The sequence below is a fragment of the Camelus dromedarius genome, chromosome 2, assembly GCF_036321535.1.
Source record: "Camelus dromedarius isolate mCamDro1 chromosome 2, mCamDro1.pat, whole genome shotgun sequence".
Taxonomy (NCBI): Eukaryota; Metazoa; Chordata; class Mammalia; order Artiodactyla; family Camelidae; genus Camelus; species Camelus dromedarius.
The window spans coordinates 55,676,227-55,941,746 of record NC_087437.1 but is presented as its reverse complement, the minus strand read 5'-3'; the positions used below and the strand labels follow the sequence as shown (position 1 = coordinate 55,941,746).

The 265,520-nt window shown below is 38.9% G+C and overlaps 1 protein-coding gene and 1 non-coding gene across 5 annotated transcripts; one reads left to right on the top strand and one right to left on the bottom strand.

Annotated features, from left to right (window-relative positions):
• The first annotated feature begins 49,082 nt into the window (after nucleotides 1-49,082).
• TRNAV-AAC (transfer RNA valine (anticodon AAC)) lies at nucleotides 49,083-49,155 on the top strand. Its single transcript has one exon. It is a non-coding gene; the product is annotated as a tRNA-Val (tRNA).
• A 3,167-nt stretch (nucleotides 49,156-52,322) lies between these two features.
• TP63 (tumor protein p63) lies at nucleotides 52,323-260,193 on the bottom strand. 4 transcript variants are annotated; one of them, XM_010990100.3, is made up of 14 exons: nucleotides 259,905-260,193; nucleotides 189,035-189,163; nucleotides 188,099-188,231; nucleotides 131,652-131,906; nucleotides 83,575-83,761; nucleotides 81,502-81,617; nucleotides 80,369-80,478; nucleotides 79,548-79,684; nucleotides 77,672-77,754; nucleotides 75,078-75,214; nucleotides 62,458-62,615; nucleotides 60,014-60,158; nucleotides 58,610-58,703; nucleotides 52,323-55,729 (listed from the first exon to the last, which is right to left on the bottom strand). In XM_010990100.3, exons 1-14 carry the CDS (start codon nucleotides 259,913-259,915, stop codon nucleotides 55,433-55,435), a joined length of 1,992 nt encoding a protein of 663 aa, XP_010988402.1. In that variant the 5' UTR covers nucleotides 259,916-260,193; the 3' UTR covers nucleotides 52,323-55,432. The 4 variants fall into 4 exon arrangements, with proteins under 4 accessions (XP_010988402.1, XP_010988400.1, XP_010988401.1 ...); XM_010990098.3 differs by lacking the exon at nucleotides 259,905-260,193 and adding an exon at nucleotides 259,602-259,876; XM_010990099.3 differs by lacking the exon at nucleotides 259,905-260,193 and adding an exon at nucleotides 259,602-259,876 and having other exon boundaries at nucleotides 79,560-79,684.
• Between the last annotated feature and the right edge of the window lie 5,327 nt (nucleotides 260,194-265,520).

Genomic DNA, 265,520 nt, shown 5'->3' with positions numbered 1-265,520 from the left:
CGCTCAGGGAGAGGCCAGGACTCCGGCACTGATTCTGCAGCTCAGCCCCACAGACGGCGAGCGGAGACCTCAGTAAACGGCACCGGGGCAGCTCCCATCTTGTGCCGCGGCCGACAGCAGAGTGGTCGTTCCTGTTTTGCAGGCTCCCCGTGTTGTGTTCTACCTGAGACACCATGTATACACGCAAGCTTTTAAGTTTTAATCTGCCCCACATCAAACCATCCCTAACTTCATTCAAATATTAGGGAGTGTCATCAGATGATTTTAAAAAGATCAAGCTCATAAATCATAGTCTATGTGATGTGTCGTTCCTTGTGTAGAAGGATTGGAAAACCCATTAGGATTTTTTCAGTTTTTTTAAGAGCTGAAAGAGAAATCACATAGAAATCACAATGCAACTCCTTCTTTCTGTCTGGGAAGAAACTGAGACTCAGAGGTAGGAAAAATGATGATGTGGTTACAGAACCCGAGCAGGCTGCAGAAGTGACCTATGGGAGAGTCTTGGCCCGGGGCAGCTCTCGCTAGAGGCAGGGGTGCCTTTTTGGTGTTGCTCATCAACCCATGCACCTGCAGGGATGTGTCTGTCCAGAAACGGTGCCTCCTTCCAATTCATTTAAAAGTGCTACCTGTGCTTGGGGCAGCCCTGGCTAAAAAGCCCAGTTCTATGACTCCAAGTCTAGGACCATCCTCTGTACCACTTGTCATAATGATTTTTTTTTTCCCTTGTCTAAAAAGCCTGCAGTTTCCCAGACCTTTTTATTTTCACTTGTATTATTGTATTATAGAATGCTTATGTAACACAGAACAGGTTCTCACACGGGGAACCCCAGGAGGTGTTCCAGGCACAGATGATGGTGCCCATTTTACAGATAAGGAAACTGAGAGCAATGAAAAGAGGTCAGAGCCTGTGGTCACTGGGCTCCAAGTGTCCACGTCTGAAGCAGAAGCACAGTCTTTTAAAACAAGAGGGAAGAAAAAAAGCACCAGGTTGTTTGCTCCCAGGCATATTTAACATAAAATAGTACATTCATGTAAAGAACGGAATTAGATTTTTGTAAAATTGAAACTTTTTCTCCTCTTTTATTTTCCTGCTGATATGTGAAGGCATATTTCCTCTTCTCTCTGAGAGATATTGAATATGGATTGCACAATTCAATTAAGCAAATACCTGGGGTCCGCCCCTGCTTTCATGAAATTCATAAAAGGGAAGAAAGAAGGTTCTAGTCTGGAGTCATTTCCTCTCCTGCCAAGGCAGAAAGAATCTGGAAAATTAAATTAAATTAAATTAAATTTCTTCTTGAGAAAACCCAACACAGGACAGAGTGAGAATCTTGGATGTGTGAGGTGCTTTCTTCAGAGCCCTCCATGTAAATTGCTTGACAAGGAAATTTTAGTTTTCACGCAGTCTTCATCAGGACTTGGTACAGAGCATTTTTTGGCACTTGGTCAGCTGAGGAGAAGCCACGGAATGAGTCAGTACCCTTTAATAATATATACCTATGAATTTTAATTGCAGTACAAATGCTGCATTATTTCATATACGACAGCCACGGGGAACAACTCCCTTACTGACGTCAAGAGGGGAGGTAATGAGGGCCACCTCAGGAGTTCTTTATGCCAGAGAATTAAACCTTCTGAGGTGACTGACAATGGTGTGGCAGAGAAGTAGGGGAAAATTGAACTGTTCCCACATTCAAAGCTCTTCGGGGAAACAGGAGCCATTTGGCAAAAAAACCCAAACCACAAGTTGGATCGGGCTCCCGGCGATGCGCCCTCGCTCCCTCCGGCCAAGGAGCCCGGGATGTGAAGCGACCTCCCCACACGGTCCCACATCCCACCCCCCAATCTTTACCCCCAGTTCGTTGGCTGCTTCCAACATGAGACATGAGGGCCCATTCTGTTTTGGACCTGGACGATTTCTCCAGGCACATTGAGACAAGTCAGGTCCACCACTGGGCTCCCTGTGGGGTGGGAGTTGCAGACTCCTGCCGTCAGAGCTCCCCCCTGCCCACCTCCCCCTGGGAAATCACGGTGTTTTCTGTGCCCGCTGCTGACCTCTGAGGCCAGACAAACGTCAAGTCTGGAATAATCTGATCATAAATCCTGGCTTGCTCTCCGATGGGTGGTATCAGCCACGTGAAGAATTGCCTTAGTGCATCACCTCTGCTTTCAAAGACCTTATAAAGGGCCCCCAAGGAAATTCACCAAACAAAGAGTTCCTGCCCGCGCTCCTCCTGACACCCACTGCTAGGGAGGGAAATCTGAAGGTGCTGTTAGTTCAGGATCTAACCCACCCTTTCCGGCTACTTGGTAGGATTCATCTGGGTGGAGGGGGACAAAGGTGAGCAAGGTGAGCCTCGCCCTTTCTTTGCACGTGAGGCCACCGCAGAGGAGGCCGATGCTAGACCAGGATCTGATAGGCTTTCCGCCGTGACGGTCCTTCTCCTAAGTCACCTTCTGCGCTGGCAGGGCCGGCCCACTGCCTTCTTCACCAAGTCCCCTCTTCCACAGAATTCTACCTGGAAATTCTTGCCCTTGGTCCCTCCTGGCAGGTTGAGGTGCCTTCCCCCCGGACGACAGTGTGATGGCAAAGACCCTGGAATTCCTCTTGAGCCTCTAGTGAAACCCTCCTCCCTCTTCCCGAGTTACCATCCGATGGTGGGCGGGGATAAAAGTGGGGACCAGACGAGAAGGATTAGCTGCTCTGTCTCAGCGTTTTCCACTTGTAAATCATACAGCCCATTGTTTCAAAGGGCTGTAATCATGGTTGGCATTTATAAAGGCTTTTTATGGTCTTGAAGCACTTGGCAATCAGATGTAAGTACGTAATTATCTTGAGAGACACATCAGTGCAGTCTTCATCTTGTAAACAGAGAGAAGGAACCGTCACAGCGAAGGGGGTACAGGAGAGCTCTGGGCACTCATGAATTCAGTCCTCAGTCTGTGAGTGATTCCTTGGTTGCAGGTTTGGGGAGGTGTTAAAAAATGAGTAAGAGTCCATCCCTTCCTTTAGAAATTCAAAGTAAAGTGGAAAAAGATAGATGTAAGCCAACGAAGAAAGGTAAAATGAGGTAAGTGTGGGGCTAGAAGGGTTTTGACGGACACAGGTACAAAAGCGCCCATGTGGGTCCAGAGAAGGGAGTGGCTGGGGGGAGGGGGGGCTTGCAGAGCAGGTGGCATTAAAGCTGGGCCTTGAGTGCCTGCCTGTCACCAATCAGCAGAAATGAGCCATGACGTCCTCAGCTGAAAAAGAGGTTGAGTTTGAATTCAGTGGTTTACTGGGTTCTAAAATACGAAGATTTCAGGAAAGTTGGAGAGCTGATTGTAAAGTTGGTGTTTTGAAGGAGGGTGCGGGATGGGATCTTTCCTACAAGGTGCCCTGGGGAAGCATGTTCATGAATGCCGTGAAAATCCAAATAAATACCAGTTTAAAAGGAGTTTTATTTTATTCCCTTGTGAGGAGGTATATTTAAGCGCTTAGGGTAAAGCAGTCAAGGACCAGGCTTCTTACTAAAAAAAGCAGAACCCCATCAGGGGTCAGAAAAAGCTGAAGGGAACCCCGTCATTCAGGTAAAAGTCGATGAGCTCGCCCAATGGCATTTCCCTCTGCTCAAGAGGCCAAGGGAGTTTTTCTCCTGTGCACCCTGGAGCTAGTCCACTCACTCAGATTCTTCCCCTTTCATCTCAGAAATGGGAAGAGTGGTGCTATTCCAGCCCATCTGAGGATATTCAGATGTGTTGTCTGAAAAGCCTAAAGCATCTGGCAAAATCAGTCAAGCTTATGGTGCAGCCAGAGAGCTATGGAACCTGGAATGGTAAGGACAGCTCTTTCAATGTCAGACGGGGAACAGAGTTTCGGAAGCTTTGGGAATCCGTGGAAGCAAACCAGCTCCAACAGGAGTCCATGGGGCCCGTTCACCCAACTTAGAACCAAAGGGTTGAATAAGAAGACATTATGCAATAAAGCGTCCAATCACACTTAACTGCGTTTGTTCTCTGTACTGGGTTTTGGTTCGCTAAACTTTGCAAATGCCTTTGAAGGTCTTAAGCAATCATATTGCTTAGACCAAGAATAAATTAAGAGACCCTGAGGCTTAGAAGCCAACTTCAAGGCTTCTGGTCACCAGACAACTACCCTCGGCTCTCATAATATTCCAACATTTAGCAACGTTTACTGAACGGGCACCAGTATTTTTATTGTAGTTGAAGTTCAGAGTTTCAGGACATGCTTTCCTTACAAGATATTATGAATCAGAATTATACTCATTTGGCATTATTATTGGTAATTAAATAAACGCTGTTTAGTTTTTTTTTTTCTTTTTTTCTCCCTTTCTCAGTATCGGAGATGAAGGTGTAACAACATTTTTTAGCACAGTTGGGTTATGAGCAGTCCTGATTCACAATCTAATGCACCTTCAGCTACTTCAAGTGAAGAACAGGCAGGAAGGCATTGTGGGGCCTCCCCTGACTGTGCGGAGTCAGGGTTCCTGGAGAACATTCCACTTGTCTTCATTGTGTAGCTTTGTAGTCACTATGCATTTCACGACGTCCCAGGAGATGGGGCCATTATTCACGTGGAAAGAGAAACCCAGAGTAGACGAATGATGTGACTTAAAGTCACAGGTGTCAGTTTCCCAAGTTAAAAATAAGTGGCTGTAGTCTCTAAGGGCATTTTACAATTCGGATCCATTTTTACGAAGAGATAACAGAGGGCAGAGGAATTCTGATGTGCTTGTCTGACCCCAGGTATCAGCACTCCTCCACACCCCAGTGGAAATCCAGAAGGAGCGTGGTGTCTTCGGTAAGATGGTTGCTACCACCGCTCAGAGAGTGCCAGGTCTGGTTACGGCTCTGTTTCAACACGCTCCGGTTTCCTTGAAGGGAGCACTTTGAGCCTCCTCTGAACTTCAGGCCGCAGGGCTGAGCACAGGGTACAGATTTTTCCTCTAGACATTTGGCTTCTGAGTAATGTTTTTTTGGTCTCTAAGAGTAATAAAAGTACATCAGATGTTGCTCCCTGTACCATGAACTTTGCTTTGAAGCACCAGTGAGCCACTTCAAAGGCTCGGCACCACGCAGACAGGGAGATGCTGTTCCTGGGGACTCCGCTCTGCTGAGGTGCGCCCACCAACCTGGGACACGATGCCCACAGAGGCCCTTACCAACTAAAGACCGGGTGTCAGAAATGTCAAATGTGACAGATGGGCAGACTGAAAACTTCAGACTGCCCTGCCTTTAGAATCAGCAGAGACTGATAGCTATCATGCTTTCAACTCTACGGAGAATATAAACGCATCGTTTTCATGCAGAACTATTTACAGACGAAATAGAAAGATATCCAAATGGCCCTCAAAGCTCAGCCTAGAGAGTTTGTGGTCATTGCTTATCTGCAGTCAGCACTGAACTGTCCAGAGCTGGTTAGACTGAGATCAATCTTGTGGAGGAAACATGTGGAGAATCGAAACCATGATAAGGCTTTGTATTTATAGTTCAGCCAATGACAATCACTGCAAACAACAGACTCCAAGGTGGGAGGGGCCTTAGGGAGCATCCAGTCCTATGCGCTTTATTTTAGAGCTGGGGAAATGGAAGCCCAGACAAGAAGTTCATTCACCCAACTTTACTTTGAAACTTACTGGTACAGTCTGGACTTAACCCCAGGAGCCCGACTCCCAGTCCAGAGCCCCATCACATGAGTCAGGGGTCAGCAGCAGAGAAGACACGGGTTTTGTGCCTCCTAGACTTGGGGAGCCTGACTGACTTTACTCGCTCTCTGATAATGGACACATCTCCTGCCCTCTCATTTCCAAAGTCTGCATCTGCAAAGGGCTAGTGATACCTACCTGATGAGCTGTCATGAGCTTTAATTGAGATCATAGAAGGAAAACACTAAGCACATAGCAAGCAACCATTAAAAGGCAATTGACATTTTTACTATATCAGAGAACCTAAAAAGAAAAGAAAAAAAAGACTAGAACTATGACTTTTCTAGCAATGCTTTCCTAGCCCCACGACACTTCTTAATAATGCCTTCTCTCAGGAAGCATCTTGGAATCCTCAAAGTTAGTTTTCATACAATTTGATTTAAAATTTCTCTCTGGCCAAAAATAACACACTTATTGCTGGGGCAGGAGAACAAGTGAAGAGAAACCTGTTACATAAAATCAAGAGGGTGTTTCCATTCCAAGCTGATTGTCAGTCATCAGTCGAGAAAGGAGATGCCCGCTTTTCTGTCAGCCACCTGGTCTGGCCCTTCTGGCTTCCTAGTCTCTGCACTGCAATGTTTCATTGGCTGTTCCTGGTCCTCTCTGTCCCAGCACATTGAGAGGCACAACAATTTCTACCTATTCCTTTTATTAAGCATTCTCTCACTTGCTTTTCCACTGTGTAGAAAACACAGAATCATTGCTTAGCAGTAGAGGGCACTGTCAGCATATTTTGCTCGAAGGGGTAAAAAAAGATACTTCTGTGCATTCATTTGTTCACGCATTCATTTTGACAAGTCTTGGTTTAACATCTACTAGGAAGGATGTTAAGCAAACGTAAGAGGGGGGCATATAGTCTGGGTAGAAAGGCTACACAATAAAAGATGATATACCTGCTCTGTGCAAACACGAAGAGTGTATGTTTTGGAGTTTTTTGAAGAGAGCAGAGATGAGAGGAGGCTTAGATAGCCCAGGGAGAATTTTTGAGGGAGTTGGTCTAGAGCTGGTCCTTAAAGGATGAGTTGGACATGGAACAGCAAAGATGGAAGAAGCAAAAGGTAAAATGAACAGTAAACGCAGAGCCGTGAATTGCCATGAACATCAATTCTGTAACCATGGCAACCGCTACTCCGACAAGTATCACCTCTGCCTCTTACAATAGTTGTCACGGACCACGTGGATGGAGACTTTCACAGCCATGATCTCATTCGGCCCTGACGGCAATCCTGTGACTTCAGTTCTACAGGTATTATTATTATTATTATTCCTTGACTAGTAAGAATGTTGAGACCCTTAGAGGGAAAGTAACTTGTGTAAGGCCACACAAGCAGTCTCTGGTGGTGTCAGGATCCTCTGACTCGTTTTTCTCCCAGTGAGTGCAGTAGGAAGCCCTGCTTGTGACACAGACTCACAGCAAAGAGAGTCTGGGATGCAGAGTAACAGGATAAGTTTCAGTTGTCAGGCTGGCTTCGGGTTACCGAGGGCTTGACCGAAAGCTAGACTGCGGTACTGGGGCTTGAGCCTGTAAACCTCAGGAAGGCTTCTGAGGTTTGGGAAAGCCAGAGATGGGTGGTTACTCACCGTAGTGGCAGAGCAAAGCTGGCACATGAGATAATGGAAGGAAAAGGAGAGAGATCAGGACACCAATAAAGAAAATATTACAGGATTTGAGGCTGGGGGGGGTGGTAGTAAATGGGAGTGGCCTCCTCCAGTGGGGAGGAGATCTTATCACTGCCAGTCATTGCTGGCACATAGAAATAATACAAAGCAGATTAACTTTAAATTGACTGGTTTTTAATTCCCTACAGACAACACAACTCCTTACTGCCTGCAGCCCAGGGAAGTCTAATGCCACTAGCCGCCATCCCCTGTCCCTCGACACCTTCCGGTCCCCCACTGCCAAGCGCAATGTGAGGACAGTCTGGATCAGGCTGGCAGTGGCGGGACTCACAGTCGAGAGCTGAGGAGAACTATTCTGAAGAGAAAAGAAATAAGGAATTGATGGCTGACAGAATCACCAAGGAAAGAAGATAAAAACCATGATTCTGAGATTTTGAGCCTAGGAAAATAATGATGTCAATAATGCAAGTAGGGAGAATAAGGGAAAAAAAAAATTGGTTTTCAGAGGCAACATGATCTTACTGGGCAGGAGGACTTTCAAGCAGCAACTCAGCGCTCGATGGAACGCTTTGGTGCAACTTATTTCCTTCCCTGCTTATTGATTTCTTGCTTTTCACTTTTCATCTGAAACTTATAAATGGTGGGGATTGTTTACCGCTCCTTTACAAGTAAGGAAATTGATGGGAGGGATAAAACTGCCAAGGTACTGGTGTTACCAATCTTTGTTTAAATCCCTTCCACTGACATCAAAATCAGTTTCATTCTTCTTATGATGACGGAACTGTGAATATTGGAGCCCTTTCTACCGCCTTTCCCTCCTTGACTCCCTAACCCAGACTGCCTGTTCTTGCCTCTCAGATGTTTGCATTCTGTCTTCTCTTCCCAGAACACTCTTATGCTCCCCAAACCTCTCCAGATTCACCAGGATGATCAACCGTCTCGGTTTCCCTAGGACTGAACGTCAAAACCAGGACAGTCCCAGGCAAACCTGGACAGCTGGTCACCTTACGTGCAAGTCAAGTCAGCTTTTGTCTTGCATCCTTCTTCCTCTAGAAAGCCTTCCCTGACCCGCTACAGCCCCAGGCTAAGTTCCATCTCCCTGTTGAGACTACTCACCCACCCTCTTCATTCCCCTGCTGCCACCCTTCTCACTCTCCTAATTACTGAGTTTAGGTCCATCTACACTGAGACCCACAGTAGATGTCTTCGTGGCATCTCCACTCTCCCCACCCTGGTCCAAGCAATCATTGTCTCTCTGTGGTATTGCAGTAGCCTCCTAACTCCTGCCCTGGTTTCCACCCTTGTCTCCTTTACGTGTATTCTCAGTCCAAAATCCAGAGTCACTTTTCTGAAACGAAAGTTGGATCCTGTCACTCCTCTGCTCAAAATCTTTCACTGGTTTTCTATCTCACTGGCTAAGCCAATTATTCTCTGCTCTTACCTCTCAGTACTCCGCAATTACCTCGTCAGCCCAGGGGCACTGCTCTCCTGACTGTTCCTAGAACACTTACAGCCTGCTCCTGCCCCAGGGCCTTTGTACTGACTGTTGTTGATGCCTTAACATTCTTCCTTCAGATGTCCACATGGCTTATCCCTCATGCCCATCAAATCAAGGTCAAAGTACACTTTCTTAGGGGGTCCTCTGTGACCTGCTTTTACACTTGAATGCCTGCAGCTGCCATTGCCACTCAGCACATACTTTCTAGGGTAGGAATTTTATTCATGACTATATTTCCAGGGTTTAGAATAGTACATGGCCCAGAGTAGAAATTCAGAAATACTTACTGAGTGCTTGTTTACATGATTACATGAAGGAGTGGACACTCAGTCGAAGGAGTGTTGACTGAGAGTCACAAGTTTTAATTGAGTCGCACGGGGTCTGGGAGACTTTGAGGAAACTGCTCTCTCCCTCTAGGTCTTGTTTTCTCTGACTGTGAAATTATGGCCTTGGACCCAGGGCTCTGTAAGGATGCTACAAACAGCGGTATTCTCAAAGTCAACCAGTCAGTGATATGTGAGAAGCAGCATTCAAATTTGTATTAAACAGAGCTCAGAGGCAGAGAAACATTAAGAAGGAAAGAGGCATTATGGAAGTTCCAAATGAGAAAAAAAATGTGTACAAGAGACATGAGGATTTCATATGTGAGGAGAGGTACAGGAGGCAGACGACTGAGCCGGGCTGACCTAGACCATTCATTAGAGGACTCAGATTAACCTCAGCCCAGGGATAAAGTATCCTACCAGCCCAGAAAATGACACCAAAGGTGGGACAAAACCCATCTCATTACAAAGCCCTGCACAGACACAATTTGTGATTAGAACACTGATTGGAAATCTTTCCTCACGCCAGCCTCATGGCCCCCAGAGTGGGTGGATTCTCAGATTAGTCATAGGAGAACAGACAGTTTAACAGAAGAGAGGCTGATCTAGGCTGTTCCATTTGGAAAAGAATCACCCCTTCAGAAAAGGGAAGTAATTCAAGATGCACGCAGTTTTCTGTCTATTGCCCACCCGTCTCAGGTGGGAGATACCGATTGGCCACCATCTTAGACAGGGTCCTTGGAGAGAGGGTGGAAGGGAATGGATTAATCAAGTTAAAGGAGACACTTCAGTGCTACAGCTGCCGCACCCTGAGTGTGAGGGACCAGACTGGTTATTCAACTTCTCCTGAGTAGCTACCGTGTGGATACAAATCTGAGTCCAGTAAGGTCAGCGAGTTACTCGGCAGTAACCAAATCCGTGGTGTTGCAGGGATTATCAGGGCGATCTCCCTCTGCAGTCATGGTTGAATAGGATTTTGCTGTTGTCACCTTGTTTGGTAACAGGGCAATAGCAAGTGTTGCAAGTGTAATTGCTGCTGTTGAAATGTCCCCTTGGCAGTTCCTGGTGTGTGTGTGTGTGTGTGTGTGTGTGTGTGTGTGTGTGTGTGTACCATCTTTACAAAGTGGCTCTGGGAACTTGGATTCCACCTCAAGGAAGTAACCATGGGTTGAATTCAGATCCAGCAAATAGATATCAAACCCCTAGTTCTTGCCAGATGTTGTATTGAATGCTTGGCTGTGCTCTAAACCTTGTGAAATCGTACTATCGGCTCCATTTTACAGATAAGGAAACTGAGGCTCAAAGATGTTAAGTAACCCACTCAAGGCCCTAGTGAGAGCAAGTTGCCAAGCGAGCCAGGATTTAAGGATTTTAGAACTTGCCACCCAGACACAGAAATATTTCTTGAATAAAATCTTGGGAAGAATACCACTGTATAAGACAGGAGAGGTCGTGGCTGTGTGCGTTGAAGCAGGAGCCAGGACTTTGGCGCTCTGTCCACCCGTCCCTCTTTGTCCACCTCTGTGCTCTCTCTTGAGCTCAGAGGAACACATTCCAAAAAGCCTGCTGGGTGAAGTGAACTTGAATTTGCTCCGAGCTTTAAAGTGCTGTAAATCTATGATTTTGAGAAGTTCCCACTCATACCATACATGGACTGTCAGCTCCTTCCTCTGGATAATACTTGAACTAGCTGGACCTCAGATACAGGAATCTGAACTTCACAGTTTGCAGAATCATAGAATGTTAAGGGTGGAAGAAACCCGAGAAATCAACAAATCCCAAAACTCCATGTATCTAATAAAATGATACTAACTTTAGTTTTTATTGACTGATAGAAGGCCAGAAAGAAGAACAGATTTACTCAAGGAAGTCAGCTGCTCAGTTGCCGTCTTTCTTCCAGAGAGGTGATATTTACAACATGTGACAATCAGTATGTTCTAACCAATTGGAACAGATAAAGCTCTGGGGTGGGGCCCAGCAGAGACCCTCCACGTGGGCTTTAACTTAGTTGCTGGATTGTCAGGCTGTCCCAGGGGTTCTGGAGGAGGGACTGGGGTGGCTAGGGCAGCAGGGGTTGGGCTGGTCCAGCGGCTGGTCTGGAGGAAGCAGCTATTTATAAAAGCTTAATAATTGGTGTAGCCATCCTGTTGCATAATAGTGCAACAGCAGGCCTGACCTTTAAATATTCATTCATCGGAATACCCAAAGTTGCAGGGTTTCCTGGTAATTGCCGAAACTCTTTTAAGACAACTGGGGTTTTGCCCCACTGCTGTTTCTGCTTCCTTTTCAGGAGGGGAAAAAAGAGGTAGGGAGGGGCAGAATTTCTGTCAGCCAAGTGTCACATCACAGAATTCCACCCAGAGCCACACAGGTGCAGATACCTGAGGGGCATTACCTGGCAGATAGCGCTGTCTCTGGTAATTGGGTTGACATCATTGAGCAGCCTTAGAGGATTTGAATCCTTTCCACGACTCCTGCCTCCTCCCAACTGGTGGTGAAAACCTCAGGTAGGGAGTTGAGTGATTATGCAAAAGCTAATGCAAGGAATCTCAAAGGTCATGTTCCTAAGGTAGAGACTTTTCCTAGGGTCTGATCCAGATTCTCAACGGGAAGAAAAGGACCAAGGTTGCAGCTGCTTTCAAGTGCGTACAAAGAGGGAGCTAAGAATGGCCAGAGAACTACATACTCAGGAGGTTACAAGACTCCTTAATGGTCACTTGGTCCAGGGCCCTGTCAAAGGCTTCAGTCTTCACAATGAACCACCCCAAACCCAACCAGACAAAGATTTTCTGCTCCTAAATGAGTGTTGCTCTCCCTCACTTCCAAATCTTTCTGTGTATAGTTTCCCCTGTGTATACCCTTCTTCTTTCCCTGCTGCTTCTTGGGTCCATCTTCTACTTGACTTCCAAGTCTCATTTTAGAAAATACTTAGGCAGTGTATTTAGAAAAAAAGAGGCAGTGTTGGATGTCCTTTAGAAAATCCTCTTAGCCAGTGAAACTTAGCACACGCAGCATTCGGTGGTTCTCCAGTGTTTCCATCTGTGTTCCCCTCCCTCGGCTGTGAGTCGCACTAGGGGAGGCATTGGCTCTGTTGTCTTATCCAGCAGGGCCTAGCACAGGACCTTACTCAACAAATCATTCAGAAATGTGCATGGATGAATGAATGAGTGAATGAATGAATGAATGGCTCTATCTTGGCTGCTGATAAAGTGTTTATATCCGTAACCTCGCATTAGCCTTGCACCATGCTTAGGAAGAAGATAAGACTTTAATGCTTCTAAGAAGTAATATTCTCTTTCTTTTTTAAAAAAAAATTTATTCTTTATTGAAGTATAGTTGATTTACAATGTTAGTTTCAGGTGTACAGCAAAGCAATTCAATTATACATATACATACACATATATATACATAGATTTTCATATTCTTTTCCATTATATCTTATTACAAGAAACTGAATATAGTTCTCCGTGCTCTGCAGTAGGTCCTTGTTGTGTATCTACTTTATATATAGTAATGTGTATCTGTTAATTCCAACTCCTAATCTATCCCTCCCCCCTGCTCTCCCCTTTGATAACCTAGTTTATTTTCTATGTCCGTGAGTCTATTTCTGGCTGGTAAATAAAATTTGTGTTTTTTTTAAGATTCCACATGTAGATGATATCATATGATATTTGTCTTTCTCTGTCTGACTTATAAGAAGTAATATTTTGTTTATTCCCATTTTATGGATAAAATAAACTCAAAAAGAAATGAAAAGAAAAACCCCTGACCTATGTTTAAGACATGGATGGGCCATTCTTTGTGCTGTGTTCTTGCAAACTTTTTATCATCTTTACCCTTATAACTGACCTTTGACATATTTTAATCACACTTTTAAAATGTATTTATTTTTAAATTTACACAGCCTTTTCAGTTCTATCAGCTTTGCCAAATGCATAAAGTCACGACAGTCCTGACACAGAACTGCTCCTTCGCACACCTGCTGGCCTTTCTAGTCATTCCCTCCCTACCCCGGCTCCCTGCCCATCACTGGTTTGTTCTCCATCCCTAGAGTCTGTACAGTCATAGTTTTAGTAAATAAAAAACCAAAGCACAGAGAATTCAAGCAACTTACTCAAGGTAAGACGCTCACGTGATTAGGCTTGGCCATTGAACCCATACTTGTGATTCTCCGTGAAGGTGGAAGGCGGGAGTGTGGAGCCAAGGAAAACGCTTGTCCCGTTGCCTTGCCTCCATTCCTCCTTCCACAGAGAGGGCCCTGTCCTTAGTCTGGGCTCTGTGAGAGGCAGGGCCAACGCAGCCTCATCACTGAAGGCCAGATCTGATGACGCTGCCCCTCTGCTCATTCGCTAGGTGCTGAGGGAGGACTGTGTTCCTACCCTGTGGAAGAATCTGAAACCCGTATGAACTGCAGGATGCCTAGAAGATGACGGTGCAGCAGACCGGTCTTTTTCCAGGGGTCCCACTCATCTCCAAGACAAGAAGTTCTGAGAGGAGGTCACTGCTAAATATTCAGCCTCTCCACTCACCAGCTTGCCCTCCAAGGCCTGGGGGCCCTTTTCCAGACAGGGGTAAGACTGCAGGTGAGCCCACTGGCACAAGGTGGGCGCTGCTGCTAGGTGGCTTGATGTAACTAACTGTCGTGGTCGCTCACCTGGGAAGCTGGCCCTGTTCCCTGCGGGAGCAGCCTCACTGGGCCAGCCTGCGGGCAGCGAGCGCAGATCTTACTGGAGCTCCCAAAGCAAACAGGCTTAGCGTCAGCTTCAAAGTGGAGATCGGGGCCATTTCCCTGAGAGGCGTTGGCTTCCCGGGCTTTTCATCAGGGTGGCAGGATATCGGTGCCACTTGTCTAAAGATAATCTCTTTCCTAAATTTAAAAAAACAGTACTTGCTTGGGGCTGAGGGGAGATGTGAGGGTGTGATCTGCTCTGACAGAGACAGGAAATAGCTCCGGGCCTCCAACAGCCGTCCCAGGCCCCACTGAAGCCTTTCTCCCCATCATCCTCACGTCCTACCCCTCTGTCTTCCTTCCTTCAGGAAATCATTCTTTTCTTACCTTAGGAAATACTGTGAAATTCACGAGGGCTGACCCTCCCCTCCAGGCCGCAGTCTTGGCTGCAAGACTCCATCAGGCCCTACCACCCAAGAAGCTGGATCCACCGCTGAGGGCTTTTGAGATCAGTAGCCCTAACGCTTTAGGTGCAGAAGTTTCCAGAGAACCCAGCCTCGGCTTCCTACTTTCTCTGCTGAGGGGCTGCAGCAGTGATAATTGACCAAACCCAAGGCTCTCCCACAAGACCGGGGCTAGCAAGCAGTGAAGTTCACCGGCTGTGAAAATCCCACCCTCTGGCCCAGTTATTAACTAGCTGGGGGATCTTAAAAGAGTTGTTTACTTTCTGGATGAACATTATCTTCCTCATCTGTGCAGTGGAATAACTAATACCTAACTTACAAGGCTGTAGAGGGATCATGTCACGTGGCACACAGAACACACTCCACAGCAGGAATTACCACACCCCCGTTGTCGTCACCATTACTCACTGGAGTTTAATTTAAGCAACCGTGTTCGGGTATTTCTGTAAATTATATACCTGAGATGTTCTCTGCCTTTTGCTGCCAATCCACCATGTGATACAACACGAGGAACGTTCTAGCCAATGCCTGGTGTTCATTCCTGAATGGGACCTCTGCCCTGAGACCATGTTGTTTTCCACCTGACACTTGGTGTTACAGCAAGTAGTGGATGGAAGGATCCTCTCTCTCCCAGAGCCCAGAGCCCAGAGCCCAGGACCAAACCAATGCTGCCAGCGCTGGCCTTTTTCTTCCACATCCTGTCCTGGTCCTTTGGCCCCCAGACTCAAAGTTTCCTCTTAAATAGAAGGCAACATCTAATCAAAATAAAGACATGGTAAAAAAAAAAATATTCAAGAGATTACGGACCAGCAATGTGAAAATGAAAACCCGGAATCCTTTTCTTTTCCTGGCCCAGCAGTGTTCCCAGTCTGGCGATGTATGTACTGAGGGCGGGTGCCATTCCTGTGACCCAGGGAGGGCAGTTCCCCATCTGCTTCAATCTGTGTCTATCTCAGGTGGAGTTCCCTTGTTATGATGTCTGGGCATCGCAGGAGAGAGTGTGAGCCGCACAGAATACTTATGTTTGACTCATAAGACGTGAGATCATTTTGAATGCAGAAACCTGCTTTTTAGGCCACAGCTAATTACTAGTGTAGGGCTGGCTGATGCTATGGTTCGCTCCCTGGTGATTTCCTGCATTGAAATGACAGCTGATCCCCTACTCATCTCATTATCTTTTGGGCTGGTTTATCCCCTTCCCTTCTTAGACTTCAGGAACCTGAAAATTTGGACAAAATGAAAAGGATATGGATAAGATAAATAATTAATTGCTAAGACAGTCACTTAATTCATAAGAATCATGGCAGGATGTCTGAAGTTAAGGGTTAATTTAACTCATGTCTTTGCCTATTATATGTACATGAACTTGTCATCACTCTGATGCTTAGAATTTAAGGATCAACTTTCCTCTCAGGTCTTTCAGTTTGTAGGGACATTGGCTCTGAGTTCCCTTTCTCTGAGGGGCGTGGAAATTAAGGATTAGGAGAAATTTTAAGATGTAGCCAAGATTGCATAGTAAATGATCAGACAACTGAATCTTTCCCTTCCTAATCTAGTCTTCCAGCCACTTTGCAATCTTAGTTCCTCATTTGTCAAATGACGATCATAATTATACCTTTCTTATGATATAAGGAACCATGCTAAAAATCCTTAAAAATAAAAGAGAAATACCAAAAACTAACAGTAGGATTATAAGTAAACATATGTTTTTTTCTCTTATATTTTCCCATTTTTAAATACAGAACAATTTATTAATTTTATCTTCAAGAGACATATTTTTTAAAATTACACATTTCATAAGGCTGTATGCAGCAGTATCCCAGTCTTTCGTGCAGTCACAAGGCATAATACATTTGTGTCCCTGCTGTTCAGTTATTCTCAGTCTCTCCATAGTCTGTAAGTTCCTAGGTCTTGCAGCACCTTTCTCCTGAGGCATAGCCTCAAACTAAGGCCCTACATTCAAAGGGTACTCAGTGAGGCATTGTTTCCTCCTGTAGCCATTTAGAGACAAAGTTACTCAAGCCTGCCCTTTCTGGCTTCAGTGTTGAATGTAGTTAGATGCTCAGTTCTAAAATCATATCACTATTTCATACATTTGCGGTCCAGGCCCAGCAAAATGAAGAGAGATGATGGGTGAGGAAGTCTGGGATGGGGAAGAGACCACTGAGTCATTATGTTCTCACCAAATGTTAACTGGAAGGCTTCAACCACCCAAAAGCCTAAAGCAATCTCTTGGCCAGTATTTCCCCATCCATGCGCCCCAATGCTGACCAACCATCCCCTCTGGCACCTTATAAGGGCACGGTAATTAGAAAACTCATCTTGCAAGAATGCTGCAGAGAAACCTTTCACACGGAGTGGAACCACAGTGCCCAGCGGCACCATGACTCAGTGGTGGAGCTGACTTCCAACACCCAGTCTGATCACTCTCCAGCCAAAAAAAGAGATGACCTATATGGCAAAGGCCAGGCAAATTCCCACAGGGCCAGCCATGAGGCTAGTGCATGGGAGTGACAGGTCCCTAAAGTACTCAGAAAAGTACTAGTTACACCTGCAGTGTCAGGGGGAGAAGGGAAGAGGCCAAAACCAACTCATTTGCCCATTTGTTTATTTTCTTATGGTGTATTGTCTGCTCCTGGGTCAAGGGCTGTGTCATCTGCTATGGGGAAAACAAAGATGAATCAGACAGCCCTTGCCCTCAGGTCTAGTTAGAGGGAAGGATAGATTAGAAAATATTAGATGCTTATAATTTTTATACATGAAATATATACGAGATACTATGGAATTACAAAGTCCAGAGCAGCTTTAGGCTAAGTGGGGAAGCGAAAGCTTCACAAAGGAGTTAAATCTGAGTTGAGTCTTGAAGAATGACAAGGATGCTCTAAGAAGCAGCCAGAGGCCCAGGTGAGGCTGGCTCTGGTTGAGTCCTCCACTCCACTCACCAGCTTAATTATGTGCTATAGTTTTGCACTAGAATGGCTGGGAACTACCCAACAGCCATCTGTGTGTATATAGTTTTAAATGCTGTCACTCCTTGTGTTTTATCTTTTGTTTTTATTTTTCTTATTTCCCAACTTGCCCTGGCCTTGCATGTGTAAGGAAATGTAAACTTTCCTGTTTGGCATCTCTGGAGACAGTTATGTGCATGTCATTGCCTTGTCTGTATTGTCTCCATTCCATTGATGTTCCTCACTTCTCTCCCTCTCCTTTGAATTGATAACCACTGTGAGTAAAGCTGTGATGTCTTCTGCTCACTCCTCCTGCTTCTTTCTTATTTTTTCAGCTTAAAGTGATAAGAAATAAGATGCAGGAACACTGCTGAGACAAAAAGGCACTAGATGCTTGGAAGACCAGAATGCCCTTCCTTGGGGAAGGAGGTACAGTCATCATATTAACACCCTGTTCTAAGCATGGTCACCCATGACTCAGCAGATGATGGGAATGTTAAAATCATACTCCTAAATGTCTATTATATTTTTTCATAGATAAAACAGAATCTTCACAGAAACTTTGTAAATCTCAGGGTAGACATTGAGAGAGCATCTATGCCTTTCTAGAATATTCTGCTCCAATATCTTGGTGATCTTCTCCAAGATCACACACTTGATGCCTAGTTCACAGAGACAAACTTCAGCTTCTGTCTTAGACTAGAACTGGTCCACATGCACATTTATTCACTGTTTTAAACTAACATAGAGATGCCTTTACTTCCAACTCCTTTCTCTAGTCCTCAGTGAATCTACCACATCCATCTTTCTGAAAACACCACTTTGAGAACAACATCTTTCAATTTTAAAATCAATAGTTTTCTTCTGCCTTGAAGACAAAATCTGAGCTACACAGCCATGCACTTAAAGTTCCTAGACTCTCATCTAATTCTCCAACTGTGTGTCTTAATATCCCAGCCACATGTTCTACTCGCCCAGCACAACAAAGTGCTTGAGTAGCCAGTACACACACACACACACACACACACACACACACACACACATACACACCTGGCTCACTGGAGACTGTGACTCACCTGCTCTTTTCTGCTTGAACTGCATTTTTTTGAGTCTCCAAAAAAGAAAAGAAAACGAAACAAAATGAGACTATAATTTATGCTCCCTTTCCCTGGCTCTCTCCAATCTGATGGAACCACTCTCTCATTCCATAGGATGCTAGTAACTTTTCACCTGGATTTCTCATTAGGGTTCTTGGAGCTTCTCTCTTTCAATACCATTAAATTCTTCTCCTGTTATAATACAAGTAACTTGGAGGCAGGGACTTTTGTCTGTTTGGTTCAGGGCTGTACCCCAAGTACAGAGAATGGTGTCTGGCAAGTGATGGATGCTCAACAAATAATTATTGAAAGAGCACCTACATTAAGCTAGACAGTGCTAGACTTATCTATGTGCATACCTTATACCTTATCTTTCTCCATTGACTGAGTGTTCCTTGAAGGCCTGGAGACCACAGTGTATTCATCTCTGATGTACTTAGCATAGGGCCCACCGCATAATAAGAACTTGGTAAACATTTGTTCAGTAAATCACATCATGAATGAAGGAATATCTTTAGAGACAACTAACTCCACCAAATATTCTTTTCTTTCTTAAATACTTTCTTTCTGCCTCTATTCTTCAGATTCCTATGACAAAGTTCTGTGTTGCCCTTGAATAGAAAAGCCAATAAGAGACATGTGTCCTACCTTTGTTACTGCAAACACTTGTACCAGTGCTTTACTCATGCTCTAAGTATCCATTTCACTGTTTACTCTGGAGTCCAGATAAGTGGTAGTGGTGAAGGGGAGTGACTGGGAAGGAAAGAATTAAATTAAATTGAGTGATTAAAGGAATAAGGAAATAAGGAAAATCCCACATCCACTGTCCCTACAAACTATATTTTTTAACCCTATTGTTTGCACAGTAGATAAATGTTTTACTTATAATTTGTGCTATTTCAATACCCAGAAAATCTACTGGAAACTTTGCTTTACTATAGAGAATTAATTTTCAAACACAGAATTTTATTGTTTGGCCCATTTTTTACATTGAATGGTGCTCTGAATTTGGAGTAGCTATCATGCTTACAACAATTCTAAGTTACTGTGACTCATATAAGGACAGAGTCCAGATTAATTCACTTTTGTGTCCCCACTCACCCAATTCCAGGCAAAGAGAAGGGTCTAAATGTGCTTACTTAATTTTAACATTATTAATCATTCAGTTGATCAGTTTAATGAATGAACATTTGTCAGTGTTTTACTGTATGCCACATACTTAGCTGTGTTCTAGGATAATACAAAAACAAATGTGAAAATTAGTGTTCCTGGGTTGTTCACAGGCTAGTGGATAAATATATCCACAATGAGCTGCAAATCACTTGAAGTAATTTCATGCTATGGTTACAACTGCTTTTTCAAATTCATGTATCAAATGGTTGTTATCATTCATGAAAAAAGGTGCAAAAATCAAGAAAATATTAGCAAATCAAATCTAACCATGTATAATGGAAAGTATACACCTTGATCGAGTGGGATGTGTTCCAGGTATGCAAGGCTGGTTCAACATTCAAAATAGTAATTCATATAATCCATCATATCAACAGGCTAAAGAAGGAAAACTATATGATTATATCAATAGACATAAAAAATTGACAAAATCCAATATTCATCCATGATAAAAACTATCAGCAAACTAGGGATGGAAGGGAACTTCCTCAACTTGATAAAGAACATTTATAAGAAACCTGGCATTAACATTATACTTGATGATGAAAAACTAGATACTTTCTACTAAGATCAGGAATAGGACAAGATTCAATTCCTATTCAACATTGTAGTGTAAATTCTAGCTAATGCACTAAAACAAGAAAAGGAAATAAGAGTTATACAGATTGGGAAGGAAGAAATAAACTATTATTTTTTCATGATGACATGATTATCTATGCAGAAAACCCCTAAGAGTCAAAAAAAAAAAACAAAAAACAAACCAAAAAACCTATCTATAAAAGCAATGAACAATTGGAAATGCAAAAAACACAATACCATTCACATTAGCAGCAAAAATAATATAAAACTACCAAACTCTGATGAAAAGAATTTGAAAAAATACAGAAATGAAGAGATATTCCATGTACGTGAACAGGAAGACTAAATATTGTCAACATGCCACTTCTTTCCAAATTGATCTATAGATTCAGTGCAATTCCAACCAAAATCCCAACAAGTTATTTTGTGGATACTGACAAGATGATTCTAAAGTTTACATGGAAAGGCAAAAGACCCAGAGTAACCAACACAATATTTAAGACAAAGTTGGAGAGGACATACAACCTAACTTCAAGACTTACTCTAAAGCTACAGTAATCAAGACAGTGTGGTATTGGCAAAAGGATGGACAAGTAGATTAGTGTAACAGAATAAAGAGCCCAGAAATGGACCCACACAAATAGAGTCAGTACATCTTTGAGAAAGGAGAAAAGGCACTACAATGTGAACGACAGTCTTTCCAACAAATGGTGCAAGAGTAATTGTACAATCACATATTAAAAAAAATAATCTAACACAGACCTCACATCTCTCACAAAAACTAATTCAGCAGAGATCATAGACCTCAATGTGAAATGAAAACTCCTGGAAAATAACGTATTTTATTTTATACATATAACACACGAAAACTATAAAACTCCTAGAAGATAACACAGAAGAAAGCCTCAGTTGCCTTGGTTTTGGCAATTACTTTTTAGACAAACACACACAAAAAAGCACATTCATGAAAGAAAAAGTTGATAAGCTAGATTTCATTAAAATTAAAAAACTGCTCTGCAGAACACACTGTTCAGAAAATAAATTGACAAGCCACACACTTGGAGAAAATATTTGCAAAAGACATATCTAAAAAATGTCTGATATTCAAAATATACAAAGATTTATTCAAATGAAACAGTAGGAACATAGACAACTCAATTAAATAATGGGCAAAACATATGAACAGTCACCTCACAGATGGCACATACTCAGAGGACAAGATTCTAAACATCATATGTCATTAAGGAATTATAAATTAAAACAATGATGAGAAACCACTACACACTTACTAGAATGGCTAAAATGTGAAACACTGACAACGTTAATGCTGACAAGGTTATGGAGCAACAGGAACTCTCATTCATTACTGTTGGGAATGGAAAATGATACAGCCACTTTGGAATAGTTTGGCAGTCTTACAAAACTAAATATTTAGTTTACCATATGGTCTGGCAGTCACACTCTTTGGCATTTACTCAAATAACTGGAAAACTTATATTCACACAAACATTTGCACACAAATGTTTATAGTAGTTTTGCTTATAATTGCCAAGACTTGGAAGCAGCCAAGATGTCTTTCAGTAAGTGAATGAATCAATAAACTGATATATCCAGACAATGGAATATTACTCAGCGCTAAAAGGAAATGAGCTAGCAAGCCATGAAAAGATGTGGTAGGATCTTAAGCGCACTTGCCAAGGTGGAAGAAGCCAATATGAAAAGGCTGCATATTGTATGATTCTAGTTATATGACATTCTGGAAAAGGCAAAAGTATACAGACATTAGAAGGTCAGGGGTTACTAAGAGCTTGTTGGGGCAGTGGAGGGATGAATAGATGGAGCACAGGGGTGTTTTAGAACAGTGAAACTATTCTGTTTGATACCTTAATGGTGGATACATGTCATTATAACCTGTCAAATCCCACAGAATATACAACACAAAGAGTGGACTATAATGTGAACTCTAATGTAACTATTTAGTTAATAATAATGCAGTGTAGGTACATCAATTCTAATAAATGCACCACACTAAAGTAAGATGCTAATAATCGAGGACACCCAGGGGTGGGAAGTGAGGGGGCACATGAGGATTCTGTATTTTCCACTCAATGTTTCTGTAAACTTACAACTACTAAAAAAAAAAAATAAAATCTAATAATTTTTTTAAAAGGCTAACACAGTGCAGGGTAGTAATTTTACTCTGACAAATGCAACAAGAAATGTAAAAGAAAAATAAAAAGTTATAAATCATAAGTTAAAAATTCCTTCTTGGAAATCTTTATGTATAAAATAAAAATTACCCTCAACCATCCAAAAATTATCTATGTTATTTTTGTAACATAAGGGGTTGCATTTTTCTGACTGGAATGAGTGTCTTATGCAGATATTAAAGCTAATGATCAATACCATCATCTTATATTATGGAATCCATGAAAGAGCAGCAGGTTATAGGATGTGGCTTCTGGGTAAACAGTGGAGGTAGATAAAGAGCAATTAGATAAAGAGAATAAAACATGCCGAGAAAATCTCTGTGCTGGGAATCATGTTACATCAAAATTCACTCAGTTTCCACTGAATTAAGTGTCATCTGGTTAACATTCTGTGGACAACTAAAATGCCAAAGGGAATCAGAGCTACATCAGGCATGATCTTGAGGGCTAAAATATAGTCAAGAAAGCCTAAAATTGGTTAACCCTTGAGAGTTTAATGAGACTAAGATTCTTTTCAGGTAAGAGGAATCTAGAAGGAATCTTGGAGAAGGGAAACAATTAAATTGAGTCTTATTTAAGATAAAAGGCAAGATTTATTTTGCAGCAGAAGAGAGAAGACTTCAAGGTGAGAAGATGGTGAGTAGGGGCTTGGAGATTAGCAAGAGGAAAACATAACAGGAAATGGATGGAACACATTTATCAGAGGTGAACTTTAAGAACAGTGCTCTGACAGCATCTGAGCAGGATGAATAGGATGAAAAGACTCTGGAACCAAGGAATCATGTTACATCACGGAGGACATCTGATGATGTCCTTCTGCAGCAATCTGGGGAAGAGGTGGTGGAGACATGAATTAGGTTTTTTCAGGGAGAATGCAGAGGAGAAAAATATTATAATCCTAATAAATGCATGTTAGTCAAAAGTATGAAAATGGATAAATTTCCCTAATAAACAAAATGTGGAAGGAGACAAAAAGAAGGGTTAAAGACAAAACCTTGTGTTAAAAATTACTTTTAGGGAACAAAATTAAAGTCAGGGAAGAAAAGATTAAGAGGGAAGATGGAAAATGATGAATGTTTCTGCGAAGCAAAGGGTGAAGTAGAAACCCAGAATCCTTGGCAATGATAGGTATGGTTGTGAATCACTGTGAAGGTGAGCTTGGAATGACCCAAAGGCCATATCTGGATCCTAAAACTTCTGTGTAATCACTCATACCCAAGTAGGTGAAATGATCATCCCAGAGATTTGTCTGAGTATCTTAACCAGCATCATAATGTTTAAGACCCATTCATTACCTTGCACCATAATCTAAAGTATCTATAGTTTAAAATATACATGTATGAGCACTTCTGCATTCATTTTCCCATGTAAACCCCAAAACAAGCCTTCCAGAGAGATCCTTTAGTCCCCATTTTCACAGGTGAGAAAATAGGAATTCAGGGAACTTAAATTACTAATAGCAAGGAGAATAAATCACAGATCTTCTGACATCCTAAGTTCTGGTACCACATCTTACTAACTTCACGTGACACACACACAAAAAGGGTCATAGAGGTCCAAGCACAAGGAGGCATTCTGTTTCAAATCCTGACACTCCTGACCTCTTTAGGACACAAGATGAGAGGAAGATATTCCAAATGAAGAGAGAAACTCCTTAAGCATCTTGCATTTCTGGATAATGATTAATAATAATAATAATAATAATAATAATAATAATAATAATAATAATTTCATTTATAATAGTTTTATAGTTTAGAAAGTGTCTTTAATGTGACATTGAGAACTCCCAAGAACTTACTGAATCCGAATTACTCCATTTTACAGATAAGGAAAGTGAGACTCGGAAACAATATGTGAACAACTAACAGTTATTTAGCTAAATTTAGGCTACACTCATATACAGCTCTTCACATTCTTGACATGGAATTATATTTTAAGATAGTATGAAAAAGAAAGCTGCCATTTTGTGACGTTGCAATGAGGATTAATGGTAGCAACATTAGTGTGGTACGGGAGATGATTCCAAGCTGCCAGAATAGTGAAGGCAGTGAAGTATAGGATTGATGCTCTGGTGCAGAGATATATGAAGAAACTTGGAACAGTGCTATGGATGCAAATGTCTTTGAAACTATCAGAAGACTGAGAGTGATAAATAAATTCTCCCGCCAGGTCCTTTTGGCTCAACATACTTGCTCAGTTACATGGTGCTTCTTCTTAATTTCAAGGTAGGGTTGGGGTTTACGAGTTGATCTCTATTGGAAACAAACCAGTGCTTCCTTTAAACCTACATGAATGTTTTATGAGGTAAAGGTCCTTATCTAGACTGATGCCTGAATAATTTAATGGTTTTCTGAACTAACTGTACCCAGAGGCATGCATATTGAATAAATTGAGATAAGCTTTCCTTATCCCTGCCTTGGTAACACATCTCTTCTTTCCACAATCTCCAATTGCTGTCATGGGTCTGGAAAAGTGACTCAGTTTCACCTGGAGGGAAATGGATCTAAGCGGTTGGTAAGACTGATGACAGGTGGTTTGTGACTCAGCATTCCCAGAAACGGAGGGTTGATCTCTTCCCTGGGGCAATGCACAGCATGGCAGCTGTTTTCCTGAGACTCCCCTGACTTCGTTGCCAGTTTCCTTAATCCAAGCCAGTCTGTACCTAAAGCTATATTGAAGGACAAGATGGAAATGGCCTGTTTGACAACTGCTTTTGCCCAAAACATTGCTGATTTATGTCGAGAGTGGAGCTGATCCCAGAGAAACCAACGAATGGACTTTATAGCAGTGATTTATCAGTGTGTATTGATTTCTAATGAGACTGAATCATTCAAGGAAATCAACATGCAAAGATGGGGCTAATCCACTGTTCTTGAACTTGGCTTCATTTTGAAATCACCTGGGAAGTTTTAAAAAATTCTGGCATCAGAAATTTTAAAAGATCTCTTGGGTTCTGTTATGAAGCAGAGTTTGAGAACTAATCTAATACTCTAATTGTGGGAATCGGTTGTCAAAATTTTCTAGCCTCTATCACCCAGTTTCGTTGCCATATCACTGTGTGCACTGATCCAGGCAGATTATTCTATTTTATCAAAGGCATCATGTCACACAGCTTGTCAGCAGCCAATATCCTGGTTCTAAAGTGACATCTTCTTCTCTTTAATAGCTGAAGTGCTCCTTGGGGTAAATGATGGACAGCAGTTAGGTAAAGTTTCATTATTTAAAGACAAGAGTATACGAAAGTCAATCTTTGGGGAAGACTACATGGATTCTGAAGACTTTTCACTGTTTTTTTTCAAACATTCCTTATTAAAAAAAATCTACAGGGCTGCAGAGAATTGTTTCTAATGAGTGTCTGCATTAAATCCACCTAGAGATCTTATTAAAATGCAGATTCTGAACTCAAACCTAAGAGAATCTGGTATGCTCAGGCAGAGAGCTTATATGGAGATCTTCATTTTAACACTCTCTAAGGTGATTCTTAAGTCCACTGAAGTTAGAGAACCACTGAACCACTGAAATTTCAAGCAAGGCTGCCCACTGCCCCACTGTCAAGCTCGATTCCTTGCACTGGGATTTAGAATAAAATTTAGCAATCTGTTAATTTTTCTACCAATTCTGTTGTGATGCAAGAACCTAGAACATTAGTCAAATTCTGGTGGTTGAGGCATTAGAAACAGTCCTAAAATTTCTGTATGTCTGAGGATCAAACAGGCAAACGTGGTAAAAACTAGAACTCCAGCAAAACCAACTAAATCTTCTTATTGATATGCAGGTACTGGTTACAGATAGTCAAGAGATACCCTGCGCTTCTTATGCAAAGCCATTCTTGGTGTTTTCTATTTATTACAGATCAATATTGTGAACTAATACAAGATGTAGTAAAAAGAGCATTGAATTTATCATCAGAGGAATTGAGCCATGTTACCACCATTAATTATCCATGTGACTTTAAGTCACTTAGCTTCTCTGATCTCAGTATTTTCATTTCTAAAATGGGATTAATACATGCAATGCCAATGTACCAAGGTTATTATAAATTTAAAACTATATGCTCAGTATGAAAGGGCACTATAAACTGATTAATTCTATTCAGTTATAATCATTTCATAGTAGACCCAGTGGAGTCTCCTTTGGTGGCCTTGGAGAATTAAAGAGTTGCTTCCAAGTGGGCCACCTTCTTTTTATTTTCTTTTTGTAATAGAGATACATGTGTAAATCCTGAGAGAAAATTCCTTTGATAATATTTATCATAGGATACAATGGTACAATGAAATAAATCTGGGGAAAATACTATTTATATTTTTATCCTGGGACCAGCATGATACATTATACTATAGTTAGTCCCAAATTGTTTACTAACATATAATGAAATATTTTACATTTGACATGCTGTTTTTGATAAATGGGGAAAAAGCAGCATATAAATTATATATAGAGTATTATGCCAATATTATAAGATATATAAAATACAAATTAATTCAACAAATATTTTTAGCACCTACTATAAATTATGGTGAAAATTTCACACAGTTTTGGCTTGTAAACATAACTTTTGGGTGAAAAATATTATATAGTCTTACCACAGTTCGTTGGACCAATCTCTCCTTAATGGCTATTTTTATTGTTAGTATTTATTGCTATTGTTACTGTAGGGTGAGATCTCAACAAAAATCTTTACCCCTTAGAGGATCTTCTCTGGGTCTTTTGAGCCTATACCTCACATTAAGCAATAATCAATACTGCAAAATGAGTGTGTGTATGAAAAAATATTTGGTTTTCTAAAATTATGACGTTATTTTTAGTTTATAAACTATGCATCTCTGTAAACAATCTGAGATGATGGAAAGAATAGGATTAGTTAAAAATGTAAGCCACACTGTTGAGATTGTGCCTAGAATCTAGAGAAGAGAGGTGGAGTAATTCCAAGAGCATATAGAGAAAAAGGAACCCAAATCTTTAACAGAGAGCATCCAGCTGGAAAACCCAAAGGTTCGCTTCTGGTTAGCACTTGTCACATCAGTGCCATCGTGAACTGAGTGGATGAAAACTTTGATCAAGCTACTCCAAAATGGGACAGTTTCATAGACGATTATCCTCTTTGGAACTTTTTGAGGACAGCATAGCTTTTATGTTTGTTTGTTTGTTTCTGTTCATCTGCCTATGAGCTGTGAGCCTTCCTAGACCATTCTTGTCACCATAGGGTACTCGTTTCTTTGTCACTTTAAAGACAGGTGACAAAAATATTTGAATGCCTTTCCTTTCTCTTTGTGGGAGGAGAAGGGAACTATTGTGTCCCTAAATAGATTTGGAAGTAAAGTGTGTGCTCTAAAAGGAAAGTTAAGGAATCTTAATTACCATCGTTTTAAAGTTCAAGTTTAACATAAGGTTCTATGAAAAAAAATATTCAGTGAACTTTCTTATACATAAATATTTACCTGTGTATTTGATAAGATTCTCTAGTAGATTCTAGAAATTGAAAATTCTAGGCCATAGGCTATGACGGTTTAAAAGCTCCTTGAACATGTTGTGGAGCTGATTTCCTGAAAGATTATACCAATTTAAATTCCCATTGAAGTGAACAAAGTGCTCATTTGAACTTAACCTGCAACAGAAGTTAATTGTGTCAATTCATAAGCAGGAATCAAAAAAAAATTTTCTTGTTTTATTCAAACCCTTTTATAACCAGTGCAATTTTGTCAGTTTCTGTCTTTAACAGTCAGTATGAAGTTACCTTCTATTTCCATTGGATGTCCTTCATCAAGTTAAAGAAATTATTTTCTATCCTTAATTTGAGAAGAGTTTTTTTATCATGAGTGGGTATTGACTTTTGTCAAATGCTATCTCTGCATCTATCTAATGATAATCTTTCCTCATCTATTCTATTTATATTATGAATTCTATTGATTAAATGTCTAGTCTTCAATCTTTCATTCCTGGGAAAAACCTCATTTGTCATGATTTTTATATATTGTTTGCTTCAAATTGCTAATATTTTAATAAGAATTTTTGCATCTGTGTTTCTGAAGAAGACTCATCTTTCAGAATTTTTATTTTGCAACTTTTTAGTCTGGTTTTGGTATCAGTGTAATGCTGACTTCATAAAATGAGTAGGCAAGTCTTTCTACTTATTTTATGAAAAAAGTTTACTTAGGACTATATATACGTGTATATATATATATATATATATATATATATATATATATATATACACAACACACACACACACACACACACATATTTGATGGGATTTACTAGTGAAGCCTAACTTCAACTTTTCTAATAGATACAAGTCTCTTCATATTTCTATTTCTTTTGTGCTGGTCTTGATAACTTGTGTCATTCAGTGAAGCTGTACATGTCATCAGCTGACAGAACAAGGGAATATACTAACCAGTGAATAGATAATATACATAAATATTTTTACTTGTAACCATCCATATTTATAATTTAAGCTCAACTTGAGTTCATATGATGTCTCCAAATATAATCCATTACAACGTTGATAATTATAGCCTCCCTACTCTGCTTGTCTGTAAACTCTCACACCAACAGTGAGAAATCCAGCTTCCACCATCCACCATCCATTTACTTAATTGCTCAGTTCCAGTATACATGTAGCATTATAAGAAATGATAATCCTTATCCCCATTGGGAACAATTTTATTAACTAGAGTATAATGCTTATGTGCAATTTGTTTTGCTTTTAGTTTTAGATACTCAAGTAATTTCTAAAGTTTATCCAGCACCTTTCCCCCCAAACCCTCCAGGGAGGTTGTTACATATATTTGTAATGCAGTCATTCCCTTGCCACAGTCTGCACTCCTTCCTGGGATCCCCAAACTTCCTAAAAGATTTTTTTTAAATTGATATACATTAAGGGTCTTGTTTTGTACTAAAGTTCTATGGGTTTTGATGAATGCCTAATGTTATGTATCTACACATTATCGTAAATGATGGTTTCACTGACCTAAAAATCATGCGTCAGCTATTCAACCATCTTCTTCCCCTGAACCCTTGGCAACCATTGATATTTTTATTCTTTCTGTAGTTTTGCCTTTTCCAGAATTTCATATAATTGAAATGATATAATATGTAGCCTTTTCAGACTGGCTTCTTTCACATAGCAATCAACATTTAAGGTTCTTAGGTATCTTCTCGTGACTTGATATCCTATTTACTTTGATCATTGCAGAGTATTCAGTTACATGGATGCGCCACAATTTGTTTATCCTTTTACCTATTGAAGAACACCTTGATTGCTTCCAGGATGGTGAATATGAATATAGCTGCTATAAACATTTCTGTGCACATATTGGTGTAGGTATAACTCTTCAAATCAGTTAAGTGTAAACCTAGGAGTGCGATCACTGGATCATGTTATAAGACTAAGTTTAGCCTTGAAGGACTCTAACAAACTGTCTTCCAACACTGATATACTATTTTGTATTTCCACCAGCACTAAATAAAAATTCCGTATTTCTCTGCATTTGTACCAGCAATTGGTATTGCCAGGTTTTCCTCACATTCCAGTCCAACAGGTGTGTAATGGTATCTCATTGTTTTAATTTGAAATTCTCTAATGACAAATTATATTGAGTATCTTTTTGTATGATTGGTTACTATGTATATCTCTTCTTTGAGGAGGTGTCTGTTCAGATCATTGGCTAATTTCTATTGGCCTTCTTGTTTTCTTACTGATTTTTATGAGATCTTTGTACATTTTGGATATAAGCCCTTTATCACTCATGTGTTTTGCAAACATTTTATCCAAATCTGTGACTTGTATTTCATTCTCTTAACATCATCTTCAAAAGAGATAGTTTTCATTTTAATAAAGCCCAATTGATCATTTTTTTAAATTTTATTTTATGGATTGTGCTTTTGGTGTTGTATCTAAAAATGCACCACACGGAGTGTCTCCTATTTGTTTTACAAAAGTTTTAAAGGTTTGCATTTCACATTTTGGTCTATGATTCATTTTGACTTGATTTGTGAAAGGTGTACATTCTATCTAGGTTAATTTTTCCTTTTTCTTTTTTTTTTTTTTTGCATATGGATACCCAGTACTATTTATGGGAAAGCTATCCTTTCACTGTGGAATTGGCTTTATACCCTTGTCAGTTGACTATATTTGTATGGGCCTTTTTTCTGGCCTCTCTTTTTTGTTCTCTAACTCTGTTCTTCCTTGTTCTGCCATCTGCTTTGTCTGAAATTAATAAAACTACTCTAGTTTTGTTTTTTTGGTTAGAGTTAGCATAGTATATCTTTACTTTTAAACTGAGTCTTTAAAATGAGTTTCTTGTAGACAACATGCTGTTGCATCCTCTTTGTTTTTATCCACTCGCATTTTATCTTCTTCAATGTGCTTAGACCATTCACATTTAAAGTGATTATTAATATGGTTGGGTTGAAATCTACCATGTTTTTAACCATTTCCTGTTTATTGCACTTATTCTTTGTTTCTTTTTTCCCTCTTTTTCTAACTTAATTTAAATAAAGTTTTTCCTGGTTAATTATTTTATATGATTGCATTTATCACTGCTCTTAGCAAATCTATTATATTTATTTAAAGTTATTTAATGATCAACCTATAGTGTCTGCAATATTCATTTCAAGTTAATGGAAGTCCACTGTCTAAACAACACTGCACCACTTACATGTAATGCAGATAGTTTGTAACAGAGGATTCTCAGTTCTTGCCTTCTATTTCTGATGGCATTGCTGTCATCCATTTCACTTATCCATATACTGTGTTTACCCAAGATGCTGTTATTATCTTATGTTAAACAGTTATCTTTTAGATCAATTAGGAGAAAGAAAAAGAAAAGATTTTATTTTGCCATCATTTGTTCCTTCTGTGATGCTCTTCCCTTTACAAATGTTTGGGAAATTTTACTTTTGAAGCCATCTATGCCTGTAAAGTTTTTTGTGAGCTGTTTTAAAATTATAAACTACTTTTTAAAAATCAGATACTGGACTATTCAGATTTACTTTCTTTTTACGTCTGTTTTGGTCAGTTGTAATCTCATGAGTTTGTTCATTTCATTTAATTTGCAAATTTACTGGTCAAAATTTTTTCTTAACATTCTCTTATTATCTGATATCTGTATCAATGATGATGTCCCATTTTTCTTCCTAATACTGGTAATTTGTACTTTTTAATTTTCTTGGATCAGTCTGGCTTAAATGTTTACCATTTCATTAATTTTTTTCAGCTTTTTAATACTCTCTATTGTACTTTTGGGCTTTAGTTGTTAATTTGCACTCAACTTATCTTCTTTTTGTTCCCTTAGTGTTTCCTTTACTGTTATTTTCCTAATGTCCTAGGATAAAAACGTAAATCATAATATACAACCTTTCTTCTTTTCTAGTGCAAACCTATAAAGCCAAAAGTTTTTCTTTTATGCCAGTTTTAGATGCATACTGCACATTTTCATAGGCCACATTTTTCTGTATGTTATTCAAAATACTTTGTAATTTACATTATAATTTATTCATTGATCCTGGGTTATTTTAAAAGTCTATTGGTTAATATGCAAACATTTGAGATTTGTACACTATTTTTGTAACTATACATGTAGTATATTTTTCTAGTGAACATATTCTGTATTATTTTAATACTTTGAAACATTAAGATCAAGTTTGTTAACTATAAAGTTCAAATCTTTTCTATTTGTACTGACTTTTGCCTGCTTTTTCTATCATTTACTCTAGAGAAAGTTTTAAATCTCTCAACTGGACTATTGTTGTGTCATATTTTACTCTATATATTGAGATTGTGTTATTAGGTACAGACAAATTTATAATTGTTACAATTTTTATTTCTTATTATTTCTAACAATGCTTTTTTTTGCCTTAAAGCCTACTTTGCCTTATATTAATAGAGTAACACTAGGTAAATTTTGGTTAATGTTTGATAATATCTTTTCTCCACTCCTTTATTTTTAACCTCTCTACTTATTTATGTTTACAGTGTGACTCATAAATTAAATGTGTATCTTTATTTTTATCAAATCTGAAGTATGTAGCTTGTTTACAGATAAATTTATCATTGATATTTTTAAGTTTAAATCTACCATCTTTTTATTCATTTTTTTGTTTGCCCATTTGTTCCTCATTTTTTTCTTTTGTTGTCTTCTTTTTGATTAATCATTTTTTCAATTATTCCATTTTCCCAGTTATTAGCTTATTAATTATAAGCTATTTTTCTTTTCTTTTAGGGACTGCAATATGAATCCCTGAATTTTGTAGTGTTTACTCTAATATTTTGTCCATTTCTCAGAAAATGCAAGGAATTAAGGATAATTAAATTCCATTTTCCCCATTCAGCCTATTCTGGTATTATGGTCAAGTGTTTTAATTATATGTATATTTTAAACCCACATTATATTACCAGTATTGCTTTATACTACCAATGTTCATTTCTATTCACCTACATAGTTACCTTTTCCAGTGATTACTGTTTCCTATTTACATTTCTGTAAGATAATTTCCTTCTTGCATTTCTGTTTAGGATCATTTTCCCTCTGCTCAAATTATACCCTTTAGTAGATTTTTTTGTACATGTTTTCCAATGACTTTTCTCACTATATTTGAAAATGTCTCTATTTTATGTTTATTTTTGAAAGATATTTTCACTTGGTATATAATTTTAGACTGTGAGTTTTATTTTTCATTTTTTAATATTAGTTTCTTTTCTTATGGGTTTCATAATTTCCTTTGAAGAATAATTTTATCAGTCTTTTGATAAAGGAAATGTGTCTTGAAATTCCTTGTAAGAAATGTGTCTGTTTTTCTGAATCCTTTTAAAATATTCTTTCTGCTTTTGGTTTTTTGTTTTTTGTTTTTTGTTTTAGTATTTTGTCCCCTGATGTGTCTAATGGTGGTTTTGTTTGTACTTACCCTGACTGAGCTAAATAGAGCTTTCTGACTCTGTGGATTAATTTCTTTTGACAGTTTTGGAAAATACATATGTGTTTCACCTGTTGGGCTATTTATAGTTTTTTGTTTGTTAGTTTTCCTCTTCACCATTTTATCTTCCTCTTGGCCTAATTGGTAATTTTGGATTGAATGCTTGACAGTATACATAAAAATGTGTGCATCTCTGTATTTTTTTCTTCTTCTGAAAGGTATTTTATTTCCTTTTAACTCACAAATAGATTACAGGTAGATCATCTCACTTCTATAAAGGGTTGTGAAACTTTGAGATTCAGTTTCAGTCTTTTTGAGAACTTGTCAATTTTGCATTTCCACTTACTTCTAATTGAGTCATGTGAGTAATGTGGTCCTTTAGCTCTCTTTTTTCATTGCTTGCCAGGAGGTTAATGTTAATTTTATTCTCAACTACAGTGACTCCATTGACATTGCTTTATAGTTCTCTTTCTTTCTTCTATAACAGATATTTCTTTTATTTGTTACTTAATTATCTTACTCTACCTGTATCTATTATTGTAAAGAGCCTCAAATACTTTTTAGAATCCATTCATTCATCATTTATTATCACCAGTCTCCACTATTTGGGGCACAAACTGGGCTCTAAGTAGGACTATGGGTACTAATTCCACAGTTACTGACTTAAAGGGGCTTACAATCTAATAACAGAAAAATAACAGACAACCAGATGACTGGAATAGTAGAGAGTAGAAAAATTATGCAACAGTGCATAAACCACGTGCTGTAGGAATGCAGATAAAGGAATACTATAGTTTGCCTAGAAGGATGAGGGAGATTGTGAGGGTAGCATTTGAGTGGACATTTGAAGAAGGACTAGGATTAACAGGAGAGAGCCATTACTTCAGGCGAAGGTAACAACATGAACACAAGGGTAAGAAGAGAAAAAAATGGGTTAAAGGATGGGATGAATAACATGAGGGATACTGTGGTGGCAGTGACTCAGGGATGGGTAAGGCTGATTTAAAAACTAGTTTTTGAGATTCTTAAGGCAGTGATTCTGGTGCTAGAAATAGAACCAATTGTTATTCTTTAGTGATCTTAAGATTTGTGTTGGTTCTTTAATTACCTCCCAAGAGATATGTTTACTAAGTGAAAAACGAGAAACAGTTGCTGCCTCCAGGGCTAAGAGTAACCAAGGAAAGAGAAATACACCTGCCTTTTTGGTCACCAATACTAATATTTTATTTTCTTGGGTCTTGAATGGTAAGCTAAAGCCTCAAGTTGGAACAGAATGCAGGCTGCTCTAGGGCGGTGATTCAGGCTGACTGTTAAATTTGCAAAACTGAATGTGGGTGGTTTTATTGTGTAATCTTTTGCCTTAATCTTTCGGGCTTTAATGAAGTGCTTTGACTGTCTCTTTATGTGCATGCTTGTTAGAATTAGGACATGCATGGAGTTTCTTAATGGAACCTCATCACATTTAAAGTCATGTTTGCAAAATTATTTGCCTTAGGTTAAAAAAGTCCTCTGTGGTTATGGAAGAAAAAAATATTTTAAAAGAGAGAGAGAGAAAGGGAGAAAGAAAGGGAGAAAGAAAAGGCAGAAAGAAAGAAAAAGAAAAGAAAGAAAGAGAGAAAGAAAGAAAGAAAGAGAGAGAGAAAGAAAGAAAGAAAGAAAGAAAGAAAGAAAGAAAGAGAGAGAAAGAGAGAGATAGGAAATACTAATAGAGCCAGGCTATGCAGTTGATATTATTTTATTTTGGGAATTTAAAGTCCAGAAAATAAAATAATTTGGTCAAATTTGGTTCCTATTTCAAGTGAATTTCACATCTGGAATTTAACTTACAGAGTTAGTGTTCACATGTAGTGTTGGAGATAAAATTTGATATAAATGGCCAAAAAAATAAATTAAGTAGTAATTAAATAACAGATTGAAAATTTTGTTTGCCATTTTGAAAAACAAGAAAAACAAAACATTTTCCCAAGCAGAATGCCATCACCTCCACTGTTTCTCAATGTATCAGTCAACATTTTTCAACAAACATTTGTTGAGCACCCACTATATGTCAGGTTCTCTGTTAGCCTCCAGAGACAGTGATGAGCAAAATGCAGGCACAACTCCTGGTCTTTCAGAGATCAGAGTCTAGTGAGGATCATCAGACAATTGTCAAATAATCACACATATGAAAGAATAATTCCAAATATAAGGAAACTGCTCTTAAAAAAGAAGCAAAATTCTGTGAGAATAAATAATAAAGAGATTGCAAATAAATACCTATACTCTTTGTGGACCTCAGGAGTAGATGGCCCACAGGGAATTAGTACCATTATTACAGGGTCCAAACTTGTTCTGCTCACCATGTGATAAGCCAGGAAATCAGGGGATGAGGTGTTGGAACAAGGAATAACAGCTTTATTCAGAAAGCCAAGCCGACCAAGGAGATGGAGGACTAAGTCCTAGAGAGCCATTTTACCCAAGTCAGAATTCAGGTTCCTTTTATAAGGGGGAGAGTGTGTGGTTGGTTGTTGCAAACTCCTTGATTTGCAAGAATCCTTTGTTCTTGTTCATGTAATCCTTTGTTCTTGCAGCTGTCCATGTAGGTCAGGTCATGATGTCCCTGTAAACCTCCAGTGAGACAAATGTTATTTTCTATTCTGCAACTTGTTACCTTCATGTGAACGGGAAAGTGTTACACCCTTAAAGGTGGGACCCTTGAGAATAGGCTATCCTGTATATTTCAGACTATAGGCAACAATCTTTTATAAATGGTGCAGAACCAGCATGCCTAAGCACTGGAAACAGAGCACAGGGTTAGAGCTAAATGGACAGATCTAATGTGGAATCAGATTTGCTCTCCTTTACAACACCATGAGCTGCTTGGTGCTGGGAATAGAATAAGTATCAGAGTCAGATTCTTGTTCTTAAGACAATTAGGCCTTTTCCATCATGTCCTGCAATGCCAGAGGTTCCTAAGCGGCTCCTGAAGTTAGGTTTGTCCTTCTCCTACCTGTACTAGTAAACCTCAGTAGTCCTTTGCTTCCCTTCAGTCCATCTCAAGGTTACTGCCAGACATTTCTAAAACTCAGCTTCTAAAGTGCCTCACCCTTTGCAACAGCTTCTGAAGTTTCTTTTTCACAGGGTTGCAATTCTTTGCTCCATATTTACATAAATTCAAAGATCTGGCAGACAGGGCCCTCCGTGATCTTAGCAGCCTTCAACCAGCTTTACCAGATTCATCTTTCATCACTCTTCTCCACACCCCTTGTACCCTGAGGTCCAACCTCAGTAATATTTTGTAGCAGAATCATTCACTTCCCTGAAACAGGTATGTGCTGTTTCCTTTTTCTGGGAAGCATCCCCTCCCTTTTCTACCTGGGAAGTCCCCACTAATTCCACAATATTCAGGTCAAATGTGACTTCCTCACTGAAGCTTTCTCCTACCCCCTACGGCAGAGTTAACTTATTTCTTTCTTAGTGCTTCCTCAACACTTCATACTCGTTAATACCGTTCATCACGTTGTACCCCAACTGTTCGTCTTTGTGTTATTTCATAAATGAGACTGAGCTTTCTGAGATGATGACTAGGTCTGTTACGTTTCTATAATCTTACTTACAGAGGTCTCTGCTGTCTGTTGTTGTTTTTTAACTAAATGGTGGTCCTTGGTGTATTCCCAAAGCCTGCTGGCGTGAATGAAATCAAGGGTTCAGGTGCGTTTTTTTTTTTTTTTTTAAAGCAAACCTGTAAGGAGCAAATTAGAGAGTTTTTGATGTTTAGGACTAAGAGGGACCTGTAACCCATATGACAACTGTGTAAATTGTAAAATTCTGCCCTTTTCTCAAAACTCTTTACTTCTTTCTTTTGGGAAGTTGTCTTTGCATGCTGGTTTTGTTAGAACAAAACACTTTTTTCCCCAGCTCTCTACAGTCCTCATCACACATATACAAGCGTATGTTATCTATAGTAAAGGTCACAACTCTACATGTTGTGCCCATGTTCACTGCATAACTATATACGATGGGCTTTTGGAAAGACGAAATGCTCTCTATTACAAAACATCAAATTACTGTTTTAAGAAAATAAAGAAAATTATAGTTGATCTTCAGTTAGAGATCATGATCATTATCATCCTTAACCACAGAGGCCCACTGAATATCTCATATATGTAGTCAGTTGGGTGAACCTTATGGAAGATAAGAGACTAATTAGTGGAATTGATTTCTTCTTCTGAACATCTAGAATTGTCTCTTCTTTGTGTATAGTTTACCCCTATCTACTTTAAATATTTTTATTTTGTTTATCCATTCTATTTTTTTTCTAAGCAGAATCTTCTGAGTCTGGTTATTATTGGACCCAATTTTAGGCCAAGAAGTTATCTTTGGTATTGGTTTCATGTACAAAAAGACCAATGGATGGGTAAGAGGAAAGATTCTAAATCGTCACCCTAGCTGATGAATTAGGTGGAAAAGAAGTTTGTGCTTCTTTAAAATAATTATGATAGGATAACATTTGATACCCACGATCATTATTTTTCCTGGCAATTTATTAACGTCCACATACCTGCTTAATCAATACAAAGTTGTTCTGTTGCCTTAAGATAGAGAAGTTTAAAGGTAGAATTAGAAAATGATCTGCTAGTGTTTTCCTCGATTTCAGTTATTTATATATCGCTAAGGGTAACTTAGAGAATTCAGGCAGAGACAACAACATTAGAAAGAAGATGGGACTTGGCTTCCTCCAGATCAAAGAAGTTTTTCCTCACAGAGAGGAAGAATATATTCTCATCCAGGACCTTTGCTCTTACTATGGCCTCTTCCTGGATCTTTTCGTGACTCACCCCTTCAACTTACTCAGGTATCTTTTCAATTGTCCTTCCCTGAGAGACCTTCCTTGACCACTGCATCTAATGATATGAAAGAGACGAGAATGTAGGCATTGGTGGGCACTGGAGAGAATAGCCATGTTTCCTGCTATAAGAACAGAGCCCTGGTAGGATCTAAACAAAAGACACCAATGAACTTATTTACAAAACAGAAACAGACTCCCAGACATAGGAAACAAACATGGTTAGCTGGGGGAAAAGGGAGTGGGAAGTGATAAATTGGGAGTTCGAGATTTGCAGATACTAACTACCATATAAAAAATAGATAAACAACAAGGTCCTACTGTAGAGCACAGGGAACTGTATTCACTATCTTGTAGTAACCTGTAATGAAAAAGAATATGAAAAGGAATATATGTATGTATACGTATGACTGAAACATTATGCTGTACACCAGAAATTGACACAATATTGTAAACTGACTATACTTCAACTTAAAAAAAAAGAACAGAGCTCTGCATAAGATTTCAGTATGGACTTTGTGTGTGTGTCTAGGCAGCTGGAATCCTAAACAGCATCAGAGAAATTACCACGCTTCTAAGCCTGGCAAGGAGAGAGCTGCAGGCCTGGGGTGGGAATTGGCAGGGCAGAAAGCAACCTCTCAGAAATGACACCCCATCTAAGAACCAGATGGGATCATGGAATTCTTAGTGGATATGTGGGTGGGCCAACGACTGAATGTACTTGAGCCTCCCTCCCCACTGAATACAACTGAAACTAAACTTCAGGTAAAGAAAGGAAAAAGCCTGAACTGACTGAGACTTCTTTTGCTGTGGCAAAAGCAGAGCTTGAAATAGAAATTAAGTTTTCATAAAAATAAAGATAAATAAATTTATTGCACATTCCAGTTTGTCAACTGACATTCATACATGATACAAAAGTGAACAAAAAAAAGGATAAAAGTAGGAGTACTGGGGGCAGACAGACGTGTGAATTTAGCAGGACTGAAGAAGGATGAGTTTGATGGGAAAGTCAAGTGCAATAAGCAGAGTGCCTGGAGTACAAAGACAGGTAAGATGTCATCCCAACCTCCGATAAGTTTGTAGATGGCCTGGAGGGATCAACGTGTTCTTTATCAGTCAAAATCTAAGTGTAAAAGATCAGTACACTTAGCATATGATCAACTGCAGAAGCAGTTCAGAATGAGGAATAACCAGTGAAGATTTCATTGTCAGGGAAGTCCCACACAGAGGTGGGACCAAAACTCGGCCTCGAGAGAAACATAACATGTAGGCAAAGAAAAAAAAAACAAACAATGATGCACAGTGCAACTGTGCATGCTGTCTTTGAGAGACAGCGGAGAAGAGCTGTATTATGGTAGGTGATTCCCTTGTGTAAGAAGGTGGTTAGCTAAGGCACGTTGGGGATGTCTGCCCACTCCAGGAAGAGAAGCAGTGATACACTCAGCTAAGGACTGAACTTCAATCTGCAGTCAGTGAAGAGCCATCAGAAGTGTATAAATGGAGGAATTTTGTGTGAAATGGAATACATCAAAATATTAATTTCCAATGGTATGCAATTTTCATTCTAGCAAACCAGGCTAGCTTGTTACATAAAATCAACCTAAAGCAGTTAGTTTAATGGGACAGACCACACTCCAAAAAGGCAGAAAAACTAAGGATATAAACCAGAAACCTGCAAAATAGGAGGAACTAAAGATTAATGATACTTGAATGATGATTTTTCAGTCATTTTTTTTAAATATTTTAAAATTTTTATTGAAGTGTAGTTGATTTCCAATGTTGTGTTAGCTTCTGGCATACAGCATAGTGATTCAGTTATACACATATATGTATATATATTATTTTTCAGATTCTTTTCCATTATAAGTTATTATAAGATATTGAATATAGTTCCCTGTGCTATATAATAGGTCCTTGCTCTCCATCTATTTTATATATGGTAGTGTGTCTATGTTAATACCAAACTCCTAATTTATTCCTCCCCCTCCCCCTTCCCTCTTTGGTAACCATAGTTTGTTTTTTATGTTTGTGAGTCTATTTCTGTTTTGCAAATAAGTCCATTTACATCATGTTTTTAGAGTCCACATATAAGTGATATCATACGATATTTGTCTTTGTCTGACTTACTTCACTTAATATGATAATCTCTAGGTCCATCCATATTGTTGCAAATGGCATATTTCATTCTTTTTTTTATAGCTGAAATGTATTACATTGTTTATATGCACAACAACTTCTTTATCCATTCATCTGTTGATGCAGCCATATTTTTATATTAGAGATTACTTATGGAGACTTTCTTTGTAAATATTAGAGATCATTATTATTATTGTCTGAAAGACAACATAAGGACATAAATACATTGGTAGCTCATGTTTGCTACAAAGGTTAGTTTGCTCATTGAGCTTGCGGAGTGTGAGATCCAGGGCTGTTACTAGGAAGTGATTTGCACAGATGCCCTTGAGCCTTTTGGCATTATATAGGAAAGAAAGTTATCTTTTTAAAACATAACTCACATTTGTCACTGTCTGTGTCACTGTCTGTGACTGTGATTTCCTGCCACAGTCAGATTAAGTAAAAGTCACCCTCCTTACCTTGGGTGACTTGGCTTCATGTGATCTGGTCTGGTCCTCGTCACTGTCTCTGATTTTATTTCCTAGTACTCTTGGCTTGCTTCATTCTCTTGGATTCTTCCTCTGTCCTTAACATGCCGAGTATATTCCCATCCAGGAGCTTTGCTCTTACTATAACCTCTTCCCAGAACACTGCTCCTCAGGTCTTTCCGTGGCTCACCCTTCAACTGATTCAGGTCTCTGCTCAATTATTCTTCCCAGAGGGGTGTTCCTTGACCGTTGTATTTAATGATAATCTCCATCTCCTGCCCTACTAGTCTTCTGTACTTTTGCCTTGCTTCAGTTTTCTTTTATTTTTTTTTAAATATTAAAGTATAGTCAATTATAATGTTGTGTCAGTTTCTGGTGTACAGCATAATGTTTCAGCCATACATATACATACATATATTTGTTTTCATATTCTTTTTCATTATAGATTACTACAAGATATTAAAGACAGCTCCCTGTGCTATACAGAAGAAATTTGTTTTTCATCTATTTTATATATAGTAGTTAATGTTTGCAAATCTCAAACTCCCAAGAGAAAAACAAAGTCAGTTATTGTTTTCTTATTTGTGTTTGTCAGTAACTGATACTGTGTTAGTTACTTGCTTGTGTGCTTATTATTTGTTTCTCATCAGAATGTAAGTTCTGCCAGGGCATGATCTTTGTCTAGCACCTTCGTAATTCTTGGCCTAGAAGAGGCTCTGATACCTCGTAGGTGCTGGATAAATATTTGCTGTATAAATGAACAAATAAATGAAGTACAATATTATTATTGCTACCATCAACATTGTTAATAACCAATATTTACTGAGACTTTGCCCACATGCCATGACTGGGCTATTGAATGTCTACTTGGTTATTCTCTTTATTCCTCACAGCCACTTCCCTGAGTCACACAGAGGTGGAGTAACTTTCATAAAATTACTCAGTTGATAAATGAATAAATTAAGATTAAAACCTGAGACGACTAAGCTCCAGTGGCCTTGCTCTACCACGTAGTATATGTAGGAAACACCATGGCACCATGGCGTTTACATAAATGCATTAGCACAGTGACTACAAGTTAATAAAAGAAGGTAAACCTCTTAAACACAGATCTCCAAGCCAAAAGAAAACTTTCGGGAATGTAGCTGATAGGATTCCACTGGGTTAAGGCCTAGATACCTTCAAGGCAATGTTTGTTGTTGTTGTTTTCTCTTTGCAGATTAAAAATTTTTTTCTTAAATATGTGTTCTGATCTTTGATATGTTTCAGCTCCAACAACCTGAAATTGTGGCTGGGGTTAGAGGACTGCTCCTGAGTTACCGGAGCCTTCTATTGGGAAACAGATAGCTGGAAGTGCCTGGAAGTTTGTATACTCCTAGGAGAGCCCGTTGCCAATGACTGATAGGTACAGGATTGTGAAGTTCACGCTCCCTGGCCTCAGGTTGGGACCACTTTGAGCCAAGGAGACTTTCTAGAGTTCACCTCCAAGTTCAAGCTGAAGCCGCTCTGCCCAGGACTTTGCCTGACATGGTACCCTTGCCTGGCTGGCGTTCTCTTCTTCCCTGTCCTGCCTTCTCCGACCCTCTTACTAGTTTTCCCTTAGAGCACTTTGTCAAGGAATCACTGGTCCATTATGAATTTTTGTTCCTGGGTCTGATGGTAGGGAGTCTAACCTAACATCGTGAATCACTCAGTTCCTTTTAGTGCAAAAGCGACTGCTTTGACCACATCTCAGTGGCCTTTTGATAGGCATCTCTGCCTTCCTCTCCATGCACGTTTCTTCCCAGACTTGTAAACATGAGATTCCTACTTCTTGGAGCCAAATGATAGGGAAGACTTATTGTAAAGAAACAGCATTTTGTAACAAAATCACCTTGGGTGTGGATAGATCCTAGTTTTTTGCTTCATAGAGCTCAAACAGAGATTTGACTTAACTCATTTCCGCCCCACATTCCTGGCTCATAAACAAGGGCAAGGAGGAAAGAGGAGCTGAGTCATTAAGGCTTAATTCACTTGTCTATTTCTCAGCCCCTAGAGCTTGCTTTAATTGAAGAAGCTTTCAGTGGGATTAACTTTGCTGCAAAAAAGCATTCTGGGTCTCTTTTCAAGGCGGGCCTTTGGCAGTACTGAAGCACCATGAATACTAAAGCCTTTGAAGAATGCAGGTATTTTCTAGCTCTGATGGGACTGTCTCTCCAATTAGACCCACAGAAGTCACTTTTCCCTGTGTCATCTCTGTCTCTGCAATAGAAATCTAGGAACAGCAGAACATGGGTGTGGTGGTACAAGCTAACTTCATCAGATAACTGGGACCAACCCTCTCCCCTGAGGCCCAGGTGGGGTTCCCAACCAGTAGGGAGGTTTAGGGAAGAACAGACTTGACTTTTTTTTCCCAACTAAGACCTGAGAGCTGAGGGTAGGTTGCCCTCACCTCATATCCTGGGAAGTAATTTTCACTCTCAGGATCTTGCTAGTTTACTATGGCTTAGCTCAAATCAAATTAGAGCATGCTTTGCACGCTCTAGAAAATCAGAGAAGCAATTAGGAATGTTTCTACCATGGAGTGATGGAAACAGTACTGATGTGGATGTGAAGATGACACCTGGGAAATCGCTCCAGATGTTCACTGGCTAGTTGTGTGATCTTAGGAGACTGACTCAAATCACCTGGGCAACAGTATCCCCACCTACAGAATGAGGAGGTCTCACACTTGTCCCTATGTGGGGATTTATCAGTGAACAACACAAAACCCCTGCTTAATGAAGATTTTGTTCTAGCAGAGAATGTTGAGTAGTCCAACTTGGTTGGATGATGTTAAAGAGTAAACCAGTGACAGACTGTACGTGGGCTTTATCCTGTTGGCAATGGCTAGCCATTCACTGAAAGGTTATCCCTCTAGTTGGGGTCTGAGTGTACTGAATGTCATCTGAGGGTGATAGATTCTGAAACCACAGGCTTCTGCTGCCGGGATGTGTATGTATTCAGCCCAAGGGAAGTGATCCATTGAAAAATTATTTGCAAATTTGGAAATATAGAACAGAGCTTTGAACTAGAATGGACAGACTTGGGGTGGCTCCTGATTCTACCACTAAAAAGCTTTGTGAACCTGGCCATGTATATAACTTCTCAGAGGCTCAGCTTTCTCAGCTGTAAACTATGGCTGATAATATTTGCTCTGCTTATTTCACGAGGTTGCGGAAGTCAAGAGATAAATTATATGAAATTTCTTAGAAAACTTTGTATTAGTATATATAAAACATAGAAAGATTTAATACTTATGCAATCAATCTAAATCATAAAGTCTTTTACTGGATTTCCTTTAGCTTTATTTTTCTTGGTAGTATAATTTTTTGTATGAATAATCTAGAACACTTCTTTTGCCACTTCTTTTCTCGTGTTGACATTATCTCTTCTATTTCCTGAGAGATTAGAAGAGGGTATCTCAGCTGGTAAAGGCATGGCCTGAAGGGAGAGTTTTCATGGAAAATACTTACAGCTTTCACAGAAATCTTTGCTTTTATGCCAGCAAGTCCCATTAGCATCTCCCACAGATTTTCCCTAAACAACATTAACTCTTGTGGCCCCTGAATTTTAGCTAAGTAACGCCAGTAGGTAGTCGAGTCCTCGTTGTCTTCTTCAAATGGCAGGCTGCCTCATGGAGAACTATATGTTTCTGGAATACTAATGATAGAAGAAAACTTAGAGCTCTTCTAGCTTCTTGGAGATGGGAACAACTGAGACCCGCGTGTCCTGTCCAAGGGTTCCTGGGAGTTTGTAGCAGAGGGGCGGTTAGCACCCAGGCCCTGGACTCTCCTGTGTGTGTCACTCCCCCTCCTTGTAGGACAGCCCCTCTCATTTCTATCTCTGTAACCTCGTCCTGATCCCAGTATGGGGCTTCCTGATGCTTCTGAACAGGAACGGAAGAAACAACTCCTAGTATGTTTCTTCCAAAGTGTGGGAGGATCTTTCTCTGAGAAAGCCTTTCTGCAAAACTTAGAAAAAATACTTGGCAGGTATAAACTCAGCTAGTTGTCACAACAAAGTTATGAGGTGCCACAATTACCCCATTTTACACATGAGGCAAACTAGGCAGAGAAATTAAATGATTTTTCCAAAGTCATCAACTGCTGAGTAGTGATGTCAAGATGAGAATACAGGGGGGATCAGACTGCAGAACCTAGCTCTCATTCACCCTTTCATTCAACACCTGTTTCCCATACACACTCTTCAATGCAGAACACTGGTTTTCCAATACTGTGGGAGATATGGTATAAAGTCATTAGGCCCAGGCATTCTCTGGCTTCAGGAGATTGTCCAATTGGGAAGGACACTAGTCCCAGTCCCGCTAAGGGGTGCTAGGCTTAAAGCAGATACAATATCTTTCTTGGGTCAAAGAGAACCTAAGTTTTCCAAAAGGAATTTTTGATAGATAGGCAATGAAACTGGCTATATATTTTTTTTCCTTAAAAAAGAAAATCTGTGTAAATCAGACATGTTAATTCTTAATCCAGGCACCACAATGAACATTCCTTTTTGCATTCAATAGTAAATTAAAAAAAAATATATATATATATATATATATCAAACCAGGTGGCAGAAGCAGCAAGAGCTGATTTGCATAGCACTAAAAACATAAAAGTCATAACTGGTTCCAGTACCCCATTACACGAATTCCAGAGGGTGCTTCAGGTCACCGGTGTTTATGGCTAAACAAGAGCATGGGGGTGGAGAAACAGTAAAGCAAGCAGAGAAAGATCCACTTGTAAACAGCACCCGAAAGTATTCACTGTCATGTTCCACTGAGAACGAGAGAGTGAGGAAAAAAGATAAGAATAAGAACAAGGGCCTTGCTGTGGTGTGAAACAGAGATTGTGTTGCACCGACAGCGGGATAGGAAGGTTGGGACCAACTGCTTCTTCCTTGCTGTTGACTAGTTGCTTGCAGCCTTGCTGTGAGATGCTGGGCCATCTTCTTTTCTGCCTGGACTTCAGCTTCCTACTCCATAAATTGAGGAACTTAGGCTAGACGGTTTCCAAGTTTCTCTTGGACTGTGCTTCTAAGATCATAGAGCTCTGTCTTCCTCAGCCATGAATTTCCCACCGTGCCTTGCACAGGCCGGAAAGTATCAAGGGGAGCTGAGCAAGCCTGTGGACAGGAAGCACAAAGGGAACCTTCAGGGAGTCAAAGCCCACGTGCCACCCCTGTGCAAGACCTTTGCTGAGCTCTGTTTTCTCCCCGGGAGGGCACTGACCCATTCAACACGAGGAGGAGAGCCTGGTATTACACAAGAGTACTGTGAAAATAATTGGAGAGGAGTTCATAGTTCAAGAAAATAGTCTTTCAGCCAAGAGACAGGGGAGCTCTTTTCCTCAGGGAAGGAAAGAATGCATTACAATCATGAGAGAGAGGCAGACATTTACCCTCCTGCCACCCTCATCAAGGGAGGTCAAAGTGTTGCAGAGGCCGTGATGATGAGCAGAGACTGTGGGATTGTACCCCAGGACAAGAAGTAATGAGGCAAAGGAGATGAAAGATGGAGCAGAGACGCAGCCAAGCTACGTTCTCTTCTCATGAATAGGATATTATAAGAGGGAAGAAGAAAGGCAGTATCTGAGAAGACAGAACTCCCATTGATTGCCGAATCCTGATTGAATACCAGCCAGCCACGGGACAACATGATGCCTTCTGCTGCGCCTGGCTGAGACTACACTTAGACATGACTTCCTGCCCTGCATGTGACTCTTGAAGGTATCACAGGCCTGAGGGTAGGGGTCAACAAGAATGAAGTGGCCGGCAACTACTACCTCCAAGGAATGGCTTGGATTCCTGGCAATGGGCAAATAACCTCTGTGCCCTCGCCATCACAGAAGGATTTACCACTCACCTGGGAACATCAAATTTGAGTGGAGACTGGAACACAATGTGGGTGTCTTCAGTAGAAAGGACAAGAGGGAAATAGGCAGGGAAATGGGAATATTCCCCAAACAACTGGCACATCATTTTGCTGAGAGTTTATGCTGCTTACAAGTAAACCAGTTAGGGTAAAACATCTCTAGGTCTCTGAAAAAGCAAAAGGCAAGGGGAAAGGATACTGAGATGTCCCTATCTTGAAACTGGCTATGTATTTTTTTTCTTAAAAAAGAAAATCTGTGTAATTTTTTAAAAGAAGTAAAAGAGAAAAAAACATAGCTCATATACACACACACCTACATACCCACATACCTACACACTTATCAGTGGCCCAAGAATCGTTTTGAACACCAGGTGTTAGAAATATTTTTCCTAGGGCTTGGCTTCTCCTGCCTGAGTGCGATTCACAAAGGTGAATTTCCTAGAACATTCTTTTATAACCTTTCAGCTGAGTATTTATGAAAACCAAGATTTGTTAAAATATACCGAACATGTTGGTACCTTGATACGAATGTAGTTCCAGAATCCTTGAGAGCAGACATTCTGAACACATCCAAGATGTATTTGGCAGGTGGCCCTGGGGAATGACAAAGCAGAATTTCTATTCATTGCACAGCTCAGAATCAGAAAATAGGTTGAACTTTGTGTTTCTTCTCCTTTCACTCTCATTTAAAATCCCGGTTTTTCTGCACCCCAGGTATTGTGAGTACTTTTGAGTGCCTTCTCTAACTTTGACTCATTAATGGAGCAGAGTAGTATTAGGAAGGTATTGATAAGTTGAAGAAAAATTGGGTACAGCTAAAGCAAACTTACCTAAAAAATTGCCAAGCAAAATGATCAACGTGTAGAAGATAGTACCTAGAGTTTAGGAACATAATCATCATAATTTCTTATAGATAAATTTGAGTTACTCTCAAAATTATAGAGCAAATGTCAGATGAACTACAGTGCCTGAAAATTCTTAATTTCCAATATGTTGTTCTCTAAGCCAAGCTCTCTTTGCTAGAAATTCCTTCCTGTCTCTTAGCCCTCCATATCTAACTTTTACTCGAATTACAAACTGCTGTACCTCCAAGTCCCAGGCCTAGAATTCTGATCTGAATCACAAAAGAGAAATTCACCTGCTGGTACTTGCCACCCACTTGGCACACAGATTCAGGATTAGTGTGAGGAGTTACAAATCTCATAAAATTTAAGCACACACCCAACATTGACTTTGAAAGCACAACTTTAAATTAATGAACTACTCCTACCTGAAAAAAAAAAAAAGTTTTATACTTAAGCACACACACACACACATATATACTTTTTTTAGCTTTCAGACTGTAATTTGTCTTAAAACTATACCCTCACATCTATTTTGGCAGAGCTGTTTTATGCCACCCCTCAGCTCTCTCCTAAAGGATATTTACCAAAATACTGCCAAGTCAGGGGTTCACACTCCTCATTTTACAGATGTGGAAACTGAGGTGCAGAAAATTAAGCATCGGGCCCCAGGCATCCGACTTCTTTCAGCCCAGTAATTCTTTTCACTCTCTTTGTATTCCCATGAAAATCTATACATCTACATAACCATTTTTGGAATGAGTCTGAAGCATCTGGGAAAAAAAAAAGTGTCAGTTGAGTACAAAAAATAATAATAAACACTAAGGCCTCTATGGTTACAAAGAGATGTCTGTATTCAAGGTTGGAAGTGTCCTATGTTCTAGTTTACCTTGTAAGAGAACTGTGGAATGTGAAAAGAGAAAGATCTGTTGGAAGAAGAATGAATACTGTTTCCATCTGTCTCCTGCCAGCCTGTGGGCGCCCTGAGTCAAGATCAAGGGTATCTTCCCTGTCAGGAAGGCTCCAGCGTGTACCCTGCCACACACGTACAACTCTGTGTATACCCCACCACACACATATAACCCTGTGTTTCATACTTTTATTTTGCTGGCAGGAGTGTCTTGTATACTGACAAAATCCCTGGGTTACCTGCTAGATAATTTAGACAGTGCACCAAAAAAACAAAAATATGATCCCTGGCTCTCAGAAATCCTATGCAAATTTTAGATAATTCAAACATGTTTATTCAATACTAAGCCTTTGGAGTTCTGTATTATTAGTTAAGTTATTCTAATAACTAACAGTATAATAGGAAAAAAGTCACTATCTATTATCATCTGTATCTAATGTCTTTTAAAAATATTTTAGTAACTTTATGAAATACAAAAGTAAGAAAAAAGAGAAAAACAGCATCATCAGAAATTTTAACAATTGTAAAATTTTAGGTAAACCTAAAATTTTCTTGTTTTCATGATTTTAGAGATACATATACACAAAATGAGAAGTAGAGTCTGAATGCAATTAATTGCTCATGAACTATCGTTCAATCTGGGACACAACCATCCTGTATGTACTGATTTCAAATACATCCCTGATATGTTTGCATCCTGTGTTTGCATCAACATTTGCAATACTTTAAAAAAAATTGTAACATTTGATGGCTTATGATTTTGTTGAAGAGATAATGGCCATGTTCTTTGCTCCAAAACTGTGAAATAGAGGGGAGGATATAGTTCAGTGGTAGAATGTGTGCCTAACATGCACAAGGTCCTGGGTTCAATCCCCAGTACCTCCATTAAAAATAAATACATGAACCTAATTACCTCCTCCATAAATTTTTTAAAAATTAAAGAATCACCAAAAGTAAAAAATATTTTAATTTTTACGTTTATAAACACAAATTAGAATGATCAAGTCAATGAGTTAAATTTCTACATTATCTATTTTCTTCCAATTACCTTTGATACATACCTACCTTCAGTTTTTGCCACTTGTGAAGTATATTGGGTAAATTTTGGTGACGAGAATCATTAGAGCTAAAGAATACTGTCACATTTTAGCAAAATAGGATGGCCAGGATGTTTCTCAAATTTACATGGTGAAATTCACGTGTTTAATAATTAACTATAAGTACCATATCTCCTTTTCATCCTTAGAATCACGTTGCTCAACGACTAAGCCTTTTGTTTGAGAAAGTTCATCTAAGATATCATCACAGAAAAACTCAGCCAGAAATTTAACTTAGACAATTCATTTCACCATTATCATTTGAATCCAAAGTGACAGTCTCTTTATGGTCATCTTCTGATTTAACAATTTTGAAACATCTTCCTCTGTCAATTTTAATCTTTTTGACTTTATGAGGAGAAAATTAAAAAAAAAAATTCTGAATTCTTATAAAAATCTAAAAGCAGACTATAAAGATAAGTGTCTCTCATTCTATACGTTCTTGAAAGATGATGCAAGAATTTTGGGCAACATAGTCAGAAAACTGGATAATTATACAATAGTAAATTCATTTAATCATCACTCTCCTGTCTTCTTATTGCATCATCTTTCTAAACCAGTTGTCTAATAAAACTGTAATGAAAGCCATTTATATAAATTTAAATTTTCTAGTAGGCGGATACAGTATGAATAGAAAGGTAAAATTTATTTTAGTAACAGATTTATTTAACCTGTAATGTATGTTAACACAATCAACAGAAAAATTATCAATGAGTTATTTTATAGTCTTTTATTCTAAGTCTCTGAAATATAATTTATATTTTGCATTGCTAGCACTTCTTAATTTTGAGTAGCCACATTTCAATTGCTCTGTAGTCATAAGTAGCTAAAGGCTACCACATTAGCACAGTTTTGGACAATTCCACCATTCTTCCTTTTTTAAAATTTTAGTCTTTAGTTTTTTAGATCACTGAATTGATTGATAAATTAGGCTAAAGTAATTCCTAATGATAAAAAGAGATAATGTCTCAAGATAAAGAAAAACAGCTAACTTTCCATACTGCACTTTAGATTTATAAAAGGGTATAACAATCCTCTGATGATTACAAGAAATACATATAATCCTTTTTAATTTTTTTAAGGTAGTTTTGGAATTCTTAAGAGTTCAAGCTTAAGAGAACAAACTGATTAAAAAATGGGCCAAAGACCTTAATAGACACTGCACAAAAGAGATAACGTACACAGATGAAAAATAAACATAAGAAAAGATGCTCCACTTGTGTCATTAGGGAAATGCAAATTAAACCATTGAGATGCCAATACACTCCTTTTAGAATGGTCAAATTCCAGAACAGAGAACAACAGGAACCCTCATTCATTGCTGATGGAAAGGCACAGCCCCTTTGGAATACAGTTGAGCAGTTTCTTATCAAACTAGACATATTCTTATCATACAATCCAGCCATTGCATTCCTTGGTATTTACCCAAAGGAGATGGAAATGTATATTCACGTGAAAACCTGCACACACATGTTTATAGCAACTTTATTCACAACTGCCAAAACTTGAAGGCAACCCAGAGGTCCTTCAATAGGTAATGAACAAATAAACTGTTATGTCCAGATCATAGAATGTTATTCAATGCTAAAAAGAAATGACCTAGTAAGCCATGACAAGACATGGAGGAAATTTAAGTGTATATTACTAAGTGAAAGCAGTCCACCTGGAAAGAACACATACTGTATGATTTTAGCTAGATGACATTCTGGAGAAAGCAAAACTATGGAGACAATTGAGAACAAATGGCCAGACAGTAACAGTTGCTGGCAGGAATTTTTGGCAGGGAGGGCTAAATAGGTGGAACACAGGAAATTTTTAGGGCAGTGAAACTCCGCATTATGACACCATAATGGTGGACACAGGTTGTTATGCTTTTGTCCAAATCCACAGAATGTACAACACAAGAGTGAACCCTGATGTAAACTATGGACTGGGGGTGATGACATCATGTCAGTGTAGGGTCATCAGTTGTAACAGCCGTACCACTCTGGCGGGGGAGGTTGATAATGGGGGAGGCTGTGCATGTGTGGAGTCAGAGGGGATCTGGGAAATCTCTGTACTTTTCTCTCAATGTTTCTATGAACCTAAAACTTCTCTTTAAAAAATCTTAAAGTTGAATTTCTTTTTCTATGCACTTCAGAAGACCTCTAAGAGAGAATAAAAGTCACAAAGCACCAAGCCATACAAATGGTTAGAACTGCTGAAACAAAAAGGACCATGGAGTCCAAAGGGCCTTAATATTTCAAAGATTATCTATTTTCATTGCTTTTTATTCTTCTTTTTCCTGGCACCCATTGTATCATTTTGGGGGGATCGAGCACTTACATTTTAAGAGATAAGAATTGGAATTTTCTGGTACTCCAAATTTAAGCTGAACCTGCCTTGCCTATGGTAATGGATCTATTCATCATGTGATTACATCTGTAAACAGGAAAACACATTAATATCTTTAAATACTATATGTTATATATAATGTTATAATGTAAGTTATTTATAAATCTAAAGTATTCAGTTGTTTTCATGCCATCTAATGTTAGTCTGTAAAAAACAAGTTACTTCTTTGAAAAAATCACTAAGCCATTTTGATAGTAGATATTTTATTGGTTGAATCAATGGATATCATTGAAAGGTGATATTTAACCCTGAGTTTAAAGGGGAACATGCACACAGCCCACCATCAGCAGTGCTGTTCCCATGTACACCCAGGGTGACTAGCATCCTCCTCGGTGCTGAGGAGGTCATTGCTAAGCATTGTGGGAAGCTCACTAAATTCAACATTAGGAATATCTGCAGTCTAGTCCCTGTTCCCAAGCAAACTCATCCTGACCTCAATCCAACAACATCTTAAATCTGTGAGTATCTTATGTGCCAAATGAGGTATATATTCCTGGCCTTTAGATTGGGCAAAATAAGAAAATAATAATTATTTGCTTCATAATTAGAAGCATCAATATTTGAATCTCTCTAATGTTTCTTTCAGTATCTCTTCCTCTACCTCGATAATGAAAATAAGGCCAAAGGCCACAGACACAGACGCCCCCCCCCCACCATATACCAACACCATTTCTCAATGCATTTTTATTTCTTTTTAATTTTATTGCATGTCCTGGCAAACATAAGTGGCTTATAGATTGGCCTCTGGCTCACCAAAAGCCCAGTATACAAAATACCAAAAGACAAGCAACTGAAGCTTAAAAAAAAAAAAGTATCACATCTATAAGAAAGAACTTTTCAAAAACATTAATAAAGCATATAAAACATTTGGCATTTACTTAATTTTTTTACAATTATAAAAATAATAAAAAAAAAAACACACCCTTTAACATTCAATATCCCGTATACTGTATTTTAGGGGACTATCAAGAAAACAAAAGGTAAACGGATTTAACACAGAAAGTTCTCTCCTCCATTTCCATTTCTAATCACCTCTGAACAAAAGTCTAACCATTCTTCAGCTACCTGTATTGAGCTGAGGCCACAAAAACTCCATTAAGCCCACTCCCACTTGTCTGTCCTCAATATTTTTACACCCTTTATCCTAGCTACTCATGCACTCAAAAAATGTTAAGTGGATGTGAGGCCAGTAGTTGTGCTTAGCCTTGGCTAATGCCAAGCCCATGATACACAGTACAGGAATTTCGGAGTCCCTAGCGCTACCTGAATTAGTGCTGAAATAGCTCAGAAGAAGTCTTAGGTTTATTCAAACACTCAGGACAGTGGAGGAAGCCAATGGCCCTCCTAGCACCGCCAAGGCATGGTTTTCATTCTTCCCCTTAATTGGTTTCCAAAGCTGCATGCTTGTTCCACAGTTAACAGTGCTTATTACCATTTAACCACAATACCTCAGAAGTCTTTGGTTTATTCAAACACTTAGGACAGTTGAGGAAGCCACTGGCCCTCCTAGTACTGCCAAGGCATGGTTTTATTCTTCCCCTTAATTGGTTTCCAAAGCTAACAGTGTTCCACAGTTAACAGTGCTTACTGCCATTTATCACAATAAAATTTTGAAATCAAGGACTCACTCTCTTTTAACATACAAAACTAAAAAAAAATAAAAAACAACTTTCCCTTCCCCCCATCTTACATGTACGGCATTTTTTTTCGTATTTGACATTGTAGTCTTACTAAATGATGTTTCCATGAAAATATAAAAACAATAATAATAATAAAAAAGTTTCAACTGTGGTTCTGCAAAACCTGCTATCCCAAGAAGAAAAAAAAATAATCAAAATATAAAGTATGCAATTCAACATGCAAAATATATATACATTTTTCAGGTGAACCTCATATGTATTTTTGAGTCACAGTAGCCCTTTTGCAATTTAAAATAAAAATGGAAGCTTATGTGCAATGATAGCCCTTTACCAGATGGCATGGGAGAGGTTTGAACTCATTAGCATATATACAAAATATTTGTTTCGTAGTTTGAAAAAAAAGTGTTTTGCTACAAAGTATGTTTCTAAAAGATGTACAGGAATATTGCCATTTACATGTTTTTCCAAAGTCTGAAGACAAATCTTGGTTTATGTGCTTCAAGCAACATCTCCAATGGAAGGCTTATTCCCTGATCTGTTGGGACATCCTTATGTGCATGCACAGTCTGAAAGAGAGATGGACGGGAAATTGGGTTCTCACAGTTACTTTCCAACAAAGTGAAACTATCGTTGTTCAAAAAGAAAAGTGATACAGTGATGCGACCAATGCTACAGGAAAACTCATCTCATATGACTGTATTTTCCAGATCACTACTCCTATGTTAAACCTTTAAGAGAGAAAGATAAACAAGCCTCTATATGCAGAATCTCATAGAACAGGAGGGTCATTAAAAGAAACATTTATCAAATATTATTTATGTTTCCAAAAGTCTTCCAAGTATTTTAATTCATGGCTTACTGAGATGTCTAACTGTTTAGTGGAGCTTCAACATCTCTGTGTGATTCCTGTTTTTCCTGGTTATTTTTAACAGACATTACAGCTTTGCTCCAAGAACTGGGCAGACGGCATTCTTCCCAATCAAATCAACCTTAATTCTAACGAGGGTAGCAAATGTGTAATTGAGTTAATCAATCTAGCAGTGAAATTTAGTACTGGCAGCAGATGCTTTCCCAATAAATACTAAGAGTTAAGATGTCTGGTATTAAATTTGAGGAGGTTGCCAGTATACTCAGATACACGATACCAGGTGTTATTGAACTGGCTGCCGTGAACTTTTTAAGAATTTTAGCCATGACTCATATTCCCCAATCCCAATCAAAAGCAAGAGAGGATACTTCCTTTCCTCTGGTGAGCGATAGGGTGAACATGGACTTTTCCTTGTCATTAGACGAAATAACCCCAAAGTCAACTACCATCGGTAGCAGGGATGTCAATAACACAGAACACACCAACACAGAGATTCACGTACATGGGTGTAAGTCTCCCTCACGTAATAAGCAATGGCAAACAGTACTGGGTCTAACCAAAGGTCTGATGTGGCATGTGTTTAGCATCAAAAGAACCGAAGGGACCTATATAATATATCCTCATCATACACATGGACCATTGAAATCTAGGTACCTATTACCATACATAGCAGGCCTTGAGAGAAGGTTTACAGGTAAGTCATCCAAAGCAATTAAAAAAAAAGTTGATAAGTGCAACTCCATTTCATCCTTTAAATTACATTTTAAACAATAGTTAATGCCCCCACCCGAAAATATATACTGTATATTTATACATTTATATATATAGTCTTAGACTATAAGGGTGAAAATGCTTTATAAAAGTCAGTGAGAGATCTCTACAGCTTAAGGAGACACCCACAGCTTTTTTGCTCACTTCTACCTAGCCATGACAATTTCAATCCTGCAAGCAATAGATTTGAAGGCTTAAAGCCAGAATCAGAATCAGATGCCAGGTCGGACATTAGGTAAAACGTTAGCCTCTTACTTCTCCTTCCCTTAGGAAGCCAGATCGAGAAGAGGGAGGAGGGGACCTAGGGAGTGTGCTTGGCAGGTCAAGCAGTAGTGCCTTGTAGGGGGGTGGGTGGGCAGACGGGAAGATGGGAAGTGCTCGCACAGGAATGCTCACTCCCCCTCCTCTTTGATGCGCTGTTGCTTGTTGCGCCGAGCATCCATGTCGAAGTTGAAGTCGTTCCACTCATCGCGGGGTGGGAAGGAGATGGTCTGGCGGAGGGTGAAGCGCACAGCATCAATGACGCGCTCGCCCCGGGTCTCACTGGAGCCCACGCTGACAGTAGAGGCACCACTTGGGGTCCGCAGGAGGTGGGGAGGGGAGGAGAAGTCGTGGAGCTGCCGGTGGTCCAGGATGCCCTTCCAGATGGCATGTCGGAACTGCTCAGGGATTTTTAGACTTGCCAAATCCTGTGCAATAGGGAAGGGAATCCAGGAGAATTAGGACAAAGAGACAAACTGACCTTTAATCCACACCATTTTGTCATTCCCCAATGCTCTGGTTTAACTGACCTGCATTTTATTCAACTCTAAACTGGAAAATAAAACCATCTCTTTAATAATCTTTGGCACTATATGTAACCAAGCACAAGGGTACAGCCTTGGGGTGTATTCTCTTCTCGTAGATAACATTTTACTTATTCTCTACTGGTCTCAGTTTATTCATTGGTAAAATAGAGATAATATTTAGATCAGAGAACAAAAATCCCAAAACAAAAACATAACGTAAAAGGTACTTTCCAACTCTCAAATCTACCCGGCTCTAGTCACTAGAAGAAAGATATTAATGGAATGCCACCACTTCTCAAAGGAGGAGATAGGAAAAAAAGATTACTAACAGATACTGAACACATTCTACATGCCAGGCATTGAATTAATTATTTTTTATTCATGATCTCATTTAATGCTAAGATTAGTGGTAGATATTATCACACCTATTTTATAGACAGAAAAGTTGAAGGTCCAAGAGGTTGATAATTCTAAAGTTACACAACTAAGTGAATGAATAGGGGAACTCAGGACAGCCTCTGAGCCTAAAACTTCCCTAACAGCCAAAAAGTTTCTTGGTGTTTAGAAAAATCAGGGTATCAAAATGCAGAGTATGTGTCCATGTTCTGTGGTTGGTGGTAGAAGGCATTACAAAGATGGTTGATCTAACTAACTGTGGTGGCATCTCTATATCTGTCTGCATTAGCTCTTCACTAGCTTGTTTTAGTGACAGTTCACATTTTTCATGGAGCAACATGGTAAGTAGAAAGAACACTAGGCTAGGAGTTGGAACACCTCATCAAAAGTTATTATTTTTTCACTTGAATGATTCTAAACCTTCATCAAAGTCAGTTATTTTCTACTGGCCTCAGTTTCTTCATCGGTAAAATGGGTACAATTTCTTTTTAGGTCAACACATCTCGTGGATGCATATGTAAATATGGATATGAAAGTATTTTGCAAGTTATAAAGCATACTGCAGGAATCTTAACCATTTGTATTATTACTGTGTTATACCATTATTAACCCCTCCTTGCATCTTAGAGGGAGTACTAATGGGAGCTCCCAAAATTTAATCACATTCCTTTCCCAGACACGTGTTGAGAGACAAGCTGAAAAGGAGGGGTCTATTTCCAGTGATGAGCAGGAAGAAGCTGAGGTGAGGATGCAGAAATCAGATAGCCTCCCAATACTTCCCAGTCTGGAGACGTGCAGTATGGGTACTCCAATTTCCTATTCTAGCAAAAGAATACATTATAAAGAAAGTAATCTACAAATAGATAAGTGAGCATAGCTCTTTATGCTTCTGAAACTCCCAGTAAGTCCAAAACTCTTTGTAAACTAGGCTCCATTAATCTGCATGACTCCCTGGGTAGATATTAACTTATAATGACAGGTGAGAAAGCTGTGGCCCAGAGCCTGGCACAGGACCCAGCCAGCACCAGTAGAGATGGACTTGTGGAGAGCATCAGCAGAGCCTAACAGCCGAGGGGGCACCCCGACACACCTTCCAGTGGGGACAAGTGAACAAGGGGATGGTAAAACTTAAAAAGCACAGGGAAGGACAAATTCCCTGCTCCATCATGTAGGGCTCTCAAACACAGGGCAACACACTGTCTGGTGTCAAACATACTGTCTTCAGTGGATGGACATCATTGTAAAGTTATCCGAAACCTGGCAGAACCTACTCCTAAAGCTTTCTCTGTAGTTTTCACTAGGAATTTCTTCCACCAGGCCCAGGGCTGATTTAGGGGGTGGAGAGGGGTGGGCATAGGGACAGCACAGCACATATTTGTCACCATGGGGCTGGGGCGTTCTCACATTTGCAGGGGTGTCTCTAGCATCGGTGCTCAAGGAGGGGGAGAAAAGGGGTCCCAACTACAGAAGCAGCAGCAGAGGCAGAGAGTGTCTTCTTCCACCAGCCCAAAGGGCCCTCTGGAAGCCGGGAGGGAGGATAGTGAACCCCGAAGAAAGCAGCATGAAGAGCAGCTGGGGAGCGAAAGCAGATTGCCATAAACCAGAACAAGACGAGCTCCCACGTGAGTAGTAGTTCCAGTCGCCGTAGGAAGCAAGAAAAAGTGCCCCTCCCCCATCCAGCTTGCTCCAGAGACTAACAAAGCGAGAAAGGAGTGATTTTGAACCCAATTTGATTAACTGAGGCCCAGAGAAGCAAAGTGATAACCTCAGGTTCTCATTACCACTAAAAAGCATGGTTGGGACTTGAATCCATGACCAGAGATCTTTCCCAACGATCAAGAATGGCTGGGCTCCATTCTAGTAGAACTGATCGCGAGTAAACATATGGTGCTAACTGAGAGGCACAGCTCAGTCCCCTGTAACGTTCTACTTTAAGGAAAGGCAGAAAAGGCCAATGAATAGAGTTAAAGACCAGAAGCTTACACCTTGGGGTTCTATTCCTGGTTCTGTCATCAACTCATTATCTAATGACCCTCCCTGGGATCTTATACAAATTCACGAGAATATCCAACAAGTCCTCTGAATTCTTTAGAGATGACACATTCCTTGAAGGTGGGAATTAGATCTCCTCTTTCCCAGTCTGCATACGGTAGGCATGCAATAAATGACTGCCGACTGATTGGACAAGCCGGGGAAGACTGCATGCTGAGCTTCTCGTATGGACAGGCTGAGGCCTGGGCACCTCTCTAATACGGCTGTGGGTTCCAACAAAATTGAGGATTGGGAGTAGGAGAAAAACAGAGGGGATTGGACTACCAGGTGGATGTCACCAGAGGGAGGACATTAAGAAATAAAACTCAAGAGAAAAGTCTAACAGTTACTTACATCCATGGAGTAATGCTCAATCTGATAGATGGTGGTCAGCCCCTGGGTCGTGAAATAGTCCAGACATGATGAACAGCCCAACCTCGCTAAGAAACTGCAGAGGGAGGAGGGAGGAGGAAGGAGGAAACAGAAAAAGAAAGTTCACCCCAACTGCATTGGCAAGATAAAGGAAAAACCCAACATTGTACCCTGGGATGCCCTGCAGAAGAGACTGGGGCAGATAAAATATATGTGGGGCCTTGGATTTGAGGTTTGGGGATGATTAGTGACATGAACTTAAGGTCTATAGAAATTAAAATCAACTGCTTAAGGATGCCTGCAGGGCAGAGATTTTCAAATGGTGATTGATGGAATTCTAGGGGTTCCATAAAAGTGCCTTAGGAGCCATTGCAGGGGGTGAAAGGAAGGCGTCCAGTGCTCCACTTTCCAGCTCTCTTGCCCCCTGGCTCTGCACTTCAAAAAGAGCAACTCCACTTTAATCGCGGGTATTTGGCATTTCTGAGGATGGTTTATGTGGCTAAGAAAAAACTGGAGGCCACTAGACTGTGAAGTCATTAACGTCCTCCTCAGAACACAGACCTCTTCCTTTCTGGTTCGGGTCTCAGAGGGATGGCGCCACCACAGAGCCAGACGCTGGGTGGGACACGCCTGGCATTTTGTCATCTCTTTCATTGATGCTACTAGTACTGTTGCAGCAATCACATGGCAATCAACACATTTTCCAGCAGCCAAATGAAAAAAATCATTCTGCACGTGAAGCAGGAGCAAGATGATGGGCACTAGGTATGAGATTTGGGCACCTACTCTTGCCTCTGTAGGAAACAGAATTTTCTAGGCTTCATGCACTTCTTCCTTCTGGCTGGGTGAACTCCCTTCCCTAGAGTGTACCCATTTCCCATATGACAAAGCAGAAGAGGCCACCAGGTTCTTGAAAGTCCCTGTCATTTTTGCTAACATTAACATTTTTTTTATGGACATCCAACTCCAAAATAACGATCCTGTGGTGGCTGAGAGCTATGAGGCCTAGAGAGCAGGAAAGGGAGCGAGATAGCAAGTTTACTGCCCTTTTGGGAACCCCAGCCCTGAGCACCAATTTGAAGGCTACAACTGACTGCAAAAATGTGATGGAGGAGGAGGGGAATCAGTGAAGATGCGGGAAAAAGGCATGACGTTTATATGCCCATAAATTCACATTTTCACTTTTTCCCATGCTGATTATTGGGTTTTTTGTTTTTTAAGTAAATACTGCTGATGACTCCATAGATCAGAGATAACAGTGGCTGAACTTCAACCATAGGGCTGCTTTCTTGCTTTCCAACTGTGCTGTTAACCTTCACAATGTCCACCCTCCACCACCCAGAGATGCTGAGGACAGGCCCCCAGGGGCACATGCTGTGGACTCACCTGACAAGGCTGCAATCTGTGGGGTACGGAGGTGGGGGGGTGCAGTGGGAGGTGGATGGCATGGAGAGTGGGGGAGGGAGGGCCTGGGTGGGGCTGAGTCCATTCATGTCTCCAGCCATTGGCATGTGGGTGCTCATCATAGGAACTGAACAGAAGCAGGAGGAACAGAGAGGGTTACTGCCGTCATCACGTACCAGCATCCCAGTGGTCCATCTCGCCTGGCTTAAGTTTACCAAGGGCCTAATCTGCCAGCCTTCCTTTTCAGTCTTATCACTCACTACACCCCTTCAAAGCATCCTTCATCTCATGGAGCAGAACAGTCATGAAACTCCAAACTAAATACACACTTGTCTTGACCTTGGTACATTCTCTTAGGACAATCTCTTCCCACTTTGTTCTCCATTTCTTTTTTAATTTTTAAATTTTTTATCTATTTTTGGGAGGGGTAATTAGGTTTATTTATGCCTTTATTTATTTTAATGCAGGGACAGGGGAAGGAACCCAGGACCTCATGCATGCTAAGCACACGCTCTGCCACTGGGCTATACCCTCCCCTGTTCTCTACTTCTAATGCTCTGTCCCAGCTGCTCGTTGCTCCTGACGTTAATATAGTCCTCCCTGTATTTGCATCTGTGGGCTATATTCCTATCTCCCTTGCTAGACTAACCTCCTCCAGCATGGAGATTAAGCCTTATGCCCGTCTGGGTCCCCACAAACCCAGCGCAGCGCCTGGCGCAGAGCAGATGCTCAGGAGGCTTAGGTTAAGTGGACAAATAAACAAATCTGTGAATGAACGAGGGACCTGTGGCCTTTTGGTTTGGGAATGGGAGGAGGTACTGCAACATTTGTAGGGAACCAAATGCCTCATAAGGGAGGATGCAATCAAAGACCCCAGCTCTTTCTTATGGTTCACTGCAGGACTGTATTTGGGAATACCACCAACACTGGTGTCTTTACTAAACCATACACTGTAAACATTCGCTTATAGAGACGAAAACCTCACTACCAATAATTTACCTACAGAAAGATGAAAGTAATTTGCTTCTACTTTAGTGAATGGTATTGTGCCAAAGGGGAAAGGTCTCTGCCCGCCACTAGCCAGCTAGAAAGTGCAGGCCTATCGTGTCTCACTGCTTTCCCCTCTGGCTTTCCTGACACCATCAGAGGGAAGTCATGAAGTATAAATAAGAGAAAGGATGTGAAGGACTGCTACCACTACCACTATTTTGGCATCTCAAGAAAAAGTTGAGGACTCTAAGATGTCACAAGGAAGAAAGTTAAAAAAAAAAAAAAAAAGGTATATTTTCCTTTTACTGTCAAAGTAGGAGACCTGTCAAGGGGTCGGGTTTTGAGCCCTCAGGTGCACCTCTCACTGGTGACAGAGTAGTCTGCCCTAACATCTTTGTTGCCGTACCAGGAACCATACCCTGTATACCTCTCATCTCATTAAAATCTGCTATCAGAACCAGAGAGAGTCACAATTCCAGCCTCCCTTAACTTCTTTAAGAAAACCCAATCTCTTCAAGGCAACAGTAAAATGCAAGTTTAAAGGCTTGATCAAAATAATGAAGGATTTCAAAGGACAAGTTTGAGATACTATTTTATGAGGGTGATTACAGGATACAAAGACAGTAATTTAGGCTTCTGTATCCCTTCTGCATTTTTACCATCCTTTTATTTTTTCCCTTTCCTTTCCAGTTTGGGTATCCACTTTGCTAGATAAGTGTCAGTGGACAAGCTAATTATCTTTACAGCAAAGCTATGTACCTTACCGCTCATCATCCATTTGGAGGCCCAGTTCCCACACTGTCTCTTATAGCTACACTTGGTTGATGTGAGGAATCTGTGTGTGAATAAATAAAAGGGAGAATCCTTCCCCTACATCAATTCTTTAATGGCTGTATCTGGATGGAGTAGATGAGTTGAGAAGGCCAAGATTGTAGGCACATAGAGTCATAAAGGGTTAAATACGCAGAGTGATAATTTGATGAATGGAAAACTGAGCATTAGAGCAGAGAGGTGACTTGTCCAGAGTTACACAGACAATATTGCAATAGACTCCAGGCTATAATCTATTTCTCTAGATTTTAAGTCCACTGCACTGTTCTACTTCCCACAAGTTGGATGTATTTCCTTCTGACTATCTGAAAGAATGCAGGAGTGGATCCCCATCCAGGTGGGCAGGAAGTGGGCTGTTCTTTTCACAGAGATCCTTATCCCTCCTAAAGGAACAGCCTTCTCCATCTACACCAATGTGCCCTGTGATGAATCACCTATCTTAAAAGTTCACCGTGAGAAACTTAAGCCACTCAGCTTTGATCTTTTCTGTCCCACCGTGCCTCTCACTTAGCTTCAGAGCGAGCCTTTCCTCCCCTCCCAGAGCAGCCTTCCCCGACACTAGCCCTGCTGGTCCTTCAGCTGCAGCTACAGGGAGATGCTCTTACTGTTGGCTCCCATGCCATCGGGAATGGTGGTGGGAGTGAGGGCGTTGCGCTGCTGAGGGTTGATAAGCTGGCTCACGGAAGGCAGCTTGTTCATGCTGTTCATTTTGTTCAAAGGTGGGGAGCTGTTACCGTAGGAAGACTGAGACTGCATCGAGGTCCTAGGAACACAAACATGGGAATGATGGTGAGCACGGGACACTGAAGAGTGGGGGCTGCTCATTTCTAACAGGTCTCAGACTAAAACATGGCCTTAACTGTACACTGGTAAAAACATTTCTCCAGAACCTTATGAAGAAGTTATTTGTGTTCCCATCTAAGAATCTTTCCTGACTTGGGAGGGATCACCAGGCAATTCTCAAACCATATTTTTCCTACATGTGTAGCTGACAAAGCTGAGCATCTTCCTAAAGTACCTCCTTTGTAAGAGGACAGATCACTGCTTCGTCTTCTTCCCTCTGTTGTTTTCTCCATCCCTCTCCCCTTGTGTGCCCTTCAACTCAAAACAAATTTGAAAATCAATAAGGGAAAAGAACAGAGTAAAGACCCAAAGGCTTAAGACAGACATGGAGATGCCAAGGTAAAACTGCAGCCGAGGCATTTCATCTGTAGCTTCCTAAGCCATTTGGGATATGCAGAAAATAGCTGCAAAGCCACTCAGACAGGGCACTCGGCAGCACACCCTGCCGTCACGCAGGACGCGTGCTTTCTCAGCCTAGATGCTCGTGGGCTGTGAGGGAACCCGTCAGAATGCCAAACGCCCCTCTACACGAAGGGCGCCCCAGAGCCCAAAGAACTGTCCTTCTGAGTTTCCACAAGTCTCCTGGGAGACAAAGGGAAAAACAAGCCTTCCATTCAGCATAACTTCAATTTGGAAACTTACTAGGGTTGCTTTGTCATACTCTGCGTTATATTACATACAGTATTCTCTACTCAACGTCTGTTCCTGAATTCTCTTTGAATATAGAACTAGTGATGCGTATGAGAATCAGGGAAGAATGGAGAGTCAAAAAAAAAAAAATCAATGTTTAGGTCTTTCTCAAGGATATATTAGAAAGCCATATATGCAAGCCGGGAAATGTCCATCACCAGAAAACTACATAAACTAAATAGATATACACCTACTGCATGAGTTAGATGCTAGAGGTAAGAAAACTAAGAAGTGGTTCCATTTTTGAGAAGCTCATAAAGTAGGAGTTACACGGGGATAATAATGCAACCTACCTTGCAGGGCTATGGTGAGAACTGAAAAAGACAAGAGGAGAAAGAACTACACACACTGTTGGTATTTACAGTAAGTGATTATTATGACCATAGAATGAAGACTGGGCTGAGCATGTAAAAGGGGAAAAGCTCCTCTTTAATACTCCTCAAATAAAATGTATTATTTTGCCCCTGTTTGTCTCTTCCCTGTTGCAGCCAAATTTATATTAGAGAAGAGAGGGCAAAACAATGTTTTGTTGAGTTTTATTTGTGTGTGTGTATGTGTATGTGTATGAGATTTAGAAGGCTCTGTAAATGAATTCAAGTTCCAAAAAAACATGCTGTAATAATGTTTGAAAAAATAAAAAGTGTCTGACACCTGAGTGTTGCAGTGGTACTAGGCGTGGTCTTTGAAGCTGCCCCTCTGCATTCTCCGTAATTACACAAAACAGGGAAGGCTCCGTTCCGGATCACTGCAGAGCCACAGCCAGAGGCATTCAAACAATATGCTGTATACATTTGCATAAGTGAACATGACAATTAATGTGCAATTGACAATTCAGCTGCATTTTACAATCACTGTCTTTAAAGCAGGAAGGTGCTGATTTCTTCCTTTAGCCTTTCTCAAGAAGACAAGTTTAGACCGATGTTGTAGAAACAGGTGTTTATATATATAACAAACTCTTCCAGTTCTAAGATTTCAGGTTACCAAGTTCTCCTTGATTCCTTTTCCTGAATGGGTCTCACATCCCTGTGGAGGAGGACATGGGATGGCAGTGTCGGGATGGGCAGGAATTAGTATGTCTATTGTACAGATGGGTAAATATAAGACTAAGAAAAAAATGTGCCCAAGTCACACATTGCTAAATGATGAGTTGATAGGTCTCCTAGCTCCTAGGCCAAGAGTTTTCTCTTTCATTCTGTGCTACCTTCCTAGAAATAAGACAGTGGAGTGTGACAGGTTACATAATCAAAAAATGAGTGAAGTGGTGAGGGAGACATGGGAGACCAAGATAGAGCAGGAAGCAAAGGATATAGTAAAGGAGGCTCCTGGTTATCCTCAAACCCATTTCATCCCTTTGTAGAAGCCTCGCATAATGGTTGGCACATTTGAATATATTTAGGGACATCTGTAAGTCCCTATCAAAGCACAGGAACCGCACAGGGGGGTTGCCAGGTGTTTCTTCCTCTATCTCTGCCCACCACAAAGTAACTAAGATGCCAGGATGCCCAGACTCCATAGGCAGGTAACCTCTGTATCCTAGAGAAGGGTCTACCTTTCTCTCCCATTCTCCCAAATCAGTCAAACTACAGCAAGAGCTACCAGAAGTGTGGCTTGAACCATTAATATCCACCATTAGGGAAATAAAATTACATTTATAAGCTTTGAATTTTTCCTGGATCCCCAGTTATAGTAAAGGCCTTCTTCCAAATCCTGTTATAATTCCTTTCTCTCATTCCCTCTGTGGTTTTTATTTTTGACCATTTTACTAGTTCATTTGTTATAAGCCACCTAAACTATTTTTGAGGAAGGTAGGTCACAAACCACAGATGAACAAAGAAGGAATATGAATTTTGGAGCCAATCAAAACATCTGGGTTCCCATTCTAGCTCTGACACAAATCAATTAAGTGACTTTGGGTATTATACAAGACTCCTGAATCTCATTTTCTCAGTCTGTAGAATGGGCATTACACTCACTCCAGAAGGCCTGCAATGGCAATTAAATTAGATTATGCAAGAGCCCTGGACATTTTCCTCTAATTTGTAGCTGCTCAAGAAACAATGGTTCCTTTCACTATTCCCCTCCAGCCCCAAATGTTTACTACCCTAGAGTGCGGTCAAGAGGATAAGAGGCGTCAGTTTAAGAATTAATAGGAGGAAGTGGCAAGGATTCTTAGTTGAGCAAACCTAAATTAGGGTGAGTGGATGAATGGGAATAAGAATCTGAAAAGTTCAGAAATGTCGAATGCCTCTCTAATGTAGAAGTTGAGACGTTGAAGCCACAAGAGGGAAGGTTGGGGTAGTCTGTTTATTACAAGAATAAAATGTCTGAAATAGAAGGTGTTCTGATCATCACCATGTGCTGCAGAAAAGGGAGCAAGGCTGAAGCAGTTTGTGACCAATTTTAAAGCCTTGAAGAATAAGCATTTTTTGTTCCTTTACAAATACAATGTCACAGTGTTTGAGCAGACACTCTCAAAGATTGCTGGGGATTCTGAAGAGATGGAAGAGATGGGAAAATGTTCAAGGACAACAGGACCTGTGCCATTATGGTTTTCTCATCTTCCCCCACTGAAAAAAAAAGAAAAAAAGATACACACACACACACACACACACACACACACCAAAAAAAATAAGACCATAGTTCTCCCCAGGTAAATGACATGGTGCTAAGTCTCTGGTTGTTTTCTCTAGAGGCATCCTAGATTTTTCTAGGAATCCAATACACAGAGACAGAAGAGGCATGCTTCATGTATTTCTAGTTTTGAGGAGAAATCCTGGTAAAGTCGAGTCCCAGTTCTTAACTCTAATAAGGTAGACTTCTGTACACATTGTTAAGAATAAAATGCAGGATCTCAGAGCTGTAAGAGCTCTTTAGGATCACCCAGGATTGAAAAAGAGGGATCCTGATTTTGAGGCGAGTGATCACCTACATGGTGGAGAGTCAAAATTCTTGAGAAGATACAAACTCAAAGTTGTCTTTTCCATTTTGCTAGAGAGGCCTAGAATTCCACCAAAGAATTCCTTCTTTTGTCTTAAATCTTCTATTGCTAGTGAAAAAGCAACTCTCTAGCAGAATCTGGCAATAGCTCAGGGTAAATCTATTTTGCCAGACCAATTCTGGAGTGCAGAATCCAAGAGGGGAAAAGGATATTGGAGTAGAGCGAAACATCTCCAGTGTGAGGCAGGTCAAAAAAAGAGAAGACGTGGAACACCAGGAAAGGAATGTTTCCTCCTCTAAATTCTGCCCAGTACTGCCCCACCTGTAACTTTTCTCTCTAGCTGGTGAATCTTGCTTCTAAAGACAAAAGGCAGCATTTATTCTCTGGATAGATCAACTGTAATTGAAAATATTTTCTATCAGTTGAAATACATGCATTTACATAAACATCACTAGAATGATGTTAAAAAACGTCCATAAGAATAGGGTGAAAGGAAAAAAAAGAAAAACTTCCAAAAGAAAAAGTACATGTTAGAAAACTAAACATACTCAACTAACCATTTGAGAAATTTGTAAATTTCTTAAACAGGGATTAGAAAGCTATTAGATTATTGAAAACACTGTACCAATGGAACAAGATCATCTAATTTTACTATTATACTTTTATCTCAAACATAAACATGTTTTTTCTTAAGTATTTTTCTAAGCTACTATAGTATTTTTATTTAGAGCAATTGTTTTTGAAGTTTTTAAAAACAATTACCCAAAGATCAGAACATACTGCAATTAAAAAAATAAAAAATAAAAGCACTGGACAATAATAGGTCCCACTACAGAATTCCGGATATTTCCTAATGCCTATGTTGCATAAGCCAAACTATTTAATAAATTTGGATTTGATTTAAATTTCTATTAGTGGATTTGGCAACTGAAGATATAACTCAAGATTTGTTCAGAGACCTGGACAAACGATACTATAGTGCCTGGCTCTTCCTGATGAAATTAAACATGCACAGGGCTAAAATATATTTGCAAGTTCGTGTAGGCATTGAAATTTATTTTTAGGACTGATGACCTGGGTACAGAGTATCTTAAATAAAAACCCCAAATACTGACAATAGTGTAGACAGAACCAAAGTGACTTATTATTCTTGTTCTTCAGACTTACACATGGTGTTTCAAGCACCTACATGAAAATATTCTAACACCTAAGGAATTCTGAAAAGCAAAAGAGACAGAAAAGAGAAACTCCAAGATAAACCAAGATGCAAAAGTTTATTGAAAATTAAAATCACACATCCATAAAGCGACAGCCTCAATAACAAGAAATCATTGCTGTGGGGACACAGAATAAAGAGGTGGTGATCTGGTGTGGGGGCTGGGGGCGGGGAGGAGGTGTGTTTTAAGTCTTTATACTATTATTTTAAAATATGATTTTTAAATGGAAATAAGTAGATTCTCTAAACTCTCTGAGCCAAAAAAAGTCATCTACTCTTTCTATCGTTAAGTTTTAGGCCAGGAGTGTTGATTTGAACATGTATCTGCTCGGACATCACTTAAATAAAATCTAAGTGTCCTGGACAAGGCAGTTAGGGCAGTGTCAGTAACACGGCTGATGGTATGGGAGGACTGGGGGTAGGAGGTCCAATCAAACAAGTTAATCATAGATCTGGTGAGAGGACTTCGAGCTCTGTTTTGGGCATTGAAGAATGATGTACAACTGGAACAATATCACCGGGGTAGTGCTACCCTCCTATTAAAATGACAAAAATTGCCTGGGGGTCTAAATAGCACTTTTGGGGGGGGGGTCAGTCTCCAGGGTTTCCAGGGGCAAGGAAGACTATCATATCACATGATGACATGTGGTGGCAGGGGCATGATCTGAACTTCCTGAACTTCAGCATTACTGAGCTTCCTACTACATTTGAGGGGAGGATACTGATAATGCAAGTTCTCAAAATGAAGAAAAAACCATCGCCCACAGTGGCTACTCATGGTAATTATCACCTCTCTGCCCAGCAGTACACTTGACAGCTTAGTTGATTACTATCTGCAGTATCATTGCATGACCAGCATTAAAAGGGTCCGACTGAGTCTCTCAGTCCCCTGCAATTTACTTCTGCACAGACAGTAACAACTTTTTTCTCCTTTTCTTAAAAAGGCATCTTAAGTTTGAGACCTGCTCAAAAGCTTCTCTATGAGTTTTAGAAACACGACAGAAGGTAACAGAAAAGGGTTCCAATCAACACCTTAATGCCCCTCTTCCCAACCTGAGCTCCTGCCTCCTGAGAAACAACATAAAAGCTCACAGACAAACAAAAGGGGTTCCTGACTGACCAACGTTAGACCTCAGGACACAGAATCTGCAGAAAATGTCCTTTCTTGTGTAGTTTTGAGTCCCTTCAAAGATTTTCCCACTAGTGGCTGTGTGCCTTTGAGCAGTTGGGTCTCTGAGCCAAAGCGTCTTCAAGTTCTGGTTATGAGGGCTGGATACACTCACGCACTCAGGCACACGCACGCACGCACGCACACGCGCACACGCGCGCACACACACACACACACACACACACAAACACTACAAGCACACACGCCAGAAACACAGAGACGGAGAGCTGGGGCTCTACGGGCACACCGATCGGTCTGGGGGGCTGGAATGTCTAAAGAAGACGTCGGATTGCTTCGGGGCTCCTCTCCGGGGTGCCACAAGCTCGTTCCTGAAGCAGGCTGAAAGGAGACTGCAGGGGGGGAGGGCCAGAGAAAAGAGAAGATGAAGGCTCAGGACTTTGCATGTCCAAACCAACTGAAGACAGAAGCACATCCCCCTACCTTCATGATCACAGTGCAGACAGACCAGAATGCCTGTAGGGCTGTTCGTGTTCTTTCCTCCCTAGCCTCCTTTAAAACTACTCAGAGATGACTCTCAAGAGCTTTATGAAGAAGAAATGAGATGAGGCAGTGGTGGTCATCCAGAACTATTAGAATCACCTACAGAACTTAAAAAAAAAAAAATTTCCACAGATCCTTTCTGAGACTGGGACCCAGACACATGTGTGTGTGTGTGTGTGTGTGTGTGTGTGTGTGTGTGTGTGTATGTGCATGTGTGTGTGTGTGTAGATTTAATTTTTTTTTAACAAGTTCCACAGTGATTCAGTTGAGGACTACTGAAATAAGGTAGGTCAAGGTGCTTAGTACAGTGTTTGGCACATTGGACTTAATTAATTGACAAAAGGAATGCAGAGACAAGAATTAACTTCAATTGTTTGTAAAATGTCATCTGCCCAATTATGATACCTCATTACTGTTCCCATCTAGCCTAACTCTGCAGGATGAAGAAATATGATCTTATCAGGCTGGGGGCTGCACCATCACGCCTTTGTGAAGAACCATTAATGAGCATTTTGCATGTGCCCAGACTGAGATGGGTAAATATCTTAATCCCTTCAGTCACAAACTTGGCCTATAAAGGCACGTATCAAACTCATGACAGCAACATCTGCATAATTAATAAATCAATTATGCCACAGGGATGCCAGGAACAAATCCTTTTGTTTTGCTAAGGTTTGCACAACCCCACAAACTGTTTAGGAATTGTTTCCCAGGTGGCTTTTGAATCAATTACACTTGGTTACTCCCTGCGAAGGAACAAAGCCATTTTTACTTGGTCGGGGCTGGGATTAAGCAAACCATCTCACCAGCAAGAAGTGGCATCATCTTGAAGAATATGCCAGAATACAAATTAGTAGGGAAGCAATTTATTGTCAACTAAAGAACAATGGCTTTGACTTCTCGTTTGGATATTACATCTTGTGGCGTCTCTCAGAGCAAGGGCTGAATGAGACAAGGTGCAGAAATCACGTTTCAGTTATGATAAAAAGTGTCTGGACCGGGGGCTTGGGAGACTCAGAACTGAGACAAGTTCTGCAGTGAGATGTGAGGACATAGAAGAGTGATTTAATCTATCTGAATTTAATGAATCTGAGTTTTATTTCCTCAATACCAATTCAGAGCTAATAAATCTCTATCCTGACAACTTCCGACCATCACTGTGAAGTTCAACACTAACACTGTGTAAACTATAAAAGCCTGTGCAGGGCCATGACCTATAAGGCTGAATCTCATAAAGTTGCTAATATTTACCTGTTTTTTATCTATGAAACTGGTGATGTCAAACAAATATTCTGGAAGTGTGGAGGATTTTTAAGTCAAACGTAGAAATATAACATTTATTATGTCTATCAATGAGCTAAAGAAAGATTTGTTTTCTGCTTTCTCTTACCTTGATAGCCCCTACATATTTCTTGTTTCTCTCTCAGATACATGAATCTGAGGAAAGATTATCAATATTCTTGAAGAAAATGAGCTTAAAAAGACAAGACTTTATACTGAAACTATAAGGGTAGATACCAACTAACACAATAATCTAAACTGATACAGATCCCAAAAATGGGAATAAATGCTTGCTTTGGTTTTATTATTATAACTTTCTTAACTAATGAAGCAGACCAGAATATTATAAACAGCTGTGGCTTCCAATTCTAAGTCAAGTTTTGGCTTTATTATGAACTGGCCATGAAATCACAAGTGTAGTTCATTGGGCCTCCATTTCCCCAGCTGTGGTAGGAAGAGGTTGGAACAAAGGCCTTGAAGACCATGTTCTGTTCTAATATTCTCTGACCTATGTTATTAATGAGCCACAATCATCAAGTGATTATAAAGGAGAAGGAAACACTAAAGGTTCCTTAGGATGTCACATATTTGTATTAAAATTAAAATAAATCCATCCTGTAGAAACTCAAAAATAATTCTCCAGAGGAAAGCAAGAGTTCGGCTAAGCAAAATTTTAACAGTTGGCCTCAGATCAGGATGAAAGCCAAGAAGAAGGATAAATTCTAGAAAAAAAATGAAAAAGAGATAGTACTGGGCTAAGGTACACATGTCAAAAGATTGCTAAAAAGAAGCAAGTGGCTTCTGCAAAGCTGTCTTAAGAGCTAATGTCATTTGAAAATAGGGCGGTAAGCTGTGTAGTGACAAGAATGGGTCCAATCTGTCCCCAACTAGATTCTGGCTCCCATGGACACAACTCTCTATGTTTATTCCAATGTGAGCAAATTAAGTAAAATCAAATTTCTTTATAAATGGTATAAAGCCTATTTACATCTATAACAATTTGATTCACAAAAACTCAGTGTAAAATTTAGCCTCCATAAAGCCTATGATCATGAAGGTAATTGTGAAGGAATTTTTAAAAGAGGAAAACCATGCACCAGTAAAAAGCAAACAGAGAAAACACATAGTGGGGAACTAACAGAAGCAACTGAACTTAAAATACTGTATTGCAACTTTGTACAAAGTAGATTCCCTTCCCAATAATTTTCCCTCTTATACTATGAAGAAAAGCACAAAACTGATTCCTCACCAGCATAAAATTGGTACTAAGTCTTTGGGAAGGAAATCACAGGCTATCACAGACATTTTCCAAGCTGACGTATTCTTTTCAAATGATGGTCATGGAATTGGGCTTCCATTTTTTTTTTTTTTTTGTCTAGTCATTACGCTTTTTTTTTTGAGATTTGCATAATGATAAAAGAGCTGAAAAAAGCTCAGCTGAAGAATACAGCAACTGGAGGATTCATACAGATGTATATCATTGGAGACCCATGTATGTATAATGTAACAAAGCCATAATTAGATGAAATGTCTGTATTTTGCAGTCTGTTATATTCCCATGCACAAGTTATCACAGCTTAAGTTAGCTCTTACACACTGCGAGATAACCACTCAAAACCATGCAATGATACATATAAGTGGACACCACAGAGAACTATGTGGCTACTAATGCCTCTCCGTTTCTCTGTGACCACACATGCAAAAAAGTGAAAATACGTCTCTAAAATCTTTTGAGCATCTTAAAAACAATTTTAAGATCCATTTTCTTCTTCAATGAAATAGATTATTTTATGATATATGAATTATAAATAAAATAATTTCCCTTTAGAGCAATGCCAGCCGGTTAGGCTAGACAGGTTATAAGCACTGGATGCCGCATCATCTAGGAACACAGGACTACGTATCCTCAAGAGAAGCATGTAAACAAGCAAATACATATGACCCCAACCAGCAGATGTCTTGGCTTGTTAAGTCTGTAAAACTGTGACACAAAACTATTCCTTTTATTGTACAATCTAGAGAAGCTGTTTAAAATTGTCCTTTTAACTTCCATGATGCTGAAGATAAATTCCCAGAGCCTCCTTAAGATTCAAAAGGTGTTCTGGTTACAGATTCACCACCAAATTGTAAACAATGGGAAGGCAGGAACTGCAACTTTCTCATCTCTATTTTTGATGTTTTTGTGTAGCAGCCCTTCAGTAAAAGTTCGTTACATGAATGAAGTCAACTACTCCAGTCTTAGCTGATGATTTAACCATACTTTGTGTCTGGATGGGCATGCCTAACTTTCTCAGACAGAAGGGATCTGCTTTTGTTTTGTTAGATCCTGAAGTGCCACTTTAAAAGATTTCTCAAAACCTTTTAATACTTCTCTACTTTAAACAGACTAATTTCCAAATACTCCCATCAAAAAATACGAGCCTCAAGACACATGATGGAGACACTTGTTTATCTAGAACAAACTACAGTGAATGGACCAAATCTGACCCATACACTAGGAATGCTTTTTACATTTAGAAAAGGTGGGAAACAATTCAAAAGAAGAAGAATATTTCATGCCATGTGCAAATTATATGAAATTCAAATTTCAGTGTTCATAAAATAAAACTTTATTGTAACAGCCTCTCTCCTTTGTTTCCATATTGTCTGTGGTTGCTTCTGTGTTTTGGCAGCAGAACTGGGTGGTTGCAAGAGACCATATGGACCAGAAAGCCTAAGACATTTACCACTGGTGCTTCTCAGAAGACACGGTTGCCAACCCCTGTGCTAGAGGGGTCAGACCTTTCAAACCACATCACTTAATACTGACAGAACTTTTCCTGTTAACTGAAAAAAAGACGGAAAATCATGGAGCAACTAGTTTAGCATGATAAGCTCCTGAGTAGTTCTTCTGAGGTCATTTTGGCCAAGCTGACCATTTCCAGAGTGAACTGGAATTGATCTGGGGGCATGTCTTAATAGCATGATGTGCATATCTTGGAGAAGGTACTTATCCCCTCTGGGTCTGTAAATGATGTTATAGGTCTGTTTCTTTGATTCCTGTTATATTAGTTTATAAGACCTAAATCAGTTTGCACAGTTTGCTCTAGAATATATTCATATACCTCTATCTGATATCCTAAAAAATATATAGGATTGACAATGGGAATTCTGTTAACCTTGAATTCTAATTCTCCTTCAGAGTACTCTGTGTCCCCAAGGAACTTGTGTGATTAAACTTTCCACTCAGACTTACTATAAAACCATATAATTATGATCTGCAAAACTTTCCTGCCAGAAGTAAATGGTGAGATTCACTCCAAGCCAAAGGATCTTAACTGCTCAAAGAGCCTAAAGTTCTTTAAAGAGAGAGCACACTTCTTTTCTATCCCTCTGCTGCCTACCTGACACCCTGTAGTCAGCAGGTGCTCAGAAGATGCCTTCTGACTATCAGAGATGCGGTCCAACCTCAACTGCATTTATTTTGATTTAAAAGAGAGTAGCAAACCTGCTCTATTACACTTTTTATAGCTATCACTCTATAGCGGCTAATAACGTGAGAAAAAAAATCCATTATTTATTGTTCATTAACATTTCTATTGTAAAAGACAATCTTGGCCTTAGGCAAGATGGTTTTGGCTTCAATTCTTTTTGCCTAAAGAGTAAAGTCAAATGCTTGAATTACTCAAATGAGCCCAAAATGTATACATTTTATGTTTATCTGTAGAGACTGGGGCAATACTTCCAGTACAGACACAACAGCTTTTAAGAGAACAACTAAATATTCTTAACCACAGAAGGGTAAGTATAAGTGGAGCCCTGATTGCCCCACTTCTCTTCTTTTCATAAGAGCTATTCTATTCTGGTTAGTCATAAAACAATTAACACCATCAAAGATCTAAGAAAGAAGGTACAAATTAACATAAATAGGTTTATGTATATTCTAATATGGTTGCAAAATCTGGCTTTACTTATGTAAACATGCATTGCAAGACGAAGACCTAGAACAGGGATGTTAAAACATGGCAGTCTGATGCCACCTTGCCCTTCTGCACCAGATGTTTTCTCAGTAAGCATGCACCAGGACTCTGAATCCTCAACACAGCACTCAAAGAAGTCACTTGGAGTAAAACTTATGTGCTATCCCTAGTCTATAACAGTTTTCCCCAAAGTGTATTGTGTGCATCCCAGGAGAGGTACAAGAGAATCCATTGGGATGAGAGGAGGGTACATGTTTTTAAACAGACTCATTATTACTAGAGTAGAGTGTGCACTCAAAATTCCATTACTGGTAGAATTTGTATGAATCAAGGGGAGAGAAGAGAACCAATTCTGTTAGTGTGAGTCTTTTCTGTAATTCACTTAAAATGGTTAGGATTCTATACCCTATATTTCAGAATACAGGTAGAACATCGCAAAGGGAAGGTTATAAGAAACACAGAAGGTTGTTGAAACTGGAAAAGGTGCCCCACACCAGCTCACCTGAACCTACCCAGTTCTGCCGTCTCACAAGCTCCTCTTCTCCATCACCCATCAATTACCCTGTTGCTGACCTGAATGAACACTCCTCGTTCTCACATCTCCTAAAACGCCACATGGACACACTCACTGTTTCTGAAGTAAATGCTGGTGCTGCTGTTGCTGCTGCTGTCTGTAGGTTTCAATCGTGTGCTGAGGAAGGTACTGCATGAGTTCCAGGGATTCTTTGATCTTCAACAGCATTTCATAAGTCTCACGGCCCCTCACCTACATAAAAGAGCAGAAGGAAAGAGAAGGAAAAAAATGAAGAACCATCAGACGTACAGTCAATCCTCATTATTCATGGATTGTGAGTGGATGAATTCACCTACTTGTTCACATTTATGAGTATCATGAAAACCAATACTGGCCAGCCTTGCAGGCACTCACAGACGTGGGCAGAGTCACAAAAAAGCTGTCACCAAATGTGGGTATTCCCAGCACATTCCCGCTTTCCTGCGGGAAACAAGTGTCCTTCTTGTAGTCTACTTAATGCCATACTTGTCACCTTTTTTGTACTTTTTGTTGGTGAATTTGCTGTTTAACATGGTTCCCAAGGGTAGCCGAGGTGTTATCTAGTGTTCCTAAGTACAACAAGGCCGTGATGTGCCTTATGGAGAAAATACATGTTAGATAAGCTCAGTTCGGCCATGAGTCACTGGCTTGAGTTCAACATTAATGAATCCATGGTCTAGATAACACAGCCTACATTAAATAAGGTGTCATTAAACAGAAACACACATGAAACAAGGTAATGTATTGATCAGTTGCTAAAAACATGACCAGAAGCTCACAGGAACCTAATCAGGTCTTTCCCCTAGGAGCAAAGGAGTCTGTATTTGCTAGCACAGGGTTCACTGTGACTTTAAAAAGCATAAGTACCACAAATCATGAGAATAACTGTCTCTGGGAGGATACATGTCTTCAGCAGGGGTTAAATGTGCTTCCCTCTTTAAGACGGTCTCTTAAAAGCTTTAAAAAGTCCAAGCAAGACCAGCACTAGAGAGAGGCAAGTGGAGAAAGGAGGGCACTTGCCTGTGCCTCGAGAGTGGGGGCCTGTTTACACTGCACACTCTAGGTAGCACTGCACCTTCCTCAGCCCTGCCTCCTGCCCGGGTAGGAGAGGCAGAGTTTGTCAGAATCCAGAAATGGAAAAACTTCCTCCAGCTTTTGTTGGGTAAACTCCTTCTCATCTCAGCTCTGGGATCACATTCTCTGAGAAGCTTTTCCTGACCTCAGTCTTTCAGGCCAAGTCTTCCATCCTTCCTATATGCTCCTGCAGCATCACGCCCAGCTTTACTGAAGCATTTATTTTATTGCATTGGTCAAGTCTCCTCACTAGAAGGCACGCTCTCAGAAGGTAGGAATTGTAACCTACTGATCTCTAAATGCTCAGGGTCTAGCACTTCTGCTGCTCCACAAATACCAACCAAATTCAGGTTAAATTAAGAGGGTTTTTTTTTTTTTTTTTTTTTTTTTTTTTTTTTTTTTTTGGTGTGGGGGACAGTATAGCTCAGTGGTAGAGCACATACTTAGCATGCATGAGGTCTTGGGTTCAATCCCCAGACCTCCATTAAAAAAAAGGTTAAAAAAAGGAAATAATCTTTTTTAAGATTTTTTTTTCTTTAGACACTTCAGATTGGCTAATTCTTCATTACATATGAGGTATAACTGATTACAGGGTATCTCTTCCATTAGTACAAACTGAAATTTCATTAAAAAACAGCTTTTCCAGTGGTTCCTATCTCATCAGCTAAAAACACATTAGGTCTTTTGGAACATCTAGCACAGCAGGAAAATGTTTAGCTTAACGTCCACATGTCACTTTCCATATGTAGCCTGAGGAATAAGACACTGAGAATCTTAGCTGACTCACTGACTATTCTACCCGTAAGCAGTCTCATTCCCTGACCTGACTTTCAGGGCCCAGAGAAGGAAGGGCGGTGGGCATGGCACACCCAAACCTGTTTTTCATTTCAATCCCAGTCCGATCTCCTGGCCTTGCTTACCCGTGTCTCCTGTCAGTGTAGATGGCACCAAGGGCTACATTGGTCACCAAAACTTCACTGCCACTCTGGATGGCAAAGAACTAAGGTGATAAGAATTCAATGGACTGCAACCATAGTCTAAAAAAGGGGTGCCTCAGTGAGCGTGAGAAGGCTTATATTCCCTGGAGGAACGACCAAGGCTTTTACACAATAATTGGGCCAAGTCTCTGGCCATTCACACATGACTGAGGATCCTAGCTGGCCTGGCTTGCTTTATAGCACTCCCTAAAATAAATCACAGGCCATTCTTTGTAACTGTTGTATTATCAGCTTTGTGAATGCCTTCTGACAGAATTTTAGTCCTAAATTGACATGGCCATGTTGTCTAGGATAATCTTATCACTCTTAAATCATGAAGTACATATTAATTTAAAAACTTAGGGTAAGAAACATTCTATTAGGAGAGTAGCTTTGATTAGGTGAAGAGGAAGTAAAGAAGGCCACATTATTAACCTGTTCAGAATTGTAGAGGGAAGAAGTTCCTAATTTTTCAAAAAATGGATTCTCTCTGTTTTATGTCACTAGCTTCCATCACCCTTTTCTCACTGTCACAGATAATCAAAAAAATGACCCTAGAGTAAAAGTTGATTCAAAGAAAGTGAAAATGCAGCAGTCCTGACTCCCCAGGGGGACTCACTGGTAAGTATAACAGTTCGTCATCTGGAGATCGCCGTTTCTTGATGGACGTCATCTGGATGCCATGCGTGTTCTGACGAAAAGCTGGCGAAGGAAAAAAATGCGAGTTTCATCCTGGGAACATTTCTGAAGCAATAATGCACTTATGGAACACACAGTAGCACCAGCAATACCTGAGATCAGAATTTCTAGTTCTAGGCAGCCACTCAGTTGGTGATGACTGCTTTTACCTTAAGTGTAAACCTAGTAATAATGAGGTGGTGGGAGTGAGGCAGAACAAGTGAAAGAAAAATCTGGGTGGAGGGAGGCTGGGAAACGGCCTTTGGCTTAAGCAGTGCTGTGGGAATCCCTGTGTCTTCTGGTGTGTGTCTGGGAACAGCTATTAGGGAAAAGAAGATAAACTGCTGTTGTGTTTTATTTTTCAGATCCTTTATCTTCCCAGGAGATACATGTGTGTTGTAGAGGTTGTCTTGCCAATGCATTCAGCCTTGTGAGTTCCCTTCCCATGTCAGTACAGACATCGCATCACTTCTGACAAGCAGTCTCTCCTTCCGGGATCTCATTTTTTTTTCCTTTGGTAAAATGAGTGAATTAATCTCATAAATCCCTAAGGTTTCCAAAATTCAGAAACTATACCCAGGATCTGGGGTATAGAGATGATCCTTCTAGCACAGTTCAGATAAGTGGTCTTACTGAAAGTTACTGATTTATAGGTACCAGAATTGCTCAGGGAAGCATATGGAACTGGGCCACCAGACACACTCAAGAGGAAAATTATGGTAGGGATGTAACTGCTGATATTATATATATTATATTTTAATATAAATAGTATATATATGATGTTTTGAGAAAAAGAGACTAACTGGAAAAGCAAATCCCACTGAACAGCCAGAAGTTGATGGAGGCTGGCTGTTAGAACACTCTGTTGTTCTGCAAAATGCAATACTATTTTTATTTCTTCTGGATAGTAATTAGGAGTAAGATGAAAACCTTTGATCGTGATATAATTCATAGTGTGACATACTTTAAAATTCTTGCTTTAGGGATATCAGGCTTATGCCAGCCGCCTTCCAGAATTAAATCTTACCTGCGAGTGGCTCACGTGGGTCAGTGGTTTTCAAGCTTTGTTACCAGAAGAACGAGGCCTCTCGGGGCGGGTGCCTCCTGGGCAAGGGGTGGGTGGAGCTTGAAACCACAGCCCACCCCCGACTCCTGCTCCTTCAACAAGAGCAGCTCTGCTCTCATCTATTTCACATTCCTTGAAATATTTCATTTAAAAAAAGCTTTTACTGATAAAAAACCAAGTTTGAAACAACCGATTTGGATCGTCAGCCTCATGGTAAATGGCATGACTGGGGACCTTGGAGGGTCTTACATATCTAGTATCAGTGAGCACAGACCTGCAGATTCCCCAGCCTGGGCTGCATGAAATGCGTTCCTAAATCTCACTCTTCCCCCAGACTCGTGAGGTAGGAAGATGGTAGTTTCAACCCTCATGCTCAATGGCAGAAGGATAAATGGAGACCAACAGGCTGAGACACTGCTTCTCCAACTTGAGCTCGGCATCTGGAGGACTCTCACAACATAGATTCCAAGCCTGGGAACTAAGACTTTGCATTTCTACCCAATTTGCAGATGATGCTGGCGCTGCTGGTTTGGGAGTCATATTCTGAGGACGCTGGGCTAAGAAATCCTCACCATGATCATTTGCTTTGAAAAGCAGTGGCGCACACCTGGAGTCCATTTCAGCCATGGCTGCGCCCCCGGCTCTGGTGGCCTCGGGTCAGGCTGCTTCTAAAGCCCTTAGGTCTTATTCTGCAGCTTCTCAAATATCACTCCCCGGCCCCCCACCCCATTTGGCCACTACAGCTACTTACGGCGCTTCGTACCATCACCGTTCTTTGTGCTGTCCGACACCTGCTGCTTTCTGATGCTGTCTTCATCCGCCTTCCTGTCCCTCCCTGGGCAAGCACAGATCCGGGCCTCAAAGCAGCGACGGCCCAGCACTTGCCCACTAAAAATTAGAGAAGAGGAGAAGAAAGGGTTAAGTTAAAAGGATTTGAAAAGGCCCCGGAGTTCTCCTGTTTCTATTCCTTCCTTCCGATGCTGCTGGCCATTGCCGGTACCCAGCACCACCAGAGCGGCTGTGCCGGCTTTGAGGATGGGCCCCGAAGCATTTGGCAGAACACAAAAGTGCTTACTTGCCATGAGCAATATTAGTAAATAGAACCCATTTGTTCTGCAAAGAACCTCCGAGCCATTAGCTGAACAGCTGTATTTAGCTACATATTTTGAAGGAAACTTGAGTTAAGCCAGTGGGTGTCTCCAGATAAAATCCCCCCAGGCAGCTCAGATTTACTCAAAGAAACTGTTAAATGCCTCGGGGACCATATAAAAACAAACACTGTCTAATCAGAAGCTATTCCTGTCAAATGTCAGGAATTCAGGTATGAAGCGACTTGAACGCCTTCCCAATTCTTTTATTTTTTTTTTCTCTTCTACCTTTACCCACCCAGTTCTGTCTTCACTTTCTTAGATCTTTTATATAAGTGTTTGCAGCAAGGATTTAAAGCACACAGGGTAAAATCAAGGCTAGCTCTCTGCAGTACGTGCAAAGGTAATGATGAAGCAAACACAATTTCACTTTGCCCTCTGCCCAGAGTTTCTACAGAATGACAATTCTGCATATGCCACTTACTCTCTGGTTTCCAGAGTAACGATGATTAAAATTGGACGCCGGTTCATCCCTCCGACACAACTGCTGTTACACATGAAATTGTACAAGACTGTCGTGAATTCAGTGCCAACCTGAACACAGAGGGGAAAAGATTCTGTATTAACAATGGATTCAGACATTCTTCCTTCTTAGTCCTTCTGTCTTAGTTCTTCTGTTTAAACAACTACACCTCTGATGAAGGGATATGCTTTCTTCTAGGAAGGCAAGCTCTACAACCCAAGGTAGATTCTTCTCTGGGAAATGTCAAGCTAATGTTCGCAACAGTGGGCCCTCCATAAGGTGAGACAGGCTTTTTACAAATAACAATCTTGGACCCTATTCATCTGCAATATCTCCTGATTCAAACAGGGTTCATCACACAGATAAAAAGGAAAAGATAAAAAAAATTACCAACTATAGGAGCAATGCTCCAGGGACATTTTACCAAGGTTGATAAAACATACAACATGTATGTGAATGTACACTTCTATAAAGAACACTCTGGAGCTTAAAAGGGCCTCAGAATTAAATTATCTAGTCCAAAAAAATTAATAATTATGAGTGAGGCAATCTGAAGCCCAGAGATGGAGAAGTTACAAGCTAAAGGTGCAGAGAGCAAGCCAGCAAACTAACAGACTCTGGCCCACTCCTCCAGCGTTCTTTCCGCCACACCACTCTGCTTTTCTAATCTGCCAACCTGATCATTCAAACTTCAGCTAAGAGATCCTTCTTAGGGTCTCCCATTTTCATGCCAGTGTGAACAAACTTGCATCTAGTATAGGGCCACACTCACTACCAGCTGAACTGCCAGTTAAAAATCTCTGGATAATAATGCCATGTATTAACTGTAGATTCAATTATTATCTGCCTTTAAGATGGGAACATGAATGCAGAGCCATGTTACCAAGTATAAATTTAGTACAGATTTAGGAGTTTTAAAGGGGGATAGAAAAGTGGCCTATGGAGAGGAGGGAGACAAATACAAAAAAAAAAAAAAAAAAAAAAAAGAAGTTACCTGTTCAATGACAAGAACTAAGACCAAAATACATGCCTGAAACACCCTGCTATCAGCAAAACTAATCTCGCTCAGGTCTGCCCAGTCCTTATCTCTTTACCTGAGGTGGCTCATAAGGCACCAGCACACTCTGTCTTCCTGTGATGGGGTCTTCCACGTACTGGGCATGGCTGTTCCCTTCTACTCGAATCAAATGACTAGGAGGGGCAATCTGTCCTGCAGAACAGAGAAAGGAAAGATACTTCTTCACTCTCAAAACAAAGAGAACAAAATGAAACTGCATAGACAGAAGTGGTGGCCAACGAAATGGTTTGTAATAGAGGAAATACGCATACTAGGAAAAAGGAATAGATCCTGTTGACGGATATCTCATACACAAAGGTATCACAACCTTTATAGCAACAGAAAGCACAGGAATGCTCATCTATATTTAAGGGAACTGTCCTATGTTTCTGGTGCTCAAGGTCAACAATTCAAGTTGTAGAGAACTCTATGGCTACAACTCTGACCTGATCATACAAGAATTTTGCCATGTTCCCTGGAAAATGGAAGAAAAAGGAGCAAGTTAATTAAAAAAAATATATTATCTTGAGAGAAAAACACTGCCCCGAAATTAACCATTAAAAATACTAAATCAGAAGCTACAGATGGCAAGGATATAACTTTCACTTTTCCTATTCTTTTCTTCATGATCAAGTCTCCATCCTTAAATCTTGCTTTGTTCATAAAGATTCAAAACCTACTGCTTTTGTTGTGCTGAAGGAGCCCCAGGACAGAGGATAAGAGAAAGGAAACAGGTTTTAAAAAGAGCGGAGGCAAAGTTTCACAAAATGTGATACTCGTCAGAATTCTAAAAGAAAGATGCTTCTCCAAGGGTTAAAGCCATAAAGGTGTTTTTCACTTTTGACTGCATATTCTTGCTCTACACAAACTGATATTCAATGAAAGTTAAAGGCTAAGTGTATCAAGAAGATCTCTGAAGCGCCATCTATTATGGCAAAAACTAAAAACAACTACGATGTCAAACAATAAGTAAAAACAATAAAAAAAAAAAGTGGGTATGTCACTTTGATGGGTCAAAGGCAGCTATGGAAACCTATAACGAAGCCTAGCTATGAGAAATAACCCTCAGAGCATATTGCTAAGTGAAAAGCAAGATGCAAAGCTATGGATAATGAGGTCACGTCAACAAGGACTAGAGGTGGTAGGATTTTAACTTTATATTCTCTGTCTAAATTTCTACAGTCTCTTTTGCCATTACTTTTTTCTCTACCATAATTTATATTCTCTACATTCACACACTCTGGCTATTAATCTTTCTATTTTGCATATATTTTTTATAAGAAGTATTGTAACTCCCAACTCTTCTGCTCTCCCATCACTCTGATGAAACTTTATGTTTTCTCCTGTCTTTCCCTTCCACTTTTCTGTGTTCTTGACTTAGCTCCCTTCATAGAACCTTAGAGTAGCAGGTGTAAGGGGACCTTTGGAAATAATAAGCTCTTCTGTAAAACCATTACTGGATCTGAGGCTCACAACCTGGGGTATGATTTATCCATGGTTACAGAGCTTAACGGTGGCCCCAATAAACCTGCTCTCTGACTCCCAGTCCTTCATTTTGCTGTCTACCTTGCCCCTCAGCTTATGTTCCAGATCTTCCATTTGCTCCCCTTATCTATTATTTGTCTTCAATTCTTTCTTATTTCCCACTTTCCTCTTCCATATTTTTAAAAATATTTCTCAGCTTTTATGTTCCTTTCTCTTATCCATTCAGCTCCCAATTGGTCTAGCCTTGACAATCACCCTGGGAGAGGCCCTGAAGCTGAAGGACACCCTTGCCTGGGCTGAACAGACCAGATGCCACATTGTTCTCCTTATATCCTCCCATTAAAAAAATTATAATAAAAATAAAAAGAGGAAGCAAAACAAAGAGCCAAGTCCAGGTCGTATAGCAATTGCCAATATTAAAATAAACAGTTCAATCATTGTGAAAGTCACAAGTGTATTCATCATTTATTCATCATTATTCTCAGTCACTCTTGTCAGCCAACAAGGTAGACTGAGCTGCCATCAGATTGCAGAGGTTGGAACCAGGTAGGTGGACCCCAAATCTCACAGGAGCTCTATCTCCAAGAAGATGACTTGAACAGCCACTGATCCCAGTTCTCCTTACCCTCATTGAATTCACGGCTCAGCTCGTGGTTGGGGCAGCGTTTCACCACTTCGGTGACATGCTCAGCCTTCTTGTAGACCGGCATGGCACGGATGACAGCGCCCTGAGGAGGTGGGGTCATCACCTTGATCTGGATGGGGCATGTCTTCGCTATCTGGCAATACAGTTTCTTCAGTTCTGTAGAATACTGCTTAGACATGGGCCAATGGTGGAGGGAAGGAAAGAAACAAGTGGAGATATTGTTATATTCAAAATCTGAGCAAGGAAAATATATTCACTTTCTTTTGTATGTTCACCACTGGCTACTATGTACATGACATCCAGCAATCTTCTTAGAGGGAGATATGTTCATTAATCAAATTGATAATTTTTCCTCCTTTAAATAAAATCCTATGTTTATAAAGTATTTCACATTTACCAAAACACAGTTATGTCATTATTTCCTGTTATCTTCTCTTTAATATGAAGAAACTGAGTTTTAGAAAGACTTCAATGATTAATACTATGAGCAGCTTTACTGAGTATCAGAAACTAAATGGGAAAACAATGTTCTTTTGTACTGAGTGATATTAAACAGATTATAATTAATCCCATCCTTACAATACTCTAGAGAGACTCATAGGAATTAGGGTTTATGGAAAAAAAAATTTTTTTAAGACAGAAAATCAGGCAGAGAGTGAAGAGATTTTACCCGAAGTCAACCGACTAGAAAATTGCAAAGCAAAATTTCCCCCAAACAACTGTACTTATCTTCTAAGGTCATAGCTTAAAAGAATGAGGAATCTGGAAGGGGCCATTTGGTCCTCTGCTTTTGTGAAAGAAGGACTGCCCTACTGTAACACAGCAAGTCATGGCAGCAAGAGGATCAAAATGCAGATCTTTCCATTTATAAGTGATTGAAACTTTTCCTCCCCCCATCTCCTTCTGCAGGGAGAGGAAGTCCAGGGACTGGTTGGTTGGTTGGTTATAGAACTGGAAAATAGGGTGGAGAAAGCATGAGACCTAGAACAAACTGAAGGAGAAAGGTCCTATTCCGTGTTATTCTTCTTCTTACCTGTGAACCAGTATAGAAAGTCTCGGCTCTAATCCTTATACTATCTTAAACCTTATCATCCCTGTTCTCTGGGTCAGTGCCTCATCACTGCATTCCTCCTCTTTCTGATGTTGAGTGAAACCACCCAGGCAGTGGACCTGCTGGCCAAGAGCAGGGCACCTAGTAACACTTACCAAACAAAGGTAAACATACACACACACACACAGGTTGCTGTCCTAATTTGGCAGCAACATCCCTCCAAGGAAAAGACACTGGGGAGCAGGAGCCAGAGTGGCAAAGGGATTCATTATTGCTATGTTCCCACCCAACTCTGAACAGAGGCAAATGTCCCACTGAAAAGCACATTAAAAAATAATTGCTTTATCTCTTCCTTATGAAATATAATATTTACTTAAATAATCTATCTTTCTTTTTCTCCCAAGCATTTCAGGATACGATATTTTCAGTTAAAAATTTCCCAGTACTAGACGTGTATTACACAATCATTTCTCCGTGCCCACAGGTCAAGGATTAAACACGGCAAAAGGGTTTTACATAGCTTGAAGAAACAGGAAGCATGCCAAAATGCCAAAAATCAACCACAGAAATAAAATTCTACTTGGGAAACACTGAATGAAATCTAGGTGGATAATTTTGCTCTGGTGTTTTTAACCAAGGACTATACAAAGATATTCGTCTTAAAACATGTTATGAACTCACTTTCATTGAGGACGCTCAGAAAATAAGCTGTCTGTTTGTGTTTTAATTAGGAAATGTATCATCTAAACACGCATTTCATAAACTGCTCCTTAGGAAAGATGACAGCAAAATAAGTTTATCAGTTAACACCTGAAGGCAAATAAGGCTCCTATCCAAGTATGTAAAGACTGCAAAAAAAAAAAAAAAAGAAGGAAAAGTGTTCAGAGTAGGATGGTGAAGAGGAACATTCCGTTTCAATAACTGATATACCATAAATCACACTTGACAGACTAAAATGTAAAAAATATTAAGAATAATCTTAGGCATCATCAGGTATTAAATCCTCACTCATTCTCAGAGATGGGAGTGGGGAGTCTAATTTCCGAGTTTAAATAATGATAACCAATAATAGTTTCACCGTTTTCTGAGTTCGGTTGTAAGAAATTTAATCTTCCCAGAAGCCTATGAGGACGGGATTACAGATACACAATCTCTTATCTAAAGCCCCTGTGGCCAGATGTTTCAGAATCCAGAACTGTTCAGATTTTAGAAAGGGAGCAGAGTTCATGCAGCCTATGTTATAAACCCCTCCAGCGGGATGTAGGGGAGCACTCCATAATCAAACCTTACTATTTCTTCAGCATTCATGAATATTTACACCAAGTGGGAAAGGGCTAGAAAGCCTCAGTGTTCAGGCCATGTTTCACCATCACCTGAGTTTGCCACCACTTATGAAATTCAAACAAAACCAAAGCAACTTTTGGTTTTTAGAGTTCTTTGAATTTCAGAATTGCAGATAACAGATAGTGGATCAGTATTATTATCCCCATTTTATAGATAAGAAAAAGTCAGAGAGAGGACTTGCCCAAGGTCACAGAGAAGAGATGGGTAGCAACAAATATAGTTACTCTCGTCCTGTAACCATAGTCCATCTTCTCCCATTCTCTTGGCTCAGCAGGGCAAATTTGTGTACTTTTTAATTTTTTTTCTAACTCCCAGCTGTATGGCTATTTATGAATCAACTAAAAGATATACATACAATCTTCTCTATATGAAAACAGAGCTCAAAAGTGACCTACTTACCATCAACAATTCCTCTGGGGACTTCATGAATGGGGTCCTGCCCTTCCACATGGTTCATTAAGGCCCTTTGTGTTCTGGCTCCATCTTTGATTCATTCCCTCTCCTCGCTCTCCAAACACACATGCTTCCCAGCCCATGCCAACTTCTTAATGCCTCAGACACACCGTATACTCATCACCCATGATTCAAACATAGTTTTCCTCTGTTCTCTGCACCATTCCAGGGCAATTTAGCTATCATTCCTCAGCTAGGCCTGCATCTAGGACTGCAGACCGTATTTTCCAATTTTAGTGATGAGGGTTTACTATTGACTAAATCTAAATATCTGTCCAGGGCCAAGATGCATTCCAATTGTTGCTTCTGGTTAAACTGCCAGACAGACCTGCTGTTCAGTTCATTAGGGGGCTGAAGTGGTCTGGCGCGGTTGCTTCTTTACAAAGCCAAGCTTCTGCTTTTCTATTTCCTTCATTGTTTGCAAACTGTTTCTGTGATGACGTTTAATATTTTCCTAGTGCTAAATTCAGTCTTCCTGGCCTACAGCGTATTCATAATTCCTTAGAGACTTGCCCTCTTTCCTTATCCCCCACTAAATAGCCCCTATTATCTTCACCAATTTTCCATGCTTCTGCAAGATCACCAAAAATGGGAATCTGATTTATGCCAAGATTTTAAAATACCCTGGTGATTCAATTCAGCAGAGTCTGCAAACTGGAACACACTGGACTTCTTTTAATGGCTCCCTCTTTCTCTCCGGGATTTCTAAAATTTGCCTCCCAAACATTGACTTGAGATTCTGTAAATCTAAAGACTAATTTTTTCTTTTGGGTATATAGATTTTGTTTTGCATTAATCAGCTTTGAAGCGTAATTTACTACAAAATACACCAATTTTTAAGTGTACACATTGATGACTTTTGACAAATGTATACTGTTGTCTAACTATTATCACAAATAAGATACACACTATTTCCATCCCCTCCTTGGCCTTCCCCCAGACACCACCACTCTTCAGAAATACCTTTTTCCCCTTTGCAGTTAATCCTCTCCCCAGTCCCTTCTCAGGCAGTCATGTACCTGCTTTCTCTCATTACACTTTTGCCTTTATAGAATTTTACAGAAAGGGAATAATACAGTACAGTCACGTATCTGGATTCTTTCACTTAGCGTAACGCTTTTGAGATTCACCTATGTTTCTGCACATGTCAGCATTCCATTTTATTATTTCATGGAATTCCATTATTTATCAATTCATCAATTATTTCCAGGTTATATTTACTTTCTGTAAATAAAACTACAGTTGCTTTCCATATCTGTGGGTTCCACATTGACAGATTCAACCAAGCACGGATTGAAAATATATACGGAAAAACTTTTCCAAAAAGTTCCAAAAAGCACAAGGATTGGCCATGCCAGCAACTATTTATATAGTATTTACATTGTATTAAGCATTATATGTAATCTAGAAGTGATTTAAAGTATAGATGAGGATGCATGTAGGTTAAGTGCGAATACTGTACCATTTTATAAAAGGGATTTGAGCATCTATGGATTTTGGTATTCATCAGGGGTCCTGGAACCAGTGCCCCATGGATATGGAGGGACAACTGTATTATGAACATTCATTTACAAATCTTAGGACATATGTTGGATAAGCACCTGGAAGTGTGATTGCTGAGTAGGGGTATGCTTAACTTCATAAGAAACTACCGAACTGTTTTACAAAGAAGCTGCCCTGCTTTACAGGCCCACCAGCAATATATGAGGGTTTCATATCCTTGCCAGCACTTGGTATTCTCAATTTCAATGACACTGTAGCAGATACATGGCGGTTCTCATTGTGGTTTAAATTAGCATTCCCTGATGATTAATGACGTTGAGTATCTTTTCATATACATACATTCTTCACTTATATTTTACATAATAAAAAGTTAGAATATAAATAGATTTATATGCATTTTATATTATTTTTATATGCTTATTTACTATTCTTTTTTGACGTGTCTGTTCAAATCTTTCATACTTTTAAAATTTTCATTTTTTAACTGGGCTGCTTGTGTTCATAATTTGAGTTAAAATAGTTCTTTATGTATTTTGGATACAAGTCTTTTATTTAAATTTTAAAAATATATTTCCTCGCAGGCTATAGCTTGCCTTTTTTACCCCACTTTCTGTATTTTTCAAAACAGTTAATTAAAAAAAGTATCAATATTTTGCTTTTAAGGCTCATGCTTTTTGTATCTTAAGAAATCTTGGTCTAACCTACTGTTAGAAGGGCCTCCTATGTTTTCTTGCAGAAGATTTATAATCTTAGCTCTTGCATTCAGTCCTGTATTTACTTTCAGTCACCTTTCTCTTGTTTCTCTCCCTCCTCTTCCTTCTCCTCTTTTTTTTTTTTTTAAACAGATAGTCAATTCTTCCAGCACCATTTGCTGTATCTTTATAATTTCCCTTTATTGAATTGCCTTGGCAACTTTTTTGAAAATTAATTGACTGTATGTGTTCAAGTCTTTTTATCTGGACACTGCCTTCTCTTCTACTGATCCATTTCTACACCAGTATCACGCTGTTTGGATTATTCTAACTTTATAGCAATTCTTAAAATCAAAATGAGTCCTCTAATTTTGTTCCTCTTTTTCAAGTGTTTTAGCTATTCTAGGTCCTTTGACTTTCTATATAATATTTACAAGCAATTTGTCAGTTTCCACAAAAACGCCTGGTAGAATCTTAGATGAGATTTTGTTGAATGTATCGGTCATTCTGAAGAGAATTGATATCTTAGTAATGCTGTGTCTTCTAATCCATGAACATGATATATATCACCACTTAATTAGGTCATCTTTAGCTTTTCGCAGGAATATTTTATAGTTTTCAGTGTGCAAATCTTGTACAAATTTGTTAGATTGCTCCTTCAGTGTTTTTCATTCTTGTAAATGATACTTTAAAATTACACATTTCTAATTGTATTCTTCTCGTACATATAACATGATTGATTTTTATATATTGATCATATCCTATGATCTTGCTAAACTTATTACTTCTAGTAGTTTTTTGTAGATATAATTTGCTACATCAATATAATCATGTCAACTGCAAGAAAAGCCAGTTTTACTTCTTCTTTTCCAATATGCGTGACTTCTAATTTTTATTCTTGCCTAACCACAAGAAGTGAACTATGGTTCAATTTGCTACTGCTTTCTTTTTCTTCTTCACAGTCTTCTTTACATTGGTATCTTAGATCAGGGGATTTTAGACTTAATTTTTCTAATATAGGCATTTAATTCTACAAAGTTCCCTTTAAGCACTCCTTTAGATATATACGCAACATTTTGATGTATCTAATTCTTAATATTGAGGAACATATGAAGCATTTCTTTGAGGGGAGTGGTTCTATTAGTCTTCAGTGTCCAATATTATGGAAAGAAGAAAATAGATACATATTCCTCCTTCCCAGAGACACAGTTCCATGACGTTTTAGACTTTTTCTTACACACACACGCACACACACACACACACACACACACTTCTACAAACTGGGGCATATCACAAAAAATTTGATATCTTTTTTTTAAACATATGATAAGTATCTTCTAATTTAAAAATATAATTTAAGTAGTTGCATTTATAGTATTAAAAAGGGATATACCATGATTAATTTAAACGTGCCTTTCTTATATGGTATAAATTTTACTCCAGTGTAAAAATGTTAACACTGTAGAGCACATTTTAGTATACAAATCTTTAGTATATAAATTTTTCTTAGCTGAATCTCTTGAAACTGGATAATTGAGTCAATGCATAAATTAGTGTTGTAGAGAAGTCTGAGGTTGATTTGAATTTTCTTCCTTTAAATTAAGTAAGCTTCTTATTTATCTCTAGATCCTTGCAGGATTTTGTTTCCCTCTTTATTTTTTTATTTTTTTTTAAGTGAAACTGTTCGAAATGTGTCCTCTTTTCTTCTTGAAATAACTTGGAAATTAGTGACCTCTTTCAACTTACGTGCTTGACCTCAACTCAAAAAATTTTCTCTTTTCTTTTTTTTTTTTCTTGTGTTTTCGATCCTTATTCTCTTATTAATTTTTAGGAACATGTAAGTCTTGCTTTGGATATCCCTTCTCCATCCACTATACATCTTATATACTCAAACACTAATTGTTAACACCTTTTTCTATTATTTACCTGCTGTGAAGGCTCAGATTTGTTTTCCCTACCATGAGTATTGCTTTTTAGAATTAACACTGTTCTATTCAACTAAATGACTGAAATTCTTCTATTGCATTTCAAATGACCTTCCTTATCTCATCTCCCTTTTTACCTTATCCAGTCATCTTTTCATCCGAACCTGCTGTTCTAGGTTTACTGTTTTCTTCTCCAACTTATTTATAGTGCTTATATATATTTTTTTAATTGAAGTGTAGTCAGTTACAATGTCTCCATTTCTGGTTATGTTTTATTGCTCTATACTAAAGCAAACTTTTAGACATTCTTTTCAGTTGTTTGAGATGCTTTTTCTTCCTTTGGTTCTTTAAAATGTTTCCTCCTTCAACACTGTTGGTGGGAATGTAGTTTGGGGCAGCCATTATGGAAAACAATATGGAGATTCCTTAAAAAGCTAAAAATAGACTTACCATATGATCCAGCAATCCCACTCCTGGGCATCTACCCAGAGGTAACTCTAATTTGAAAAGATATGCACCCCAATGTTCACAGCAGCACTACATACAATAACCAACACATGGAAGCAACCTAAATGTCCACTGACAGATGACTGAATAAAGAAATTGTGGTATAATTATACAATGGAATACTACTCAACCATAAAAAAGATTAAAATAATGTCATTTGTGGCAACATGGATGGACTGGGAGGTTGTCATTCTAAGTGAAGTAAGCTAGAAAGAGAAAGAAAAATACCATGTGATATTACTTATATGTGGAATCTGAAAAGAAGAGAAAAAGAAGGCACTAATGAACTCATCTACAAAACAGAAACAGACTCCCCAACATAGTAACCAATCTTATGGTTACTGGGGGAACGGGGATAGGAAGGGATAAATTTGGGAGTTTGAGATTTGCAAATATTAACCACTATATATAAAAAATAGATAAAAAATAAATTCCTTCAGTATAGCACAGGGAACTATATTCAATATGTTGTAATAACCTTTAATGAAAAAGAATATGAAAATGAATATATGTGTGTATATATATATATATGACTGAGACACTATACTGTACACCAGAAATTGACACATTGTAACTGACTATAATTCAATAAAAATTTTTTTAAAAATCATGTTCCCTTATACTTAGTTTTCCTTTTTTTTTAATGGAAGCCCCTAATTTGCTTTTGTTGTTTTCCACAAATATAGTTAAGATATAGCAAGAGCTAATATTTGCATCCTTTTGTCTCTTTGACATTTTTCAATTCAGTTTCATACCTTTTAAGCAACACATTTGCTACAGGATTTTGTCAATAGCTTGAGTGTCCAATTACTTAAGCACTTTTCTGGAATTCATAATATTGTAGTGGAAAATAAAAAGTTGACTATATTAGAATATGCTAATCAGCTGTCATTGCAAACTAGAAATGAGGTCTATTTATCTCCTCATTTGCACATCATTCAATAATTATCAAACAAACATTTACTGAGTACATGCTACATTATGCTAGGTACTCTAGTCTGTACTAAGAACAGAGAGACATAAGATTTAAAAAACCCTCAGATTCAGGAACTTATGTATCCTCACTGCATAGGATAGCTCTTAAAATGTAAAATAAATTGGATGAAAAAATTACTCATTCCTTACCCTCAAGGTGCTCACAGTTTAGAGGCAGAGTGAAACACAAACAGCATAAATATACTGGGTATGGCAGAGTATATACAAAGTGTTGGGATTACAGAGGATAGAGCAACTAACTACTAGTTAATAAATATGATATTTGTTCAGAAAATGCTATATTCAAGACTGCTTTTGGTGTGGAAATTCAGCAGTGAACAAAAGCAAAGGCCAAGTCCTAAAGGTGCTAACATTCTGGGATAAACAAGTGAATACTAGGTCAGATATTGAAAAGTGCTATAAAGAAAAGAAAATCAGGGTAAACTGAAAGGAGATAGAGCGTAAGAGCCAGGAGTTGGGGAGTGTTATGTGAGGAGGATATTATTTTATCTAGAGTTGTCAGCAAAGGATATTTTGGTAAGTTGATATTTAAAGAAAGACCTGAAGGAAGCACTGGAGTTAGCCATGCACACCTGGGGAAATAATACTCCAATTATTAGAGATAGTGAGTGCTAAGGTCCTGGGGTGACTATGTTTGTCACGAAGGCCAGTGTCACTGGAGAGCAGTGAACATAAGTTACAGTGGTAGGGGTGAGATTGGAAATTTGAGAGAAGTTGGGGCCCAGATCATGCAAGGTTTTTAGGCCAGAGTAAACACTTCAGTTTTCCTTGATGTGAGGTGAGACAGTAAGCCACTGGAGAGGCCTGAGAAGATGGTGTGATCTGATTGACATTTTAATAAGATACTGGCTGCTCTGTGAAGAATAATCTCTGTAGATCAAAGATGGAAGCAGGGAGACAGGCAAGAAAGCTACTGCAACTAATCCATGTAAAAAAAAATATGAGAGTGGCTTAGACCAGCAGGGAACTGGTGAGAAGCAGTAGGTTTCCAGATGTATTTTAACCAGATTTGCTGATGGATTGGTTGGAGATAAAAAAGAGAAAAGTAAATGTGTTCCACTAAAGGAGAGAAGAAAGGTTTCACAGGGGTCATGACTCAGCCTTAAAAAGACAAGTTATTCACCAACTAGATGGTGCCCTCAAGAATAGGAGGAAGGAAGAGCCAAGAAGCAGAGAGCAGGGACTATGAAGAGAGAGCACCATGAGTATGAGCAAAGAGACATTAATATGGTTGAAATAGAGATGGGCTGGGGGAAGGAGGAGAAGAGGCAGAGAGGAAAGCAATGAGGCCAAGCGAGGGAGGCAGCTCCCAGATTCAGAGGGGTCCTGGGTGCCACAGGAACAGGCAGACTACCAGCAGGCAAAGCAGAGCCACTGAGGACTGTAAAGCAGGGGAAAGACCTAACCAGTTTCTAAGTATTAAGGAAAACAAAGCTGGTAGAAGCAAGGTTGGAGCCAAGTAGGAAGAAGGGAGATCCATCAGGACCTATTCAGGGAAGAAATGAGGAGGGTCTAAACTAGAGCAGTAGGAATGAATGAAAAAGTGGAGAGATGAAAGAAAAGTCTCAAACTTACTAAAACTCCATCTTCTAGTTTGCATCACGAAAGATACACATGGAAGGACCAAAACCGATCAAGAACTATTCCTCATTAGAACAAAAGATGCTTGCAAAAACGAATATGTGATTTTTCTTACCCCTTTTCTAAAATCAAAGCAGAATGAATAAGAGTTAGTTTTAACACAGGGCTCCCAATATTCAGTAGCCAAATGAGATGTGGCTTAGTCAACCGACTCGTCAACAAGTAGAGAAAAGAAAAAAATAATTGGTCTTAATTTTGGGCAAAAAATAAATAAAATAATGTGAGGTAACACTGGAATTAATAGGCTAATTTTGTTGTGAAAAAGGAAAGGGCTTAATTCTCAAAGCCAAGAGTTTGGAAAAGGACGTTTATCCAACACCCACGATGGGGAGCAACATTTACTGGACTGGGGGTGTCAAAAGACAAGATTTAAATTCTGCCTCTTCTATTTTTCCCTTGAGTCTTTATGCAGTTACTTCACCCCTCACAAGTAACATACAATATACAGCTCTTCAAATGCAGGAAAAAGTCAGGGCTATGAGAAGCCCTTATCAGCTGCAAAGACTGATGTAAAAGGCATGTGCTATGATTATTACTAAAGTTGCTCCTATTTCTAAGATTCTCCATATAAAGTGCTTAATGTAGCTTAAGCAATTCTGGGAACACTGTGAAAACATTTTTATTTCAACCTGCTCAGGAAGTGGTTGTTGCCAGATAATAAAAGTCTGCTAAAAGATTAACCATTTACAATGAATCACACAGTTCATATTTATCTGCTGGTAATCACTAAGTTCTAAACTATGAGTTATTTATTTAAAAAATAATGGATTTAGTTTACCTGCTTCCACACATTATTTTGCTTCATTTTTTTAATTGAAGTATAGCCCGTTTACAATGTTGTGTCAATTTCTGGTGTACAACCTCATGTTTCAGTCATACATGTGCTTACATATATTTGTTTTCATGTTCTTTTTTATTGAAGTATGTATTGAAATCTATGTTGTATAATTTTATGGGTCCTTAATATTGACTTAAACTACACTGCACAAAATTTAATCTCAGTGGTCTGCTATTTCTGCTTCCCATGTTTTCAAGATCTATTCATGTTCTTACATATAGAAATATTTCCTTCTAATAGTTGGAAGGAGAGAAGGGACTGAAATAGAACGGAAGGAGATCTTTTGCTTTACCTGTTACATTTTGTTTTAACAAAAAAGATTTGAAGGAATATGGAAACATTTTTAATATTTTGGTAGATACTCAGGTGTCTAAATTTACTTACTTTTTTGTATGCTTGAAATATTTCCTAATTAAAAATTTTCATAAATAAATTTAGCACTGGCAGCACCAACCTATAAAATTGTTGCAGACTGATGATGTTAGAAGACACAGTATAGAAATAAGATATCAGAACCCAGAAGGAACATTAAGCATGTCTTGTCTAAGCCTTCCTCTCCCTTCAATTTTCAGATACAAAACTTGGGCTTAATGAGGTGAAGTTGGTCCACTAATTCAACAAATATTTATCAAGCACTTGCTTATGCCAGGTTCAGTCCTAGGTCCCACATCTTTTGAAAGAGTTCCTTATCCTAAAGGAGGTGGTTTAAAGGAAGCACTGACATTGAATAAACTATTTCTACAATTGAGATATATGGTCTAAAGAAAAGGCAGAGGGAAACAGGGCACATAGGGTTCTACTTAGTTTGGAGGGTCAGGAGGGCATCCCTGAAAAAAACGACTTCTAATGGTTACATAACTAAATCTAGGCAATGCAGGGATAAATTCAGATTTCCTTCCTTCTGAAAAGTGAATATTTTTATAACTTTATTTTACTCCAATGACTGAGTTTCCATAGAAAACCAAATTGACATTTTAAGCCAAGGACTTGGTTCTATGCTTCTATTATTAAGTCACTTGTTTGAAGGTTTTTTGGTAGACGATACAAAGCTTTTCTTAGAAAGTTAGATTAAAAAAGCTCGGTTGATTCAGCCACTTCAGCTAGAGAGGAGGGATCCAAGAGGAACTGATTCCAGAGAGGAAACGAGACTTTTTCAAAAACACTCAGCAATAAGGACCATCTTGACCTACAGACCAGTGTTCCTCCCCGTGTAGCATGTGGTCTTCGTGCTCATTGTGTGGGGCCAAAGGAGAGGCCAGATGCCAGTGTGTATTTGGTAGCAGTACGAATTTATATAAACACAACACAATTAGAAAAATAAGTATAAAGTTTAGAGGTCATTTAAAATATGAAATATGATCACCAATTTCCTACAGAATTATAAGGATATTCTATATTACTTTTTTGACCCAATATCACATCCTTTTTAGTTTAGTAAATACATTTGTCTAGAAATTAAGATTTTTCTTCCCTAATTTGTAACCATATTCTCAGAACAAGATCTTGAACAAAAAACAAACAAGCAAAAAACAAAAACCATGAAATGCCCACCAGTTTTGTTTGTTTGTTTGTTTGTTTCTTGTGCCAATTCTACTCCATTAAGTCCTAGGTTTGATAAGTCAGCAGTGGCCTGTACTAGCCTTTTTACATACTTAGGTAAGACTGCAAATGAACCTGTGGCTCTTTAAATTATGCACATCTTAATATGATATTAGAAAATGAAATACTGTGACAGAGGGAAAAAAAAAAAAGAAAAGAAAGCAAACGTAAAAAAATTTACTCCCAAAGATGGAAGTAACTGACCTCTCAAAAGAAATCATGGACTTCTGACACTCACTGAGGGATTTCAGGCAACTCCTATGATCTCCCTGAACCCTGAGACAATCACCCACGGGCAGGAAATGAGGACGCTCCATTAGATGATCTATGATGCTTCTTCTGTTTTGAATATTTCCTGATCAGGTCCAATCTGTTACAGAAACCAATTACCAGGTTCACCTGGCAGCATAACTCTTTAAAAAGAATGTGGAAAACAAAGTGTTGACAAGCTTTCTGATTCCTGATCAGAAATATATAAAGAGTAGGAGTCAATGTTTGTATTTACATGTATGGATGCACACTCAAGAACGTGTTTATTCCTGGGAAGTACTAGCCTACAAGCAAGAATGAAGAGACACGACTTTTGGTGGGCCTCAACCAAATTTCCTCTTATGCAGTCTTGAACATCCACACGAAAAAAGTATGTATGTCTACAGTGGTATGGAACAAAAGTGCCTCAAAACAAACAAATGAACTAAATTCTTTCTTTCCATACAGTGTCCCTAACAAAAATGCAAAAGCAAGCTTTGCCTTAGTTTTGTTTTGTTTTGGAAGGGAGGGGAAGAGGTTTGGCGTATTGAAGAGTGAGCCGCTCAAAGCCAAATATCATGTTCAGATAAAATAACTCCAGGGGATTTTGGAAAACACGAGTAAATTCAGCTCCTTTACTAATAATATGTTGCAAAGAGAAGGGGGAGAAAAGGCATTTCAGGAACTACAACCCACCGTCACCACCTGCCTCAGTTGACATGCTATACTACCCGCTCTTGGCTGCCAGACTGGTAATTCAGTACCACAATGCGCAGAGATGCCAGTTAGTATCAGCCCACACCTGCATAATTTTTTAACAGCTCTCTTTCCTAAAGGTGCAGCAAAGACCCTTCCTCCCCCCTCCACCAAACAAAACACAACAAAACAAAAAAAAAACCTTCAACCTGCCCCAGAAGAAATGCCTGGCTGTGAAAAATCCCAGTCGCAAGGCTACTTTTAACCCACAATTCTCCAAGAAAATGGACAGAATAAACTTCCATGGACTATAAAACTCAACAATTATATAACCCACCATACGGCTCAATCCGTCATCAAGGGAAGCAACTGTGTAGGGCAGCGTCATGGTCACTGACGCTACAACGCCAGCTTCCAGAGAAATCCACATCCGGCATGCTATCATGCTAAAAGGAAATGTGCTCAATTTTTTCTAATATCATACTATGTACATTATGACCTACTGGCCATTAGACTACAGAGTTAACCTTAGTATATACAACCAGATGCAGCTGAGGCCCACCAAGACTTTGGGAAAATTACCTACTCTGAGGATGGCTGGGTCTTAAAAAAAAAGAGTTTAAACCTATGCCAATGCTTAAATACATCAACGACACTTCTGGCCTTCTGCATGAATTTGGGTTGATTAAAATAAAGAAAAAATAATAAAATACACTAAAAGACAACCATTATTTACTATCAGAAAATTCTAGGTGTACTTCTAGTTAATAGTTCTTTTTTTCCAAAGGGTTCAAAGAATACATGAGGTGAAAGCTGAGGTCTGTACTAACTTAAATGACCTAAAATATTTGACAAGAAAAAAAAGGGGGCAAGCTCAAAAGCTGTCACAGCTCCACTCACCCACGTTCAGCAAACATCAAGTACAAAAAGCCTGTCTTAATTGAGACAAAGCTATTCAGGGACTTGTTTGTTTGTTTGTTTGTTTTTCCTATTCTAAACTGTATTCTTGGGAAACGCCTAATTATAAAGGCCCTTTTCTGAAGGCAAGAAGGGTGATGAAATCAATAATTGGAATCGGTAGGAAAGAAAATCACACAAAACAGATGGGGTATTCAGAGAGGGCAAAATTAAGTTCTGGCAACTGACTTGGTTGGGGAAAGATTGCTAAGGGGGGTAAATGAGATACTTGGAAATAAAAATATTAGGGTCAAAACAAAATTTTTGATCAAGAGGCTTTAGAAAGTTAACGACAAATATCCAAGCCCCTAAAATACAGAAAGAGTCTTAGATGGAAAGACCTAGACACAGCTTTGGTGTGAGGAGCTTAACAAAATCTACTGACTAATCTTACCGCGTGTAGCTGTACAGGCTGACTACACGCTACATTCCGGATTTGTTCTCTACCAATAAACCCACTCGAGAAACCTCATATACTTCATATCTAGGAAAAACGTCTTCAAATTTTTTTGATAATTAGAAAGGAGTCACTTCAAAGGTTTTAGTGAAGTCAATGTACTCTAAACAAACATCAGGCTAACAGTCTCTGACGGCTCTGACGTACGGCGTACCAGCACAGCAAAAACGCACAGAGGGAGTGAACGCAGGCGTGTGGTTTGGGGGTGGGATACGGGTGCTCTTGTGAGAAGTCAACTTTAAAAGGTCAGGCGGACAACCAAAAGATCATTCAACAGCCAACTATTTATCCTTCCTGTGACTGGACCACAGTTTTATCACCCCATTTCTAAGCTGCACGTGTACAATGCACCTAGAGAATTGAGGACAAGAAGTCAAGAGGGCAGGGCTCTGGTCTTCCACCTGCATAATGACTTCCTGCATCGTGTTAGGCGAATCATTTCCCCTCTTGGGCTCCAACTTCTTCATTCACAACGAAGGCGTTCCACTTAGGACTGAATCTGCTTCAAAGGAAGGGAAATCTGCGGAGTGAGTGTGTACACAGGCCCTACTGGATCTCTCCTCAGGATCAGGCAGGAGGATGTCCCAAAAGTGGCCCCACAGTTGTCTGGCCTGGTATTCACTTCTCCTCCCCGTCTCCCTTCCTGCCACAGTCGTCTAGCTGCCAGACATGTATGAATTGTGTTCTTAATAGTTTAAAAAAAAAATCCTTCCTCCAAGCACTTTTCTTGATGGCCCCAGCCAAAGGGCCGCCTGTTGCCACCTGTCAGTTGTGGGGATTAATTACCTGAGCCCAGGCTGGGAGCGGCACATTCTTCCTGGGGCCGCGCCCACAGATGTTGACATCCAGCAGGTGGGCTGTCTGCTACCCGCTTATGGTGAAGACCAGCCGGGAGCCCAAGGGGCCTAGCAGGTGGGAGTCAGTGGGGTGCGGCGGGGGCGGGGGGCCCTCAGACTGCACCACAAAGCAGCACGATCTTGGCAGAGAGGAATGTGCCCTGAGACCTCTCCGGGAGACCACAGGCAGCTCTGTGGCCAGCCCTGCGCATCAGCCTGGCCCAGAGGCAGCTGCGGCCTCCCTGCTGGAGGACAGCACATGGGCACTGACTTTGGGATGGGATGGGGGTGAAGCCTGCCAGACTCATCCTAGCTGCCTGCGGGTATGGCTTTAGAAAGTCAGTTGAAAAAGATGTGACAGTCCCGATTGGTAATTTTGCAACTTTCTCTCCCCAGGAGGATAAAAAGACCTTTCATTTAGCGCCTTGTGTTGCTGCTATCCCCTGCCAACCCTGCCTGACCAGTAACAGCATTCACGGTTACCTTTGTGAAGCAGACACTGGAAGGCGTCTGTCAGAGGGACTGGTACCTAACAGGTACTCAACAAACGTGAGCTAACCTTTCATGTTTCCTGAAGTCACAACCATCCTGAGAAGACTCCTCTAGTGAGATGACTCCTGCTGCACATGGGCAGAGACTGGGGCTCAAACATTTAGAGTGACACGCCAATAAATGACAGGACCGAGAATGGACTTCAAGGAGTTTCTCTTCTCCATGCTGCTTAAACACCTGCAAACGAGCCTCCTGACCACCATGTCCCTCAAAAAACCAAACCTGCATGTCCCCCGGGGATACAGGAAGATGGAATTACCTGTGGAGTGAAAATCCTAGCAGGAACCATGGTGGGCAGAGAATTCTTACCCCACTGGACAAACCTAGTTTCAGTCTCCAAGGTACAGATGAGGGAAGAGACTCCGAGGAAAGGTCACACCAGAAGTCAGCAAGGGGACAGAATTAGAGCCTGTGGCTCCTCACTTCTAACCTGGTGATCTTTTCACGGTAAAACCTTCCTACACCTCTTCTCTCCTAAAGGGTGTGCGCTGGGCAGCCGGTTGGTGGGCACGTCGGAGAGTCTCCTGGGCATATACATGCTGCCAGCAAGAGAGGATGGTGCCAGCCACCAGGCTCCCTTCCACAGCAGCAGTGGCATGTCTGGTTGACCACAGCACTCTCCGGGGCACGGCTCTGGGTTTCAGCCTTCACTTGCCCTTAAGGGAGAGAAAGTGTCTTCCTTCCCGCTCCTGGTGACTCACTGTTCCCAACAGCCTGCAAAGCCCTGGGCTTCTACATCTGTCCTTCTCTCCCCTCGGGGCCCAAACCAGATGCCGTCCCCTCTCCTTCCTCAGCTCCCATCTTGGCATATTGACAAGGCAGCCTTGGGTCACGAAGGCCCCACTCCTGCCCAGAGCTCAGGTCTCTGCCCACCAGGAAGGTGTCAGAGCCCCTGGTCCAGGACAAAGCCTCACACTGTGGGTCCTGAACTAGTGAGCATCCCCTCCTGGTGTCTGTCCCATCTTCAATCCCTGGATGCCAGAGTTGAAGGTGATCATCTACACCTCCACACACACTCTTGTGTTCTCTTTTAAAATGTCAAGATGCACAGTTCTTAAACCTCTAGTCCTAGTCCCTGATGAAGGCTATGTCTTCCCAGTGAACAGAAGCACATTCAGAACCTCCTGACTGGTGGATGCACTTATAGCCCTATCCCCACAGAACAGCCCAGGCACCCTCTGTAAGACAATACCAATCATATTTGTTCTGTTTGTTAGATTCATTGCTCATTGTGCAGTTTCATTGGCAAATTAACCCTAAAAGTGAACCCTCTATTCCAATCATTTGAATATATTTGGATGTGAGATACTCTTTTTTTCCTGGAAGGCTGAATAGGCCAGTCTTGTGACAAGAGATGGGAGAATATGTCTAGATAGTACGGAGGGGAACAGCATCTGCTGATCTCCACAGATGACACGGTCACACCTCCATCTGCAGAGTTCTTCAGAGATTATGGAACACTTTCACACACACTCTTTAATTCTAAGCTAGCATTCTATGAGAAAATCATCTTCATCCCCTTTTCATCAATGAAGAATCAGAGGCTCGAGTGGGTAAACTAGTTTGCTCACAACAACAGCAGGGAAGAAGACAAGGGCAAGCTTCTAATCTAGGTTTTAACTTCAGATCCAGGGCCCCTACTGTACATGTGCACACATCATACGGCGCACTGAATGCTACCTCCCGAAATACAAATAAATGCCTTTGCTATATTCAGGTTACTGTATTCCATGCAAGGACAGGAGGGGCGGGGACCAAGCCCCTACCCTCCAGAAACTACCACTTGGGAAAGGTCAATATATATATAAATATTGCTAGCATAAACAGAATATAAAATTGAGACACAATATAATGAAACAAAAAATATCGAAGTGTTTTCTGGCTTCAAGATCCCAGAAGGTTATTGAGAGGCCTTGAAAAAAAATTTTTTTTTCTACTTACAAGGAGGTAGGCTGATAAACATTGCAACAAATACCCTCTAAACCCTTACTGTGTGTGCTTCCATTCCTCATTTCTCTCTCTCTCTCTCACATACACACAAACACACATACACACACACAGAGTTAAACTGTTTTTAGAACATCAAGAGTTTAATGGCTTTTTTCTTTTGGGAATTAAAAACACACACTTCAATTCATTACTAAAATAACTATACAGCTTCCAATTTCAGGTTTTAATTAGTAGGCTGAATTATGACTAGACATCTCCAGTTTTGAGGATTACTGTCCAAAAAAGAAAAATCTAGAACCTGCACCTTTCAATGAATTGCAGCATTTGCCATCCCTAATGCTCAAATATTCTGAGTACTGAGGGCTGGGGATATGGCCTTGGGAAACAGGACCCATGTTTGATATATATATTAAAAAAAACAAGCTAATACCTACTGAACATGATTTAGTCCAGGCACTTTGCTAACTTCTTGATGTCTGATATGAGCTTCACAGTGACCTGTGAAGTAGACAGAATTACTCTCATTTGCCAGATAAGTGAGCTGAGACTCAGAAAAGTTAAATTGGATGTTAGGGTCTCCTACGATGATTGTGTTCCCATCAATTTCTCCCTTTAAGTCTGTTAGCATTTGCTTTATGTATTAGGTGCTCATTATACAATAGCCAAGAGATGGAAGCAACCTAATGTTCATTAACAGATGACTGGATAAAGAAGCTGTGGTATATTTATACAATGGAATACTACTCAGCCATTAAAAAGAATAAAATAATGCCATTTGCAACAACATGAATGGATCTGAAGATTGTCATTCAAAGTGAGGTAAGTCAGAAGGAGAAAGGAAAATACCATATGACATCACTCATATGTGGAATCTTAAAAAAAAAAAGAAAGAAAGAAAGAAAGAAAAAGAAGACACTAATTAACTCATCTAGAAAACAGAAACAGACTTGCAGACATAGTAAACAATCTTACGGTTACCAGGGAAAGGGGGTGGAAAGAGATAAATTTGGGAGTTTGAGATTTGCAAATGTTAGCCACTATATATAAAAGTAAATTAAAAAAAGCAAATTTCTTCTGTATAGCAGAGGGAATTATATTCAATATCTTGTAGTAACCTTTAATGAAAAAGAATTTGAAAATGAATATATACATACATGCATATGCATGACTGGGACATTGTGCTGTACACCAGAAATGGACACATTGTAACTGACTGTACTTCAACAACAAAAAAAGAAAGGTTATATAGGTTGCCCAGTCTTTCAGATCTACTGAGTGGAAGGGTCAGGTTCAACTCCAGGACCCCTGACGGCAGCGCCCTTGCTCCTAACCTGCATGGCCACAGCTCGGAGCACTAGGGAAGCACTGATCTGACCTCCTGCAAGCCCTTGTGTAGTTGGCCAAGTGATGCCCGAGCCTGGGGGAATCCCTGCAGCGTCTGCAGCCCAGTGCAGGGTCCCAGGAAGACGCCTGATGAACAGCAGCTCTCATCCTATCACCGAGCTTAGTCTCAGACATTATTTCCACTGTGCAGCTTTACTGCTAGACCAGCGACTGGCAGAAGTATTCTAGTGACCCAAAGGGTTTTCTAAACAAACTTCTAAAGGTTAATCTTTGACTCAAGTCCGAGTTGATGCCTAGGAAGATACCTTTCTGGGGTGAATCCAGAGACGAAGAAAAGAAAGTAGAGGCGGAGAGACAAAAACATTGGAAGGCCGGTTTTATCACTACGACTGAAATCAATGAAGCTGGATTCTTCATTCGACTTCTGAGGCGCCTAATGATGCATCATGTTTGATTACTTTTTCTGTGTGGAGGGAGCAGTTCCTCGTCTCATGCTTCTACCGAGAGTATTTAAACTGTAATCCTACTGTCCTGTCCTTCCAACAGGAACTAAGTCAGGTTAGAAAAGGGTTTTAAATCACTCCATGGACGAGCACCAGCAACGATTGCTCAGAGTCGCTGTTACTCTGGTATTTTATATCCTTCCTCCCTTTCACCTCAGAGAAGCGGATGCCCAGGTATAAATATAATAGGACTTAAAAATAAGGGAAATGAGTAGCACATGGATTTCAAAACATAAACAGAGGCCCTGCCTGCTGATCTCCTTGGACTCACTGTATTTTTATGACACTTTTTAAGGTGCTACAATGAACCTGCAGAAAGTTTGAGACTCTAGGGTTCCTTCAACTACCACTGTCCCAGAGTTTCCAACTGAACAATAATAAGATGAATTTCTCTCAAGGCTACGCCGCCTTATAGGCGAATTGTTGTGTTTCTTTATTCCAGATAAGTACAGGAAGTCAACACGCTGAAATACTGAGAGCCTAGGAGCATTGTTAAGATACTGCCAAAAAGGAAAGGTGTAACTTAATAAATTGGATCAGATTTGCTCTTTAATACCTTTAATCCAAGTCTTAAATGTTTGCTCTCCTCCCCCTTTTTAAATAAACCCGTAAGAACTAAACTAATTTTGAGATGTCTATTTCTTTTTTTTTTATTCTTTAACTTTTCTTTTTCTTTTTTTTTTTTTTTTTTTGATGGAGGTTCTGGGAATTGAACCCAGGACCTCATGCATGCTAAGCATTTGCTCTACCACTGAGCTACACCCTCTGTTTCCATGGCTGATAATGAGGGACTATATAGGCCACTAACACGCACGTGTCTGCGTTTGCTGGGGGTGGGGGTAGGAGGTGGCGAGTGGGAAGAGATTTAAACAAACCTTTACCCCCACTTGCAACATCTCTTTAAAAGCTTATCATAATGTTACTTCCTATTTCTTTAGAGTTCACTTGTCTAAGATGGAAACATGCTTCATCTTGCTCCCCTTTTCTGCGTTCTTGATAGACTTAATATTCTGATTAGCCCCAGTGGACTAATATGCGTGAATGCAAAATAACTTGGCTATGCCTTGGATTGGCAGAGTATCTCTATTAAAATGTTGTTTATGTTATTTTAAAGTTATTAAAAAATAAAAAAAAAAACCCCAAAACAATCCTGTTAAGAGCAGCTGCCTTTGCCCAACAAACTGAAACATAATCCGGAAGGAAAAGAGAGGAAGGAAACAGACATGACACTTGAAAAAAGAAGCAAGGAAGGAAGGAAGGCAGGGACGGAGGGCAAGGGGGAGGCAGGAAGGGAGGATGAAGAGAAGGAAGGAGGGAGAAAAGCAGGACGGGAGGCTGTGGAGGACAGTGTGACAGCTTAGCTTGTATTTAAACTCATGTGCAAACTTTCGTCACCTCACTAATGCTGAACTCAGTCTAGTAAGAGGGATGAAAACTTCACTTCTGCTTAAAGAGTTGTTGTTTGAGCTGGGCATAGGCTTGCCAGATACAATACAGTACACTCAGTAAGAATTTAATCTCAGAACCAAGAAATCATTTTTCAGCATAAGTACATCCCCAATATTGTATGAAATGTACTCATGCTAAAAAAAATTGTTGTTTATCTGAAGTTCATATTTAACTGGACATCTCAGATTTACGTTTGTTTGTTTTTGATTTTGTTTTGCTAAGTCTGGCAACCCTAGCTGGGAGTTCTCTTAAATTTTTATTACTGAAGTTTTCAACTTTATTGAACCCCATTACCCATTACCTACCTTCCAGAGTTATTAGCATTTTGCCAATCTCATTTCAGGATGGAGGGGATTCTGACAGGCAGGAATGAGGGAAGAGAAAGAGGAAAACCTTGAACAGAAGGGAATAGAAGGAGACCAGGCAGTAGGGGTTGAAAACCAAAACAAAAACCTGATGCTCGGCTGCGGGGCAGAGTCTACATTTGGAATCACAGCCTGCGGTGAAGGACACAACCCCCCGCAAGGTAGAAGGCTGGCTGTCCCGTGTAGCAAAGCAGTGTGTAATCTCAAGGAAAGTTATATAACTCTTTGATTGAGAAGTGAGGGTAATACTCGCCAACCCAACTTGACAGGTTTGTTATAAGGATTAAATGCGATAATGTATACATGTGTGTGTTGAAAAATATAAAGCATTTTATAAACAGAAAGTCATTACTGTTATTAGTGGGAGAATGGGCCAAAAAGGAACACTTTGATCAGAGTGTGACCTGCTTAGAGGTCAGTGTGCAGTCACCAACGACGGGCCATCTGCAATCCTTGATCTGAGCTGTGTGTTAGGAAGATCCTTCTGTCTGACTGTGAAGAGGAAGAGTTGGGAGGAGCAGAGATGGGGCCAACTACACTAGCTGAACCAAGGCATGCGGTTTTGCTGCGGGACAGGGGCACTGAGAACAGGCATGAGGGATGTTGCCAAAACCATTATCAGCAAGATGCCATTGCTGATGACTCTGGGGGGAGTGAGAGCAGGGGTGGTGATGTCCATAGGCTAACTGATGTCATTTTTACAGGTCACAGGGCAAAAATTGTTCGGTTTGTCCAACCCTAGAAGGAATATACTTTCCAATCGCCGACTAGTCTCAGTACTAGAAGGTATTTTCTAAACAATTCCATTTCTCCTTGTTGAAACTGCTGTTAATAAATGTTGGTGACTCTTGCAAACCTCTGACACTTCGGACACATTCAGTTTCATATTCTACGCCAACAGAAATATGAAAATCTCCTCTTAAAAGAGGGATTCCTGACACTCTGAGCTGCACATGTACATTTGATTTATCACCTCAGAAGAACAAAGAAAAAATAACTCTTCTTCCAAAATTGACATTTTCCTAAGTGTGGACAGAACTAAGAGTGAAATCTCTTGAAAACAGCAAATACTCATGGAAATAAAGTGTTATCCAATCAATCAAAGAAACGTGCATTCTGAGCACCTCCTTCCAAGATACAGCTGCTGACAGTCACATCTGACAAGCAAGCCAAACTCCTCCTCATCCATTTCTATGAAACATCTTATAATGGTTTGAACCTAGATTTGCTCTGGTTACAAGCAAGCAGCTGCTAACAGAATGGAAAGTAAACATTCAGTATTAATGTACTGCAACGCTTTCCCTCTGCTCATTGTATCTGAGACACCAGGCGCCTGGTGTACATACCCTACAGACAACATTTCCACTTATTTTATCTTACTGGCCACCTGATTTATTTCCAGTTAGGACTTAGACCAAAAAAAGAAGTTCAAGTTATTCTCAATCGGAGGACTAAGGGGAGAGAGCTGTTAGCATTAGGAGTTGAAATTTATCAAAACTAACCATCCGTCTGTATTCTCTCAAAGTATATACATCACCTGGTATGTAGCTTCCTAAACTATTCAGAATCTGAGAATGCAAAGCTCAAAGCAACTTAACTCATAAACCCTATAACTCTTCATGTGTGGAACCCCAGTCTGGGCACAAGACAGGACGCCACTCAGGTCACAGGGCATCAGGAACGTATCAGATTAAGAACTCGGGTTCTCTGTCTGACAGGACTCCTTTCATGGGACCAGACCACCATCTCTATCCCAATCAAAATTAAAATATTTTAAAATGCAGGATTCAGTTCTCAAAGTTGAAAACTGTGTATCCTTTAACAAGTTCAGCCAAAAAAAAAAAAAAAAAAAAGAAGAAAACAAAACCAGAAAAACAAATGTATGAAATCAACATCTACATATTTGTACAAAACATCAAAATATATGTGATTTTCTTCCAAAAAACGATCCAGCCTAAGCAGAGGTTCAGGTGCAGAGATTTAAGGATTGTGTTTCCAATGGAAAAAAGGGTGTGCTTGCTCTGTTCGGTGCACCAAACTCTCTCATCAAACCAGTTGGATTATGGTCTTAGTCACTATCATAAACGAAAGCAACCATCAGGTTTAGGAACCCACAGCCCAGGCGCTGGAAGACTCTGTTCTGTGGGAACAGCAGCAGCGCAATAGGGGAGACCCACGCACAGAAAGGACACAGAAGAAGTGGTCTTTTATTTTTGTTGTTTTTCAGTAGAAGCTCTAATGGAAAATCCCTGATTCAGACTCTTAGGAGCCAGAGCAATCCCATGCATTTGAATGGCACCAAGACCACTCCCCTCCCCCGCTGATCTTAGTAGCCAGTGGGTAAGCGTAAGACTCTATGTTTTCCAAATAGAATATTAATAAACCCCTCCCCAGGTCTCTCCTCTCCAAAACTTCGAAAAAGAAAAGAAAAAAGAATCTGTCAGACTATCAAAGCATTGTCAGTGCCAGTAAAACACATCATTAAGGTGAGTAATTTTCCTGTTTACTTCAAACACTTTTTTTCCCAAACTCAAACCCGGGCAGGTCTGATCAGGTAAGGCTTTGGAACGAGTAAAAGCGTCCCCAATTTCTACATAAACGCTGCAGGCCATGGGCAAGAACAAGTCTCAACTGAGCACTCCACAGTAGTCAAGCTTCCCGGCGCCTCCGGTCTTGTCTCCCTCATTCCTTACAAGTATCGTCATGTCTCCTAACCCTCAAAATCTGTTTTATCTGCAACATACATACACACATGCGCACACACATCCTACTTGTTTTCTTCTTTTTACCTGTAACTAATATATGCACACATTCTGAACAAAACTCCGCATTGATGCTTTATATCCTCTGTGTCTTTCAGAATAAAATACTTCCCACTTGAATTCATAGGTTCTTCACGTGAAGACAAACGGCAGAGGGCAAAAGAATAATTCTTTTCTAATTGTTAAAATGTCTCTGGTTTTGGAATCAGGTGGAACAGAGAGCTAACTTCTTTTTTCTTTTCTTTCTTTCTTTCTTTTTTTTTTTTTTTTAGGGAAACAGGTACTGTTATCTCAAACAAATGTTTTCAAGATCTACATTTTATGCAAATATACCTACTATGTAGTTAGTGTTTTCTTCCTTAAAAGAAAGAAAGAAAGAAAGAAAGAAAGAAAGAAAGAAAGAAAGAAAGAAAAGAAAGAAAGAAAGAAAGAAAGAAAGAAAGAAAGAAAGAAAGAAAGAAAGAAAGAAAGAAAGAAAAGAAAGAAAGAAAAGAAAGAATTTAGAGAAAAATGCTAACTTTGAGGTCAAATTAACCTTCTAGAGTGGTTTATTTCTAAGGAGATAGGAAGCTGGAATTAGAGTTCAGTCCTAGATCTGTTTTGTCTATGTGGACAAATCAGTAAGTAGATCTTGAGTTGACTTCCCAGTCTATAAAATAGAGCACTAAAAAAAAAATGCCCTTAGATCACAGGGGTACTGTGAGTTCCATTATTTGCAAAGCACTTTGCATTCTTTGGGTGAGAGGTGTTGGGCTTGTTATGAAGACACTGCACTTACATAATCCTAAACATGCTCACAAATTGGAAAGGTAGTTTTCAAGCCAAAGGCACATTTTTTTTTTCCACACTTAGCGATGAACTTATTTGCATATTTGTCTGAGGCTCTTATTTGCTCCTGTTCATTCACCCTGGTTTCGTCTTGACGCCATCGCTGTCATCACTCCTGCTTTCTCCCACCACACTTAACTTTGCTTTATGTAGAACAAGCAAATGGACAGGAAACTAAATAAGGACACAGGGCTTACACTGAGTGGAAGCTCTCATTATTTCCCGACCCTAGGGGCAGGGAGGTGGGAACAAAGCAAAGGGACCAGGAATGGACGGGGAAGGGCTTTAGGGAATCTAATCCCATTTACTATTTTCCAGTAGAGAATAAGGGGAGGCCTAGTCCACCTCTGCCCTTGCGCTCTCTATCTCATTAGAAGTGTGTAAATTTGGGTAGGCAAAAATGACAGCTATGAAAGAGTAACAGACAAAACAGTCAAAGCCAAGACAGTAACAGGAGGGACCCTTCCTTCAAGGCTCACTCCTTCCTGGATTGAGAGCAGAGCATGGCTTTTTATCTGCTAGACGACTTTAGAGAGGTAAGTAAGTAACTGCATCTCTAAATGTGAATATTAATCACCTACGTGGCAGAATTCTTATATAAATCAGTTGCTGTGATGTTAATCGCCTTCTGGAGCTCTTGGCTTGATGCTCAATAAACAGTAACTAGCAATTTCATGTCCACCACCTAAATTTTAGAGTTGGTTATCACTTGCCAACTCCTGACACCATAACACCACATTCAGGACAGTAAGCGTAACTGACTATACTGCCAGAGGCAAAATTTTAAGTCAAACATTATGTTTTATTAGAAAAAGATAGAAGAAGCAAATTTATTTTTATTCTACCCTTCCTTGCCAGGTCATTATTGTAACATTGAGTTTTAGCTGGTAAACTGCCTCCCAGCTCCAGCCATTTGTACCTGAGTTGTACCAGAGCTCCCGTCCCTGAGTTCTCTACTCGGGGAAGGTGGTCCTGAGCAGCCTCCTTGGATTCGAGGCTTTGGCTCTAACAGCTGTCCATCTGACAGTCACTGGGGTTGATTATAAGAATAGTATAGCCCTCTAAGCCCCATGCAGAGAACACAAAGCTAACGTTCATGTTTTCCATTAGCCAGTCACTTAGTAAAACCCAGAAATGAGAATGATCATACCGTCTGCAGGTTCGTTTCTCCTAAAGAGAACATGATTGCTTTCATGGTACACCAAGTTCCAAACCAAAAATTACAATGCAAGCCCTACAGATTATAAATTAATTTTACTTACTACTTATCAGCCAAATGCCTGCATATTTAATTATAGTGCTCCCATGATAGAAGAACAAAATTAGGAAGGGGGAGAGGGCTCAAAAAATGCTGATTAGGAAAGGACTTGCACCATTATTGCAAAATGAGCACCATGACCAGAAAACAGAGTCCTAAATACACCACCTAGGAGCCTAAAGACCCGGGGTCCTCATTTCACCCATGAGCTTCCGTGTCCTCATGCTACACCGGAAGATGAGACTAACACACTGAACTTGGAGTGTTACTGTGAAGCTCACATCACAGAAGTGAAAAATCACCTGTACATTATAAATGCACAAGTAAAACTATGACTTAAAAAAATAACTTAAGAAATACCCTCAAAGAGAACTGCAGAACTTTCTGCCTACTGAAACTATCCTTGGCGATAGATTAAGATTAAAGCCAATCAACTGGGTAGAAAATTAATAATAAAGATAACTAATCACGTCAAGTAAAAATATTTAATAGGAATAGAAAGACCTCAGGAGCCAAGGAACCTCAAGCAGAAGATTTAAATCACTATCTCACGTCAAAATTACAAGGACTTTTCTTGTTGTTGTCAGAGATAGAACAAGCCTCTTCTCACCTAAGTAGACTCGGAATCCCTATCGGTTTTCATTTCAGAGGAAGTTGTCAGCATTGGCACTGGAAAGAGAAGCCACACGGGCAACACAGAAAGCCAGGCTGCCCCTCTGAGTTAGCACTATGTGCCTGTCTCACCCAGAAAAACCTGGTACAGGAACTTGCGCTGTTTCCCCCACTTCTCTAGTACTGTAGTAGGACAGTCGCACACAGTGATTTATATCTTACAGAGTTACACATGATTGTTTTGTGTTTCAGTTGCTCCAAACCTTACAAGTGATGTTCACTCCACTTTTACACATCCATTCCTTTATTCCAACAATATTTACTAAATGTGCACATGCTCACTTACTCCTTCAAAGCCCAGAAAAACTTAATTTTTCTCTTGGGATACATATAAATTCAGTTCTTTTATTATAATTACAGATCTTCAATTGTCTTCCCAATTATTATATAGTCTTTTGGCTGGGAAGAAAATATAAATTCTAGAGGGAGAACTACCTTATCCATCTTTCACACAAGCGGCAGGCATAACAAAACAAGAACAATCTTGCATGCTTTGTAAAGAGAGATGGCACTTACACAAAAACAGGCAAATGAAAAACACATTTGAGATTAATAAATACATCACCGAGATCTGTGATAGAAACCCACTATTAAGAAAGGAAAAATGTTAGTGATTTCAGCTCCTGTCACTAAACTGGAAGTTTTTCACTCCAATAAAATTAACATCGACATCCAATTTCCAGATGGTTTCAGAATTTTTTTTTTTAATTTGATGAAATGAACTTTATCTTTAACCCTTGCCATGAAAGGGGGAGTTACAACAAATCAAATGGATTTAAAAAAAAATTGTTTTGTTTTTTCAAACCCACAAATTATCTATCCGTGGTATCAGGAACTATGACAGACTGAAAAAAGGGTAGCTCTTAACTATAATTTTCAAAGGTCCAGTCTTATTCACTGGCCAGATTCTCTTTGTCAGATCTAAAATCTGAATTCCAGATGTGCTGAAGTGTCTTTGTGTCAACAATACTTTAATACTCTCTCATTCTATTCTAATCCCAGCAAGTGGCCACTAGCCTTTCCTTCCAAAGTCCAAGGAGATGGAGGTTGACTGTGTAGCTAATATTTAATCAGTAGTAATACATCCCAGATTGTGTACAGAGAGATTATTATACATCAGGTGAGATGTGCCTGTGTAATGAGTACAAATTTATCCCAGAAAAATAGTTTACCTTGGTTGAAAAAACTTAAGGCTACATTTTGGTTGGCTAATGAAAGGATTAAAGGGGCAAATATTTGAAGAAAACTATAGAGATCATTGACAGTGAGTTTAGTTAAGAAAGGCAATGAACTAATTTTCAAAGAAGTTATTCCAAACATTGTCTAGTGATAACTTTAAAACAATACATGCAACAATATCCTTCTTTAGCTCTTCCATTCCATCCCTTAGTATCTGGGTCAAATAATTAGGTGAATGAGAAGGGGAAGAGGACTCTCTAAAAATTAATGGTCGGATTCTAACGTATTTGTATGGATCCAGTTTTCCGAATGAATGCTTAAAGCTCTTAATTATATTCTATTTAGTACCAATTAGAGCACTCACTGTAGTTTACTTCTCAGAAACAGCATGTACCAGGCACTAAAGCAGGAAGAATGATTTAACTGATTTCCCAATTCCTCTTTTGAGATGCTTGGTTCTCTCAGTAGGTAATTTTCAAAGTCTCTTTCTTGGTCCAGTTCCTATAGCTAGGTTTAGGAACACAGTGTCTGTTAAGAAAATTTTCAGCCTTTCTTAAAATAAAAGTAGTTTTCTTTTTTTTTTTTTTTTGTAAACAGTAAACATCTGTTGTAACAAATCCATCACTAACATTCAGCAAAAAGGAATGGAGAGATTTTATAATTCAATTCACTGAACTCAACTGAGGGCCAACCCTTGGTCAAAACACAAGTACATTTTTCTAGTTACTGACATTGTAAATTAGCATTGTTGTTTTTTTCACAGCATGCTTGCTTCTATCTTTTTCATTAGACCCAAAGCAAAGTGAAAGATTCTTCTGTTTTCCATGAGCTAGTGTTAGAGATATTATTTTTACCCAATAAAAAGCCAAAAGTGCTCATTCTTATATTTAGGACAAGAAGTAGGAAGATAGATTAAAGATTTAGCTCAATACTTTTTTTTTTAAAGATAAGGAAATTGTAGTCCAAAGCAGCAAAAGGATCTGGCCAAAGCCATCAAGTCAGTCAGTGGCTCCCTGGCTAGAGCTCCTCCTTCTTCCATCAATAAAATTTCTTCCCAGATACTTCCAATGCAAGGCAATACCAGAGGGAACAGAAAATGCTTCTTTCTCTGGTCAACTACAAACATGTGGGTCCTCTCACACACAAAGCAGTAGGCTAAACAGCCAAGATGAATCCTAAGAGAAGAAAGTGAAAGCATAACACCAAAAAGTCCCCAAACACTTGAGGAATATATCCTTTGACTGGTTCATGCCTGCAGTCCTGATAAGAAGCAGTTCCAAAACAACGGTGCAGGAAATGCTACAATGTTAGGAGTCAAAATGGCCCCAAATGTGAGTGGGTTTCTGTCTCAGAAATACACACTGCAAATCCACTCCAAAGCACCAACTCACCTTCATCTCCCCTTGCTTTACCTTTTACCTGAATTATTGCAACAGCCTCCCAATCAGCCTCCCTGCCTCCAGTCCTCCCACCTCCATCCTACTGCCAGTTATCTCCCTCTGGTAGAGTATGATGTCATCCCCCTACTCAAAGCCCTTCCATGTCTCCTCAATGCCTGTAAGACTGAAGCCAACCTCTTAAGGATGATTCAGAGGCCCTGTCCTTCCAGCTCTGTGAACTTCTCTCCAGCCTCATTTTCTGCTCCTCTCCCATTCCTCCAAACACTGCGTGGTCCAGGTGTGTCAGATTCTTTCCTACTTCCAGACTTACACAACACTCTTTTATCTCCATGCCCTTTTTTACCTGGATCCTCTACCTGGAATGTCCTTTCTCTTTGTCCCCCTTGCAAGACCCTGCTCCGCTTTGGAGAGCCAACTTTAAATGTCAAGTCCTTGGTGAAGCTGAACAAATCAGCCTGTTTTCCGTGCTGTATCACACTTTGTTCAGCAAGGATATTATCTGACAAATATTTGTTGAGACCCATTACATGTGCCAACACTAAGCTACAGAGATGAAAAGACAAAGCTACTGCCTCTGAGTTTGCAGGGTAACGGTGAGACAGACACTGTGATTCTGAATACATGTACAAAGTGTAACGAACATAAGAGAAGGAACTCCTGAGTGTGAGTCTTTGTGTGTGTGTGGTGGGTGTGTAGGGGGTGCAGGTGAAGACAGATGGCAAGGGAAGGCTTCACTTACAATTAAGGCTTTCAGTGAGTTTTAAAGGCTGAGTAGGAGTCTGCCTGGCAGACAAGGGAAGGTGGTGGGTAGGGGGACATTCCAGACAGATTATAGCACCTGTCACACTGAATTACAGCTCGGTTTATCAGTTTTCCCTGATAGACTGTGAGCTTTCTGAAGAAGGGCTAACTTACCTACGAACAGGATTACCCTCCAGCATCGAGCTCTAACAGTAACCAGCATGATTTATGAAGGGACTGCTCAGTGGCCTGCACTGGACTGTGGGCTCCCACACTCACTCTCAATAACCTGCCAGGGAGATTATTTACATCTGAAAGAGGGGGAAATTGAGTCTCAGAGGGGTCTGGTCTCTTGTTTACTCAGAAACTGTGGAGTTATGTCTGTTTTGCTTCAAAGTGCCTCTTCCAGTGCTCAAGAAACTCACTTTGAAACTAACGGTATGGTTCAGTGAATTCTAACAACTGAGACTTAATGATATGATGTCTTCAACTTAGCTTCAACAAAGGCACCTGGGGACAAGTGCATATGCAAATGATACACAATATACAAAGCACCGAACGGAAAACCCTGATGACCATGATAAGCGTACACTTGGTCACCCCAGTTTGGTTGGGTAGTAATTCTGAAGCCTCTGAGAAGGTAAAGTTTTAAATATTTCAAGAAAAAAAAATATAACACCATCGTTTTCCTGCAATTACCGAGCTTTCCACATAGCCTGGTATTTTCAGAAATTTATTAATAAAGAGTCCTCTTTATCTTTTTATTGGGGTATTTCACTCAGATCCTTACCTCTGTATAGTTCCTTCATACTGTATTTAATCAATATTTCTCTCGAATAAAAATTGTACATGTCTTGATATGCCAAGAAAAGTTAAAAACAGAAAAACAACAACTAGTTAAAATGAAAAATGCGTGTAATCTCACTTCCTAGAGAGACCCACTGTTAACACTTTGTGGTCCAGAAAAATCACTTTTTAAAGTATATATGAACAAAAGGAAAATTAAGGTTCTGAATATGAAATAATGCCTCTTACAAGAAACTGATCGAATATAATCAACCCCGATTCACTTTAAGTGACAAAATGCTTCGGAATTTGCTAAGCCAGAGAACAACATGTATCCTTGTGGCAAATAATACCTATAGATGCCTCAGAAAGTGTGAAAAGATTTGGCTTTATGGGGAAGAAAATTTTCATTACACTCTCTGCCCTTTTAGAAGCTCAAAGGATTCATTTCACTAAAAAGAATCACTAAACTTTAAGTTCTGGAAGTTTCTTTACTATTTTTCTCACCATTCCCTACCCTTTTCTTGCTTTCTTTGCCCTTTTCACCACTGTAGCTCATGTCTTTGCCAGAATGAAAAAGGAAGCAAGAAGGGGGAAGAGGAGGGAAAACAGGAGAGGGTGCAGAAGTAGTGCAGAGGGACAGTCTTGTGGACTCTGAAGACTCATTATAAACTATAGCTCATACCCCCAACCTCCTTCCCAAACGATGTGTCAGGATGTAGATCACTGTCATAAGACCTATTAAAGCAAGAAAATAAGTAGGCTTCTCACTAACCCATGGAATATTTTTTATTATGTTTATTTTATATATATATATGCATGCATACATGTCATACACATAATATATATGATATATATGTATATGGTATATACATATATGGTATATATGTATATATATATCATCATATACTTATGATATATATGAGAAAGACAAAGAACAGAGAGCAAGAGAGACAACTAAAAATCCTGTTGTTTAATCAATATTGACAGCATTTAAGCTTATTCCCCCCTCACTTATTTCTTCCTCCTTTCTGTTATTTTCTTTTTGATCAAATTTTGAGCAATACCTCTGAGTGTTTGGCAGAACAAATCCAGGTGCGTCTCATTATTCTTTGCGTAAAATCTTTATCATGAACATCAAAAAATTTGGAAAACATAATTTCTTTGTGCCTATTGGATTACGAGGTAGATTTATGAATTATTCCTGACATTCCTAATATGTTTACATCGACTTCATATTGACAACAATTTTTATAACACTTATAGCTCAATGTTGGGACTGCCCACACACCATGCGGATAAATCCACCAGGCTATTAACATTTATTTCTGTTATAGGAAGGAATAACGTTTTAAGAGGAATCCTCTAAAAGTTTATAAATCTTTTTTTAAAAAAATTGGACATGTTTGAACAGGCAATAAAACACAAACAAGTCTTGGCCCTATCTCATGCAGAATGGGTTGGTTACAGATGCTTTCCTGCAAGCTACATCTTGCCTGTTACAAGAACATTCATCTCCCAAGCACATCATTTCACCTACTTTGCCTGAAGCAAAACAAAGCACACACAAAAAGCATGGGATCTGTAAAAATAGCACTGCTAACTCTTAAAGAAACGTGCACACTTATTCCATACCCTTACAGAGGAGAGCAACCAGACGTCTGATTTCCAAAATACCACTTTCTGGCGATGGCTCAGTTTGCCTTTCCCCCTTGCAAGCCAAAGATGGGAGGGGAGTCTGACCTGTGTCTTCATTTTTCTTACCTGCAGAACTGAGGCTGGGCCAGCACTGACTCACAAAGCTGGAGACATTAGCTCATGGCCATGATTCAGTCATGGGAATCTGAGAGGCAAGGGCCCCTCCTGTCCCTGGTGCTTCCAGGGGAAATCAGTCCCTGGAAGGGATGGCTTAGGACCTCGGCACTGATGTGACCATGTCTGTTGTCCAGCATGGGGAGAAAGGCGCAGTGCTGTCTGTGTGATAGCAGCCACCCTACTGAGAAAATGACCGTCTGCAGAGGGAAGCCTGTGTACACAGTCAGTGAGAAGAACCTTACAGAAAGGTCCTTATCTCCCGCCACCAGCCCTTTCCATCAGTCCAGGAGAGAAGTGTGGGTTCTGGTCTCTAGATGACTTGGGTTTCTCCCCAGGGAGAGCAGAGAGGCAGAAGGCTCAAGTGTTCAGGAACTAATAGGTCTTCAGCTTTTATTAGGAACTTTTGAAATAAGCTGGATAAGAATCGCCTCATTCAACCAACACCTTCAGCTTCGAGCTCAGATGAAAAAAAAAAAATGCCAGTGTTCACCCTGCGAGACAGGAGCCGTTCCTGCTGCCCCCACCTCCAGGCAGGGGCGGCAGTTTGCTGGAGGACGGACTTCCGAGTTTACAGACCGCTTTCACCTCATTATCTCATCTGATCCTCACAACAACCCTGGAGAGTAGGTGTCATTATCCTGGTTTGACTGATAAGATAACTGAGGCACCAGAGGGGTTAAGCGATCAGCAAAGGTCTCAGCTAGAAAATGGCGGCCTGCACTGACCACTTAGGGACAGCTCTCCTGGAGTAAGACAGTTCATCGTTCCAGCTCCCTCCCTGGCTCTCCATTCCGCCTCCCTGCTTTCCCACGTAGCCTCTGGAAGTAGTGATGTCAGCAGCTGCCTCTGCCCTCTCTCATTTCTGCCCTTCCCACAGCCAGCGCACCGCATCGCAGAGCGAGCGCTCAGCCCCGCCATCCTGTGTCTGCCCTCCTGTGGCATTTTCCAAACTGCTTCCCTTCCTCCAGGTCCCCTCCAACCAACCTCCGTATATTACCAGTTGAATGGGTTTTATCTACAGTCCTGAGCATGATAATTCCTGTGCTCAGGAAGTATTCAGTGTCAGCACACTGCCGGTGGGATACAGCCCAAATGCCCTAACCGACGTAGGCCGGCCCCATGCCACCTTCTGCTCTTTCCTACCCACGGCCATCGCTTCAGGCGCAATGGCAGAGTCCCTGTCTCCAGGAGCCCAGAGCAGGCTGGACTCTGTGTTTGTTTGTCCCTCAGCGGCTCCCACTGCCTGTCTGGGAAGCCTACTCTCTTCCCCACTTAACCAGCCACCTGGCCAGCTGCTGTCCTCCTTTCTCTTTCCAGCCACATTAAGTCTTCTCTTCTGGATGCAAAGGAGTTTTAATTCAAAGAGCACTTCAGAGGCCACTTGGCTCATTCCGTCATCCAAAACCTGAGGCAAGGGTCTCCTTTCTGTTCTGACGCCCTCCAGGGGCTGCGCGCTGGCCACCACTGGAGGCAAGCGCATTCCAGCCCCACGGGACCCTGACCATTCCTCCTCCTGAGCTGGAATCTGCCATCCTGTGACTTCCCGTCTTCGGTGGTAATTGTGCCCTCTGGGGCCATCCGAACGAGGTAGAATGTGGCTGGTTTCAGAAAGTCTAGCAATAAAAAGGGGAGCTCTGTGTGACTGATTAAAAATACCACCCTTTGAAAAAACGAACCAAACAACAGGTGAGGATACTTGGATGCACGCAATACATAGAACAGACACAAGACGTACGTATGTACATATATATGCACACACACATACACACATTTGATTGTAAGAGTCCTTCAGAATAGACATGATAGAAAACTGGAAAAACAATGTAAAGTGGGTAACAATTCTACAAATGATTGACAGAAAATGTAGATAGAAAAAAAAAAAGAATATCACCCTTTCAGAGCATGGGTCCTCGTTCTTTTTGGGTTGAAGTGGTAAAAATAAATAACCGCCTGGTGCTTTTGCCCAGAGCCAATCACTTTATCTTAAAATTGTGCCCCTTAAATAGTTGTTTATGGTACTTTTACCTCAGAAATATTCATGGCAGTGTGCCCGAGTGTAACTCAAAGCCACCCGATAAATGTTACTCATCTTCCTGGAATTTTCACTCTAAACATTTAATGAGGAAAAGAAATATTTCTAGTGAAATGTATATTTATATTAAAATGAAAAGTTGAAATGTGTTTTACAGAAATTATATTTTTTCTACAGAACCCTTCAGATTTTACCCTCAGGATGTCCAAAGCAGGCATTCATTTTCCCCGGCTCCTAACTGGGGTAAAAGTTTTAAAGTACTGTTCCAATGTATCAATCGTGAAAGGCACCTGAAGCCAGAGTTACTCCACAGACCGGATTCCCTACTGCAGTGCCTGGCAGACCTGTGAGAAGGGCAGGTTTAGTCTAAATTCTAATCCTAAACTTACGATCCATCCTAATAAAAATCACCATCTACCTGGCACTGTTAGGCAGTCTATATTTATTATATCTAACCCTGCCAATAACCCTGCTACTAGAGACGCATAATCCCCATAGCAGGGCCGAAGAAGTGCCCTGGGGATAGTCTTGCCCACGGCCACGCAGATACAGGTGGAATTCAACCCCAGGTCTATCTGACCGCCAAGCCTGAATTCTTTCAACTCCCTGCTCCACGTCCTTAGGCACTTCTGCTCATTCTTTAGTACAAGAGCCACAGTCCCTGCTCTCAGGAAAAGGCAAGGCTGTGCTGGATGGCCAAGCACTGAGATGGGTCACAGTCTGTAACCTTCAGTCTCACAAGGTAACTAAAACAGATACACTGCTAAGTACCTCTCATGCTGTACAGGATTATACATTTTATATCACATCTCAATGTAATTTAGCAGTTGAAAGAATACTGTCATTTTCAACCAGGAATTTATGTAAAAAAGATCGTTTCCTATTCTGGTGAAATGTTTCAAAGTATTATTTTTACTATATTATTATTATTATTATTATTATTATTATTATTTTATTTTTTTTCTGGTTTCTGAGACCTGAATTTTGATGTCAAACAAAGCATGAAAGCAATGACTTAGGCACTAATCTATGCCCCACAACCATATGCCCAAGTGACACCTTCAAAATGAATTTTCATACCATTTTAAAAAAGAAAAATCTGTTAGCTTGGGAATGCTTATGAGCAACTCTCGGAAGGCTATTACCTTTCTCAACTGTTCACGTAACAGTGTGGGCAGTACCCAGGCATAAAATGTTCAAGCTAATTCCTCCTCTTCTAATTAACTTTATCTCAAGGCACTCTCCCCATGGTGAACACGGCAGACGCTCTATGCAGACCAGTGGCAAAAGATACACAAGTAGCTCTGGTCATTTCTGTATCTACATGGATACTCACTAGGCTCCTCAAAGGCAAACAGTGTGACATCAGAGTCAAACCTAAGCTCTGTGAAGTTAGGCAGAGTTCTGAGTTAGTGGGAAGAAAACTTAGATTCAAATGTAATTATAATAAAAGAATATTTCTAACAGGAGGAAAGAACATATAAAATTAAAAAAATGCTTCTACATGAAAATACTATTGTAATTACATTATGGCATTAACTAAAGAGTGACAACTCACATCTTTCAAAATAAAACCATCACGACCACATATGAGAAGAGGGACTTAAAATTACATTGCCTAACTTGATTTCACTAAAATACAGGCAGATGATTACAGAAAAATTCTTCCCTGCAAATGTTAAAGCATTTTAGAAAAGTACATAGAATTATGTATTTACCAGATTTATTGACTAGGATAGTCTAGTATTGTGGATGTTTTGAAGTAAATGCACAGTTCTCCTAAAGGAATAAGACTTGCTAGGGAGGAAAAAGTAAGAAGTCCCCCGTTTCCCCTCCTTTTCTGAACTAGCCTCATCAGCTCTCCCAAAAAGACAGCTGAAGGAAAGAAGAGCTATGTTCTCACACATCAAAGCAAAAACATCCAGTAGACTACAGAATGCGGTACTCGAGGAAGTGAAGATTTTAGATTGAATTGGAACATTCCAATTGAATTGGTTTGGCTTCTTTCCTCAAAGTAGAAGTCCAGATCATGAAAATATACTGTCAGAGCTACAAAAGTATCTTAGAAAACATCCCATTCATAAATTTAAGGTGTACACGTTATACTTTGTAGAAGGACCCACTCACTATTTCCATTTCACTTTCCTCTCCCTGCTGATCTTTTGTTTATCGTTTCCCTCATCCCACTCCTAATCCCAGAGTATCTACGAGCATGATTACACTTGAATGTAGGAATGAGAGAAGATTCTAGAAAAGCTTAATGGAAAGACTGTTCCCAGCACAACTCTTATACCTTTTAACATCTATGTCTAAAATGTGTATGCAAAGAAGAGCATTATAATTGAAAGCTGTGGAGTGCTAGGCAAGAAATCAATTCTGAAATATGAACATATTATAGAAACATATACAAATAGCTATGTATTTATGTATGCTTTTTGAGTAGGAAACTAGACAGAAAGAAGTCTGTATTTCCTTCTGGTTCTGCTGCTGAGTGAGACATCTCTTCTCTTCTCTACATCTCAAGTTCCCCATCACTTGTCATCCCGATTTTTATACCAATAAAATATAAGTATCTGCAAAATATGCCTTTGTTACAATTATACATGAAAGTGTAAGCTACAGTCTTTGAAGATAGATAAACTATAATCCATAACCATATTATGAAAGAAAAATATAAGCTTAAAGAATGAGTTGCCCATGATAACTCTTAAGCGGCTGATGATTTTTATTTAAAGACTAATTAAAATAGTTATTTGCCAAGTATCTTCTTAAACTCAAAGGGAATAAAGTTAGACTGAAATGTTTTAAAAGAGTGTGCATTTATTTTTACATACATAACTTCAACACATTCTAGGCATGACAATGAGAAAAGGAAAAAAGAGGTTACTGGTCTATGTGGGTTAGTTCAAAAAAGGAATAATTAATTATCACAACAGGATACACTTCCTATGCATCCATTCCAACTGCGGAAGTATAGAAAAAGGTATTCCAAATTTCTTTTATGAAAATACTTTTTATTTTACCTGTTGGTCAATCTGCTTTATCTAATTATCAACTAAACACCATTTCCCAAAAGTCTTTCCCACTAATGCCATTGTTTTGTACAGAAAGGTTGGAAGACGGAGAGCAAGTGATAAACTTGAATAGACAACGTTGAAAGGCAAACACCAAACCCTGGGTCTCATACACAATCTGTGTCCTCAAAGGCCTCCACGACTGATCACCAAGGCAAAGAACAGACCTCTCTCCATTAACACTCCCCACCCTTCTTGTAACCAGCTGCTTTGGGGGACATTTTTGCCTCTCAAGACTACTCCACTTTGGAGAATATGGTGGCAGACAGGGCTAGTAAACACTCACAAAAACTCTCTTCTCATATTCAAAAAAATCTAGTTTTTCTGTTTTTTTCTTACAAGCAAAATCCATCATATCTTTTAAAAATGGATTCAATATCTTAAAAATAAATAATGGTTTACACTACAGAATTTATTTGGATATAATTCTCAGCAAAAGGAATACATTTTGTAAGTATTAATTCTAATTCCCCTAGAAAAAATTTTGAGAAAATAGACTTCTCAAATTAGTACATATCAAATGCATCAAAATTCTGGTATGTCAAATGTTAAGTTAAATGTTTATTATAAGAGTATGTCAGCTTTAGACAAGTCACATTTATAAAAATAACAAGATTTTTTTAAGTAAATAATATCTACATGTCAAGGCATACAAGATATTTAAACGAATTTTGTAGGAATATGGGAATCATTTTGCTATTTTAAACAATAGCTATAGCTTATAGTAGAGCTTTGCTTTTATGACACAGAGTTAATCATATCTATGACTGACTTGATGACAATTCCTTGGTCAGAAATGTAATCCATAATTATAATGTTGTTCTTATGGGAAAATGAAATTTGCTTTTCCAATAATACAAAGCAGTAAAAAAAAAAAGTAGAGGTAATTTATATCATTTAACATAACAGCTCTGTACTCATAAATATGAAAATCTCAAATTAACACAAAGGGCAGAAGAAAAAAGTAAGTAAAAGGAGAGAAAGAAGGAATATCTTTGAAGTCCAAATTATAATTATTATAAATCAATTCCTTTGTTACTCAACAAGAATAACATATTTGTATTTATATAAATATGTGTATCTACTTCTGCATTTTTAGGAAAAAGATTAAATGCTTCTTCTAATGACCTAATCAAAATGATCACAATTTAAAACTCCCATACTGGTTTGCTGCAATGTTACCAATAAAACACCAAGACCTAAGAAAAAAAGTATCTGATTAATAGTTACAGGATCCAATCAAACCTGTTTTAAGAAGAAATTATTTTACATTAGAAAAAAAAATACACATATGTTTACATATATGTTCATCCCAGATTCCTAGGGACTTACAGATCTGTGATGTTTCATTTTGGGTCTGCTTATAAACAGAAAACTTTGAAAAACTGCCTGAAATGTAGGCATGGATGTGATGTAGTATTCATGCAGGGAAATCTAAAAATAAAAATGTAGGATAAGATAATAACATGTGTTTTCAGAGCTTCACCTCTCAGGCTCCCAAAGTTCTTTGTGAACTTTAATTAAGCCTCCCAGCAATCCTACCAAGTAAATATTACAATACCCGTTTAACAGATTGGCAGAGACAAAGTTACTTGCCCCAGATCCTGTAGCTTGTTAGTACCCATAAGCTGGCCTTCTAAACTCTGCGTTCTACTTAACCAGCCACCCTCTTCAGGACCCTGTCAGATGACTTCTCAAATTCAAATGCAAATCCTAAGTTAAGCAATCATCCTTCGTCCTATTTAGTACAACTTGGAAACCAATCGAAGAAAGAGGAAAGTCTTTTGAAATGGTGTCCTCATCTTATTTGTTGTATTTTCCACAAGATTTAGTGCAGATGATACTGGTTAAACAGCATAAAAAGTAAAACAAAAAGTGCATCCTAAATGAAGTAACCCACACAAGCACACCTGTTGGGTGAACTTACAGATTCAGAATTAATCCCACGTAAAAACCCCTGGAAATTACATTCCAACTCTTCAGACCTTTCTCATACAGTAACAAGGTGGCGGATTGTACTGTTCTGTTGTTTTCACTAAGACATCATGAGTCTTCATTATTAGATTCAAACCAAAATGAGAAGGCTCATTCTATTCATAAAGTGAGACTCTCTCCCTAACTTACCTCACAATAAACTAGATCCAGGGCCTCTGGCTACTCTCAGTTTCCTTTAAATTTCAGCTGAGGGGAGCCTGATGATGGGGTCGTAATCTTTATTAAAAACCACAGGAGAGAAGGCTGCTAAGATCACTACCTTTAGGCCTCTGTGTGCCTAATTAGAGGACCCGTTGTCCTAAAAAAAAGAAAACATCCCATGTCTACAAAACATCTGCAGGGCTTCAAAGAATCTAAGATTTTCCTTTCTATCCTACAACAAACTTTCCTTTAATCTCAAAAAATTAGAAGTTGTTGGGCAGAAAGCTATGTTACCTCAAGCCTCCTTCTGGCCACAGTGACCTGATAGACATACTAATTGCTGCTGATAGAAAACCATGAGGATTTATTTCATATGCAGTTGCTTTAACTCATGACATGACAGCTGATTGCTAAATACCTTCCATGAGAAAAATACATCTGTCCTGCTCCACCAGAGGGGGTGGGGACAGTTACTTGGTCACACTATGGAAATGGCTAACGGCAGGGAATGCAAACAGGAGGAGGTGTAAAGCCCACGTATGGGAAGACGTGGAGAGCACACATCCCTCAGGGCTGATGTGAAGAAACCTCTGCTCGATCTAATGACATACTGTCTTTTTCTCAAGTCGTTAGCAAATGCTATGACATTATTCTCCGTTTATATCTCAATTTTCTGGCGATTTTTCTTCTGGCACTCTCTTTATGTCCCAATTAAGATCAGCCATCAGTGAGTGAACTGAGAAAACTGATTGCAAGCCCTTTAATCTCACTGTCCTTTTCTGAGCACAGCTTTGGCCAATTTTAGAGAGGTAGGTTACGTGGTCCCATAAATTCTCTACGGATTAAAACAAAACAAACAAATAAGATTCTTTCTTTATGCCAAGGATCCAATGCTGCGTAGCATTATAGTTTTACAAAATAAAATTGTATGGGGTGTGAAGGTAGAAAGGTCACTTACTGCAAGAAAACAAATTGAGAAAGATCTACTTTGACAGTATGTTGTTTAGTTCACTGCAGGAGGGGATGACTTTATAAACAGACTTTTGAAAGAAATAGAGAATTATTGTTTCCGAATGAAATATATTTACCGATAACTTTTCCCTCAGATGCCTGCTCTAGTTTCAGTTGTTTTATTTAAACTTTAAGTAATTGTCCCCTGTCACTGGTAAATATATTGCAAGGATGCCATTCAGTCTGGCTACTGTTTTGTTTGGTCTGTGATTTTTACAACTTAAAAAAAAAAAAAAACCTGATACTATCATTTGAAGATCTGGAGATATTACATGCAAAGCCAGGGTTCCAGATGTTCTTGAAAAATTAATCTTTTAACTCCAGGCCTACCTTCCCCCATGACACCAGGCTGGAATTGCCGAGTAGTTGCCCCTGTAGACAAGGTATGTAAGTTCATCTTGCCACTGTCCCCATTCTCACATTTTTTTTTTTAACTGAAGTATAGCTAATTACAATGTTGTGTTAATTTCTGGTGTACAGTATAGTGATTCAGTTATATATATATATATACACACACACACATATGTACATACATATTTTTTTCATACTCTTTTTCATCTTTTTCATTATAGGTTATTACAAGCTATTGAATATAGTTCCCAGGGTTCCACAGTAGGGCTTTGTTGTCTATCTACTTTATGTACAGTAGTTTGTTTCTACTCATGCTAAACTCCTAATTTATCCCTCCCATTCTCAGCATTTGACTCATTTATGCTACCTCCCTAGTCCCACAGATATTTGGGTCTGCCACCTCCAAGGTAGTCCATTATTGGTCAAAGTGATTTGTGAGAGGAATGCCTAACGATCTGATTCCTGTTCTTGATGGAAATTTCCGTGGTAATTCATGTATATTGCAGTCCTCTTCATAATAATCTGCCATTCTGGGAAACCAAAGCTACAGTGAGAACACAAAATACTGAGTGGCTGGTAATACCTACAAAACCAAAGTGACCACTAAGAATGATAACCTAAGGGACAGAGGTGGGTGAGGAGGAGGAAGGGGGGGAGGAGGAGGAGGAGGGAAGCGGGGACAGAAGAGCAGGACAAAGAATAAACAGAAAAAAAGGGGGGGGCGGTGCTGCTATTAATTTATTTATTTATTTTTTGTAGCAGAAAAAGAAACACAAGCTTACTGAAATGCTGTGCTGTACACCAGAAATCGGCAACATTGTGAACTGACTATACTTCAATAAACAAATAATAAAGCAGCTTCTCTATAAATACATACATACATACATACATACATACATACATTTGAGAAAAAAAGGCAAGTTTTATTTAAATCTGCTATTTATTTCTTCTTAATAAATGGTGATTTCTCATAATATTAGATGAAGTAAATAAGTACTAAATTTTTTTCTTTTAAATAGAAACTCTACAGTGCACTCAGCAAATCACTGAATAGTGTGGGAGGGCCCTAAACATTAGATTAGGCGAAACTGGCTTATCACAAATATTTTAGCTGAGAGTTAATTTAAACAAATTAGGGCAAACATGCTGATTGAGTTGATTCTGCTCTGGAATGGGAACAAACCCCTGCAGCAAAGGTTACGATGGAAATTTGCTTTTAAATCCAAAACCTAGAGCTAAGTAAGTAAGAGGAACCATCACCAAATCTCCAAGTCCTTTATTTAGGACATTCATTCTCCATTCTCTGAGAACGAAGAATTAGCTTTAATAACAGGCAAAAATGCTCAATGTTACTATTTTCTTTACTGTGGGAGGGGCACAAAAAAGACACTCTCAGATGTACCTCCGGAGATTTATAGGACAGCTATGCTGAAGAGTGAAAATAACCTTGTTATGATTAACAAATGTATCGCTGGCAAGAGCCAAGTCCACTGACTGCTGTCCCTCAGCAATGAAATCTCACAGCCACACAGTTTGAAGACAAGCCCCAGGGAAGGCTCCAACTCTAATGAGAGACGTGTTTCCTTTGTGCAAGGAAGCTGATAAATCATATTCACCATGGAAAAGTTTGTCTGTACATCATGTCCTTTGATGGGCTATTCTTAAGAGGCCCAAGATTCCAGAGGGCCACGCAATGGGCTGGCTTGCATTAGATTTCTGCAGAGCTGGCAGCCTCATTCTGGAAGTCTTACATTACAGGTAACCTGATGACAGGGAGGGTGGGCCACAGGCATGCATCTCAGCTTGCCTGTGAAGCCAAGGGAAGCAAGCTTGCAAGACCGAGATGCTGGGATCAATGAAACTCTCTGGGGAACTGGCTGTTCCCCTTTCAAATGCCACCTCCCTAATCTCTCCACTTGCTCAAGGCAGATTCTTCAAAGCTCTGAACACAACACGAGGCTGGCATGATTAGGAAAGGCAAAGGAAGAAGGCTCTCTAAATCATGGGTGGAGGCAAAAGCCATCAAGTTCACGGAGAGTTAACAATCAAGGTCAGAATGGAGGGGTACTTGTTTCCTTTAGCCATGAGAAAACACTTTAAAAAAATATATTTTTATGAGCCTACTATATGCTGGACATGGGGCTGAGCACTAGGTCAAGGTGCCTGCCCTAGAAGACCCTGACGTCTCTGAAGGGAGAAAGTCACAAGAGCAAAAAGTGATGTCTGTCCAAAGGCCAGGGTCATTATCTCAGGCTGAGCACATCAGAGAAACACTGACCTGAGGATTTTCCCAGTGTTTGCACACAGATAATACTGTGTGTCAGGGGTTGTGGTAAAAACATCTCTCAAACTGACAGAGGTGCATGAGGCCAATGATCAAGAGAGACTGACCCATATTCACAAAAAATGCCTTGTTCCTGGAGTCCAGCAAAAGAAAGCACTTTTCCCTCCAGAAGTGGTGTCCTTACCCGTCCTTTCAATTCTCAAGCAGGTGTCACAGAAAGCTTAGCTCTTCTTCACCAGCAAGTCCAAAAGCATTCCAGATCAGTGCATCTACTGAATAGCCATAGAGTATGTTGTCACGTGGATATGCCCCAATTTACTGAACCACTGGTGAGGGTGGAGGTTGCCTCCAATACTTTGCCACCATAAACCCACTGTTATTCTTTATTGAGCACAGAGAATTAAAAAAGGCATACCCCTACATGAAGTGGCAGATTAAAAGTGAGCAATAAATGCTGGAAGTCAAAGCTGAAAAAGGCCCTGGTGCTGGCAGAGCGGACCCACAACTGCTTGGAAAGGCTTAGGAAAGCAGCAGCGTGGCCAGCCTGCCGAAGCCCGCATACGGGGGAGCCTGTTATCACCCTGTGCCATCCGTTCATATATTTGAGTAGTGCATAATATCACAGTTCCTGGGAGCTGAAGCATGCAGGTCAATAGCCCAAAACCAATAGAAAAAAAAAAAAAGTAAGAGACATTTTGATTTGCCATCTCTCAAATTATTACTTGTTGCACCACTGAACTCTCAACAAAATTGAAATAAATTCATGAAGTCAAGGGATTCAAATTCAGACTCAGTAAACATGCATGTGCCCTGACTAGCCAGGTACTGATAGGTGCACTTATACCTCGCATGTGATCCTCATGAGAAAGAAAGTCTGAACAACCTCATTTGTAGATAGAAAAAGTCAGGTTTAAAGAGAATGCATTTGGGGGTGGGGGCAGGTCCCAAATGCTGCTAGTAAATTTCAGGGTTGAAATCGGCACCTAAGTTTCCTGCCATTTCTAAATTACCATACTGTCAGCTGACTTATGGCTGATTGTTCCCAGCTATAATACTAGACCAGCACTGTATTATATGAAATGGTAGGCCTCTATCAAGAGTACCAATTACACTGTAAAAAGAAGAAGAAAGTCTGAAACTAAATCCTAAATTCAGTGTTGGTTTGAGTGTGACTGTGTGCATGTGTGTGAAACAGAGAATACAGAAAAATGTCATCACTCTTCCCTTTATTTCATTGGAAGACATTTAAAATAAATACCATAATTCTATGGAACTTGAAACACACTTATTGTGAACAAGAAAGAACATTAATGAAATACCATATACTTATAAATATCATGGTATTACAAATACCATGTTACAGTGGGAGGGGATGGACATCTAACTCAGTCATTGCATTCTGTCATTTCTGTAGCGCAGGCTGTGGACCACTACCTAGAAATCCAAGAAAGGCAAACCAGCTTAACCGAGGTCACTTGTTAATGGCAGGCGAAATACCTGATTAGAATCTAAGTTCTTCTAAAAACTTTCTATGTTCATTAATAATACCATCTCACCTTAAGAAAAGGGAGTAGATCTCACCCTGCTCCTCCTCGTCAGAAGCAAAGACTGAGTTCCAGAAAGATGAAGTGACTTGGCTAAGGTCGCAAGGATGATTCCGATAAGAACCCAGGTTTCCTGGCTCTCAGCACGTGATCTTTCCCACCACCACAGTGGCTGCCCCTTTCTCAGGGTTCTGATCCCACCGTGGTCCCACATGAGGAAATTTTTACCAGGGTACTCAGCAGAACATTCTCTGGCCTTTTTAACCTACCACTTACATCAATATCCCCAACCATATGTTGTGAGACAACGTACTTCTCTGAGAGAGGGGCTTTGATGGAAGATGGTTCAGAATGGTGCTAACTCTGGGAAAAAAAAAAAAAAAAGCCTTACAATTTCTGTCTGAGGAAGTGGGGAGGGAGAGAGGAGGAAGAAAGACTGATGGAATGTTGTCCTTGCATCTGCTCCATCCCCACAGTCCTTAAGCCATTTTAGGAGGGAAGTGATTTTGCATTTAGCGGCCCCCGTATGCCCATCATCCCACAGATGGGGTCACTCGTAATACTGTGGTGCTCTGCGTCAGTATGCCAGATGAGAAACTGTTAGCTTCAAAGATCAGCAACTGTAAACATCCAACTGGTGGCTCCTATTCTAAAACACATCAGTGCTCCAGTTATACAATGGTTATTTTAGTGGTTCTTCAGCAAAATATTACTTCGATCAATCAACCAATATTTATTTAAGGCCTATGGACTCTAAGTGTACTCACCTGTGGTGTCTACCGCCACAATTATTAACATAAAAAAGATTAAAAATGATGACACAATTGATTAAAATTAAAAAAAAAACACACATGGAAGAGAGATCAAGTTTTGAGCTACTAATTCTACTTTATGGTTGCAATATGAACCATGACAGAACTGCTTCTCAAACTATGAAAGAAAAGCACTAAAATAATTTTTTAGACAATTCTGGGATACACTGATATGACATGGTAGAAAAAGAAAGCAAGCATACAGTCTAATGGTGGGGGAGGGTGGCCAAGTCAGAAACAGGGGCAGCTACACAAAAGTCGCAGTAACTGGAAGGGTGTCAGCAAACCCCACGTTCCTCAGCCTTTCTCACTAGTAAAATGGGAGTTGTGTAACTTGCCCTCCCCCACGTACAAAGAATTGACGTCAGAACGATGGGACACGTGTGAAATTCCGTTGGAATTTCATGTTACTAATGCAGATTATTTCATAAACTTGCTTAACAGAAGTAAAGCCTAGATGCTATAACATACAAAGAGAACTGCTTTCCAAGGAAACCTATTTGCCAAAGAGGGGAGAAAAAACTTAAAACAATTCTAAAGCCACTTCTCAGCAAGTTGATGATATCTAGAAGCCTTTCTATAATTCACACAAACATTAAATTGTTGGACACATCTATCTGCCACTTTGGTCTTGGGCGTTCTTTGATCAACCACTTAAAACCAGTCTCAGAGGTCTCCTCCCTTATATTTCAGCTTTATCCATGTTATAACACATTACAAAATAGACTCTGAAACAGAATAAGCATTCTGGTACCTTTTTCACTTTAAAAAGTATTTCCATGTTTTCTCAGAAAAGCTATATATACTTTTTTTGTTGTTGTCAACATTTTTTCATCAGAATCTCTTTGAACTAATTCAGGGCTCTGATATGTAGGTTTAGAGGCTTCTTTTGGGGGGAAAAAACGCTTGTAAATGTAATAAACATGTATGTGTCAATACATTATGATTCATGATATAGAACCTGCATGTATAAACAAATTCAGCCCTTTCTTAACAAACGAGATTTTAATTTCTCTTTACACCTTAATGTGACATATCTTTCTTCAAAATAATGACTCGTAACTATCCTACACTTGCAGACTGCAAACAAAGACTGCAAAATCCTACGATTATGTGATTTCCCAGCGGCGTAATGCTCTGTGTTTTCTGAAAAACGCTCACACGAAGGACCTCCCCACAGCGTGAGGCGGGAAAGGACGCATCAGCGGAAACGGCTGGGAGCCCGCCGGAACGCCGGCCTGTGGTTCCCAGATCAGGCTGTGCCTCCTGAACGGCACTTTTCCTGTCTCTGGTTCGGTGTTAAGCATTCAAAAGCAAAATGCCCTTGGAGGACAGGGGAGAAATTTCCCGCCATCAATACGGAGCTCTAAGCTTTGATGAGGGGAGAAAGCCAGAGGGGTGATGGAGAAGAGCCCTGTACGCGGGGGTCGGGTTCAATGGCACGTGGGCGCCCAGTGCTCTTACCGTCCAGGTGGCTGACTTGGCGGTGCTGGACTGCTGGAAGGACACGTCGAAGCTGTGCGGGCCCGGGTAGTCGGTGTTGGAGGGGATGGCGGGCGACGGCGAGAGGGCGTCGAAGGTGGAGCTGGGCTGTGCGTAGGGCGAGGGCGCCGTGACGCTGTTCTGCGCGTGGTCTGTGTTGTAGGGGCTGGTGGACGAGGAGCCGTTCTGAATCTGCTGGTCCATGCTGTTCAGGAGCCCCAGGTTCGTGTACTGTGGCTGCGGGACACCCAGAAACCCCCACGTTAGCCATTTAAGCTGCAGATCATTGCTCCAAGAGAGACATCATGGGGTGCATGAGCTCACATTTGCATTCAAGATCAAACGGCCGATTTATGGTACATAGTTCAAAACACCAAGAGAAGCCCGCGGCGCGTGTGTCTGTTCTGGGATGCCCTGCACACATCACACAGCTTCATATGCAGCTTTTAGAGACTGTGATCTCCTCCAGAGCATTTGAAAGTAGATTATGTCATTTTCACAAACTGGGCAGAAAGAGCCAGCGCTCAGTAGCTGCTTATGAATTCTTCCAAATAAACAAATACCACCTGCTATTCTTTCTTTTTCCCTTCTGTCCTGGTATTCAGAATGAGGAAGACCACTGGACAGACATGTTCTAAAGGGGATTTAAGCATCAAATTGTTGTTTACAGAGCAAAATCGGTTGTTCTCCAAATTTCCTTTTAGTCTTGCAATTCTAAATTCTGTCCCAGGCTACCATCTTCCCCTCAAGAACCGGGTTCATGAAGACTGGAGGGGAATGGGTAGCAGGGTTAGGGAGAGGCAGTATATATTTTAAAAGATAACATGCTAATATATCATCCAGGCACGGCCTAATTTTCCATCTGTTCTATTTTCTTTGGAGCAGTTTATTATTTTCTAAAGTAGAATATGTGTAAGAGAAATTTTGTCTGGTTATGATTAAAATTCTATATTTGGTATAATTCAGAAATACATTAGTTCATACAAATTCTCTGTCAGATGCTTTTATTTCTTCCAGAAGAGACGCAGAATAGGTTCTCAGTAAGACATTTATGGAACGAATGATTTAACTTCTCGTTTCATCAGCCAAAATCTCTTTACTGTATTACTCTCGGAGAGGGGAAGTGATTCGCTCAAGCATCAGCTAATTAGCAAAAAGTAAGGATTTTGAAACCAAATTTTCTGATTCTGAATCGAGGGCCCTGCCCACACCATCACACCTGTCAGCTTGATCAGATAATTCAAGCCATTCCTGAGTCAAATTGGACACATTGCCAGAAGGGGCCACCTGCCTGGGGTACCGTTTTCCCTTTGTAAAACCTTCTGACACAAGGAAACCTCATTGTTTCTTCAAGTTAGAGATGGGAGAACAAATCAAAAGCAAGAAGAAGAAGGGAGTCCTGTTAGTACATATTTTATAAAGGAAATAAGGAGTCTGGCTCTTCAACTGAAATACAACTCTTGGGGCTAGGGTAGTATAGCTCAGAGGTAGAGCACATGCTTGGTGTGCTCAGGGTCCTGGATTCAATCCCCAGTGCCTCCGTTAAGGGGAAAAAGTAAAGATTATAATAAAAAATTTTAAAAAGAAATATAACATTGAGAGTCCCAGATATAGTCAAACTATGGTGAAGAGCAAACTCACAAAGGAATTGATGTTTGAAAACAATTTTAATTGAACTTTAAGCATAATAAAATTATTTTACTAAACTTTAGGTATTCCACATGGGGAGGAGAAAGGACTCTTCCATTCCATTCAGTCCAGGGAGCATCTGTCTAAATGTTAACAGTCGCATGCCCATTCCATTACATTTATATATTCGAATTCCACTGCTGAATGCCATGTCCCCATTTGCTCTTCAAATAACAATTAATCTCTTCACATTTATCCCCCTGCTGACAAGAGCAGCTGTCAGTCTGGCCTTCTCTCCCCTCTAACTTCTACGGCTCCCATTCCTCTCCTCCCCCCTAACTTCAGCTTCCCCTCTTGACAGGTGAGGCAAACTGCAGGTGAGACAACTAGGAGAGAAAAAACTAAAACCCGAGGCCCTGGCTGAATGAAAGCTTTGAGGTGTCCAAGCCTGCGGCAACAGTCCAGGAAGGGGATTGAAAAGAAATTATTATTTGTGTGCAAGTTAAGAGTCAGTCTACCAAGCACTCCTGAGCATCCTGTAGGAATCAGATAATGCTCCCGGAGGCACGTGCTTCCCTACAGCAGTACAATTAGGGAGGCAGCCGGCCCTGACGAAAGGGACAAAGAAAAGCGCCCAGCACTTTCTCACAGGCAGTAAAAAGCCTGTCTGTCGGGCCATCCCTCTCCTCCTTCTAGCTACACAGAATGGAACTTCAGCTAATTGTGGGCTTGGATGAGAACAAAGAACCATGGCCCTTTGAATCTTTTTTTTTTTCAATATATGTCAAGAGAAAAGTCTGGGGACACAGCTTTAAAACCCAGTGAGTAAACATTCAGTGCTTCTTGAAGGACTGAAGAGAAATGGGACAAACTATGGTTACCAAAGGGAAAGAGGGAGAGGGATAAATTAGGAGCTTGAGATTAACGGATACACGCTACTATAGATAAAATAGATAAACAACAAGGACCTACTGTAGAGCACAGGGAACTATAGTCGATATCTTGTAGTAACCTATAATGGAAAATAATCTGAAATATATATATATATATATATATATATATATATACACACACACACACATACACACACACATATATATGCATGTATATGTATGTATACATATAACTACTTTGAACCACTTCACTGAACACCTGAAACTAACATTGTAAATCAAATACACATCAATAAAATATAAAATTTAAAAAAGAGAGAGAAATGGGAACTCTATTTACCTCAGAGGTACAAAGATGACCCCTTGGGACAGCAGTAAGACTGGACATATTGAGCGGCACCAAAGAAGTGGAAATCTTATTTCAAGTCATTAATAACATTAATATGGGAGTTGAGGGCTATGCCTTTAAATGCCATAATTTTTAATCCCACATAGTTCGGGTGAAATATTTTACTGGACAACAATGAGGGTTTGCCTCCAATGCTGACATCTCAATTTACATAACGTAAAGCTGGAGCGCTCAGGTTTGGGCAAAAAGCTGCTTGCTCTTCAAGATAAAAATAGGAAAACATATTGCAATTTAAGCTTTTCTCAAATTTTACTTTGGAGAAACAAAATCTAAGCAGTAGACTCAATTGTCTTTGTAAAAGAGCAGGAACCAACACCACCTTGCAGTTAACTAACCTAAAGCACAGACAGTGAACCCACCAAAGGCAGAATCGTGTGACTGGAAATCTACGTGGATACATTTCATAGCTTTATTCAAAAATCAATGTCAGAAACCTGTCATAGGAAACGGTACTTTTGAAGTCAGTTTAAAAAGCATTTCAGTAACAACAAAGGCAAAAGGTTCTTATTTGCTTATTTCTTTGATTTGAAGAGAGTGGACATGTTGACAAAGTACAATTGGAGGCCAAGGGTGGACCAACCTAGCCAAGAGGAACAAGGGTTAGAGAGGCAGGACGAGCGAAATAATTCACATGGCTCATTGCAAAATGATGCAAACGCAGGGCCTCTTGTTCATAAATTATTAAGAGTTTCAACATGGTGACAGAAGAGCCTTAAACAAAGCACGGGGCCCTTTCCTGACCGCACACTTTGCATGCCTATGAAGCTAGCTCCGTACCAGGTTAATGTGAATAACATTTATTTCTTATTTTCCACCAAAGTGAAGCTGGTGAGGTGAAGGAAGCAGTACTTGTGCCCTTTGTTTACGGTCAGTAATTAATCCATAAACACAGAAGGGAGAACTCTGTGTTGTGCTGGGATGCTAATGAGATGCCTATTTCTAGTGACAGGTAAGATAGGGTCTCAGAAGTGAGAACATACCACTCATAAAAGTAACAAAAAGTACCCTGAGAAGAACTCTGTGGGGTACCAGACGTCCCATGTGTTTCTTATGTCACAAAAGCTATTAGCACATTTGAAATGTAATAGGAAGTAGATAGTCCCTTTCTAACCACAAGGTATCCTGATCCTGGAATAACCTTAAAACACTTTATAGACACTCCATGTATGAATAGATGAAAAATGTTTTATACCAACCCTAATGTGTCTGAAAGAGGAGACGGTCTTCTTTCCACAAAATATAAAAGATAAGGATGAACATAATTTGTCTGATAGCTATTATAAGCCTGAGAACTAATATAAGACTGGATTCAGACAAATGCTTCATTTCCTATAAAATAACTTTGAAATAGAAGGCTCATTGCTTGGATCCTGGAAAATTACCAACATCTGTAGCTGGAATGTATTCGCGTTCATCGCAGATTTGCTGATCTGACCACAGAAAGGATGAAACACACCTGGGTCACAGAGACTTACCATGCTCCAAGCAATCACAGAAGCCCCTGCGGGTGTTCTGAAACAAGGAGCTGGTCTGGTGAGTGCGGGGATCCCCCGGGGCTGAACCTCAAATCACTTGCTTTCACCATTAGGAAAGAGCAAGTGTATAACTACTGTGTCCAAGCACAGAAGGAGTGTTTTCTTGTTTTTGTTTGTTTGTTGTTCTCCTCCCATAAGTTCTTTTGAATTCTCATAGGCATCTACAGACCCTGATTTATTTCTTCACTCAACTTCAATTTGCACATTTACAGTTAAAATGGCAGTACAGACGATAGAGTTCTCCTGACTGGTCATCGTTTTAAAAGTGTCCTATAAATGTGACCTCTTTAGTTTTATTTTATTTTTCTTTCCTGGATTACATTGGTTGATGATCTTAAATTTTGAATATATTATGGGCCTGAATCTTCTTCTTGCTCAGCAATAATGTGTATCAGTATATAGCACTGTAAACAAAACTCAATATTGAATACCTGGGTTTAGACCCTCTTAAAGTTGGTAATGTAATTACTTTCCTATAAAATAACTAAACATCCAAAAAGAATTCCAATCAAGCCATATGACCAGTGCAGTGAAACAAGAACATAGATATAATTTGCAGTTCTGAAAATCTCTCTCCAATTTTTCTGGCTCAGAGAAATTGTGTAAGTTCTTTTTCCTGGACATTACTATCTGTAATAGCTAATTTATGGCAACAATAGCTAATAATATATGACAAGAGATTAGTAAAATATGAGAATGAGGGCCATATTAGGCAGAGAAGAGGTTACTTTTGGGATATATAATCCATTTATTTACCTCAATTTAAATGGACCTGTGTCACAGGAAACAGTAACTTGCCCAGATTTCATTTGAAAGAAATTATATTGCTAATCCTTGACTGACTGTTAGAGGTGGCTAGGGAACTGAGCAGTCTTCAGCACTCCTTTTCTTCCTGAATGAATTCTAGTAATGCAGAACTCTGAACTTGGACTTTGTGACATGGGGTGTAAGTCCCAAAGCTGCCACTAATGTGCTATATACCCCTGGGCAAGGTACTTAAACAACCTGGACCTTATTCTCCTATAAAGTAAGCAGTATAAAATTTAAGAGGTTGAATCTGATGATAAAACAGAACTGGTGCACTAGTTCTAACATTCTTAGGGTTGCCCATTCTCATGTACAACACTGTTTAAAAATAATGCCATGAGAGTGCTTTCAAAAAATGAGGCGCCTGGTTATTTTTTTCCTTTGTACAGATTTGCCAGACTGCACCTACAAATCCAAAATGTTTCAGGCAGAACATGTAGTTTCCTCAGCCAATATAACCTTTCACCTCAGACTTCACGGAGGAGCTTTCTGAACATTCTAACCACCCCGCCCCGGGAAAAGAAAACAGTTTTCTTCATGACCCTGGCTTTGCAAAGCATTCATTCGATTATGCTCTAGCAGACAGTACTACATTTTTATCCCCATATATTGGCAGGATAGTGACTTTTCACCAAGCACTGCCTTAGGGAGAAATGCTTGTCATTTTTTAGTCTTCTACCACCTGCCTCACCTCAAAGAATGATTGGTTTGTTTTATGCTAAAATTAAACACAATTGACTTAAAGTGCTCCATTTGAGGTCAAGAAGATATTTGTATTATAATGTCAAGTTAAAGCACCATCTTTCCACCTTAAGAATTTATTGAGCATCACATTTTTTCTCCCAGCCAGATTTTGTGAGGTATTTCATTTGTTCTGTCTTCCAAAGGATTCTGGAAAGTGAGTGTTTGGAGGTAAAATATATTCGTACCTTATAATGAACAAAATGTAAAACTAAAGCATTTAAATGCACAAACCTAGAAAGACAGCCTGCGAAGAGTTTACTAGAATGTTTTATGTTTTGATACAAAGTGTCAAGATTCCTTTGAGGTCCAAGATTCCATAATTTAGGAGAGAGCTCCCTAAAAGCTCCAGTCAACACTGACAAGGGCAGGAGAGACAAATAAATTCAAAGTTGATTAATCAGGTAGACAATAGTGTCAACAAATATTAGACATAGCACTTGCAAAGCCAGGAAGTGTGAAATGCAGTGAAGCTAAAACTCAAATCCAAATACAGCTACTCTGTGTAGAGCTCAATTAAGGAAAAATAGCTCGGTGGGAGAGTGCTTGCTTAGCATGCACAAAGTCCTGGGTTCAATCCCCAGTACCTCCATTAAAAAATAACAATAATAATTTAAAGGTAAATAACAAATAAACCTAATTACCTACCCCCAAACAAAAACAAACAAAAAAAGCAAAAAAAAAAAAAAAGCAAAAAAAACCTTTACCGTCTATGATTTCATTAAGTGCTCCCTTCTAGTAATAATGACAAATGAACAAAATTATAATCATGAGCATCTCAATTCTAAAAGAAACTGACATCACCATTACACACACCAAGGAAGCACTGGGCTTAGCAGAAAGCAGAAAGGTATAATTTTAGTATTCAGTAATTCCTGATCCAGATAATAGGAAAAGTATATATAGTTTCAGTTCTTTAAGTCAGACTAGGAATTATTTATTAAAAATGGCTCAAAAATATGTTTCAGGAAATTTTTAATCTATAAAAAAATCCCTGTTTTAATAGCTTTTAAAGCAGACTTGGTAATGTTAAGAGAATAAACTACACAGCAATGAAGCTCTTTAGTGAAGGTTATGCCATCTATAAAAGCAGGCAACTGTGATTTTTAGAAACTCACCAATAATGTTTTGTTGGTTTTCAAAGTGAGTTTAAAATCTAAACATAATTTTGATAATGTATCTGTCTAGACCATATCGGAAATTATGACTTTAAAGCAATGAGGTGGTTAAATGTGGTTAACATTTTATCATAGGAGATAGCTTTGCTCCCCATGATATGAAACTGAAGACATACTAAAAATAATGGTGACTATCAAGATTTTAAAAAATCTAAACCATATTTAGCATCCACATTCAATCCTCTCCAAAAAGAATATTAGCTATTACTATTACTACAAAATTCTTTGAGTCTTTACTATGTTCCTTATAGTGTTTAAGTGCTCACTTAATCCTCCTGAACTAGGTGGAATTATTATCCCAGGTTTTATACATACTTTATAGACGAGGAAACTGAAGTTCCACAAGATTAATTGCTCGTGGTAGTAAGTGACAGAGCTCAAACGGGAAACCAGTAAATCTGGCTCGAGAACCCACTTTCTTAAGAATCCTTCACTCAGAGTCACTCAAACTTCTGCCTGGAATTTTTATCTAAGAGTTACACTCAGTGAAAGCATGCTTCTTTTATATCTAAAGGAAACATTTTCCACTCAATAAAGACAGGATATAAAACTTCAACCGTTCTTAGAATGTGTTATTTGCCAAGAGTTAAGAGACTCAGCTCCTTGGAGCTACACCGGCAACTCCCTGAAGATCTGACCACATCACCTTCATGCTTGAACACCTGGACCTGATTCCTAATCTCTTAGAATAAAAGCCCCAAATCTTTAAGTGGCCTCTGTCACACTATTTGAAACCCTCCTCTTTGCTCACTGAAGAACAGCATTGCTTCCGTTTTTCAAAGGCAACCTCCTTCTGTCCTCAAGCCTTTTGCCCACGCCAGCTGTTTCCCATCTCATCTTTCAGTTTTAGCTTCAATGCCATGTCCAATAGAAGCCTTCCTTAACTGTCCAGAGGGTTATTCTTCTTTGTTTCACATTGTCATGGCACAGTAATTTTTCCCTTTGCATCACACACATTATCATTGAAACTAATTATCTGTATAAATACTTTGTAATGTTGGTCTTCTCTGCTAGACCAAAAATTTATGAGTGATTGTATCTGGCTGGTTTAGTGCTGTTGTCTTGTATCTGAAACAGTATCTAGGACATAGTAGATGTTCAGGAAATATTAAAGAATTAAATGCAAAACACTTCAAAATACAAACACCTTCAGAAAGTCTCTCTTTTATTCTAACACAACTAAGCATTGCTTTTGTATCTGCTGAAGTTAAGTCTGTCTCCAAATCAGAGTCACTATTTTACATACTACTGCCAGGTGAATGTCACAGTGCATCTCCAAATACTCACTATGACCTTCACTTTGTGTTTTGATTTGTTTTGGTAGGTGGGAATCGTGCTCTTAGCTTCAGCTTTTATGGGAACCAGTAGCAGCATAGCCAGTCCTGTCACTCACAAGGCAATGAGTAATCCTTGGTAGCTCACACCTAGCTGGGAAGTTTGTTAACGAGCTTCTACTTCCTTAAAACAAACACATACACATTTTTGTGCCAAGGCAGTGTTTCTTACCTGATGGTCTAGATTTTGTATCTGATGCATCTAGGTCAGCAATAAGAATCCAAATCTTTGTGGTCATATAATTACTTACTTCCTACGGATAGTGCTCATGGCCAAATACAGGTTGCTTTGAAAAAAACAAAACAAAACAAAAAAACACCCAGAAACAAGCTTAGAGGAAGATGTTAGTTTCTGGTACACAGGCCACAAAATCGGTCCCTCCCTCTCTAATTTTCATGATTTTCTGCCCAGTTAGCTAGAACTCAGTTTAGAAAAATGCTGTAATTAAGGGATTACAAATGCATGTTTTGAGGAACTGAGATGGTAGTTTCAGACTTCCAAATGGTTTCTTGTAAATGGTCTAAATTCATGACTTCATTTCCCAGAGTTTATAACCCCCCACCCCCAAAATACAGGTTGAAACACTAGCCTTTATTTGCAAATGGAAGACTAAAGCATGAAATAAGGGCCACACTGCTCAGTCGTACTATTCCATACATATGCAAATGAGGAACACTGGTTCCTAAATTCTTGCTTTTGCTTGTCAAGTTCTTTGCTGATTGCTACATTTTTCATTATATTTGACTTTTATAACATTTGCTTCATTTTTAACTGCAAAATAAAACCAAAGTTTCCAGCCATGCCAGAGTCATGCCTTACTTTGAAAAGACTCTCATTTATTCATTTCATTCTACTTACCCCATTAGGAAAGTAACAATCAATCAGTTTAATAATTACAACAGTTCATTAGTGTGTTATTGAAACAGAAAAAAAAAAAAAAAAAACCATGGGTCACCATTTTTAAGAACAAAACGACTTAAAGTTTTCTCAGACATCTTTTAGAAATAACACTATGGAAAATAAATGTGAAAGTGTTTGCAAATCATCAAGCTTCTTCCCCCAGAGCAAACTACTCACATCCCTGGTGATGCTCAAGAGACATCAGGGGACAAAATGAATCCAGGGAACAGTGTGGAAGCAAGTAAACACTTTTACAAAGGGACTGCAATGTAAGATAAAAATCTAATCGGTTCACAGTTTTGTAAAAAAAAATCAAACACATTCCCTGTCCTCCCAGGTAATCAATTAAGCGAAAGCAGCACCCTCTACACTGTTTACCTCTGTTAAGAGAACAAGTCATTCCTTACTCAGGAAACTGCCCTGTCTTTTAAAAACTTTCTTGCCACTTGAAGTACAATGGAAACAAATACCTGAGCTCATTGAAAAAAAAAAAAAAAAAAAGGAAGAAAAAAAAGACTTGCAAGATGTCAGGAAAAACCATATGATTCAGAACATACAGGTGGAGACCAGGCTTGTACAATGTGTGTAATGGCGTTGCTTCCTGCTCAGATCAGTTACCAACAGCCATTTCTGCAGGTATGTACAATATGCCCTATTTTTATCTGAAGATACCCCTTCAAGCAGCAGCAACAGACACATGCCTCCGCTGCATTCAAGAACATTATTTGGTGACCTCAGGGAGGATACAGAGATAAATACCACAGATCGTCTACCCTCCAAGAGTTTCCAGCCTAGAGACTGAGAGAGCAATGAAGGAAGCAGTAAGAAAGAGTTCAGAGGAAGCAGGAGTTATTCTGAATGGGGGAAGGGGTGGCATCTAAGACATTCTTAAGGGTGAAGCAGTCCCCCACCCCAGCAAGGCCTTAAAAACTGGAAGGGATTTGACCTGAAGATAAATAGGTTGGGGAGGGGGGCAGTAGGTTGGGAGCATAGAAGGAAGGCAGGGAAAGTGACTTCTCGGAATTCTCGCTAGTCTGATTTTCAGGCTTCCAAGCACTTTGGGATTCTCTACTGAGATAATTTCCCAGGCCTAAGGCTGATTATGGGCTTTCTGCTTTATCCAGTGTTACCCTTTCTCTCTGTGTAGAGCTTGCGGTGTCCTCAACTGTAGTCTGTGACAGAGTCTCACATGGTCTATTGCAAAGTAATCAAGCCATTCCCAAAACATCTGATGTTGCCCTTTGAGAGGGTAATGGTTTTCCTTTTAATTCTGATTCCATCAAGAGACTGACACTAATCCAGACTGATTTGAGTAAACAGGGCATATTCCCCTATTGTCTCTGTGATCTGAGAAAGAATGAACTTGAGAAAGATCACTGCCTGGATTGGAAGTGGCCCCTTTGGGTGTTTTGTGCAAGCTTGAAAGGAAAAAGCAAATGCCTGTGCAGAGTTCTTTCCAAGGCAGGCTCTCTTTGGGGGTGGTAATTCTCATAGGGGTATTACACTAAACTGCACCTATTAGTGGCTTTAGCACCAATGAGAAAGTAGAGCTATTTCTTTTGTAGTGTTTCCAGAAGAGCTGACGAGAGTGTTTTATAAATTTCCGCCTCTGGCAACACACCACAGCTTGACTCAAAATCCCCTCTTTCAGCTTTTATACAGAAATTTTTTTTTTCTCTTCTTTTTCCATTGCAGACAAGATGGACTTCAGATGCCCAGTTTTGCATAAGATACCGGTGTTCACTCTACACACAGGCACTGATATTCCAAAAATGTTTTATTGTTGCCAGTTACTCCCTTCCCTAGAACGCACGCGTGCTACACCTTAACACCAGTTACTGAATTTTAAATTGACAGATAGCTATTATCCGGAGAAGCTCTCTCAGAATTTACATGGCAGTGAAATTCTACTTTGTCTTTGGAAAAGAAACGAAAACAGAATGTATAAAGTTAGTCATTATCAAACATGAAATAAACTTAGCAATAAACTTAGCAATAAGAAATTTCTAAGATTTTGAGGGAACAGAAAATGGAAAGGAGTGCTTTGGGGACAGGACAGGTGTGCTCTACTACCAGATCAAATAAAAACACCCAATGCAGGGATGTACGAAGTACTGCTTCTGCAAAGACTCTGCAAACACTTCAGGTAACTACTGTTTTTCTGCAAAGGAGGTTGTACAGCAATGTGGTAGTTTGTGAAACTTCACTGTTTCCCCTGTTTTTGTCAAGTTAAAAGCAGAACAAACCACATTTCAACATTGGATATTTTTAAAATTCACTCTGTTAGTAGAGGGTTAGTGTGGTAGGGACAAGAAAGGAATGAGATACGAGCTTGGATATCCCCCCATTTCTCATAGAGCCTCCTTCTCCCTCCTACCCACACCCTTTGCCTTTAAATCAACCACTAAGCTTCCTGCCCCCTGAAGCTCCCCTCACCGACCCCACCATTATCTCTCTAAGTGCCTATATTTTCTTCCTGGGTGAGATGGAAGTGATGCAGGAAGTTGTGGAAGGAGACAATGCTAATATTTAAGTAAAGACTTGTCTTCCCCCAATATTTCTGTTCAAATCTTAAATGAAAAGGCAGATCCTTGTCCAAAGTGTAATTTGAAAAAAAGCTATGGTAACGATTCTTTTAATTTGATGCCCCAAGATACTGAATTTTTATTGTTGGTGATTTTGGCTAAATTTGGGGGAGGGGGCTGTTTGATTCTTAAATGATACATTCATATTTACTTCTGCTCTGATATTTCCCCGTTGGGTTCTCATCTTAAACAAATGTCGCACTTGGCATATTGTGTCACATTTAGCTCCAGAATTACTATCTGCTTTTAGAGCAGTGACTGGAGCAGAGTTTTCTCATTCTGAATCTATGATGACTATTTAATAAATAAAGTTCATCCTCATTAACAGAGAATTTTGTTCCAGTTTTAAGAATGTAATTAATTACCAAGTCTTTACAAGAGTGAGACACTGCATCTGTCTCTACAGAGGTCTAAGGAATGGGAACAGGAAACACTTAATTTTCCCCATACCAAGCAAGCATTTGGGTGATTTTTCTCCCTTCCTGCAGGATTGACACGTGTCCCTTCTAGAGCATGTAGATAAAGTTTTGAATCTCAGGTTCTGAACACTGCCCATACTTTCAAAATACGCATGGATTCTAGCTCGTAGTGAGACAAAAGCCTTTACCATTTTTTTTTTTTTAGCTTTCCACTTTGACATACCTATTAAATATAGATTAGTATTTAAATCAATATTCTCTTTGCAAGTCAGTATATCATATGCTTTCATTTGGTCCTATGCAGTTGTTCTTTGTATTTTTTAATTAATTTTCTGTCTTCTACCCAGAATGACCTTCCTTCCTTCCCCCTGTGGCTAAATTCTGGTTCTCAAACTATGTGAAATATTACCTTCGTCATGAACAGTTTGACCCATTTCACGGTCTTGGAGAGCCTTTGGTGTCTCTTACCATATTCTGTTTTATACCAGAGTCACTTATGAATACCTCATATACACACTAGGATTGTGAATTCTCAGAGGCCAGTGGCTGCAACTTTGTTATTTTTGCTTTACTTACAGTGCCCAGCACCAGCACCATGACTGCACTGAATTAGTTCTCAGTAAGTGTCGAGCTGTAAGGAAATGCTTTTTTTTGTAAGGGAAATAATCTAAATGATTTGTGGTTGGGATAGGAAAATCACTGTAACTAGTTTACAGCCAAATATATACTACCTTTTTTGGGGTGGAGGGAGGTTGTGGAAAATACTGAAATAAACAGTGGGTCTTTATTTATAGGATGACTATATACTTTTATCTTCTAAGCGGAACACTTTTGAAAGAAAAAGGGGTGCTATTAATAATTAGATTTGAACAGCATGTGTAAATAAGGACAAACCAAGACCAATGGGTCCCAACTTATCTATGGCAGGAACCACAGCTGTTAAAAAGAGCTATGGGCAGAGAAAACAAAAGTTGCATGAGACTTTGGAAATGATCCCTTTCTGCCCCTCCAAAGGCTCCAGAGACGTGACGGATGTTCTTGCAAAGCAAGCAGCCAATGTGCAATGCAGAGAAATGCATTTTTATACTCGTAGGCAGTCCTGAACAAAGGCAGTTACCTTCCCCAAGTGCACCCTAGTACAGCTCCAACTACACCATTACTCCATTTGAAATTCTCCTGGGGTTTATCATTGCCACTACAGAGAACGTGTCATGGCACTCCGTGAGCCACTCTACCTTACATTTCTGCCTTTATTTTCTATTTTCTAATTCTTTCATACTTCCAGTTCCATCAGAACTAGTTGGCATTTCTGAGTACACCAGTAGTCACCCCACCTCTGCTGATGCTTGCTGCTTCACCCGAGATCCTCCTTCTCGCTTCTATTTCTAAAGCTTTAGAAAGTCCTACCTGTCCTTCTGAGAGTAGCTGCATCACACAGATACAGGTGGACTTTCATGATCCTCCTGCTTCAAGGTTCTTTCTCTTTGATCCTTTATATTACCTTGCTCACACTTCTCATATGACACTAAAGATCTGTCCTCTATTATAACTGTCCTGTATCTATTCATTCCCCCAGGAACTGTAAACTGTACAACTGTGTCTTACTTGGCTGCATTTATTTAAAAAGAGTAAGTCAGTCCTTTTTCTAACCTAAGTTTCTCCTCCTCAATAATATTCTTCATGAATATTGATACATTTCGACTTACTTAAAAGGTATAAGTGCAAATTATAAAATGTTTACAGAGTTAACCCACTAATAAGCTACACTTCCCTGTTACTTTGTGCCTCCAAATTGTGTTTTTAGGAGAAGATTTGGAATGAAATTTATCCCTTAACCCTTGGATCAACTGTTGTAACTTGACACTTCAATGCATTCTCTTTCAGAACCCAAATCAACTCTCTTATGGAATATCCTTCATAGGCAACTCATTCCACTAAATTGGCACTGGACAATACTGCTGTATCAGTCATCTAGTCATCTGACTTTTTTCTCATAATGTATTCAAAAGAAAATTCTGAGTCCATTGGCCTTGGAGGAAGTTTCATCTTCAAGATAGTAAGACTTTAACGGAAATAACCAAGTTATTTTCCACTGAGGTGTCTTTTGGGTGTCTGTTTGCTCTTTCTTACTGACTGACATAAAACAATTAGGCATTGAAAATGCAGTCAGTGGAGGAAAAAGTTTAATTTCATACTGTTACTAGGAAGAGGAGGATTTTCACCCATCCCCCCCAACCCCACCAGCACAGATTCCCTCCCAAAGCAATTAAACGCACCTCAGTGAAAGCTTGGGTACATTTATGGTAACATATTTCTCAACTGTTTGACCCATATCTTTCCTTGATAAACAGAAAATCTCATGACTTCAAATACATACTCTCGTACTAGGGAGAGTACAGACTCTTTAATTCCTTATATGCTATTGTCTAGGAAAGTTTTAGCAAACTTTGTATTCAGGAAATACTAAGTAGTTTGATGGAAGAGCAACCAATATATTTTTTTTAACCAGCCATTCATTCACCCTTCCTACTGCACTCTCCACACCCCCATCGGGGATCACTGCTCTTCTAGAAAACAAAATAAACCAAACATGCTTTTTTCCTTATCTAGGTAAAGGAAAAGTGATTTATTATCACCGCTCATTTTTCCAATAGTAGTGAAGGAAAGTATGATCTGTGATCTGTGATCTAAGATCTCTTTCTCCCAGTCCCCTCTGGGCTTGAGGGCAACCACTCTGTAAAACACGTAGTGCATCTGCACAGCCGCAGCTGACACCTCGGCTGCGTCTGCAGCTTCTGCTCCTGACCCACAGCGGATTTCACCTACCCTGCTACACATCTCAGACGCAGCACAGCACGGGAGAGCTAAACATGCTACGTCTATTCACTATAAAGAGAAAAACCACTCCCATGGGAGACACCTGTGATTCAGCCCTTGGAAATGGTATTGGGAGAGGAAAAGACTATTTCCCTTGCCAAGGAGGTCACTTAATTGGCAATGACCAGGACTCCGAGAGCTCGCACTGCTGCCTCAGCGCTTTTCTTCCCCCTCACATCTCGATTTGCACGTCAGTTCCTTCCGTAAACGTTTTTGGAGCACTTAACATGAATCACAATAGCCCTTTTAAGAGTGTCTTATATCCCTTTTGGTACTGAAGAGAAAAAGGTTAAGTAAATGGGACTCATTTTTATAGCTTTAGCTCTCTCAGCTACAGAAAGAAGAATCCTTAACCTCGATGTGTAAAATGAGGCGTTCCAGCACATGAGCCTTGAAGCCCTAGAGCAGCGTATCCCATTCACCAAAGTACCTTTCATCTTCATACAGAAGCCCAGATGGGGATTTTTAATAAAATGTCATCCTTTTAGGGAGGAGTCTGAGACTCTCTCTCTGTCACACACACACACACACACACACACACACACACATTGAACCAAAATTTGATCTGTGAAGAATTTCCTTTCTTTGGCGCCTCACTCTCCTCTCCATGTCCGAGACCAGACCCAGAGGCTGTGTGTGCTTGCTTGAGGCCTCTTCATTGTGACCTAAGGGTGGAACCTTAAGTCGTGCCTGTTACATCCTGCTCGCTCCTTTCTCCTCCCTTCCGGACCCTTTCCTGTTCAGTTAACAGTTTCCCCAATCCCAGCTCTGCTTGGGGGAAAGCTCTGGAAAGTTGTGGAAAAGGAGAAAGAGGAGGAACAGTGTTCTTCTGTTGTTTTTCAGTTATCAGTCCAAGGAAGTTGCTAGCAAAATAAATTTTAAAATTATTTGAAATCAGAGAACAGGTTTTTGTTTCCTGACAGTTTTCACTCTCTCTAGGAGCAACGTAACTTTTTATTCTTCATCTGCCCAATTTTTTTTTTAACAATTCTTGGATAATAATCATAAATGGCTGATTCTGCACTGACAGTTAGTTACCAATAAACGTTATCTGAAGGCGCATGCTAAAACATTGTAATTTTGGCAAGAAATTCCTGGATTCTTCAGGACCCTGTGGTCCCAGGCATTGCATATACCTAGACATAGACCTGCATTTCTACAAAGGACTAGATTTCAAAACACAACTCCCTGCACAAAAGAGAGCCAGTCTTGAGCAACTGAACGGAAATGAAGCCACGAAGATAACTCAGGAGACACACACTAGCGGAAGGGTATAAAAATCATGATGGAGAAAGACGCAGGAGGGTAGAGAAATTCCGCCATATTTTTTCATCGGCATCCTCTGTGTTCATGAGCAGCATTTTAAGAGAACACAGACAGCTGCTACCTCTCGAGCACTGACCACACGTTACCTGAAGTTCTGAAGAACACAGACTCATATAAAGCTATTTTCTTTAACCATGAGGAGGCCATACGTCCACGTACAGCATGACTCCTTTGCCTCTGTAAAAGCCACTCACTCCTACAAACACCTTCTAATCACTGTTTTCATGCGTTGTTTTTTGTTTCATGAGAAATTGCCATTTCTTTCCACTTTGTATCAGCTTCATACTTTTCTTACAGATAGTGCTAACCCAACTGTGGCTTCTACCGTTTTATACTTAGACACACACAGATCCCAGCCTGCTTGTAAGTGACCGTGCGTGAAAGAGCTGCTGAACAAGCACAAAGTCACATACACTCTGAGCGGCAGAACATTTTTTTAATGCTTAAAACTGGACGACATCGGATTCAAGTTGAAACAAGATAATCATAAAAGTTACCTCCATTTAAAAAAAAAAAAAAAACACAACTGCTTGGTAACATTTTAAGCTAACTCACAATATTAAAGCCAAACAAGAAACTCAAGTTTCTCCACTGAGGACAAGCCAGCCTGCTTGAATGTTTTAAAGGAAAATAGGCACTTCCTTTTCCTTCTGTAGATAACTCGATATTTCCCCTGCTATATTTACACAGTTCAGGTGTCTGGGCAATAGCATGGTCAATGGGAGAGCAGGCCCTGCTCTGCAGCCCGCTGGGGACGCCTCCTTGTGCCGTCCGCCTGGAGTCCTATGCACTTTGTTTTGATTTGTGAGGAGCTCGATTTCAGTGCTACAGTCTACTTTCCAAGCATTCACCTGCTAGCATTTTCAACAGAAACGCTGAACTGCCTCTCTCCACACTGCACACCCCCACCCACCCCTCCATCTGATTAGTGTCAACACAGCTGCCCTATTCTGAGGAATGTAAACTAATATTGTTGTTAGACCTCCCTCAACCTTAGGAAACTTCCTCAAAGCATTACAGTCTCTTCAGGATGTTTTTTTCTTATCCCTCTGCTCAGAGATTTAAATCCCTGAGACAAGCTTGTTGAGGAGGAATCAGGGAGGCGAACACCAATTCCTTAAATAAAATCCTATCTGCTAGGATCCACATTTACATGTACGCATGCATGAATATTTAATAATGCATCACCCCAGAATAACTCTGTCATTATAGAGGGAAAGTCGAAATCAATCACCAGTTAACAGACACCTTAGTGAAGTCCCCTCAGGATCTCCGTGGGTCTCTGGACTGACAGAATTCAAAATGAAGTCGGCTTAAAAATCTCACCTGGTTATTTCGCAAAAAAAGCTTCATTTGCTTTTAGGATGAAGTCTGGAGAAAGAACTGAGAACTTAACTGAGACAAAATCAACTAATTTGTCTTACTGGTACAAGAATACCCAACAGAGGAGTCATTTCAGTGGATCTAACAATGTGATCTGTCTCTCACAGTCTGTTCTATACAAAGTGATTTTACAAACTCCTAAATATCAGGCTTCTTCACATACATAACATCACCCAGAAATTTTTCTCCTCCCTTTTCTCCTACTGTTTCATCTTCTACTCATAAAAAAAAAAAAAAAAATCTAATAGTCACCGCAGAAAACATTAACCAAGAAAAAGAGATTCCTATACACATTTTGCCAAAACATTACATTGGGTGACCGAGAACCACAAATATGTAAGCTTTTATGTAAAAAAATAGAAATGAAATAGCATCTCTAAATGGAGTGCCAAAATCTGAAAGCCTTACCTCACTAAATTGAGTCTGGGCATTGTTTTCCAGGTACAACATGTTAGCTGTAAGATTGATCAATGCCGCTGTCCTCTCTTCTGGCTCCAGGATTTTGCCAACCCCCCCACCCCCTCTGAGACCCTTACAGTAGGAGTCTACTAGGAAGATAACAGAACTCAAGTCCCTCTCTCTTTCTGTCCCTGTACATAATTTTAGGTTCCCTGATATATACCCAACTATAGGCATGAGGGGCGGGACTCTTCTCTTTACCTGTCCAATCCATCAACTTCCACCTGGACTCCTCCACTCCAATGGAGTGAGGCCTCTCCCATCTCATTAAGTAGTTAGAATTCCTTATCACCAATCTTTAAAAGAAAAAGAAAGAAAGAGAGGGGGAAAAAAAAAAGCAGGAGAGAGACAGACAGGTAAAACTTTCCCTTGTCTCTTTCATAAGAAAGTGCACTCTCTCCTGAAAACAAAATCTCCCCAAACAAACCACAAACCATGCCACCACCAGGACTCACAGAAGGCACTTCAGAAAGTTATTTTACACTCTGCAACTGAAAAGTAAAACTTTAGAGAAAGCTTTTGGAAACTGTTTTTTGTTGTCTTGTGTTTAACCTAGATGTGGAGTTGCCAGAAAGATTACACAAAGTCAGAAATTTGGGGAAGATACTCAAATCCATGCTTCTGTGTCCTGAACGTAAAAATTGAAATCCCCTGCCTGATAGGCGAAGCGTTTTCAGCTTATTCTCCCCAGAGAAATGCCAGTGGTTTCATACAAAACTATGCCAACATAAACTGCTTGATTGTTTAGAGCCTGTTTCAATAACAATTTAAACCATTGGTCCCGCTAACTTGTAAAAACAAACAAACATCCATATTATGTACAGGAAACAGAAATCCTGGGAAAAGTGCCCATTTTTTTTTAAAGCCCTTGGAAAAACAAAAAAAAAAAACCTGCTTCTTTCTATCATAATTTCTTGAGACGTGGAATCAATACCATAGCTTATCTATTTGAATATTTATTTCCTCTACCATATCTAGTATCTAGTTTTTATTAATGTTCAAAGATAATATTTTTTATAAACAGGTAATAAATTACCAATGGAAAGAATAAATCTTAAAATGTGAGAGACCAAATAGCTTTTGCCTTAAACATATATTTACATAAATATATAGCAACATTCATATTGAATCTGGCCTTGCTTGCCATGATTTAGAGAAGATGAAGTGTACCCTGATGGTGATTGTGCGATTCACTAAAATATGTTCATTACTCTTGAGTACTCTATGTAATTCAGTTAGATTTATATCTAAACACCACTCCTCGACCCACATTTGGGAAGCCAAATTCCCACTGTCCTGCCTGAAAGTTACAACTGGCCAAGATATCTCTAAGAGAATATTTAGATTTCTTCTAAAGCTTGGAAGATTAGAAGAAAATTAGAAACCAGGATAGAATATCAACTTTAAAAATAAAGTGTGCAAATACATTCATGACTTGGGATGTGCCTCCTCTTTACTTCACTTTTTGCATCCATAAATATGCATGCACATAAAGGATGATATGACTATGGTTGATATTTATTTTAAAGCCCCTAAGTTACTGGTAGGAATGCTTCTTTTTTTTTTGCAAAAAAATAATTCAGTAATATCATTTGATCACAAGTGTCCAGGAATATGACAACACTGTAGTGCTACAAATTTATAGCAGATGTGATGTTCATTTCTTCACTGAAATATTGGGAAGATGGCCTCTTACTACCTGTAATTAACCAGATAAACACTGGCTACAAGGCCAAAAAAGAAAAAAAAGAAAAAAAAAAAGAAATAACTTGCAAAACGCAATTTAATTACACTATGTGTTTAAATTCAACACCCACTGACAGCTTCCGAGTCCATAGCAGAAAGCAGATAGCTGTTTCCCTAATGCTGTGCTCTATCCCAGTGGTTCAAAAACTTGGGTGACCCTGAGAATCATCCAAAGTGCCTGTTTTTTTTGTTTGGTTTTTTTTTGGGTTTTTTTGGTGGCTGAGTAAGCCTTGGTAATAGTTCATTTATTTTATTTTATCTTTTAATTTTTGTTATTGAAGTATAGTCAGTTTACAATGTTGTGTCAATTTCTGGTGTACAGCATAATGTTTCAGTCGTACATACACATACATATATTCCTTTTCATATTCTTTTAAAAACAGACTTCTATACCTGGCCTCAGATCTACTGAATAAGACTTTCCAGGGAAATGGGCCCCACCTCTGCATTTTCGAATGAGTCAGGTTTGGGAGTCTGTCTGGAGTAAATGCTATTAGCACAACTGCCCAGAATGTCACTACTGGATTCTTTTTCACACTAATAAATTAGTGTCACCATTTGAACTAAATCTAGGACTCACAGTTTTAGACATTGATGATATTCTATCAAAATGTAAGCAAAAATCTTTCTCAAAGTCAGAAGATTCCCAGCAGGATCTGATGGATAAAAAAAAAATCAAATTCTTTCTATCTACCTCTTTAGCTTTCAGCATGTGCAAGACTGACTGTGCTCTCTATGTAACATGTCTACCAAGATTCCAGATGCAATGGGAGATGTGTACATCTTACATACATATAAGATATGCTGTGTCTGCTAAGGCTCCTTGTGTGTTTTGGCAACTTGAGGGGAAGGAGCACTGGACTGGGGGTTACGGGAGTAACGATGAGATATAGCAACTGTTCCCAACTCTGGGCCCTCAGGGCGAGTTACTTAACCACTCTGAATTCAAGTTCCTCATCTGTGAAAGGAGAGGCAGAACTAAATGATTTCTAAAGACCATTACAAAGATAAGAGTCTCTGCCCAGAATTCATGAAAGTAATTTAGAGGATTATTCGCATTTCTCTTCTTTTACTTGGATATTTGTACCTCAATCTGCTCATCTCTGAACTGTACAATGAAGCAGTTGAGCTGCACAGATACTAAGATGCTTAAATGACATAAAGAAAAAGGAACAATGCATTGGGAGTAGGGGGAAACCTGTGTTTTTTGCTTTGAGATATCCTCATAATAAATTTACTAATAACTACTAATCCATTTACATTTGAATTCAGCACAAACATTTCCATAAAAGAACTAATTAAAACACATCTGATAATGTTTGATTCGAGAACAGGAGTAAATATCTGGTGTAAATATCATGTATTTATTTAAGCAGGAGGTGACAGAGAAGCAACCGTTCCCGGTACTTGCCACGCAACAATGCTTATCTTGGATCTCAAAGGTTTACTAATGTGCATTAATTTTCCTAACAACCTAGTGATGTACTTAAGTATTATTATCCCCATTTTGCAGATAAAGAAACCAACTTGAAGATCTTACGTGGGTTTCCCAAGTCCTCAGGAGTCAGAACAACTTTATTTAACTTTACTTACAGCTCCTAATGTTTCATTCTCAGCCATTTCCCTCAAATTCCTCAAACCTTCATGGGCTCAGAATCAGGAGTCAGCCCTGTCTCCTGGATGCAGATGCCACAGCTGCAACTCCAGTGCATTGGAAGCAGAAGTCATTCAGGATGTAAGATTTAACACATATATTTTACTGGAATAATACTGTCAAAATTTTGTTGAATATTCTTCTTAACTGAGATTTGCAGATACTAATATATATAAAACAGATAAACAACAAGTTCATACTGTATAGCACAGGGAACTATATTCAATATCTTGCAGTAACTTCTGGTGAAAAAGAATATGAAAACGAATATATGTATGTTCCTATATGACCGAAGCATTGTGCTATACACCAAAAATTGACACAACATTGTAAACTGACTATACTTCAATAAAAATATATAAAAAATAGTTTCATAGAAGCTCTTTATAGATTAGAGATATTAATCCCATATCATAAGTGTTGAAAATATTTTTCTGCTGTGTGTTTGACTGTGTGTGTGTGTATGTGTATGAATATGTGTTTCTGGTGTTTCAAACTCATATATGGTTTTATGGTTTGCTTTTTGGTGTAGAAGAATTCTAATTTTTTCCATAGACAAATTTATCATTTTTCTCTTATGATTTATTACTTTCCAGAGATAGTTTCAAAGGCCTTTGCCAGCCCAACGTTATAAAATCCTTCAGCCATATTATCACTTCATATTATTATGGGGTTTCGAATTTTTTCACATGCAAATCTTTTAACTTTCTGGAATTTATATTACGGTGAGAATCAAATGAAGAGCCACTCCTACCCAAAATATATAATTCATCTTCATCATTTTATTGAATAATTTTTTTACTCTCTAATTTGGCATGTAATTTATAATATACCAAGTATCAATGGCCTGATTTTAAATCTCTATGTGAGAAAGTCAAGCAACTATATATATCTTTGGCACACAGGAAGTATTTGAAGTTCTGAATCCACGCTATGTAAGGTTGGCTAGGGAATAACAGGGTACCTAGAAAAATCTTGAAAGTTAAAAATGGAAGCAATTTTATCTCCCGGAAGCAATTTTATCTCCCAGATCCATGTCTGCCCCCTATGGCTGGGGTAAGTATAGAGAATAGGGAAATGGTTGTTTCAAGAAGCCATAAAATGGAGTTAAGTGTTTTCGTGGGTTCCCTCATGAAGATCCTAGTTCTACTGAGTTGAGAGAATAGTGAAGTCAGAAGAGGCTTGGCTAAATTTGGTAGGATTAGGTAATCATTTATTAAGGTAAACAAAGACTGGTGGCTTGTTTTTATAATGGCAGTTGAGATTCCAAGAGAGAGTATATACCTTGTTCTAAACGTCTCAACCCTCTATGCTTTAACCAAAAATTTACCTGAATGAGGTAGAAAAATGAGTATCTAGCAATATCTTCACATTATCCACTCCCTCTGCAGACCCTCGCCATCAGTTTATCTTTTCTAAAGGACAGCTATGATCATGTCACTCCTCAGAATGCATCAGTGCCAACGGGACAGAACCAACTATTTCTATAGGCACTCAAGACCCTTCTACACCTCAACACAGGCCGGTCGCAGGCTGCCCTCTCAGCCTTATCACCCCTGTAGTCCATGCTGCTCGCTACCTGCTGGCCCCAGCGGATATTTCTGCCCCTCTGCTCAGTCTGGTCCTTCAGGTTGGAAGGTCTTCATTCTCTTTACTTGAAAAATTGAAGCATTTTCAGATTCTTTAAATGCCTCCTTCATGAAGAGTTCTCCAATTCCCTACATGTTCAATCTTATCCTATTTTACATGAATGTATATAAAAACAATAATAAAACACTACCTCACAGTGCAAAAATTTGTATATTTGTCTGTCTCTGCCACTGGGCTATGAACTTTGGAGGTCGGAATACATTTTTGTTCATCATATCACATTTTATGTCAAAAAGCTTGATGAATGTAAGTTCAATTAAACAATTTAATTCTGTAAGAAAAAAACTACAAACTTGAACTATGGACTCTTTACTCAAAGTATTTATTATGACACGGATGCCTTTCCTGTAGGAATCAGGGTACAGCACCTAATTACAACAGAAGAGAGAGAAAAATGATACTTTAACCCAAGGACAGTACTTCAAACCTTCAATAATTATTTGTGAAGAAGGAAACTTGTCAGCATGGTAAGCCTGCAATAGTCAAAAGCGGCTGGGGTTTTACAGAGCACGTGTGAAAGTCAAGAAATGTTGGGACTTTCCAAGTTGCTACAGCACAAAATCAATTAGATCATTTTAATATCAGCCACCAAAAAACTCAAAGGATGACCAGACCAGCAGGGCACACTGGTGACTTTCAGAGCACTAATCTTTCCCAAGTTAAGTGATTTCCTTCCTTTCTTGCTCCAGATAGGTGAGAAGAATTAGCATTTGTAGAAGTTATTGAAGGTCACTAAATTAATTCACCGAATCAATTCTCTCTTAAGTCTAAAGCTAAATTCTCAAGCAAGATAAAAGGTCACATCCATTTTAGGGTCGCTAGCCAGGCTCTAAAAGATGATTAAGCTTTCTAGGTACAGAAGGGGAGACAAGTTCTGTCCTAAATCGTACAGATGTACTCAAGCTATACGTATATATATTTTTATTTTTGTAAAGCTTCAAGTGAAGGTAAAATGGTGGACAGTGTTTAGATTCTCTCTTTGTATATTTTACTAGTCAGATACTCTTCAAAGGACTTTCTATATATCAAACTCATTTAATTCTCATAAATTATGAGTATGATGTGTGTACTGTTATTACTCCTATCTTACAGATGAAGATGAAGACACTGAGATGCTCAATGTTGAAATCAAGATTCAAACCTGTATATTTCTACCCCCAAATCCACACAGACACTGTGCTGTAGGGTTAGACTGTGTCTTCATTTTCATCTCCCTCCCACATATTTATCCCTCCTCCGCTGTCATGTCTGTAGCAGTCCTACAGCTCATTTACCAGACATCCCACTCTATAATTATAATAACAGCATTTTAACCACTTCCCTGGATTTAGATAGTGCCTTACTTATAAAGGGATCCAAAACAGTCCAAAGCAAATATGTATACATATGGAAAAAGATAAGATCATTTCCAATATTGTCTTTAATTTGCATTTTAAAATTTTAGAGTGCAAAAATAGTGTGATATTTAGAGACAAAAACTAAAAAATAAATATCACCTGTAAGCATAACACTCATAGAGCATTACTGTTAAAAGTTCCCATGGTCTTTCTGCTATGGTTATGTATGTATTCTGTAAGCAAAATTGGATTATATCCAATATATAATTTTTTAGTTATCATAGTACTAAGAGCATTTTCCCATGTTAAGTATTCCTACAAGTAAAAGCACTGGGTCAAAGGTTATGAACCAAGTTACTTGACAGGTACAGAATCAAGTTAGTTTCCAAAGGGCTGAATCAAATTGCATTTGTGTGAGGATAAGAACCACAGTGTTAGAATAATGTTTTCCAACTTTACAAGCGAAAAATAATTTTTCTTATTTTAATATGAATCCTCTTGATTGAGAGCATAATTAAACATATTTCAATGTGTTCATTAGCCCTTTGCATTTCTTCTTTGAACCACCTGTTAATGTCCTTTGCTTTCTCCTCCAATCCCTACCCTATTAGAGCAGTAGTGTTTTCCTCATTAATAAAGATATTACCCCTCTTTCAAATATGTCACATATTTTCCAAGTTTATTTATTTTTTAGTATTATATATATTGAAAGAGAAATTCTGATTAGTTTGTTACATAAAAATGACTTCTTAGCCATTTATCCTCAAACCTAGAGTTAACCACTATTAAAATATTGGCATATTCTCTTCCAAAGATATGTATTCCATACACATCTGTGTGCTTTAAAACTGAATATATGATAATATATATTAAGGCTATATTTTATTAAATATGTATATATGTAATAAATACATACATATGCTTATTTTTTAAATATAACCTGTTAATATGATTACATACTCAGGTCATTATACTCAGGTATTTTTATTAAACCCTGTGTTTTTAAATTGCTATATAGTCCTATTGAATTAAGTTAGCCATTAATTGGCATTCAATTTGTTTCTATTTTTCTTTAACAATATAATTTTAAAGCAAAAAAGTACCGTACTTTTTATTAAAATACATTATTAGAAGCTGCATTATTTGATTAAAAGATACTAAAATATTTTAAAGGCCAATAGATACTACTAAAGTGATTTCCAGATATTATACCAGTTTATGTTTAAACCATCAACGTAAAACAGAGCTCACCCTATCACAACATCATTAGCAGCTACAATTATCTTAAATACTTTAGTATTTTAGAGTGAAAATATACAAACAAAATGAACTTTCTCCTATTGCTATTATACATGATTTATTAAAGTGAACATACTCATCTCCATCCCCATTAACTGGTCTACTTTGGAAAGTGCATATTTTAAATCAAACCAACCTATATTTGAATATTGGTGTGCTCACTTAGCTTCTTTGAATCTTCATCTGTAAAAGCAAAGTATCACCCTATGTTATAACATTTAACTTCCTAACCAACCCTATAGCAGTGATTTCAGTACACTTTTATTTCTCATATCTGTTGTTTTGGACATGCTACTAAATACCTTCTAAAATTCTTATTTTTTAAACACTCAATTTTCTAATATTTCAATAGATGGTCTGATTAAAACTATATTTCATTCTTTTTTATGACTGAGTAGTATTCCATTATATATATATGTGTGTGTGTGTGTGTGTGTATACACACATCACAACTTCTTTAGCCAATCATCTGTCAGTGGACATTTAGGTCTTGGCAGTTGTAGATAGTGCTGCTATGAACATTAGGGTGCATGTGTCTTTTCAAATTAGAGTTTTCTTTGGATATATGCCCAGGAGTGGGATTGCTGGATCATATGGTAAGTCTATTATATACTTCAATCAATCAATAGTGAGCTTAAAAAAAAAAAAGCCTCTATTTATTCCTCTCCTTTTTACTTACTTCCATATCCTCCAAGCAGCTGCTGCCACAGTAAGTGGTCATAGACCACACGGTCAATTGCCAGCTTGGAGGAGTGAGAGAGCACTAGAATCAACAGTAGAAATCTGGGGTCCAGGTCTCAACTCTAATTTCGAGTCAGTCCTTTTTGTTAAGTGGATGGATAATCAACAAATAATCGCTCAAGCTAACTGCATAACACATCGCCTTTCCTTCTGTTTCCATACTGGGACATACTTCAGTATGGTACCAGCTTTTAAATAATTCACCCGGCCTAAAACCATAGGGAAGTCAACCCACCTTGTCTTTAAGGATCATGTGTAAATGGTATTGTCCCAAGAGTCATGCACTCTGGGTTACATTCTGGCTCTGCCAGCAAACTGATTACATTACCTGAAGCATGGCACTTCCCTGTCCATCTTGCAGTTTTCAAATCTGTTAATTGGACTTCATTTTGTTAGATATTTCACATCTTATACTTTTGTGATCCTAGTCTCCTTGGTGTGCATGTGTTTCTGTTTAACTATGGCCTGAATTTTACTATTGTTGATGACAGACAACTTCCCTATCAACTTTATATCTCACATCTTTTCCCTGTGGTATCTCCTCTCTAAAGAGCCAGTAAAGGCAGTTGATTTTCATAGACCAGTTGATTTCTATCAAGCTTTCAATCTTTCTCTCAAGCTGCAGATGTTTAGGCTTCACTTTTAGTTCCTCATTTTTTCTCTCCTCAGCAGGAGTATAGGTTGGGCATGGGATGCCTCATTCTTCCTGGAGGCTGTATTTTGAGGCAACTCAGCTTTATTTCTTACGTAAATCCTCTCCACCCTTTCCAGGAAAAAAAAAAAAATCCCTAGGCAAAATAAAAATGAGGTGTATTTACCTTGGAGTCCTGGATGAACTCCAGGGGAAAAAAATCGTTTTGTCTCTTTTAATTCAGACTCGGAAAAAGAGAGTTCTAGAGTCCTTTTCTGGTTTCAACCCACTGGTCCACACTCCTCTTTAGTTATACGGTATGTCTCCCACTGGGAAACACAGTACAGCTTCAGGAAACAGAACAGAGAAGTCACCGGTTTGTTACTTCAGGAAGACTCCAATGATCCTATGTGTGAATCCCTCCTATGCCAGTATGCACCTACCTTTGCATCAGGGACCACTGGGGTGGAACCAAGTCATCCTTAGAGCCCTGTTTTCACTCATACTCCTAGCTGCATGATGCATGCTTGTACTACATCTAGATCCTAAGTATGAAAAAATGACGTATGTAAATATGGTTCGTGCGTGTGTGTGTGTGTATTTTTAAGTTCGGTTTATGCACCTTGTGACTTGCTATGTGACCCCCTAGTAGTTGTCTAGCTTCTCTGTTACTCAGCCCCCTAAAGTACAGCAAAGGGTTGGCCAGTTCCTGAAGGATTTCTGAAGTCCTGTCTCGGCCTGACATTCTCAAATACTCCATACACATTTTCTTCAATTGAATGAAAGGTTTTAAAATTCTATAGTGATTTACAGTTTTCAACAGCTTCACATATATGATTTCATATAATCCTCTAATAACCATTTTTCCCCTACCCCTGTATTGCTCCCCCTTCCCTCTCCCCACTGGTAACCACAAGTTTGTTCTCTATATCTGTGGGGTTGCTTCTTTCTTGTTTCATTCACTAGTTTGTTGTATTTTTTATATTCCACATATAAGTTATATAACATGATATTTTTCTTTCTCTCTCTGACTTATTTCACTTAGCATAATGCCCTCCAAGTCCATCCATGCTGCTGCAAATTGCAAAATTTCATTCTTCTCTGTGGCTGAGTTGCAGTCCATTGTGTGTAAGTACATATGAATACATATTACATCTGTATCCATTCACCTGTCAATGCAATCGCTATCAAAATATCAATGGAATGTTTCACAGAACTGGAACAAATCATTTTAAAATTTGTATAGAAACACAAAAGACCCCAAATAGCCAAAACAACCTTGAGGAAGAACAGAATGGAAGGAATCATTCTCCCTGACTTCAGGCTACACTACAAAGCTACAGTAATCAAAAGAGCATGGTACTGGCACAAAAACAGGTACATAGTCAATGGAACAGGAAAGAGAGTCCAGAAATAAACCCACGCATTTATGGTCTCCATAACTTTTAAAGGAAATTAACTATACTCTTACCATGCAACTGCTGTGACAACGTCTGCTTGGGCAGAAAAACACCACATAAAATGAAGAAAGCTGCATTAAAAAAAGAAGTCAAAATGATCAGGGAAGAGAAAGACTGAAGCCCTAGCCGGACCCAGTATAACTGACATCCCTATCACCTCCATCAGGAGGGTGGAGGTAATTTTGAAATGACAAGCCATGGTGTTTTTCCAGAACTGGGAAAGCAGCATGTACTGGCTCCTCTCCCGGGCACAGATGTCACCAGGCTGCTGTAATCCTCACTCTGTGACAAAAGGCCATGGCAATAAAAGTACAAATAGCTCTAAGTGTAGGGTCCAGGAGTCTTGGTCCAAAAAAATAAAAAAGACATAAAAATAAGTGGCTTCCTGATTGTTATTTTTGTCCCAGGGGCTCTGAGTATAGAAGAAAGTAAAGTGAATGTGGAATGAGAAACCTCATTAAGGAAGGTTTGGAGGTAAACTCTGGGGGTTGCTTATCAAAAAGGAAAACCAAACCCACATACATGACAAAGTGGTGGTATTGACCCCATGAGCAATTCTAGCTTTAAAGTAGTCTACGTTTCTGTCTAGGACAGTCTTAGTTGAGTGCTTCTACTTAAAAGAGTCCTATTAATGGGCAAAGATGGCTGCAGAGTTTGGGGATTGTATAATAAGAGCATTAGGATATATATTACACATTACCACTTAAGAACAAATAGATCTTATATTTCCCAATGTTGCAGCTTTGCACACCCTGGCTCCTCCATTCTCTCAGACAGACAAACACAAATGCATTCTTCCAGTCCCGTATAACTTGTTTCCTCTATTTTACTCATCATCTGCACCCACAGTCTAGCATCCCTGGATCATTTCTTATCTTCGCTAAGCAGCCAGTTACTCTGGCTTCTAAATTCTTTACCCAATTCTAGGGATACCTGTGTTATTACAGCCTCATCTCTTTCTGTTTTAATTCTCTTTTCATGAGTCCCACACTAAAATATGAGGACCAAGGTGATGCCCACCTTAGCTCTGCACTTCCTGCAGCTTGGAAAGTGTTCAGAGTAAGCACTCAAATTCTGTTTGCCAGATGATACCTGGTTTGATCCCTAAGACACATTATTCTCAATTCTCAGATAAGGAAATCAGGATACTGAGGGTTAAATGTTATATTCAAGTTCACACACAAACTATGCTTAAGGCTGCACACGTGCTCCTGTGCCACACAAGTTGCCTGTCACAGAGGAGATTACCCTCTCGCATGCCGGCGCCAATGGTGAGGGTGAATCAAGCCCCAGAGCCCATCAATTTGTTTGCAAGCTCAGTGGGAAAAATGAGAGGGCCTGTGGCCACAAATGACTCCCGAAGATATTCTTTCCCCTGGAGGAGTTTTCTCCCTCGCTTCGTGTTGGTCTCCTGAGCTTCCTACTGTTACAGACGCAATAAACTGACTTACTTCCAGCCTCCCAAGCCTGATTCCCAGCCCGATTAAAAAGTGGTGCAACCAAGTAGGTGTGCCTCTGTGACCCGAGTGGTTAGGCCAGATCTTCTGGCCCGGGGAGGCCAACGGTTTGATTTTGTAAGGAGACATTATCTGCATTGATTGTTAACTGGACAATTCTGCAACTGTCATCACAAAGAGATTAAAAAATAAGAAAAACACAAGAGGAGAGCTGCATCTAAAAACTCTGGGTAATTTCCAGCAGAGACTGACACTGACTTAAGGATTCAACGACATGTTTACAAATAAAGAGGAACTAAGTATTACAGCTTCCTAATAATGAAGAAATCATTTCCACCAGTGGAATCCAGTGCAGTTTTTGTGTACAAGTCATGGAAAGAAATGTGGCAAACATCATACATAATTTTAAATCACACAAACACACACACACGTGCGCGCGTGTGCACAGAAGCTATGGAGCAGCTGCCCCAACAAAAAATAAACATAAAACGGAGGCATTCTTTGTAACTCAGTTGCTGAGTGAATGAAGTCGGTGTACACTACTCCCATCTTAAGTACTTATATTCTCTTCTTTAACTATTCTTTTTTATTCACCAAGTTTTGTCATTCAGATAGATTCTCTGCAAGGTAATGGGTGAGCATCTAAGTTACAGTGTCAAAGGGCCGAGTCAATGACACTGTCAGTGGTGTGTCCTGAATCTGTGAGTAAGATTATGACAAACCGGGGCACTGAATCTTCAGTCTGAGCATCTCTTTAAAATATAACATTCACCTTCTTCTCTCCCAACTCATTCCTCAAATGGTCCATATTCTTACAATTTTTATTTAGCAACCATAATACATTTGAGTCATGGTCAATATTTAGAAGACTGCAAAGGTAAATGAAAACTCACACATGATCCTCAAATATCAGGTCACCCCCCCTTTGATTTCCACTGTGACTCTGAGAGGAGTAGGTCAAATCTGCTTGTTGGCACATCTCACTGGGAAAATTGTCAGATTTGAGTTTTCCCTCCTCTCCTTTCCTAACTAGGGAATCTAGATGGAAAAATGAAAGTCAAGGTTAACATAAATAGTAGCTACTTAAAAGTTTGTTAATTTGATTTTAGTTTGAGATCAAATCATAGATCCATTTGGGGTACATTAATGCTAAAAGGGACATCTGAGACCATCATTTAGAGACCATTTTATTTCTTCTTACGCACACCCCCCTACACCTGCACCATACGCTTCTGATTTTTAACACTAACTGAATATACTTTATTGTACAGTCTTGCAATAAGACTCAAAGAAGAATAAAACTCAGTATCTGTCCTCAGACTTCCTAATCTAGTGGAAGAGATGTATCTAAAAAAATGAATATGTTTACAAAGTCAGAACGAAATGTATGTAAAAAAGTAACTAAAATAAATACTAGGTGCTAAGCTACAAGTGGCAGTTCTGAGGAAACACTAGAGGAGTGATTAATTCCCCATGGGAAGATAAGGAGTTGAATGTTTAAGGTTGAAGAAGGATTTGGGAAGAAGAGGAAGGAAACATTCCTGAATGAAAACAACATCATGGACCAAAAGACAGAGACCTGACATTATGTATTCAGAGTAGTATGATGGAGTTAGGGGAGCTTGGGAGGACGTGCGAGATGGGAGATGGAGCAGGAAAGATACATTGGAATAAGACCGTGGCGGACTCCAGTTACCCTTATCTTTCTCATACTAAGGTAACTAAGGTAACTGAGCCTTTGTGAGTTCTGATTTAAAACTTTGCTGTAGATAAAGATGTAGGCTAGATTATCTCTTATTTCCTATGACTCTCTTTCTAACTCCTTGGATTAAAAATGGAAAATCTTCATGTGCATTAAAAGAATATCAAAAAGACCCTAGAATATGAGGCACTGTCACCAAAGGTCAACATCAACTGCTCGTCTTCCTCTCATCCCGTCCAGAGAAGCGTGCCTGCCAGGTCTGCCCAACTGTCACAATAGTGTTTGCCCTCTGACCTTCAGCAAACAATGCACAGAATGCCGTTCGAAACTGCTAGAAGCTGCATCCTTATTTCTTTAAAGACTGACCTGCAAGGCTAATTAGAGAGTTCAGTGCTCTGCCTACCTGGGGCTAACACATTTAGAACTGTAAAGCAAACCAGTCCTCTGACAGATCCACAGCCGTGGAGGACTCTAACTCAGCAGGGGCTGGCCTGTGTTCTCAAGATGGTCTGGGGATTCAAACACAAGGACCCATTTCTTCATCATTATTGATTGATAAGGCTATGGGTTTCACTAGTTAGCCATCAATTCAGAATCTGCTCTTAATTCCTTTTCTCATTATTTCCTAGGATTGTAAGTAGACACTCCCACAAGAAGGCACTCTCTTCCTGTGCCCCAGCAAGCAGATCAGGGAGAGGAGAAAGAGCTCCATCGCTTTCCTTGGAAGGAAACATAGTATTCCAAGGATAAGGGATTAAAGAGGATGCCTGACTTACAGTGATGGTAATAGGAACAGTAATTTTAAGCACTGGTAAAAATAGAACTAGAGACTATCATATCATTAAGAAACTTTAGAAATCATAGAGCCAGAACTTTTCATTTTAGAAACAGACAATGTAAAACTCAAAGATGGAAAATAAGCACCCCAAAGTTTTGCAACTATTTTGTGAATGTGAGGTGGCTCTCTTCATTCTTAGCGTTGCAACCTGATTCTTAGAATTGCATCCTGATTTGAGAGAATTACATTAACCATTTCACTTAACTAAAAGAAATACATGTTTACATAAGCCACCACGGCTTGTATTCTAAAGGTACCAGAATTGCAGCGCATGCACCTCATTCAACTGCTTCAAGTTCTGCTTTGAAATCTGGTAAGTTCTAGTCACTATGATGGATTTTCATAAATACATTAAGGTATCGATAAATGTTTCTCTGTTTCTCTATGATGAAAAGTTTTCCAGTTTTAAGTTTTGGTCTTCTAAAAGTTAAAAGAAATATGAATTAAGTGATAAAGGAGAAGTTAGACACCTGTAAAAACTGATAATAAGATGCTCCAGATACTCAAAGAAGTATAATTGGTTCCCACTTATACTGAAAATTACAAAATCTTGGAACAAAAGAACACACTCAAGCTAATAGAAAGACAAAACTATGTGGAAACAAGAAGAAAAAAGTGACATTAGAATCCACGTAGTTATGTAGAAGGTTGTTTTTACTTTATAGTGGAAGTAAAGAAAACAGAGCAGGGAGAATAGAATTTGGAGTTGTAAAAAGCTTATCCGCCTATTAAACTAAATCAAGTGAATTCAGCTCATGGCAAATGACTTATTAGCACAGAATTTTTAATTCTCTTTCCTTTCTGTAGAAAAACTTGCACTCAAAATGGCCAGTTGAGGGCATGGCTCTTTGATAACAGTATTTACTAACATTTGCACAGCTCTCCGTATCAACAGACTGATGTGCTATAGAGTCAACCTTTGGTATCCTCAGAGTACTGGTTCCAGGAACTCCCATGGATACCGAAATCCATGGATCCTCAAGTCCCTTATGTAAAATGACATAGTATTTGCATATAACCTTCACACATCCTCTCATATACATTAAATCATCTCTAGATTTGCAATAATAGCTAATACAAAGTAAATGCTATGTAAATAGTTGCTGGCATGGCAAATTCAAGGTTTGCTTTTGGGAACTTTCTGGGTCTTTTTTCCAAATATTTTTGATGCATAGGTGGTTGCATCCCTGGTTGGTTGAGTCTGAGGATGTAGAACCTGCAGATAAGGAAAACCAACTGTGGCTGATGCTATATTCGAGAGCATTTGCATTTATTTGGGTGGGAGAGCAGTAGCTCTAAGTCAAAAGGTGTGCCTTAAAGTCCTGGATCTGATGCTAGCTAAATCTGTAGGTTTGGCAAACACGCGAAACTCCATTTTTACAATTATTAAATGGGGATACCACCACCTACATCACCTCACTTACAAGGTAATGATGAGAACTGTCAAATGAGACCAAGTGGAAGGGGACAAAAGGAGATTAGAATTGCCAACAGCACATTGAGATTGCCAGATGACCGAGATGTGTACTACCTGTGGGTTCTCCTTACCACACTCCTTCTCCCAGACACACAGACGAACACAACTTTCCCATTTTATCTTTCATTATCTCAGCTTGAGAACCATTAGCTGACAGAATTCGGTCACAATGAAAGATGGCTGTCGAGGCATTATTGAATATACATGGTTCTTTTTTATCTTCTGCCACAAATGAAATCTATTTTAAAGGAAATGCTTTTTGTTCAAATAAAGGAAATTTGTCTTCATGATTAATTAAGAGGTTGTTTTGGATTTTTTCCCACATAGCCAGTGATAGAATATGGGACATGAGACATCTATCTATGACTTAAGTGGCTGTTTGGGTTTTTTTCCCCTCATATCCAGTGATGTTTTTCTGATCTTCAGGGATACAGCCTGGATGAACCTGTGTCCTCTTTCCCTTCTAAGATTATGCCAGTTACTTACATAATGTAATTATGGAGCTGAAGGCCAGACAACTTGGGTGGTCAGATCTGATAACCTTTGAGATTGCCCCTAACCTTGAGATTTCTATAATTAAAGAAAAAAACAACAACAAAAATGCCCTTTCCACACAACATAGTCAACTAGCAAACAAAAGAAAACAGAAACAAAAAAACAAAAAAAATTAGATGAAAAAGATGATGCAACAACATTTTCAATATCACTTAATATTCATATATAGTAGTTTACTGCCTAGAAAATTTTTCTTGTCTCTGTTAAATAAGGAACAAAGTTACCTCACCTACAAAAACATATGGCAGCCAGTACTGGTCTCCAACTCTCCTGAGAACAGGCTTCTGAATTTTGAGTCATAGGCTTCTAAAAGGAAACAACTTTGGCTTGGCAGCTTAACTTCTTCGTCTGAATTAACAAGATGTGTACAAAGTTAATGAAGGCAGATTCAAAGAGATCCCTGAGTCCATCAGCCTCCTTAAACACAGCCTCACTTCACAAAGGTTTCTTGGAGGCATAATGGGCTGAAGCTGTCTGAAAGATTTACTCTCTAGGGACTTTGACCTGAAAATAAGATTTACAAGGGACGTTTTTCAGGAGAAAAAGAAATGCAAGAATGAGACTCAGTGGGAGTATAGTCTGACATGATCAGAAAGGATTAAAAAATATAGTAAGTGTCTTAGCTGGTACAGTAGAAGCTTCTTTTTTCAGATCCAAACATTGTAGGGGAGAGTGCGTACAGAACACTGTACCAAGATCAAGATAACTTTTAGAGCGATTGCTTCATGTTCTGGTGGCTTCGCTTCCCAAAAAGAAAAAAAAAAATATCACTGGTCTTCCTTTGGAAATCTTTTCACTGATTTATTGATCATGGAGGTGACCACCAAGTGAAAAGAGAGACCCCATTCTCTCTTTTCACCGAGGGATACAGCTGCCTTCAGAAGCTCGGATAAAAGACACTAAGTGCAAAGCAATAGTATTATCTACTTATTACCCCACTTATCTGCTTATTCCTTCCTTGAAGTCCTACTTCTGTCTGCAGTATCAATCACTTCTCTGGCAGCTTGTCTTACTGTGAAGGGAAGGTCTGATCCCTGGCTTAGCCATCCAGAAGCAGCAGACTCTCATACAAGACTAATTCGCTACACCCTTGAGGCTGCAGGCGAGAGTATCTGCGGAACGGGGGTGGCATGCGCTTACAGCACAAGTCCTGAAAACCAGGCGGAAATTCAGTTCCCCCTTCCATCAAACACGATTGTCGAGGCACTGAACTTGGCATTGAGTGAACACCAAACACATTAGAGGAAATGTCTCGATACTTTCTCCAGGTAAATATGAGTGGCAGTTAGGCAAAATGACAATGTCAGAACAATTATTTAACATCCAAAAAAAGTCTGATAGTCTCCAGCTGGCACACACTGAATGGTGAAATACAGTTTCACGATATATTATGTACCATTAAAAAATTAAACACATCACAGTGTAGTGGAAGTAATCAGAAAACCTGGATTCTAGGCTGACTTCTTCACCAGCTGGCAGTGTAATCTCAGGCTTGTCACTTCACTCCTCTGAGCTTCTGCTTTCTTACTGGTGAAAAACCATGAACTAATAGATGACCTCTAAAGCCCGTTCCAGCACTGACACTCTAAGTGTCAAAGGAGTGTTCAGTTACGAAGAAAAACAAGCTGGCTTTCCATTAAATTCAAAATAGGTGTTCGGGGAGTCAGGGTCTAGCTCAGGTGGTGGAGCACATGCTGAGCATACACAAGGTACTTGGTTCAATTCTCAGTACCTCCATTAAAAATAAATAAATAAATAAGGTGTTCCACTTGCGAAGTGATACCTGAAAGTTTGGACCAGGTTCAAGCAGCAAATTAGCAGACTGTGTCTGTATGAACTCCTAGATTCATGAGAAAGGTTTGTTTATTTAACTGTCTTCATTAGCTGCTCTTAGCACATCAAAGGAGTGTTTCCAAACCCTTACAATGAGCCATGTAAACAGAAGCACGATTTATCACATCACTGCAGCCAATAAACAAGGTTTTCGATATTCTGTCAAAACCTACTGAGGATAGTATCCCATCTAAAACCATTAGGTTGGACATACAAATATTAACCAGAGTCTTCCCTAGAGAAAGGTTTCAATGCATTTTAAGAAGTGAATCAATAAATTTGCCGAACATTGGTGAGAACTGACTGGTTGATCGACGTTAGCAGACACTGCCCAGACGTGTTTTGATTAAGTTGAATGAGAGCCAAGATCTCATCTCTGATAACTAGCAATCAACCAAACAAACTTCTATTCAAAGTAGTACTGATACAATAGAGTGTGCCCAAATATTCAACTCAGGAGGTCTAAAAGGAGCTTGTTATTGAAAAGAAGGAAATCATGAATAATTAAAAAGTGATGGCTTCTTTAAGGCCAATCAGGTGGTCAGTGTTGAAAATATCTTTCATGGTTATATTATATATAATATTATGACACTATATATATATTATACAAATATAATAAATGTCACCTGGAGGTAGAATATAAAACATTGTTAAAGAAAACATCTTTGAGATACTTTTCTTTTTAACTTGGAGGTCCAAACAAGGTCTATATTTTCAGTTGTTTAACAGTATAAAACACTGCGTATGCTTTTCATTTAGTCATACATACTAACCTGTATACTAATGGAGTTAAATGGTTTTTAATAACATTTAATTACACCCAAATCCAAAGAGCTAATATACTTAGAATGGCATGAGATACACACTTCACATAGTTGTGAAGATCAGGAGTGATAATGGATGTGAAGTAACTTTTAAAAAATGGCAGGTTATTCAAACATAAGATATTTTAATTATTCATTTGTTTTTAATTAATGCATCTCATTTTCTCAATCCGTAGTACAATTACCCTCGATTCATTCAAACTAAAACCTCTGACACAGAACATGATGTGTACAGTGGAAGGGACTGATTCATTTCAAGAGAAAACTTGCCACATTAAGTGTTTTGTCCTAACAGTCTTCAGAGATGACTTGGAGTAGCCTCTTCACATTTGCATAAAGTCAGAAAAAAATGTTCTTCAAAGCAAAAGAGAACAGCATTCTAGACACAATACGTTTTGATAATTCCCCAAATGTCCAAACTTCTGTCGCTTAATGCTATTGCAAATTGCTTCACTGATGTCAGAGAAGCATTTTAAATTAATATTTTCACATTCCAGATGAACAAAAAAAGCAGTAGAAAACAGATGGGAATGAAAAAAGTCCTACAAGGATGGACAAGAAATAGATGGGGGGAACTGCATCTAGTTTTCAAAAGTTACATCAAGACAGCAAAGAAGTAGGACTGACCTGATTTTAACCTAACAGATTGAAGGCTGCTTGTTAAGGAGTTTCCATTAGGTTCTATAGGGCACTTAGAAGACTCGGATTGGACCACTGCCTTAAGGAGCTAACAGCTTAAAGAGGTGAGCCCAGTGTATCTCCAAACCATTCAACAAACATTTGTTGAACACGAAACGGTGCCAGACTTTGTAGTGCATTTTATAGAGAAGAAAGTAACAGTTCCTGCTTTCATGGAACTTTGAGCCTGGTGAACAATCTGTTGTAATTTATGAAACAGTTTGTGACACATTATTGGAATGTAATCAATGGTGACAAATTTCTAGCCTTAAAAGAAAAAAAGTGAACCAAAAATATATTCAGCCAAATTTAGTGTATAAAATGAGTGATCAAATTGGATAAGATGATTCTCATTCAGAAAAAAACTAGCATTAAAATATAGACACATTTTCTTATGCTCCTGATAAGCTTTCACTGAAGCCAAGTGACAAGGAGAGGGTCCAGGAACAGAATTGCCCAAGGTGCCCACTCTGAAGGGTAGCGTGTTTTGAGTGTCTAAATGGGCATAGTCATTTAAAGAGTTTTATTTCTCTTTCGATACATCCCAGACTAGGTCCCTAAATCATCTACAGTATTTATTTATTATAATCATATTTTTACTCAAAGACCACATTATTTTATTTATTAGATTAATTCTGAACAAATTATTGTGATTCAAAAGAATACCAACCAAGGGGAAGAATCCCAAGGAATAATCAGAACTCCTACATCCACTGGACTCACAACCTCTCATCCAAATAGATGACAGAACTGGTTTCTCAGACGTGAATTGCAACAAAAATACACGCACACGTAACATCTACAACGTTGTTCAATGTCATGTCTTCTCAAAGGGGCTAACTAGAGATGGCATTTAATGAAATAAAAATTTACTTTTCTTTTTACCCACTATGCTGTTATTCAACTTGATCATTACATAGGTTCAAAATTTTGGAGAATGGTATACGTTATAGTACCTTTACTATGAAACATTAAAAAAGTATATACACATGCCCAAATAGAGTCAGAAAACAATAGCCAACATTTGTGAAGCACTCCTTAAGGCGAGGCATGATTCTTAGTGCTTTATTTATGTGGTCTGATTTAATACTCACATTAGCCTATAAAGGAAGTACCATTAAAATCCACATCTGTCAAGTGAGGGAAGAAGCATAGGGAGATAAAATATCTTGCCCTCCATCACACAACCACTTAAGGAGTAAGCATTAGATCTGAACAGCCAAATTAACTTGCTTGTGTGCTGAACACAGAACGAGGTTTCTCTGGGTATCTCTGTGCACATACCTGTACTTCTTGTAAATGTCACCGACTAGGAAGTTGTGCGTGTGTGTGTGTGTGTGTGTGTGTGTGTGTGTGTGTGTGTGTGTTCAGGCCTGCACTTGATCCATCAAATGCACTTTATCCATCCTGTGCTCTTGAATCTATCCGTGAACTCTCACTACAGCATCCATAAGCCACTGCCAAATAAATTTTTAGTACGTGTCCTTGTCACAAGCTAATGTTAAATCAACTCTACAATGACAAGTCAACCCTTACTGCACAGTAGGTGCTTTACATCATGGGTAGTTTTAGTGCATATGGCAAGTTTGGGATTTTTTGGCCAGAATTGCTTATTGCTTATGATAATGAATTAAAGCAACTGTTTGATAATAATGCTTTGACTTCATACATATACATATAAAACATATATATAGTGTATATATTAACTATATAATAGTTGTATATCTATAAAGCTATTGATCTTTCAGGATTTTGGAGCAATTTGATGAACAATTATCAGAGATTTTAAAGAGAGTTTAAAAGAATACCTTGCAAATACTTATAATATTTGTGATTCAATAATTTAAAAAAAGAATTATATAATAATAAAAATAACTCCTATACCAAAATCTAAAAACTGGATCTTGAGGCTTATAAAACACTGTAACTTCTAGACAAACCACTCCTTAAATTGTGCTTATTTACAACAACCCTCTGTGTTCCATGACTGACCTACTAAAAAAGTAAATATTTTAAAAAGCTAACATTTATTGAGCAATACTATTGAGATAATCTTTTAATATTTACTATCTCATTTAGTTTTCACAGTAGTTGTATTAATCCCATATTATAAAAGAAAACAAGTAACAACAACAACAACAACAAAAATAACCTAAAGCTTAGAGAGGGTTAGTTATTCATATGCCAGGGTATTTGAACCTGGAGCCCAAAGTACTTAGCCCTTGAAATAAATCTCTAATAATAAAATAATACTTGATTTGTTTTATGTGTTGGCATGAGATTTCACTTTTATGGGTTATTCTAGGAAAACTTTGATATCTAGATTTGAATATCATTTACCTAGATTATTTGTAAGTGAAGAAACTGCAACTAGAGAGGGTTAGTGACACGTGTGAGGTCACTCAGCAAAATGGTACAGAATCCATGACCAGAACTTAGATTTGCAAACTTCTAAGGTAACATCCTCCTCTCTGGACAACAGTCTTTTTTATTTTTTTTTCTGGTATAGATTTCACAGTCTATAGGGATGTTTGAACCAAGAGTCCCTTTCTTCTTATACTTCAGTCATAAGATAATAGCTTGTTTCTATTTCCCATCAGACAATTCATCCTACACTCTACATGATGAAAAATAAGACATATGGTTTTCTAACCATGGGCTACTCTTTAGCTAAACTTCTTGATAAATGATTAAGGATAATTTCATTATATTGTGACAAAAGGGGAACCAGAAATGAAAAAAACCCTCAAATTTGCCAAAACTCAAATGATTCTCAGAATTCCTTCCAAAACAAAATCAGGAAAAAAAAAAAAATGCCTGTTTTATCCTCCACCATTCAGACCAGACACAGTAAGGAATTCAGCTTCTAGGACTCTGTGTAGTATCCCATTTTCACTGCACAAATTGAGAGATTGACACACTTTTTCTCCCCCCCCCCCCCCACTGAATTCAAGTCACAAACTATCCCTATTTAGTTAGGAATTGTACACAATCAGAATAAGAAAATATTATGTGACTCCTTACCACTCAAGGCTGTTGGTAGCACTAGATAAGCAATTGCATCAGAAAAAAAAAAGGAAAAAGAAAAACTTCATGGACACCTTGGTTATTGCCTAAGAGATGCTATTATACAACGAAGAAAATTTTTAAACTACATACTCAATAATTACTAAGTTTCTCTCATAGATTAAGACCTTTTTCTATGTTTGTATGAAGGTGAGATTTGTTACAAGGCAAGATTTGTGTCCCTTGATAGTTTGTAACATTTGCTTCACGTCTTATTGTTTATTTAAAAATGTCAGCAAAGACAACATACAGTTAATATTTTCATAAAATCACCCCTCAGCTGCAGAATGAGGGATCAGGAGGTATGCATGTGATAAAGACAAAAGCTTGTATCAAAAGAGCTTAATTCCTGTCACCCCCAAAGGACAAATGCAACCCCGAGAAAACTGTCTTACTTAAAAAAAGCAAGGCAATTAGTGTCCTAATTTCTTTTGTTTTTGCTGTTTCCAGGTAGAGTAGGTAGGTTTGTTTGCATGTATTTCAAACCGAAGGAGAAGTTTTTGAGCACAACATTTACCACCTTTTTTTTTTTTTTTTTAAACGTGATTTATGCTTTTAGAGAGGTTCCTTTTCAGAAGAAATCTGAATGAGGAGACAGTCTGTAGAAAGACATTCCAATGAACTGGTTAGGCCGGTAGTTGTTTGGAAGGAACACCGCCTCCGGGACTCACCGGGAAGACAGAGGCAGCACCGAAGGAGGGACTTGCTTCTTTCACCAGCTCCAGACAGTATTCACATTTATGACTAATCTTCGGAGTGCGATCCCTCACCGCCCACCTCGCCTCCACAAAAAGCCATGGTTAGGAAGCATTCATTTTCTCAGATAGAAAAGTGTTGCTTTTGTGTTCTGATTTTTGCAAGTCCACCCAACCCCCCCCACCCCACAACCCCCTTGCCCTTAGAGAACGGAAAGAAAAGAAAGACCGTCACACAGTCTTGAGATTCCAGGCAACAGAGCTGTTATTTAGAACAGGTTTTGTTCTATGTTCCGAACAGAACACATGGGTTTATATGAGCTTTCACTGATGGTTCTGGAAAATGTGCTTGCCTGTGCTATGTTCCCACATGAAGACACAAGAGGCGTCCTAGCAAGGCTGAATTCAGAAGCAGGGGATTGGTGCTTTATCTATTACAGAGGATGAGAAGATTGAGTAATCCCTAGTCCAAATCCACGATTTTACATATAAGAAAACCAAGACCGGGAGGGGGAAGTTATTCGTGCATCAGCAGCAAGCCAGTTAGTGACAGCAGAGCAGCGTGGGGACTGGAAGCCAAGGCTGCCGATTTCCAAGCCAGTACTTTTCGCTACAACTCATGACTGCTTTAAGTTTGAGTGCCTTTCAACATACAAGGCAGAGTAAATTTATAAAGCCCCAAATTAGAATTCCAGATTTCCTTCCCATGCCGGAGGACCTCCAGAGAGCTTAATTTTACATATAATAATGTGCTAATCCTTGAATCTCAAGAGAAAGAGACAACATACTGGAATACATTTGTTTCCCAGTATCAATTATTCACAAGATAGGTTTTTTTTTTTTTAACTTCTTTCATATCCTCCTTAGTTTTCCTTCTATCCAATCAATTCCAAGCAGCTGAGTTGTCTCTTTTTCTAAACAGACTATTGCTGAAAGGCAAATAAAATACCTTGGTAAAATGGGAAGCGGGCTACATGTATGTAATTCCATAGCAGAAAGGGTTTGGGCTGCTTGCCTTCACTTAGGGACGCCAACATCACCAAATCCATCCACTGAATAAATCTCAGGTGATAGAAAAGTCATCTTGCTACTCTGCTCAGCCATCTAAGAGAGGGCTATTTTTAATAGCTGTATTTTATAGAGCCAGCTAGCTCCCATTTGAACAAAAGCAGGTAGTGACATCCATTGGATTAAAACATACCCAACTGCAAGACAAATCATATGGGTTTTATTTCTAAATTAGTTTCTGATTCACTACCCTGTGCGACGGAGGTTACAAAATTGAGATGTTAAAATACCGGCTCTCTTCCTTCCTCTTTAAGAGGGTGTGGTGAGAAATGGCTTGAATAATATCCATTAAGAGCTCTCAGCTTCTTGGGAGGATGGTAAGTAAATAGAGAGGCCAATGAAGTAAGAACTGTTTTTTATTTTAATCTATAGGTGAATTATGTGTCTTTTCTAAACACAAAGAATAACTGAGACAAAAGACCAAGAGTCAGCTCACATCACTGCCGTGTGCCCCTGATAGCGCCGCACTCAGCTAGCCTCCATCCACAAATGGGGCGAGAGGCTCAGACTGCACGAATTAAGAGTTTGTCTATTTCTCTGACACACACACACACACACACACACACACACAATGCATGAACACATATTTTACATTTTACCAGGTGAGGAGTGCCTAATCAAAATAATCAAATCCTAATCAAAAATAATCAATTCAGCCACGGTTTTATCAGCCTTGTTCTATATCTCTAGCCAGCATGTCATCAACATGGTTCCTGTTTTTTACATAGCAGGACGGGAACCTTTACCTCTCATTAGGTTGTAAAGTGAAGGGGCTCTCATTTACATCTCTATTCCTACTCCAGGAACTGTCACTTTGTCTATTCTAAAGAAATGTTGGGGAAGAAAAAGTAAACAACAGACAGGTCCTTATCTGAAAAGAACAGTCCTCCAGAGAGATTTGATCATAATCCCAACACACCCACTTGTCCTGACAATAAACACATGACATGGCAGAGTTTGAGATCCCATGCGAATGCAGACACCACCACACCTCCAGCCACTCATCCTCTAGTCATGTACTGTGCCCCGCAATCCATCCAGCAAGCCCCCCAGGTTAGAATGTACTACTGGTTTCCTTGAAATGACCCCCAACTCAACAATTTGTCTATTTTCATACTTCTTCTCTTCATGTTGGGTTTTAGCCAAACCAAGCTGACCCTCCTCCCATGACACAATGTACCAAGTTCATGTCAACACCTAAGGGGTCTCAAACTGATAGCCAATACATATGTTCTGTGGGCCCAGGGAATTAAAAAAAAATTACATTATGCTAGGTGAGGCAAGCGTTCTTTCAAAGCATCACAAGTTTTTGTTCTCTCATAGTGAGGGCTTCACACACTTAAGCCTTTTCCCTAACTAACATAAATGGTTCTCTCTGCCTTATTCTATTTCTCTTCCCTTTGCTCCCACATGGCCAATATATTTCCTGAGCTTTCAAACAGAAATGAGACCATCTATACTGTTCTCTGTTGCTTATCATTCTGTAACTCATGTGATAAGAGTTGTTTGTATGTTACCTCCTGTCCCATAATAAACTGGTTGCTTTAGGGGGTCAGAATGTGCTCTTTCTTTACTCATTCATCCCCCAGATTGTCTCAAGTGTAGTAAGTGCCAAATGTTAGCTAGACGGCAGGACTACTGAGCTGCTTAATGCCTACATGTTGTCCTTCATATGAAGTATGAGGTGAACACTGCCCCTGAAGTTATACCGCACAGCAGTCATTGCTGATGACTGAACTCTGGTCTGGTGTTCAGTGTCTTTTCTATTTATCCCTCAATAGGTAAGCAATGAATATTTTGGGGGTATGGTCATTTATAATCCAGTTCATTAACTTCATACCTGACTCTCCCACCAACTCTAAGTTATAGGCAGTGATAGACTCAGCTCTTTTATTAAACTTGTACCCAAAGCAGAGTATTTTGAACTTAGTAAATAATCAGTAAATTCCTGTGGAAATGACAAGAATACAAGCTTGAAATTTTCGTCATTTTGCCAGGGAAAAGATTCTTATGAACCTTTACAATTAGAAACAAGTCAGTTGTGAGAACTTGTTTAACAACATCTTACTGATAAAGATGTATAGCCATCCAGTTAGTAAGGATATTTAATGACTTCTTCTAAAGTATTACATTCTATCTTTAAACTTTCTGAATAACAAAACCCAGGAGAGCTTTCCACGTGTTTTGTGATGAATCACAACTAGAAATACCTATTTTAAAGGAGAGAGTGGACTAGCAGTCTCTTCTCTGTCATTATGGCTGTGTCCCCTTGGGCAAGTCACTCCCCTGTCAGACTCTGAGTTCCCCCACCAATAAAAATACATGTTAAAACATTGGGCTGGACCAGTGTTTTTCAAACATCAGAATGGACTGGAGGGCTTATTCAAATATCTTTGTCCTCCTCTCCTTCTAGTTTCTGATTTAGCAGATCTGGAGTGGAATCCAAGAATTTGCATTTCTTAACAAGTGCTTAAGTAATGTTGATGCTGTTGACCACACTTTGAGACCCACTGAATTAAAATGTCTAGGAGTCCACGCAGCTCTGACTTCATTATCATGCTGAGATTCAAACCCAGGTATATCCAAAGTATGTGCTCTTAATTAACAGACTGGAAAAGGGAATATTTTATTACCTTAGGATTACTGGATAGCCAAATAACTAAAATAAAATAACATGTAATAATTAAAATGAAAGTGTTTTCTTTGAATTCTATAAGACTGAATAAACACAAGGGGGTATTGGCTTTTAAAAGAAATCTGCTTCAAAAATTGGTCTAAAATTGTAGAAAACTCAACTCTATCTAGTTTCAAACTGGAAAGGATGGGCTAGACGGATTTTACAGCATGCTAGCACAGCTTCAAATATTATCTTCTTTTTATGGAAACACAAAAATACAAACCTAAGCAAATTTCATTTTTTTCCCTGCATCAGTAATTGCTCTACTTAAGGTGAATAATTTCCTGTTTCCAGATTATCTCATTCTAAAGAGTAACAGCAACAACCATCACCACTGAGAACTGACCACATGCAAGGTTACTGGGATGACTGCTTAACATGCCCTCCCTCAACCCTCTAAACAGCTTTTCTGTGATACGTCACCAATATCATCATCTTCATTTTGCAGGTGGGGAAACTGAGACTCAGAAACATACCAGAATTTAGACAAGACCATCCAAATAGTGAATGACAGAACTGGATTCAAATGCAGGCAGCCACCTACGTCCAGAGTGTGGGCTCTTCATACTACGGCAAATAGATGGAGGGGCTGGTGTAGAAAACCAGAAAGCTGCGTTAGCCCTGAATCTCCCACAGGTTCTATTAGAAATGTTGGAGAAGCGAACAGTAATCAATTCGGGTCTTAGTTTTCCCATCTATTAAAGGGAGGCTGGACTAGGACTAGATCATGTCTATAGTTCCTAAGTCTAACATTCTGAATTGTTTCAAGTTCTGTTGATTAAAACTATATTAAGTAAACTAGTTGCCAAAGGAAAAGACAGGTGACTAACAGTACGAGTATTACTTCAAAAACATCCCATTCTCTTTAAGCCAGCGTCCTAGGATTTCAACCTGATCGGTTTATAAGAGGATGCAAGGTTAGAATCAGCTCCTGTGTTTCTGCTGAAATCCCTTTCTGTTTATCTGCCCTCTTCAACTTTGCCATTCTGAATGCACACACACTGAGCACAGTGTCTTAAGTAACATTGCTGAGGCTGCACCAAAGACAGGTGCTGGGGAACTTTTCCCCCCCGGGGCTATCATTTCCAAGTCTCCCCCCTCCCAAACCAAGGGAGGGGATAGCAGGAAAAGGGTTTCTTTTCAGATTAAACACAGGGACTGCAAACACCTTCCCCTAGGCAATAAATTCTCTGCCAGTGCGTGCTGCAGTTTACCCAAACACCAAAGCAAAAAGCAAACAGCCCCTTTTGTAAGGGAGGAGTTGTCACCTGTCAAGTGATGTTTGTGAATTTCTAGAGAAGAGAGAAAAAGAAAACCCTTTCCCTTATTTTATTAAGCAGACTGTTTGTTCAAGGTTTGAAATGCATACTTGGGTTTAAGGTGAAGTCCCTGGCTTGGCGCTCGTGAACAAAGTGGTGCCTTCCGATTGGCTAAGCTGTACAAAGAGCAGAAGGGAAAAACAGTCTGCTCTTCTGGGGACACCTGAACTCTGCCTAAACTGAGTGTATACTGAGCCACCTCATATGCAACATAAGTAACTACAATCCCATTTTCCAAAAATCAGAGGGTTTTTGCTATACGGAATATGTATGTTCTTATTTCATTTGTGTCTGTGGAACTAATATTATAAAAGCTTATTTGGGGCAAATTATTTGTTTAAATCATTACTAGCCTAGGGGTAACATTTTAGGAATACTAAAAGCAAGGGTTAAGAAGTGTTGGATGGCAAAGGAGAAAATCTCCCGTTCCCATGTTCGGTGCTAATTCTAGGGAAAAGCTTGGAAATATACTCTGTGTAGCCCTCTTTACTGCCTCTTTCCTCAAAGGTTTCTCATTTCAATTAGGTTTACCCATCCCATTCACAGATGCTCCATTCTCTAAGCTATCTTACCGTCTTGTTTACAGATCTCACTTAAAATGTACTGTGAGGGACAATTTCATCTTGATTTGCAAATTACTAGAAACTCCTTGAGTCACTTAGACATATTTGCATATTTAAAATAAGAGATTGTATAATCAAAATTGATTCCACTTCATAGACATTTTTGCACAGTTGATGTGAGTACAAATTGGGGGAAAAATTCATAAAAAGAAATTTGGTAATAAATGTCCATTACACTAGTGTTCATACATTTTACTCATTAATTGTACTTCAAAACAGCTAGTACAAAAAGTGTTTGTATGTGAATATTCTTAAAATTCTGTGAGTAACAAAACAGTTAAGTAAGTCACTGTATATCTATGTAATAATCATACAGCAATTCACATTGTTTTGAAGATTAGTGAATAGGAGAAAAATGCTTACCACAAAATGCAAAGAAAAAGAAGCAGATTACAAAATTTACATGTGACAAGATCCAAATATGTCTTATAAAGTCTATTTCTTCTAGGGAAAAAAACACTAAAATTTTCAAAATTATTATCATTAGGTCAGGACAATATGTGCTTTTGAGACTCACTCTCAAATTTATTTTTAATTAGTATGCATTGATTTTATAATCAGACCAATTTTTAATTTGTATTTTATAATAAAAAGTCATGCATATTCACCTATCTCAGAGTTTTTATGAAAATCAGCATAGACAGACAAGTGACAACAAAAATAATAATTTTTAATTGACTATATATGTATACTCCAGGAACTTTGAATGAAAACAAGTCAGATATTGAAAAAAAAATCACAATTCTCAAGGCTGATGATAGATATTATGTCCATCCATACGAATAAGGACGGAGAGACTCACAGATATTATCAAGTTCACACAGCTAAATTTGTAAAGACAGAATTCCACCTTTAGTGTGTCTGACTAAAAACCTCATGCTGTCATTCGAAAGTAAGTAATACATTGCAAAGCCCTGTATTAAATATTACGTAGTCATCAAAGTTTAAAAAAAAAAAAAGCTGTTAATCAAATCCACCTGCCCTGAACTCTAGTGGTTTTCTGGAAGACCAAAGAAGGGGGAGGTAGAGACAGGAAGAAGCAGGACTCTTGGAAAGGAGCAAGGGGATGTATAGGAGGAACAGAAAGAGGACGGTAGCGGTGGCGAGGGTGGCTCTGGAGGCAAAGCAGAAAGAGCAGGGAAGGGAAATAGCTTGAAATGAGCTCTTGATATTAGTGTCAGACTTAGACTTGGGTATCACTGTGCATCGCAGGTGCCTGGGACACCAAGACACAGAAAATGATTGCTGCTTGTACGACCTATCAAGAATCATATCCTTTCCACCTTTTGAGCTAGGACAATGCATGTGGGGAGGAAGATTTAGAATGTTTGTGTGACTCATGTAGCAAAGCTGTTAACCAGCCCTTTGCAGCCTGACTGGAGTGACTTACTTAAAAACACTTTGTTCACAGAATATGTGCTTTATATATATGAATAAATTTATTAAGTGAAGATTTTAAACAATTGGTGTATCAAAAACTGTTTTGTAACAATTCTATAATGTTAGAAAATACCAATAGGTGTTGTTCAAATTGAGTTATTCATGAGTCAATGTGTGTGTGTGTGTGTGTGTGTGTGTGTGTGTAGAGACAGAGAGAGAGAGATAAGATGAAGGGGCAATAGAGGGAATGGTTAAACTTTTAATCAATAAAAATTCAGCAAATTAGAGCTTTGACATGGTTTATGGCCCTGCTTAGAAAATACAAATACTTATTTTTTCTTTGAAAACAATTCATTCTGGGGAACAAACGGGTACGTGGAATCCCCTATTCTTCATGACAATATCTAGTCAGAACTCTAACTTTGTTGCAAAGGAAGAACAATATCAATGATAAATATCCTGTTCAATAAAATTGACTATTCTCTTGAGTTCTTTAAAATGCATTTGCCAGTTGAAAGTAAAAAGTATAATACCATCTTATGTAGTGATCAGTGCACATAGATGTAATATAGATGACAACAACAACATCATGGGAAGGAAGGGTTTTGAAATCAATATTGTGGTAAGTTTTCTGCATTCCATTTGAAGTAGTAAATTAATTTAAAATAGACTGAAAAAATTATAAATACTGCAATCTCTAGAGCAATCACTAAAAACATCCAAAGAGATATAGCCAAAACCAAAACAATTAAAATCAAATACAAAATTAGGTCAAATAATCTAGATGGCAGCAGAAAAAAAGGAAAAGAGAACAATGGAGGAAACAAAAAAATAGTTGTAGGGCAAAAAAAATCTATGTTGATAACTGCATTAAATGTAAATGATGTAAATAAAACCAATTAAAAGACAGAGATTGTCAGAATGAATAAAAAAATACAACAATATGTTGTCTAGAAGAAACTCAATTCAAATATAATGATAAATATAGATTAAAAATAGAAAGAGAGAGAAAAAATTTACCACCCAAATCAAAAGAAAGTTAAAATGGCTATATTAATATAAAAATAAAGTGGACTTCAGAGCAAAGTACACTATAAAGAATAAAGAAAAATACTATATAATGATAAAAGGAAGATGTAACAAATATAATGTACCTAAAAACAGAGCTCCCAATATACATAAAGCAAAAACTGAAGATCTGAAAAGAGAAAGAGACAAATCCAAAATTGGAATTGAAGACTTTAACATTCTTCTCTCAGTAATCAATAGAACTAATAGAAAATAAACTACACAGAAGAACTGCATAATACCAGACACCAACAGGATATAATCGACTTTTATGGAATACTGCACCCAACAAAAACAGAATGCACAGTCTTTCCAAGTGCCTATGGAACAGGTACCAAGATAAACCATTTCTTGACTCATGAAACCAAGCATAACAAATTTAAAAAAATCTGAAGTCAAAATGAAATTAAACTAGAAGTCAGTAATGGAGAGAACAGAAAATATCTAAACACTTGGAAACTAAAGGACATGCTTGTAAATACACATAGGTCAAAGAAAAAGTGTTAAGAAAAATTAGAAAATATTTTAAACTGAATGAAAATGAAAATACAACATACCTAAATTTACAGAATTCAGCTAAAGCAGTGTTCAGTGGAAATTTTATAAAAGTAAATACTAACATTAGAACAGAAGATCTCAACTTAGTAATATAAACTTCCAATGAAAGAAACTTGATAAAGAAGAGCAAAGTAAGCCCAAAGAAGCAGAAGAAAGGAAATCAAGTAAGACCAGAAATAATGAAGTTGAAAACAGAAAGACTGTGAAACCAAAAAGCTGAGCTGGTTCTTTGTAAGAGCAGTACAGCTGACAAGTCTCCAGGAAGACTGACACAGAAAGAGAGGACACAAGTTGCCAATACTAGAAATGAAACAGGAGGATATTATGGATCCCCCAGACATTAAAAGTGTAATAAGGGAATACTCCAAGCAGTTCTACATACATAAACTTTAAAACTTTGATAAAATTAGCCAATTCTTCAAAATCCACAATTTACAAAAACTTACCCAAGATAAAACAGGTCATCTCAGTTGTCCTGTAACTTTAAAGACACTGACCTTATAATTAAAGAACTCCCCCCCAAAATATTCAGGCCCAGGTGATTTCACTAGCAAATTCTACCAAAAATTTAATAAGAAATACTATCAATTCTACATAATCTTTCTTAGAATACAAAGGATGCTTCACACAGAGCACAAATACAGAAATCACGCTGAAGTTCATAAACAATAGGATTGCCAAGATGAAAATGACCACACGTCATAATTATTAATACCGTCTCTCAGTGGAGGGCTTAACACTCACTTGCTTTGAACTGTAGTTTCTTTTCTATCTATCACAGTCCAAAATTTTAAAGTCTATAGAAGTCTATCTGGTCTTACCATTTTGGATATTATAAAACAATGCTGCAATGAAACCTTTGTTTCTGTATATGTGTGTGTGTTTGCGTGTATACTTATTTATATATTTTTAATTGTTTTGTGGAAAAAAATTCTAGAAGGGACACTTATGGTCAAAAGGGTAAATGCCTTTAAAATTAAATAAATGAGAATGAGCAAATTGCCTTCCAAATTTATCAACTTACACTTCTACCACAAGTGCAAAGATTGACTGTTTCCCAACAATCTCACCAGCACTGGATATTATCAATTATTTAAATCTTTGCTGATCAGATAGATGATATATTATCTCATTGTTTTATTTCACTTTTTTCTTTTGGTTATTAGAGAGGTTGAACATTTTATATTTGTTAAACATCTGCAAATCACTTATACTTTCTGACAAAGGGAGAAATTCATCTTTCTCCTATTTAATTTTTAAGTATTTAGTTTATCTGCACTACTAAATCTTTCTCATGTGTTGTAATTTTTTTTTTTAGTTGTTAGAAAAAGTTTTTATTTTTTTAACATTTTTTATTGATTTGTAATCATTTTACAATGTTGTGTCAAATTCCAGTGTTCAGCACAATTTTTCAGTCATTCATGGACATATACACACTCATTGTCACATTTTTTTCTCTGTAAGTTCATGTGCTGTAATTTTTTAAATCTATATTTTATCTTTCTTTTCTATATAAATTTCCCTTTACCTAATCATTTCAGTCTTATCTTTTCAAACTACTTTTTGCTTTGCCTATTTTGATTGACTCAAATTTCAAAGCTTAAATAAAAATCATCTTCTCTGTAATATATTATCAGTCTTTCTCTGGCACAATAAATCATTCCTTTTCTATGTGCCTTAAAAAAACATATGTCTCAGTACTTTTCATAAGTAATTTTGTATACACTTGCTTTCTGCTATATTACGGTCTTCTCAAGGCTGGGGACCATGATTTGTTCATCTGTATCACAAATAACACAGCATACAGTAAGCGCTAAAGAAATGCTTGTGCCTCAATCTAGTCTGTACAGTCTACCTGAAATCTTATATAAATACTGGGTCATAGAAGATGTAGGGTGTTATGCTAGGTGCTGTGGCCCAAGCCTTCCCAAATACAAACACACTGTCTGCTCTTTTGATATGTGGAGCTGAGGACTGCATTTATAACTGGATGCTACAATAAAAACTTACAAAAGTGGTTGGTTTTAGATAATTACTACTAAAAGCCCCAGGGAAAAACCCAATTCAACTAAATAGGGCTTCCATCAAAGTATAAAGAATAAAGAAATGCAAAAGTAAGTGTTATGTAGTTTCCATCCATCATTCCAGGAGAACATTTAAGTGTTATCATTATCCACTCCTTGAGGACTTGATAGGCATGCTTAGACAGTTTATAAATAAGGTAAAGCAGAGATATAAAGTAATATTATAGGCAACATAAGAAGGAGCCAATAAGGATCTTGGAAACATAGCCAAAATTATACATTTTTTTTTTGAGAAATCTCATTCACCATCATTTGCTCATCCAATGTAGTTCATTCTTCAATGACACTAAAGTCATTCTAATGAAGAAAACACATACACTGTCTGAATTCAAATTCCCTTTGTTCATAATCAGAGCGAAACATGATTCCACTTCATGACTAATTATTAAGGTGAAGGTTGTTTCATAAACCAATAAAAATGGGATGCCATTCTCGATTTTAAAATTTTTGTCCTTAATAATCTGACATGTCATTTCTTGTCCACAGATTCACATTTCTTGCATAGTGAGAGAATGTTTGGCAGAGATCCCAATTTTTTAAATATTATATGTGAGAGGAAAGTGATTTATGGGCAGAGTTTTGGAACTATTTAGTTATTAACCTATGCACAGAAAAGTGAAAGTATTGCTACCGAGTGATGGAAGGAAAGAGCCTCACGCCACTTGCCGCAGCTTTCAGTTTAGAAGGACCAGGAAGCCCAGAGGATCCTAGTTCTCACTTGCCAGACCAGAACCCCAATTACTGCATCCTGAGCCATTCCGCCATTTTGCCATTCCCACTGCTGAGGGATATGATCGTTATTTAGTCCCATCTAAGTGGCCTCTGGTCTCATCTCTGTGGCCTCTACACATGGATGTTGAAATGGTCCCACAACAAGGGGAAACTCAGGATTCATACAGAACTGCATTTTATTAGCAATGTTTCAGTTCTTTGGAGATAAAAACAGGGCAGCCACAGATAGCCAAGTTTGCTTATTTACTCAAGTTCATTCTCATTCCACTTACATATTCCTTTCAATATAGGTGTTCCCAAGTGACCTATTTTGTCTCCTCATTGGCAAAACCCCTTTCCATTTTTTTTTTCCAGTTTTCCTGAATCACTTCCATCCATCACTCCTTGCAAATGTTTCTATCCTGGTCTTCTTTCCTGATTTCTCATTACCCTCCATCTGACAAACAATTTCAAGTTCCAGGGTGCTAGTAAGTGATGGTAGAATTCCTAGTTACCAGTGGTGCCCTGTGCTTCTTCAGAGGAGGGAAATTGTGGAGACTCAACAGTATGACTATCTCATGAGGGAAGAGTGGAGGTTTTCTCACACAGATAAACCTACATTTCATTAAAAAGAGGTACTGGAAGAAAAAGCACAACATTTTCTATCCTGACACACCATAAGCAAGAGGAAGGACTACAGGAGGAAGTTTTGCTGCTGTGAACAGCAGGACAGGAAGGTTTGCTGCTGTGAACGTTCAGAGAATGGCCCCCTGCCTGGTGATATTCTAGAACTGTGCCACCCAATACACTACCAACTAGCCACATGTGACAGTTTAAACTAACTAAAGTTACAGTTGAGTTCCTCATGGGTACCAGCCACATTTCAGGTGTCCAAAGGATACATGTGGTTGCCGGGTTGGACAGCAGGAATATAGAACATTTTCGTCATTGAAAAAAGTTACTTTGGACAGGGATGTCTTAAAGAGAATGTTTTGACTTTTTAGATAACTTCCAAGTCTCATTTCTTATAACTTAAAAAATTCCTGACGGCCTGCTGTGGGCCAAATGTGCTAACAAACACCAGGCTTGACAAAACATGGTGCCTCTTCCGTTTAGAAACAGATAAAGAAACAACTATAATATTCTGTAATAAGCAATGCAACTAGAAATATATCTAGGTTGCTTCAGAGGAATGGTCTCTAATTCATATTGGTAGAGAATAATGATATGAAATGTTTTCCTGGAGAAGACAAGACAGACTGGCTGTTGAGGGATGGATAGGAATTGGCTAGAGAGGAGAGGAAAAACACCAAATGTCCTCAAGGAGAACACTTCTAATAAAATGAAGAAGACACATTAAGAGAACGCTTGCTTCCACATGTGAAAAAAAAATCATAACAGAAATTGCAAATGAAAAGGCTTGATTCTCCATCACAAACCATGTAACTTTTGCTCACTTTTATGAATCCAAGAGTCAGATCAGAAAATCTCCAGAGAGAATATAAAAAAGGTTTTCCTAGGCTGGTGCTACCCATCAATTTAAGAGGTAATATTATTAAATGAGTTGGGGATATCCTAATTTCTACATCACTGTCAAATTCAAATTTATATAATTATAAATACTTATGTTTAATTGTAATACATTCCAAGGCCTCGAATTACCTGCCCCTCAGATTCATCTGTCAGTTTCCATTCACTAGTTCAGGATAATTGAGAACTGTATCCATCTTATAATGGAAGGGGCCAGAGTAGAAATGTATTATTCCCTTATCAATTTGGTGACCAAAATCAGTGTATTTGCAAAGTTACAACTTTCTATTTTTTTGTTGTTTCCTCTCCTCTCTCCCCACTTCACCTTCTCCCAATTTAAAAAGTACAATTTATAATCAAAAAGCATATAGTGAAAATTCCAATAAAATTTTACATCAGACAAAAAAGTCAAGGCATACCAAAACATCTTTCATTTGTACCAGTCCTTCAGATAAAGTAATTTGATACTTTATAGATCTTTTTGTTTCTATTTTCCTTTAAGTTTTTATTTTCTTGCTTTCTACAAAAAAAGCAGTAGGACTTGTGTGGTAAATGAAAGATTAAAGAAAAAAGGAAAGAAAAGAGAACCCACCAACCAGCATGATACACTGCACAAATACAGGAAATTTCACCTGAACACCTCAGAAAAGCGTTTTGCTATCATTAACCCATCCACCCCTTAGCTACCTGGGAGGTGTGAGCACCTAAATTCTTGCCATTTTACAGATTAAAACCTGAGGTCTAAAGTCATGAGGGACTCAGTGGTAATGCCATACACACACACTCACACCAAATCCCTGTTTTATATATTATTTAGCTTCTTTCCTCTTACTCTATCACCAAGTACTTAAATCTGAGTGTTTGCATAGATTTTACTTTATCCTCCTTCATTAAAGAAGAATAATTCTATGAGAGAGATAGTCCGCCATAGTGGAAAATGCTTTGGATAGGATTCAGATCTTGACTTTGGTTCTGACTGTCTCCATCAGCTGTAAAGCACTGGGCTGGTACCATTCACTGTGAAGTCGGGATAGACATGAGGGACAATTCAGATAGAGTGTAAGGCATTATTTCTGACTCCCTTCCTCACATCAGTGGAAACATATGCACCCTAAAGGCAGACCCAGAATCCACAGTTCCTAATTTTTTCTCTGCTGACCACATTGGCTGGCTTTCCAATGGCCTTGCCCATTCAGAGACACCTGCCTTTTCACATTCCATGGAAGAGACAAGTGTAATAGAGAAGTGGACAGCATGGCCCACAGATTAAAGAGGAAGTCCACGCCACTCACCCACATGGGGTCAGTCAGGTCCGAGTCCTGCATGCGAATACAGTCCATGCTAATCTCGATCTTGTTTGTTGTACCATTTTCTGATGGTTCATCCACAAAGTTCAAGTCAATGGGCTGAACTGAACAAATGGGCCTGCCATAAAGGAAAACAAAGGTGTGTTAGGTGTGGAAAGGGACTAAGACACACTCATCCAGTTGGTAACAATGAGCTCTTTCTGCTTCAAAGTTGGCAAAGCTTGTTGGTTGGAGTCAGAAACCCTAGGTTTGAATCCTGGCTCAACCACTTACCAGATGTATAATCTCTGGCATTCCAACTCTAAGCCCTATTTGTAAACGAGAATCACGATCCTTACCCTCATCAAAGAAGTGCTGGGTGGAACCCAGGGTAGAAAAGTATCAGGGATCTTTCACACCCTCTGCCTTTGGGTCCCCAGTGTTCTGACATTGTTTCGCCTTCCCCTTAATTTACGCACTTATCCAAACCTGATCTTAAGAAAGGAGATAATAGTCCTTTTCCTAGTAAGGCATAAAGACCAACAAAATTCAGTGTTCCACTTTCCCAGAGGGTATTTGCAACATAACAGTAAATGAGAGTCTTTAACCCAGAGGAATGAATTTGAGTATCAGCAAGTCCTTGGGGAAGCTATTTCGGGCTAGGCTGGAGAGCCCTTCTGATCCTCCAAAATTATACCACCTTGGAATAATAATGATCTTTTGGTGCTGGAAATTTAATAAACCTCCACTGAATTTTGAACACAGAGATACTATTGGAGGGAGTAATTTTTTCCCAACAATATAAACTGATTTTTATTGATTCTATAAACATGACCTAGTAAGCAATACTTTGATTATCTACCATTACCTATTTATACTAATTCAAGTTCAACTTTTTTCTTTCCTTTTTTTTTTTTTTTTTTTGGCTTATTTGATACTTACTGTTCCAGAAAATCCCAGATGTGCTGGAAAACCTCTGGACTGAGGAATTCACTTGTCTGTGTGCTCTGGGACATAGTGGATCGGTAATAACTTTCCTTCCAAGAGAAATGGGCTGGGGTTTCTACAAACCTTAAAAGGACAAAAATGAGACTAGGATTATAGTTTCTGCATTTATGATTCTGAGTATTAAAATTAAAGCATACTTGATCAAAAAATCAAGTGAATCTTCAAAATCCTGCAGGTATACACAGCAAATTTTACAAGTTACACAATTGATATTTCTCTGGGCAGAGGTAGGGATCCCATTTTGCCATAAAGTCAGGAAGTCAAGTCTTCTATCAAAGCTCTTTTTTCTTAACTAGTAATGTTATACTTTGCACCTCCATTATCCAACATCTATGTTCTGCAGTTTTCATAAAGAAAACAAACATTCCCTCATTAGGTCTGACCGTGAGTCTGACCTATTATTACATCCATTTTATAAATTTTTCAACTGATTATCTTCCCATTTAGCCTCCAGCAGGTAAGAAGTAAAATCAGCAAACAGAAATTAGTTCAGAAACTTAAGTTTCACCTTCAGCATAATCACCCCACTCGCATAACTACTATCTTAACATCAGGCCCAAGGACAATAAACTCAAAACTCTGGACCCAGAGTTGTTGTTGTTTTTTTTTTTTAATCACCAGTTACATACCTTAATGTGTGTGTGGGTGGTTTTTAATTGGAGTATAGGATTCTATGTTAGGCTAAGGGATAAGCAAACATCTGAATACACTGCAAATGAATGCTATTTCTGTTTGCTTCATCTCATTGGAGGGTCCTCAAGTTTGTCTTTACTTGAAAAAAAAAAAAGTTAACCTTGATCCCTATGCATATGAAGGAAAATATCAGCTTTCTCAGGGGATGCCTTCTCCAAATCTGCATTTTATCTGCACGTTTCATCTTAGTATGTGATTCATTGTGATTATCAGCAGACTAATTTTACTCCAAGATGAAATTAGCTAAGCTCTTAATCATTACTGTTAATATTACAAAGAGTTAAATGAATAGTGTACTAGGATAGTCAATCATCTCAAATTTACAAATGAATGCTCCAGTCTAGTTACATAATAGAAGGTAATACCATTGGATTTATTGTAGTGATTTCCAAGCTATATGGAGATGCACATTCATTTACTCAAGTCAGCTATATAGACAGCATCTAATATTTGTCAGGAAGATCATAGGCGCAGGAAATGCAAAGTGAATAAGACTGTCTCACCCTCTAGAAATTCATGGTATAGAAGGTAAAACAGGAAAACAAATCTTTAATAAATGTAGTAAGAGTGTGTGTAACACTATAATGGCACAACAATGAAATATTATCATCTCATAAGATGGACCAAGGAAAGAGCCTTAAATGATGAGAAGAAATTAGCCAGGCTAGATAAGGACTAATGGTACAGAGACAGCAGTCACAGCATTGTTAGTACAGTGGAAAAATTGGGGGCAGAGAACGCTGGGAGATAAAGCTGGAGAAGAAAGTATAAACTTGCGTGATATGTTTTTTATAAAAAGCTTAAATACTTCAATACTTCTAGTGAGTATTGAAGAATTCCTTTTTTGCAAGGCATTTTTAAATGAAGTTTCTCTTTTGAAATAATTATAAATTCACATGTAATAAAAAATAAAGAGAGTATCGATGTACTGATTACTCACTTTTCCCCAGTGGGAAGTACCATCTTGTGAAACTATTACAAAATATCATAACCAGAATATTGACATTGATATAATCTATTGATCTTATTTAGAAATTCCCAGCTTTACTGTACTCACTGTGTGTATATATGTGTATGTGTGTGTGTGTTTTGTTCTACACAATTTTTTAGCACATCCATCTCTACAGTGTTAAAGGATCTGAAACATGAGATTGACACAGAATACATTTTACATTGATAAACCCGGAGGTTGTGTGGAGGAAGCATTTAGAGCTTGTTGGTTTGTGGGCAGAATTATTTAGGAGGTTGTTGCACAAGGCCCAGGTAAGACAATAGGATGACAGCAGAAGTGGGGATGGAGAAGACGGAGATAGATTTAATTATTAGTGAAAATGTCACATCAGATATCATTTCTGTTACTGATGCAAGCAGAAGGAAGAAGAGAGTCAAGGAGGACTTCAAGTTTCTACTTCTTGGATGGAGTGGTTGGTGATTCCACTAAGTCAGTCAGTAAATACAGTTGGAAGATCCAGCTTGGAAAGAAGGGAGAGATGAGGGGTTCCAACTTAGCATGGTAACTGTGAAGTACCCATGGGGTATGTAAAAAGTGAAGCGGACAGTTAAATGAACTTCAAACTCTGGGGACAGAAATGGGCCAGAAGTATAGAAACAGAAATCCTCATCCTAGGATGAAAATAAATCCATGAGAGCAGATACAGTGACCTATGCAGAGCAGGACCAATGAGGAGTGAGAAAGTTAAGCTGGTGGAGGATGGAAGTAAGAGTGGGCGATGACGTCCCTGATGGGCACATCTACAAAACCTGCCTGTAATTAGAAGAGCATCTGAAAACCCAATATTTTTAAATTGAAAGAGTACATTAATTTTATTCATTTCTTTTTTGGATTTGGATACCAGACTTGGTTTACATACTCCCAACTAGTGAGTAGAAAGGAAGTGAGATTTAATGGACCCAATAATACTGACTGAGAGTTGTGAAGAATTTTCCCACGGATGACACTTTTGAGTATGTTTGATTTACGTTGCATTTTTTCTTCAAATAAAACAGAAGGGGAAGGAAGTGGGGAAAACAAAAGTAAAAACAATTCCTAGCCAGTGAGAAACGTGGAGATGAACAAACGTATGAATTGCTCAAACCCCCAAGTGTAAATAAACCCTCGTGTGGATGGTCATGTACACAGACGCACAAGCACATCCCTAATATCCAAAGACCTAAACGCTATGATTGGTACGATGACAGCCAGGCGAGCACTAGAAGGTAAACACAGTAACAGGAAGAATATTCTCAGGGATAACGATGCTCAGTGTGTGACTTTCAATACAGAAGCAGCCTTTTTTTTTTTTTTTTTTTAAAGTTGGCAGAAATGTAGATGTAAGAAATAACAGTATGGGGCTGATTCAGAAAGAAGGAAGGAGGGTTAGACAGAAGTTAGATACTCTCATTTTTCTCTAAAGCAGAAGAGAGAAAAATGCCATTGGCTCCACAGCCACTTAGTATTTCTACTTCTTTCACTGTTTCTACATGGAAGTTCTGGTTTCTCTTTGTGCTTGCTCTGTAATTCCTTTGTTTCATATTTTCCCTCCAGTTTCACTCTCACTCCTGTGAGATCTTCCTCGCATCTCTTGTGTCACCACTAACCAGCTGTAATACCCTGGAAACACCTCTCAGCTCTGTGAGCCTCGGTTTCCTTGAAGGTGACATAAGGATAATCGTCTTTGCTTTGTTGCCTTTCAAGTGCCTGCCCAGTCCTCAGTGCTCTTCCTCTCACAAGTATGTCCTGGCTGCTGCTTTAAATTTTCTTGGCCTTTTGTTGCATCTCATCAACGCTAGCTTGTTGCTGATGTAACATCCGTCTACTCTAGGCGATTTTAAGTCATTGAGGGCTAACACCATATCCCTCATCTTTGCATTTCTCGCAGTTTTGATAGTTCCTTGTGGTTAGAGTGAAAGGAACATGGGTTTTGGAGTGAGACAGAATCAGGTTCAAATCTCCGTTTTACTGTTAACATTCTGTAGGGCCATGGCAAAATTACTTAACTTCTTTGTATCTTACTTTTCTCTACTATCCTTCCTCCATAGAGTGGTTGAAAGCCTTACTTGAAGGGCTTACTTACAGAAGATGTTACACATTTTCACATTTATACAATCAATACATTGGTTCCACTAGAGCAAATACTATATAATTTGGATCCAGGAAATACTGAATTGAACTAATTAAATAGTGTATTTGAAAGGTTTGTTAAAGCTGCAAAGGTGTCATACAGAAGTACTTACGTTAAGCCAGAATTATCTCATTTCAATCCAGTTCAAACCATTCATCTTTTATCTGTGTCCTTAGACCAAAACAGTGCCCCCATCACCTCTCACTTTCTTCTAGGTCACCTTTATCTTAGGTTTGTTTCATTAAATTGGGCAACTTCTTCCCTCAGGATCTCAGGCACTAGCTTTATTATAAAAGATGGGGGTAGGGTTTAGGGTGGATTGGTGGTTTTCTAATTATGTTGCATGAAATTGTAAGTGTCTCAGTGTGTTCACCAGATGTAAAGAAATGACCATACTGGTAACTCTCCAAACATGCCTCTCTCCTTCTTAATACCTTGAAATTTGGCTTTTGTCTGTTTTATGTGTATTAGAGCTCTGACAAGGTTTCACTTGAAGAAAGGGTTCCGTTTTAGAAAAAAAAAAATCAATGGTATAGGCTTAAGGATCTTCAAGGTATCTCCTTTGTAAACCCAGTATTGATTTCCATTCTCTGAACAACTATGTAAAACATTATTGAGAGAAAGGGAGGAAAATGATCAGCAGAGAGCAGAAAGAATGAGATAAATTGTAACTATCTTCCACAGTTTTCCCTTTGGCTGAATCTCCGGAGCAATTCACTCAAAGAAATGATTGCTCTATCAAAACAGTTATACCCAAAGATAGAAAGCTTTATGTCATTTTTTTTCTTTTCAGCTTGTTTTTTCCTAGAAACTATTCCACACTCTTTTTATTAACTCAGAGGAAGGAAAGAAAAAAGGAAAGAAAGAGAGAAAGAAAGAGGGAAAGAGAGAGAGAGAAGGAAAGGAAGGAAGGAAGGAAGGAAGAAAACCTTGCTCTTTGTAGAAGTACCCAAAAACACCAAAGGGTATCTGCTAACAGCCTGCATTCCCTCTTGCTTTTCCTATTCTTCCCCAAAACTCATCACTCAAGTCAGTCTCATATTTGCATTCTTCCAGCTTTCCTGAAAAATCTCCAAAACTCTAAAATTTTAAAGATCAAAACAAGTTTTATAGATAAATTTTAGAATTAGTAACTTTCAGAGACCACTCAGCTCAATTTTTCATACATACATATGTATGTATACACATACATATATAACATATTGAATACTACATATATATTTATATCATAGAGGGAAAAGCTGAAATCTAAAAAGAATCAGTTCATTCTGCTGTATTGTACTCAATATAGGTCTTCATGCACAGTACAGTAAGAATAAATTCATGCATCAGACACTAATTCTCATCATGAGTTCCCTGCCTCTTGGCCTCTTACAGGAGTCCCCATTTTTGTTTTCTGAAAATTTATTCCCGCAGTTAAAGTCTCCTTACTCCCCTTTAGATCATCCAAACTTAACATTACAAAACTAGAAAAACAGTTTAAAAAACAACCTAGAAATATACTTGATTCTATACAGACATCCCCTAATTCACTTAACAAAATAAAACAGCAGTTAGTAGTAATGCAGACAAGAAGCTCATTGGCTGTTCCTAGATTCCTGACTCAAAATCCCCCTTCATGGGGTGTCAGTTCTGCTAGAGAAAGAATCTGGCACCAGAAACTTCCATGACAGCAGACCTGGAGGGGCCCCCTCACCAACCGTGGGAAGATGGGGTCACACATGAGTCTGAATCTTTGAGGACCTCATACAAAGTCAATGTGGGCTGTGATCTTACAGTCTGTTTAGCCTTGCTCCCTTATTTCATGAAGAAACTGAGGTCCAGACCTGAAGAACTTACCCTAATACATTGTTGTGCTGGAGTATTGACTAATGAAAGCAGACTTAAATTTTCTGGAATTTTCCAAGCACAATAAACACAATAATTGACAATGTATTATAAAACATTAAACTTAAATTATATTATATTTAAAAACACATGTAATAAATACTCAAATTTTCCTATTTTACCATTACCTCGGTTCCTGAAAACAATGTGAAAAAAAAGTAGTGAAATTGTTCAGACTTAAAAAAATTTATAAAATTATCTGTCTGTAAATCTATTGCTGCCCTTCTTTAATAATGTATTTCAGTTAAAGGCTATGTGCAAATGATTCAATGATGTATATACTGAGTATTATATGGGGAATTTAGTGATGAATGAGACATGTTCCTTTTTTGAAAGCTTTTCATAATTTACTGCTGGAACTAAAACACCTTCAATGTTTGTCTAATTTTTACCTTTTGTCAAAGCCTCATGCTCCGACTCCTAATTTCCCACTGGGCCGTGACCTTCTTAGGGACAGGAAAGCCAGCCTGGGTCCTTCATTTTGGTTCGTGCTTGACCTACCTGGTGATTGGCAGGAAAAGCCTGCCAGTGGTTGTGCCAGGATTTCACCTCCTAGGCCCTGCCCTTCCAGTTTACAGGTGACAATCTTTAGGTTCAGAAACGATAAGGAAGTTGTTCAAGTTCACTTAGCTAATAAACGATCCAGATGGCATTTAAATTTAGGACTGTAGAACTTAAATGCTCATGTTCTACTAAATTACATATATGACTTCTAAGTTTCATTCATCATAAAAGTTGGGCAACTATAGAGTATCTGGCCTTTCTGCAGATTTTCAATCTTACCAGAAGTGGTTGACTCTCAAAGGTAGTTAGTGTAAGTAAAGACATCTGAGGTCGCTATTGCCCTCCAAGGGGACTGGAGCACTCAGAAACTCTCGGGGTGTCCTCAATTCTCAGACAAATGTGCTTCAAAACTCCGAACATGGCTTCTCATTCTTTCTTCCTTCCTTCCTTCCATCCATCCATCCAATCTCTCACCTCACACAAGCCTTTATCACCAACCTGTCTGGATCTTTTCCAGAGCAAGTCTCCTGATTGGCCTCAGGAGCATTTCAAATCACACCATTTCTTTCATATTTTTAGTTCAGAAACATCTCCATACTTTCCATTTATTCTGCTATTATTATGATTAACATTATTACTTGTTATGCCTGATTTTTAAGGATGCCAAAGAGCACCTTGATACCTTTTAGTAAACTCGCTCTTTGTTGCACCTGACAGTACCCATGAACCTTGGAGGAATAACTTTACTCAAATGCTTGAGATAAATCCACCTCCAGGAAATCACTCACATGGTCTAATAAATCAGGTCTATTAACAACTTTCTTTTGTTAAATGGAGATCTTCCCCTTTCAACTTCATGATTAGAAAATCACCAGTCTGTTCCTGCTCTATTCACCCCAAAGTTGAACCCATATCCCAGCTCCACTTTTGGCAAACAAAACTTAAATGGGTAAAATGCACTTACAGCATATCTTATGCCTTAATATTTTTGATTTATCACAATTTGGACAACAAAGTGACATAATCAAGGAACTCCTTTTTATATAATATCACTGAACTGATTAACTTATTCTTAAGGAACTCTCTTACATCTTTCAACATTCATTTCTCCTCTGTTCTCCCAGAGTTAGTTGACTTCCCTTTCACCTTCAGAAACCTTTTCTCTTCCCATCTCTACCTGTCTTAAGATCTTATTGCCCACAGCTTGATTCTCTTATAACCCTTTACTGTGCACCCAGCTCCCAAGTTCTCTTCAAATCTGTATATATGGGGTCAACCCCCCAGTTGTTAGTTCTGAAGTGATCTTTTCCTCTCTCAAGTACCAAATCTCTAAGTCTCATATGTTGTGCCCCACTCTTTACCTTAACCATTTGCTGCCTTAAAGGTAAAGTTTCTCCGACCTATGGACCCTGTTTCTCACACTTCCAGTTCCCACTGACCCTCCTTCCAGCCTTCATTTCATTTTTCCTAAGCTGTACATGATCAGCAGTCTTCCCCAAACAGAATTTTCATCAGGTTGCTTTTTTCCTGACTCAGCATTTACACTCATCTTTGTGCCTTGGACAAAAACCTAACTGGACCTTGTCCTTCATCCCCTTTATTCCTTTGGGTAGAAACTCTTTTCCAAATTATTCAGCCAGTTGTATCCTACATGCTTGTTTTCAACCAAGAGCCTTTTCAAATTATGACCTTTTATACCCCACTCTCTTCCCCCAAGATTTTATTCTTTACATTTACCAATGTCCGGTACAAAACTCAGCACACCTAGGTTACTGCAGTAGACTGGAAGTCTGTGTCCCTCCCAACATTCATTTGTTGCAACTTAATCCCCAACGTGCTAGTATTTGGAAGTAGGGTCTTTGGAAGGTGATTAGGTTAAAGTCCTCATGAAGGGGATTATAAAAGGCACTCCAGAGAGCTCTCTTGCCATTTCACTGTGTGAAGTCACAGAGGGAAGACAACCATCTATAAACTAGGAAATCAGACCTCATCAGACACTGAATCTGCGGGTGCCTTGATCTTGCACTTCCCAGCTTCCAGAACTGTGAGAAATAAATTTCTGTTGTTTATAAGTCACCCAGTTGGTGGTCTTTTGTTATAGCAGCCCGAATGGATCCAGACAGCTACAATTTTTTTTGTTTTTTGTTTGAATTCACATCATCAATTTGGCACATTTTTAGTACTTTTGTCCCTAGTCAATTCTATTGTAATTTACTCATGTTGGAATGGTATTGCCCCAGCTCAGTGAAGAGTTAGAAGTCAAGAACCATGTTACTAATTTCCTGGTTCTTCACAACACTGAGTTATAGAACAAAGAATAACTCAAAAGGACTTTATTTCTCAGCATCTATACTTTCTTTCTATAAATGAAGACTCATAGGGATTTTGTTCATAGTCCCACAGGAAGTCCATAAAGCTCTAGTGCCATACCCCAGGCATCCTGGATCCCACTGCAATGCTCTGCAGGAAGAAAATGTACAACTAAAACTTTTCACAAACTGAGCTGTCTCTCTAAATCCACGAACATTTAAAAAAAATGTAATCATCAAAAAACACTCTCCTATAATAAATTTATCACTTAATATTCTCATCATTTCAACCCAGAATCTGGCATCCAGTAGAAGATGATGATAAGGGTGACTTGAGTCCATCTTATTTACAATGTCATTTTTTAACATGATAGCATGCAAATATAGACATGTGCGTGCTTAAACACAGGCATTTACCTATAAACTGTCCCCAAGTTAAAATTTAGGAGATTTTTGAATAGCTGTAATAACCATGACATCAGGTTTTGGATAAGTTAGATTTTGCACTCGTGTGAAGACCTGATGGGAAGTTCAAGTAGCATCCATTGCTCAGATGTCAGAGCATAGAGTTCCGGAAGGTCCATGGGGAAATGAAAATCTACAGAGGAGTTTTGTTAGGATTAAGGAGTGTTCTAGATTGAATTTAGACAAATAAGCACATAAACTCAAGAAAATGGTCCATTCTCTATGCACCTCTTCTATACACTTTTTAGATCAGTTATCTGAAATAGTATTATATATTTTTTGGTCTATTGTCATTCCTCCTTCAGAACATAAAGTCAGTGGGAGCAGATTGCAGCGTTCACTGCTGTGTCACGAGGGCCTAGAGCAGCACCAGGAAACACAGGTTCCCCTGCTATCTGAAAGTGCAGCGTCCCTGTGAAAACTTTGGTAAGTCGAAATGGCATAAAGCTGAGTGCATCCCTTGTTTTTGGAATGTTCTTATTTTGCCACGTCACTCTAACTAAAGAACTACTTTAGTATCTGTAATTCATGAACTTAAATAAATCTGAAGAAGACTTTTGCTTTCAAGAAAAAAGTCCTTACCCTACTAATGTAGGCATTGTGTATCCCTCCACTACCCACCTCCCCAAAAAATTCGTAACACTTCATTGTTAGCTATTGCCTTAGCTCCACTTGAGAGATGTGAAGAAATTATAGCTTTGAGTGATTAAGAAACTTCCACATTATAGCTTCTTGAGGATAGAAACTTATGCAAATATATCTTTGCCTCCTTATAAGTAACAGAATTCCAGACATAGTAACAGGGCATTTATAAACATTTGATGAATGAATAAATGGCCTTGGTGCATACAGACTAGCATGGTTAGTATAGAAATTCAGGTTGGGTTGACTCCCAAGTCTTTACTCTTTTGAACAGATCACAGTGACCTCTTCGTGGAGAGAAGTGGCTATTTTGCAGCAATGAAAGACATAGACAACAATTTAAAACCAAGAACAAGAACAAAGAGACCAGTATATCCCCAAAGCCCCGGAGAATTTGGTGTGATGACATAGACCATTAAATAAAGTTTCCAGTGGTAACCCTGAGTTGTCAAGAGTTTCTGTGGCACACACTATTCTTGGTTTAAAAAGATGGCAAATTATGCCTTATTTTCAGAAATATCTATATACATCCCAATTTAAAATGAAAACTAAAATGCTATTTATAGAGCATATGTTTATCTAGAAAACTCAACTACACAAACTGACATATTTCCTAAGGGATCCTGGTAGATAAGCTTTCTTTTTTCTAAATCATTTTGGCACTTTCTGTTTCCCTTCTAGTCAGGAGCACATCTTGTCTTATGGTACAGTTTCTTATTTACAGTTTCTGAGTGGTTGGTCCTTCAAGATAAGAACCTCATTTATTTCAGTTTCTGGCTTTTGTGACTTCATAGTCTAGCACAGGACCTGGCACCAAGGATGTGTCAGGTAAATGCTTATTGAAGGAAATATTTGGAGAGTTAGAGCAAAAGTAACAATGCCAATATCTATAGCAGAAATAACAGTTGATATTTGATTATTTCTATGAACAAGGTACTCTGCAAAGTGCCTGGTATGCATTAATTTTCACAGCAACTATGATGTAAATACCAATATCACCTCATTTTACAGACAAGAAAACTGAAGCCTAATGGTAATTTACTTCCTCAAGATCACATGGTAACCTGGAGGATGTTCACTCTGAGGTCTTAAGGATTTGGCTTCAGAGTCTCTGGTCTGTTATTCACCAAGTTAGTTACTTTAGGCAAGTTATTCATCCTTTCTGAGTCTCCATTTCCATTTCTGTCACAGTGAGAAGAGGATAGAATCTACCTGTCACGGAGAGGGAAGGCCTTGGATCCTGGCCACAGAAGGTTATTCCACTTGCCCAGCAAGGGGCAGTAGGTGTCACACTTTAAAGTTCAACAGAATCACCTGGCCCACAATCGGGAAATACAGAGTCTCTGTCCCTACCTCCAGGAGATTCTGTTTCAGATGCTCTGGAGTGAGGCCCAGGAATCCACACTTTGACAAAACTGCATATGAAAACACACGGATTTGGGACTCACCTAAAATCTCATTCCTTTGGAGCTTTTTATCAATCACAGAGCACCTTGATAAATCTGCATTTTCTCCAGATATTTATCCTTAAGTAGGCAAGGTATTATCACAGTCTTGCTCGCTAATACATCTGTTTTATTACTCGAGTGAAACAGAATGGTGTGATAGTTACAGTTACTGTCACAGAACACATACCACACGCTGGCTCGGCCTTGTTCTACATGCTTTATGGATATCAGTTCTTTTTACCCACCCAACAACCCATGAGAAAGTTAGACTATCATTATCCTCATTTTATAGATGAGGAAACCGAGGCACAGAGAGCTTAAGTAACTTCTCCAAAGGTGCCCGCTCAGTAAGTGAGGGCGGCAAACTCAGCGGCTGTGCTGTTACCTGGTCTGCCGTGCCGACTCTCCCAGGACGGACGGAGGCCAGAGCCCGGCCTGACAGGTGAGCTTGGGCAAGTCCCTGCCCTTCTCTCGCAACCGAGTCCCCCTCCGTGCAGTGAGTGGGCTGACTCCGATAATCCCTAAGGCCCTCTGGTCCCACGATTCTATTATTCATTTCACAGGAGTCTTTTGACCTTGTTATCTGATGGACCAAGGCGTTAGGATGGCTGGCAGTAAAACGCGCTGGCGTCTAGAAATGCCCCCTTATTACCTTTTCTTTACCTACCAATTCAAAAAACTTCCTCCTGAGTTGTCTGTCCTTTGTTGTTTCTTCTTGCTGAGGAAACCAAGTGTACTTCAGCCCAGAGCTGGTAGATGTGTCTTCACAGTTTCCTTCTAAGCCCTGACATCTTGGTTTAATCAGGCTTCCAGAGGGCTTCCACCTGAGTCTACTTGAACCTCATTACTCACCCAAATAGGCCTCCCAGCTGTTGCCCCTCCTTTCTTCCTCTCCTCTCAAGCATTGGCTCTCTTCTGGCCCAATTCACCCTCAGTAATATCCCTCCAAACTGCCCTCCTCCCTCTCCACCTGTGTTCTCTCATCCATCCCAGGCCTAGACTGTCAGGCTTCTTTCAGTCTTGCATTTTCTCCAACCTGATTACACATTAGAAGACATGAGATGCTTAAAATACCAATCGAGGGGCACTACGACAAACCAATTAAACCGGTGTTTTGAGGAGTGGAATCTGGGCAGGAGTATTATTTAAAAAGTCAGAAGTTCCATGAGAGTTGCTCACGTGAGGCATGGTTAAGGAACCACTGGCATCTATCTCCGGTGAATCTCGATTCTCGAGTGGGGAAAACAAGCAAATGAAAATCACCTGGGCTGCTGGCTAAGCCGGACTCCCAGGGAGGGAAGTCCGGGCGTGTGAAGCAAACAAGGAAGTTTGGAGAAACCTTTTTAGGAACCGGAGTTCTAGCTGAACCTCTAAAGCAGGATGCATCACTCAGCTTTCCTGGTACCCACCTTCGCAGAAGAACCCCAGGCTCCTACTGTATCCCACACCAAGTGAATATTTCTCATTGTGAAGAGCAATCCAGAGGAAAAAGCCCTTCAAGGTAAGATGCACATTCTTTTTCTCCGTGGATTAACTGGCTGGGTAACTCTGGGGGGAACCCCTTTTCCTCTCGAGGCTTTATTTTCCCCTCTATGTAAAAGAAGGTTATAGGATTACTAGATAATCACTAAGCTTCCTTCCTTAAGCTTCTTTCCCATTTTATTATTCTACTATTTTAAGGCCCCCAAACCTATTGTTCTTCAGCTGTTACACAACCAGCTCCAGTTTTTCGGCATTCAGCTGACACCAGACAATGCATCTCTGGAAACCTATTCCTCAGCCCCGGTGAAGACTGCCCATTGCAAGCCAATACCAGGGCTGCAAAGATTTCTTTCTTCAAATTCCCTACCTATACCGACAACGACTGCTGCCCAGACTTCAACTCAGACCTCTGAATCGCCACAAAGCTCTTCCCTCTCAATGCCCTCTGAGAGCAGCCCCCTCTGACAGCAATTGCCTTCTTTATCTCTGGGCCTCCCACCTCCTGCAGGCAGCCTGCCTCTTTGAAGGTGGCTCGGAGAGACCAACCTGGTTTATGGACAGAATCTCTTCTCTTACCCTGCCCCGCACCAAGCTGTCCAATGATGCTCAGAAGGTGGTAACAGAGTGGCAGCAGTATGGGCTCTGGGAGCTTTTTTTTTTTTGCCTGCTTTGTCTTAGTGTGAGATAGTCAGCTCTATTAGGAGGTGCTGGCTGATGACTGTGGAGCAGAGACGTGTTTGCCAGGGGTATCCCCATTTCCCCTCCCTGCCAGCTTCCGGTCCGTTAACGAAGAGACCACTGTCTAAAGGAGTTGAAGGTAGAATGGCACCTAAGGCCACTTCCAATGATCTTCATTCTAGGTAGGGTGTGTCTGTGTTTTACAAGTAATTGAAATACACTGAAGCTAGTAATGCTGATGAAAATTATAAAGGTAATGTTTGACAGGGTAAAAAAAATAAAATCAAATCAAGAATGTTCATGGGTTTTGACCTAGACTGCTCTCCTTTGCCCTGGTTCCTTGACTTCCGAGTTTGGAAATGGAGGAAGGGGAAAAAGGGGAGAACCGGCCAATTTAGCAAGGGTGGGTTAGTCAGCCTGCAAAATAGTGCTCTGAGTCAGAGGCGACAGGGTCAAAATGAAAACTCTGTGGGCTGAGCTAGCTAGGGTGGGGGGATTTGGGACAGGGTTTGGTGGAGGAGAGATTAATAGAGTGTAACGTGTGTGGAAACAAGGGGAAAGAGTAAAGAAAAAAGGAACTTGTCATGCAAGGCTGTGGATTGGGTCTCTTTTAAGATCCTTCCAGAGACAAAGACTAAATGAGAATTTTAAAAACTGAAACTGAAATTAAATGAACACAATGCTTTTAAATCCTATCTGATCTGTGCTGCTTAAATGCCATCCGACTTAGAGAGCAAACCCAGGCTGGTCATAGACTCAAAGGTATATGAAAACTGATCATATTAAAGAGATTTACATTTCAGAAAATATTTCAAAAGTAGTAAGAAAAGGAGAGGCCATAATTTCATAGAAGAAGACTCGCAAAAGAAATTTTTTCTCAAGAAAAATGGAAGACTCTTATCTACAGCAGGAGTCTACAAGGTACTCTCCAGAAAAACTCCTGTTACCTGTTTCTGTAAACCCAGTTTGACCCTGCTTTGGTACAGTCTACGGAAGCTGTCACGCTACAGAGGCTGAGCTGAGAAGTTATGACAGGAGGTATATAACCTGCAAAGCTGGAGACCTTTACTGTCTGAACTTTCACAAGAAAAGTTTGCTGACCCTGACCTTAAGAAAAGAAATGAAATTTTAACTGCATAATCGTGAATATTTCAAATTATAAAGGAGAGACTGGGTAAATGCGTCAGTTAGGTGGAACGTGTATAAAAATGATCTGGGAATATAGCAAGACTTCTGATAAATTAGCTGTGAGAAAGTGTGAAGTTTAGGCACATAATCAAGGGAGAACAGACGGGCCTGAGGGAGGCGCACCAACAGATGGGAAGCGCAGAGCTCAGAACAAGCTAATCTCCCCTTCCAAAGGCTACATATTAGCTTTAAATTAGATGACGTACAAACATGTATAAGAGAAAGGGCAGGGAGAGATACACTAGGGGTTGGGGATTAATAGACACACTACTATATATATAAAATAGATAAGGGCCTACTGTACAGCACAGGGCACTATATTCAATTTCTTGTAATAATCTATAATGGAAAAGAATCTCAAAAGAAAATAGATATGTATGTATATGTATAACTGAATCACTTTGCTGTGCACCTGAAGCTAACATTGTAAATTAACTTCACGTCAATACATTTTTTTTAGAAAGTTGCGATTACCAGGAGTAGCGTGACTTCCCTAGGAAGAAGTCCCCTCCGTGCCACCAAACCAATTCTAAACGCTGCTTTCTACGCACTGGTCTCTCCCTCTTGTGTCTATAGATTCTGTCTTTGCCATATCTTCTCCTGACCATCCTCTTCCATTCTGGCAATGGAGAGATCTTCCCTTCCTCACTCCATCGTGTCTGTGGCTGAGAGACATCCAAGTTGCTCACGTTAGAACACTTCCGTAAAAGGTATTCGTTCATCTAAATCCTCTCTATATTCCTATTTATGTTAAATATATCCCTCTCCAAAGGTATCTTTTTTTTTTAATGTAAGTGATTCAAAGTAAATTTCAGAAGTATTTCCACATTCAGTCTCACGTTCATAGTTTCTCTGTTCCCATGGAAAACCAAATCGCTATTAGTTGGCTACATTCAAAATGTTATGTTTCTTTAGCTATATGGTTATCTTCTCTAGTCACCATTGATTTTTTTTTTTTTGCTTTTAATTTTTTTAAATTAAACTGTAATCAGTTTACAATGTTGTATTGGTTTCTGGTGTACAGCATAGTCATTTAGTTATATATATATATTATATATATATAATATAATATATATATTCCTTTCCATATTCTTTTTCATTAAAGGCTTTCACAAGGTATTTGATATAGTTCCCTGTGCTATGCAGTAGGACCTTGCTTTTCATCTGTTTTATATATTGTAGTTAGTATCTGCAAGATTTCTCAATGATAAGGCAAGGGTCTTCGTTCTTAGCCTGTTTAATGTTATTGACTCAGTATTCTCAGGTTTATTTTTCCCTGTAAACATTTTATTCTAAAATAAACATAAGATCACTCCCATTCCTGGAGTTTGTGTCCTTTTCTTCAGTCTTGGCTCTCTGGCCACTGCCAGGTTGTTCCTGGAAAGCTCATCCAGATGCTTGGAAATCAATGTTTTTGAAGTTTATTCATTTCTAGTAGATGTTTAAGACAGATCCTTGTAGTTTATTCTGTTACAGATAGCACTTCCTGTGTTTCCAACATGCATTCCCGCCCATCAGATGATTCCCTGTGTTGTTATCTGCCTTTAACAATTTTTGATGTCAGCTTCCTGGAGCCCAGGGCAACAGCAGATCACAAACAGCGTTCTCCTATTCCACATTAACACATTCTTTAATTCTATCCCTTGCATATAATGTGTTCCCTTTTGCTGCTAACTCTCTGTCTTCCCTTTCTAAGCTATAGAGATTGACTTTTGGAGGCTGGATCCAATCTGTTAGCCAATTTTAGGCTAACAAAAAAAAAAAAAAAAAGAAAAAAGAAAACTGCTGTAAAGCAAGGGGCTGATCCAGTGCAGAGTAGATATCCTCAGGCCTAATTCCCAGATTTTATGGATGCAATAAACAGCTTAGGAATTGGACATGCAGGATTACTTTTGATTAATGAGACCAACCTTGTTTAACCGGGATATTTGTGACCCTGATTTCAGATATTCCCTGTGACCTGCAGGCTTGTGAGGCCATGTTACTAGTGTATTGAGCTTAGAAAAACTTAAATTCAGCACATGTGTATTTAAAAAGCTATAGAAAATGGTATATCTGTTTTCACTTCCCTTCCCATCCAGATCCTTCTGGGAGCAGTCAACTGCTATCTGTAGTTGTGTTCCTTACATCTTGTTATCAAAAAACGATTTATTCTTCAAAGTTATTACCTTTGTCAGAGGTATTACATGGCACCCTGTCTCAGATGAATACAGAATTTGTCCCCTGGGAAAGGTGGTATTTAGTCTATTATTTATTATGATAATCTCCATAATCGATCCAAATAATACTACGTATTTTTTGTGTTAAGAAGGTTATCAAATAGTTGCAGTAACTATTTAATTTCAGAGATGCCTGAACATGGGAGCAGCTTTAGGGCAGAAAACACTGTGTTTGTGTCCACGTTTGTTTAGTTTGTACTTGTGTACAATTATGTTTCAGGGAGTTACTGCAATCCATGTTGTGAATTAGATCTGATGATACTTGGGGATCTGACATTTTCTCAGAGGAGATAAGTGGAATGGTAGATAGAGGGACTGAAGAAAAATTTCAGAAAAATAGATTAGTGCCACAATGGGAAAAAAATGTGAATGACATAACTGTTACTTTATTTTGGGACATTTTCAAAGGTTTATCTGCAAAATCCAGGCTATCATAAAATTACTCAGTCTGGTCACAAGAAGAGCTATAGATTTCTTGCATCCACTGTATTTAGTGAAAGCCAAAAAGTTCCTTTTCTAATGAGACCATTCCTGTGTAGGTAGGTATTGAGTGAAAAAGAGTGGTAAATTCCATCTCTTAAAAGGGGAAGTTATCAGGAGTTAACATTTCTATGATCTTTCAAAATTCAAATAAGTAAAGGAGAACAGAAAATGTGCAAATGATAACAGTGTTTTCATAATGTATTCAAAATGCAGTGACTGAGAAGCTGAGAAATCCTTTATAATGTAAACTCATTATAACAAAATGGCCATGAACAAATATTCCTTGGGGTTTGACCTCAGGCAAGAAAAGAGGGAATAAAAATATATTCACGAAAAGGAGCATTATACATAAAAGGGAGGTATCCAATACAATTAATGATAAAGAATCTAAAGGTCCATAGGTCCGTAACAGGACACTGGAGCCCTGATCAGGAACAAGAATTTTAGAATCCTGATTTCAGCACACTACAGATGGTTGACCTTGAGCAAGTTACTTAAGCTTTCTAAACCTCAGTTTCCTCATTTGGAGAACAGGGATACAGATACCTAATGTGTTATATTGCTGTCAGAGTAAAACGTCTAGCAGGGTACTGGCAGGTCCTCAATAAAAGGTAGGTGATGGTTATCCCTGATCTAAACTGTGGTCTAACGTTAAATCCTCACCCTCCGGAGAGTGATGAGTCACAGGGGTTATACTGAGAAGCACGGTTCAGTTCCCGGGAGCCTCAGTGTTCACAGAGACACAGAGTTATTTCTCAGACAATTTTATGGTCTCTTGATTTTTTTAACAAAAGAAAAACAAACAAACCCAATCACTGCACAGAAATTTGTACAGTGATAAATCTTTGCTATCCCCCATTAAGGCTAATTGTGGTTTAGGTACAGAACCCAAATTCTTCACATGGCTAACTGCTCTAATTTTTAGCACCAGATTTATAGACAGTGGTGGCTGGACCCCAAACCACCACAGGGATGGTGTCAGACTCGGTCCTTGTGGACTTATTAAGGGTGTAGAATCATTTGCCATCAATGGCAGGAGGAAATTATAATCCTCTTTTGCTGACATGTACATACATAGCAGGTCTTTGTATCAATTAAGGCCTATTCCCCAGAAGAACAAAAGTAGCACATTCACAGAGAGACCAAAGGTAACCTCCCTGAGAACTTCATCTTTTAGCTGACCAGAATGTTCCCTACATGGTCTTTGTTCTAAGGTAAAAACTAACTACAGTGAAAAATAAATGCCATAATCTCACAACAAATGCTGCAATCAAACTTTCTCACTACACAGTCTTAGGAGGGTATTTTCTTCCAGGAAACTCTCTTGTGCAGCTTTCCTGCCAGCTCTAGACAGAGATCTAGCATTCTTCCATCTAGTAGCCAGGCTATCCTCTAGGGCTCAAATACTCCCTCTGGGTTCTCCCTAACCAGCCTAGAAGTGAAGAGAGGAGGGGAGGGGAGGGAAGGGGAGGGGAGGGGAAGGAAGGGGAGGGGAGGGGAGAGGAGAGAGCAAGCTCAGCATCTTCCGGTCACCTTAGAAAGTGCAGAAGTAACATGCGGCACCCCCGCCCCTGTTGCACTGGTAGAACCAAGTCACTCGGTCACATCTAACTTTAGGAAAAGCTGGAACACACATTCAACTGTGCCCCAAAGGAATACAGAACAGTTTGGTGAACACACGCCAAACAATCTTTCTTGGATTTTTTTTTTCTTTTTGGTTTTGGTTTTTAGACAGCACTTTCAAAAAAATGCTTTTATATAAATTTAGGAGGGTGTGTGGCTGTGTGTAAAGTTGATTTGTTGATTCTGAGAAGCATGCTGAATGAATCTTTGACATTGATTTACCCTTTTCTCTCATGCTTCTATGAAGTGGCCTCTCATTTCTGAGAGTACTTTGGAAAGATACAAGGAGGATCCCCAACCAAGGGGAATCTGTCAAAGACGGTGGTACATCCCAAGGAGAGAGAGAAATCTCAAAATTGAGGTCTCTGAGACACAAGAGAAGTCACTCGACCAGCACTAACGTGTACAGAATCTCCAGCACTTGATTATAAATGCAAACCTTATCAAACCTCTGACAAAGCAAGATTTCTTTTTTTTTTTCTGTGCCTATCTTTGAATGATGCATTCTTCTCTGGTATATTCTGGGGCTTGAGCAAAAAGCCTACAGTATTTGAAGGGACCAGAGCTGAGTCTTTGCATGTGTCTCTGCAAACTTTCAGGACAAGCAGAGCACCAGGTTTGGGAGAGAACACTGGGAACATGGCCACCTTTCACAACGACACAGCAGGGAAAAGAGGAGACTAAAACTTGAAGGGAGAACACTTACAAATTTTTTAGCAGCTTTTCCATATTCCAACTTATGAAGTCATGTCTGTCTGTCTGTCTGTCTGTCTCTCTCTCTCTCTCATACACACACACACACTTCCATTTAAGTGGTATTTTTAATGTGCCTGCAGGTAACAACATTATAACATAGAGAGTTGGAAACCCAACTTTACCCAAGTTGCTTTTTCAGATGTGCTAAGCAAAAATGGGAACTATTAAAAACATACTTTATCTAGAATGAAGCCTAGGCTGTAACTGCTCTTTCCATAGTGGACAAAAACTTTTCACTTGATCAAATATTTCCAGATTTGTTTTCTGTAATATTTCTTAAAAGACTTAGAAATTGATTTGCACTTCTAATATTATTATTGAATTATTTATTAACATAATATGCAAATGTTATGAAAGCATCAATTGCAATTAGGAAAGAGGGTATACAATTTTTCCAGGTAATATATGCCCAATATAACATTAGGAATTTAATAGTTGCCTCAGACAACTAGGTCTAGCTATGAAATTGTAATTTCTAACTGTTCAAACTTGGTATTTGTAAGAGCATTCTAAAAAATATATTGAGTCATTTTATGATAGCCTTCAAACTCTGATCCTTTCAAAAGGGAAACAAATCAGGGAGATGTGGAGCTTGACTTTCGGAAGCTGTAACTGGATCAGTCACTGAGGGTAAAGCACAGTAAGAATGTTCCCTGGTTATTTTGGATACAATCAACTTGTTTCCAATGAAGGAGACTCACCCCGGGAAATGAGTGATTTATCTAAGTACTCAAGGCCAAAAGGAGAAGAACCAAAGGCTCGTCTTCTGTTCTCCTCAAAACCAGATGCTCGTGTACAGATTGTTTACTCAAGCTCTGATAACCAGGTTCTTCCTCACTTGTTAAAACAAGTTAGTAGTTTGTTCATTCAGCAAACATTTACTGAGTACCTATTACCAGGCAGTATGTTAAGAGCCAGAAATAGAAGAGAATAAATCAAATGCTATGAGAGCCCACAGAAGCAGGGGTGGTTGGATAGGGAGCAGACATCAAATCTATATTAACAGCTAGATTTGTGCATCTCGATATATATCTGACCCTCAAGCCAAGTAATCAGTCATTCCAATCCTGACCTATCTCCCTATGCTGTGGTGGTCTGGGAAATTCTCAGACAAGCCCAGCTCTTACTTGGAGATATAAGATGTGGCAATAACAGCACCCCAGCACCCCCGAGTTTATACAAAGACCTGACTGTGTCACGTCCCATCTCAGATATCTTCAATGGCCCCTGATCAATGGAAGTCCAAACTCAGTGGAATGGCTTTAAGATGCTTGAAAATCTGACTCTCATCTCATCTCATAACAAAGTATAATTCATGTCCTAGTCTTAATTTCTGAAACAGCCCTTGCATTTTATAGCCTGTCTCTTTGCTTACTCTTTCTTTCAATCAAAAATACTTTCCCCCATTTGCTTACTAATCAACAACCTAGCAAATCTTTACATCTCACCTCAAATATCATTCTTCGGCAATGTTTCTTGTCCTTCTGTAGTCAAAATAAATCTGTCTTCCTCCATACTTCCATGGCAAACTGCTAGCTCTTAATGAATTCTGTCTTGTGCAATAGTTGCTTACGTATCTCTGCTCCTTGTAGTTGAAGACAGGGGCAGTGTATTATTGTATCTCCATATCCACCACTGTGCTTATTATAGTGTTGGGGCAAGTATGTACTCAGTAAATACAATTACCTTGGATTGTTCTGTTTTCCTTGTCTGGTTGGGGTACTGAACTCGCTAGAGAAGGGTAGACTTAAGTTCTTCCTACCGGCTAGCTACTACTTTTCTTCCAGGGGCCTCCAGACCCTCTCCACTTTGATCCTTCATACTCCTTCTCTTCCTCTGTCCATCCACCAACAGCCACAGCAATAACCTCCTATTACTGAAGCTCCATTGAACCACCTCTCTCTCTCGTATTCTTTATTCAAGCCCCAGGGGTCACAAATTCAAATATCCCCATGTGCGAGGCACATAACATCAATGTAAGAATTCAGCTGACGTAAGCTAAGATATAAGTGGGCCTGACTGGAGACAATATGCCTGCATGAGGCCACCACGTGATTTGTTGTCATCACCAGACCAACAGTCCTGTGTGTATTGCAATGCAGTTATAATGCTGCCACTTAGACACAAGGCAACACGTGATTCTCATAATCAACTGAATTCCATTCTCTGTACCTTTGTGTACATTTTTGTTTTTCTCCTTTGGAAGTACCTCCATCTTTATCTTTCAAAGCCTGGATGGAGCCAGTGTTACCTCTCCCTGGAAACTTATCCAATCCATGCAGGTGAAATTTGCATTTCTCCCCGAATATGCCCATTGTGTCTCTTTAAAATCTCTAGGATACCACTCATCAGAGCTTACCTTGCACTAGCCCTCTTAGTGTATAGTAGCCTTTTCCTGCTTCCACTGTCCTCCTCGACTTCCTGCAGCATAGTGCCTTGCACAAGTAACCTCTCAATGTACAGTGTTGACTTAAACCCATGTCCCTTTTATCCCTCCTCTGAGCAGTGGCAACTGGGTTCTTGGCACAAAATCCCATAAGGCAGGTTTCTGGAAAACACTACACCCAAACCGTGGATGGGAGAATCTGTTTCAAATGATAAGGCAATGGTCCCTGACTCAACTAGAAGACAAACAGCAACCTCAAGGTCAAGAGTCTTATCTCTGACAACATAAGGTCCATACTAGGTTGCCTTAAATGTGGGCACCTTTACTGATGTGTCTACGTAATGTTTCCAGGTCTCCAAGAGAACAGAGAGGCCTTATCATTGATGAGTACACTCTTGATATTGAACTTATTTATAGTTTTTGGAGGGGAGGGAGGCAGTCTGAAGTGCTGTTAAAACTCTAGGAACTTGGCAGCATCCAGTGTACAGGAATTCCCCCTGCTCTGCATTTTAACACTGCTGTGATTTGTAGACATCACTATTTAATGAAGCACACAGCTGTGTAAGAAGAGCAGGAGGCAGAGTTTGGCAATAGAGGACCAGCAGGAAATCTGGCAATCTGTGTCATCTGGAATTTCCCTAACTCCGTCAACCCGCCCCTCCTTCCCTCACTCTCCTCTAGCTCAACCTCCCGTCCCTCTCTGAAATGACCATTTTAATGACAGAAATAACCAAGCAGAGAAATTGCAGTAGAAGTCCTGCCCTTTAACTCATGTTTAGCGAGTATATTTTTGTAAGGCCAGGGACAAGAGTTGGGCAAAGCAGCAAGATAAATTAAGACATGATCCACATCTTCAGCTAAAATGGTAATGGAAACATTGAGGGAAGCTAAAAAAGACATCTCTTTGGGTAATATTATGAATTATTTCTTTTAATTAAATTAGCCCTACCCTTTCCTATTTTAGCTGTAAACAGAAGTTTCCAAAGCAATTTGAAAGTTGAGAAATCTTGGGGGGAAGAGTATAGCTCAGTGGTAGAGTGCATGCCTAGCATGCATGAGGTCCTGGATTCAATCCCCAGTACCACCAATAAATAAATAAATAAATAAACAGATAAATAAACAAACCTAATTGCTTCTCCCCTCCTCCAAAATAAAATAAAACTAGACTGCTTCAAAAAAAAGAGTCATTAAAAATGCTTTAAAAATAAAAAGGAAGAAAGAAAAGAAAGTTGAGAAATCTTATGTCCGGCAGAGCTGAAGTTTATAGTTGGGTTCAAATCCTAGCTTAGGAACTCATCAATTGGGAGACATGAGCATAGGAGCATTTTCATCCTCTACAACATGGGGATAATGGTATATACTCAGCGGGGTGGTTGGGAGAATTATCTGAGAAAGTGTATTTACAAGGTCTGGCACATAGGGAGACTCGGTGTATGTTTTCTCTTTTACTTTCCTCCTGCACCACTTTTTCCCAACACACACACAGATCTCCATGACGTTAGTACTGTATATAGGCACTTTTTAAAACATAGTAGACTCAAGTAAGTATTGATATCCAAGTGTCACTCAACCCATTCTTCTTGCTGTTACTAAGTTAATGATATGATAACTGCCTTTATTTCAAGAATTCAAAGCACTTATTGACATATATGTTTATTCATTTCCAAAATATTCCTATAAAATATAAGCAAGGTCACATTTTCTTTATCCATCGTGGGGATAAAGAAAATGGGAACAGAGGTTAAGTTGTAAGGCCCAAACCTTTAAAGGAGAACTACAATCCTTGAGTTATGTGACCTCTCACTGTAGCTTTCCCTTTATTATGTGGCCTCAGAGTATCCTCTTTGGAGTTGTAAATCAATGACAAAGTCAGTGATCCACAAAAATATTTACTAAAGACGTCTCAAACAAAAAAGCAACTGTAATTCTCAAATAAAACATCAACAACAATAAAAAAATCAATGTTCTGTTTGCTACTTTTTCCATTAAGAATAAATAACATAAAGCTACATTAAGTAAAGAGTGATTTAAAATAAAGACAAATTAAAGTTTTAACATTATACTTCAGTTTTAGATTTTGTCCCTATAATGGAAAAAGAAAAAAAAATTAAGACAAAAGAATAATGAAAAGCTTAGATAGAAATATAATCTTGATGTTTGCTAAAGTCTTGTAAAGCAAAGCTATAACTAACTTATGAATTCAACTCTTTGGGAATTAAAAAAGGCTACTTTGATTGAAAGTAGGAAAATATCACAATAATTTGTTACAAAAGCACATGTAAATCCTACCAAAAAGAGGAAAGTAGTAGTTTATATAATATTGTTTCTTCCTTGTTTTCAATAAAGCCAAATAATAATTACCGACTTAATCATGTGGGGGAAAAAAATCTATATTTCAGCTAAGTTTTAAATTTAAATAATGTACAAGATAAATAATGCACTACACCATCATGGGTTAAAACGGACATAAAGGAAGAAAGGAGAAACAAAGGTGAACAGTAAATAACTACATGGGGACATGTGACTCCATGGGGATATGTGGTAAGACATACTGTAGTAACACGTTCTGCATATGTGAGAGATTGCTTTTGTAGGAATATGTGAAAAAGATTGGTTGGCACTCTACAATTTCTTGAACAATGGAAAGGTTCATAACCACTGTTCTATCGGTATCTCTGAGCCATAGAGCAATTTGTGGGTAAAAAGAAGTCTACAAGTAGTAATTATATTTTTGAATATTTTAATAAGTGACTATTATTTCTTGCATAGTATGCTACTTTCTCGGAGTTTAAGCAATGCTCACGGTAGTCTACTAAAGTAGTGGTAACGAAGGAGTCAATGACTAAATCTGCATCTCTGAGTGCCAGGTGGTCTGGGGATTTAAGCCTTTCGCCAGCCTACTGCAAATATTCTTACTCTTTTTTTTGTGGGTAGGTGAGGTAATTTTGTTTGTTTGTTTGTTTGTTTATGTTTTGAGGGGTATTTAGGCTTATTTATTTATTTATTTTTTTAATGGAGGAACTGGGGCTTGAACCCAGGACCTTGTGCATGCTAAGCATGCAATCCACCACTTCACTAAGAAAAAAAATCATAAGTATTCTTTATGCTCCCCTTTATAATCTGTTCATTTGTGGTCAGCAAACATGCTTTGAATGTCTCCTTTATGTCAGGCATACTAGCTACTTTGGCATAACATACCTTAGTAAGCATATGCCATTGAATGTTTCCTCAGAGATTAGATTTATTCAAGCCAGAGAAGAAATTAAGCAGCCACATGGAATGCTGTTATATGCCATGAGTCAGAGTTTAGATTTTGGTATAAAATGTACAGGTGACAGAACCAAAAATCGGATTCCAGCTAAATGAACAAAAAAGGAAACTGAAAGATAGATTGTGGTTAAAAGACAGTACATGTAGTTATATGAATTCAATGTTGGTAGATCATTTTTAAGTTCTACATAATGCATATTGGCAAGGCAGCTTTCAAAGAGTATTTATTGGTCTGCTAATTGAGAGCATGAAACCAATGTAATGGGCTACAGCTGGCTTAAGGAAAGAACAAGAGAAGGAGAGAGAATGAAAGCACACAGTAGATGATTCTGGAATGAAATAAATCACAATGGAACAGGTACACCAGATCCCACTGCATGTAGTCTGGGTGAGGATTGTTTCATGAAATTTTTTAGTTCAACTTACAGATATTGATGTGTCTATGTGTGTATGTGTGTATGTGTGTGTGTGTGCACAGAGCATACACGCTACATAAACAGCATATTTCTATTATGGGCTAGTGATAAAAAAGATTGAAAGGCTACTCTAAAGAATAGTTAAGGTCCATTTTTAATTAGCAATAAATTTCTACTTATATAAGCACAGTACAACTCATGAAAGTTTTAAATATAGGCTTTAAATTTGCTTTACTTATTTTTAAAAATGTTTTAATGAGGTGTAATTGGCATATATTAATTAGTTTCACCTGTGCAACATAATGATTTGATATTGGTGTATCCTGCAAAATGACCACTACAACAGTAATCCATCACCATACATAGTTACAGGATTGTTTTCCTTTGTGATGAAAATTTTAAGGTTTACTCTCTTACCAACTTTCAAATATGTAATGCAGTATTATTAACTATAGTTGCCATGCAATACATTACATCCCCATAGCTTATTTATTTTATAACTGAAAGTTTGTACCTTTTGAATCCCTTCATCCTTTTCCCCTCTCCTACTCTTCTTCTCTGGTAACCATAAATCTGTTCTCTGTGTCTGAGAGCTTTTGTTTATTTGTTTTTGTTTTTGTTTTTAGAGCCTACACCATTTGTCTTTCTCGGTCTGACTTATTTCACTTAGCATAATGTGCTCAAGGTCTATCCATGTTGTCACAAATAACAAGATTCCATTCTTTTTTATGGCTGAGTAATATTCCATTGTGTGTGTGTTTTCTTTATCCATTCATCCACCTGTTGATGGACACTTTGGTTGTTTCCATATCTTGGCTATTTTAAAAAAATGCTGCAATAAACATGGGAGTGATACATCTTTTCAAGTTAGTGTTTTCATTTTCTTTGGATAAATGTCTAGGAGTAGAATTGCTGGATCTTATGGTAATTCTATTTTTAATTTTGGGGGGAACTTCCATACTGTTTTCCATTGTAGCTGCACCAATTTGCATTCCCACCAATAGTGCACAAGGGTTCCCTTTTCTCCACATCTTTGCCAACACTTACTACGTCTTATTGTTTATATAATAGCCATTCTATCAGAGGTGGGGTAATATCTCATGGTTTTGATTTGCATTTCAGATTTGTAATTTATAAGTTCTTATAATACTTATGATATTAGTATTTGTATTTAGAACACTATTATGTCTTTAAAGAGTAATCATTTTCCAGGATAATAATCTAAATTTCAAATTAGTGGCATTTGCCTAACAAGGTTGTGCTATGAAATATGTAAAAGAGCAAAAATTTACATATGCTATAGCATAAATACATCCTTACCCTCTGACACAGCAAACCTACACCTGAGGTTATTTCCAAAGAAAAATTTTCAAAACAAGGAAAATACATGAATGTATGAATGTATATAGATCATGACTACAGAATTGTTAATATTAGCAAAAAGTATGTATCTCACCTAAAATCAACATATAAGACTGGTATTTAGTGTATATGCTGGCAAATCTACACAGTAAAATTATATTCAGTCCTTAAAATGATCACTGTGGCAAATTCAGGAAAATGCATATATGATACATTTAAGTTATACAGTGTTATCTGTGTTGTGGTTACAGCTATTCAAATATTATGCAAGCATCTAACTAGATATTGGAAGGGAACTGGAAAATAGAAATGTTTAATTTGCTGGAGTGATAAAACATAGAGGCTTTTTAAAAAATCTGTTTTTAGCTGATATTATAAAACTGTGCTATTAAAAATGATCACAGTATGGTTCTAAAATGCGATCAATGTTGACAACAATTATCAGCAAAGCTAAAATGCTTCGCCCACTTCTATATCGCTAAAATCTTATGAAAGTGGGCCAGCAAGAGAGTACTTTCAAGGAATCATAAGGAAACAAAATGAAGTGAGACATTATGTACAGTTTGTGGATCTTTCTGTGTGTACAAGAAATTACGCAGTATGTGGAGAGTGATTCCTTCCGGGGGCCTCTTTGGGGTCCTGTTTTAGCAGCAGAGGTCTGGTGTCAGGGCTGCTGCTGCTTTAGGCAATGTTTCAAGCCCTCTCTCTGGCCCTATCTTATCGGTTTGATCAAAGCTAGTGGTAACCTATGTTCCTTGGTCTTAGAGAGCTTTCCCTTCCACCTGGATGATGTGTAGGATCTAGGTAATCCTGGATCTGATGTATTGGCGTTGGATGGCTGAGAAGTACACCAGCATCAGATGTGTGGCTGGATGTCACAAGAAGCTGAGGGCCCACAGGCAGAAGATAGGAGGGCTAAGGTCACAGTGGCAAACGGGTCTATTTTCTTGCCAGGATAATGTTAGCTACAGCAGACCAATATGTGCTCCCTGATGTGAGCAATTTAAAGTGGCAAATGATCTCCTTTCAGATCTAAACCTTTTGGCATACAAAAAATCTTCCACATGCCTGGAGAATCCGATGTACCCCCAAGAGGATTTTCCTTTACCCAGGGTCTTGAAATCAGTAGGCTCCTTTTCAATTTTCCAGACACAAAATTCTGTCTTATATCTGTTTTTATGAACTCAACAAGCTCTCCAAGCCCACTAGAGGTTCTGATTTAACTCAAGGATGGGAGGCATGGCCCCTCTGGGCGCGAACAGCAGTTCTGTGCTCAGGTGAAACATCAATTATAGAGGTGACACGTGTTAGGTAACACCGACAGCAAGGGAAGAATGAAGAAGAGAACACTGAAGTACATACATACATATTTTTTCTTTTATATACAAATACAGATATGTGTGTGTGTGTGTGTGTGTGTGTGTGTGTGTGTGTGTGTGTGTGTGTGTGTCAGAAGTTTCTAGGAGATTAAGACAGTCACTTGCCCTATAAGAATGTCTTTCAAAAGTATACAAATGTTGAAATGTTTCCAGTCATTTTATCGAAATATGCTAAGTACTTAAATATTTAATCTTAAAAATTCATATGGGGAGATTGTGCAGAACGGGTATGTCTGAGAATTAATATGTTTGTTTAACTCCCTGTATGCATATTAGAATCATTGGGAAAGCTGTGAAAAAATGTGTGTGTGTGTGTATATGTGTCTGTGTGTATATATCTAAATCAAATATATATATCACGCATATATAAATGTATATAAACCAGTGCACAACCCCCCCCCACCAGGTGTATTAAATTATTAAATCAGAATCTTTAGAGGTTGGGTCAGGGTATCAGTATTTTTCACAAACTCCCCAGGCAATTCTAATGTGTAGCCAGGATTGGAACCTCCTAGGTTAACAGATTGTAGAATGTTAGAGGGCAAAAGGCCTTAGTAATAATCTTGTCCAGTGCTTTCTCATCTGTGTTTCTCTCCCCCATCTCATCAACAGTAGCGTTTCAGCTTGTTTTTGTTTAAGTTGTCTTTTTGTTTTCCAGTCAAATTTCATTTGAAAAAGAAAAGTTCAGAAGTAAGGAGGAAGGGAGATAAAAAATAGACCAACTAACCCTCTCTTTTCATCAGTAACAAAACTGAGACCCCACAGAGGGACACTTCCTTGCTCAAGGCTGCAGTGATTGAGATCAGAGCAAATTCATTGTTTGTTTATTCGCAAGGCATAGGGTTTTTTTTTTTTTTTTTTTTAAACTCCCCAGCAGTGCCTTGCAGTTACTTCTTTTCTTCAGTGGAAATATGCAGAAATTCGTAAATCCAACCCCTTAGAAACAGTGATACCACTCCTGTGGTTTTGACATTCCTGTTACAAATTAGAATGTCACTATATGGAATCATTTTACAGAATGATTCATTTTGACTTAATACTGATTATTTGAAGACATATATATTGCACACTAACTAGAACGGAAGTCCTTAACACTTACTGAGACATGCGACCCACATCTGTTTGATTTCATGGTCCCCACTTTTCATGTCTCAAAGTCCTAAAATATATAGTTACTCCCAACAACTGACCTATGTGACTCTGGATAAGTCATGGTCACGGTGTGACCAAACTAGACAGCGTTGGTGCACTTCCTGACTCTTCCTGGCATCAAGACGTAAGGAACTGGCTTTCTGAAAATGACTTTTATTTAAAGCCCTTAAACAACTCGGCCCTCTATCCCTCCTTTCACATCTCACGCAAACCCTGCTCAGATGGGCAGCCACTCGCCTATTCTTTTCCTTGTCATAGAGACAGAACTTTGGTTTGAGCCCCAGGCAAGCAGCAGCAGTGAGAGGGGTTTGTGAGTCAGTCCTGTTGCCAGTTCTGGTGGCACCACTCAACAGCTGGGTGGAAAAAAGTTACTTAACCTCACCAATTCTAGTGCTTCTCATCTGCAAAATGAGACACCCACTTTGTAGATTTCAAGAAGCTGAGATGTGAAAATACACATGGAGCACAGCGACAATGCCTGGCACACACTGCGTGAGTCAGTGCTCCGCACCTGGTGGTAATGACGTGACTTGTCCGCTTCCTACTATTCCTTCATACCTGTATTATTTCTGATAATATCAATAACATTTCAAGACAGAAATTACTCAGCGCACTTTATGGAAGAGGCAAAGAAGCATGACAGAAGTTTAAGTTTTGCAAGATCACGTTTCCAGTGACAGAGCAAAGACTCAAATTCAAGTCTGTGTGTTTCGCTCTCTCCACTCAGTCTTGATTCTGTACTTAGCTAAAAACAGAGTGGCAGCCACAGCAACGCCCAGCACCACTCAGCCTGGTCTTTTTCCTTTGGCTCTTTCCCTGTGACATCTGCCCTGCTCATTAGACCCTTGGCACAGCTCGGGCTGGTTGCCTTGGGATCCACGCAGGGGAGAAGCCTTTGTGGAATGCATCCTGGAGTCCTACTTATCTTCTGAATGGGAGAAGAATTTAAGGCCCTAGGGAAAAGCCGACGTACCAATCAAATCTCCCCTCAACAAGTCAAGAAACAATGGAGAGATAATCTATGACAGCAACTAAAAAGCTCCCTAATGCTCTAAAGTCCCTGAGAGGCCCCCGGAGGGTTTCAGATCTGAATCATTTTGACTGAGAAGGAAGTTGGTTTCAAGTGAACTTTCAGAAAGTTGAGATTCATTGTCAATAAATCTTCCCTACAGTTTCTGTCTGATGTTTCACATTCTGTTAAAACCTTTAATTCTTCCAGGGAAGCTACTAAAACAACAAGAAGCCCATTGGAAGCTTAGCAACCAACCCACTAATGCAGCTCCAGTTCCAAGGAACTCCCAAAGGCCACATGGCAAGATTAATCCTCGAGCAAAAGTCCCCAGGGCTAATTTGAGGAGCTTTCTTTAGCCAACCCTAAACTATTAGGGATGCCCCATAAAACAATGCCCTTGTACTCCGGAATTTCAAACCTGCAAAGAAGGTTTTCATACAGACAGAATTTTGGATTAGGCCCACTTACTCAGATCATTAAGGCTAAATCCTGCATGTGGTGTTGATCTGCATGAGAAAAGAAGAAGAAAAAAATCCTAGCACCAAATCAAGACAGGGAGTTCAGACTCAAAGAATGCAGGCAACTAACAGGACTGAACAACCGTGACTGTAGGCCAGGCATTATCACCCCCACTTGGCAGAAGAAGAAAATGAGTGTAGAGACAGTGAGCAGTTCGACCAAGTTCATTATCTAGGAAATGACAGCAGGGATTGGGCTCCCTGTAAATAAGCATAAGTCTAGGCTTTTCCACTGGACAGTATGAATTTGTGATTTGTTTTGTTTTGCTTTGTTTTTATTTTTATTCTCCATAGGAGTAAATATTATCTAAATAATTACTGTTTTTATTTCTACCGCATTCCCTGCTTTGCTTAAAAATTATATATGTGTGTGTGTGTGTGTGTGTGTGTATCCTCATGTTACTACAGATCAGTCTTACACCCTTAGCTCTGGCATCCTGAAAGATGGTTTTCCATAATCAGTTGGACTTCTCCCTGAGCTCTCATTCATGTTGGACATGCCTGACTTAAATTTCTGTTTTATCCCTTTTCTAAAAGACTCGCCATTCATCTATCAAACTTTGTAGAAATCCCGAGAGAGGAATTTTCATAGCTTTCAGATCCTCACAGAAATAGGCAAATTTCTTCCTTCCCTTTTGACACACATAACTCTTGAGAAGAAACTACTGGAGTCATCTCCCTGTAACACAAAGGCTTCCTTGAAGTACAATACAATACTGATACTAGTGATCAATCATATTTACTGAGACTTATTCTGTGCTAGACTCTAAACACTTTCATATACATTTGCTCGTTTAATCTTCACACTAACCATATAAGACAGATACAATGTTATCTTTTTTTTTTTTTCTTTTTTTTTTTTTTTAACAGTTAAAGAAACTGAGTCCTGGAGAGATTGAATAATGTACTCTAGGCAGCTAATAAGCTTACATCAAGAGGGAGCAAGCAGTTTTAAACTAGACTCATCTTTAAAACCTTTGTTATTTAATTCACTTTATCATAAGACATGGAAAGATAACAGCCCCATACTTCATCTTCCCACTATTTGTAAACATAGTTCCAATATCTAGTTTCAAAGTTTCTCTCTCTTTGTAGAAAACTTGGAAACCAATCTTAACTACCCTTTATGAAATCACAAATCACAGGATTTCTGGTTTGGATGGACCTTGGTAATCTGCCTAAGCACAATTTAGTAACATCACGTTGGTGCTATATTAACTGTCAAAAAGATTTGGAATGCAGTCATATGACCCAAGCCTTCTTATGATCCTAGAATGGAATAATGTGATCATTACCATCACCATAATCCTTCCTAAGATTATCCTTGGAAGATTTAGAGGGTGTAAAAGAACTCACTACCTTAACTTTAAGAAGTGGGGAAGTCAGTGCTCCTAGACAAGACTTGCTTCCAGTTCTCTGTGGATCAGCTCTTTTCAGTAGAGCACATCAGTATTAGATGAATGTGGAAGATCTACCCTGACCACATCAAGGGGCATAAGACATGTTATTGTGTCATGGCTGCCCAGTCAGTAATACCCATGAATCTCTGGTCCTCCATGGTGATACCACATTTGAGCCAGGATATCTATCTACTTACCCCATACTGGCATTCCTGCATTTGCAACTAGAAAATCACCATGTTACATATTGGTCTTCACCATGTGGGGCTTCCATTTCTCATCTGTAATTTTGAGATAATAATAGAGCTTCAGTAGCAGTGCTGTTGTGAGAACCAAATGAGACAGAGCACAGGGGAGCACAAACACTGTGCCCAACCCAGGATGAGGTGTTCAATACATGCTAATTGAAACAAAATCTGTGAATGACGGCACCTTTATTCATCAAGACCGTATTACTTAAGATGGAGACGTATCAGAAAACCATCCTGCTAGTCTTCGCTCATCACAGTGCTTCTCCTATGGCTGCTGTTTAACAACCTCAATTAGAAGAATCAAAAGAATCATCTTTAGGAGCCTCTGGGCAGGCATTTAACCTCGAGTTACCGCACAACCTGTTGATCCACCTTTTATCAAGTCTCACTCCAGACACTTCAAATGTCCATGCAGATTAAGCGACTAAGACTTCTAAAAGGTACAAGGGGATTTATCTACTCAGCCCTGCAATCAGACAAGTGTTCCCTAGTCACCAGACAGCATCAGCACGCATAACTCTTCTGTTTCTAAAATCAGATACTGTTGAAGCTGGGATGACTTAAAATACATTCCTTTAGTAGCTAAAATCCACGTTGGTAAATATTTTTGTAAGGTGCCATAACTCAAGCTTAATTAGCCACTTAACATTAAAATTTTAAATAGGTGACTTTCAATACAATCAATGCAGGTATGCATAAAGCTGTGTCAAAATGTCCAGATTTATAGTTTTGCCAACTCTAGAATTTTTTATATATACAACACTACTTTTTTTTTTTTCTATTTCACTCAAAGATTTCACTCAAAACTATATTGATGAAGTATAGCTACTAACATCTAGTCATCCTGGAGTTTTTTACATCATTGTTGTAGAAGGAAAAAAAAAAAAACAGACAACTGGGTAATTAATTGATGGTACTTGAATTCAACTCAATAGTTCAGAATCATTGGAATGCAGTCTCCAGCCTCCTTTCCTACCCCAATACAAAATGGGAAGGATACTTCCACATTTTCAAAAGTATTTTATATTTGTTGAAGTGAATGTCAAGTCCCTAAGGAAACAACTTAAAAAAAACCCAAATTCATAGAAAAAGAGATCAGATTTGTGGTTGCCAGAGTCTGGGGTGGGAGGTGGGGAGTTGAGTAAAAGTGGTCAAAAGGAACAGACATCCAGTTACAAAGTAAGTAAGTTCTGGGGATGTAATGAACAACATGATGACTATAGCTAAGAAAACCGTTGTGTATATCTGAAAGTGGCCAAGGGAGTAGATCTTAACATTTCTCATCACAAGGAAAAATTTTTTTTCTAATTACGTTAGATGATAAATGTTAACTAAACTTATTGTGGTGATCATTTAGCAATAAATACATATATCAAATTATTATATTGTACACCTTAAACATGTAAATTATTACATGTCAATTGTATCTTAATAAAACTGGAAAAAAGATAATGCTAGTATATAGAGATGAACTCAGTAAGGTTTTAAATACTGAGTCACCACAGTATCAAATCATAGCTGGTGTTTATCAATCAAATACTAGTGTTAGAAATACATTCTTATGGTGAAGTGGATAGCTAGTTAAGCTTCTGTGCGTCTGGTAGTTAAGGAGAAGGTTATATGAATTAATATACTGGAAATGATTTAAATCACTTTGTAATTTGCTTGTTATGATGAAGCAGAGACTGAAAATTAGTAATACTGCCGACTCCAGTTAACTTTCTATTAAACACCACACTGGGTTCAAGAGTCTGGTCAAGCAAACATCATCGGGACAAACTTTAAACATGTGGAAATATGTTCCAATTCTAGTTGAAAATAGCAAGGGATCGTACAGAATTAACCTCTAAAAATAGTTCTGTAATTATTGGAAACTACACTAATAGAGGGATTCAATAAAAATAGTACAGTGAGTGGATCTGGACACAGGAGAAGGAGGACAGAGCAGAACAGTTAAGCATGCCAGGAACAGTCTTAAGACCTCATTCCTCACTCCCCCTCATTCCAGCCAGGTTTGGGTTCCTTCTTGAGGAACTCAGTTCTTGGGCTGTGAGGGTATCACCCAAGATCAATTCAAAGAAATATGTCTATAGGAAGTTCTCCCAGGTGTGGCTGTGGGGGAATCATGTTGTTCCTCCATGTTGTGGGGGAACAACAATTTTCACAGGTCCACTGAGACTTCACTGACAGCTGGAGAGACCACAGAATGTTAGAGCTAGAAATAAAGGTGAGACTATTTGCTTTAATGGCCCTAACTTTTGGATAAAGAAACAGAGGTCCTGAGATGGGGGATGAAGGAGAGTGACTGGTCCAATGATAAACAACAAGTTATAGCAGAGCCAGAACCCCATTCTCATGGAGAGCCTGACCTTCATTAGACTGATGGCAGATGTGCAGATTAAGTCAACACATACTTTGCCTATTCAGCACCAGTTTTGTTGGATTCTGTATGTATAGCTGATTTTTACCTACATAATAGAAAGCATTTTATTTCATTTGACTGAAAGGTTTTCCAGGAGATTGGAAATCTGAAAAGAAAAGGTAAATTTCCCAAGGTCACAGAACTAGCCAGTGGCAGAGCCTGAATTTAAACCCATGTCATCTCATTCTAAGGGCACTAACTTGTTGGGTTACTCATTGTGGCAAGGGGAGTGGTGAGATAGAGGAAAGAAGACAAGGATTACCAACACGCTGGAGATGAAAAACCCAAGGATGAAACCTTGATGAAAATACAAAGACACAATATATAAAAGTTTAGAAAAGAAACCAGCCTCATCTGTTTTTGATAGCCACCACTTTCTCCTTTTTCAATTCCCCATCCCATAACGTAGTTGATACTATCTCAAGGGAACCATTCAGTATAAATATTTCTTTAACAAGAAGATGAACTGCTGGAAATGGTTTTCTGAAAATTTGAGACAGAAACTTCTCCTGTGTGTGGCCTGAAGACATTAAAAAAAAAATCTTAACTGCCACAAAGAGCAGGTACTCTAGGACCTACTTATCCTTTCTGGGATCATGACCCTTTTGAAAATCTGATGAAACTTACCGATGCTCTCAGAAAAACGCACACATCTGCACACACTTTTGCCACAGTTTCACATGCAAACAATTCATGGAATCTCCAGAAGCTCATCAGTGGACCTCAGATTCCTTAGATAAAGAATTTTTGGTTTAAAATAAGCTCAGCCACTAAGTTTTGGTGTATGATCTTGAACAAGTTAAATATAATACAGTGTCTCAATTCCTCCACCTGTAAGAAGATAGATTTTCACGTTGGTCAATCTGTCATTCTCCGCTGCTGGTGGATGCAGCCGAGTTTGGTGGAAGGTACTCCAGGAGTCAGAAAACTCCATCTGCCATGGCAGATGTGTGATTCAAGGAAGCTTGTTTCCTCTCTCTGAGGCTTAGTCTCTGCCAATTGTAGAGTGAGGAGTTAAATACAAGCTGACCTGTAAAGTACATTTCAGTTCTAATGTTTTGAGATTCTTAATTCAGGGAAAAGTAATGTGGGGCAGGAAACAGCTTTATCTCCCTAATAAGCGTGTAGAGCTACATTCACCCTCTCTAAACAGAAACCCTGCCAGACCTCTCAAGCCACCGCTTATACAGACATCGTACTTGCTCCTATTAGGTCCTAGGGTGTCCCGGGGGAGCAGGGTTGCTGTAGCAGTGGGTATCAGCTTTCTGATCAGCTCCCTTGCCAAACTTGGTGGCCATAAACTCCTGGAGGACTGAATCCTATCAGCAGCCACATCTTCGTTTGTTTAACAGCACAGTGATTAGGACTCGGTTGGGTTTGGGGAGGGAATGGATCAGGAAGTAACTTCAGAGCAAGAGGAAACGAAACAGCTGTTTCTTGGACATAGGGGTGTTATAGCCAGTACATTCAGTGTCAGAAGTGAGTGGAAACTGTATCCTCTTAGGCAACCAAGTGTTTGCAATCAAGAAGCTTCCTGCAGGCACAGAAGAATCGGAATAAACCTTTCATATCTTAGGAAAGTTCACCCCCTATACTCACGTTCACTGATAATGTTTCTGAATATTTGAGGCCTAGAGATTTGGAGATGAGTTAAATTACGCATTTTTCTAGTTCTCTAGTTACTCGTCCCTACAGTAACAGGGGGTAAAGGGGTAGGGAACATGGGGAGGGTTAGACAAGACTCCCTCTAAGGCATTTTACAGTTTGAAGATTTTTAGTGTATTTTTCTCAGAATGAAAATATTTCTTTAAACTCAATACTGTCAACCCCCAGTTCTTTGTAAGGGACCAGACACTGCATCTTATTGTGGGACTTTTGGATATAATCATTGCTTCACTTCGCCTCTAATAGAATTGCAGGGCTGTAATAGATGAAGACTTTGCAACTTTCAGATCACACAGCATCAGGGCTTTCTTTGAAATGAAAAGAATATAAAGAGCAACAACATACGCTAGTCCCTATCGATGTCCTTCCAAAGAGATCTCCAACTGTTTGCTCCACGGTTTACATGCCCACTCAGTTATTTAATGGGCATCTTTTGGACACCTGATACATTCCAGAGCATTGGGAATAAGACACTGTTTCTGCTTTCAGTATGCTCATGGTAGAGGAGAAGATACTGGGACAATGACAACACAATGCTCACAGTCCTGCTGATGTAGAGTTTTAGAATTTGAGGCACCTTATGGGGCATTGAGTACAACCACTCATTTGAGGGTTGCTATTTCTTTCCAGTGGCCCTGCCACTGTCTTGCTATTCTCTGGTCAATTCAGATCGTTGGTAGTCTTACTGTTTATTGAAGTAGCCCATTTCATTTTCAGACTAATACCAAATTCCTTTGCAATTATACAAAAATAACACAAACTAGGTTCCCAATGTACAAAGGAAGCAAATACAATAAGGATGAGAGTGGTAGGAAGGCAGGCCATCGAAGTCCTACACCAGGCTGGCATCCAAGGTCAAGGACAAGCAGATTTCTGACACAGAGATGAGCTCCTTCAAACCAGGCAGGTGGTTTCCCATTTCTTGTCTTGGTTTTCCCATCTCTAAAATGACGGGACTGGGTTGTGTAAAAGGACAGCTTTGTAGTTACATGAACACTAGGTTTGGAAATATCAAAACGGTTGTGTTTCATCACAACTAATTTGAGCCCAGTGAGCCAGTAATGGACCATGGGCTTTGAGTCGTCCTGGTTCTCCAGACTCTGTTAAACCTGACTGAAGACTCTTTCCTGACTGATGGCTTATTATGCCCAACTGTGTGCAGACCTATAGCCTGCTTCTCCCTTATCCGGAGTACACATTTTCACTCCATTAGCCCAGTCACCATGAAACATCTCCTTCTAGCACTTAAAACCCCTGAATCCCCCCCTAATAACTTTCCAGTGAACTTTTTCACTGGAGGTGTGCTCCCTTACCTGGCAAGTTAGTGAGCTTTGTAATTAATTTTTTAGTTCTAGTGTGTATGTGTTTTGATTTATTCTTTTTCAATTAGGTGGACCCTAAGATCCTCCCCAGTCCTAGCAATCCATGAATTTGTTTCTCAGGGAGTCACAGTCAAGGGCACCTGCCACTCACTCTTTCAAAGCCAGGATGTGAGGGTCCATGGTCGCAGAACTAAGGACAGTCCGCTAAGCTGTGTCTCAGTTTCTCTGTCTGGCATTACTACCCGGCCTCTGAGACAGTTCCTTTCCCAGCCACTCTTGTTGAGATCACTTCTCACTCACTCACTAGCTTCCATTCCCAGCCTGTGTTGAGAAGAAGAAGCCACAAATACTGGTTCAAGGGATAAACTCAGAAATCAGTGCCTAGGGTGGATCTGGACCTGGACACTCAGAGAACACATTCCTACTGACTTCCTTTCCTCTCTTGGAACAAGGATGACCCCCAACTTTGCACCCCCTCTCCCGATCCTTCTACCAAGAAAAATCAAACAATTTAGAGACTCTATAGTCAAACTCAGTTTACAGGGACAAAACTGTGACTCAGAAAGGTGAAGTGCAATATTCTAAGCTGCAAAGCTACCTGGGACCAGGTCAAGACTAGAATATGAAGTTTCTGATTCCCAAAGTAAGGTTCATCTCACTACTCTTTTCTTCTTCTCCCTGGCCATTTGTTTTTTCAGTTAGTCTCATATATATATATATATATATATATTCATATATATATTCATATATATATATTTATATATGATTTTTATATATATATATAAATATTTATTTATATTTATATATATATATATTTTTTTCTTTTTTGAGTTCATATTGTCTCAAGGAGATTGTTTTTGAAGAAGAAATGTATGATTTCTAATTCACCCCTCAACCCTTTAAAGCTAATACCACTGGGAAGAGACAAATGCATTAAATAAATATTATTATCACAATTCTAATTGTATAGAAAAACCAGTTGAGAGAGGAAGGGCTTTCTTTTCTTTCTTTCCTCTTTCCTGTCTTTCCCTCTTTCCTCCACTGAACACACACTGAAGATGAACCATGAACCAGTCCTAGAAATAAACTTCTGAGGAGTATACAGGGAACCAGGCACTACAGAGAAATTCAACAAAAATGCTACAGGAGTTCATATGAAGAAGACCTAAAAGTAGGAAGTGGGTTCTCGAAAGCATCATCTTGACTGGGCTTTAGAGGATGGAAGAAGCCGGGTGAGAGGAACAAAGGCAGGAGAAAGGAAAAGGAAGTAGCCCTGAAGACAAAATGCTAGAAGTATTCGAAACAAAGTGAGACAGAGGCAGAAATACAGGCAGGGGACAAAAGTAGGAAAGTAAATGGAAGAAAAGACAAAAACCAACATCTCAAAAAATTAGTAATAAATGAATAAACATTACACAAGGGAAAAAAAGAGAAAGAAAAAAAGAAAGCTAGTCTATTTGCTGCTTGGTCTTTACAAACTAACTCATCCAAGTCCCTTAACATCCCCTTCCTGCCTTCCCCCCCCCCCCCACTAACCCCGCCCACCCACCCACACAGACTCCTCCCCTTCCAGAGGTCCCCTCAGTGCTATGGCAGTCTGCTCACTGATTCCTATCCTTGGCTATATTGAAAATAATCTCATAGGTTTTTAGGAAGTTCTTAACATTTACCCTACATTCTGTTTGACTCTCCTCATTTCTAGTTTTCTGAGGGCCTGTCATACTTAGGGTCTTTCTTATTCTCTTCCTTTTTTCCCTCTGTATTTATTGGTTTGTCTTCATTTCATACATAATACATTAGTGCACACCCACCACAGAAATTAAAATAACACAGAGGATTATACAGTAAGATGACAGACTCCACCTTACCCACACTACCATTCCTCTCCTCGGTTAGCTTTGTTAACTAACACTTTCTACTTTTACTTCTACTCTGTGTTTCTATATACTTCCATTTCCTGAGAGTAAATAATTATTTCCTGCTCTAGTGATGTGCAGATTAAGTCTAAACCCCTTAACATCACCCACAAGGTGGCACATACCCCTCTGCCCTAGTCTATTCCCATTTCCTGCTGTCGGTCTTGCACATACTAAATTACCCACACTTTTCAAAATACATCCTTCTTCTTACTTTTATGCCTACTTACATGCACTTCCTTCTTTCTGAAATTCCCTTTTCCACCAGTTTGACTTCCTAAAGTGGAGTTCGTCGCTCTGTCCACGTTACCTTCAAAGCCCCCTGCAGGGCAATTGTTTGATTGACTATCTCTCTTCCCTACAGGATGTTAGGTTTTTGAAGAGAGAGTGTTTCTTTCTTAGCTTGGTATTCTTGGCATCTAGCAAAGTACCTGGCACACCATAGGTACCAAATAAATGTTGAGTTCCTAAACGGAAGGTAAAGAATGAAAGAATCTCTTTGGAGCAATACGGCCCTTTAGTCTTGAGAAGTTCTCCCCGTTCTAGAGGAGGACCACGTCACGCCGTGAGCCCTTTCACCCACCCGCATCCCGTGCTGCAGTCATGATATTTCACCAACTGCTTTCCTGCAGTTGTCTAGGATGTAATGTCTAGGATGTAATCAAATCTTGTTAGTCCCTAAAACCTTGAATGTAAAACCTTACTGGACCTATTTTTCATCCTAGGTGACATGTCTGAATTCTGCAGATTTCCTTCTGGTGAGAACATTGGGCACTTTAACACTTTGAGAGCAGGTGCTGAGCTGTTGCTATTCCAGGTCATGCAAAACGGAGATTCTATAAATTCAGAAGTAGTGAGCTGGGGCTCTGACTGGCAGGCTGCTGCGATGACTTCATGTTCAAGTATAAAGAGGAGACCGTGTTCCCAGAGAAGGAACAGAGGATGAAGTCATCATTTTTGGCTGTGTTTGGGAGCTGAAGGTGTCCAACTGTATGGTGGGATATTCAATGTGCTAAATACGATAGGGAATGGAACCGATTCACTGGATGCTAAGGAAGGAAGATAGCCCCTTCATGTTTTAGAAATGGCATTTCTCCTGCTTCCCACTGTGTGTGCCGCGCTGGCATCTTGTATTTCAGCAACTAAGTTTTTAGAGATAGATTTGTCTCTAGAGTAAGCCAGTGAGTTGGCTATGTGTTATAAATTGTTATCAAAGCATCACACAAATGGTAAGAACTTTACAAGACAGCCAATGGTAATGGATGTGGCTTCATTCTAGCTCTGCCACTCACTAGCCATCAGGCGTTTGGCAAATTATACAATTGTTCTGTGCCGATATTTCCATCTGTGAAATGGGGATAATAGTAGTATCTACCACATGAAGATGTTAAGCTTAAATGAGTAGATACATATAAAGCATTTAATACAATGCCTGGCACATGGTTATCTATTATTATAAGTTAGATATAGTGTTCTTTTAGGTAATGTCTTTATAATCTTTAAGAGTTAGAGCCCGGGGGATTATGATCAATGTAGGCTTGTGTCTCAGCTTTACCATTTAATAGCTACATGGACTTGGCATGTTAATGAATTGCTAATCCTGTGTTTTCTCATCTGTACAATGGAAATGAGAAAAGCATCTACAAGATAAGATTTTTTGTGAAGATTAAATGAAATAGCATATGGAAGTGCTTGGTATGATCCTGGTGTAACTGGATGTTCATTAGTAACTTTAGTACATACTCTCTACACATCATTCAGTCGCTGAGGCTTTACTATGGATCCAAAGATCCACTGTCTCTAAGAATCCCAGTCTAGTGTGGGAAGTGGGTGGATGGTTTTGGTGCAGCGGGGTAAGGGGAACCCTGGAAGTATGTAGAAAAGACCATAAGGTCACAGAGGCAGGAGTGATGTCTGTGTTGCTTTTGAGTAGGAGTTTTCAGAGCAGAACAAGGGTGAAAGGCTTCCTAGGCAAGACCAATTAGTGAAAGCCACAGAGGACAGCTCATTGACTTTCTTTGGGTTATTTTTTGCTATTATAAATAATACTGAAGAGAAAGAAAAATATCATATGATATCACTTACATGTGGAATCTAAGAAAAAAAAAACCCACAAATGAACTTATTTACAAAACAGAGACAGACTCACAGACATAGAAAACAAACTTATGGTTACCAGAGGGGAAACAGGGTGGGGAAGGATAAACTGAGAGTTTGGGGTTTGGAGATACACACTACTATACATAAAACAGATAAACAACAAAGTCCTACTGTATAGCGTAGAGAACTATATTCAATACCTTGTAATGGCCTATAATGAAAAAGAATACAAAAAGGAATATATACATATATGAATAAATGAAAAAAATAATAGTTCAATGAACAACTTTGTATACAGTCTATATCTGATTTTCACTTTATGATCAATTCCCAAAAATGAAACCGCTAGGTCAAATGGTGACCATTCTTAAGGCTTTTACAAATATTGTCCTATTTTCCTTCATAATGATGTAACAACTTTAGCAGTATAGGAAGGTAACCACTTCATAGAAGCCTCTATGACACTGGGTATTAAATTTAAAAGGAAAAGTGCCAATTTATTCATCAAAAAAAATGGCCGCTCAACTTTGATTTGCCATTCTTTAGATTCTGGCAAAGTTGAGCATTTTTCACATACGTATTGGCCATTTGCCATTTTTCTTTGGGAAATTACCTAGTCATGTCCTGTGCTAATTTTCTTTTGAATTTTGTATTTTGCATTGATATACAAGTATATGTGTTAAGAATATCAACACTCAGTCTTCTACATGATGAAATATTTTCCCTAGTTCCTCTTTTCAATTTATATATGGTAGTATTATTTCAACGTAGACAATTAGAATTTCATATAATAAAATAAAATAGTCTTTTCCTTTAGGGTTTCTACCCTTGCTTTTACATTTAGAGAGATCTTCAAATTCTGATAAACACACAATAGGGACTCATTTTTGTTGGTTTGATACTTAACTGTTTGACGTTTCTATTTCTCTCACTTACCTGAGCACTAATCTGATTTATAACATCAAGTAGCAGAATCCACTCCTTGGATTTCTAATCTGTTTGGTTGATTGTCTACTCCAGCACTCTTACTTACCATACAGGTTTAATATTATAAAGCTGGAATATGTTTTAATATCCAATAATGAAAATCTGACTTTTTTTCAATTATTTCTTGGCCATTTACTTCTTTGGATCCTTTTATCAAATTCTAACCACAAAATAAAAGTCACTAGGATACTGACTGGAACTCTGATGCGTTTGGTGGGAGGGAACTGACATCTTGACGTTATCGAGTATTTCCATCAAGATACTGTTTTTTCTATTTTTATTCAGGCCTTTATTTCTCATTGAAGTTTTGTGATGTTTCTTATGTATCTGGCACTTATCTTGTTGTCATCTTCAAGCATTTTAAGGTTTTGCTGTTTTTCTAAAGAAAATATTTGCCATTAAAAGTTTCACATGACTTTTCTTGATATGTGGGAAACTGTTAATATTTAAACATTTGCATATTACTCTTTAACCTACCTAATTACAAACTTAAAAATTTATACAAATGGCTTTCAAGGTATACAGAGTTCTTTTTGGTGAGTGTGTTAGTGGCCACAGGAAGGTTTCTGGCTCCACTGGAGAGAGGGGGAGGTGTGGAAATGCATACCTGTTGTGTTCTTCAGAAGAGCTAATTAATAAACAAGAAGACCTTTTTGCTCAAAAACTTAAATCTCTGAATTTGGTCCCTTAAATGAGGCAACACATAGCAGATCAGAAGACAGAGTGAGGTGGCATTGCATCTCTGGGTTGTAACTGGTTGCCTTTCCTTGAATGCAGCCCAGCAGCCCAATGATGGAAGTGGGGAGAGGAGGGACTCCTTCCATTTAACCTGTTTGCAGGTCAAGATTGATTCAGGTAAACAGAAACAGGCACAAACTCAGAGATGTAGAAAACAAACTTATGGTTATGGGAGGAAGAGGTGGGAAGGGATATATTGGGAATTTGAGATTTGCAGATACTAACTACTACACATAAAATGGATATACAACAAGTTTCTTCTGTACAGCACAGGAAACTATATTTCAATATCAATACCTATAATGAAAAAGTGTATGAAAACAAATATATGTGTGTATATGTGTGACTAAAACATTATGCTGTACACCAGAAATTGACACAACATTGTAAACTGACTATAATTCAATTCAAAAAAAAATCGATTCAGGCAACCAGGAGGTGATGTGCATACAGCCTGTGTACTGGAAAAATCTATAGGTCAAAAGTAAGGGGAATGTTTCTATCTCTACATGAGTTATGTAAGCTGGGTCAACTAGCACGAGCAGTCTGGACTTTAAAAGTAGACGAAGTTAGAGTCTATTTCTGATCTCTACATTTTTTTTTGAAGTCTCCTATCTTTTTATACACTTTTGAGTAATGAACTATGGACATAGTAATTTTACTATATAGCATAGATATTTTCTATATAGCATAACAATTAAATATTCTAATTTGATAATTGTCCTTTGATGCAAATCTGTCCTGATGAAAATCTGCGAATACTCTTTCCCAGAATTAGTAGAGTAAACAAAACCTAACCTGTGTTTTCAAGCTAGTGTCATAGATAGGTTCTTTGACTTGACGTCATTATCACCTCAGCTCATCTCTGATTTCAGCCCCAGCGACAGAGGGCAGTTCTGTGCCAGTTCAGATAAACCACACATTAATGGAGTCTCTTCTCAAACTCATCTGTCTCTATCTGCATTTGACTTTAAGGCTTTCTCTGATGCTACAAGAGTCTGCTCAGGCTAGTGCAAGCACAGCCTGGCTAAGCAGAGTTTTAGGAGAGTTGGTACCCACCAAATAATCTTCAGTTAATGGAACCTGAATGAATACCCTAGATTTCTGTTCTTTTAGCAGAAAATTCAGGGAGGCATTTTGTTTGTTTCTCACAAGATATGCTGGAAACAAGCCCTCACTGCTCATAGCAGTAACCTCGATAAATCACTTCATATTGACTTTTCTGTTGCCTGTTTTATTTCCTCTGCTTCTTCATTCTTGCTTCCTGGCATCATCACCCAAATAAACTACCAGCCCTCGAGTCCTCGTCTCAGTCTCTGCTTTTGACAGAACCTGAATGAAGACACTTGAGATCATCATTCCAAACAATAATGGCAATTGTGTCTTTTGGAGATATGCAGTTTTAGGTGGTGCCATCCAGGTTCCAGAGAAGTCCCAATTAGAAGTCTTGGAGCATGCTTTCTCATTTTCTTAGGAAAAGAATCCGTCAAATATTGACATACTCAGGTCACTGGCCACTTCTGTACCAATCTGGGATAAAACAGGTACACTAGTGTATTAACTATCCAAACAAGGTTTTATGTCTTCTTTCTTATCTTCAGAATTTATTAGTAAATACATAGCTCAAGAAACCTGGTTTTCTCATCATTATGAAAAATTAATGTTCATTTATGAAATCAATTATACATTGTTGGCTTCATTTACAGTGTTGTCTGTAATTTCTTTACCACTAAAGTAATAAACACAAGCATTTCAGTTTTCCTTTTATTATTCATAATAATAGCAAAACAATTATTTCCATTTGCTGAGCTTCTGTCAGATACAGGCTGATGGCCAATTACTTTACATATTACGTTTCTAATTCTTTTAACCCAACGGCAAAGGGGATTATAGCAGTAAAGCCGAGTTTAACCTAAGTTAAGTAACTTGGAAGAGTGAAAGAGCTGTAGATGATGAAATTGTGGTGATTTTTTTCTTTTTTTTCCTCTTTATTCAGGAATGTCAGACAATAAAACACGACTGAATTCCTCTCATCAATGTTTCAATGTAGATATCTTGTCCATCTTTTGTTAAATTTATTTCTAAGTATCTGTGCTTTTGTTTTTATGATATTGTAAATACCATTGTTTTCCAATTGTTTATTAGTGGTATACATAAATAAAATGGATCTTTTTTGGTATTTGCACTATGAGACTTTGCTAAATTTACTTATTAATTCTAATTAGTTACTTGTTTTTGTAAATTCCTGAGGGATTTCTTTGGTTTACTTTATGTTTCTAATCTCTATAACTTGTTTGCCTGTTAAGATTTATTGCCCTGACTGGAGCCTCCAGAATAATATAATTGAATATAATTGGTGAGAGCAAACTTTCTTTTTTACCACTGGAGAGAAGATGGCTCAATGTTTTATTAAGTAGAATGTTGGCTGCAAGATTTTTGTAGATGCCCTTTATCAGACTGAGGAAGATCTCTTCCTTCGTAGTTCCTTGAGTTGTTATCATAAACCGATGTTAAGTTCTGTCAAATACTTTTTCTGCATCAATTTAGATGACGACTTTTTTTTCTTTTATTTTGGTAAGGTGGTGGATTAAATTGATTGACTTTCAAATTCTGGACAAACCTTGAATTTCTAGAATAAAACAACTTAGTCATCATATGTTGTTAGTTTATATATTGAGAGATTTTATTCGCTAATATTTTTGTTAGGGTCCATATTCATGAAAGATACAGATACGAAAACTCCTTTCTTCTTTTGTAATGTTTGCACCACATTGCTGGCTTCTTATAATGATTTGAGGAAAGTTCTTTCCTCCTCTGTATTCTGAAAGAATTTATGTAAGAGTGGTATTTTTTTCTTGCTAAATGTTTATTAGATTCACCACTACCTGGACCTAGAGTTTTCTGTGTGGCTTGAAGGTCTTTGATAATAAGTTCAATGTATTTAATAAATTTAAGGCTATTCAAAAATTTTATGTCTCTAGGAGGCAATTTTGGCAAATTATATTTTTCAAGGAATATTTCAATTTCATCTATGTTGAATTTATCAGAATAAGGTGTTTATAATAGTTCCATACTATCCTTTTGCTATCTTTAGGTTCTGTTGTGATATCCTTTCTTTTATTTTTGATACTAGCTTTTGTGATTTTTTTTGATTAGTCTTGCTAATGATTTAACAGTTTTTCTTAACTTTACAAAGAACCAGCTGTTGATTTTATTTAATTTTTCTAACGTAGATTTCCGCTTATAACTTAATTCTTTCCTTTCTTCTTCTTAGGCTTTAATTTGCTCTTTTTCTTTTTTCTATCATTTTGATGTAGGCACTTATGTCATTTATTTTAAACTTTTTATGTCATTTATTTTAAATCTATCTTTTTTTTTGTAATACAGATATTTAAAGATAATTTCTCTGTGAGAGAAATTAAACTACTTTGACTACATTCCAATTATCTGTCATTTCTTAGGTTCTTTATTATTTCTTATAGATCTGAGTTTCTATCTGGTATAATTTTTTTGGCTTGAAGAATTTTTTTTAACTTTTTTTTTTTTTTGATAGTTTGGGCTTACTAACAACAAATTCCCCACATTTTGTTTTGTTGAAAATATCTTCATTTCACCATTGTTTTTCAAAGATATTTTCAGTAGATACAGAATCCTGGTTTAACGAGGTTTTGTTTTGTTTTTAGTCAGTTCTGTTTTTCCTTTTGCTGTTTACAAGATGCCATTATTCTGTTGTCTTTTGGCTGCCATTTTTCTAATGAGAAACCAGTCATCGTTTGCATTGTTTATTCACTACTTACATTTTTTCCATTTTCTTTGGTAGCTTTTAAGGTTTTTCCCTTTATTTTTGCCTTTTGTAAATGTATTTGTGGTATGTCTAGGTGTGGTTTCCTTTGTAATTGTTCTGTTTGGTGTTTTCTGAATTTCTTAAGGATTTAAAGTCAATGTTTTCCCCCAAATTTGGGGAAATTTCAGCCATTATTTGTTTAAAGACGTCTCTCATCCATTATCATTTTCTCTCCCTTTTAGGATTTTAATTAAACATTTGCAATATCTGTTGATAATGTCCCATATACCCATGAGGTGCTCCTAATATTTCTTCATTTTTTTTTCCTTTCTTCATATTAGATAATCTATCTTTGCTTCAAGTTCACTAACACTTTTTTCCTTTCATCTCCAGCCTTCTATAAAGCTCATATGGTGGGTTTTTAAAAAATTCACTTATTTATATTTTAATTGTAGATTTTATATATTTTCCCTTGTATAGAAACAGACAGATGCATAGAAAGAATGACCTCCTGTGGTTAGTCTTTTTGTACTAGTTGGTCTTACTTTTGTGCAACACTCCTCAGGAGTTTGGGGGTTATAGCAAAGTGTTTGCTTCTTTATTCAACCAAAATGAAATTCCTCTGTTAAAGGGTCACATTTTAGATAGCATAAAATCAGATCACTAGGCATTATTTCTATAACTATTAGAATTTCCAAGGAATTGAAAGAATAATGTTTAATTAGATGTTACTCATCAGTTTATAATTGGGTGAATGCTCACTGATAATATGTTCAACAAGCATGTTATAGCTATAAACAACCTCCAAAAATAAGAAAGGCTTAGTAAATGTTTGAATAACTGGGTTCTGCTGTGACTTTCTTTGCTAAGGAAAATCATATTTATTTTAAGTTAGATATCAGATATTCATCACATCATTAGCACTCATAATTATATGAATATATATTTGGAGTGTTCACACTTTTAAAAGTTTCCTTCTGGGAGAACCTAGGTTAAAATAATGCTTTCATATACTGGAGGCTATAATTAAGTCAAAGTTGTACTTAAAATTAAAAATAAAAAAGACAAGCTCTTAAAACAGAAGTGCTAATAAGACCTTAAGTGAACTTTCCTGTCTTAGCTGTAGAAATTAGCTGACTTTTATCTATAAAAGTGTAATTGATATATTAATTAGATTACATTCTGCTGCAAGTAATAGACACGCCAAGTAACAGTGGCTTTAAAATAATTTTTCACATAACCAGATGGCTGAAGTATGATTCCAGAATGAATTCAGTGGGTCAGTAACATCATCAAGGACTGGTTCCTCCCTCCTTCCTGCTCTGCTGCCCTGCATGTGGTGACTGTGCCCTAGACATGGCCCCTCATAGTTTAAAGCAAGATGCAGTGGCAGCGAGTATCACATTAACCTCATCCTCAAGTTGCTTAGACTCCAATCTGTTTGGGAGTTTTAGACAGAACATACCAAACTGGGACCTGATCCTGTACCAAAACAGCTGCACAGATATAAACACAAGATGATAATATCAAAGCAGGCTTGACTTTGTGGCTAGCAGTGGTTAATCAATATTTGTGATATTCCCCTGTTCCCAGTGGCATGCTGGTGCCTGTTTATCAGTTGGCTCTCTGGGGAAAAATAGCCCTGATTTGTAGCATATGTCAGTTTCCATAGGGTAAATACTCCCACTGTGGCCAATTTTTTAAGCTATAAAAATGATGCCACTGAATGCAGAGTTGAGAAGAGATGAGTAGCAGCACAGTCTTAAAAAGGAGCAGTTTCGCCACCAAATGCAACTTATGTAAAGCCAAAGGATGTAGATAACAGTAAAATGTAGTGAAATAAGAAGTAATGAGTTTTGATTATTAATTGCCTTTACTTTTAATATGATTTACTTAGGTATAAGTTAATATATTTTATTTTTTAATAATGGCTTTGTTTAACAACTGGTTTGCAAAATTCCTGAACACTTAATAATAACCAGCTTTTCTGAGCAGGTACCAGCAAGCCCTAGCTTACCACTGTCTCCCCATCAGCCTTCCCTCTTCCACTTTTATTAAAATATACACACGTAGTTGGTACCTATTAATCTCCTTCACCTCTTTGCTGATCCCCTGACTCCCCATCCCTCTGGTACCATTAGCTTGTTTTTTATGAGTCTGTTTCTGTTATGTTATATCTGTTTGTTTTGCTTTGTTAGATTCCACATATAAGTAAAAACATACAGTATTTGTCTTTCTCTGTCTGACTTAACGCAATATACCCTCAATCCACCTATGTTGTCACAAATGGCAAGATTTCATTCTTCTTATGGCTGAGTAATATTCCACTGTCTATATGCACTGTATCTTCTTTATCCATTCACTGTTGGTATATATTTAGGTTGCTTCAGTATCTTGTCTGTTGTAAATAATGCCACAGTGAACATTGGGATGCATGTATCTTTTCAAACAAGTCTTTTCTTCAGATAAATACCAATAAATATAAAATTTATAATTTTAATTTTAGAGGAAACTCCATACTGTTTTACATAGTAGTTTTAACAACTTACATTCCCACCAACAATGTACCCTCCACATCCTTACCAACACTTGTTATTTGTCTTTTTGGTAAAAGTCATTCTGACTGGCTTAAAGTGATATTGCGTTGTGGTTTTGACTTGCATTTCCCTGCTGGTTAGTGGTGAGCACTTTTTCATGTACCTGTTGGCCATCTGTATGCCTTCTTTGGAAAAATGTCTGTTCAGGTCCTTGGCCTGTTTATCAATTGGAATTTTTTTTATTGAGTGGTATGAGTTTTCTAAATATAATTTGAATATTAACCCCTTATCAGACATATTTGCAAATATCTTCTCCCATTCAGTAGGTTGTCTTTTCATTTTCTTGCTGATGAAGTCCAGCTTATCGATTATTTCATGGATCATGCTTTTGGTATTATATTTTAAAAGTCATTGCCATATCCAAGGCCATCTAGATTTCCTCCTGTTATATTCTAGGAGTGTTATGGTTTTGAGGTTTACATTTAGGTCTATGATGAAGTTTGAGTTAATTTTTATGAAGTGTGTAAGATCTGTGTCTAGATTTTGTTTTCTTGTGCAGGTGAATGTCTGCTTATTTTAGCAACATTTGTTGAAGGACTGTCTTTGCCCCAATTTATTACCTATTGTAGTACCTTTTCTCCTTTGTCAGAGATCAGTTGACTATATCATGGGGCTCCCTATCCTGTTCCATTAATTTATCTATTGTTTCACCAAATACCACTGTCTTAGTCACTTTATGTTAAGTCGTGAGCTTGGGTAATGTAAGTCCTCCAACTTTGTTCTTCAATAACTTGTTTACTATTCTGAGTCTTTTGCCTCTGTGTATAATACTGAAAATCAGTTTGTCAATATCAACAAAGTAACTTCCTGGGATTTTGATACAGATTGAGTTCAATGTACAGTTGACCCTGAACAACACAGGTCTGAACTTCCTGGGTCCATTTATATGCAGATTTTTTTCCAATAACTACATACCACAGTACACAATCCACAGTTCATTGAATCTGCAGATTCAGGCCATGGATATGGAGGGCCAACTGCAAAGTTATATGCAGATTTTTGACTGTGTGGAGGGTTGGAGTCCCAACTGTATATAGATCAGGTTGGGAAGGACACAATATTGAGACTTTCTATCTGTGAACATAGAATATCTATTTTTTGATTTACTTCATCAGTGTTTGGTAGACTTTGACATATAGATCTTACTATTATTTTGTTAGATTTATACCTAACTAGTTCCTTTTTGTGTGTGCTAATGTCAATAATACTGTTTTTCTTTTTTAAAAATTTTTTTGTATTGAAGTACAGTCAGTTACAATGTATCAATTTCTGGTGTGCAGCACAATGTCCCAGTCACGCACACACATACATATATTCACTTTCATGTTCTTTTTCATTAAAGTTTATTATAAGATATTGAACATAGTTCCCTGTGCTATACAGAAAAATACTTTTTAGTATTTTTTTCATTTCAAATTCCACTTGCTCACTGCTGTTATATAAAAAATCAATTTATTTTTGTATGTTAAACTTACGTCTTGCAACATTCCTTATAATTGCTTATTAATTCCAAAGGGTTTTTTTTTTTTTTGGTTGATTCTTTTGGATTTCCCACATAGATAATCATATCATCTGCACACAGGAGAGTTTTATTTCTTCCTTCCCAATCTGTATATTCTTCTTTTATTTCTTTTTTTTTTTTTTTAGGACTTATTTTATTCATTAGAACTTCAAATGTAATATGGAAAGCAATGTGAAAGGGAACATCCTTGCCTGTTCCTGATCTTAGCAGGAAGGCTTCTAGTTTCTCATCATGAAGTATGATGTTAGCTGTAGGTTGTGTGTGTATGTGTATGTGTGTGTGTGTAATACATATTTAATCACCTTTGGAAAGTTCCATTAATTCCTAGTTTGCTGAGAGTTTTCATCATGAATGCATGTTGGATTTTGTCAAATACTTTTTCTGCATCTATTGATATTATCATGTGATTTTTTCTAGTTTAGACTGTTGATGTGACAGATAACATTAACTAATTTTTGAATATTGAACTAACCTTGCATATCTGGGATAAATCATAACTTCATAGTACTTTTGAGTTCTATAATTTCCTTTTGATTCTTAAATTTTCCATTTCTCTTTTATTATCCATCTGCTCTTACATGTTTTTTACTTTTTTCCATTAGGGCTTTTAACATATTAATCTCTTCTTGGATCATTTCAACGCCTATGTCATATATGAGACTGGTTATGACTGTTTTGTTCTTCAAACTCTGACTTTCCTGCTTCTACATGCTTTGACAGTTTTGTCAAAAGCTGCCATATTAAAGTAAATTTGCCTTTAGTGTAATCATTCATGTTCATATTGCTAGAAATCAGCCTGTGATTACGGTTTCTGTGGTTATAGGTGTCAAAGGCTTCAGATTCCTCCACTGCCCTTATTTTTAGCTCTTCTTTTGATTTTGGGCATTCTTTTGTGAAAGTCTGTACCTTGCAGTTCTTTCGTCTGTACTCAGCTACGATTATACTGGAGCCCACTTGGTGGAGTGGTAAGGTGTTGGGGCAGAAAAAGGTTCTATGAGATTCTAATTAAATCTCAGTCTTTTTATGGCTCTGTATCGCAGGTATATTATCTCACCAGTGTTTCTTCACTGCAAAGCTTTACTCCTCCTGACCTCTACCCCCTTTTCTGACTCTAGTATTTCAGTCTATTTCCATGAAACCCTGACCCCTATCAATTTTTCAACAACATCATTTTTCCTCCTTACTAAGGTGTTAAGCCTGAATGGGACCTGAGAGGAAAGGTTACCAACTGATGAGCTATATATTAGTTTTTTTGTGATATTATAAAGAAAACCATTTATTTCACAATGGTTCCCCTTTCCCTTCCCTTCAATGGGGGATCTTTCACAGATCCTCATGGTAAGAACCTGACAGTGTTCCTGGTAGAACCTCAGGAAAGTATGGGTGTCTTCCAAGACTGCAGTTCAAAGGGTCTCCCTTGTTAAGTTAGTTGACACAGCCTCCAGCCATTGATCAATTAAATGTCCCCACCACTTTATGGCTTCTGCTGCAGCAAAGCAGATCTCTACTGTGTCTGTCTCTGGATGAACCTATCTCTTCAGATTTGGGGGTAGCTATTTATCCTATAACCTCACTTCTTTAATGGGTACAAGAAAAGTTACTGATTTTTCAGTTGGCCCAAGTTTTTCTTGCTGTAAGAGAAGTGACAGTGTCTGAGCTCTTTACACACTGGAGTTAAACCAGAAGTCTCCCTAATTTTTAAATTTTATAGAAACAGATGTCTCAATTTCCATTTCATTGTGTTCCAATAGACTAAAGGGAGCTTTGAAAATTATGACAAATGTTCTTTTTACTTCCACAAATGCCATTAGTCCACAAGAAGTTTAGCTACGGCATTTCTTCCTAACTGATGATAGAGGCTTGAAATCATTGTAAATTTCATTGCAGGGCACTACATTTCAAGAGCTGTCCTGTGATCTTCCCACCCAGGTGTTCTCAGTGGAATGCGAAAGCAAACTTTTGGCTTCTCTCCGCTAACTCAATTAAGATCCCTTCCAGCTCATCAAGCAGAACAAAAAAATTATGTTGAGGACATGTGACAATGGAAAATAAGAGGACATGGCACGAAAGAGTTGGAGGCCAGGACATTTTATGTTGAAATCTGAGTGTGAGGTATTTCAGTGCATGAGATTTCTAAATGCATAGGTCATTAATGCAAATGTGAAAGGGCTTTGTGATTTCTAGATTTTCCAACTTACTCTAGTGATCATTTCTTTAGGACTTTTTTTAGATAGATATTTTTGGAAAAGAGCCATTACAACATTGGCATAGCTGAGAACTCTAGTCTCTTGCAAAGTCATCATTAGTAATATCATCTCTTTCCCACAAAGTTTCAGCTGAAAAGTACTTCTTAAAATTATGTTATTCAAAAAAATAATATATATTTCACAAATGTGTACACTTTTTAACCTTAGAATAAATATTCTAAATAGTAACCTCAGGTACTTTTATGTTCTATTATCAAAGCCAGTAAGCAAAATAATCATGAATTGATTTTAAGATGAAAACGATTTTCTTGTCTTACAGCATGTAGAAAACATAACTTATCTTCTTTCCTATACATTTCCATTTTAATAATCTACATTTTCACTTTGTCATGAAAGATCTCTTGTCATTCATTTCTTTGGGAAAAAAATTTCAAAATCAAAACCTTGTGTTAACGTTCTTTTACTTAAGTAAATATTTTGTATGTTTATTGGGGTGCTTCAACCGGTTTTGTACTTTAAGAAATATTGCTGGCAAATGGGTCTCATGCTTTTCCAGGTTTAGGTAATGAGCACAAAGTTGTTTCACAAATAAATGGGAGATTAGGTACATATCATTTACTATGAATAACAAACACACATAAAGAAAGTATCTAATCACCATGTCATTCTTTAATCTCTTCAGCCCTAGTGGAGGGTGGGCTGAAATTCAACCATTTCTCCCCCAAGCACAAAGAACCACATGAAAGACTTGAGATGCTCCTCTCTAACACACTCTTTTGGTGTTAAAAAAAACAAAGACTTAAGAATCTGTATAGATTTAATCCCATAAAAAGATAAAAGTTATAGACAACTAGACAAGTATCTTATTATAAATGAAACATGGTTTAGGGCAAAAGCTTTAAGAAAATTAAACACTCAAGGAATTTTTACTTAACAATCACAGCTCATAAAAGCTTGCATAGCATACATCCAAAGAGGTCTAGTTTTTGGTAGACTCAACTGAGAAATCTAGAAATTAGGTTTCTTTAATATTATGATATAAACACCACCACCACCAGCAGCAGCAAGTACCATGATTTGAAAAGAAAACTATTACTTATTTTGATTCAATCAGTTTAAATTGAGCAGATAATTACTGAGCAGAGTTTTAGGAGAACTATATAAGTTTATAACAGTGATATATAATGGGGACAACTCAAAAACTTAAACTAAGATTAATTGCCTTTTGTGAGTAAAACAAAAATATAATGAATCTCATTAGCAAAGTCATAAAAGAGATAGAAATGATCTCAGGTCAAAACCAGAGTGAAATCTGATCAAATGTACTAACATTTCTAAAGAAAAAATGTGCAGTCAAGGTGGGGTAGAGAATTTGTTGGTCTTCAGCCAAGGTTGAGGAACAAGAAAAGAAGTATATTTTATTGGGTCTCCAGCTCTGTCCTGGCACATGTATATTCTGGCCCAAGAACATGAGTGTCTATAAGGTCCTTTCAGTCTGTATATCTTTTTGGAGTTAGCTATATGGAGATGGATACATCAGGCCATCAAACTATCCACTGACCCTCCAGTGCCACATTTAGCCAGCAACATTCTGAATCGCATATGCCATCCCATACAGTATGTCTACAGGAGGACAATATGTTTATTAACCAACAGCAGCTTATTCAAGATGGTCATATTTCCCATTAAAAGAGATGATATATTGGCTTTCTCATTTTTGTATATCAGTCTGAGTGTTAACCAAGAAACTGATCCTGTACTGAAACATCAGGCTTCTAAACTTTCAAGTTTGAGAGCTAGCTTGGAATTAACAGGTATTGTCAAAGGTGATGCCATGCTGTGGAAACCAGATGCCCTCTATGGAAGACACCCAAGCCCAGAGTACAGTCCTTCTCTATAAACTTCGACAATTCTATCGGCCACCTTTGGAAATATATCCTTGATATTACCACTCTTTACCACTTTAGTACAAAGCACCATCAATTCTCATCTAGAACAGTAGTCCCTAGACGTGGTCCCTATGCTCTGTTCTCCACATGGCACACAGCCAAAGCGATTCCTTAAAATAGAAGATAATAAAATTCTTATGAGAGAAAAGTCAATCCTTTTCTTTACATCTACACTCTGCAGCCCTGCTCCCTAACAAATGATCTCATCTCTTATCTGTTCATTCTTACCCACTCTGTTCCAGCCACTCCTATCTCCTCCCACCCTGGAATTTTTTCTCTCCCCTAGATTTCTTCCTTATTCTCTTCGGATCTCTACTCAAAGTCCTAACCCTAGAGGACTTATTAGATGACCATCTCATTTAATATAGCATTCTTTTCAAACCTGTCATTTTCTTTACATACCCCTTGTCTTGCCTCACTTTTATGCAGAGACTTGCCACGAGCCCAACACATCAAGTACTTACTTGTGGGCTGAAGATACCAGTCCCATGATAGCGGGGATGAGTTTTCACTCACTAGCATCTAGAATAGGGCTTGACACATAGGTGGTACCCAGTACATTTTTCAAATCAACAGTTGCAAGAGAATTGTGTAGTAACAAATCCTATTTGATTCGATTACAGGGATTTAATCCTACCTTTGCTCAAGGAAGCATCTGTGTGATGTTCAGCAAGTCACTAGCTCTATACCTTCAGGTTCTTTATCTATAAAAATGGAATTAATAATAGCTCTGGGCCTCAAATACTAGATGTGAAAGGGTTTTACATAATAAAACCTTGAACAATTATGACGGGTTTGGACAAACAAGATATCCAGGCTTACAAACAGGATAGGTGACAAAGTTTAGTGAGAAGAACACTGAATACTGAGTGTCAAATGCTGACTGTAAGTCTCGACTCTCCCCCGGGCAGCCCTGTGACTTTGGGTCAGTTATTTATCCCTAAAAAAAAAAAAGCCTCATTTTCCTGATGAAAGAAAAAATAACTTATTTTTCAATAAGATTTAAAAATTATTTTACAGAAATTGCAGCTTAGTCATCAGGAAAACCAATAGTGACTAAGGAATTTTTATTAATTGTTTCTCCATAATTCATTCAATGAACAGCTATTCACTGAGCACCCACACATACCAGGCTCTGTTCTAAGTGGGATAAATCAGGGCACGGAGTCGACAAATATTCAGCTCTCATGGAGCTTACCTTCCACTGTGGAGAGACAGATAAGAAACGGTAAGCATAAGTAAATGAAATTGTATTTTGGAAGGTGATGTGTATTATATGGACAAAGTAGCATAGTAAGGAGCTGGGGACTTAAAATGTTAGAAGGGAAGGGGTCAAATTGCAATTAAGAGGCCATGACATCTGAGCATACACTGTCATTGAAAGATTTTTTTATCTCCTCTTCCTCTTTCCCTTCTACTTTTTTTGCTCAAAAATTTGATACTATATATTTTATTTAAAATTATAGAAATTGAATTCCTACTAGAGGGTAGCATATTATAAGATACCTTTGAAGAGATACTATTGTGAAACCACCTTTAAAATGAGTTATTTAATCTTCCCATGTAGAAATCTCTAAGCTTATAAATGCAGTTCATCTCATTGGGTTTCTTAATATTTATTTCTTTAAAAGAAGTGGTATTTACATTGCAAATGAAATAAATAGTAATATTTTTAAAACTCATGCATATTCTTTAGTCCACTTATTTTGAAACTCATGATTTTTAGTGCTAACTTTTCTGTTCTTAGAAACTGCTAAAGCAAGGAGGTGGAGGAAAGGCAGACACTTTTTTTTTTTTTTTTAACAGTGTCCCACCTTTGCCTTCCTAGGAGGGCTGCACGCACAGTAACCAGGCAACTGTCCCAAGCAGAATCAGGAAAATGATAGAAGAGACGTTAGGCTTCCTGAGAACATCCATGTAGAGTTTGAAATGGCTTTCTAAGCAAACACAATCAATTGATCCTCTCCGTCAGCCCTCTGAATCGTACTGTGACTAAAGAAGTTACCAGAAGACCTGTTGAGTTGGGCCCTCTAAGAGGGAGGTTGTTGAAATTAGCTTGTAAGTCATATTTAATGACTTTGGTCAACTGCTCATCACAGAAGTTAGACATACCTATCAGTCATTGTCTTAGCACAGATATTTACATTGGTTCTTTATTTGATCTGATCTGGGATCTGTATCAAGTGAGGGAAAGGTAGATAAGGAGTGAGGGGGAAAGAATAAAAAACATTAAAATGTAGAACAGAAATATTTTAACTAAATTAAACAGTTGTTGAATGCCTATTATGTATAGGACTCAATGTTAGACATTGCATATATTCAGAAATAATTAAAAGCTTGGTTATTTAAGTAAATACAAATACCTTTAGAGAAATATGAATAAAGTTTGATGGCATTATCAGAGAAGAAATGTACGACATTATCTGTGATTAAGCAAAAGCTTTATTCACTCATCCATTCGTCTACTCACTCGTTCATTTATTATGCATTTGTAAATTACCTTCTATATATACTCAAAGAATATCGAAATAAATGACAGTGCCTCCCCTTGAAAGTTGTATAAGTAGGATATCAAAGTTCAGTGTGCATCGGAATCCCCTGAAGAGTGTGTTAAAATACAGATTGTTGGGCCACAACTCCAGGTTTCTTGACTCAGTAGGGCTCAGATGGGACCTGGGAATCTGCATTTCTGCCACACTCTTGGGTGCTGCTATGACTCTGTTTCTCAGGAGTATACCTGGAAAACCACCTAGGCTAGAGTGATGCTTCTTAAATTTAGTGTTCATAAATTCACCTGAGTTCTTACTAAAAGGCAAATTTTCATTTAGTAGGACTGACAGAGGACCCCAGATTCTGTATTATTCCAAGTACTTCCCTTTGAGTAGTGAAGGGCTAGTAGGTGGACAGAAATTTGTAGTCAAACATGCACAAAAGAAATAAATAGACATTAAGACAAATCTTGAACAAGGAATTGGGTTTTTGCAGGGGAGATTGTGAGAGTGTGCAGATGGGAATGGGTTCAGTGCAGGCTGGAGGTGTGAAAGGGGTAAAAGGATAGTAGATTTTGACCAGAATGGAAGTGTGAGGTGGTTTGAGTTGGGACTGGAAAAACTTCAGTAATGAGGAAGTCCAGGACAAGGTTGTGCGGGTTGGTAACTGGAATAGAGTAGAAATAGGACCTCTTTGAGTTAAGGAAGCCAAGGAAATGTGAGGCCACATTATGTTAAGGTCATCGAAGGGATACTGGAGTTCCCAAAGAGCTGGCAGAAGTAAAGAAGAAAATGGAGCTGGGTTATATAGGAGAAGCTCCTAAAGTCAGCATGTTGTCCTGAAGTCAGTAAGCCACTTTGATAGAAGAGGACTCAGAAGACGTGGAAGTGTTGAGTGGTGGTGGGTAAACAATGACCTGAAAACAGCAGTGTTGAGTGTGAAATACATTAGTTTCTTCTCTTAAATAAAAAGGAGTATACGTAGATGGCTTTTCTTTTGCTGAAGAACCATGGGAAATATGGGTGTTTTCAGAGAAAGAACAGCTTTCTGTTAAGACAAGCCATCAGAGGAGTAAAAGAAAAGAAAAGGTCAAAGATGGAGGGAAAAGTCTGTTGTAAAGGTGTAGCAAGTCAAAATACCACTCTGGAAAAAAATATCACTTTGCTAGAGTGGAAATGGGAAAAAAAAAAAAAGCAGAAGTAATTTAGGTATGTGGAAGAGGATTCTAATTAAGTGAGCAAGTTTCATAACAGAAATTAGGGAATGAGGGCTTTGTGAATTATTAACAGCAGTGGGGGAGCAAAAGCAATGATTTAAAAACAAACAAACAAACAAACAAAAATTAAAAAAGAGTTTTTGAAGAGGTCTCAAGTTTCCAAATTGGGCCACGCCACACTTTCGAAGTTGAATCCTTGTGTGCAAGGTCCTCGTTACTATTACTGGAACTCATGTACCTCCAGAGACAGAATAGACTGTTCTCAAAATATTTCTAGGGTTGTTTCAATGGTAAAAAAGATCCTTGGTAACATGTCCCCTCTTTAGATTCAAACTGCTTTTCTAGAATGATAAACAGTCATTTTTTTAGGGTCTCTAAGCATGAAAAAAAAAATCTATGACAAAAATCATCCCTACATAGAATTTACTGGGAGTTAAGGTTAGACCATAAAAAAAATAATGTAGAAATCAAGATCCTACTCATCTCCACCAATGTCTAGCTATTTTAACCTGGTAGGCTACACAGCCTCTCTGTGCCTCAATTTCTTCATCTGTAGAATAAGAATAATAAGTGTTATAACATATAAAGTGCTTACTATGTGCCAGTTGCTGTCTTTAAGTCGTTTATACAATTAACTAATTTACTTCTCAGAGCAACCCTGTCAGGTAGGTAAACTATCATGCTCATTTCTACATGAGAAAACAAACGCAGAGATTAAGTTGGGAGAGCTAACAACTGGCAGAGAGGATTTGAACCAAGTCACCCTGGTCACAAAATTCAGTCTCAAACATTATACCACTGTCTTTTGGTTGGCAATAGATAATGCTAGTAAATACCTCTTAAGGCGATTTGAGTACTAAATATGTAAATTGAATTGAGTATGTAAGGTGCACAGAACAGTTTCTAGCACATAGTGAACATTCAATAAATACTAGACATTCAACGGTTTCTGACTCATCCTCATTTTCTAAATATACAAGTTCAAACGTTGAGATCTCAGAAAATTAGTAATTGTGGTTTCTGTAGTTGCTCTAGTTATTAAAAAGTGCTAATTAAAACCACATGTCACTTCACATCTCTTAAATTAGTAAAATTTCAAAATAATATCTAAAGCTTTAACTCTTTGGCAAAAGTCATTGGCATGCTCTTTTAAAGAGTAATATTTTCCAGAAACTTGAAAAGATACATACACTTCTATTCACCAACCCTCTTACTTCTTAGATGGCAGCATATTGTCGGGGAAGCAGCAAAGTTCTTTAGATTGGATAGTCTTGGGTTTAAATTACGACTCTGGTGAAAATGAAAATACCAGGAGTTCCTTCCACGTACTAGGGAAGTCATCTTGGTTAAGCTAGTTATCCCCCTGAGGATCATTTTCTCATCTGCAAACTGGGCATACTGCTTAGGCAGAAAAAATGTATTACGTGAGTAACATGGGTAAATTACATGGCAGTTAGTATAGACTGAATATGTATTAGTTTGCTTTCCTTAAATATTTGTTCCATGGAATGATCCCAAGAAAATAACTCAAAAGTGGCTATATAAAAATTTTAATTTATAATAACCAAACTAAATGTTCGATCAGGGAAATTAATGTATTAAGTTGCATTGGTATGATGAGATTCTCATGCACTTACTTATGATAGTGCAAAATGTATGACAAATGGAAAGGGCCTGAGTAATTTATATAATAAAACATCGGAATTATTTTATGATTGTTATTTATGTATAAAAATTATGGGTTTAAAAGATGACATGGCAAACAACTGTTTTACTAGATTTGGTTGGTTGGCTTCCACTGTTGTTGAGAACATGTCATTTGTCTAATAGATTTTCATATCATTAATATCAAGTTACAAGTACTTTTATTTGAAGGTTTCATATGAGACTACCTACCGTGCTCTGACATTTGTGTTTCTACCTGAGCTTTAAAGACATTCCTTCACCTTACACTTAGTTCAGCTGATGCTAGAAGACTTGATATGGTAAAACCAGTACTTGAAAACTTTGAATTTTAAATTTCTTATATATTCACTCAGTAATATTTACTGGGCATTATTGAATAATTTTGTAGTTTACAATAAGGTTGGATTATTTAAGCCTCTGTCATTTCCCTTTTTTTATTCCTTTGTCACCCCAACTAACAGTATTTATCAATTTATTTAAATATTTGATAATTTACAAAACTCCTTTAAAATTTGCTTAGCAACTCAGATAAACTAGATAATAAAAAACAATTTTCTGATAAAATGCAAAAGTTATATATTTTGTCAGTTTTATTTGTATTTTTGTTTTTGATACATAGCTGTCATAATTTTTTCTCACTTAAAAAAATGCCCCAATTTCACTTTTGCAGAGCAAAGGTGGGACTGGTGTTTTTGAAAGTGCTTTGTGATATTTTTAGCTTTTTTGGGTATATTCTGTCCTTCCAAGAAGCAAAGCTATACAGAGTTTCTATGAAAGAAGACAGGAAGGAGAAATGGAGAGAGGAAAAAGATTCCATTTTACTGCTTTGAAAGGCTCAAGACTTAACAGGTAAAATTTTATATACATTTTATGTAGGAATATAAAGTTAGTCCTCAAACGTCAGACAGAAGGGCAAGTCGTGCTTTCATGAACGAGGCTTCCGCTCAGTGAAGACATGATTCAGCATAAGACTCTATAAATGTGTCATCTAAGATGGCCTACATTTACACCAGCGTTACCAGGTAGCTGTCACCCACCGAGATCTCTTCACTAACATTGAAATGTTCAAGCCATTTCAGCCTCTACCAGACACCCAATAAAACAGCTTGTGAAGGTGCAAAGATTTATCACATTCAATAGTATCAATTGAAATGCTGGGAAAAAATTCATTTTGACTAGAAGTTTCTTAATTGCTCATAATTTAGTTTGAAAATCCAGTCAAGTGGAAAGTTTTTCATTCATTGCCTGAGAGAAAACTATTAAGAAGAAAAATAAAATGGAAACATACATCTTATTAGCCCTTTTGGTTTAGAGGAGGTTGCAACAAAAAAGTTGGAAGAAAGTGAGTTTTCTCATTGAAAGCTTCAATACATATAATTATGAAGTTGAGTAAATGACACTACTAAGTTCAAGCACAAAAATGGAGGTTCACCGAGTAAGGAAAAAAAAAGAGAAAAGAAAAACTAGTGCTGAATTTCAAATAAAATATTTAAAGCTTGGTATTTTTAAGGAAGCTTTAAAAATTGACCACCTTGATGAAATTTCAGAATATGATTGGGGGATAAGTTAACTGCAATCAACAATCGGAAGACATAACATACTTAAATTTCAAAGCAAAAGTCTCTAATACAGAGTTACCCCTATTATGAATCTGTATATATTCTATTATTTATTTCAATCTATAGCACTATCTGTAAAAAGCTTACGTTAAAAATCTACTTTAGGGAAGCATGTGGCTGATTAAATCACCACACCAGCTTCCCATTTTGTATTTCCTGACTCAAAACGCTTTATCGGTCTTAACATTATGATGACGCTGGTATCGCCCTCAATTATGAAACAGCTGCCTGAGTTAATGAAAAGTGAGAATGGGTGTTTGCTGTTCAACTTGACAAATTAAGTTTGCTCATTTGAAACGAAAGAAAAAGGTACTGGAGATTTGAAAGGGGCACGGAGATTTTGAGCCCTTACATTTCTTCTAAGCGTAATGATTTCATTCTGAACTTCAAAGAGTCCAATTCGTAATAAAAAGAGGGTCAGATATAAGTGGAGAATGGAGGGCAAACAATAAGAATGGAGTGACAATTCCCTCCATCTAAATTATCCCCCAAATATTATGGCTTAAGGTAAAACAGAAATGTTAATAACTGTCATTTCCCAAACCTTGACTAACCAAAAAGTACACATCACCCCATGTCCATTTCTCATCCTATTTTAAATGGAACAAAGTGACTTTCAGAGGCTGGGAAGTGCATAATTACATAGACTGGAGTCTTTGGACTTTGATCATAATTATAGTGCTTTATCCATCCATCACTTGTTGCTTGAGGACTATTCCTCAGTGAGTTCTTTAAAGGAGATGGAAACCCTGTCAGGACAAATTTGAGCTTCAAAACAGCTAATCAAAAACTTGGCTCTCTTGACTTGAAACAGATTGAAAATTGCCACTTTAATCTCACAATCCATTTGGCTTTTAAGTAAAGTGAGAACATGGAGTCTGTCTTGGGGAAGGCATGTGCCTCTGCAGTTCAGACCACTGGGTACCTTTTTATGAGCTTCCACTGGGACATTGGGTCCCAGTTTGCCTCACTGTATATATTGGTTTTCAAAATTGGGTATGCAAACAAATCGTCTGAGGTGCTTGATAAAAATGCTGCATTTGCATTCCTTCCCCTCCCCTGCCCCATTTCTCAGAGGGAGGCATCAGTGTAATCCTAAACCTAAAATTAACTGGGAAACGCATAGCACCAGAAGGCCTCCGAGAGCTGTTTTCCAAGGGTGGTATGAGAAGCACATGAATCAAAATGTTCACAATGCAATTCTGAGGCTCCATCTAGACTTACCAAATCATAATCTCAGGGTATTGATGTAACGTCTCTCTGAATTCCTCACATCAGGAATGTGTACAATATTGTGTTTTCCTGAATCTGAATTTGGGTGTCACAGTTTCATTTACCTCCTAAGAGTCAAATATATTTCTGTATAGAGCATTTTGAGGAACCTTAATAGATGCTAGTAACTAGAGTCACCCTTCCAGCTTGCTGCCTCCAAGGCAGTCCCCAGCCTGCGTGTGCAGAGCCCTCCATCCTTCCCTGCAGCTCATTGTAGTATTTCTATGAGTGTAGTCCTTCTCTGGATTCCCTGAGGTCTAGGACTGCATCTTACTCATGCCTTTGTCTTTCCCACCCAACACCAAAAAGTAAATAAGCTCATGGAATACATTAAACGAACAAATCAAAACAAGAAAAAAGATTTTAGGTTCCATATCTACAATTTGAGGATAAAAATCCTTTACCTGGTAAATTAGTTTCCTTTTGCTGCTGTAACAAATTACCCCAAACTTGTGGCTTCAATCAACCTGTTACCAAAGGCAAGTTCATGTGCCTGCCTCACCATGAGGCCAAACAAACTGAAATGTCAGAGTCTGGAGCAGAGAAACTTTTATTGCAGGGCCAAGCAAGGAGGATGGGGTGGCTCATGCCCAGGAAAACCTCGACCTCCCCGGGGTGTTTCAGCAAAGCATATTTAAAGGGCAGGTGAGGGAGCGGGTTGCAGGGTACACGATCAGCTTGTGCACAGTTCTCTGATTGGTTGATGTTGAGGTAACACGGAGGTCAACCCTATCAACCACCAGGTGCTAGAAGGTCAAGTAGTTAATTTCTTCCCTTTGGTGGTGGTTTAGGCATCTGAAAAACTCAGGAAATATACACGAGATACTATTATCTGAGTACTTCAGAGACGAGCTACAGCAGAGCATATAGGGGAGGGGTCTGACCCTGGAAGTCCCCACAAGTCCTGCTCATTTACAAACCCAGATTATTATCTCACAGTTCTGTAGGTCAGAAGGCTGATACAGATCTCACTGGGCTGAAATCAAGGTGTTAGAAGGACTGCATTCCTTCCAGAGGCTGGAAAGGAAAATCTGTGTCCTTGCCTTTTCCAGCCTCTAGAGGCTGCCAGCCTTCCCTGGCTCATGGTCCCCTTCCATCTTCAAAATCTGTTGAGTCTTTTCTCACATGACATCACTCTGACTCTTTTTCTACCTGCCACTTCCACTTTTAAGGACTCTTGCCATTACGCTGGACCCACATGGATAATCCACAATAATCTACCTATCTCAAGGTCAGCTGATTAGCATCCTTATTTCCATCTGCAACCTAATTACCCTTTGCTGTGTAAGATACCATTGTCACAAGCTTGGGACATTAACACACGGCTACCTTTAGAGATCACTATGCTGCCTGCCACAGCCTGCCCTGGTGGGTCAGCTACATACTGTGGTGGGCACACTGTAAAGCTCTATACAGAGCTCACAAAATGTTATGTTCTGTGGCAGAAATGGCATTGAACAGGGAAGAGCCTTGAATTTTAGACTTGGTTCTGCTAATGTGTTTGTGTGTGTGAGATTTGGGGCAAATCACTTGACCTCTCTGTGATTTAGATTTCTCAATTCTAAAGTAAAAGCACTGAGAGAGACAAGTCAGGATCAGGTCAAGACTCATCATGACCTTTGTTCTTAATTTAAAGGTGATGTAGAGCAAAATGGAACTTAAGGCATGCCTGTGTGAGGACACAGTGCTGTTGGGAAGGGACCTCCAGGCCTCCGGTGTGCTGTGCACACAACAGTAGAACTGAGCAAAACAATAAGGGGATGGATTTCAGAGTTCAGTTGGGTTAATTTTTAATTCTCAGTGTCAGTTTTGAATGGTAGATCAGAAGCTGTTATCCCTTCTTACCTTATGAGGAAATTTTGATTTAGATAGCTTAAGCGATTTCATAAAGGTCACATAATCAATGAGAGGTAGCATTAAGACCATGATCTAGATCTTTTGACAAGTCCTATGGGCCTCCGGCTGACACACTCCCTGCGTCTCTGCCACTTAAATGCACTCACAGCTTAGGAGCAGCACACAGAATTACAACACGTCATGATTTGGGCTGACTACAGTTGGTCATAAAGGTCTTTAGAACGGTACTCTTGTAAAAATTACAGGGGCTGGAGGCAGGGCTTTTTTCTTGACTATAACTGGTGGCCGCATTAGTCCCTGTTGATAAATTGTACCTTTATATTTCTTTATGAACAAATTCTTCCAGCCCTCTGCCTTGCTTCATTGCAAGTGCTGATATAAACAACCTACAGGGAATGCAGCGTGTCGGCTCACTCCTTTCAGTCAGACAAACTTAGTGATTACGGCGCTGGCTCAAATTCATGGATTAGCCTTATTAAAAACTGGCTTGCTCATTGAAGTGGATGGATCCATCCTTTATCTGACATCAGAAATTATATTATTGTATGTTATATCACTTTCCAAAGTTATGATATGCACATAAACAACACTCTGGGGACCTTTTTCATTTTTATCCTGGGAGGAAAAAGAGCAGTTGGAAAAAGAGGAGCTGGAGTGAGTTTAATGAAGGGACTATTTGTCAAGGGAGAAGAGATACGGTGTGGCTTTTTGCAGCTAGTTAGCAGTGGCTAGAAATAGTTACAGTTCCTCAACTTGAAGGAGAGGGAGAGTAGAGAGCAGTTACTCGAACACAAGACATCCGGACCTGGGCTAAGGGCCCCTACAGGACCCTTTCGCAGAAAAGCCAGCGGAGGAGGCCAGGGAAACATACACCCACGTTCCCTCTTCTCCTGGTGCCCACTGGTTAAACCCCAGAGGAAACTGGAGGAGAAAGGAACTGTTAAGGCAATCTTTGGAAATCAGCTTCCTGGAGTCCAGAACAAGAAGGATGAAGGGTGGGTGTGGAGGGGTAAGTGGAGGACACTCAACGCAGAACTACATCTGCCTTTATGTGACTGTATTTGACGAATAAAATCATCTCCTCTGTACGTTCACTGTCACCATCTCCCTGTCCTTTGGGGATATATTTAGAAAACACAGTTAATAAAGTTGACCTTTAAGTTACTAAAGCACAAAATTCACAATCAATATGGAATTTACACAGGAAATACTTCTTACTCATCCATACAGTGCTTTAACAGTTTAAACTTCTGAGTAGAGAGTGACTGAAAAAATAACTCAGAATCATTTTGCAAGTGGTTCAAATTGTCGTATGTTTTAGTTTCTCTTACTTTTAGCGTTCGGCTATCAGTGTTTCAAAATTTAATCTTGATTCAATTTTATCATTTTAACTAGTTGACTTGCAAAACGATACTTGGAAGAATTTAATCTTTCAGAATTACTTGGTTAAAGAAATGTATGTTAAAAACTAGGTGTCAATTCTAAAAAATGAAAGGATGCAAGAAGGCCCAATTTATAACCCAAACAATAAATTAACGAAAGTTTAACTTCTCAAATGCCAAATTTTAGATTCATTTTGAGTACTTACCAATAAAAAATAAATAGAACTCATTGTATATAGTTTTCATTTACAAGGAAATGATATCTTACCCTTGGGCTCTTCTTTATTGATTTTGGATATTTTCATCTATTTTTGTTAAAATTAAGCTAGCAGTAAAATGACAAAACTTGTGATTTTTTTTTCCACCTTGTCTTCTTGTAATGGTCAAAAGCATTAAAGAGGAAATCTAAGCTTTATAGTTTAAGGACTCTTGGTTTTCAGAAAAGCTTTTTGCAAATACTAAAGTAAATTAGCATTCATATCAAAGAACCACTAAATGCATAATATGCCAGTATGTTCAGGTGCAAAGGGAAAAAAAAAAAACAGAGGGTGAAATCTCAATTTTAACTGAGAGAGTGATTACCATCGCACTTTGAAATGTGTATTAAAATTGGCTTTTGGGGAATGGCATTAACATTCAGTAATAAATGGTAATAGCATCTCTCATTTATTCTATTCTGTGATATAAGGAAATTCATGCATTAAGGTAGCTTAGAGTTAAAAATAATAGGAAATCCTGTTCTTTCTGTTTTTTTTAATAACTACCTTTCATGACTTCTTTCTAAAGACAAGGTCAGGAAAAAGACAAATTTAACTATGTAGATGACTATGATTATGGAATGATTAAATTTGGTCTTACTTAAAATAGATTTTGTAAACTGAGAACGGCAAGGGTTGTCTGCTTAGAAAAACCAGCTCAAACCCATTCACTCCTTAGGCATACAAGAGAATATCATTCAATTCTTGCTTTGACAAGGTACAGTATCTTAGCTTTCTTATAGTGGTGTTTCACTTATTCATTCCTTCATTTATTCACTGAGGGGTATAATCGAAAAGCAGCAAGAATTCAGTCCTTGAAATAGCTGACGAAACAGTTAAAGTATATGAGGAAAATATATGTTATTAAATATATAAGGACTATTGAGTTATATAAATGAACATTACAGCCATACCTTATTCATTTTTGTATTTCCAGTGCCTTACTCAGAGTAGATGATGAGCAGCAAATATTTTTCTTTAATTTGTTTGCCAGTTCAGTTTTTATGACAAATGAAAAGTGCATAATCTTGCCTAAAACAATTTATTTGGCAAATAAACGTTCCCTAGCACCCTTGCACCACAATCTCACAGCTCCCTGCGTCTCCCCCAAAAGTGGCACTCACCATGATAAAAGTTCAGGGATTCAGCAAAATTTAAAGCGTTTTGAAAGTACTAGTATGATTTTAAATTTTACCATCTGTTCAAAAACTGAGATATTTGCTCCATGAATTAACAGGTTGTTGAGACACTATGAAAAGCAATTTCCTCATGTGTTCATATTTACAGGCGTCTCTCATCAATCACTAGAAATACCTCTGGACAGAGGTGTACATGATTGACGTGTGGGTTGCTAGTCAATAGAAGAAAGTTTCTCCTGGAGCGGAGGTAGATCCAAGTACCTACTTTTAAAAAGCTGCCCTCCAGAGAAGCATTACACAGCGAATGTTTCCTCAGAACTATCCTCTTAGAAATACTTATTTCCAAGATTTTGTTGGAATAGGCAAATTAGAGGCTGGAAAAAATGTTGAGAACTAGAAAATCTGCAGTGTTTCGCTCGTCATCCACCCACTCCCCAACTGCAAGGAAATCTAATTTTTGAGTTATCTAAGAACATCAAGCCCAGAGCCATTCATTTTTGCTAACATTGCTGTCCGTGGCACACAGCAAGGCAGGAATCAAATCATCGCATTCCAACCTGGAAGACCACAATCATGCTTCCTCTCTCTCTTTCTTTCCTTTTTCTCCCTCTCTTGTCTTACTTTCTCCACCATTCCATTTCCATTTCTACCTCACTCTTCCTCTTGGGCTTTCTCACACAGCCCACCAGAAACCTCCCAGGAAAAGAAGCTAAGTCTCCATAGTTCACATGAATGTTTACATGGTGACAAATCATATTCACAAATGAAAAATCACACATCTTCCTTAACTGCCTGGGCAACTCCACAGTGATCCCTGGCCAGGGAGCCCCCTCCACTGTGGGACTGAGGCTCTACCAAGCACCCGTGGTGAATGACAAGTTAACCCCTTTGGAACCACACCATTTTCAACACTCAGAGGACCTCCCTCATTAGTCTTATAAAATAAAGTATGAAATTCCAACGTCAGATCTCATGCTGTTAAATTAACAACATCACACCACGACATAACGACCTGAATTTCTCCCATAACTTTATGACTGGAAAACACTCTTCACGTTTCATTTACCAGTTTAAAAATAGCCAACTCTAATTTGAAACACACACACACACACACACATCGTGCAGGCTCCCTAATATCCCCTTTTAGTGCTAGGCAAATGTTTCTTCCTATAAACAGAAAGAAAATTCAGTAGCATCGTAAGTTTTTAAAAGTCAGATTTGTCAAAAGATGATGTTTGTTGTCAAACAAATCAAGAAGAAAATATGCCACAGAGCCAAAATGACAAGCCACAATCTGTTTGGTATAACAATGGCTATTTATCTATTTTTTAAGGAAGGGATGCATCAAAATTATTGTGTTTATTTTGGCAGGAAGAACCTCCACAGGCTAATCCATCCCCTGTCCAATGAAACGTCTTCTTCTTGGGTGGGTGAGGGCTGAGCCAGGCAAGTAACAGATTTTAAACATCTTAAAATGGTATGACAAGTTTTTTAAGAAACCATGGGAAGACTGTCTTCAAACTTTGTCACTTGGTAGATCCGGATAGGAACTAGAAAAGAACATTAGAAAAGATGCCCACAGACCACTTTAAGTCCACAGAAAGTCCAAAATAACATCACCGCGCTCATAAATGAGGAGAGGTTGCTCTTTGCACCAGGCAGAAGCACTCGTCATACACAAGGCACTCCGATTAAGCTTTGAGAGAAGTTACGTCACGTTTAAACTCACCGCTGGATGTAAGGGTCGGGACAGTACCGTAGGGTGGCACACCGTGAAGTTTCAAAATTCATTGCCTTCAACTCTCTTTGATATCAACAAGTGGAGAACAATTTTATAACATATACACATCTACCTGTGTATATGTAGATATAGAGCCAGGAGGCTAAAAGCAATAGGGTCAAATGCTATCAGACATAGAAGTGTAGACAATTCCCCCCCTTCACACACAGTTGCCAAGAGGCGGAGCGTTTCTTGATTTGAGCCAATGAGATTCATCAAGTGACTAAAACATCAGAAACGGTTGAATCTTACCAGCTGGGCATCCTCTCTAACGTTGTTCTTTCCCTTCCACGACAGCTTTAGAGTCCTTGACGTATAGTGGCCACACTTGCTGGCAACTTGGAGTCATCTCTGAGCTTCTGGTCTCTCTGGTGATTGGATGCTGGCATGAATGGCATCAGAGTTTAATTTCAGCAGCCTGGACTTTCAGAACAGAGCAGAGCAGATGAGTGTTCACCCTCTCCAGCTAATTAATGTTCCCTTGGATCTGCATGCTGATTTGATTTGACGACTTCTGTAACTGCTTCTGGAACTAAATATCTCACAGAGCTGCTTAGAGAGTTGTTTTGTTTTGCTGTTTTTTTTTTTTTTTTTTCATCTCCACCTTCACCCTCCCCTTTCCCCCCTTCATTCTCCCTTTCAGCCAACCGCCTGTTGTGGTCACAATCTCAAATAGCAAAGACAGGGAAATTCCTTGATTATATTTAACCTAGAACTCACTCTTCGTCTCAGCTAAAAGAGATACCCATTCACATCCCCTTAGAAGTTTTGCCTCCCCTAAATTAAAAAACAATAAGAATAACCTTTATTGAGGCTTTAAAATATCCTACCTCAAACACACACACACAATTTCTTAAACTAATATTAAAGTGGAAAATATACTATTTTACACTATTTTGAAACTTACAAAATTATTTCAAATTGTCTGTTACTGAAAACGTTTCATTTTCCTCTCTCTCAGTCCCTCTCACCCTCTTCTTTATGTCGTATTGTTTTTGCTGGTTTTGGTTTTGCTTTGGCTCAAGCTACTTTGGAGTAAAAACTGTTGTCTTTCGTATATCTAAAAATTAATATAGTATCAAAAAAGTCTACATACAGAATAATTCACTTCCTTTATGAATACAAGCTGTAAACCTATCCTGGTTTTGTGGATTTGGAAATTGAATGAAATATGATTCAGAAGCTAAATTAAAATAGACTCCAACAGAAAAAAAAAACAAAACACAACCCTGTAAGTGTGCCCAAGTGTCACTAACACGGCAAGTTCACATCCTCCACTCACCCCCCAATCACAGGTCACCTATAACCTGGTGACATCAGAAGTTGTCAAAGTTGTGAGATAATCTAAAGTCCTTTTCAGAGGAATTTGACATTTCCTTTTGAGAAATTTTGGTTCAAAATGCATCTCATAAAAATATTTTATTTGTTGCTTCAGCCAGGATAGAAAAGAGAAGCTATTTAAAACCTGACATTCTCTTCCTTACTTAGCCTGAGAGTGTCTAACATCTGTGAATTGTGAAATTCACAAATATGCCGGCCTGAGCCCCAGCCAATTCAAACAGCTTGTTCTACAAAACGGGAAACTTGAGGGAAGATCATTTTACTAATTAATTATAGATTTGTTAATTGGAGTTAAAGTGTTTGGCTTTATTCCCTGCTATTGGCAAATACGGATGACCGGAGTATACAGCGTTCTTAAATTGAAAATGCTCCGTTTCCTTCGACCACGGCCAAGTTGTTCCATCACTCAGTGCCTTGCTTTTTCCCATTTGTACCACGAGAGGTGAGATCATGACCTCTAGTGCGGTGCTTCTCAAATGTGGGTGCACCTGTGAGTCACCTGGAACTCTTGCTAATGCAGGGTCTGGTTCAGTCGGTCGGGGGTGAGCTCCCAGGCGATGCCCGGGCTGCTGGTCTGGCATACCCTTTGAGTAGCAAGGCCTAGCGCTCTGGACAAGCCTGCTGTTTATTTACTGCTAGGAAATAAGCAGAGCTCTTCTAAATATTTTAAATCACCAGCAGGGGCTTTAGACTCCCAAATACAGGATTAATTTGCAAATATTCCTTACATCTTTTTCATTTCAAAAGGTTTCTAGCCCCATTTATAAAGAAGACCATTTAAACCGTATGCCCTGACATCAATAGTCATTGTTTTTTAAAAAAAAAAAAACCCTAAATTTACTAAGGGGGACGGGTATTAAATGGCAAAAATTTATATAAATAATTATGAAAAATACTGATTCCTCTTGCATTGTGGAAATAAATGCAGACAGCTACCCTAACCAAGGGCAAAAGCAAACTCTTTAGGGTTCAACAACCTACCAATAGCACACAGCCATCCAGCGCCTGGGAAAGTAAGTGACAACTATCCCATAATCATCATAATTGCCACTTATATTTATATTACATCCCTCTTCACCCGGGGGGCTCAGGTTACTGTAAAAATGTATAAAATATTTCTTTGGTGTGCAAATTAGAGGCTTTTCTAACACCTTCCTTAAGTCTTTTAGGCAGAGATTGTAATAGAATAAGGTACACATTAGCCTGGGAGAAAGCAATTGCCTTTCTGACCATGACTCACAACTTTGAATGGTGTTGTTTGTGAAGATTTTTGATTCGCATGAAGAGGAGGAGAAAATAAAAAGCTTAGGGAAACAGCAGCATTTAAGACCTGGAACTCTGGACATAATGTGAGATAAAAGGACACTTTCTCCTTCCAGTGCCTCGCAGGTGTACACTTTGCCAAACTGAGGTATTCAAAACACAAAACCCTTCTCATGTATATCCATGTGAATTATTTCTTAACTGCTCCCCTTCATGTGGTCTATTTCCTGGGTTGCATAGTTTTCTGGTAGCGCCCCTGCCCTGCGTTGCATTTTGTCCTCCATCCAGAATGTTTTTAAACCCTGCGAGCATACATCTGCATCTCACAAATATGTCAAAGAACAGGAAGCTTTTCTCATCCTTCCAGGTAAAAGGAAGCTGCCCTACCTCTAATGTCTTAAGTCATTTGATTTTCAATTCTATGAGGGCACCTGCTTCTTTCTTCCTGAATTTGAACTATTTTTGCATTAGACCCATCTCCTGTACTGAATCATAAACAACTTGAGGGCGGGTGTGCTATCTGATTCATCTCTGTATTTCCAGAGACTAGCAAAATATGGTCCGGTGGACAAATAACATGTTTATTATCTTTGTAAAGATGATCTACTAATTATTATAAGCAGGTAAAAAAGAACTTCCACAAAGCCCTTGACTTCTTAGAACCAACGTCATTTAGATATAATTTGCATGCAATGGAATTCACTAATTCTAACTGTTCCATTTGAGGGATTTTGACATATTATATACTGTGTAGCCCCCACCCCAACCAAGATAGAGAATATTTCATTACCCCCTAAACCCCTCATTTTGATTACCCCCAAATGCTCCCCTTTGCAGTTAGTCCTTCCTCATCACTGGCCCTAGACAGTCTTTTTTTTTCATTATGTGTTAGATGTTTTCTAGAACAGCATTATCCAATAGAACTTCCTGTGATGAAGGAAATGTTCTCTATTTATACTAACATGGTAGCCACTAGCCACATATGGCTGATTTGTCTGAGAAACTACATTTTAATTTTTATTTAATTTTAGTCAACTTACATTTAAATAGCCCATGTGGCTAGTGGCTACTGTGCTGGACATCACTGTGCTAGAATGTCACATAAATCGAGCAGGTGTTCTTTTGTGTCTTGTAGGTTTTTTACACTCAACATATTGTTTTTGAGATATACCCATGTTGTTAAGTATGTCAATAACTTGTTCTTTTTTTTTTTTTTTCATCGCTGTTGAGCTTGTGGATTGCTCCTTTTTTTTTTTTCATTATTAAGGACAAATTATGGTCTCACATCTTCAATTATGGCCAGAAGCAGAAAGCTAATGAGTTCATAAGAGCTCAATCATAACTCATCCCGCAGAGTCCCACAGTGACGTGGGGTAGCTCGGTCCCTCCAAGGCTGCCGCAGTCCTAGACAAGGCAGCGATGTGACAGAAAGAAACTTACTAACCCAGCTCTAGTCTGGGCCCTGGCCCCAGCTTCCTCCCTGACTTTAGCAAACAGCCTTTTTTCTTCGGGTCTTACATTCTTGATCTTTAAGAGGAAGGATGTACCAGTGAGGATTCTTCTGTTATTAGTGATAGAAACTAACTCCGGCTAAATAAAGCTAAAAATATGAAAATAGGTTAAAAATAGGAAAATCTACAGACTGGAAGAGAAAGATGAAAAACAAGATTTGGGAAAGGGCTGGGACCAGAGAAGCTCCAGGGCTCTAAGCAACAGGCATGAACAGAGTCCCTTCATAGTGCCACCGTAGGGGTGCGTCAGACCCAACGGTTTTTTATTTTTTATTTTTTTGAACTTGAGTCGTTTACCTTAAGATTCAAATTCTCAGAAACAAGAGGACAGGTGTGGCCAGCAGAGGTCTGAACACCTTGATTGACAGCTCCACCGAGACTGGGGCAGAGAGTTTCCAAAAGAAAACAGTTTCTATTAAGCTAAGGAAAGGGCAGTAGGCTCAGGGCAATTGAAAACAGCAGATGCCACCATGCGGGGCTTAAAGTGGACGATCTCGCACATTCCTTAGAGCTCTGGCTGTTGGTGGCTCTGTGATTGGAGAAGCTGAATTTCTTGTCGGGGTAACTGAACCTCAGGTCCTCTCCATCTTGACCGTCCTCTCTTTTGTAATACAGGGATCAGAAGAGAATCTTCTAGCATCAGATGTGCTGGAGTAATGAATTCATCCTATGTCACCACAACCGAAAGGACTGAGGAGTTTGGTGATTTCTAGTTTTAAGACCCTTTTCTGTACATGACTTCAGTTCAACCCCACGATCTCTGATTTATAGAAGTAGAAACCAAGTTCTGTTTTGAAGAGGATCCTGCTAGGCCTTCCAACGTTGTGCCCTGTGAATCTAATACTTGCTGAAGAGGGCATCCAGTCAGAGTCAAGCTGGGCCTAGAATTGAAGTGTGGTGGGTTAGGGTCAAATGCTTTTTTACATCAGTGGAAAAGCCAACGCAATGCAAGCTTGGCCACATGCTTCTTCTGAGTTGACTTCCACCTCTTTACAGGTCACTGGAATTCATCCAGTAGAAAAAAATGCATAAAGCTAACGTCTCACAGTCTACTGAGAAGAAAGAAGATTCCTCAGGGAAGTGTCTGAGGAAAGGGACACCTCTATTCTCTTCAGAGGGCAGGCGAGGAAACACAGAGGCCGACTGGGGAGGGAGGAGGTTGGCAGTTTCCCTAACAGACAAACCTGATACCCTCCGAGTCACACCCAGTGTCCTAGCGCAATGTGGGTGGGCTTCTTGTCCAGACATCCCTGAACAGCTGTGAGGGGGCTGCTCCTCACTCCCACCCCTCCTTTGCTCCGTGCCCACGTGAGTGAGAGATAAATAAGGAGACACAGGAAGTCCTTATTTGGCACCTTCCAGATTTTTGTTTTCCCCTGAACCATTTGTCAGTTGCAGATCCAGTGTACCCTCACTCTAAATGTCTGGGTGTGTATGAGACAATCGCTTACATAATCACAGTTTAATAAAGAAATGAAATTAACATTGATAAAATATTATCATCATCTCTACATATCTTACTTGGATTTTGCCAATTGTCCCAGGGATGTTTTTTTATAGCAAGAGAAAATCCTGGCTCTTACATCACATTCCACTGTCCTGTTTCTTTACCCTTTTTTATACTGGGAACCGTTCCTCTGTCGTTGTGTTACATGACGGATAGTTTTGAAGCATTCAAGCAAGTTATTTTGTAGAATATACCTTAGTTTAGCTTTGACTGATGTTTCCTCATACTTAGATTGAGTTATCTACT

Coding starts and splice junctions, on each gene's coding strand:
- TP63 (XM_010990098.3), bottom strand. CDS start 259,663: ATGAATTTTGAAACTTCACGGTGTGCCACCCTACGGTACTGTCCCGAC. Junction 83,762..131,651: donor CCAAGTCAGCCACCTGGACG/GTAAGAGCACTG, acceptor ATGTCTAAGCAG/TATTCTACAGAACTGAAGAA. Junction 60,159..62,457: donor CGATGGCATGGGAGCCAACA/GTAAGAGCATCT, acceptor GCTTCTGTTCAG/TTCCTATGATGAGCACCCAC.